Source organism: Eulemur rufifrons, chromosome 6 (assembly GCF_041146395.1).
Source record: "Eulemur rufifrons isolate Redbay chromosome 6, OSU_ERuf_1, whole genome shotgun sequence".
Lineage (NCBI taxonomy): Eukaryota > Metazoa > Chordata > Mammalia > Primates > Lemuridae > Eulemur > Eulemur rufifrons.
Genome location: NC_090988.1, coordinates 22,843,976 through 23,132,333, shown reverse-complemented (window position 1 = coordinate 23,132,333; position 288,358 = coordinate 22,843,976). Strand labels below are relative to the sequence as shown.

Below are 288,358 nucleotides of genomic sequence, written 5' to 3'. Positions count from 1 at the left end.
TGTGGTTTGGATATGGTTTATTTGTCCCCACTAAGTCTCATGCTGAAATTTGATCCCCAGTGTGGTGGTGTTGGGAGATGGGGCCTAGTGGGAGGTGTTTGGGTGAATGGCTTGGTGCCCTTCTGGAGGTGGTGAGTTAGTTCTCCTTGTCCCAGGTCAGATTGGTTCTGGAGGAGTAGACTAATTCCCATGAGAGTGGGCTGTTATAAAGCCAGGACCCCCCCACCTTGGGTTTGGTCCCTCCCAGCACGTGCCTGCTTCCCCTTTGACCCTCTCCACCATGTTTTGGAGCAGCACGAAAGCTCTCACCAGAAGCCAAGCAGATGCTGGCACCGTGCTTCATGCACAGCCTGCAGAACTGTGAGCTACATACATATCTTTTCTTTATAAACTGCCCAGTCTCAGATATTCCTTTATAGCAACACCAACAGACTAGGACACTGGAGACATAAGTCACTCCTTAAGTCAATGTCCACTTCCTAATGCAGGATTCAGTCTGGATCCTGATTATTTTACCTCCTTTGGGTGGTTTTGGCACAATGAATACTGTGTGTTATTGTAGGAAAGAAAGTAGTTTCCTAAAACATTTCATGTGAATTATCTCATTTGCTCAACCCCACATTACAAAAGGAGAAGCTAATGTGTGGGAGGGACGAATGACGAATGACGCACACAGTGTCACACACCTGGGGAAATGAAAACCTAAAGGTGAAGGGCTCGTTCCTCCTGCTTCAGGCTAATGGAAATGATGGGAGTCGAACACAGATCTTCCAACTCCAAATCCTGAGTTTTGCACAGTGCATCAGAAAGCCCAGTTCTGGTCTCAGGTGTGTTACTAACCTGCAGTGGGATCTCGAATTAGTCACTTCTCTAGGCCTCAATTCCCTCATTTGTACAATGAATCGACGAGTCTCTCTGAAACCCTTTCTTAATTCCACTTTGCGCAGAGCCCTCTGCCAGTGTCTTAGAAAGAAACTTTCACAGTCACTCTATCTCTCCCCTACGTGTTCCTTGGTTAGGGCAGACATGACTAGAGGGTCAAAATTGCCACCTGGGACCCAAACCATGACCCCTCTGACCCAGGAACAAGATTTTGACAAGAAGTATTAGAGAGGGGTTTTCCTACATTTCCACAACCCCTTAAGGTTTGGGAATTCTTTTAAATAAACAAACTTATCTTAATAACTCATTGACCTAGAATCCATTCAAGGAGAGATGTTATGCAGTGAGTTTAAAAGACCCCCAAATAAGCTCTATGACCAACTAATTGTGTGCCCTTGGTCAAGGCCTCCTCGCCTCACTCAGACTCAGTTTATCCAGCTGTGAAATGATATCATCACGAATAGACGATCCTTAAAGTCCATCCGACTTTAAATGTCTCCCACAGACCTTAACTAAAATAAGCAACTGCCCCTTCAACCTGTCTACTTGATTTTCCAGAAAGCAGTTCTAACTTAACATGTCTAAAACAAAATCCTCAATTGTCCCCAACAAACCTGCAAATGGCAATGATATCTTAGTGTCTCAGACAAAAACCTTGAAGTCATCCTCGACTCCTTTTCTCATCCTCTGCACCCAATCCCGTTAACTTTACCTTCAAAATATGTCTAACATCCAGCTACTTCTCAGCACCCCTACTACCCAAACGACCATCATTTCTCCTCTGGATTAATGCAACCACCTTCTACCCAGTCTCCTCGCCTTCTCCCTTGTCCTGCCACAGTCACAGCAGCAACCGTGTTGCTTTTAAAGCATAAGCGTACCCTTGCTTTATTCAAAACCCTCCAATGGCTTCCCATCTCTCTTGAGCAGGGTCCCAAGTTCTCGCCCTGGCCTATGCCCTACATGATGTGGCATCCTCCTGCTCCAATCTCCTACTCTCCCCCATTCACTCTGCTCCAGCCACACCAACCTCCTTGCTGTCCCTTGAACAAGCCAAGCACCGTCCTGCTTAAGCCTCTTTGCACGTGCTGTCTCCTCTGCTGGGAAAGGAATCCGCATGGCATATCCCTCCCTTCTTTAGGTCATTGAGCAGATGCTATCTTACCAAGGCAGCCTTCACTGCCATTCCTATATGACATAGCACACACATCCACCCCACCCCACCCCACCTCTCCATCCCTCTCCAATCCCCTCATCTGCTTTCTTTTCCTTTACAGCATGGACAGACTACCTTGTATAAGCAACGTGTCTCAAATTGTAATGTGCACACAAACTGCCTGGGGATCTTGTTAACAGGCAGATTAGGTGATGCCATTGCTGCCGGCCCAGGGACCATCCTTTGAGAATGTGGAGTATATAGTATATATCAATGTGTTTATAGTCTGTCTCCCCCAACTGATATGTAAGTGCCATAACAGTCAGAACTTTGTCTGTTTTATTTACTTTTATCTTCCCTAGCATTTATATCAGTGTTTGGCACAGAATAGACATAAAGTAAATTTCATTGAGTGAGTGCCTGGGGGAACCATGAGGGTTTGAGGCAGGCAGGTGGGAACCCCAGAAGGCCACCTAGTAACGTCCCAGGAGCTGGAGCAGGACCCAATGGAATGGTGTCCCGAAGCAGACAGAAATGCGACTTAAGTCAGAGAAGGCAGCAGTGCCAAATCAGGTCAGCTGAATCCAGTCATTGGTTTAAGAAATTAGTGGGATCAGCAAAGAGAGAGACAAGGCCCGACAGTCATTGCTCTTTGCTAGAATGGAGCAGAAGCTAAAACAAGGACAAAAGAGAAGCGAGCAGGTTCAAAACAATTGCTTCAGTGGAGACTGTAATGCTCAAAGCCCATTTATGGTGTGGAGATTAATTATATGGCCCATCAGTAGACTGTTGTGGTTTAAAGGCCCAGAGTTGAGTAGGACAAATTCCATTTCATTTCAACCCATCTTGGAACTACCTGATTTTAGAATACAAGAAACTAGTTCCCTAAAGTTTACCATTGACTGCATTTGATTTAATTTACCCTAAATTTATTTCTTTCTAGCTTGAAAGCTATCCCATGACTTACATTTTACAGAGTAATATGATAATTTCACGGTATATTATTAATATGTACCACTTGAATGCTGACATGGTTTTTCTGATGATGATGATAATGATGATGATGATTATACCCATGTCACATTTCAAAAGGATTTGAGGCAGTTTATAAAATAATAACGACAATAAATAACATTCATGTGGTGCTTACCATGTACCAAGTACTGTTCTAAGAACTTTACAGATATTCATTCATTTAATCCTCCCAACAATCCTATGAGATAGGTGCCTTAATTATCCCTACTTTATAGGGGAGAAAACAGAATCCCAAAGAGGTTAAGTGATTTGCCCAAATGGCAAGCAAATAGCAACACCGACAAACAAAAAAAAAATAAAATTTCTAAGAACCAAGTCATAAGAGAAGAATGGCAGGTGGGAAGAAACTAATTTCATCAGAAAACTTAGAGAAAGAATTCTGCTATAACTCAACACAAACTTCACTGTAAGCTTCCTGGCAGCCCAGGGGAAAAGGAAAATGGGATGGGTTTTAGCCAAAGGTGACCTTAGGCGAATTGTAAGAGAGCCTTGAGAAACTAAGCCAGAAACATTAAAAAAGAGTAGTCAGTGTAAGTAATGCCACTCTAGAAGGTGGAGTCAGAGAGAGGTGTAGAGTCAGAGGTCAGTGGGGAAAGTGGACTAAGGTGCCAAGAAGGCCAGCAACAGACGTGGAATGAAATAGACACTAGAAGGATCAGGCAAGAGGCTCCAAACACAGAAAGGGCAAGAGGCAGCATAAACCGTCAATGCAGGGGAGCGTCGGCACCTGAGCAAATCATAGAACTGCAGGATTAGACCACAAAGTCCTTTTGTACCTTGCCATTGAAAGTGTGGCACTTGGACCAGCAGCATCGGCATCTCTTGGGAACTTGCTGGAAATATAAAATTTCAGGCCCCACCCAGTTCTACTCAATCAGAATCTGCATTTTCAACAAGACCCTCAGGTGAGCTGCATGCACACGCAAGTTTGAGAAGCACTGCTTTAGCACGGACTTTGGTGAATTTCCACACAGAGTGGACTGTGGACACACACCACATGCTGTGATAGGTGCCTTCACATCCACAATCTCATTTGACCCTCATAACAATCATACAGTAAAGAGATCCTTTTTATACCCACTTTATAGATGAGGAAATTGAGGCTCACGGTCAGTCACACACCTAGTAAGTGACAGAACTAGGGTTTATTCCCAAACCAATTAGCTTCAAATTTAAATTCAATGGGAATCCATCCTAAGGGCCCGAGCGAGGAGTAGCCTGGCCAAGGCAACAGCAGAGGAGCTGCTGTTGTCCTGGTTCTGAAGGGTGGAAGCAGGGAGCCTGTATCAGACTGTGCTACAGTGAACAGCGGAGGAAGGCTCCAGCAGTGTGGCTCTGATGGAAGGGAAGGGGACAGGTGTGAGCAGGTCTGATTGATGTCTCACAGGAAGATACAACCAGAGCCTTCAGGGTGTGTGGCAAAGCTGACCCTGAATCCATTTCAGAAAACACAGTTATAACTGTGTTATAACTAAGGATGCATGTAGAGGCAGCTGCAGCCTGCCCTGCTGCCCTCTCTGAGACACCCCTTTCTGCCCCCACCTCAGCTAGCTGCAGTGGTGTGTTATCCTTCTGTCTCTGCCGTTGGTTCAGCCAAATGTCAGTGTGGGAGCAAACCGAGAGTGAGTGTCTTTCATTTGCCAATTAGTCATGTGCCACTTGTAACCGCTCATGTGTATGTGTGTGCTCGTGTTACCTGTTACTTAACTTTTCCTTTATTGGTGGTTGGTCTCCCCACCCGATGTTTAGTTTCACGTGGGCCAGGATGGTCTTGCATTTAATTGGATTCCCCAGAGCACGAGGTGGACACACAGCGCATGTTTAGTTTGCTTTTGTTAACGGATTGCCTCTTCTAGAGAGCAAAAGCAGATCCCTGAATCCCTCAACGCCCCACCAGAGAGAGAGGTTGGGTGGAGGGGACAAGTCCTGAGAGCTAAGTGTGTCGATTCCGATTCCGTGGGTTGGCCTGAGTGTCCCTTCCTCGCCCAGCTGAGCCCTCCCATCTGGGGCTCAGAGAATCTCTGGCGTGCCCCACCCCTCCTCTTTCATCTGCGAGAAACGGCAAGTTCACTGCACGTGGGCGTGTGGTGTGAAGTCACTAGGTGGTGTTCTCCTCTGTCCGGGCAGCTGTTTTGCTGGTTGTTTTCCTGCCCCTTCCTGAAAAGATAAGATCAGACAGGCTTGTGGTTCTCTCCCACCGACCCTCAAAGGCAACAAGCAAGCCGAGTTCTCTCCATTTCTCAGGCACCTCCTCTGAAGTACGCCCCATGTCAGTATCTGTCAGTATCGGTAATGAGATCCGGCCACTTGAAAGCAGCAGCGAAAGCAGCTTCCCAGAACACAGGGCAAGATCAAGGTCTCTGAGCTTCCCTTTCTTCTCCAGGCAAAACTGATTTGCATGTGCTGCCATCCCAGCGGGAGACTTGAAGCCTGAGGTTGGTGGAGATGCCTCCATCCTTCCCCAGCTGGAGGGGGATTGTGGGAGGTACTTAGAGAACTAACTGTGTGAGTCTTTGGGGAGCCCAGATAGAGGGGAGCAGACTGCTCTGAAGAGACAGAAGGAGAATAACAGAGAGCTAAAAAGAATACATGATTACAGGCACAAACCCTGCTACCTGGCTGCAAAATGGGATTCCAGTTGCAAGATGCTCTAAGATATGAACTGACTCCTCTGGAACCCAGGTTGAAGCCCAGGTGGCAACTGTGCCTGCCCCACCCAGTGCAGAACACAGAATTAGCCCCACTTGGTAAAGCCTTGTGAGTGGTTTGCTGATTACCAATGAGTTCCCTCAGCCCTAGAGGAGGGAAACCTCTTTTCTTTTTCTTTCTTTGTTTCTTTTTTTTTGAAACAGGGTCTCACTCTGTCACTCAGGCCAGAGTGCGGTGGTGCTATCATAGCTCACTGTAGTCTCAAACTTCTGGGCTCAAGAAATCCTCCTGCCTCAGCCTCCTGAGTAGCTGGGACTACAGGTGCACACCACCACACCCAGCTAACTTTTTTTTTTATTTTTTGTAGAGATGGGGGTCTCACTATGTTGCCCAGGCTGGTCTTGAACTCCTGAGCTCATGTGATCCTCTCACCTTGGCCTCCCAACATGCTAGGATTGTAGGTGTGAGCCACCACGCCCAGCCAGGAAACCTCATTTTGATCACTCCTCTTCCTCCAAAGCTTCTCCTCCTCCATTCCTCTTCAGATGCCCTTATTTTGTAAACTGGCACCTGATAATACCATTCACTTTGAAACTAATATCCACTAAGAAGTCAGAGGGAGTGTGTATAACAGCACTGTATCCAGGCTTGCAAGGATAGAGGGTAAGAGAATTGGAGATCTCTCCCTCATTTAAAAGCATCATGCCCTCCTGACCTAAGTCCCAAAGGCAGGCTGGGGAAAGAGAGAATGAAAGAGAAAGGTTAAGGTTCCCAATGTATCTTCTGGTGTGCAAAATGGTAAGGGGAGGAGGCTGGTATGTCTGTGGCCCCCGTGACCTAAGCCTGGCCTTTCCCAATGGCCAGCCCTGCGGCCTCCAAGAGACATCTACATTAAACAAGTCAGATAATCAGGCCTCTAGAAAGGAAGTCCACCTGCTCACACGGTAAGGGGAGGATGTGGCCGTCCTGGAGGATGGGCATGGTTACATATAGAGGAGCCAGAGGCCCAGGGTTTAGAAATACAGAGGATTGTGGCAGTTCCTTTGTTGTTAAGTTACAGGATATTTTTCATACTGGGCAACCTAGGATGTCTTTAGCTGTTAAGGGGGAAGGGCTTGGAGGGTGTGGGGCAGGGAAAATTGAGGTGCTACTGATGGTAAAGCCTGGTTGGGGGAATGGGGTTGCATAGATTGGGTCTGTAAGCCTACAGGGCCTTCACCAGCTCCTCACCTGGGTGTGTGTATGTGTGTGTGTGTGTGTGTGTGTGTGTGTGTCTCCCCTTTTCTTTGTTATATTGTTAAATTCAGTGCTAAGTAGACATGCCTCTCACTTAGGGCTCCCAGATATACATACCCCAGACTGCAGGGGACTCTGGCTTCCTGAGGTCAGGTCAGGAGAAAAACAGATCTGAAAAGCTGTTAGTCATGTGATGGAATGGAATAAGTTGGGATACTTCAGGTAGATCCAGAGCATACCTTGTTTATAGTTCAATATCCATGCTTCCTCCCAGCACAGCCTGGAACCCACAGAAGGTCCAGAAGGTGTCTACCTGGGGCAGGATAGTGCGACCACTGAGAGCACAGGATGGGGGGTCCGAGCCCTGAGTTTGTGTTCTGGCTCCACCACTTACCCTGTGACCTCAAGAAAGCAATTCGACTTCTCTAAACCTCATTTTCTCATATGTAGAAAAGAGGTGATCATGGTCCTTACCAGGAACTGTAGGCCCAGCACAGTGCCCGAACACATCAAAGACTCAATAAACAAGTCATTCGTCTTATTTTCATTATCACTACTATTATCATTGCTATCCTTCAGATCAGGAGCCCCACTGAGCCTGCAGTGAATTCTCTTAGAGTAGATCATGCCCAGCTATGATAATTTTTCTACTCTTTGTAGAGACAGGGTCTCACTATGTTGCCCAGGCTGGTCTTGAACTCCTGGTGTCAAGCGATCCTCCCACTTCAGCCACCTAAAGTGCTGGGCGTGAGCTATCTCACTCAGCCTCTTCGAGTAGATTTCTGAGGAAGCCAGTCCCCCAGCTCTTCCCAGAGTTCCAACAGGCCACCGAGGATGTCTGTGTGCACCCAGTTTGCCGTCTTTCATTTAACCTTAAGGGGACTCAGGACCCTGTGCAGCCTCAGGCTGGACCTAATATTCTGAAGACAGTCTGATGGCTCCAACACTTTTGTCTTATGTCCCTGGGTCTGAAAAGCCTTTTTTTTTTTTTTAATAGACTGAGAGATCCACTATAAAGATCTGCCCTTGTCAAAGTTTTATCAACTCTGATTGAAGGATTACAAATGATGTTAACCAGAAGTTCTGACAAGGCTTCTGCCAGTCACTGCTTCACATGGCTGCATTTGCTTCTCTTCCTCTTCCTCTTCCTGTCCTCTCTTTGCTGATCTGGACTCAGCCGGGTATTCTTGTCACAAGGTCATCACCAACGTGAGCTCAGCTCAGCATGAAACAAAACAGCTCACCTGAAGGCATCACACGGTCTATACGGGGAGGGGGCAGCCCTCCTCAGTCTCCTGTCTTCTCACAGGTGGGCTCTTCCAGTTCCCTCTTGCAAAAGCCGGACAGAAAGAATTGTAATCTGAGCTCTCGGAGCGCTCAGACAGGGGGCACGAGCTGCCCCTCATTCCCCGGGTGCAGCCACTCCCTCGTAGCAATGTCTGGGGGTTGACCACTCAGCTTGAAAAGATGTCTAGGCACCATTTGTTTCCAAACAGCTTGTGTGTTTGTTGTGTTTTGAACTTCGGTTTTAGATCAGTTTGGGTGTTCTCCAGAGGAGAGCCATGCCGCTTTGGCATTTAACCATTTTCTCTCCCACACCCTCCTCCCTGCTCCCCAGCATCTAGAATCCCTGCTGCGCCGGCTGCAGGTTCATGCGTCTGGAGTGTTTTCATGTTCTTGGGCCATCGGGCATATTTTATAAACACAAGGTCAGTTTACACTGCCTGGGAACTTAGGGGATTTCCTCTCTGTGGGAAACTGCTGTGAGGAGGTTGACCAACCTTTGCTTTGTGCAGAGGAAGAGTTGCCTCTGATCATCTACGGGGGCAGCTGCGCTGGCTGGCTTCCTGTGGTTACGCCTGAGGATTCTCCCAGAAATCTGAGCTAAGAAGGGAAGCTCATTTTCCCCCTCAATTCCAGTTCAGTTGCTCGTAAATGGCTTTGCGTGCTACAAAACCCCATATCTGTCCACTTTTGTGCCATCTGCCAGCAGCACCTCCAACCATCTGACTGCTGTGGGCTTCTGAGGTCACAGAGTCATGGAATCATAAAGCTAGAAGGGACTTCAAGGAAGTCATTCACCCAACACACTAGATGAGCACTTACTACGTGCAAAAACTGTGCCGGATTCCACGGGCAAAGGAAGCTGAGCAAGACCCAGCGTCTGCCCTCAAAGAATTGGCCGACTTGGGCTCTGCCGTCATCTCCACTAAGCCCTCTCTGACCTCCTCAGGTAGGCTCAGCTTGTCCTTCTTTGCATCCCCATGTCCCTCTGCTGACCACCATTGTGACACCTACCAGGCTGCAGTGATCGTCATGTCTTTCCTCCCTGTAGCATGTAAGCTTCCAGAGGGCAGGACCGGCCATGCTGGGTGACATGGAGATTCTGCAGCTCCTATCATAAGGTTTTCATAGAGGGAAAAGGAGATTAGGGGTAGAAATGCTACATTTATTAGCCACTGGGGCTAACTATCCAAACAAGATGAGGTTGGTAGCTGCCTGAAGCAGAAAGAACTGGAGAAGAGAGAGGGATGCTATGATCTTGAGGGCCCACAGAGAAGCCGGGGAACTGGGGGTATCTAATCTAATGTTTTCTCGGCCCTTCTGTAAACCCTCCCTGCCATGTCTAGATGAGGTTGCTTTAGATTGCTAGGGCTGCAAAAACAAACTGCCACCAACTGACTGGGTGGTTTAAATGACAGAAATGTACTTCCTTCCCAGCTGTGGTGACTGGAAGGCCAAGATGAAGATGTTGGCAGGACTGGTTTCCTCTAAGGGCCTCTATCCTTATCTTCTCCTCTTTGTCGTCACATGGCCTTCCCTCTGTACCAATCTGTCCTGATCTCTTTTCGTAAGGACACTCGTCATATGGGATTAGGGCCCACCCATATAACCTCATTTTACCGTAATTACCTTTTTAAAGACCCTATCTCCAGATAGTCATATTCTGAAGTCCTGGGGGTTAGAACATCAATATATAAATTTGGAGCGGGGACACAATTCAGCCTGTAGCAGAAGTCAACACTGGTACCCACAGAAGTGCCAGAGAGTTCCTGATAAAAACCACAGCCTATCAGTCCAGGAGCCAAGAAACAGGCCTGTAACCACCTCCCTTCTTAGCTGACTTACGACTCTGGAGACTCAAGCCTCACCCAGTGCTGGTGACCAAACCCACCTCTGTTTTGCCAATGCCACCTGCTGTATGTGCCCCCTTGCCTCTTCCCCTCCCACAGCGTTGGTACTACCTGAGGTTTCTGTATTTGAGCCAAAGGCAGGAGAAGTTGTCAATGTGGAGGAAATAAAGAACCATGTCTCTCTTGGAACTAGGATGGGAAATGACATTGATGGAGGCTATTTCCAAGGAGAGCTACTGGCTTGCTTCCCAAGCTCATATGCAGAACATAGAAAAAAGGTCCAAATGCCCTGGCTCAATGGAGGAAAGCCAAGCCACCAACAAGCACCAGCAGTGGATTTCTGACTGCCAGCCAGAGCCACAGTGCTGCTAGACAAGAACCAGCACGGAGCAGAGAGAGAGGCCTGGCAATGAGATGGCCTCCCCAGCCACTCGGCTCTTGCTGTTGGCTTGTGCAGGGTCAGGAGTCCTCAGCAGCTTCGGTTCCCAGGGTTGTTCTTCACTATTGGGCGCCAGCTGGCTAAGCGTCATATTGGAAGGGAGTACAGGATATGAGCTTCCAGATGAACTGACTCATGATAACCAGACTTGGCTTCGCCGGGCCACACAATGCCAAGACAGCAGGGTCCCCAGAATGTTGCTGACTCAGCACAAGGGAGCCCAAGGACAAGCAGGTCGGGGAGTGGATGGGGGTGGAGCATGCCCACAACAAACCGCTGGCCTGTCCTACCGATGCTCAGAGCCTAGCCCGCAAGCTACAGTCCAGTTCTCTAGGGAAAGGGAACTTCACAGGCAGTCTTCTCAGCTGCCCCTGAGCCCAGGTCTCAAGGTGCAAAGTCCTGGAGGACTTGTAGAGACTAATTGCTGACTTCTCCAAGAGATATTAAAGTTTGCTCCAAAACCATCTCTAGCAGTTCAAATGACCTGCTCCTTAATCTCCTCTCGAAATTGCATCTGTGGCAGGGTAGACCAAGCTGGGAACTCCAGCTCGGGAGCTGTAATTCAAGAGATCATAGCCAACAACCTTCCCCGGAACCAGTAGCATTCTGGGCTTTGCCTGGAGAAAGCCACATTTTTCACACAAAAACCAGAAGGCTAGGGATCTAAGGACTGCGAGGAAGAAGGCATTGGGCCTGGTAGGGAGTGGACTCTGCCTTAACAGAGACTCTCTGGGAGAGATAAAACAGGGGGAGCTGAGACTGTGGCCATCTCACAAGAGTTAAACCTCAAAAGTCCCAAGAGCTATGTGTAGAACTACTTAGCCCACTGTGGCTCTCCCCTTCAATGGGTGAGAACAAGAAACAGCATCCACACTATTTGAGACAGGAGTCTGTCTAGAAAACCAGAGGGATTCCAGGGGCAGCCTGGTGCTCCCATTCATTCATTCATTCATTCAACACATTTTTGTTGAGTACACAATCTGTGCCAGGCACTGTGCTGGATGGTGAACAAGATAAAAGATAAACTCATAGGCCCCACCCTTATGAGGCTTACATTCTAGCAGAGAAAAGAGAAAATATTCAATGATACAGTTGGAAGTATTTATAACTGTGACAAGTGCTACCGAGGGCTTTGAGAGTACATGATGGAACACAGTCTGGGCGGTTGGGGAGGTGACACCTAGTCTGGGCCCTGAAGGATGAGTGGGAATTACCTAGAAAAAAGGAGGGAATGGAGATGGGAGAGAACATGCCAGGAAAAAGAAGCAACATATGCAAGGGCCTGGAGGTTGGACAGAGCATGACAGAATCAAGGAACCAAGATCCCTACTGGCTGGAGTCCAGAGAATGATGTGGGATGGGTCTGAAGACATAGACCTCAGGGAGGGCACATCATGGGCCTTGTAGACTTTCTAAAGGATTTTGGTCTTTATCTAAGAGCAGTGGAGAGCCACAGCAGGGCTTGGAGGAGGATGAGATGACATAATCAGATGTGCTGACCTGAGAATTCAGCCCTCCCCTTTACCTAATGTTGCTTCCATGCAGATGGGGAGATTTGGCCTTGGGTTTGAGTCCATCAGGATCTGAAAACTCTAAACTGGACAATTCAAGAGGATTACTTTGCTTCTAGCGAGCAGAGCTAGGTAATTCATTCACAAAGACAAAGTTTAGATTTGGACGTGTGTTTGCAGAAGGTCAGGACATCCCTGTGGGCTCCCATCAGGGCCATGTATTAACTGTTACCTGCACCACAGAGGGCACAGGCCACCCAGCTTGCAGGAGAGAGAAAGGAGGGCTGACTTCCCCAGCAATACTATAGACTAAGGCTTACAAAAGGAGAGACGCCTGGCAGGTCACAGCAATTTTTCATGGTACCATTGGGACCAAGCTCATGGGACTTAAAAGAGCATGGAGGCTGCTGAGGAGGGAGTCAGCCTCTCTCCGTCTCTGAAACTCAGAGGTTCACTGCAAATTTCATCACAAATAGAAAAACAGTCCCCCCTCTATTCACCCAGAGGGAATCCCTAATTCCAATAGGATTCCCCTAAACTGCTTCAAGCCAGTCTCTTCTTTGACCTCAAGGTGGAAGGATGCAGGGGAGGTTCTTCTGGACACAGAGACCTTCGGAAAAGAGCTCCAGCAAATCCTTCCTCCATCTTTGAGTCAACCCTCCTCCCAGGCATCCCAATCTCAATCTCAGTCTCAATCTAAATATTCAAGGCACAAAGACTGACCTCAGAAGTCACCAGTAAGGGCAGAGTGCTTCTGAACAAAACCACAGTGACCCACTTCTGCTAGACTCCTCCCCACATGCTCGTGAGAAATGACTCTAAGACCTCCCGGTCCACTTTGCCCCAAAGCCTAGACTTACTCCACACAGAATCACATCACACATGTGTGAGAATGACAACAAACCTAATGTCCTGTCCTCAGGATTCCCGGGGCCTCATCTAACATGTCACAGAGACAGAGGAGAAATGACACTGCAGCCTCCTGAGAGAGGCAGGAGGTAAGTCCCATCCAGCCCAAAAGCTTCCGCTCGCCCCCACCCTGCCACACCAAGAGTCCTGGAAAAGCACCAGCTCACACACACATCTGTCACCCGAATGCTCACACGGCCACTGAGAACGGACTGGGATGGAAGGACGCTTTCCTCTACCTTCTCCTCCTGTCTCCCCAGTCTGAGTCTGGGGGTCAAATGCACGGGAAGACAGTCAGCCTGAGTCAAGAGGGACCTGTTACCACGTGGCAACACTCCCATTTAGAACCCCCCTGCCTCTGGGTACAGCACATCCACCAGGGACAGGTGGGGGCGCCTCCCTGAGGGCTGCTCGGTAAGCCTGGGCACGAGTCACCCACTCGGGACACATTCAGGAACGACAAGTTCAGTGTTGGCCGCCCCCACCCAACTGCAGCCAGCCCCCGCAGGCAGCGCTGGCCGGGAGGAAGTAGGGCAGCTCTGGGTCCTGTATCCTAGTAAGTAGGTGCTGCGGCAGCTTCGGGCTAAGTGAGGCTGCACCCCTGTCCCTTTCCCCACCCCTAAGGAAGACTCCCCAAGCCAGGACAATGGTGCATTTTCTTTACATGCTTAACCTGAGCGCCCTGGCAAACCCTGGGCGCTGGGCCAGTGGATTTCCACTTCTTTTCCAGCCGGGCCCCTGCAGCTAGTGACTCCTGACCAGCTACTCTTTAGTGCACAGCCCCCACTGGCCACTCCCAAGCCCCTCCTCAGTCCCCTGGACAGACCCTCCACCCAGAGTCAGCAAGAGAGGCCACCACAGTGACAGAGCTCCCCCTACTGGCAGCTCGCCATGGTGAAAGCCCAGGGAGACCGGGATGAGGCTGTCTCCCCCCTGGTCAGTGGTCTGTGAAATGAGGTTCTGGGAGCACCTTCCAGCTCCCCCTCAGCCCATCGCTCCCAAATAAGGGCAGTGTTATCTGGAAGATCTTAAGAATCAAAGCCCTTTGTATCAGTGCCACGGCTCCCCAGACAACACAGAAGTTGAAATGACATCCAGGCCAGGCCCTTAGCCCAGAGCTGGGCCAGACTGACAGCATGTGTTCCGGGGTCCCCGCTGCACCAAGCTCAAAGAATTGAATGTTAAGTGACCATGCTGACTACCTCCAGAGAGCTGGTCTACCCCTCCCCGAAGGAATTCTTAGACACTTTGCTGACTCTCACACCACAGGTAGCTAAACATAAGCCAACAATGTCCTAGGAACCTGTAGATAACAATGACAACAAATAATGATATACTATACTTTGTTATCAAAGTACCATGACATTCATTTAATCCTCAAAAATGACGCCACCATGCCCATAAAGCAAATGTCACCATCAGAGGAGGAAACTGAGGCATGGAGAGATAAGGGGCCATGCCAGGATGAAAGCTCAGCTGCTTCTACAGAAATGCCACTTTCGTGAGGCACTGTGAGCTGAGAATCGTAAGGACAAAGGACACTGGAACCAGGAAGTCTTGGAGGCCTGAGCTCCTCTCAGGGCCCTGCCAGAGAGGAAGCCAAGAAAGCCAGACCCTTCTGTCCCCAGGTGCTGAGTCACCATAGAGACGCTCCTCAGATCATCACAGCCTTAGAATCACCAACAGCAGTGGGGCCAAAAGCCCCATGGAGATGCAGAATGGGTGCTCAGCCTCTCCTACCCTAACCATCTCCAGCAAACACGTTTTCCAAAAGGGTCCAGGAAACCACTCAGCTGGGGAACATAAGCAGCTCTCATGGGTTCATCTTTAGGGCAGCTCCCATCCACAGCCCAAGTGTATTTAATCCAATGCCCAGGGATACTGGCTACTAACCAGGGTGAGTACGCTCAATTTGGGAACTAACAATGGCAAGAGAAACACAGAAAGTGACTTTGGCTCTAGAGTCTGGGTGTAAAATGTTGGTGCCATTATGCAAAAACCAGGGAGTCAAGAGAAACACATGGTGATGAGATGACGAGTGAATGGGGGTAATGCTCGGTGTCTTGCTCTACAACTTGGCATAGTATTCACTGCAATGTAATTTTTGCTGTAAGTCAACAAATGCTAATCTGTTCACATTTATTAGAGTTGGTCAATCAACCCAGCAGCAGCATCATAAATGAATGGTAATTGGTCTCAAAGCCATTCATCATCATTAGAGCTGTAAGATTATGTGGTTATTAATAAACTAGACCTGCAGATAAAGATTTACCAGTCACTTGGTCATTCATTTATTAATTCAGTAAAATTTACCAACTACCTTTCATAGGAAGATGCTATATTTGGTACTTTAAAAGATGAATAAGAGACCCTGGCCCACAAGTGGCTCAAACCTTAGTAGAGAATGTCCAAATAAATGCAAACTATGTAGAGGATCCTAAGCGTGTACAAACTGCTATGGCAGTGCAGACAGGGGGTGTCACAGAGGGCTTCATGAAGGCAGTGAGATTTGGGCTGGACCAGGAAAAATGGATAGAACAGATATTTATGGTGGGGCATGCATTCCAAGCAGAACGTGTGCAAAGGCAAAGGTAGGAAAAATGAAGGGTATTTTTTGGAAGCAGTGAGGATTCCTGGTAGACAGTAGCAGCATTGTGAGTAGTTCACAGCATTGTTGAGGCCCTGCTGCATGCCAGTCACTCTGTGCTATATGCAGGTTCAAAGTTGATTAAGGGATACACTTCTGAACAAAACATGCAACATCATTGACCTCATGGAGCTCACAGCCCCTTCAAGGATAAGGCCAAAAAGGAAGGCTAGAGAGCCCCCAAATGCTTCCCTTTTAAGTAGTTTGGGGGTTGGCAATGGGGAGTTAGTGACAGTTTTTAATACTGCGAGGCTATGATCAGAGCCTCTTGGAAGATTAATCTGGCCCCAGAGTATAAGAGAAATGTAAGAAGAAAGAGGAAAAAATTGAAAGTGCAGTTAGGAAGCTATTGCAGAACCCAGGTGAGAGATGATGACCAAGATCAGGCAGTAAGTAGGAAGGAAAATAAGGGTATGAATGGGAGCGATACTACTCAAGTAGACTGTACTTAATTTGGGAACCAGCAAGAGCAAGGAAAGCATAGAAACTAACCAGGGTTCTAGAGCCTGGGTAACTTATAGAATATATTAGAATGTTTGCACCATTATCCAAAAGCCAGAGAGTCAAGAGGAACACATTGGGATGAGAAAGGGGATGATGAGTTCATGCGGGCTATGCCCAGTGTCTTCCCGACCAAGGAGGCCAGTAGGGGGTTGGGGGTCAGCGTCCATGCAGAGAGAAATGAGAATAGCCAAGAAACCATGAAGGAAGGGACAGTGGGAAGAAGGTAAATGAAAAAATGGAAAGTGGGGCTGGATTGTGAGCAGTTGCGTCTCTTCAAGGGCCTAGCACCTATTGTTCTCTCTCCAGTGTCTCAAACCTCTTTGGAAAGATGCATTCTCTTCTCCCCCAGGAGACCACACAATAGAGAGACTGAGCTGTAAAAATATGAATGGCAAAGGTGATGGGGATATCACATGGGGTTTGGATTCTAGTGGCAGTGGGTGGACACAGTGTTTCAGTCTGCAAGGTCCCCTGTAGCTCCAATACTTCATCTTGGGTTCTCCTCTGACAGTGATCCTCCCTCCACTTTTAAGAGACCCTGATTCTTGGTCCAAAGATCCCAACTGCTGGGTTTATCCCATTACCCCCAGAGCCCAGACTTGCCCAGATTCCAGATGATGACCACCCCTGGATCAGAAAGACCAGATCAGAAGTCACTCTCTTGGCCAGCAGCCAAGGCCTCTTACCTACCACCTGTATCACACTGCATCAAAAACAGGCAGGTCTGAGCAGGTCTGGCATGGCCAGCTCCCAGGCTGGGGTGGGAAAGTTGACATCTTCCCAGAGTTTACTCAAAGTGCATGTGCCTTCACAGAGCATGTCCTCTGGGGCCTCACAGAGGCCTGGGTGGTGCCATCAGAACATTCCTCAGGCTTGCAAACACCTTGGATTTGCAACCCAATCACCGAAGCCTCAAACACAGAATGAAAATCAACTCCCCATGAAGGAGTCGATTTCCTTGGAGATGTAAAATTACCTCAGTGGTACAATGTCTTCCTAGGTGGCTAAGAAAAAGTCCCTGCCTGCCTCCATTTTCTTCTGGAATATCTCTTTCCTCTCATAATGCCACTAAATATGCCCCAGCAAAGTGGAGCTACTAAATCGAAATAATTACCAAATGATCAGTTCTCTACTCATCTCCAACTCTAGAGACTAAAGGTGAGATTCATTCACAGTAAGATGCCCCTCTTTCTGGAAAAAGCCAGCCACATTATATAGACCTCTCTGAGCTGGGTACATGAGCTCCAGGAGAGGCCTGGAGAGAGATGACCAACAGCGGTCAAGGGTAACCATGACCACTCACCCAGCATCGCCGACCACCCAGGTGGGGACCTCTGCTCACAGCTCTCAAAGCACTGCTCTTATACCACCCAGGCAATATGCGGCTAACTCCATATAAAACAACAAAAGAATAAAAAGAGATTTTTTTCCCCAATAAATATTCTTTTGCAGCTAATCCACCCTTTGTAACTGTCAGGCTTCATGGGGCTGGCAGTGAGCCCATCAGATAACAATGCAGCTGTGACCTGAGAAACGTGAGAAGAGGAGCAGATTAATAAAGATGAAAAACATGTTTGGTAACTGTGTCTGAGGGAAGTCCTCAGAGGGATGCCCTGGCAGCTCAGGGACCCCAAAACCAATGCCACCCAGAAGCTGTGGCTACCCCACAGGGACAGGGGTCAGACTTGTAGACCCTGAGAGCAGGTGGCTGGCTTCCCCGACTTGCAGCACAGGCATTTGCTCCCCGAGCCTTCCTGAGTCAACTTAATGGAAAATGGCAATGGAATGACACAGGTGTCCCATCACAGGCATGGGCTTCTGGTGTCCCCCACCTCCAGCATTAGGCTGAGGGCACACGCACCTCTGCAGGGAGGCAGACCAAAGCAGTGGCATTGTCTCCACCTCCTTCCTGACAAGCCTGCAGCAGGCAGCTACGGCAAAGTGAGGGTAAAGCTATAGGGAGACGGATTTGACTAATGGCCATCTTTTCCTCACCAAGGGTTAGGATATGTGGTCCAACAAGTGCATGGTAAGTGTGGAGATACCAGAACAGAAAATTTCTGAGCTGGGCCTGTCTTGAAATACCTGGGATTTGAGAGAGTGTAGAATGGAAATACTGGTCTTCTAGGCTCAGCAATATGCCAAAGACTGTTACATAGACAGAAGGGGAAGACGAAGAAGATGAAGGAACTGAGTGCCTTGTTTAGACCCCTACGCCTTTCTCCAGTAGCCCTCCCTCCATCCTTGTCTATGAAAGATCTCCCCCAAAAGTCTCCCAGGGTTTCTTCAAACCCCGCCATGTTGTTCCTGCTGCTTGTCCTTGCATCCCTGTCCTATGAGCCTCGGCAGGCCCTACTGACCCCAGAAGGATCTGGGGACTGGGGACTGGGACTGCACGGCCGCCACCCCAGAGAGAGCAGACTGGGGGGTGGGCTGGGGAGGAGAACAGTCAGGTATCAACAGGGCTTTTCACAACCCAAATTAAACAGAGCCCTGGGACCCAAAACCCAACGTTAGGTCTTCTCTTTGGACTTCCCTGTGCCACCCTACCATTCTTGCCCATGTGGAGTCACTCCTAGCTCCTGGCCATCAGCTGTCTGGAGCCATTCAGGGGAGTGGGAGTGCAGGCTGTTGGGGTCCCCCAGTGAGAGAGGCAGGAAGAGCTGCGGGGCAGCCAGGCTGGTGGGGAGCAGGAATACGGCACAAGGGTCTAGTTAGCTCAAGGACAAGGAGGGCCAGTGACAGACCATTCAATAATGAAACAAAAGTACAACCATCAGGAAGATTTACAGCCTGCTCACTATGTTCCAAGCATTGTTCTAAACTCTTCCCACTCAAGAATTTGTCCCATCCTCACAGCTTCTTATTAAATGGAGGTAAAATTTACATACCATAAAATTCACCATTTTAAAGCATATAATTAAATGACTTCCAGTACATTCACAACGTTATGCAACCATCACCACTATCTAATTCCAGAACATTTCTATCACCCCCAAAAGGAGATCCGTTATCCATTAAGCAGTTACTCACAAAAACCTACTTTGGAAGGCGGCGCCCTCTACTGACCAAGCTTAGCATCACGCGCAGTGGAAGGGAGAAAGGCCTGAGTCCCGGGCAGCGTTGCAGGTCCCGAAAGGTGAACTTGGAACGCAGAGGCAATAAATGAGTAACTGGCACATCACTCAAATTTTACACATGAGGAGACGGAACATGGGAGGTTAAGTAACTTGCTCAAGGTCACGCAACAGCTGATGAAATCAGGCAGTCTGATTCCAAAATGAGGCAGACGTTTGTGTCTGGAAGGTAAAAGTTAAGAAAGATGTTTTGTATCGTCTCAGTTATAAACAAGTGTTTATAACTGATATATAGATAAAGTCCCTGGGCTTGTTGACCAGATCTGAGCAGTCTAAGAAAGGGGACATTTCTGGTGCTTTGAACCAGGTGGTTTTAGGAAATTCAGTGAAGAGCTCAAAAAGATAGTAAACCTGCAAAACTCATCAACTGTAAAATACACAGGACCACACAATCAGGCCAAGAAGTTCAGTAGCAATTAATAAGCATTTGCTGAGCAAAGCACCACACTACGCACAGTGGAGAACACAAAGAAACAACCTCCCTAACTTCAATTCCCCTTCTCTGATCCCACCTAATTTCCCATCTTCCAAAATCATGTCCTCTATTCAAGTCCTGAAATACATCCCACTGTTTAAACATTCCTGAGTCTGTGGTGTTGTTTCGTTTTGTTTTTCCCCTCCTCTTAATTTACCAAAATCCTATCTCTTTTGATTAGTACAGGCTTCAGTGAGCTCTCTTTTCTGAACAGAGAAAGCACATAATCACAGTAAACACTTACAAAGCCCTTGTTATGTGCCGTGCACTGGGCCAAACAATTTATAATGCATAACCTCACTTTATTCTCACAAAAGAGCCCAGATGAAGAAACTGAGGCCCAGAGAGATTCAATAACTTACTCTAAGTCACACAGCCACTAAGTGACAGAACCAAGGTTAGAAACCTGGTCTTTGTGGTTCCAGAACCTCCTAACCGCATTAAAAGGCCTCTCCACTGCGTCTGGACGTCACAATGTAGCCCTTCATCGTATGGAGCCAATCGTGCTTTCTAATTAGTTTGCACACACTGGCCTTTTCTTTTTAACAGATTACAAGCATTTTGAGGGCAGTCACCACATATACAAAAGCAGCTCAGCACAGTCTCTCACATATAAAGATTAACTTCCTCTATTCTTCTGTGCTCCCACTGTGTTTATGTCTGTCACGAAAGGTTTAGCTATCTAGAAGCAGAAATAAATGCGCTTATCTGAAGGCAGGACTGATTCTTGCACCTTGACCCAGACAGTAAAGGAGGTCTGTATGTTCACTGTTGCACTGAGACGTGAGTTGGAGGGTGCAGGGGCAGGGTCGGGGGTACAGGTCAAAAGCGGCCCACTGCTTCGTGGCTGGCCTAGAACCCCAGGTGCAGCGTGAATGTCAGCCTAATAAGAATAACAATAACTCCCATTTTTAGAGCCCCTGATGTGTGTCCGGTGCTGTTCTAAGCACTGAATTTACAGCAACCCATGAGTCCTCATAGCAAGCCTATGAGGTAGGTACTGCTATTATCACTGCTTGATAGATGAGGAAATCAGGACTCAGAAAAGTCACTTTCTTAAAGGTTCATAGCTGGGAAATGGCAGAATTGGAATTCAAACCCAGGGATTTCTGATTCCAAATCCAGAGGGGCCCTCCAAAACCTCCTTAGAGAACTGCACCTCCCGTGCAAGTTCAATATTCAAGCTTTTCATATTCTCAAATATTCACTATTTAATAACAGAAGTTAGTTGACTCACATAGGATATGGGCCCTATGGGCTTTCACTCTAGACAAGAGGAAGGATAAAGGCAAAGAAGCAGGTTGCAGCACAACCACCCAGGCTGGACCACGGTGGAATGGGCTGCCCCGTGCGGGAACTAAAGGGAGTAGAGGACAGTGTGGGACATTTCAGTAAAGGATCTAATTAGATGACTTCTACGTTTTCTTTCAACACACAATCAAGGATGTAAGAACTGAACTCTAGCAAAATGCAGAGCTGGGGACACATACTTTACAGCCTTCAGAATGAAAGTAGTAGATGTTGTCACAAAGTGTGGTTGGGAGTCCCCGTGGCGATCACAGAGAGGGACGAGAATAGAAGCCAGAGAACTGAGTATCAAGAAACATTCCAAACTACAGCCAAGGAGGCTGTCAGAGAGGTAGGAAGCAGGACTTAAAGAAGATAACAGATATAAGAGAAACTAGCAGGTCAAATAAAGTTTTCTTCTGCCAGACTGAAGAGATATGAAGGTGTTTGGAGACAGAAAAGAATAAGCTAGCCAAATATAATTATAAATTGCTTTATACTGTTTAAAAAATTAAACTTTTGTATTCCTCAGAAACTAAACCTTATTACCTACCACTACTTCTCAAGTAATAAATCTGTCTCTCCTAGAATTACTTCTAGAAGCCTTTGTCATCTCAGCTGGGCCAAGCCAGGCCAGAATTCATTCATAAAGCAGCGTTTATGGTTTGTGGTGGGCCCCATAAAATTTATAAAATTTTCATAAAATGTGCGTCAAAGATGGAAGAGACCTTAAAGATCATCTGATCTGATTTCCTTATTTTACAAATGAAGAAACTGAGGCATGGGGACACGAAATGGTTTGTCCATGGTGAAATAGTAGCATTGGCAGACTCAAATCCAAGTTCACTAGGGATCACTCTTCCTAAAAAGAGAAAAAGGACCACCCATTCAGGATGCAGCGAGGAGGGCAGGGAAGCTCTGTGGCCCTTCCCAGCCCCGGCCCTGCACAGTGCTTTCACTGACCCCTCACTGTCACTCCCCCTGCCTGACGCTCGTTCCAGCAGCCATCCCAACTCTGGCTGCAGAATGGGAAGATCTCACCTGAAAGGTCTCTAAAGGTCAGACCTCATCTGGTCCTGGGACTCTCCAACAAGATACAACTCGGAAAGGCCGGCCCAGAGCTGGTGCAGGCTTCCCCAGGACTGTCTAGTTCTGACCGCAACCCTGAAGTGTAGCAGTACAAGCTCTGGACGATCTAAAATCCATCTCAAGTTCACAAAGCAAACAGAGGCCAGGGCACCAAGCCACAGGCAATGGCAGGAGACCTGTTTAGTGGTTCTCTTGGCCAGAACACACCAGCACCAGCCAGGGCCAGGGCAGAAACCCAGCAACCCAGCAACCCAGCAACACAGCCCTGGTCTCCACTGGGCCAAGGGAAGCTACAAGCCTCACTCTGTTCTTGAGGGCTCAGACCCAGGATGAGGAAAACCTCCAGGGGTAGTGACCAAGAATCCAGGGCCTCTTGGGTGTGGCTGGGGACCTGAGAAGGCCCACCATTACCATGCATCAGAAGGGCCCTTTTTGCCCCAGGAGGCTGCACTCTGCCCTGGGGAGGAAGCATCTTCCCAAAAATGACACTTGAGGACCTGGCTTGGGGCCACGAGAGTATATAGCTGAAGGTTTTGTTTCCCCTTCGTAAATGGAGGCAGGCGAGGAAAGGAATGCTTTGGCTGAGTAACATAATACTTCTGGGTCCGGCCCACCAGGCTTGGCCCTGGGAAGAGCAAACAAGCTGCCCGCCCTGTCTCAACAGGTTTGTGGACACTCGCACCCGCTGCCACTCCCTGCGCTGAGGTGTGGATGCTGGGGAGGAGGGGAAAATCGATCCCCAAGGAGAGCGGGGATGTTAGCCCAGCCCTCGATCCCAGAGCGAGGCCAGAGCCTGATACTTCATGCCACCAAGCAGTCAGATGTCACTCTGTATCCCACCCACCTGCAGCCATCTCAGTTCTCAATTTCCTCTCTGACCTGGGCCTCGGAACCCAGCCATAAATCCAGGGTTTCTTCCTCCCAAGTCCCACAAGCTGCAAGACTTCCCAGACAACATCTGCTGATGCACACGTATTCTGTTTGTCGCAAGCCAGGAACAAGAACCTGGACCCCTTGCTGTGATCCCAAAGGCCAGCCACAAAGAACAGGTTGACAACCAGCATTCCTGTAATACTTTGCAGTTTCCAAAGTGCTTTTTACAGATACTATTTCCATTCTCATAAACACCTCTAAGTTAAGCATCATCATCTCCCCATTTTACAGAGAGGGAAGCAAGAGGCTCAGAGAAGTGTCTACCCAGGGGGCAAAGTCAGGTCTCCAGCACCCGCCGCAGCCTGATCCGGGGACGGATAGGGACAATCGGTGCTGACTAACTCCAGCTTTGCAACCCCCGGCTTTTCAGCTTTTCGGAGCTGGCGGCAGGATGAATGAGAGGCTCTCACCTGGCAGGCCTGAGGGGCCAGGCAGACGTGGGGGCAGACCTTACCTGACCCTGCTGGCCTGGGCAGCCCGCCCAGCCCAGCCCCTCCCCAGCAGGTGCCCTCCCGTCCCCGCAGCCAGGCAGGGCACCCTCCTCACGCTGTTTGTTTTGCTGAGAGTTTCCGTTGGCTCGCGTGTGGTGTTTGTTGTATTTCTCCTGCAGATGGCAGACAGCCTGCCCTCCCCATCGTCACCCCACCCCGAGGGCTGTGTGGAATCAGACGCCGCAGGGCAGAACAAAAGCCTAGCAGGTGAACAGCCCCGTCTGCCTGCGTCTTTTATCCGACCCAAGTCGCAGACAATATCTTTACAGAATTCCTTTCAACTTCCCCCATCATCTGGAACTCTTCCTGCCTGGCTTCCATCCTGCTGCCCCCCCACCCCGCCCCGGCACCCCCCACCCTCACAAGAACATCTGCTCCTCTGATGGGGCACGGGACGTACAGTTCCAAAGAGCAATTTTCTCGCTGGCGTCCATCCAGAACGCCCCCTCGGAACCCAGAGACCCCATGCTCACAGGAACTTCCCCTCCCGGGGAGGAGCATCTCGATCTGTGGGATGCAGATCATTCTCGCCCTCCTGTGCTCAGAGCTCCTCGGGGCGGAAGGGCCCACAGTGACCCTCAGCTGCTACTGTCGCTGCAGAGGTCGCGGATGAGGCCCGGGGCTCGGAACTCGAGCAAAGTGGGCTGGAAAGGGATGGAGGTTCTCTGTTTTTAAAGCTAGTGCTTCTCATTCCCAGATCTCCATGCTCTGATCTGGACCCAAGAGCTGTGCTCAGCGTGAGCACTGGTGTCTCTCCCTCCAGATTTATACCTGGCCAACGGCAGCAAACCAGCCACCGCAGGGTGTAGGGCACAGAGAGCCTCTGAGTGTCCTCGCCGCCGTGCCTGAGACTAGAGCTAGGACATCGGATGCCCATATCCTACGAGCCACCATGGCCCAGCAGCTAGGGAACAGGCTCTTCCCTCCACTGCCAGGCTACACTCCCCAGATTCCACCCTGGGTCTCTTAACCTGCTTCTGCCACTCTGCCCAGCTTGGCTACTCAGCCTTCCTGGATTTTCTTTTCAGCTCTGGTCATGTCTTTGGCCATCTCCATCAGCAATGTGCCTTATAGGCTGAGGGTTAAGCTCATTCCACCCTCACGCTCAGCACTCCAGGGTGCATAGCCCCCCAGGAGAGGGACTGACCACCATGACGCCTGATCCTGCTGCACACATTCTGTGCCCAGCTGGAAGATGTCCAGGCTGACCCTGTTATCAAGGGCATAGAAGCAGCTGAGGGTGCTGCTCAGGGCAGGTGGTGAAGGGAGGATGCCAGGGCACCCTCAGAGTCATCAACAGGCAGGACACAGAGGTCGCTGGTATCACCCATATGGAAGTTCTGCAGTTCTGTAGGTGATGACGCAAGTCCTGGAGTCCCTAGACCTAACATCTGTGGGTTAGACTTCTGACTCCAATTTGTGCAGGCCAAATTCTAGCACACAAAGAGAACTTGGGCCCCAAAATGCAGAATTTGCCTTCCCCCGTCCCTGAGACCCAATGTGATCCAGGGCATGTGGCCAGCCCACACTCTACGCTCTCCAGCGGGAATCGTTTGGCTCACGCAGACCTCCACCCCTTGCCTGGCTTGGCCTAGAGACCTTCGAGGCCTGGCTCTGACGTTTCTTCCTCTGTGAAACCTTCTCCAGCCCCTTCCATTAGCACCTGTCAGAAGCCAAGCACTCTCGTGGGCCCTTTCCCCCAGCACTTACCAAATGTCACCAGGTATTTTAGTAACCTGGGTAAATACCTTATCTGTAAACTCCTGAACAACAGAGATATTTTATTCCTCTCTATTCTCACCTACCACCCCCCACCCCCTTCCCCCAGCACCTAGCACCGTACCTTGCCAAGAGTAAACATTAAACATTTTCTGAATCAATAAATCCAGAATAATCCCCCCAAGTCCTTCTTCTGATTGGCCACTAGGGATCTTGGCCTGGGGTTGCCAGGGGAGAAAACAAGAAAACCAAAACATGTCCCCATCTCCTTGGTGACCACATACATCACCCTAGAAAATCACACAGATGACATGGTCAGAGGGCCCCTGGATATGAGAACCTCCCTCGTCCTAACTGGACATTGCATTTGATTTTCACTTATACTTTCCTGGTGGCACCTCTGTCCCTACATTCCTATCCACCCATTAGAAACCTGTGGTCGACATGTTAAACATATATTTTCAAATCCCTGTTTCCCTAAGCTTGAGGAGAAGCAGACTTCCCCAGCCCGGGGTGCTGGGTGCTGCCCGACCAGCACGTGGGCTGCCCCCTCTCCCGCACACCCACCAGCCAGGCAGCTAAGCCTCTGTGGTCAGGACCCAGCCAGGCCTCCCAGTGATTTGCATATAATCACACAATGCCAGGCACGACAAAGCCACTCAACACAGCAGAGCCTTCTCAGCTGAGTTTAAGGTTTAATCTGCTTAATACAAAAGTTTCTGCTTTGCTTTTTCACGGGTTCTGGGACTCTTGCTAATGATGCTAAACAAATAATCGCCCTTTATCCCCTTCTGGAGGCTTTGCCTGGTGCATTGTGGCCGCACAGGCCCATCGTTGTGGTTTACGGGCAAGGCCTGCACCTGCACTGTTTGTGTGAGCTCATCTGGACACCCCACAGGGCTCTTTAAAGAGAGCCCAGCACAGCAGCGGGTGGAGCGGGGAGAAGGTGCCAGCCCAGGGGCTGCTAGAACTCCTCAGCCAGCCCTTCTGCCAGGTTGTTTTGAGAATGAGCCATGGTCCCCTGTCTCTTCTATCGATGCAGGATTTGGAAGTTAGTAATTAGACTGGTGGCCTGAGTGGGGGTGTCCTGGCTGTTTCAGTTATTTGTTTTTGTGTAACAAACAATCTCAAAACTTAGCAGCACAAGACAACAGTCATTTTATTACATCTCACAATGCTGTAGTTCACAAATCTGTTCGGGGCTCAGCTGGCCAAATCTTCTGCTCTTTGTGGCATCCACTGGGGTTACTCTGGTATTCAGCTGGCAGATGGAATGGTCTGGGGTCCGAGATGGTTTTGCTTTCATGGCTTATGTCTCAGTGAGTGTGGCCGGAAGGCTTGGCTCAGCTGGGAGTGTTGACCAAAGGACCTGCATATGGCCTGACCCGCATGGTGGTCTCAGGAGAATGGGAATCCTTCCATAGCAGATAAAGACTCCAGGGAGAGTGTTCCAAAGAATTGTGCAGAAGCTACAAGGCTCAGAGATTCCAAAATCTCACTTCTGCTACATTGTATTGGCCACGAAGATTCAAAAGGAGGCAATTTTCAGACATCCTTAATCTGTCACACCAGCTACAAAGGTCTTCTCAAGAGCCACCAACCCCTATAACTAGTCCGGGGCCAGAGTTTCCTGAGCCCAAAGGCTGAATAACCTACCCTTGCAAATAGAACATCACAGTTACCAGCCCACATGCACTAGGGGCTGGCATCACGCTCATTCTTTCCTCGGAGACTCAAACCAACACCCTACCCCTGGCCTGGGCAGCGTCCCCAGCTGACCCCTGCTGGGCCTGCCTCTCACCTGCTGTGGCTGCTGGCAGGACCTTTGGTTTTTCTCAGTTGCTGCCAGACCCAGATCTGCCCTTTTCAGGTTTTTGTTCAGACAGCTTTAGATGGGCGGTGAGAAAACTTGAGTCAGGTCAGTACAGAGGCAAAGATGCTGCCACAAGATAGAAGGGTTAATGCCCAGACTGGAAGTCCCATCCCGGCCCTTCCAGAATGGCTCTAGCAGCAAGCCCTTGCTGTAGGGAAGGGGACTCACTATGCTGCTGCTCTGAGGGTCTCCAGAGTCAGAGGTAGGTCACAGAGATGAGGGGGACAAGGAGAAAGGGGGAGAGTAGGTTTCTCTCTGCCAAACCACTTAGGCACTGAGTCACATCAACACCTAAGCAACACTTGGCCAGACAGCCTCCAGCAGACCCATCTGGCCCAAACCAGCTGCGCTGTCCCTGGCTCTAGGCTGGGAGTGGCAGGCATCTGGCAAGGCAGTCCCTGCTCTGGGAGCCAGGGTGCAGGGTCACATGGGCCAGAACCACAAGCAGCACTCTTTTTTATTTTTTTTGTAAATACATTTCACATTTTATTATGAAATATGTAAGCCATACAAAAAGAATTGAAAACTAGGATAACAAACTCCCATGTACCCACAACCTAACTTAAGAAATAAAATATTACCACATGTATTGTCAGGACTCTGGGCAGTTGGGGAAAGAATACGGTCTGCTTGTGTCCACGCCAGAAGGAAAGAGGCATTGTCGGGGGACAGGGGAGTAGCCTCAGTATTGGCAGTGGCTGCGCCTTCCAGAGAGGGGCCCCTACGGGTGCCACCGTCAAGGGAGAGTTTATGAGTTTGGGAACAGACTATAGAAAATGCACATTTCTTCTTTCTACTCCCAGCTCAGAGACTTCCCAGATCCCAGTCTTAGTCATCAGTTCCTCAGGAATTTCTTAAGATGGGCTTTCCATCCGTGTCTGCACTTGGGCTGTTTACGTGCATCCGTCTTCTGCACTTGACTGTAAACTCAGTGACTGTGCCTCACTTCTGACCCCACAAAGTTCTTGTATGAAGTCAGGACTCTTCCTCATTGACTTGAATGTGTGACTACTTCTTGGGGAACCCCTTGATCAATGAGCAGGGGCAGGAGAGTTAACAGAAGGGGGAGGGAAAGTGAGCTGAAACATAAGAGACCAGAGCACATCCAGCACCCAGATCTTGGTCTCTAAGACCATTCTCCAATAAAAATGAGCCAGAACTCCTTGGGGAAATGACTGATTCTAGGACCAGGGCAGGAATATACAAGATGAGCCTGGGGTATCTCATAGTGCCAAAAAAGTAGGGAAGTACTCAAAAAAAAAAAAAAAAAAACCCACAATCATGAGGTATATCAGAAAGACCCAGTAGCCAACTCAAAGAGTTCTCATTGGCCAATCAATGCTGTATCATTTGCAGCAAGAAAACCCAAAACAAACCAAAAAAAAAAAAAAAGTTCAACCCAAAATCTGGAAGAAATATCCATAAGTCTATATTGATTAAAAAATGATTGATTAAATAATAAGAAGAAACATCTCATATGCAGAATTCCAAATAATTTGCATAGATATTCCACTCTCAGGAAGCTGGAGCACAAGTATAGTACAGAAAGGAGGGAAATAAAAGAGTAACTCTAGAGTGGACGAAACCTAACAAACACCACCTCAGCCAGGTAAACAAGGTCAATTCCAACAGTGGTACGTCATGGGGACAGTATGTGCCTTTGTTGCAGCGTGATGAAAATGGCACTTTCTCACTGTGGTCTTCCTCTCAGAAACCCATCACTCTGATCCAGTCATTAGAGAAACATCAGATAAGTCCAAATTGAGAAATATTCCACAAAATATCTGACCAGTACTTCTCAAAGCTGTCAAGATCATTGAAAACAAGGAATGTCTGAGAAAGTGTCACAACCAAGAGGAACCAAAGAAGACATAATGACTGAACATAATGGATGATCCTGGACAGAAAAAGGTAATAGGTAAAAACTAAGGAAATCTGAGCAAGTACGGACTTAACAATGTATTGGTCCATTGATTATAACAACTGTATCATACTAATGTAGGAAATTAATAATAGGAGAAACTGGGTGCAGGGTATATGAGGACTCTGTACAATCTTTGCAATTTTTCTGCAAATCTAAAACTGTTCTTTAAAAATAAGGCTTATCAAAAAATATATTGGCATACTTTAAGAAAAACTTGAATAACTAAAAACAGAAGGAAAAAAAATAAGAGATTGAGGGGACTTCAGAATCATGGAAGTTAAGAAGTCCCACACCTGTCAGACCAGTGAAAAGTCAGTAAAATCAGAACTGAAATTGGCAGCCAGAGGGCACTGCCAGGGGACTGGGAGAGGGCAGTTTGGGGAGATAGTGAATGTGGAAGTCAGGGAGCTGGGGGAGACAGGAGGAGGACCTGGGAGCAAATGTAGACCAGCTATCGGTCGTTAGGTATGTGCAAAGAGAATAAAGCACTGAGCCCCAGTTAGAAGCCTCAAACTACAGGAGCACTTAGCAACATGAGTGAGTCTGTAAAACAGTCCTGAGAGGGGGAGTAAGAAAGCAGGATGAAATGGCACAACAACCTCTGCATACATTTAAAAAGGACATGTGCTTAAACAATGGCCATTTTGCAAGAACACACACAACACATTCAGTTTATTAGAATGATTGCCCGTGGCTGCAGTCCCTAAGCCCCAGGCTGCAGACTGGTACCAGTCTGGGGCCTGTTAGGAACCGGGCCACACAGCAGGAGGTGAGTGGCAGGCAAGCTAGGGAAGCTTCATCTGTATTTACAGCCGCTCCCCATTGCTCACAACACTGCCTGGGCTCCGCCTCCTGTTAGATCAGCGGCGGTATTAGATTCTCATAGGGGTAAGAACCCTACTGTAAACTACTATCAACTTCGAATGCGAGGGATCTAGGTTGCACACTCCTTATGAGAATCTAATGCCTGACAATCTGAGGTGGAGCTGAGGCAGCGATGCTAGCGCTGGGGAGTGGCTGCAAATACAGATTATCATTAGCAGAGAGGTTTGACTGCACAATAAATGTAATGTGCCTGAATCATCCTGAAACCTTCCTCCCCACACCAACCCTTCCTTTTCATGGAAGGAAAAATCGTCTTCCATGAAACCAGTCCTTTGGGCCAAAAAGGTTGGGGACCACTGGTCTATGGGGAGGTCTACGGGGAGATAGAATAAATAGGGGAAAATAAATGAATAAAATAGGAGAGGATTCCTGCCCACACCAGGGATGAAAATGTGCCATGAATTGGATCTGATTAACTCAGACCTCTACAACTGAGGGACATGAACGTGTGTGTGTGTGTGTGTGTGTGTGTGTGTGAAAGAGAGAAAGAGAGAGAGAGAGAGAGAGGAGAATGAAGACAGAGAAGACAGGGTGAAGGGAGAGAAAGAGAAGGGAAGCAGAAGAGGTAATGGAATCAGACAAGATTTTCTTCAAAACTGGAGGAAAGGCAACAGAGAAGGGAATGGTGGAAAGGGAGAGGTTGAAGCTGCCAGAGAAAAAGACAGGAGAGCGCAGCGTCTGAAGCCGGATTCTTGGGGCGGGCGAGCTCTATCCCAGCCAACTGCCAACCAAGGAAGTTTGCTTCTGAAAGCCGTCATCTTTTCTGTCAAACGGAACATTCAGATATAAGCCTTGGTAGGCAGAAAAAAAGAAATAGTGGTGAGGGGAAAGAAGAAACAGTGAAAAGAGGGGAGACTCGGGCTAAGGCTACAATCGTGGCTCCGTATCGTGGAGACAGCACTGATGGGGTCTTGGGTACTTGCCCTCATTCTGCCATCAACAGCTCTGTGACCTTGTGAAAATCCCTAAACTTCTCTGAGCCTCAGTTTCCTCATCTTTAATGTGAAGGGTTGGAACAGTAAGCTCCCACCTCTGACCCGGGCAGTTAATGCAGTCTGAGTTCACACAGGAAGGAATACCGGGGGCATCGCCTGCCTGCGGCCGCTTTCACAGCAAGAGCTTCAGCACTGCACACGCGCTCCTGTTGTTTATCACACCAACAACGTCCAGGGACTCTCTGAGCCCTTTCAGCACATGTGGGTGATCACTCAGCTTAGCCCTCAATTCTACATCTTTTACTGTGCCCTCCTTTGTCATCTAGACGGCCCGACGAGGGCAGAGTCTAGTCATGTCTTGTGCTTCCTTTGAATTCCCACGGGACTGAGCCTGGGGAAGGGTTTCATTAAATATTTTGCCACATTCTAGGCCCAAAATATCCCCCAGTGGCTAAAGACTCTGAGGCCAGACATCTCAAAGCCAAGAACAATTAGAGGCAGATTTTTATTTAAACTTTGATCTGAGGAGCAACCTGAATTTTATTGTAATCTTTTCCAGTTTGCTATTCCTAGAAATCCTACCCAGTGAGGCGACCTTATGGGAATTTTCCATCTTGTCTAGTGTTGACCCAGGACAAGTTACTTCCTCTCCCTGGGCCTCAGTTTCCGAATCTGTGAAATAAAGGAGTTGAAGGGTATAGCCGCTAGGGTCCCTTCCAGCTCTGATAGTCTCCACCCACTGAAGACATCTGATCCTATTTAGGCCCCCGGGGCCCTCTTACCAGCCAAGTACAGCCTCACTGTCACGATCACCAGGTAAAAAGTTACCATGGAGATTGATTTCATAGAAAGAAGGGGAGCGTGGACAGCTGCCAGCCATGATTATAATGGACACAGGATGGAGAGACACCACAAGGTTACAGAATTTCCCATAAGATCTCAAGGCAGGGGGAAACTCGCCTGTTTTCTCACAGAAAAAGGAAGATTGATGAGATGAACTCACCTTCTGCCACCTGGGAAATTTATGTAATTGATATGGAAAAAACAGGCTTGGGAGCCAGAATACCTGGGTTCTGCCCCTGCCCTCAGCTCCTATTAATGGAATGGTCTTGGGCACATGACTGAACCTCTTTGTGCCTGTATTTCTTACACGATAAAATAGAGTTCATTGTGGTGTCCATCTTACAAGTTTGTCGTATCAAAAAGGTATGTTGTGCATATCAAAATTCCTTGCAAAACTTTGCTACTTAAAGCATGGCTCAATGATCTCAGCTTTATCTTTAGCTTGTTAGAAATGTAGAATCTCAGGCCGCACTCCAGATTACCTATAATTATTGAACAGAATCTTTGTCTCAAAATGATCCCCCAGGGGTTGACATGGACAGTAAAGTTTAGAGTTGTTGTAAAACATTACACAGATGTTACCCTTAATTCCCATCAAAATAATTAAGATGATACTAATCTACACACGCACACATACACACATACACACACACACACACACACACACACATCCTCCCCTGCAACAGCATGTCCTCTTCTTCCATTAGACGTCCCCCTCCCAACACCCTCACCGCTTCCTGCAAGCTCACAGTGCCACCTTCTGGAAGGACAAGGACAAAGCAGGTGACTGAAATGTGCAGGGTGGGGCATTCCGGCCGGGAAGACCCTCAGAGAAGTGGCTCAGTGGGAGAAAGGCAGCCTGTGCTGAACAAGATGGTAACCACCATCAAGCACTTGAAGTGGGGCTAAGCCAAGTGCAGATGTGCTGTGTTAAATGGCCCCTGGATTTCAAAGACTCAGTACAAAAAAAGAATGTAAAATATCAAGTTATTAGTTGCCATATCGATCACATGTTAAAGCAATATTTTAGACACATTGGGTTAAATAAAATATCTTACTAAAGTTAATTCACCTATTCCTTTTCACTTTTTTAACATGCCTACTAGAACATTTAAAATTACATAAATGGCTGGCTTTATATTTCTATAGGACAGCTCTAAAGCAAGCTGTGTGTTTTCAGAATATGAGTTCCTGGGGCTCTTAATTTCTTCCCCTTCAAATATGTCTCTGCAAGGAGCCTGTACTTCTGCACCCCAGTAATTCTCCTTCCAGCCCCAGCTTTACAAACAGAAGCCAACAATCCTTCTGAGCTTGCAGCACATTCTTTTAGGTATCACCAGCCCCAGAAGAGAGCTTGGTACATAGTAAGTGCAAAGTAAATATCTGCAGGATGAATGAGTGAGTGAGTGAATGAAGTGTCCTCAGGAGGGGCACACCTTGTCCTGGGTAGGCGGGTCTTTTTAAGAAGCAACCAAGTCATAAGAAATTCAGAAGAAAAGTTGGGGAACCAATCAAATCAGATACTACTTCTTATTTTCAAAACTGAGGCCTGATTGCAAAGTAATATAGTAAGTTTTCTTAAGGCTCTCCCATGTCAGTACTATTCAAAGTTAGAGTCAGAAGTCCCTTTTACATGTTGTAAGTTGGACTCACAAGTTGGGTGGCCTTGAACTTCCCAGAGCCTCAGGTCCCTTCCTTGCAGCCACAACTCACCCATCAGCACTGACCTTCTGCCACCACTTTATGGCTTTCCGGGCACTGCCTCGCCTGTTAGCTTGACTGACTTTCACAACAGCTATAAAAAAAAGCCAGATAGTATTACTTATTATCACCTATTTACAAGCAATAAGTCAAATGATTATCCATTTCAAGGGAATTGATAACAAGGCCAGGACTGGGCCTTTCTCTCCACCACCTGCTGCTTTCTGAATCACATCACGTGGTCCTTCCAGGGGCTCACTGGCTGCTCTTAAGTTTCCAGATATTTTGTGTATACATATTCTTCAAGAGCACTTGGCGGGTTTTGTGAATTTGTTAAAATTTGCAGTCTCTCTGTGCCCCATTCTTTTCCTCTGTAAACTGGGAGGACAGACCCAAATGACCTCCAAGCTCCTCTCCAGTGCTAACATCATGCGGGTCTCTGAAACCTGGCTGTACGTGCACCAAGACAGAAGCCTCCTACTTTATTCCCTTTGCATCTCTCCTGCAGGACTTTGCACACAGAGGATATTTAAAGTAGTTTGACTGGCTTTGCCTTGCAGAAGGAGGGAGCTGGGGTGTCCCTTGCCCTCACTGAGTCCAATTCTGCATATGCATGTGCGTGCGTGTGCACACACACATACCCCACCAGCTTCTCTAGGAAGGAAAAGGAGTGTGGAAATAGGAGAAAGAGAGTGGGAACATTTAAGTTGTCTGGGCCAAAGCTGCTCCAAGGATCTCAGATTTCCTCTTCATGAAATATTCAGGGAGTGCTCCCCACAGCTCCCGAGACTGGCGGAGGCTGTCCTTCCTGGACATTTCTCTCTGCATGCACATCCTGGGTCCAGATCTCTCGGTGCCTCTCCTATGCAGCCACCCTTATCTTGTCCTCTCCTAGTGTTGCTGGCACTGTGCCTCTGCCTTTTGCTCCCCTCTGTCTCTCCACTTGAATCCCAGGGTCTTCCTTAGTGTCTGTCCTCCTCCCACCTCTATGTCTACCTCTCTCCCTGTCGCTGTTGCCTCCACCCACAAGAGGAGGGTTCTCCCCTTTGGGGGCATCCCAGGGACATGGACCTGCGTAGCTCTCTTCTGCTTTGCCCTCCGGAGTGCCACGTGCCTGAGCAGGGAGAATCCTCAGGACTGCGGGGATGAGACGCCTTGTGCAAAAGAAGAGCTGGACCCACCAGGATGCCCAGAGGGTAGGGGCTGGGGCTGAATTTGCACCAAAGGACTTGAGAGTAAAGTTGAGGAGTAGGGACAGAAAAATAGCTCTGAGGGGTGATGCTGGCTTTATGAGACATCTGGGTTGGGCTAGGGGTCAGAAGCCCCATAATGGGAGAAGAGAGTAGTCAGGGGTCCACCTGGGCCCCTGAAGGATCACAGGGGACCCACAGTTCCTGGAAGCTAAGTCTTAGCCCTAATTACTGCACGGCTGTCCCCCACAGGTCGGCTCTGCCCCAGCTCACCACCTGCTCCCTGTCCCCCTGGAACTTTCCTCTCTGAAGCGGGTTCCCACAACACCCGCTTCTGCCAACTCTGCCCTCCGGGATTCTTCAACCCCTGGCCCGGCCAGGCTGCCTGTTTCCCCTGTGGCTCAGAGGCCACCCAGCCGGAGGAGGGCAAGAACACGTGTGTCTGCCGGGGGCCTCGGCGAGTGTTCCAGGTATGTCCTCTGGCAGTGGGGCCCAAGAGCAGGCTGCATTTCCAGGACTGTCTTGGTCCCAAGTCAAGTTCAGCTCAGGCATAACCTGACCAGGGTTGGCTCAGGTTTCCAAGTGACTTGGGGATAGGGTTGCCAGATAAAATACAGGGCATCCAGTTAAACTTGAATTACAGATAAATAACAGATAAATTTTCTTAGTATTGCACAGGACATACTTACACTATTAATAAAAAAAAGTATTCATTGTGCATCTGAAATGCAAATTTAACTGGATGCCCTATGTTTTTGTTTGCTAAATCTACCTCCTCAAAGAAAAGGACAGACTTTATGTTGTTCTCTGTCATGATCACTCCCAAAACACACCCTGGCCCAAGCCCTTCCAACTCGAACTTTCTCTGTAGGCCAAAATATGTGCATGTGAGTTCTTCCTTTACTGAAATTCTCAATTCTTTTTGACTGAAATGATAGCCCCGGCTGGACCCTATCAGCACATGCCATACCCCTCCCCTCTGACCTCACCCCTCTCCAGCCCTGTTCCTTGCCCCCTTCTCCCTGCCCTCATCTTTTGGCCCATCTCAGAGAGGGTCACAGCAAAGGGTTGTGTGTGGTTCACCACAACCAAGTGTTAACCAGCCAATCTGAAACAGCATTCCTGCCTCCCCTCCCCACCCCAGCCCAGTGACAGCCGGTGCCCCTGCCTCCCAGGCCACCAAGACGTTGGGGAGCCAATGGGCTGCATCCAGCAGGAATATAAGAGCTGCAAGGATGGGGCCACCTGGAACCAGGAGGGGCTATGTTTGACCAAGGAGCAGTGGAATGACCACTGTGCCCACGAGGTAGGAGGCTGCCCACGAGTTAGGAGGCTGCCCACAAACCACACCTTTGCCCTCCTGCCCCTCCAAAGCCCAACCTCCCAGCCACTGGGCTCATTCCACGGGCCCCTCCCTGGAGATACGGAGGCCGGAATTCTGCACTCTGAGGCAGTTCCCAGAAGCAGCTGAAGAGAATTAGGGAGAACCTCCACCAGGGAGGTGTCCCCAAGAAGTCTGAGTCTTTGTGCAGGTGTGTGCCATACCGGGAGATGCCCGTGGCTATGACCGAAGCCTGGGGCTCTGCCTGTGCTGGGGACAACACGCAAGTGGAGTGTGCGGCCCTCTGTGCCCAGAGGAACAGAGACAGGTCCTGCAGCTCAGCTGTCCGGGGGGCATCCCACAGATTTCCATCACTGAAGGCACTGAGAGCCAGGTACAGTGCCCTGAGGTCCAACCCCGAGCTGAGCCAGGGCCTGTGACTTCTGCCTCCAAAGAAGGTGCATACAGGACATGCTCGTGCGCAGGGTCGAGGGGCCGCTGCTCACTGACCCACATTATTGGCACAACCTCTCGTACATCAGAGGTTCCAAAACCAGAGAAGGACCCTTTGTTGATTTAATTTCATCCTATAAAACTTGCAGAAGCAGAGGTCATAGTGCTCAATAAAGAGGAGGGAAACTGTCCAAGAGGTCACGACTCCAGGTTGCTGCTGCCCCGTGGAGTTCTGAGAACTATTCCCACCGCCACCTCCCCTCCATCCCTCAGGACACTCAGCTCAGGGGAGGCCCTGTGCTCTCCCCAGCTCTCTGCTGGGCAAGTCTGTGACTCTGTGTCTTGACAGAAGACCTGACCCAGGCTCTCCTCATGTCCAGGATTTTTACCTTTGGGACCAGCCTTCCTCTCCACGTGCTGTGGGCCACCCCTGCAACCTGCGCCAAGGGCAGGAGTCTGTCCCTCTGTTTGTGGTCAGGATGGATGGTGAGAGAGCTGCACAGAGGGAGGCCACCGGGAGGCTTGCAGCTCGGGACCACATGCATGCAAGCGTTCTTACCATGGCATACGCTTTGCCCTAAGAGCAAACGCTGGGGGGTGACGGGGCAACACCTCTCCCAGGGAAGGCTCCCTGAGAAGTGCATGTGAACTCTGACCCCTCGATTTTTCAGAAAGTTGAAACTACCCTGTGCAAATCAGGGCTGGGCAGCTTCTGATTGAATTCATGCACTAGCAAAAACTCTCACCCCAGTCCCTGCAGTGTCAGGGAGAGCCCTGTCTTGTTCTAGGGCTTGGCTTCCTAGGCCTGACCAGACCAGGTCGTGAGCTACTGCACTCACTCGGCCTGCCCCTCGAGGACCCCAGGGGCCAAGACCAGGATCCAGGTGAGCACCGCAGCTCACCCCTTGCCCCTCTTCTCTTCCCCTCGCCCTTCCCAGGCCCCAGCACAAACCTGTCAGGAGCATGGCAGCTCTTCCTCATGCTCTGATTCTTACTAGGAACATCAAGGGAAGAACATCTGACCTCCCCCTGGTCACTGGGCTTCAACTCCACACGCCTTGGCAACCTGCTGCCCCCAGAGCCGGGCATCCGAAACCCCACAGTCTGCCTCCAAACCAACGATACACTGGCCTTCCTGGTGACTCAAGAGCATTACCCCGAATATGACCTGTGAGTGTCCGGAGGTCACAGCCCCACTCCCACGGAGACCCTAGAGAGGAAATGCTCTCATCAGCCACCACCCCGAGAGGCCACATACTCCCTCCTTCCTCTCTCCCCAGGGGCCACTTCTATAACACACTGGAGCAATTTGACTGGGGGCGCTTCCGGGCCCTGGCCGAGGAGTCCCAGCACTATGAGCAAAGCCCCTTCCTCTTTCTGCAGCAGTTCCAGCAGCCTGGAGTCTATGTCTTTCGTCTGAGTAGCAACCGACATCGGAAGATGGTTTGTCTGTGACAGTTTGCCTCATTTAAGACATCCCACCATTTGCCCTCTCTTTAAAAAATACTGCCTCATGACCACTGCAGACAGATTTGCAAGGCAGCCAATGCCCTGCATGCCCCCATCAAAGTGTCAGGGTCCCATGGTCCTAACAGATGATCCTGGGGACACCAAGGTTCACTCCCCAGTAGCCCAACATGTGATGTGTAAGGAGGGAAGATCGGAAGGATGGGCACACACGTGTGAATTTAGGGACAACAGGGGCATGGAATGGCCTAGGACCTCTGGCCATGCCTCCCAGCCCTCCACTTTGTCTTTCCCTCTCCATATCCCGAGCCCACCTGCACGTGGTTTTACCCCTGTGACCTGCACATGATGTCACCACTGACCCAGGTGTGCCGTCTGTGCCACACCTGTCTGCACATCTGAGAGGTTGTGCTGACCTAGCCCTGGCACGTGCAGACCGCTCCCCCATATGGAGAGTCATCTGCGGTGTCCGAGTTTCCCAGCTTTGCACAGTGGACTGTGCGTTCCGTGTTGACTGGCCTGGGCTCCCTCTCTGCCCCCTGGCCAGTCTCTGGCAGATGGTGAAACAAAGGCTGAACAGATTTCTCTCCACCCAGTACCTCCGCACCCTCCCGACTGGGGGCCAGTGCTCTGGGGAAGGGCCCTTCACCGCCACGACTCCCAGGTATCTCATCCAAGCCGGCATCGCCAAGATCCGCAGGCCCCTGAAGAGGCCTAACTGGCCGGGAGTCCTGGGGGAGATTGTGCTGCTCCTGGGGCTCTGCCTGCTTCTGCTGGTGAGGACAGCTGGACAAGCGACGTCTTAACCCCCCTGTAGGACCACCTCTCCAGTCCCCTGCAAACGGATCTTCCAGGCCCTATTTGCCACAGGCATTATTATAATGGTTGCTAAGCTGCGGAGGTGAGGAAGGTGCAGCCTCGGGCCAGCAGGGCTCAAAGTTCAGTAGGGAGAATACAGACCAGGAAACAACTAGATGTCAGCAAATATTATACTATGCCACAATGCTAAGGTGTGTCCAGGGTGCCCCGGCCACACAAAGACTGTGCTCTGTGGGGGGTCAGGACAGACTTTGGAGCAGACATGACCCCTAAATGAGGCTTGAAATAGGAGAGTGTAAGAACGTGGGCCCTGTGTGACAAGGGGGTTGGTGAGCTGGGGGGAGGGGAGATGGAGAATCATGAGCACGTGCACATAGCCATGAAACAGCACTCACCTGCTCAGGGAACCAGATGTGCCGCCCGCCACTGGAGCTCAGGGTAAGGACAAGGATAAGGCTGGAGCCAGGAAACAGATGAAATTGTGGATGGTGTCAGAACCTGCTAAGTTTGGACTTTATCCTCTAGGCAGGGAAAAATAATATTGAGCAAGTGAGAAAACCTGATCAGACTTTTATTTTTTGCTCTAGCAATAGGGTGGAGGACATAGACAGATTAGACAGAGAAAGCTATAGAAAACGAGGCAGGTAGAATGGTCCAAGCAAGAGAGGATGAGGCGCCCCCTAACCACAGCTGAGCCGGGACTTGCCTCCTTCAGAGTGTCCAAGGGGATGCTTCTCCCAGAGGACCCCCTTTCCTTCCCACCACCTGCCCTGCAGGTTCAGTGTCACGGCCTGAGCTGGGCTCGGAAGGCTGCTCCCCACCCCACCTTCAGGAGACATCAGCAAGGGTACAACCTTGACGCCTACGTTTCCCCAAGGACCAGGATGACGTCAGTGAGGAGAGGCCAGTCACACCCAGACTCTGCCACTCGCAAGGTTGAGGGGGGTCCCGGTGAGTGACGGGCTGGGCTAGAATCCCAGAGGCACCCCCCAAATCTGACCTGCCAGCTCCTGCTTCCCATTTCATCTTCCTAGACTGCTCATCGCTCAACGCCTCTGCAGTCACTCACTCGCTCAATAAGACTTACTGGGTGGCCAGTGCATGCCAGACTCTGCCAGGCACTAGGAGTACACAGTATAGAGGGGGAAAGAGACAACTAAACACAAAATTTTCAAAAGAAGAATAATATACCCATGTACAAAGTTAAGCAGTGACCAGTAATACCCAGAGGACCAAGTTGCAGAAGCTATTGTATGTCATGCTGAGGTTTCACCTGCTACCCTTGCTGCTCAGGGTATGGTCCTCACACAGAAGCAGAGTTTGTGCTTCTAGAACTTTAACGTGCATATGGATTTCCTGGGGGTCTTCTGAGCCAATAGGTCTGGGACGAGGCCTGAGATATGCATTTCTAACAAGTTCCTCTAACAAGTGCTGATGTTGCTCACACAAGAGCCACACTTTTAGTAGCAAGCCTGCGTCTAGACCGTTGAGGATCTGTAGGAAGAAGATACAGTGAAGATTTGTAGGAAAGCCCACATTTGCATTCCAGGAGGACACTCCTGCTTCCCATGCCCCTACAGGTGGGAGCTGGGAGGCTGACGAGCAGGTGGACCTGGAGTGGTTCGACACAGAAGCCTTCTTTGGGATCCTGCTCAGACAGTCTCTGTCTGTGACAACCAAACTCAGCCAGACCAAGGAGGAGGTAACCAGCAACTCTGGGCAATGCTCCCACCCAAGGCTGGAGAAACCAGTGGGGCTAGCAATAGATGCATCTCCAGGAAAACTGGTTATGGGACACAGAGTCTAAAGAAATCCTCGGTCTATAGATAAGGAATCAGAAAAAAAGGCAAGTACATGGGCAGGGGAGAGAGAAGATTTCAGATTAAATTTAGGACTGATATTAAAAAACACAGGGCTTCAGAAAGCTGGTAGGGAACCAATCGAGGCCACCTCTGTCCTTGGTAGCCCAACTGAGTGAACAAATTCACAACAGTAGGTGACAGGCATTGGATAAAAAGAGAATACACTAGAAGTCCAAGTATGAAAAGTGGGCCAGGGGTTCCCCAAGCAGATATGCGTGCTAGGACTTGCTGGGACCAGCCAGGGCTGGCCCTCACTCATTCCTTCCCCCGTCCCAGGGGGCGTGGCTCTCGGCGTCTCTCCCACTGTTGGCAGCACTGCTGTGCTGCAGTCACAGCAGTGAAGGGCTGGGTGGCTCTGGGAACAGTGCACAGGCTAAATCCACCCTCTCTTGCAGCTCAAACTCCTCTACCTCAAACTTCTGAATGAAGCTCGCTCTCTCCGGCTGCTGTGGGGTGCTACACGTTGCACCCCAGCCTCCGCTGACCAGCTTCTGGGGAGCACCGAGAGGGAGCAGCAGCAGGTCTGGCTTTGTTCACACTTTCCCATCTGGTCTCTTGCCCAAATGCGACTCCTTCCTCTCGCTGGGGCCCAGGGTCCATCCTCTGCACCTCTCACACCTGTTCCATCTCCCTGGCCCCAGGGTTGTTAGCTACAGCCCCCACCACCATCCCTGGGAATTTCTCTCCCCCTCTGCCTATGCGGGATGCTCCGGAGTTCCCAGGAGTAGCTGGGCGTCCAGTCCCAAGTCTGCTGCCCCTGGTGGCTGCAGACCCTGCAGGTAAGCAGGCAAGGTTGTCTCTGACCCAGGCTGCTGAAGCCGCTGCCAGGGCCGCAGAGGAGGAGGCCAGGCGGAGAGGGCTCCTGGCAGGCGAGTACGCAGCAAGCCTCAGTCACCAGCTGAAGCTTCTTCGCCAGGACCTCCATGCCAGGCAGGAGCAGTGGGCCTCTTTCTTCTCAGCGCTGACGGAGGCTCGGCGGCTGCTGAAGGCATGGACAGACTCCAGGCCAGAGAAGGCCTCTCAGATGGGGCAGAACACAGAAGGGTGTGTACCTGGTCAACCTGGGTCAGGCTTAGCGAGGTCTGAACCAGGGGAGGAGAGAGCGTGGCTTGTGGGGTCCCAGAGCTGGCCATACCAAAGCGTCCTCTTCCCATCCCTAATTGCCCCTGCACCCTGATGTACCCTACCTTGTGCCCCTGCAGGGAGAGTCCCCAGCTGGATGCTGTGCTGGGCCACCTGTCCCAGGCAGTGTTGCAGGAGGGCCACCGCCTGAAGGCCTGGGGTGTCCTGGGCACCGGCACTGGGGCGGAGCTGCTACAGCCAGGTAAGCTCTGCTGGGCCTCAGCCAGGGCCCCCCAGGAACCTGCCCCCATATTCAAGGTGACAGGCCCTACAGAAACTCCAGTTCCACCCACAAGACACCCTGCAGGGGAAGAGGCATGGAGGAGGGCAAAACAAAGTGGACACCCCCAAGGTCAGGAGGGGCTTGCTGTGCAGTGCCCTGCACAAAAGAAGGGGGAGCCTTGAGATGGGAAGAACTGAGGAGGAAACAAACAAAACTACCATAAATTAGAGATCAGATGGCACTTCCTGAAAGAAAAAGCCTGGCAGATGAATGCAAACCGCCAGGTTTGGGAAATGCTGGACTTGCCTTGGGGGCTTACAGGCATGCTGAGTCCTGGGTGGGTCCCCCAGCTCCATCTTGTCACGCTATAGGCTGTCACCACCATTTCCTAAGGTCCTTCCTGTCTCTGCCATTCTGCAACATGATATCACAGTGGCACGTCCCAAATGTGGAATCCTGCCCCAGACTCAGCAAAAGAAGAGACCCTTGCCCTCGGGAGCAGCCCCCTCTATGGGGGGTTGGAAGGCATTCTCACCAGCAACTTCCAGTCACCAGCCAAGGGAGCCCCCAGCCTGCCCCATTGCCCCCCAGCCCAGGGCTGAGCAGGCAACGTTGGCTTTCCTGCTGCAGCTTCTGGTCCTCAAGGGGGCGCTGATGACATCAGTGTGAATCCCGTCAGCAAGTTGATGGTGCCGGGCCCCAACTGCTTGATGCTTCCAGCCAGTGGACACACAGGGCCCATACCCGCAGGGTACTTCATCCACCCTGACACTGGGCGGGTGCTGCCTGAGGCCGGACACCTGGGATATGACCTGCTGAGAGCTACCCTGGTGCCCACTACTGACTCCAATGCTGGTGAGATCCTGGCCCACGGACTAGCCCCAAACTAGCTTTGGGCTTCAGAAATGGGGTGGGGCTCACTGGGGCCCTCTGGAATGAACCCCCAGGGAGCACGGCTCGGGAAGCAGCGCTCTCTCCTTGGACAGCGGGGCTTGATAACCAGCAGAGCAGTAAACACCTCTCACCCTGCTCGCCTTAACACTCTTGCTGGCTGCAGAGGGGCCGAGATTGGACAGAGCTGTTCCATGAGAGAAAGCAGGTGCCCGAGGCCCCTCTGCCCCTGCTCTGCAGGGCTGGGGAGGGAAGCTGGCAGGTTAAGGGGTGCCAACGGCTCCCTGTCTCCCTGTGCAGGTGGTGTCCGAACATCAGAAGCTGCCATCCTGCCCTATGTGCCCTACCCAACCTGTCCAGCCACAGGTTGCCCCCCAGCCACATGCCTGCCCGTCCTGCAGCCAAGAAGGACGTCCCAGCTGGGGGCTCTCATGACAGACCCTGACACTGGCATCGAGGTGCCTGTGCTGGCTGTGACCCTGCACCCCCAAACGAGGCAGTGGCTCACTCTTGGGGGGACTTACTGCAATCCCCTCACCAAGACCTTGGCCCCTCTAGAGATGGGGGGCCCCCTGGAGGATCCAGCCACAGGAAGCATCTCGCCAATCCTGGGAGTCGGGCTGGATGAAAACACAGGTCTCCCAGCAGCCCTCAGTGCTGTCCTCCCACCCCTCCCTGCCTGGCCTGGCTTCCCACTGCCCCCCTCTGAGCTCCCTGCACCCTCTGTGCTCTGGGCCAGGCTGCAAACTCCACCCACCCCCATCTTTCCACCCTTCATCCTCACCCTGCCTCTCATCCCCAACCTTCCCTCCCCTCTCAGCTTCCCTCTCCCCATCCCCATCTCCATCCAGTGCCCCTGGGGAGGTGAGAGAGAAACAAGGTGGTTCTGCAGCCGAAGTAAATGGCTGCTTTTCAACCAAGGAGGGCCATTCCTCCTCCTGGCACCACCATGCTCTAGGCTCTGCCCTCTCCCTCACCCCTTCTCTTCCCCTCTGCAGCTCACTCCTGCCCTCAGGCCCCAGTTCTCCCATAGCCTCACCTGCCTGCATCCCTGTTGGGTCCCTTTCCCATCTCGCCCTCTTGGTTTCTTGCTTGTAGGTCAGGTGCTTGCACTGGGAGGGCTGCGAGATGCCTCGGGGAACCTCATGCTGCCTGGTGACAGCTTTGTGGAGCCACTGAGCGGCAAGACAGTCCGGCTCCAGGGGGCTTCCCAACAGGAGGGCCGGACATTGCCCCATATGGGAGGGTCGCAGGCCCTGCTGGATGCCAATGTGCTGGTGGCCCAGAGACGAGTGATTGCGGTGCTCCGGCAATACCAAGAGAGCCCGGGATCTGGAATACATGGGCCTCTGGAGGTCGCCATCAAGGACATGAGACAGGCCCTGGCCTTGAGTCTGCACCATGTCCTGCAGCAGGCCCGGAGACTGGAGAGACAACTGGAGGCAGCGGGTGGCATTGAAGCCAGTGGCGGCAGGATAGGTACAGGTTGATCTGGGCCAAAGACTCTTGAGCCCCAAAACCCCAGGCTCAAAATGACCCGGTGCTTTTGGGCCCCTCAGCCTGTAAGCTCAGGGACAAGACTGCAGCCTCGCTGGCCACGCACACGCATGCTCAAGGGAAGAGAAGGAACTCGACCACTTCATGCCCTGACCCCATGAGTGCCTGGCTGCGTCCCTTTCTTAATCTCTTGTCAATGTCATTGGGTCTTATGCTTTGTTTGTAAAGTGCACATTCTCTTGTTATGTCAGGCTCACCAGACAGCGTAACAGCTTTGGCGTTATGATGTTCGTTTTAGAGTGGGGAGCCTGAGATTCAGGAAGTTCAGTGACTTGCCCACTGGGGTTCTCTAGCCAGTGAGCTGCAAAGCGGGGCCTAAAGCCTGAATCTCCCGAGTCCTAATCCCTTCTCACTTTCATTCTGCAACAGCCTTTAACTTCCTGTTAGCAAACACAGGAAAGGAGTCCACCCAGACACTCATCTCCCCACAGCCCTGATACAAGGAAGGACAGGAATTCAGTCTTTCTAGAAGCTTCCTGCCGTCCATGAGGTGACAAAAAAGAACCGGGTTTTGGGTCAGAACTGACTTGAGTCTGAAGACCTGCCCCACGGTTTATTAATTTTTTGATCTTGGGCAGGTTACTAATCTCCCTCTGTTACTGTTTTACCATCTTTCAAAGGAGGATAAAAATAGTAAATACTTCATAGTTTTAGTTGTAGGACCAAATAAAACATAATTTATATGGAGTCCTTAGCACACATTCTGACACATGGAGGTGCTTGAGAATATGAATCCCCTTCTCCTGGAAGCTTCTCAGCTTCTTAAAAGGTCTGGCGCCACTCAATTCTCACTTGCTTCTTCCAAATCAGGCAATCGGGGTATCGTCCTTCTTCCCTTCTAAATTCAAAATGCTAAGTTGGGCCCAAAGGAAGCAAATGGAGTCTTTACAGAGAAGCGTCTCGGGCCAGGGGTGTCCCACTTTGAGCCTGGACAGACTTCAGGGCGGTGCTTAACCAGCCCCCAACTCCTCCTCTCCACGCCCCTCCTCCTTATGTTAGGAACCGTGCGCTATCCCGGGACGGAGCGGTGGGTCCCAGCCCTGTATGGGATGGAGATCCCAGACCCCGAAGGCTCGGGGCTCATGGTGCCCATCCTGGGCGTGGAGCACGATGGGAACTCCGGGAATGCCACACCCCTGGCAGGCTCAATGGAAGACGCCGACGGCAAAGGTAGGCGGGAATCTGGGACCTCTGAAAGCGCCAGGAGGACCAGGATGTGACTCAGCCTGGGGGGAGAAGTTCCTGTAAGGCTCAGAGGGGTACTCACAAGCCAAGGGACGGGGTCATTCTGATGCTTCTGCTAGGGCTGCTGCCACCTAAAATAAAGATGCCCAGAGATTCCAAAATCCATGGCCACGAATCATTTATCCCTCCCTTAGAAAATTGGGTCCTTTCAAAGACCAGCGCTTCAGAAACTCACGACCCACTCCCACCTCTAAAGCCGGTGGCCATTGGGACTCCCCTAATCCAGCTCAGAGCCCTCGGAGGGTAAAAGGAGGCCTGGGGGTGCCTCTGGCTCCCTTCCTGCCATGTGTCCTTCCCACGAATGCTTCTCCCTTCTTTCTCCATCTCTGGTTACTAAAGCCAGTGGTGGGCCTGACTTCCCACAGGGCTCGTCCCGATCTCGATCGGGGCTCAAGCCATAGACCCCGTGACTCGGGAGCCTGGTCCGGTCATCGGTGCGCAAATGGATCCCTCCACCAGGGTGGTGGTGCCCGTGGTCCAGGTGCTGGAGGCCTTACCTCGGGGAGTGAGAGACCCTGGTCTGGTAGGTAGGAGGAGTTTATGCTATTCATGTATTCATTCATTCATTCATTCATTCATTCAGCAACTGCGTATTGAGAGCCTTCTATGTTCCCGGCAACGTGTTAGGTGTTGAGATACAAAGACAACTAGACAGGGCCCCTGTCCCCAGGGAACTGGCTGGCCCTAGGTTCCCACTGTGATCGTGATCTACACGGGTGTTAGGGGAGCTCAGAGGAGGGGCGTGTCAGCCACACAGAGGCGAGTTCAAGGGAGGCTTCCCAAGCGAGGCGACACTTGGGCTGAAGCTTGAAGGAGGCGGCAGAGAAAGCCACTCCAGTCTCGGGGGACAGCAAGTGCAAAGGCTGCAAGTGTGAGAAATGTGACTTTTATCATGAAGGCCGTGGGGAGCCACTGAAGGGTTCTAAGGAGACATGTGATAGGATCAAATATGAATTTAAGACTTTAAATGTGAAAAATATCAAACAATACAAAATAAATGACTCATAAGCCTACTACAGGTTTGAAGTATGTACATGAAGAAGCAAAGGCTCCCCTCCCCCTTCCTCTCCCTCCACCCACCATCAGCACCCCCGGGGCACACCCCCACCCCCAGTCCAGACACTCTCTCCTCCCCTCCAGTCTCTCCCTGCAAACACAGCCACTTACCAGGCTGGCACACCTGTGCCAGACATCTTTATGTTTATGTATGTGTGTACATAGTCAGCATTCTAGAAAGCCCCCCTGGCAGCCGTGCAGAGGCTGGCTGGGAGCAGGGCCAGACGATCACAGGAAGCCGCGCCGGGAGGTTATTGCAGTCGTTCAGCCCTTGGCAGATCTCCACCAAGAGGAAAATGATTTAGGCTCCCTTCCCACTCTCATTACATCCTCAGTCTAGTTCAGCTTCAGAAACAAAGATGGATGTGTGATAAGATTCTTGTTAGAAGCCAAGAAATTTAAATTCTGGCCCTGACACCACCGTTTCGCAGATCAGCATAAGGGGATGATGTGAGGGGGGTGAAAACAACCTCCCGTGACCACGTGCCCTTCTTTGCTGGCCTTCCCGAGGGTGGGGACTGGGCGCAGGGGACTCTGGCGATCCCAGGTGTTAGGAGGAGGGAGGGAAGGACTGGGGAGCCTGAGGAAAGTGTGTGGTTATTATTTTTCCACCTACAACTGAGTCAACTGCCTCACCAAACTCCCTCACGGATGCCCAGGGGTGGAGAGAGCCATGTCTTGAGGGCTTTGGGGAGCTATAGCCAGACCACGTGGGCTGTGAGCAATAAAAGCCGGTGAGCCCTAAACTGGCTGGACATTGCAGCTGGACGTCCTGGAGCGGGAGCTGAGGGCCCGGGAGCAGTACTGGTGCCGCCAGGAGCAGGAGGAGGGGCGGCTGGTGGAACACCTGTGGCACCTGAGCCGAGAGCTCCACCTCACCGCAGGCAATGGCGCCGGGCAGCAGGTGAGGCCCAGAGGCGCCACCCGTGGTCCCCACCCATCCATCTGCCAAGACTGCATGGGTTTCTCTTTGGAAGTGTAGAATCTTGTCTCCCCCTAACCGCCCCCCGCCCCCGAGCGTGGGAATGACACCGTCCCAAGATGCCTCAACCCCAGACCCCAGATTTCAGCCACCCCTACTCGTCTCAGCAGGATGGAGTGGGGGTGAGAGGGACCGTCATGAGGTGGTCCAGCCCAGGGCTCCTGCCTGCCCCTCTGAGGCCCATTCCTCTGCGCCTTCTGTCCTAAGTAGCTGAGGGCTGCAGAGGAGGCCTGCCAGGCCCTGGAGTCCTGCTGCCTGCAGGAGACTGAGAGGAGAGCCAGAGCCCTGAGCACACACAGCGGCCCAGAGCGGGGCCTGCTCTCGCAAGGTAGGAAAGCATCTCCTAGGCCCAGATCCCACAGCAGAAATCTCCTGGGACTGATGCCACCACCCACAGCTGCCCAGCGGGGAGCCCCTCCTGCCTGCTTTCTCTGGTCATCTCCCCTGGGCTCCCGGCCAAGCCCTTTTACCTGGCAGTTTCCCCTGGCTCCAATAAACTACTGTCTTGTCTTTTCCTCCCTACCCCTGGCCATGGGCACTGCCACGTGGCCCTTATCTCTGCCCTTTGCAGCAGACAGAGAGGAGTGGGACCAGGAGGCGCAGGTGGTGCTGGGCATGCGGAAGGTCCTGCAGAGTTTAAGGCAGGCAGCAGAAAAGCTCAGGCAAGCAGCTGGGAGGCTGCAGAGCCAGGAGGAGGAGACGTGGCTGCAGAAAAGTAGAAACCAGAGCCCACAGGTCTGGAACCGTCCCAGGAAGGTGAGGTTCTTAGGCTGCCCAGGGTCCCTATATGCAATGAGCATATCCTTCCGTGTCATCAGCTGTGGCTCTTCAGGCAATGTAATATTCAAGATTAGGTGGGCTCAAGGAACAGTGGACAGGATTGGGAAGGGAGCAAGAGGAAAGGGAAAGAAGGTCCATCGTGAATGTGAGCACTGCGTTCCCTGTGCTCCAGGTGGTTCAGCATCTCTCGGATGAGTTTCAGAAGGTGGTGAGGGAGAGACAGAACTTCCTGGATAGGGCCCTTGGTCATCTGCAATACCGACGGGAGTTGAGCCGCCTCCAGCTCTTGCACACCAAGGTACTGACCTCTGCACTTGGCCCAGATCTGCGTTTCCATCTTGGATGGGGGCTTCAGAGAGGAACTCCCAAAGCAGCCACATGGGATAGGTGGGAACCAAGCACAGAACTCAGTTCTGATTATTTCATCCTAGATTATTGTCTCAGGAACCCTGGTGTGTTTGGAGAATTACCCTGGAGACATATTCTACGGGATAGGCACCACTTGTCTCAGGGGACAGGCTGCTGCCTGCCCACTGCTGATCCCATTCCTGAAGCACCTCACAGCAGTGCTAGCAGGAGCTCAAGGCCACAGCCCAGGGCTGGAGGATCAGAGGCCGGGAACAAGTAAGGCTGGTTACTATTCCAACGTTTCCTTTTGCTGCCAAACCTGCTCATGTTTTGATAAGTCCTAATACTACAATTGGGGGTTCAGGCACCATAGGAGTGTAGCCACAGTAGGTTCTTTAGGAAGAACATAGAGAAACCCAATGTATTAGTTAGCTATTGCTGTGTAACAAATTACTCCAAAATTTCATGACTTAAAATGACAAACATTTATTTTCTCATGGTTTCTTTGGGTCAAGAATCTGGGTGCAACTTATCCAGGTAACTCTGAGTCAGGGTCTTGTACAGGCTACAATCCAGGTGTTGGCCTGGGCTATAGTTATCTCAAGGCTTGCCTGGGGGAGGATTCACTTCCAAGATCATTCTTGTGGCTGCTGGCAGACCTGAGTCCTCACTGGCTGTTGGGCAGAGACATCAATTCCTTGCCACATGGACTTTGTAGGGCAGCTCACAACATAGCAGCTGGCTTCCCTTGGAGCAAGCAGGCGAGAGAATTCAAGAGGGCAGCAAGATGGAAGCCACAGTCTTCTCATATCTTAATCTCAGAAGTGACATCCCATCACTTTTCCCATGTTCTCTTCATTTGAAGTAAATCATTAGATCCAACCCACACTCAAGTGGAAAGGATTACACAGGGCATAGATATACACAGGAGGATTACTGGGCCATCTCAGAGGCTACCTGTCACACGTGATGCTTTATCTGGTTCTTTTTGGCTTTGGCCATACTCCTACAACCTCACTCCAATAACTATTTTATTCCCTTCTGTCCAGATGCAGATAAAGTTGATATCACCTGGACCTCACCATCCATCTTGCAGAAAATAGACATCTGGTCCCAAGCCCACAAGGAAGAACCTGAATTGCAAAGACAAGTGCCTCACAAACCTGGTAACCTCCTTTTCCCTGGTATCCCTGTCTGGAATTATCATGAGTACCAAAAGAATGTGATGGTATAACCCCTAGGAACTAGGACTGTTAGAATCCTGCCTCCCAAACATCCCTTTCTCCCCACCCCCATGCTAAGATTCCCAAGTGATTTTTCCATATAAGGAAAAACAAATAGGAACCAAAGTACCATTATAATTATAACTTGGCCAATTTCCAAAAGGGAATTCCTGAAGGTCCTCTCCCTTCCCATCAAACACTGAATCTAAGTCTTGGGCTCTTAGCCCATACCAGGCAGCCACATGTCACAGGAATTAATGGGAAAGTGTGAGACACAGGGAGAAAAACACAAGAAACAACAAAAAAAGAAGACCTTGCCCCCCAAAAGGGATCCCAGATCACTTTACCAATACCACCTCTTGGGATTGGAAGTCAAGAGAGAATGTGGCTGGCCTGGCCTGAAGAGCCAGTTTACATTTCACCTGCCTCCCATATGGAAGAGAAGTAACAGAAAACAAGTGTGCGCCTTTCAGTAGACCATGATGCAGCCTTTCGTAAGCATAGCTCCATGAACACCCCTGAACTTGTCAGGGATCAGCAAACTATGGCCCACGGGCCAACTCCAGCCTGCACCTATTTTCCTATGGCCCATGAGTTAAGAATAGTTTTACATTTTTAAATGATTAGGTAAATAATATCAAAAGAAGAATCAAATGTTTATGGTGTGCTTTATACTAAGCCATATACTATTCCAAATCTTTGGATATATTAACTCATTTCATATTTACAGCAGCCTAGGAAAGTAGGTGCCATTACTCATTTTACAAATGAGGAAACTGAAGCTTCTGAATAGGTCAAGCAGGTAGTCAAAGATCATATGGCCGATGAACAGTTCTTCTGGAATTCAGTCCCAGGGAGGCTTTCCCCAGAGCCTGTGCTCCTGACCTGCTTCCCCATATGAAAAATTATCCAACACCGTAAGGGCAGTGCCCAGAGAGAGATGCAGGCAACACATCCCAGTGAGTCTCCAGAAGGGCAGATCCCAGGGTTCCCAGAGAAGCAAGAGAAGGCTTTGTAGAAGAACAAGGCCACACTTCTACCATCATGACAGAGAACACTAACTCTGAACCCCAGTGTTGACTCTTGGCTGGCAAAGTCTAAAAAACTTACTATCTGCCCCTTTAAAGAAAAAGTTTACTGACTCCAGAACTTGACCTATTATTAATTCCTCCTCCCTTTGGGGAAAACTAAGAAGATGAGCTGGCATGGGCCCTCCTTTAAGAATTCCCATCCCCACTTCAACCTTCTCTGCCTTACACTTATATTGGCCTTATAATATTGAAAGCAATTTTATATACATTGTTTTATTACACCTGGAAACCCTACTCAGTGGTAGAAGATTGTTAATTATGTTTGTATAGATGAGAGAACTGATGCTCAAAGAAGTTAAGTGACTTTCTCAGGGTCTTACAGAACCAGGTCTGGAACACAGGTGTGCTGACTGATGGTCCAGCACTCTTTCCTGTACCTTGCTACCTAAGCCATTTTTTATCTCCTCTCATGAATAAAAAGACAATAGAAATTTTTAAATACTCAAGGCCCATTAGAGACCATATTGTGGGGAAGTCCTTAATACAGCTAACATTAACTGAGTGCTTACTGTGTGCCTGACGCTGTTCTGAGTGCATTATGTTTCATGCTCCAAACAACTCATGAAATAGAAGAAAATCTGCTGCCATCTTTTCTGGACTCTCATTCTGTCCTAGCTCCTCTATTCTTATTAACTGAAACTCAAATCATTTCTCCATAAAGAAAGGCAGGGGAGCCTGAGGCATAGTACATATATAGCACAGGAGGATGGATGGATGGATGGATGGATTGTTACAAGGAACATTTTCCTAAGCTGTTTTGTTGTTGTTGACATATCATTACTATACAGAAAACTCAGTGAAATTGTTAACTAGTTTCTCTTGACCTCTATAGACCCAAAAAGCTCTTTGCTGGATCTCCTAAAACCTCAGACAGCGCAGAAGGAAGAGCTGATAACTGTGCAACCCACAGATCTTTCTGCCAGGGAGTTTGTGGTTTACCAGTATGGCCTCTCCCTCCTGCACCTGCTCATCCCCCAGCTCCACGTAAGTCTGGGCTCCGGCCTCTTGGTGGAGGTGCAGCCAAGAAGGCCAGGGTGGCCAGGAAGGAGGCTTTGAGGTGGTGGATTTTCCCCAGGATTAAGCACTGGGGCAGTGAACTTTCCAGTCTCTCCTTTCAAAGTCTAATCTTTCAAATGATATTAATCATAGGTAGAATGAACTAAGCACTTTCTACATGCCAGAAAATGTTCTCATGATGTGCATGAATTAACTCATTTAATCCTCACAAAAACCTAAGACACAGATACTGTTATTTTTCCCATTTTAAAATTGAGGGGAAAAGACACAGAGTGGTTGAGTAAATTTACCCAAGATCACACAGCCAAACAGGCAGAGAGCCACGGTTAGAATCCAGGCATTAAATCTGGAGAGCCCTCATGCCTGACTGCCAGTCTAGTCCACCTCTACTTAGAAAAGTAGTAAATTGATTGTCATCATTAGCATAAATATTAAATACCTAAATATTCTTTCCATTTTCCTGTAGTATATCCTGAATCTACTTACCTTGTTAGGATTTAAATCAATGCTCCAATGCATTTATTTCCCATTAATTTGGCTGATGCATGGAAATTTTTTTTTTTTTTGGCATGAGAATGTGTTTTAGCAAAAGGATAGAATTGTTTTTGTTTGTTTTTCATTCTTTTCAGGCTCCAGAAATCACCCTACAGATTGCTTCCCATCTTCCTGCCACGGAAGCCTCAGGCAGTGCCTTCCAAGGGTCCTTCTTCTATCAGGTGCTGAAAATTCATTCCCAGATGTGGGTTATAAAATTCTGGGGTCTAGTAAAGATAAACAAAAGCAAAAAGAACAAATTGTATACAACATTTTTCTCTGAAATCTTCACATATTTTATTCCCCCTTGGAAATAAATCATTTAGCTAAGGCATAATAAACGTCACCATGTAAGAGCTTTCTCTAATCAGTGAAATGAATATGTCCTGGCTCATGCCCAGAGAGGCAGAATGGCTTTGTGCCCATTAATAGATCTCTGTCATTATCAGAGCCAGTGGTTCCAAACTGGTATTTCTCGTAAGAGTCATGGTTCCAGCTTCAGGAAATCCTGCATTATCAGCATCTTTCTACAAAAAACAGTCTGATTTGTTCCTGTCCTGGTAGTTCCTCAAATATGTAGATTGCAAGTGCCTTGCTGGTAATTCTAAGATGGTGTTTATAGACCTTGAACACTAATGACAGTCTGCTGGTCAACAATTCTGAGAGGAGGGACTGCTAATCAATGTTGGAGGATTAGAAAACAGTTTACACTTGACTGGTAGATTGTTAGGGGATTTAATAAGGCCAAAATACTCATATATGGTACTCTCCAGGCATTATTTCACCTGATCCTCAAAGCAACTCCATAAAATAGGCAAGAATTTAATCCCACTTTACTGATGGGAAAACAAAGTCAGGGTTCATTGAATGCTGTGTGCCAGATGCCTCAAGTGCATTATCTCATTTACAACTTACAACACCACTATGGGGTAGGTGCTATTGCTATCTCCATTTCATGAATTAGGAAACTGAGGCCCAGAAAGGCTATCTAACTTCCCCGAGATCACAGTGTTAGCAAGAGTTGAGACTCAAGTTCAAATGTATTTGACAGCAAAAACATTCTCTTAACCATTAGTCTGTGCTACCACCCACAGCAGACTCAAGGGACAGATCCCAGATTGTCTGATTCCAAATTACCTAAGGTTGTTCCCTGCCAACCTACTGCCTCTTAAGAGAATGAACAATGGAGTGATTTCAAATTAGTCCAGACAGGTGATTTGTGAACTTGGTTATAATAAAGCCGTGGAAGACAAAGAAAGCTGAGAGCCCTCTAAGGCAGTGATTCTCAAACTGTGGTCCTTGGACCTCCAGTATTAACCACCTGGGGAGCTTGGTAAAAATGGAAATACCTTGAACCCACAAACCAGAAATTCTGGGATGGGCCCCAAGAACAGAATCACTCCCTTGTGATTCTTATTACATGAAAGTTTGAGAACCACTGCTTAAGGAAACAGTAGTTGTAGGACATTGATAAAAGACAACAGAGATACATGAGTAATCTTGGCCTGAATTTCTAATAATTTGTTTTCTGTAAGATGGAGGGAGCAGGAAAAATTGGGAGAAAGTAGAGAAAATGACTTATTCAGAGAGTTGAACTGAAACAGTGATTCTTCTCTTGTAATCTGAATCTTCCCTTCAGTAAATTTCCATTAGGCCCAGAGAATTTTATTGTAGACCATATACCATAAACCTAGAAAAAGAAAGAAGCATGGAAGTGTTCCCTGAGGTTGACTCTCTGTGCTTGGATATTTTCTGCAGAGTGCTGAAAACAAGCTGTTTATTGGGAGAGAGTGTTTGGCATCTGTGGGAAACTTCGTTCTGCTGTTGATTCACTGCCTGGCCCACATTGCTGCCGGGGACGGCCACCAGGACTCCAACCCTGCCTTTCTGAGGTCATTTTATGAGGTATTTATAACATGCACAGGGAGTTTTGCTGTTCTTTCTCTGTGATTCAGAGCCCATTCCCCGGGAAAATAAATGCTTTAAGCTCTGCAACATTTCAAAACTGCTTGAGTCCCATTGGTGACCTTTGGTTCCTACTGCCTGGTCAGGAAGACTTTCCTCATCAAAATTCCTGTGGCAGCATGTGACAAAATGCACACATCACTCTTGACAGAAGTGGTCTTCCCATGAGAACAGCATCTCAGCTTTCTGCGGATATCTAATTGTCAATATACAAACCCCACCCGAATTGCTAATGACAATAATGGCCCATGGTGAGGGCAAGTGAGAATGAAAAATCTCAAGGCCCGTTTTCCTTTCAACTGTTATTTTAAAGCTTTAATAGCAGTTGCCTAAGAATCCTCCTGATCTGGCCTCTCACCTTCTCTTCCTTGGCCAGGGACTGAAGGCGTATTTCAGGGACGCATTCTCCATCACACTGCGGATGTCAGCAGTTTCCCGCGACAGTGAACTTGACCAAAGCATCAGTGCTATTCTGCTGGAAGAGCAGTCCATCTCTGGGAGAGAAAGAGATCTTCTCTCTAAACTCATTGAAATGAAGCATGAGTCTCGCTTGGAGCTAGAATCATCTGAAGAGGTAACTAACTTTATCGTGCATCACATGGCCTTGATTAAAATTGGCTTCTTCACAAAGTAAACGCCTCAGTGCATGACCTTTTCGGATATTTCTGGCCTGCCCAGAGGGTACACTGCCTTGACACTCAGCCTGCTTCTCAAACCACATATGACAAAATTTTTTAAATTCTATACCCTACAGGGCAGTCAGTGGTTACATTGAGTCACGGATTGCAAATGTGGGTCCATGAGTTACTTAACTTCATGTCTCACTAACATATTATCAGTAAGTAAGCAGAATTCTATCCGTAAAACTCACTGTGACTCACACTAAATTTAGATGCCAAAGTGTTAGCATATTTACCCAAACTTACAGTGTGCTGTTTCTTGTGCAAGCTTGAAAATGATACTCTTCTGAATACTGTGTTAGTTAAAGCACTTTTATGAAATTATCTCAGGCTTTTTTAAAAGATTTTTTTAAATTTCCAAATGATAAGGGGGTACAAATGTTTTTGTTACATGGATACCTTTCATAATGCTTAAGTCGGGGCTTTCAGTGTGCCCATCACCGGAATGGAGACCATTAATTATCCTAAGTGAAGTATCTCAGGAATGGAAAAACAAACACCACGTGTATTCTCCAATAATTGGGAGCTAATTGATGGGCACAAAGAGATAAAAAGGTCATAGGAAATTAAGAAGGGGAGAGGGAGGTGGAGGGGAGGAGTAAAAACCTACCTATCATATATACTGCACACTCTCTCAGCCTTTTAACTGTTAAAAATAAAAGATCATAAAAAAATTTAAGTCTATGATCTTAAAAATATCCTCCTTCATTAAAAGTCAATCCATTCTTGATTTATAAACAAGAGCACATCTTTTTTCATTATTTCCATCAAATTATTTTTCCATCAAATTTTCAAAGCCACTTTTACATATATTATCTCACTTGATCCACCCAGCAATCTTGAAAAGTAGGTAGTATACATATTTCTAGCCACCTTATGTATTTAAAAAGAGAGTAAGGAATTTGCCCAAAGTCATGAAGCTGTTTGTAGTGGTGGATTTGAGACTAGATTCTAGATCTCGCCTGACCCCTAAGTAACTGTCCCATATGCATCTCTCCATGATCAAATCGCCATTAGTTACTGAGTCAGAGGTTTGCTTTACGGTTGCTAATGATGTTGGTCATGCAGACCACAGAGTTCTGTTATACCCCGGCTCTCACAGACCCCAGAGAACAGTCAATTCTCTGTCCCTGTTTATCAGCAGCATTTTACACATCTGATCACTTTCTCCTCCTCGATACATTTTCTTCACTTGGCTCCCAGGACACCGGCCTACCTCTATGGTAGTTCCCTCTTGCTGTCCTTTGCTGACCCCTCCTCTTCGCTCTGACCTGTTAATGTTGGAGGGCCACGATTCACTCCCCTGGGGGGAAGTCACCCATCTTCTAGCTTTAAATCCTGTCTATATGTCAAGGACTCTCAGATTTTTATCTTCAGCCCAACCCAACTTTCTAACTCAGCTCACATATCCAACTGCTTATTGCTCATCCCCACCTGGAGATCTAATAAATATCTCAAACTCAGCATGTCCAAAACCTTTCTGATCTTTCCAAACCTGCTTCACCCAAAACTTTCCCCATCAGGTTTTTCATGCCAAAGACTTCCTTGAAACCTGTCTCTCTGTTACACACACCCCACAACCAATCCATCAGGAAATCCTGTTGTGCTGCCTTCAAAGGACATTAAGAATCTCACCACTGCTCATCAACTACACTCTACCATCCCCGTGCAAGCTGCCACCATCTCTTGCCGGGATGACTATAATATTAACTACTAACTGGTCTCCTTGAGTCCACCCTTGTCTCTCTTCAGTCTATTCTCCAAATAGCAGTCAAAGCGATCCTTTTAAAATGAAAACCAATCTGCTCAAAATTCTGCTGCGGTGCCCCATTTCATTCAGAGTAAAAGCCAAAGAAGCCAGTTCTCCTTGTCTCTCACCCGTCGTCTACTGCTCTTCCCCTCATTCACTCTGCCCTAACCACACTTTCCTCCTTGCTGTTCTTCAAACACACCAGGTACACTCCCCTCTTAAGGGTTCCCTCTGTCCTCTAAGGCAGTGATTCTCAACCAGGAGCAATTTTGTCCCCCATAGGACATTTGGCAATGTCTGGAGACTTTTTGATTGTCACGACTCAGGCACAGGGGTGCTGACAACTGGTGGTAGAAGCCAGGGATGCTGCTAATCAGCCTACAATGTAGAAAACAGTTCCCCCAACAAAATCCCAAAATGTCCATAGCGCTGAGGTCAAGAAACCCTGGTCTATGGCTTAGAGCATGCCTGACTCCTACCTCCTTCAAGTCTTTGTTCAGACGTCACCTTCTCAGTGAGGACTACCCTATCGCATCTTAACTTGCAACCCTCTTTGCTTCCTACTCATCAGCTTTGCCTTACTTTGCTCTACTTTTCTTTTCCCTATATCACTTCCTAACGTACTATATCATTTACTTACGCTTATTGTTTGTTACTTCTTTCCCCTGCTAGAATGTAAACTCCATGAGGGCAAAGGTGTCCGTTTTGTTTCCTCAAGTATCCCATGTGCCAGGCTTACAGTAGACTTTAGATGTATTTACGATGTGAATGAATAAGTAGATTTATGCAGACCCTTCAGCATATACCACAGAGTAACTGTAAGACAAATAGCGAACATTTATTACATGCTTGCCATATGTCAGACATTAAGGTAAGAGTTTGACATACATTATCTCATTTAACCTTCCCCATTTCATTCCCTTTCGTTCATGCTCTTATAAGGTAGAAGCTACTTTTATTCCTAGTTTACAGATGAGGAACCTGAGGGTTACAAGTGTTTAAAAAGCAATTTTCCCAAGACACAGAGATAATTGCAGAGCTGGGATGTTAATTCTCTGACAACTACCGTCTATGAAGAGGTCTCATTTTATTTTAAAAGCAGAATTGTAATTAGTACTCTCAGGTCCACATTCTGGCTAAGAATATCCAAGAGTACTTGAAAGAAATGGGAAAAAAGTCTTAACTCTGTCCTCCACACTCTCTACAGTATATTAAGAAAAACAAAGATCTTCTTCTCTTCACCAATATGGAACATTTCCTAAAAAGCATCCTCGCTGCAGAGCAACAGATGCTAAGAAAACCAAAAGGTCAATTTAGGTGTGACAAAAAGGTGAGATGTCTTTATGATCAACAGCATTAAGATTGCACTTTGCTATATATCTTGAAATTTATTATTGTGTACTTACAGCAATATTTATAATTGAACACATCAGAACAATGGGTTGGGAATTAATGGTGGTATGAATAAGTGACATCACCAGTTACTTTATTTAGGAGCTTTCCCAGTACTAACAGATGGTGGAGCTTAGATCTCAGAGTTAGAAAGGACCCAAGATATCATAGAGTTTGTCCCTCTGCCTGCAGAGGAATATTATTATTAATCCTAGAGGGAAGGAATCCAGGATCAGACTTGCCCCCATTCACCCAACGGACAAGGACAAAGAGTAGCTAGAACTTGGGTCCACTGCCTTCTCAGTTCAGGCTTTCTCCCACTACACCACAATCCACAATGATTCTGCCATTTTACAAAAGGTTTTTAATCATAAGCATTTAAAAATCAAGTGTTTGGGTTCCAAACCACCAACACTAGTATTTTATAAAGTCGATGGATAATACTAGCAAACAGAGAACCCCCAGTCTTCATTTTCCACAGAGTGGTGACCTAACATGTCAAGATCAAGATCTGAAACCAGCAACCTGGAGAAATAACTGAGCACTGACTCCAGCCCTGGCCCCCAATCCACTTTATTTAAAATTATCACAATGTTTTGGATGAAAACTACGTTTATTTTTTTTTTTTTTTTGAGACAGAGTCTCACTCTGTTGCCCAGGCTAGAGTGAGTGCCGTGGCGTCAGCCTAGCTCACAGCAACCTCAAACTCCTGGGCTCAAGTGATCCTCCTTGTCTCAGCCTCCCGAGTAGCTGGGACTACAGGCATGCACCACCATGCCCGGCTAATTTTTTTCTATATATATTTTTAGCTGTCCATATAATTTCTTTCTATTTTTAGTAGAGATGGGGTCTCGCTCTTGCTCAGGCTGGTCTCAAACTCCTGAGCTCAAACGATCCGCCCACCTCGGCCTCCCAGAGTGCTAGGATTACAGGCGTGAGCCACCGCGCCCGGCCGAAAACTACGTTTAAGACTTTATTAAAATATAACAGCTTTATAAGTAAACAAATCACAAATTTATACCTCAATGAATTCAGCCCAGTGTGAACATTCCTGTATAACCAGCTCCAGATCAGGACATAGACCATTTCCAGCTTCCCAGGAGCACCCCAGCCATCGGCCATTGCTGCGGCAGGACCCGGGCAGGGGTGGGAAACCTGCAGCCTTAAGGCCACATGTGACCTTCTAGGTCCTTAAGTATGGCCTTCTGACTAAATCAAATTTATAGAACAAATTCTTTTGTTAAAAGGAGTGCAGCAGAGAAAGATGAAGCTTTTCTTTCCTCCTTTGGTGCTTAAAAAGAACAATCTTAAAATCAGAAGGCTGCAGGTTCTCCACCCCTTGTTGCCCCAGATGAAATGTAACCACACTACCCTGACTTCAAACATTAAGTTGTTTTAGCTTATTCATAAACTTGATAGAAATAGAATTATAAAATATGCATTTACTTGTTGTTTATTTTGCTCAACTTTGTGAGATTCATCCATATTGTTGCATGTAGTTGTAGTATACAGCAAAGAGAATCAACAGTATTCATTGTGTGGCTATATCACTATTTATTCAGTCTACTGTTGATGCATATGTGGGTATTTTCCTGTCTGGCTGTTAGTCTTGTATAACTTCTGGTGACTATGTGACTATATTTAGCCAGGTATACACTTAGGACAAGAAATTCTGGATCTTAGGGCATGGATATGTTCAGCTTTGGTAGATACTATAATACCAACTAGAGTTCCAAATTATATTCTGCCACCAGCAGAGGAAAAGAGTTCTGGTTGCTTTCCATCTTTATCAGAACCTAGTATTTTACACCTTTATTTTATTCATTCTTCTACAAAGTATCCTTTTGTATTTTTAAGTTACATTTCCCTGATGACTAATGAAACTGATCATCTTTTATATTTACATACCATTTGAATATCTTCCCTTGTAAAGTATTTATTTGAGTCTTTTGCCCATTTTCCATTGGATTGCCTATATTTCTTTCTTATTGTTTTGTAGGAATTCTTTATTCTGCAACTATTTTTTCCCCATTTTGTGGACTTCTTTTTTTAAAAAAAACCTAATATTTGTCTTTTTCTGTTTTCTTTGTAGATCTAGAAAGAAAATGGTGATCTCAGTTTAGTCTATGTGATTAAAAGGTATTAATACATCTGATGAAGCTGATAATTACTTGAAAATATAATATTTATGTATAAATCACACAAATGTGTATTATAGTTTATGTGTGTATATGACATAACAGGGGCTAATATTTGCTACAGAAGGTGAGGACTCTGCTGATATTTTCACTGTGACTAAAGGAGATCATTAGACCGCATATCTTATTAAAATATTCATTAGAGATGTTGACTCAGTCTCCTTCTAGAAATGTAAATTTTGTGTATATCATTATTTAATCAGCCTGACTAAGGTTGTCTATTACTAAACCACAAAGTAGATGGATGTATTTGTATAATATTTGGTGATTTAAAATGAGAGTACTTACAATATAGGCCAGGTAGCACAACAAAATTCACTGTGGAGGCCCTGGTTGGAATATCCTCAAAGAGATAGGCAGTCATTTGAAACTGAAGTTTTGGAATGCCAATCAGGAGACACACCACCATCATCACACGAATTTAACAAAAGCAAAAAAAAAAAAAAAATACAAACTCCAAATTCAAAGTCTGCTCTTGATTTACAAATCCAATGCCTGCAATTCAAACTGCTCTCACATGGATAATTCTCTTTATTGTGTCCCAAGATGAGTAGCAGAAGGGAGAAAATATATATACACCCACAATTGTTAGTCAGTTTCTCAAGCAATGCAAGGAAGGTAGACTAGTAAAGAATTAAAATTTTAATTTAAACAAACATTTGGGTGGTAATAAATGCTAACTAATTTATGAATTCACTGTCCACCTGGTATAACATTTGTAGCTCTGCATGTCTTGTCACCAAAAGATGTCCTTAGATGGCTGAGGATTTAGATCTACATCCAACCAATCAAAATACTAATGATATATTACTTTAGAGAAAATAAAAAACACTGAGGTAACATGACAAGAAGATTTACAATTAAGTTTAACAAGGATTTTTAAATCAAGCCATAAGGAACATACATACTTAGAGTCAACTCCCTACATCTAACTCCTGCATTTCTCCCACCTTACACTGACATTATATTCTGATTTCTCTTTTGGTAAAGGTTGGTTACTTAGTTATCTTAATTCAGTTTAAATAGTTAGATTAAATAGTTAGATTATTCATCAAGTAGTACCAGATTTGTCAGCCTTAAAGTATCTCATTAGTTGCCATTTCCATTAAAATCACCTGCTGTTTTCATAGCACAAATAGCAATAAAACGGTAAAAGGTAGTTGCCCAGAAGACTGGGCTGCAAGGGAGCTGTCCTCCCATCTCTTCCATGAACTGAGAATTCTTAAAGCACAGCCCCAAATCCATGAATAATAACTTTACAAGATTAAAGACTCTCCAGTACTTTGAGAAGGTAAGTCTTAGTTTGATTTGATTAATATTGGGTGTGTGTCCTCAAGAACTTTATTTAGCTACTCACATAAATTATGAAATGTATTTCCCAGAAAGCAGAGTGAAGATTAATTAAGCCAGACATAAAGACCATTTAGGATAGTTAAGCCAATAGTCCAGGGCTTCTGGGAGATGTGTCAAAGAAAAAGTAGTAGAGAAATTAAAGACCTTTTTTCTTTATTCCTCATTCTTGGCGGAACAAAGCACCTACCAGAACATGATCCTATTAATTTCCTGGCTGACTTCTTGGGCCCTCCATCTGATTTCCATTAATACACTAACAGCTGCAGGCTTTTAGTAAGCACATGCTTCTTAATGGAAATGTCACAGATTACAAAACAGGGATCATATTCTCTTTCTTGCTGCATTATATATATTTATTGCTGAATCAAATCAGTAGCAAGTTTCTTTTTAAAAATCTAGATTCTAGTTATCATTAAGAAATTAGCTTGTGTGTACATACACATATACACACGTATAGCCCACTGACCAGAAAAAGGATAAGAAAGCCTCAATAAATGTAGAAACCATATTTTTTTACCAACTATTTTTTAAAAACTTTTCCAAAGATATATTTAATTGTCTTAGGAATTATTTATGATTTCAAAAGTGGCACATAGCATTCCACCTTCCAGGAAGATGGATATATATATCTACCAAAAGTAGATATACTTTTCCCTACTTCTCCCACTAAATACAACTAAAATCCCAGGGTATTATAGAAAACAAAGATAAGACTCTGAAAGGCATAGAGAAAAACGCAGACTGGCTAGGGACCCCAGAACCCAAGGGAGGATATGGAGGTGAGCTCCACAGATTTTTCTTTTTTACCCTCATATATTCCAGACTTGGAAAAGAAGAAGCCAGTGACCCATAAACACCAATGAGCACATACCAAAAAATACCCCAAACACCAGCTCTTTAGCCGAAGGACTAGGAAAGAGATGACCTAGCAAGACAGAAAACTTTGACAATAAACCCCTTACTCTGGCAAAACAGCATAGAAAAAACTGGCCCTACACACACCAGCAAAATCGAACGGGGAGTCTAGAGTTCCATCCTTGCCAGACTGGAACAAGCCACCCCAACCTCTTGCTGGGGTGATGTCAGAGAAGACTGAGCCTAGAGCTGGGAATTTTCATCTTTTCATCCCCTCAGGGCAGTAACAAACCCTCTTCCACCCCAAGGTGTCAGTGGAGACCACGTGGAAACCACATGGGAAGTCTGGGTATCCACCCACACATGGCAGTAATGACCCCTCCTCCCCACCCCAGCTGGTGTAGGATCAGAGGAGACCATAAGTGGAGAGTCAGGACTTTTGCCATTGTCCAGTGATAATGAGGCCACCCTGCATAATGGAGATTATGCAGTGAGCCAAAACCCTAACACCCTCCCCCAGCAGTAATAAGGGACCCTTCCTTAGGTAATGATAGAGGGCAAGAAGAAAACCTGGACTTTTACTCCCACCAGGCAGTAACAAGGTGGCACTCCCTTCTTTCCCCACTGGAATAGAGTCAAAGGAAACCAGCTAAAACCAAGTTTAAATAAGATCTCAAGTCTAATAATATCAAAAAATGTCCAGATTCAGTCAAAAATTGCTTATCATACCAGCAACCAGAAAAATATCAAACTAAGTAGAAAAAAAAAATGAAAACAAAACAATCAACAGATGCCAACACCAAGGTGACAAAGATGTTAGAATTATGACAAAGATTTTAAAGGAGCATCAAAAAGTACTTCAGGCAATTATGAACATGCTTGAAACAAATGAAATAAAAAGTCTCAGCAAGGAACCATAAAGTCACGGCAAAGAAACAGAAGACAAAAAACATCTAAATGAAAATTTTAGAACTGAAACATATAAAAACCAAAATAAAAATCTCAGTGGATGGGCTCAACAGTAAAATGGAAGGGAAAGAGGAAAAACCATCAGTGGATTTTTGAGATAGAACAATTTAAATTACCTAATCTGAAAAACAGAGAGGAAAAAGACTGAACAAATGAATGAATAGAACTCCAGGGACACATGGTACTGAAGATCTAGCTTTCAAGCCATCAGGGTCTCACAAGAAGATAAAGGGATAAGTCTGAAAAAGTAGTCAAAGAAATAATGGCTAAAAACTTTCTAAATTTGTAAAGAGACATAACCATACAGATTCAAGAAGCTGAATGAATCCCAAACAGGAAAACCCCAAGAAATCTACACCAAGACATGTCATAATCAAATTTCTAAAAACTAAAAGCAAAGAAAAAAATCTTGAAAGCAATCAGAAAAATGATACCTTATCTATAAAGCAAAAATAGTTACAATGACAGCAAATTTCTCATCAAAAACCACAGAATCCAGGAAAAAGTGGCACAATATTTTTCCAATGTTGAAAACAACTGTTAACCCAGAATTCTACATCAAGGGAAAATATTCTTCAGAAATGAAGAGAAAAACCAATATATTCACAGATGAGTCAAAACTAAGAATATGTCTCAAACAGACCTAGCCTAAAAGAAAGACTGAAGTTCTCAAAACTGAAAGGAAACAAAAGAAGGAACTTGGAACAACAGAAGGGAAGAAAGGCAGAAAGAACACAGGAATCAAAAATGTGGATAAATACAGTAAACTTTCCCTCTTCTCTTGAGTTTCATAAATTATGCTTAAAGTAAAAATGATACTTTTACTTACAGTTGAAGTAAAAATAACACTGTCTATTGTGGTTCTAAATGAATGTAGAGGAAATATTTAATGCAATTATATTACAAATGGGGGAGGATAGTGAGATAAAGAGAAGTAGGATTTTATACTTCATTCGAACTGATAAAATAACACTGACACACTATGACAAGATGTACATAGAGAGAGAGATCTTGGAATCTACAAATACAATAAATGTAAATAGTCTAAGAACACCAATTAAAAGACAATTTGGCAGAGTGAACAAAAAAAACAAGACTAAACTATATACCATCTATAAGAAACTCATCTCAAATATAATGCAATAAGCAGGTTGAAAGTAAAAGAATCAAAAAGATATACTATACAAACATTAATCAAAAGAAAGAAATGGCTATATTAGTATCAGATAAAGCAGACATCAAAGCAAAGTAGATTACCAGAGGCAGAGAGGGACAATATACAATGATGAAAGGGCCAGTCTACCAAGAATACACAGCAGTCCTAAATGTTTATATGCAAAACAACAGAGCTTCAACATATGTGAAGCAAAAACTAAAAGAACTGAAAGGAGAAATAAATAAATCACAATTATAGTTGAAGACTTCAACACCACCTCTCAACAATTTAGAGAACAACTACCTAGAAAATCAGCAAGGGTATAAAAAAATCTCAACATCAATCAACAGTATCTAATTAATATTTATGGGATACTCCTCTACCCCAACAACAGCAGGATATACATTCTTTTCAAGTGCCCACAGAACACACATCAAGACAAACCATATCCTGGAGTATAAACAAACCTCAATAAGTTTATAAAAATTGAAAACAGGCACAGTGTATTCTCCAGCCAGAATAGAACCGAATTAACAGAAAATAGATAAACCTCCAAACACTTAGAAGGTAAACAGCAGACTTCTAAATAATCCAAGGGTCAAAGAAGTAGTCTCAAGGAAAATAAAAGACATTGAACTGAATGTCAATGAAAACACAACATATCAAAATATTCAAGACACAGCTAAAGTGGTGCTGAGAGGTAAATTGATAGCACAAAGTACATACATTAGAAAAGAAGAAAAATCTCAAATCAGTAATTTAAGGTCCCACACCTCAAGAACCTAGAAAAAGAGTAAAATAAACCCAAAGCAAGCAGAAGGAAGGAAATAACAACAGAAATCAATGAAATTAAGAACAGAAAAAAACAATAGAAAAGAAAAAACAAAGAGCTGTTTCTTTGGAAAGGTCAATAAAATTGACAACCCACTAGCAAGGCTGACAATGAAAAAAGAGAAGACACAAATTACCAGTATCAGGAATGAATGCAGGGATATCACTACAGACCCTGCAGACACCAAAAAGTATAATAAGGAAACACTACAAACAACTCCACACACATAAATTTGAGAGATTAAATAGGCCAATTCATTAAAAAACACAAACTAGGCCGGGTGTGGTAGTTCATGCCTATAATCCCAGCACTCTGGGAGGCCAAACGCTTGAGGTCAGGAGTTCGAGACTAGCCTAAGCAAGAGCAAGACCCCGTCTCTACTAAAAAAAAAAATAGAAAAACTAGCCAAGTGTCATGGCATACACCTGTAGTCCCAGCTACTCAGGAGGCTGAGGCAGAAGGATCGCTTGAGCCCAGGAGTTTGAGGCTGCAGTGAACTGTGATGATGCCACTGCACTCTACCTGGGGCAACAGAGTGAGACTCTGTCTCAAAAAAAACAAAAACAAAAACAAAACAAAACACAAACTACTACAACTCACTCTATATGAAATATATCATTTGAATAACTCTATAACAATTAAGGAAATTGAACTTATAACTCTTAAATTCTCAAAGAAGAAATCCCCAGGCCCAGATGGCTTCACCATATAATTCTACCAAACATTTAAAAACAGGATTAACGTCAATTCTATACAAGTTTTTCCAGAAAATACAGGAGAAAGGGATTACTTTCCAATTGGAATTTATAAGATAGACACATTATTTTATGATGTGTTTATAGTATGTATATCAGGGATTATATATCATAGTATTTCTATACCTATATTACCCCAATACCTAAACCAAAGACAGTACAAAAAATGAAAACTACAGACCAATATCCTTCATAAATATAGAAGCAAAAATCCTTAACATTTTAACAAATAAAATTCAACAATATATAAAAAGAATTATATACCATAATCAAGTGGGGCTTATTCTATGGATATAGGCTGGTTCAATATTCAAAAATCAACATAATCAGCAGGCTAAAGAAAAATCACATGTTATCAATGGATCCAGAAAAAGCATTCAACAAAATTCAACACCCATTCATGATTAAAACCCTCAAAAAAATAGGAATGAACAGGAACTTCCTCAACATGATAAAAGAGCATCTACAAAAATGATGAGTACTCAGTGGTGAAAGACTACTTTCCCTAAAGATAAGAAACAAGGCAAGGATATCTGTTCTCAGCACCCTTATTCAACATAGAGCCAAAAGTTCTAGCCAGTACAGTACAGCAAAAAAGGAAATATTAATAAAAGGTATCCAGATTGAAAAAGATAAAACTATCCCTATATGCAGATGACATATGTGATTGTCTACATAGAAAATCCCAAGGAATCTACACAGAAATAAAATAAAAATTCTGGAATAAATGAGTTCAGCAAGGTCACAGGACAAGAGATATACAAAAAATTACATTTCTAGGCTGGGTGCAGTGGCTCACACCTGTAATCCTAGCACTCTGGGAGCCCGAGGCAGGAGGATTGTTTGAGCTCAGGAGTTTGAGACCAGCCTGAACAAGAACAAGACCCCATCTCTACTAAAAAGAGAAAAATTAGCCAAGCATCATGGCATGCACTTGTAGTCCCAGCTACTCAGGAGGCTGAGGTAGGAGATCACTTGAGCCCAAGAGGTTGAGGTTACAGTAAGCTATGATGATACCACTGCACTCTACCTGGGGTGACAAAGAGAGACTGTCTCAAAAACAAAATTATATTTGTATATATTACCAGTGAACATGTGGATACTGAAATTAAAAATACAATGCCATTTGTAGTTGATCATAAAATGAAATTCTTATGTGTAAATCTAAAAAACATGTACAGGACTTGTATATTTAAAACCAGAAAAATGCTGATGAAAGAACTTGAAGATCTAAATAAATGTAGAAACAAATTGTATTCATGGATTGGAAGACTCAGCATAGTAGAGATGTCAATTCTCCCCAAATTGATATAAGTTTAACTCAATCCCTTTTAAAATCTCAGCAAGATTTCTTCATAGATATAGACAAGATCATTCCAAAATTTATATGGAAAAGGAAAGAAACAAAAATAACTAAAACAATTTTTAGAATGAATAAAGTGGGAGGAATCAATCTACCCAGTGTCAAGACTTACATACCAAACCAATGAAGACTGTGTCGTATTGGCAGAAGAACAGACACATAGATTGACAGAATAGTGTAGAGAACACAGAAATAGACCCACACAGATATGCCCAACTGAATTTTCAAAAGGTGCAAGAACAATTCAATGGAGGAAAGATAGTCTCTAACAAATGGTGCTGAAGTGGATATTCATAGGGAAAAAAGATAAAAAAACACTTCAATCTAAGTCTCATACCTCATATAAAAATTTAACTCAAAGTGGATCATGGACTTAAATGTAAAACATACAACTATAAAACTTTAGGAAAAAAACATAGAAAATCTTCAGGATCTAGGGCTAGGCAAAGATCTTAGGCTTGATGCCAAATCACAATCCGTAAGAGAAAAAAACTAATGACTTGGACTTCACCAAAATTAAAATGTTTTGCTCTGTGAAAGATCCTGTGAAGATGATAAAAAAGACAAGCTACAAACTGGAAGAAAATATTTCCAAACCACACATCTGACAAAGGACTTTATGTAGGTAGAATACATAAAGAACTCTCAAAATTCAAACCCACCCGATTAGAATATGGTCAGTACACACGCGTAGATATTCTACCAAAGAGGACATACAGTTGGCAAATAAGCACATGAAAAGATGTTCAACATTACTAGCCATCAGGGACATACAAATTAAAACCACAATGAGGTATCACTACACACCTATCAAAATGTCTAAAATTAAAAATTGTGACACCACCAAGGGTTGATAAGAATGTGCAGAAACTGGATCACTCATGCATTGCTGGTGGGAATATAAAATGGTACAGTCACTCTGTGAAACAGGCAGTTTCTTAAACTAAGCATACAACTACCATATGACCATTAATTGCACTTATCCCATATGTTCCAGAAAAATAAAAACTTAAGTTCATACATTGCATAAATGAATGTTCATAGCAGCTTCATTCATAATACCCAGACACAATGCAGTTGTTCTTTGACAGGTAAATGCTGAAACAAACTTTGGTCTACCCAAAGCATGGAATACTACTCAGCAATAAAGAAAAACCCGGCCGGGCGCCGTGGCTCACGCCTGTAATCCTAGCACTCTGGTAGGCCGAGGCGGGTGGATTGCTCAAGGTCAGGAGTTCGAGACCAGCCTGAGCGAGACCCTGTCTCTACTAAAAATAGAAAGACATTATATGGACAACTAAAAAAAAAAAAAATCTATATAGAAAAAATTAGCCGGGCATAGTGGCACATGCCTGTAGTCCCAGCTACTCGAGAGGCTGAGGCAGTAGGATCGCTTAAGCCGAGGAGTCTGAGGTTGCTGTGAGCTAAGCTGACGCCACGGCACTCACTCTAGCCTGGGCAACAAAGTGAGACTCTGTCTCAACAAAAAAAAAAAAAAAAAAAAAAAAAAAAACCCTATACATGCAACAACCTGGAAGAATCTCCAAAGAACCATGCTTAGTGAAAAGAGCCAATCCCAAGAGGTTATCTACAGTGTGAGTCCATTTGTAACATTTTTAAGATGAAAAAATTATAGAAATGGGGAAAACATTAGTGGTTGCCAGGGGGTTAAAAAAAGGATGAAATGGATGTGACTAAAGGGAAACAAGAGGGCTACTCGTGGTGATGGAAATGTTCTGTATCTTGACCGCATCAATGTCAATATCTGGTTGTGACACTGTACTATAGTTTCATAAAATGTTACCATCAGGGGAAACCAGGTAGAAGAGTACATTGGGATCTATGTTATTTCTCACAACTGCATGTGAATCTATAATTGTCTTGAAATAAAAATTTTTTAAAAGGATAAGAGGTAGGGAATTTCAAAATGCAGATTAGGAAGATCTAATTTGCCTATTATACTGACATACTAACAGGTGTAGCATTCATGTATTTTGGGGCTTTTTAAGTATATTGACTTTTATCACAGCAAAACTATATATTAATAGTTCATTATATTTTCTCCTATACATTTGTTTCAGGGCCTCATGAGAGGCTCTGAAGGATTACACAGAATTCTAAAGCTCGAGGATGGCTCCCTCTAGGCCAAATCCTAGCACAGTGTGGAACTGATTTCTTCTTGAGTACCAACTTGGAACAGTTAGTCATAATGGCCAACTCTAGAACTGTGTTACAAGAATTTTGAGGCGATGTCCAAACCCAAGTCAGAGTATTGTGATTGGTTAGCAATGTCTATCACGCACATGGGGTACAGCAGTGGTAACATGTGCCACAGATTTGTCACCTCTGTTGGCTGGAAGAAGTTTTTTAAAACCCACCTCATAAACTACAAGAGATTCTTTGTTAAAACCCTCTGTGCAAAAGTTCTTTAAAAATCACCTATTCTTCTGTCATATCCAAGTGTGATGTTATGTTTTATTCATATCCAAGTGTGATGTTGTGTTTTATATCTAATAACTATTTTATACAGTTAATCTTTCATTTTTGAGTCCAATAAATTATACATGTAAAGAACAGTTTCATATTTGTTTACAGCAATTAGTCTTCTATACTAAAAGTATTACCTAGCCTAGAATACAAGATTTCCTACTTCACTGAGAATGATAACCAACAAGCATTATTTAATGCTGTGCATCAGAATATCTATTAGGAAACCATTTAATCGCCAATAAAATCATTTACTGCTATATGCCAACGTCATATTGAAATATGACATATCTGCACTCTGAAAGCTCACAGTCTGTTGGGGGTTGCTAACAACTATAACACAATTAGATAAGTGCTCCCACAGGGGCAGACTGAATTGCTATAGGGACCCCTAAGTTATTAGCGTAAGCTGGACTTGGGGATCAGGAAGCTTCCCTGGAAGAGATGGCTTCTCAGGTGATATCCAAAGAACAAGAGTGAGAACAGAGGGAAAAGGAAAGAGAAAAGGAGAAAAGTATCCTGATCAAGAACACTCTAAAATAACAGGGTTAAAAAGGAGAATCAAGAGATTAGGCTGACAAGATAAGCAGGAACTCAGGTCATTGAGAGCATGGTAAGCCATAGTCTAGAATTTAAATATTTTCTTAATTGAAAAATTTATTTATCCTTTAAACTGGAGGATAAATAACGGATTACACCGGGATAGGGAACAAGACCAGAAACAGTTACTGTTAATAGACTGTTGCAATACTCAGGTAATTAATGGCAATTTTCTGCACAAGGGGAGAAGGTAGGAAGACACAGAAAATGAAATATTACCAGCATTTCCAACTTGATGATTAAAGATAAAAGTACATACATACCAGCATCCTAAAGCTTAAGCCCATTGCCAGTAGTCTTGTTTCTGCCTCATTTTCTTGAGACTAGAACTCATCTGCACACACATAGAGGCTTGAAAACACTACAATCACCTCCAGGAGCTGGTTTGCTGAGGGGTCAGTAAACCAGTGTCATGGTCGCCTTGAGAGCAATCCAGGGAGATTCCCAACAACTGTCAGGCTATAGCACAAGGCTCTTCAAGAGTGGATAAACTCACTTTGGCACAGAGAAAGCTTGACCTAACATGCCATTGAAGGTAGGTGAATTTGTCCTGCAAGATAATGCTATTATATGCCCTAAAGAACCATCATTTATAGAAAAAAAGATTACTTGGAGCTGTGCCCAAAGTGATGAAGCCCCATCTTGTCCACACTGGCATGACTGCTGGCATGTAGTCTTACCCAAGCTGGGACTCAAGGTCATAGCTTTTTGTATCCACTCAGAGCCACTGGCCCAAAGTACAAGTCTATTTACAACTGAGGTGGGTCTGCTCCAATTCAGCCGACTTCCTGGATCCAGAACCACCTAACACCAAAAACTAGGCAAGAGAACCTGGTTGTAGAGAGAAGATACAAATAGCTGGAAAAGAGTAAAGCTTTAAAATGGAGATGAGAGAGGAGGAGAAGGCAGGGCTAACGTTTTGAAGTAGGAGAAAAAAAAAAAAAAGAACTCACGTTCCCTGCTAGGAGGACAGGAGGATGGAATAAAATAGATTTAGAAGGAGCCACAATATGGCTTAAATGGAAATTAACAGGAATTGCTGAACAACAATGAGGGCCCAGCTAAGAACGAACAGGATGAGTAGGAACAGGCCCAACCAATAAGGTTGGGGATTTTCTAACAAGTAGAAACAGAAGTTGGAAGAGGCAGACTGTTTTTGCCAAATAAAGTGAAGCTGGATTTAAGAACATCCCTCCCCAATATCTAATGAAAAGAACTATAAGATCTAGCAAAGACAAAATTCACCAGCAGAAACCTCAAGGGCATTTCTTCATTCCATAAACATCAAAAAGTAGCAGCCGAAAAAATTCTCCCTGATACAAATTTGTAAAGACATGGACTGCAGAGTCATCCTCACCTTTCTTTAGTAAGTGGTAGGGGGAGGGGAATAGGAACAAGGGGTAGGGAAACATAGGTGAGCCCCAAGAGATAAGTGACCAGGAAGGACTCTTTGGTAAAAGTACATGCTCCAAGAATCCACTGTGAGTTGAAAGTGCAACCACCTAAAACCGTAAGAGTAAGCTAAAATTAACTCACAGCCCTGTCCTTACTATGCCAGGAGCATGAATGTGCAAGGTACTTAACAAAAACCCCAAGAGCAAATCTCATTTTTTCCTAAGATTTCACACAGCCCCAGCTAAGCTCCCCCTCCCCAACATCTAACACCCTTGGGCTATATAAAAGTAGACTAAATATCTAAGCCCAGCAAGAAGATAAATTGATTTTGTAAAGAAAGAAAAGGAGTTATCCACACTATACCCAATAGAAATTCTAGATAGAGCTGTCCATGCTGAACAGAATAAAAAGAAAAAAGAAAAACCAGCATAACTGTGTTAACACTACAATAAAAAAGATTAATGCAAAATATAGAAGAGACTAGTGGAAAAGAAATCATAACCCAGAGCCCAGATTTCCTATGATGCCTTGTGCTCAAAAAATGTAAACAGAATGTTGATTCAAACATTCAGAAACAGATGATTAAAATAAAACTAGAAGGCATGGTAGACTATAGAGAAAGCCACTAATTAAAATCCAAAACATCATCGTTATGGAACTAATAAATAAGGAAGAAACAAAAAACGGACTATTCAGGATTGAGAAACTGACAGATGGCTTAAGACAATCATGGCTTAAAAAAAAAAAAAAGAAGAAAAATATTAAAGCGATCAGATAAATCATAGAGATATGAAGGACAAATGAGCCAGCATAAAGACAGTTGATAGCCCTGAAACGAAGAAAATGTTCAAGGATCATATTACTAAATATTGCTTTACAAAACTAAATCTGCAGTTCAGAAAGCCACACGACATTTCAAGAAAAATTATTACAAAATGATTGACTGAAACATACTTCAAGTATAGAGAATGGCTTTTTTAGACTGGCAGACAAAGGAAATCACCTAAAGAAGTAAATGCACAGGGCTGGGCGCTGTGGCTCACGCCTGTAATCCTAGCACTCTGGGAGGCCGAGGCGGGAGGATCACTTGAGGTCAGGAGTTCTGAGACCAGCCTGAGCAAGAGCGAGACCCCATCTCTACTAAAAATAGAAAGAAATGATCTGAACAGCTAAAATTATATATATAGAAAAAAATTAGCCAGGCATGGTGGCACATGCCTGTAGTCCCAGCTATTCGGGAGGCTGAGGCAAAAGGATTGCTTAAGCCTAGGAGTTTGAGGTTGCTGTGAGCTGGGCTGACATCCAGGCAACAGAGAGAGACTCTGTCTCAAAAAAAAAAAAAAAAAAAAGAAGTAAATGCACACGTAGTATAAGTGACAGGGAGTTAGGGAAATCAAGCTGGCCTCAGATGTTTCTACAGCAACATATTAAATACAATGCTAGATTAGTGTGATATCCATAAAATTGCAAGGGAAAGAAAGCATGACCTAAAATTGTCCTTCAAGTGTAAAAGAACTGAGATAGTCTTGAGAACAAATAAATTCACAGAATATGACACCTATGAGCCATTTGTAAAAGTTTTTTAGCGATAAGATCCAGCCACCCAAAGATGAACCATATTTCAAACGTAGAGATTATTGATGAACATTGACTCCATTTAGATATGAATAATTGTCTCAGGACAGAACATGAATGTTACACCTTGCCATTAAAAATGACATGGGGCCAGGTGCAGTGGCTCATGCCTGTAATCCCAGCACTTTGGGAGGCCAAGGTTGGAGGTTCACTTGAGCCCAGGAGTTCAACACTAACCTGGGCAGCAGAGCAAGACCCTGTCTCTACAAAAAGTAAAAAAATTAGTCAGGAGTGGTGGTGCGTGTCTATAATCCCAGCAACTTGGGAGGCTAAGGCAGGAGGATCACTTGAGGCCAGAAGTTTGAAGTTACAGTGAGCTATGACCATGCGACTGCACACCAATCTAGGTGACAGAGACCCTGTCTCAAAAAAAAAAAGAAAAAAAGAGAAAAAAGAAAAAGAAGATATAGGACAAGAGAAAAAATTAAGAATGCTAATTTCTACAGCTGGCATAGCAACAGTGATCAATCAATACTGTACAAATTTTGGGAAAAGAGTTTTAAGGACTGTTCCAGGCTCCTGATGTTTTCTTTTTCTTTAGTTCTAGAGAAAACTTAGTAAAATAATTTGTATTAGAAAAGCTTATGGATGTTTCAGTAATTCTTTCAGTTTTACTTGAGAGTTTTGTTGTTGTTGTTGTTGTTGTTGTTTGTTTTGCTAAGATCAAGCAAAATTAAATTGAAATCTTTAATGACTAGCTCCTCTAGTATGGTTTTCTTATCAAATTGCTTGTCTATGCATCAAGTCTTACCTCTGTGTATAAACATAGAATGACTGCAAAGATGGACACAATTTAATATTAAAAATGGTAATTTCTAGCTGGGTAGTAGGGATTTTTATTTTCTTGGTGGTATGCTTTTCTGCTTAGTTGGAATTCTTCATAATGAACATGCATCACTTTTGTAAAATAAGTCAGTTATTAAGTCTATTAACAGTCTTAGAAATAGACCAGATTTTTAAAAAGACACACAAAGAAGGGAATTTTGTATCTTAAAAAATAATTTTCAAAACAAGTTCTTACTGGATTTGGGAAATAGAACAGTGATAGCAAGTAATAAAGTAGAAGCTAGAATACTGTATGTCAGGATCACTCTTCTCTAAGTGAAGATCTACTTTAAAAAAAAAGCAAATGAAAAAACAAACTTTTAAAACTTTTCTTGCAACAAACTGAACTAGGAAGGTATTTAAAAACACAGCACGTTTATTTAAACTGTTACTTTTCACACTACATTGAATCTTAACACAGGTCAATATCTTCATCCTACTAACTTACTGGGTACGTTCATCAATATTACATAAAACTTCATGTAAAATTAAGTCAGAATTAAAAGTACAGCTAAGAACAGAGTCATGATCTATGTGAGAGGATTCACCACTATGCACCCTAGTTCCTAATGTGTTCATTTTTTCTGTTTCATGGACGGGCCTCTCAACCTGAGACTCATTTTCATCTAAGAGAGAATAAAGCTGCTCCTCTGGGCTCCTCCCATCACGTACCCAGTCTCTGCATCATCGGCTTGCGTTGACCCAGTGGTACCTGTCCACCTGGCGCACAGCAGGCCTTTGACACTTTGGGTGCTTGTGCACAGCGGGGTAAGTGTTTCCCAGGAGGCCCACACGGACATCTGCCACGATCTTTTTTCGGGGAATTTGGAACCAAGATTGAAAGGGCTGTTTCAAGGTTTCGACCTGGAAAAAACAGAAAGTGTGAAGATCTCTGATAAGCTAGCTCCAAGGACTAAACATGAACCATAACTCAGTTCAGCCTTTCAAAAACACAGGGAGTACAAATGAAAGTAGATAACCACCTTTGCAAAATTCACCAGTACTTGGGGGGGAGGTAAGAAGTAAGTCACTTTATACTGTACCTATTAACTAACAAAATTAATTCTTTAATAGCATGTAATTAAGAACTAGAAAAAAAAAATTAATTCTTTAAGCCAACTAAAAATTAAGAACACATTTATTAAAATTCGTGTATATTCTTGGGTTCTCCCCCTTTCCATCCCCACCCCACTCCTGCCAGCCCAATCCCAAACTAGTTATTCATGATCTGAGGCCAAGGCCTAGAAATATCCAGCTCAGATGACTCATACAGACGTTTAATGGACCACATAAAAGGACACAGCTGATTATAGATCTGATTTCTAGATAGAAGGTGACCTTTCTAACCATAGAAATAGAATTAAGGGCAAATATAGTAAGTCCTCATTTCACCTGGTCAATAGCATCGTGAAAACTGACTTTAAGTGAAATGAAGTACAGCAGGTCCTCAAATGATGATGTTTTGTTATAATGTTGAGACAAACTGGTTTCATTATACATTTTTGTTTAAACTTGCAGTTTCCAAGAACCTGCATGACAGGTTCCACGACATGGAGGACTTACTGTATTTCTGTGTAGTTTTAAACTTTATACATATGGAACTAACTATAAGCTAGACACATATAGTTTATAGAACTAGGGGGAAAAATATTTGTCAGTCATATGACAAAGGGTTAAAATACTTCTGTGACCTATGAGGAGCCTAAAATTACACATTAGGACTTCAAGTAACGAATGGGTGAAGAGAAAATTCATAAGACAGTAAGTGCTAAAACATTTGGGCACATGGCAATTTAAGTGTTTAATTTCACTAATACTATTGTAGATATGTGTCATTTTTATCAAATTCTGGTTTTTAAGTGAGAATAGCCAATTCTAGGAGAAAGGGTAAAGCAGGCACTTTTACATAGAGCTGGTGAGACTACAAAGAAATACAATTTTCTGTATGGTACTTTGGCCACATATTTAAAACCAGTAAAATATCCATACTCAATGACCCAGTGAATTTATTCCTGAGAATCAAATCTCAAGAAATAACTTAAAATTCAGACATCACTATACAAGTTTTCAGCTTTTTTAATCTAGAATCTCTGCCAATAGTAAAATTACAAGGAAAGCAAATGAATATTCAGATGTTAAAAATTACAATCGCTTTAACATCTAATACCTAAGTGATTAATTTAAGAAGACATACAAACAAGTATACATGAAGTGTTAACAGAGATTCTCTCTAGATCAGTAAAACACTGATCAAATTGTGTCACAAAATTAATTTAAGTGCTTGAAATCAATTAAATTTAATTGGAAGTATTGGAAGAAAAAACACTGTTTCATGAAACTTTTATATAAATGTGCATATCTTTCAAGGGTTGTGGTTAAAAAAAGAGAGTTTTAAAAAATTGCTGTAATGGCAGGATTATAGACCTTTGACCTTTCCTAAGTATTCCAAGTTTTCTATAAATGCCACGTTATTTTTGATTAACAAAAAGAAAGCCCACGAATCTTAATATTTAATTCTGAATAAATCCAAGTGGAAAGAAATCTGTGTGTCTTCAAATACTATATGAAAAAACGGGACAACAAAAGATTGTGTAGATACCAAGAACTCAGCCAAGCAAAGGGAAGACATGGGGCACATGCATGCACACGTGTGTGGGGGTGTGTGTGTGTGTGTGTGTATGAGAATAAAGCTTTGCCGGAATACTAAGATTGTGATTTTTTTTGTGCTTTTGTTTTTGTTTGTTTTGTTATTTTTATACTGAGCACATTCTTTTAAGAATTAGACTGAAAAACAGTATAGAAAAGAACTGGAACACACTTGACCTGATAAATACTCTTTGGATTGCTGACTTTAGGAATGATTTGAGGTTCCTTGCCATAACTTTCTTCATCCGAGGAAGTGCCAGAGGAGTAGTCTAATGAGGCTCTATTAACAGCGTAACTGATTTGTTGATATAGTTCCCATTCCTCCCATCTACCTCTAAAAGAAGCAATTGTAAATGGATGGCTTTTCTCACCATACCTAAATAAGAAAAGAAATTTAAGAATGCATTAAACATTGAACTTCACAGGAGTTTTATCTCTAATCTTTTCTGGAGACAATATGCTAACTTACAAAAAGTTATTTTAAAAGGGATAGGCCTAAAAATAATGAAGGACATTATGACCTTCAGCTACTACACTGTTATAATTAGTGAGGATATTCTGTAAGAGCTATTTTGGTTGATTGCTCAGAAAAAGACAGTTTCTTTTGATTCAACTAATGGTCTGAATTGCCCCATGGCTGATAACTCCTCTTCCTTCCTGAAACTGCCTATAATACTTAAAGTTACAAATCTACAGTTTGCAATAGGGTGCACTGATTCAAGTCACATTTCAAATATTCTGCAAAGTCTTTGTGCTCCCCATTCCAGCCACACCTAATGAAAGACTGGTATCTAACAGAACTTTGCAAAAATCTTAACCAAGAAGTGTCCTGGCTGCTAACCCAAGGCTTTGGGACGGCATCTTTCACAAAGGTGTATAGAGCTGATTAAATAACCTGAGGCTTCCAGGGGTCACAGAGCACACAGACTGTGAGATTACTCACCTACAGCACACTTCAAAGGGATCTACCCATATGGTCATCTCCTTCGGAAGTCCCAGTTGAGAAAAATCCACGTTACTTTCAGCACAAGCCTTTTCCAGAATGGGATCTTTATTCTGATTGTTGTTTATCCTGATACATCTTTAAAAAAATAAATAAATAAATAAAGGAAAGGGAGATAAAGACATGAGGACAGGCTTGGGCAGGAGAACCACATTGTGGGCATACCGCTCCAATATACCCAGCTCCCACCTCACCCCCACCTTTCCCTCATCCACCTCCACCCTCCACCCCTACGAGCAAGAGTAAGACACAATCAACTTTTGCTACAGTGACTCAGAATGTGGGTTGCATCATTAAGTCACATAATTATTAATAGTTCACCAGATATTCACAGCTTATCTTTCATGGCAAACACAAGTTAGAAATTGTTTACTCCACCTCACGTAAGGGGGTTTGCTCTATTGTTTTCAGCTACACTGTCATCTACCACATCTCCTCCTTTCAAGTCCATGTTTAAACAAATGAATTTGAGCCCACAAAACTGTTATTTACAGACAGACAAAAGCATCGCATTCTCCTAGCAGATGCTACTGTTTGCCTCCTTCCCTTTAGCTCTCACCTGAAGGCTTGCCCTTTGGAAGGACAATCAGAGTGCCAGTGACTTCTGTATGTTTCAAACAGGACTGTCATCAGCTTTTCTGCGAAGTCTTCTATTTGCTGTTTATTCAGCTTATCATGTTTTTTCACCAATCTTGTGACAAAGAAAACTGTTGTTGCAATTTCATCTCTCATGATTCAAGAAAAATCTATACAGAGATCTGAAACCATCAAAAGGAAGCAAGAATAAATTAAGTAGAAACAAGGGTTTCGTGTACTGTCAGTACATGATTGCCATTTCGAAATTTTATATACCTTAAGTTTAAGATAAATTATTTTCTATAAAGAAGCCCTTAGGGAACAAAAAGTACAACACTATCAATCAACAAACCAGCCAAGAACACCAATTCCTCAACTAGCTCATCTTTAAAGTTTTTCTAAGAAAAAAAAATCTTTTTAAAACTTTAAAACACTTAAGAAATAAATGAAACATCATTATGCAACTTAAGTGGAAAAGATCCTTATATGGGACAGTAAATTACACCAAGCACCACTTTTAAAAAACATTATTTACAAAGAGCAAAAATTTCAGGAGACAGTAATTCTAAAACGTGGCCCACAAGTTGCACACTTTAAGTTGATATTAATCAAACCTATATTATACTTACCAACAAAAGCTCTTCAGCTCCAACAAAAAGTGGGCCAGAGTCAGAAGACCAGCTTTATGTTTCCAACTCTCACCCACACCTGTTTGTGAGTTCTAGGCTGAAGTTTATATAAGCCTGGGCCCTAAAGGCTGATTAGTGGTTCACCTCACACAGGTGCTGTCCATTAGGATAATCATATAGTTTTTTTCCAGGTCTCCCTCAGATTGTTCCTCAGCATAAGTAGTTTCGTGATTTAAACTGTTTAAAGATTTTCAAACTGGATTTTCTATCTTCTATTTTGCTATTAAAATCTTATCTTTCATGACATGGAGTAAGAATCAAGCCTTCTTCCACAGCCTAATATTCTACATTCCAATAATTCCGTCTCTAATTCTGTTAACATATTAAATAATTTTGTCTTGGATCTTTTACAAAACTTAAGACAACTTTCTTTGAACAGTCATCGTGTTGACTACTCATATTTTTTTACTTAAATATTTATTTGTAGAATAAATGGAAGAGATCTAAGTTTACCTAATCTCACTAGTTCTGAAAGGGTGGGTCAGTAATTGCCTACCTGGTTTGAACTCGCTGGGTTGCTTGTTTAAAATGCAGATTCTTAAACAAAAATGCAGATTCTTGGGCCTTATCCCAGATCTGCTGAAGCAATTCTTCTAAAGGTTAAGGCCTGGGAATCAGTATTTAACAAGTTCCTCCCAGGTGATTCTTATAATCACTTAAATTTAAGAATCACCATACCTGATGTATGTAAGTCTTTAACATCCAGATTAGTGGTCATTCAGTTTCTTCATCAGTGAAAAAGAATTCACTCCTACAAGGAAGTCCATTTCACTTCTTAGAAGCTCCAAATACCAGTCAGTCCCTCCTTTCTACGTGGAACCAAGTCCACCTCTGATTTTCTGTATGTGCAGCCTAGTTTTTCCCTCTGGAACTATACAGATAACATCTAATCTTCCATCCTATGATGACATTTCAAATACAGCTATTCAGCCTCGCCTGAGTCTTCTCTTTGTGGAGCCTAAAGATTCTCAGCTTTTTAACAGTTCTTCCTATAGACATGTTACTCAGACAGCTCACCATGCTGGCTACCCACATCCAGATCAGTTTCAGGTGTGTGAGTAATTCTCTTTTTTTTTTTTTTTTTTTTAAGTGTGGGGCCCAGACTTGCACACACTGCTCCAGGTGTGCTCCACCCACAAAGCCTAGTAGTGTGAGACTGCTGCCTCCCTCCCTCTGGAGACTGTGTTCTAGGACTCAGCTGACAGGTGGCTTTCGCCTTGTCAGCAGTGACATCACACCACTGCCTCACATTGAACTGACAAGTACTCTTTTTCACTAACGCTAATGTTTTTGTGACATCTTTCCCTCCCCGCACAGTATAATGTTTAAGGATATGCGCTTTGGGGTCCTACAGACCTGGGAGTGAATTGCAACTCACTACGTGTAACCCTGGGCAACTTAATTTCCTGTCTGTTAAATGGGAGGTACAACAGCGACCCCATACGGTTGTTATCAAGATTACAACAGATAAAGTATTAAAGGCACTTGGTCATGAACCTACATGGTGGCAGTACAGCAGAGTAGTTAAGAAATCACCCATAAAATCAACATTGTGGGATCAAATCCCAGTCCTCTAGTTTACTAGAGATTTGGGGAAGTTTCTCAACCTGTCTAATCGTCAAGATCGGCATCTGTAAAGAGAGGGTAAAAAAATGTACCTACTGATTCTTTGGAATTAGACTATTGGCTTTGGATGCTAGCTCAATTTACTGTGTGGCCTTAGCTAGTTACTTAACTTCTCTGTGCCTCAATTTACTCATTTATATAAAAGAGATACACTACGAGTGCCCATCTTTTAGGGTTGTTATGAGAAGTATAAAATGCCTAGAACAGTACCTGGTACTCAGTAAGTGCTCTATAAATAAATTAGGGTAATGCGAATATTTACTTTAATGTTATTAAGACAAAGTTGTTTAAAAAATAAAGTTTTTTGTTATTATAGAACTTGTAGTTTCTAAAAATCAACAGGTGAAAATTTACATATATTTAGAGTAGCATATGAATCTGGTAATTACAATCAGTAGCATATGAGTCTGGTATACATAGTCAATAAGCTTTATATCCTAACCTCTGAAAGTATAAATTACAGCCATTTTGTTCTTATAAAATTAGTATAAGTCAAAATTCTCATACTAATATAGTACAAACCACTAGTATACATGTAAAGTTAGCACTCATTCATGAGATTCCAAACTCTAAGGTAATATTTGTGGTCTGAACCCCATAACTTGTCTGGTTTTAAACTATCATTTCCTTCCATAAAATGAAGAGGCTGAAGTTATAGTTATATCTCCACTTTTCCTTATGGTCATGGACAAATTCATTAGTCTTACTATATCTCTGTTTTGTCTAATTCTCCCTTAATTTAGCTTAATTTAGCTGCTCTGAGTTATTAAGAAAAAAGGACAGAACACAATGTCTCAGTCAGTGATATGAGCAAATACACAACATGAAAGACAATGGTAAAATAAATTTCACTTAGAAGTTCAGAATGAATGGAAAATTATGTTAATCTTTAGGATCTACTCTGCTTCTTTTCTACTAACAAGATGAAAATTAGTCCAAGCATGGTGGCTCACGCCTGTAATCCTAGCACTTTGGGAGGCCGAGATAGGAGGATTACTTGAGGCCAGGAGTTGGAGACCAGCCTGAGCAATACAATGAGACCACCATCTCTACAAAATAAATAAATAAATAATAATTTTTTAAAAAAGAAAATTACATCTAGTGACAACCAGACACACAAAAAAGAAATATTTCAAGTGACTCTAGAACACATTGGAATATATTCTAAAGACAGAGCTGCAAGGATTTATCTTTTAAAATAATCATTTTGTAGCCTAATTGTTTACAGTAATGTTAGTATTATTTTGAAACTATCGTATAGAAAGAGAGAGGGACAGAAAGAGAGGCAGAGAAAGAGACTAGAGTAGGGTAATGCGAATATTTTTTTTAATGTTGTTAGGAACTAAGATTTTTAATGTAAGGAAAAAGGATAAAAGTATAAAATCAAAGAAATTAAGTAAAAGTCCTATAATATTAAATTTTGAAATGATTGGAAGTTCATTAATATGAACTTGTGGTTTTCTTTCCTTTCAAAAATATATATTTTAATTCTGTCTCCTGAAAAGGCTTCTAGAATCAATAAGCAAAATTAGCACGCATTTTTTGGTCTTTAAATACCATTTTCCATTTAAAAAGGAAACTTTCCCCAGATAAATAGCTGATTCCAATTGCAGTTCAGGTAATACATTAGATGAGCCTGGAATGCATTATGCCAGAAAGCAAGGAAGCTGTAAAAAACCAATGGGTCGATACAACAACTAACATGAAGAGCTCCAATTAGCCAAAGTAAGTCAATTTGAACACTATAGTAGGTACTGTGGTCTTCCAACTAGTTCTCCTCTTCAGGGCCAACTATCCCAATCACCCCAGCTATTCACGGCTCATAGATGCACCTTTCCCTGGGAACTGGCCTCAGGAACTGCCTCCCCTAAAGTTATCCTCTGCTTCTAAGGGGTACCCTGCAGCCACTGACTGGCTACTGTCAGGGTACAAACACCTGGACCCCTTGGCTCAATCTGCAACAACTCTTAAGGGCCATCCCATCAACACAAAGAAAAGATAAATGTTTGAGGGAATGGATATCCCAATTATCTTGACTTGATCATTACACATGGTATACAGGTATCATCAGTATCACACGTATCCCAAAAAGATGTACAGCTATTAAAATTTTTAAAGAACTATTGAAATGGATGGCTGAGCATCTTGATATCTATGAGTGATATGATTTAAGATTTAATTAAGGTTAGCTCAGTTCAATTCATAAATATTAAATGTCTACTATATGCCCACAACGTATAAATATAAAACAAAGGTGAAACTAGGACCTTCATTATCTTCCACGGCCACAGTATCTTATTAATTTCAGCTGTCCATGATGCACTTCTCATTCCCCTTACTGAATGGCAGGGGTTCCCAAACTGCTGCACTTTGGAATCACCTGAAAGTCTTTTAAAAATACCGATGCCTGCCTCCTTCCTCTAAGCCCAGCCATTCTGACTTAATTGGTATGAGGTGCAACCCGGGCATCAGGATTTTTTAAAGCTCCCCAAGTGATTCTAATGTGCAGCAAAAGTAGAAATAATTAAGACAGATATCTCCTACCTATCAAGGAGATTTTAAATTTATTTCACACTTTTGATTGCTTAATAATGCCTTAAGCTTAACAGAGATCATTATGACAAATTTGCATGATTTATTCTCATTTTTTCTAGCCATTCGCTGAGATAACTTTTGTAAAGATTATTTTTTAAACTGATGTTAAAAGGGACAAAACTGAAAATTAGCAGAATTCCCTGCATATTTCTGAAATAAAATTTGCTTCTGAACTAAAGGCAACATATGGATTAGCAAATATACAAACTTTTCTTTTACAAATGGTTTGTATTTGCATTTACAATATTAAAATGGTGCCACATGTTTAACAATTCTTTCATTATTTCCCCTTCCCGGATGACGTACTGTTCCATTGCACTTTTGAGTTGATGAAGCACATTAGCTGATGAGGTTTTGACCCCTCTCCTAGCATTATTTTCTGCAACAGGCCCAGGCAGGCCTTGGAAGTTATGAATAGAACAGTAGAATAACAATGTACTTAGATTTCAGGAAAGAACAATCAAATAGAAACTAAATATCATGCAAGATTGCCAGGGTTACTTTTTTATGATGACTTTCACATCTTATTTAAAATCACCTCCTTTATGTTAATGACAATTACACCTTCTGTTTTAATTGACATTCGCTCAGAGACTATTTGCTGCCCACCTACTACAGACACTAAGTTGTGAGAGGGCAGTAAAAAGAAAAACAAAATTCAACTTTCTTTTTAAGAGGCTTATAATCTAGAGGAGGAAATTTAATATATACACAAGTGCCTACTTGGATGCAGAGTTTGAGACATGGGATATTCAAAACTGACTCCAAGTTTCATGCACTTGTAACCAAGAGATTAATGTTATCATTGAAAGAATTAAGGAGTTCAGTGGAAGAGCCAGTATGAAACAAACGGTGATTAATTCAAATTGAGGAATACTGAGTTTGCAATGGCATTAAACACTCAATTAGTAATGTCCACTGAAAGGATGTTAGAATTTAGCAGAAGGTCCAAACTGGCCCAGACTAAGCCAACCTCAGATTTCAGTGGAAGAGAAAATGCTGAAATTTGAAGGACAAAACAACTCTCCCACTGTTTTTGTGTGATGTCCAAAATTCCCAATATAAGACATTTATTCCCTTGCTTAAGACATTGTCTTTCAAGGATTTCTTTTTTGTTGTTATTATTTTTAAGTATTACAGGGGTACCAATGTTTTTGGTTACATGGATTGCTTTTGCAATGCTTGAGTCAGAGTTAAAAGTGTGCCCGTCATCCAGATAGTGTTCATTGTACCTGTAAAGTAGGTTTGTGCCCGTGCCCTCCTCATCTGCCCTGCTGCTTGATTTCCATTGAGTTTTACTTCCCTTTATGCACATGTGTGTTCATCAGTTAGTTCTAATTTAACAGTGAGCACACATGGTGTTTGTTTTTCCATTCTTTATATACTTCATTTAGGATAATGGTCCCCAGTTCCATCCAAATTAGTACAACCTCTGTAGAAAACAGTATGGAGATTCCTCAAAGAACTAAAAGTTGACCTACCATTTGATCCAGCAATCCCACTACTGGGTATTTATCCAAAGGAAAAGAAGTCACTTTATCAAAAAGACAACTGAACTTGAATGTTTATTGCAGCACAATTCACAATTACAAAGATGTGGAATCAACCCAAATGACCATCAATTCACAAGTGGATTAACAAAATGTGGTATACATATACCATGAAATACTATTCAGCCATGAAGAAGGATGACAATGCCTTTTGCAACAATAAGGATTTCTTTTTGAAGATGTTAGATGAGTTATCCACAGTGGAGCAACAGGATGGTGTTCTGTTTGGGTGAGGGGATTAAACCTGGGTAAGGAACCATAGAAAATGAGGAATATGGAGCTTCTGGCCATCTGGAATGAGGAAGAACAGAAAGAAGGGAAAGCAGAATAGACATATTTTACCTTCTTATTATGCCTGTAACAGAAAATCAAATGGTATAAAACACAACAATGACTGAAATGACCTTGTACAAGTAATAGCTTCTAGAATTGCATTTCCTCATTTTAAAATGAGCGAATTCAACTTGATCACTAAGGTATAGTCAAGCCTCAAACTTTACCAATAAAGGTAAACCTTAAAAATCTATTTCTACATTTGTCTTCTTGGTTTTAAACTTCACCTATAAAATGAAAATATTTATGCTTATAAAGGCTTAGAAATAAACAAAGTATTTTTAAAATATCATCTAAATTGAATAGTAAAGTTGCTGGACTTGTGATATAGTAATCTTACAATTGGTCCTATTTGATTGCTTTAGTTTCTCTTCCTTACACTACAAGCTACATCCCTAGGCTTATCTATTCATTTGCAAATGAATACCATTGCTAATGAGGTGAAAAGTATCAATGTTTTAGCAAAATTCCACTTCTGAAAGAAAGTGTATTTTTTTAATAACAGCAAGAAAGTTGTACATTTTATAAAACAATGAACTGATTCCACAACCCACATATAAACTCAGTCCCATTATGGTCAAACCACATATAAAGGAAGTTATATCAATTACTGAAACAAAATTGCATGTCCCAAAATCTTACGTAATAAAATTCTATAGCTATGCAATGTTGATCTGAACCCAAAAGAAATTTTTCATGAGGCCTAATCTTCAAAGTGAAACTTCTTTACTGATAAACTAAATGAATCTTAAACTATACTATACGATGTTTCTTTTTTGTAAAGTTATTATGCAAGTGTTTTATTTGCCACAAGCCTTTTTCCTACTTTGTCTTTTCTATGTTCACTATTGAGCACTCACAATGTAAGTGGCATTATGTGAGGAAGGGCAAAAAAATTATATACATATACATAATTTTTCAAGTTAGAAACCAAAATAATCCATTAAATATAATTCAGAGTTTAAGAAAATGTATGTACAGCACCCTATACTATAATAAAATGTTGAATTCAAAATACAATTAGAGCATAAGAAAATAATACTCTCTTGCTAATGGAAGATACTAATTGTAGAGTGAGTATATTAAGTGCAAAAGATACTAGAGACGAGAAAGAATCAAGGTGGACTAAAGGCACCAGGGAAAATTTTACCCAGGAAGTAGGATTTGAGCTTGAGATTTCAACAAATTACAGACAAGCTAAGAGGGGGAAGGACAGTTTGAACTTTACTAAATGTAAGCATGATGAAATTCTTGAGATATACTCTATGGATGTAGAGGAATTAAAGATAAATGAAAATTATATAATTTTTTTAAACTAAATATAAATTCCCCATAAGAAAAAAAAAGGCTTCAAATGAGGTCAGTGGAAATAAAAATGAGAATAAATGGATATAGTGTGATACTTAAGAGAATGGCATAAATTATTTTCATTCTTGTAAATAAAATAACAGAAAAACCAGTCCATTTTCTCCTTTGGCTTCATAGAGTTACAGAACACACTCTAGAATGCTTAAAAGGGAGAATAATTTCTTTTCAGCTGCACATCCAAACTCTTAGCTGGGTGTATTGAAACCCTAAAATCATTTTTATAAACCTTGAAAATCTACCTGAGGATTTTTTGGAGAGGTGACAGAGGCCAATCAGTGGTGGGCACAGGCCAAGAAAGTGAATCTGTTTAGTTACAACCTAGAGAAGATTATTGATCCTTCATTGACTATAAGTAAAGAACATTCTGGTAGAGCCAATCCAATCATCTGCTGCCCTACGGCTGATTCCACTGACCAGACCGTACGATGTGGGGGCTCCGATGCAGCAGTTCCTCTTGAGTTTATCTGCGTGGATGACCCTGTTTAGAACAGCCTGGCTGTTGTGAGAGTCCTCTCTTGTGGGCTAACCCTTCTCAAGATTTACTTCCTCCTGCCACCCCCTGACTAGGAGAGGAATCCTCTCAGATTTGGTCCTGAGCCTTCTGCTTTCCTCATTCTGTTCCCTATTTGAGAATAATACATTGCTGCCAGCCACCCACTCTGGTGTCCCGGGTGAACAACAGCAGGTGCTGGCAGGAAATGAAGAAAAAGCCAACACACCTCCCTTAGAGAACCATTTGTCCTCGTGACCTCAACTATCATAGCTTCAGAAAACTGCTAACTTTTTTCAGTTCTGGTCTCTTGCCAGAGTTCCGGCTCCACATATCTAACTCCACCACAATATTCCTCCATTACCTAAAACTAAAAATGCCTACACTCAAAATCATACTTATCAACTCTGACTAGATCTGCCCTCTCAACACCTCTACCTGTCAACAAAATCTGGAAGTTGATCTGGTTCTCTCTCTCTCCACTCAAAGCAATCACCAAGTCCTGTAAAGTTTCTTCACGAAGTCTCTCTCATTCATCCCGTCTTTTCTACATTATTTCATATCCAGACTTAATATTAATAAAATAATCTCCTAAATGGGTTTCCAGTCTCCTCTGTCTCTCCCTCTTCTAATCTATGGTATTAATATTTAATTAATCTTCATAAAACAACACATTGTATACACCCAGGGCTGACATTTAAAGTCCACTGTGATTTATCCCCTACTTACCTGCCTCTCTAATCTTATTTCCCCAATAGGGACACACTCATTGCTCTTCCAACTGGCCACGTATATCACAGTCTTTAAGAATTTGCTTGTGTTTTTCCTTCACAAATTGCTCCTGCTATGTAATATTTTTCCTTCTAGACTCAGCTCGATCCCATCTTTTCCATACAGCCTTTTGTCTGTCCCAAATTTTGGTGATTTTGCTCTTTCTTTTTCCTAAATGTTGGCAATAATGAAGCTTACATTAGCCATCACGATTCCTAAAGCACTTTTTAATATAACCATCTTGATACAAATATAATTACATATAAATAGAATATATAACAGCAGTCCCCAAACTTTTTGGCACCAGGGACCAGTTTCATAGAAGACAATTTTTCCTGGGATGGGGTCCGGGGTGAGGGAGGCGGGGGAGGCAGAGCTCAGACTGTGAGTGATGGGGAGCAGCTGCAAATACAGATGAAGCTTCGCTTGCTCACCCACCACTCACCTCCTGTTCTGCAGTCCCCAGTTCCTAAGTTTCATGGAAGACAATTTTTCCACAGCTGGCAGGGGAGATCTGTGGCCAGTCCCTAACAGGCCACCAACAGGTACCAATCCACAGCCAGGAGGTTGGGGACCACAGATATACAACATAAACATGTATTCTCAATACATTAATAAAAATTACAATCTTAATATTAACTTCTTAGTATTCTACATTAATATAATTAACATAACTATATTAACTATCTATACAAATTGTCTATCTCCTGCCATAAATCCTTAGAGACTCTGTTCTCTTAAGCAACATGTTTGCTCCTACTGCTGAATTCATAACTAAGAGCTCCAGCAAGTTGAATTATAAAGCCTATTTTGTTAGATTGTGACTTACCTAAAAGATAAATTAATTTAACATTTTTATACTGAAAGCATCTGGTATTGATCAATCAATAAATATAAACAAGAAGCTAATTAAGAATCTGGTACACTCTTACTAATGACAGTACAATGAAATGGAACCAGAAGTATGGAATTATAAAAACTGCTGGCAGTTCATTTTAGCTCAAAAGAACATCTCTCATAAATAGATTCATTGATTTTTTAGTACTTCAAAGGCACTAATCTGACTTCAGTTTAGTCTTGCTTCAGCATATAAACTGGTCCCTAAGTATACTATCATGAATGTTAATAAGGTAATCTGACATTTATTGCTCTCTATAAAAACCAAAATATGGTTTTATATTTCCCAAGAGAAAATACACATTTAAAAAACAGGTTTAAAAAGAAGCTGCTAAAATCCAGTAATTTCTAATCAGTCTGATTCTTCACTTCTTCCTCCCTTAAAAACATTCTTCAAAAGCTATAGGAGACAGGAAATGTTCAGATGGTGTGTTTGCATGTGTTGAAGGGAAGGAGTATTTTGTCCCCATCTTTTGCATTAACAATTCTCAATTCCCATCACTCTAGTCTGGTATCTACGAGTGGTAAATTAAGCCAATATAAATTTGCCAGAGTTAAAGTAGAAGGTATTTTGTTTTCTATACTCTTCTTGGTTTCCTCCAACCTCACCTCCTCTCCTCAGAGCTCCTTTTCCCATCTCCCTGATCACCAAAAGCCCAGAAATTAAAACAGTAAACAATTCCCCTGAAAGGTGCTGTCTAAAACAAATGCAATCTTCTGTTTGGGCATTTAAAACACCACAAGCATTCTTACTTAGATTAAATCATGGGTCTCCCTGGCCTCCAGGCATGCCTAGACATGAACCATAAAGGGAACGAGATCCTTGGAGTTTCTCTAGTAACTGCAGGCCAAATCAACAGCAACCCTAAGAACAAGCATTCTTTTTTTTTTTTTTTCAAATAGAACTAGGCCACACACATTTTTGTCGTTATTTTTTAGTTGTACTACATACAAAATAAATTACATTTTTAAAAAATTATTTCAGTAGGTAATGCATCTTAATGACATTTATATTTGAGTTTTCCTTATTTTTTATTGCCTTTGAAGAAAGTTTTAAAAACTCTAATTTTCAAGGCATCTAATGCAACGTGGATGGCAGCAATCTAGCTGAGGTAAGATATTTAAGATGCAACTAATAATCAAAAAACATCAGTTGGGAATAATTAAATATCGTACTAGGTAAAAATTACTAACAGTTTGAAAGGAGAGAATTGTTTTTACATCCTAACCAAGATTTATAAGTCTGCATGTTGTTAATGGAACCACTTCTGGTTTTATTTATGCATGTATATTTAAGTGAGTGTGATTTATATAACATGTGCTACAACATTGTGCCTATCCCAAAGATAAGATGAATACAAAACATAGTTAGTTGTAAATGATCTGTCTTTCATAATTTAATTTTACAACTTAATTTTTATAATTAAAATTTTTGTACTGTACATTTTATACTTTGGTTTCCTTCTCTTCACTTTGGTGTTTAAAGTATGCATTTGGCCAAAAAAAAAAAAAAAAAGTGCTGTCCTTCCTATGCAAGATAATGCTATAAGTTGAATATCCTTGGGAAGTTCTGGTGTTTTAATAGTGTGAGTTTGGAATTTGTGTTGAATGATCCAGATTACCTGCCCCTATTCATGTTACTAGTGACATCTGTAAGACCGTTTGCTGCTTTTAGAGAATCAACCTATGGCTGGGAAGTTTTCTTTTGCAGAAAATAATTTAGAACTAAGCCTTCCTGGTCAACAATAAGTATTACTGGGTGCATGAAGACCATATTTTACTTGAATTTCCCGATGAGTTCCATAAAATGAGGATAAGGAGAATGTTCCCATCCTCTCCTGATTCGTTCATTAAAGGAAAAAAGGGGAAGGGGTAATAAATGAAAGAATTATTAGTAGAGAGCTCCCAGAAATCCTCTGGAACTGTCCCCTTTGCCCAACCTACCCCAAATACAAACACATCTACATCATCAAACATGGAACTGTGATAACAGGAAAATGTAACCATCCCAAGACATTGATTTTTCTGGCCTCCACAGGCCTCACCCCGAATATCCAGATTTACTCTGGCTTCAAGGATCCATTCAAGTCTCACCTCCGTAAACCTTCTCTGACCTATTTAACAGCTCTCATTGATGGGTCCCTTTCTATTTCTATTAGTAAAGCCTACCCAGTTTAGTAATTTATTATATACTGTTTTGAACGGTAAATAATATGTGTTTGCTTTGTGTCACGACCTAGATTGTACATGTGAAGGTATTAATAGAAGGGGAGACCTAGGTGCTTAACGTAAAACAGGTATTTAAATAAATAATTTTGCCTAAGACTGACCTTGAGAGTACTAAACTGTGGCCTTGATCTAAAGAGGACCACCACACTTTGCTCTCTCTAACAAGCTGACTAGCTCATTATCTGACTAGCAGATCCAGCCTTCACCCCACTGCATGACCCTCTCTAGGAGTCTAAGACCAAGTCCCCAGCAGCCGCCAAGGGTGCAGATGAGCCTCTCAAAGGCAGTCTTCCCGCAAGTCACAGCCTCCCTAGGCCTACCTCCACTTGGAAAATTCAAACCTACAATACTGAATGGGCACGAAAACTGGGTGGGCTTGTAAGTTTCTTGGGGAACCGGAAAGGGGAGGAGCTCTGTCCCCCTCCTGCTATATCCGGAAGAGAAACTTCTCAAGAATCTGTGCTTCCATCTCCTAGGCCTCTTCCCTGGAGGCCCCACAGGGGCCCGCCCACAGCCCCTTCTGGCAGCTTCCTCCCCTTCCCCCACGCTGCCCCTCCCCCACCGTCCCATCTTGCACCCGCCCCGCCCCCTCGGCCCGCGGGGTTCCAAGGGCGGTTGGCCAGCCAGGGCCACGGTCATTCGGCCACTCGGAGCTGCGGGGCGCACGGGGTTGACAGAGCCGGCACTAGGGTTTGGGCTGGGAACTGGGGAGAAGTTTTCTGAGGCGGGTCGGGCCGGGCGTGAGGGAAGTGGGAGCCGGGGCCGGGGAAGCGAAGAGGAAAGGACCGGGAAGGGAACCTGAGCGGGAGGGCCCTGCGAGGTGCGGGAGACTGCGGGGAAGGGGAGGCCCGGGGGTCACCTGGGGTCGGGGCGCGGCGCGGCCGGCGAGGGTGCCCGGTGGGCCCGGAGGTGTCCTCGGGGGCCCCTCACCCTGGCCTCGTGCCCAGCCACTGTCGGGCGTCGCCCGGGGTGAAGTGGGGGGCCGGGGCGGGCCCCGACCCTGCAGCCCGCCGGCTCGGGAACACCGCGTCGGCGCTGCGGACCGTCCGGGAGCTGCAGCCGCGGGCGCCCGGTGCTCGGTTTGTAGGCAGTGTAATTAGCTGATTGTGCGGTGGTGCTTACAATCACTAACTCCACTGCCATCAAAACAAGGCACAGCATCACCCGCCGCCCGCCGGGAGGAGGACGCCGGCCCGCCGCCGGGCAGCCTTTGGGCGGAGACGGCTGCGTCTGCGGTGCCGTGCGTCGCGTTTGACCCGCGCTGCGCTGCTCCGCGAGCGCGTTGTCCAAGTGCCGGTGTAACCCTCGGAAACTTTCTCTAGATAGAAATTGTTAGCTATCTCAAGGAGTGAAAGCAAGACGGAACAATCTCATGCCAGGAAAGCGAAATCCGCGGAGTTTAATGGCTTTAAGATATAAAGACATTGAAACGGCTTGGAGAAATGCCCCCTTGTAACGGTTAATACTGTGTGCTATGATTCATTGTGCCTATTTTTCATTATTTAGTAGGGTATTGACCACGCCAGCAACTAAAGTGAGCTACAGCTTAACGGATCATTTGCCTGTCGCCACGTGAGGGGGCACCAACTTGAGACAGCAGTTGTTTTCTGTGAGTCTAGTTACTAGGCAGTGTAGTTAGCTGATTGCTAATAGTACCAATCACTAACGACACGGCCAGGTAAAAAGATTTGGGAATTCATCCAAATGAGCTGCCTGTGCATCGCCAACGTGCCTGGGGGAGAAGGGGTATTGGAATATGCTGATGTCATCCATTGCCTGTTAATCAAGTGCTCAGCCAAGAGAAACATCAACATTTTAGCTACTAACTATACAATGTATGTAACATGTATGAATGTGTATATATAGATTTATTTGTCAATATTCCTTCAGACTTTTAACAAAAAAGATTGAGATATATTGGGGAATAAGATTTTTTTTCTTAGCTGATCTATGTTATGTGTACTTGTGATTATCAACTTTGAACTTTCTGTGTACTATATTGTTGGTAATATTTTGAAAGAATAAAGTGCCTTAAAGACATAAATTGTAGTTATTGCCATGTGACCATTTCCTCTCCTAGATTGGCTTTATGTTGTCCATCTCAGTTCCTGCCACAGTAATTACAACTTTTCTTATCTCTGAAATGGTTAAATTGTTCGTACGTTAACAAAATCTCTCGGGAAAGCTACACACACACACACACACACACACGATAATACTTACATAAGAATATATTAACAAAATTTTTCATAATTCGAAAGGACTTGAAGGGACTTGGTCCACTCATTAGATATAATCCCTTCTTTTAGTAATCATTTACAACTGTTGCACTGTAGGCAACTTTTAGTGGGAATCATTATTAAATGCAGTTACAATTTAAATCTAGCTTGTTCCCTAAGATTTGTCTTAAAGGATTAGGGGAGGGAAAAAATCACTAAAACTATATACATGGGTACCCGTGGCCCAGTTCAGGCCTCTGGCTCCCACCGACTAGACTTTTAGCCGCCCTATTGAATTCTCCAACGCAGGCCTCAGAACTTTCACGTAGCGGGTTCTGTACACCGGGCAATCAGGTCTGGGAGGGGGGATTGGGGCGATGGGGCTAAGGAATTTCAAGTTTATGTAGCTGTCTTCGTGGGTGAAGGAGGCTGACTGAGTGTATAAGAGACTGAAGTGCTCCCCCACTGCCTCCGACAGAACAGGACAGGACACGACCCAAAGCTGATGTCTTGACTCTCCCATATCGACTCCAAGGTTTGGACTGGTCCCGAAGCCTGTGATCACCGCAGAAGTGGGGTTCAGATGGCCCACAGGCGCGCACTGGACCCCAACACCTACCGAGGAAACCGAGGGCTTCAGGGCGTGGCTGTGGCTGTTACCAACTTGGCGGTTCTCGGAGGGGCGGGGCTGGGGGAGGGGCGAGGGAGCTTGGAGAAGCGTCCTGAGTTGCCATGGGAACGGGACCTGAAGGAACAGGCGGAGGTCCCGGCGGCCGAAAGGAGTCCCAGGAAGTTTGCCCCCCGGGCGTATTGGTATTCGCCGGCTCCTCGGAACAGGACGCCAACTTGGCTAAGCAGTTCTGGATCTCGGCGTCGATGTATCCCCCTAACGAAAGTCAGCTGGTGCTGTCCAGAGGTAGCAGTCAGCGGCTGCCGGTGGCGGTGGCGGTGGCGGGGCCCTCTAAGAGCAGTGTGTCTGGTGAGTAAAGTAGCTGCCTCCTGCTAGTGACATCTGCCTCCGCCAGAACCAACTAAAATAAGAATCTTTCACTTCAAATGTCTGAATGGTATATACAAATAATTATAGGTATAAATAGTTCCTGAACCTTTCCAGCAATTCTTCCACCCCAAAAGAATCAGTGGTGTATCTGTTACATTTAAAAAGTATATCTTAAGTATCCCTTAAATTATGGCATCTATTTGGTAAACAGTATAGAATAATCTGAGGAGATGTTATATGTTGGCTGAAAGGATATTAAGAAAAGTAGTTTATACAACTGAATTTAAACATGGAAGCCCTAGAGAAAGTTGAAGGCGGAGTCAACATTAGGAGCCAAGTTCCCTGACCTGGAAGCCTTTAGTGAGGCCTAGGGTGTGGAAACTGTTATCATGCAATTTTTATAGCTATAGAAAATTCAAATACCTTTCATGTTGTACTATGTCCAATGAGTTCTTTGCTTTCCTTTTGTATTTTTTAGAGAAAAATCAATCCCATTCTTTTCGCCTTGAGGATGACAGTAAGTACCAAGTTTTATGCCTTTCAACATCCTGACTCCTAGGTTTTTCAGAAAATGCGTAGTAAGTACAGAGGTACCACTTTACACTTTGGCATGACTTTCTGAATTGCATACCTAAGACCCTGCCTCAGGGACCACCCTATTTATCCAGAACAAAATGCCTATATTCCTATAATAGGTCAAATAGGAATATAGAAATTGAAATCTCTGATATGTTTTCTTTGGAGACCTTTTTTTGTCTCTGGACTCAGGCTTACTCATCTGCCCCAGCTAATTCAGTTTCTAATTATTTATGAATCTGGTTTATAGAGTTTTATGACACAGAATGTAAGTTTACCTTCCCACTCTATTTATTACCTTTTAGCCCTTATCCTATTTTATATCAATGTTATTGTAAAATCATAATAAAATTATTTCAGATTGAATTTGACTTTATTCCCTTTAGAGGCCAGAGATGTCATTGCTAAAGCCCTAAAGATTCAGAAATCTGAGGAGAAAGAAAAATATCTTCAAAAGGTAGGCCAATATTTCAGAAGATAGTCTGATTTTCATTAAATTTCCAAATAATCCTGATTTTCTTATTCTTATTTCACCATATTGTGGGGGTACAAAAATTTGGGTTACATATATTGCCCTTGCCCTCCTCCACCCCCCCCCAGTCAGAGCTTCAAACGTCTCCATCCCCTAGACAGTGCGCATCACACTCATTATGTATGTATACACCCATCCCCTCCCCCACCCACATCTGCCTGACACCCGGTCAATGTTATTCCTAAATGTGCTCTCAGGTGATGATCAGTGAAACCAATTTGATGGTGAGTACATGTGGTGCTTATTTTTCCATTCTTAGGATACTTCACTTAGTAGAATCCTGATTTTTTTTTAAACGTGTATATAAAAACCTGCTATTTCTAGTGTGTCAGCTTCAGCAAATTGGAAAAGCCTTTCTTAGGATTTTAATTGAAGATTAAGGAATGCTATTAAACTTTGACTATTCTCAATCTCAGCAAAAGCCCAAGGATGTACAGGAACAACAGAACCAGATAGAAATGGAGAAAGATATTAATTAGATTCACACATTTTTCCATCCAGTAAGGCCCCAAACCATATACAGTGTTCTAAGAACAGAAATATTGTAAGAACAGGAAAAATCAAATAGAATTGATTGGTCTTGGTATTAATCGGTCAAAATGTAGTGATCAGAAGAATGAGTCCATCATCTGACCCCTTTTGACTAAAGGCTGAAATCAAACACACTGGTATGGTCAAATCAACTGAGCACATACCTCTTTTTGGCAACATCCCTTGTTTGCTTATGATGATACTGGCACAGCCTTTAACTCAGCAATTAATACAGTGATTTATAGAAACATTTTGTTTGGTTAATGGATAATTCTATTCCTGTAACTGTTCCTATACTATAAAAGCAAAGATAAAGGATTCATTTTGGCCTAATGTCTTTAATCATTAGACATATTGGAAAACTCTGAAAGGCTTATCAAGAATTCTACATAAATTACAGAACAGTGCATTTGAGTGTGTTGATCACATTAATCCACTTTGTGGACTACTGGTTATTTCTTCAAACAAATGAGATGATTAGAAATAATTAGTCAGCATTTTCTTCTCGCTTTAGGATATGTACTGTATATTTAATATACACGGACTTTATAGGGGGAACAGGCCTGATTTGCCATGAATTAAAAATTGTTAAAAGTCAACTTAATTGGTACTTTTGGAGTTTAATTTTCATTTTATTTCATTTTAGGAAGGGATTAGAAATAAAAGGTTAAAAACAAACTATTATCAATTTTTATCAGCTTTTGTAAAATAGACAATATGATGAGAGTTAGGTGGATATGATGCTAATGGATTGTTACACTAATAACCTTACAACTATGGTAGAACATGCCTGTAGTTCCAGCTACTCAGGAGGCTGAGGCAGGAGGATCACTTGAGCCAAGGAGTTTGAGGTTGCAGCAAGCTACGATGAGGCCACTGCACTCCAGCCTGGGTGACAGAGTGAGACTCCCCAAAAAATTATTATAATTGTGATATATTATTGTGATTAAAGGACATCAAAATCAAGAAACCTTCCCAAAGGCACTGAGTTTTGAAGGATGAATAGAGTTTGTCAGGCAAAGAATACACAAAGCAATCCCTCATAATGTACTAGTTGTCTTCCTAAAATCCAAATATGTTTGTGCTGCTCTCCTACTTTTGGTTTTTTTCCCCATGGCTGCCCATTTTCTACAAGATCTAGACCAAACTCCTCAGCATGTTCAAATTCCTTTCCAGTCTGACCATGACCTGACTTCTCTGACCACTCTCCCCCTTCCTCTGTGCTCCCCACCACTTTGTATAGGTGCCAAGGCAAACTGTTTACCCTTTCAAATATATACCACCAAAATGATGAGTAGGAAAAATATATTTTTGCTATACCTAAACATGCACAATATCTGCCAAATTGTATCTTAAGCTAAGTGGGTCGTGCAATGCAGTATAGAAGGTGATGCTATTCATTGAGAGTAGAAGATAAGAGGTCCAACAAAACAGTAAGCCGGTGGGAAAGAGAATGTTACTGAAACTGCGCCTTCTGAGTACATAGGAAAGCTTAGTGCTATACAGTTCTATTCAAACAATGCTACAGTGCAAAAGGGCAACCAAGAGAATCCTGCAATAACTGAATGCTCTTATATTAACAGATACCCTGAGATATTATAGTGCACTATTCATAACAACCAACTTACTGAGTGTATATTATATGGTATACACTAAGCTAAGCAATTTACGTGTATCAATTCATATTCTCCTTAAAATAGCCCATGATGATTATCACCATTTGGCTAAACAAGGCTTAAATGATTTTCCAAAGTTCCCACAACTCGAAAGTGGCAGAGCCTAGATTCCTAGATTCAAAGCCCGGTATCCTAACTCCAAAGCCCATAAAATGAACCCCATAATAGACTCATTGTATTGTAATGATTGTTAACCATGGCATTGTTCGGGGATGCTGCCAAATATTCTAAAATTCAAAACTATGGTTTGAATACAAGTGTGAGAAACACTGTTTACAGCCCTGGGACTATAAGCTGTTCCTTCGACCAGCAGTGCACTTGGCGGTGTCTGCCTAAAATGCTCTTCCCCATTTACCTTCAAGGCCTAGCTCAAATGCCAGCTTCTGTGAAGCCTTCTCAGAGGTTACAGAGACAAACAGAGTGAATAGCTCCCTTCTTTGTTCTCCCCTGGCAAGTCGCATATCCTCTCTCATAGCAATTTTTATAGACCCGTATTGTTAGTAATTGTGTATGTTTCTCTCTCTCCTGCTAGATTACGGCTACCATAGCGTAGGGGACTTTGGAGACAACAAGGTGGGTTTGGAAGCCTAACTCTGCCAGTTATTATTTGTGTGACTTTGAGCAACCTGTTTAACGACTGTGATGCTCAGATTCCTCATACATAAAAAGAGAAATGATAGAAAAAAATCCAACCTCATAGAGTTGATGTAAAGTATGTATCGCACCTGGTCATAGTTTACCCTCAACAAATGCCCCCTGTAAGGGCAGGGGTCATGTCTGATTTGCTTAACCTGGTGCCTTTGTGGTTTTTTAAATTCAATAAATATTTGTTGATTGAATAAATGAATGCATAATTGAACTAGTTAATGAGTGAATGGAATGCTCTATACAGTGATAATTCAATTTTCTTTAGCCTTTTCCACATAGATCTATCTGGCAAATTTTTCTAGACTGATAATTTTTGCAAGAATACTCCCACTATCTAATCTGTTAGCACATCACCTCTCTTCTCAGTTTTGCATTTAGCAAGTGAGTCTGGGTATGACGGGAGGAAATGTGACTCCCTGTAATTATTGAGACAGAATCATTTTTGGATACCACCATTTTTCTAAGTCTATAGTACTCCCTCTGCATTGCTGTCACCACCATTCTAGAATTTTCATCTCGATGGGAGAAAACAAATGAAGAAGGGGAGGGTATCTTCTTAGCTAATAAAACGTATGTTTAAAAGACTCATCTACATGTCTTGTACATATATATTGATAAATAAATTCCAGGTATAATTTTCATCTTAAAAGAAAAAATTTGGCCATAAATCTCTTTAAGGTTTATTCTTCCACTTTCCCCTTAAAATTAATGAAAATCTAAAAATTTATTTTCCATCTTTCCTGAAAGTGCCTTTATAGCCCTCTCTACTCAACAAATATTGATTTTTCAGTTTTTAAAGTTTTTTAAAACTTTAATGTTATTCTTCACTTTATAATATTTTCTAGGTATACATTATAATAAATGCTTTTGGTTAGTGGACAAAATGCTATTAATCACTACTGTGTCTGTGATGGATATCCATGGCAGGAAATCAAAAGCAATCGAGTCTGTCAAGATTAGATGGCTTACTATGTCCATAAAGGAAATCTTATAGCACTATACTGGACCATTATTCTTCCTCTGAGAGTTCTAAAGTGGTCTGAAAACATTATAATAAATGAATAGTCAGCTAATTCTTTGAAATCATAAAACTAATTTCCTTTTTAGTTTTGCCACCTTTAAGAAAGCTCTTTAGCTGATTATTTCTTTATAAAAAGAATTATAAATAATTCATTTGCTGGGAGAAGGAAAAACAGGTCAGAGTAATGCTTTTTTTTTTTTGGAGATGGGATCTTGATATGTTGCCTAGGGTGGACTTGAACACCTGAGCTCAAATGATCCTCCTGTCTTAGCCTCCTGAGTGTCTAGGACTATAGGCATGTGCCACCACACCAGGCTATAGCTGTATTTTAAGGCATTTATATAGATGACATATTTGGAAATGTCCATCTGGAATCAAAGTTTTAACATGAGTGATTATAAACCAAAGGTTTTTTAAAGGAAAATATACAATCTGCAGAACAACATGCTAGATATGCTGTTTATTGGGAATGGGGTTTTAACCTGTTCTGTTACACATCCTATCCAACCAAAACTGACCATAGTATAAATCTTCCTCAAAAGTTTCTTATATGGCCTTTCCTTGAACCAGAAGCAAGTCACGAGATGATGAGAATATCACAGTAGTCCCCCTTATCTATGGTTTCACTTTTCAAGGTTTCAGGTACCTGAGGTCAACCATGGTCTGAGAATATTAAATGGAAAATTTCAGAAATGAACAATTCATAAGTTTTAAATTGCATGCCATTCTGAGTAGCATGATGAAGTCTCTCGCCATCCCGCTGTGTCCTGCCAGGGTAGTGAATCATCGCTTTGTCCCACATATCCACACTGTGTATGCTACCCGCCTGTTAGTCACTTAGTAGCCAAAAGAGACCACATTCACATAATTTTTATCACAGTATATTGTTATAATTATTCTATCTTATTATTGTTATTAATCTCTCATTGTGCCTACTTTATAGATTAAACTTTATCATAGGTATGTATGTATCGAAAAAAATATAGTGTATATAGGTTCAGTACTGTCTGCAGTTTCAGGCATCCACTGGGGGTCTTGAGGCCCTGGATAAGGAGAAACTACTGTATTCGTAAAAGAAGAATGTTAGAAGTTTCAGGCCGGGCGCGGTGGCTCACGCCTGTAATCCTAGCACTCTGGGAGGCCGAGGCGGGTGGATCGCTCAAGGTCAGGAGTTCGAGACCAGCCTGAGCAAGAGTGAGACCCCGTCTCTACTAAAAATAGAAAGAAATTATCTGGCCAACTAAAATATATATAGAAAAAATTAGCCGGGCATGGTGGCGCATGCCTGTAGTCCCAGCTACTCGGGAGGCTGAGGCAGTAGGATAGCTTAAGCCCAGGAGTTTGAGGTTGCTGTGAGCTAGGCTGACACCACGGCACTCACTCTAGCCCGGGCAACAAAGCGAGACTCTGTCTCAAAAAAAAAAAAAAAAAAAAGAAGTTTCATAAAGGTGTATTTTTAGACACTGAGTCGTGAAAGTGGAAAACTTTTTAACATTATTGTCCATTATCCTACACTTTCAAAGTAGTGAAAGGGATATTCTGAATCACTGTAAGTCAACTTCAGAGAGCCAAAGCAAAGGTGTAGGGAACTTCCTCTGTCATGGGCAGGGTGCTCAGATAAAAGAAAATCCTCTTTTGTGTCAAAATGATAGGGATTGGCTTCCTAAACAAACTTAAATTTTCTCAGTAACAGTGTTACCTGGCTTTTAGGTTCTTTGGTTTGTTTTTTTGTTTTTTTGTTTTTTTTGAGACAGTGTCTTGCTCTGTTGCCGCAGCTAGAGTGCAGTGGTTTCATCATAGCTCACTGCAACCTCCATCTCCTGGGCTCAAGCGATCCTCCTGCCTCAGCCTCCCAAGTAGCTGGGACTACAGGCACGCACCACCACGCCTGGCTAGTTTTTCTATTTTTTTTTTTTGTAGAGATGTGGTCTTGCTCTTGCTCAGGCTGGTCTCAAACTCCTGGTCTCAAACTCCTGCCTCGGCCTTCCACAAGTGCTAGGATTACAGGTGTGAGCCACTGTGCCCAGCCCTGGCTTTTAGTTTTGCTATCCCACTCTAATGTAATATTTATAAAATTTCTTTTTCTCCATAAAAGAAATACAAAAAGGAACTGGTTGATTTCCCTTTCACCAACAAAAGATATTTAGTTATTTAAATTCTTTTTGTTCCTAATTCATCAAAGCATTCAAGTGGAAGAGTCATGAAAAGAGACTGCATTTATAGTAACAAGCAAAGAAGTGATAATTGTAAGATTATAGAAATATGTTTTATCCTTTCACATCATCTGTAGTGGTACTTTGTTTTCAAAAATTGTTCAATCTTGGGGAACATTTTCAGTTGATAAATGAGGTTTCCCCTAAATCTTATTTAGTAAAATCTACAGTCCATGAAAACACACTTGAGAGAGGAATGAGATACAAGATCAAATAGCGATTTAATTTGCCCCATATAGACGCAGCCCCAGAGTTAGATAGGGCCATGCCCCAAATGCAGATCTTCCTCTTTTTTCCAGAGATCTATATACTTTATCTACCTATACACTTCACCTTAAGAACAAAATAAAAACATTTTAAACCATAAGATACTACTGGGCAAGAATGCACATTTATTATCTGCTTATAAAACATAATTAAATAAAACTATTAAATGATTAATAAAATGAAGCAAAAAGGATCATGTATTTTTAAAAATAAATGCAGAACTATCAATCTGATTCCAGTTACATGAAGCCTTATTTTTCAAATTAGTAAATACTTTATCAGCAGTAGGGCAAATCAAATAGGATTTATTGAAGAACTGGAATTATTCTCTGGTTCAGGTAACTCTGAGAATAATCATGACATACCTAAAATTAAGACCATAATCTACCTTTGTCCTTTGCCTTTATTACAGGGGAAATGAAAAGGTCCTTAACAGATTCATTAGAGCTACATAATAAAGCTAAATAACTTATGTATCTATATTTAATTCATCACTTTATCATTTTCTGTGATAATGTATTTGATATGGTCATTTGTCTGCTTGGCTCTTGAAATTTTACAGGTTCCAAACCACTGTGTTGGTGAAATAGTAGATTCTCACTGTTTGTGGATTCCTTATTTTCAAATTTGCCTACTAGCTATTATACAATTTATTTGTAACCCCAAAGTCAATACTTGTGGCACTTCCGTGGTCATTTGCAGACATGCATAAAGTGGTGAAAAATTTGAGTTACCCAACACACACATTCCCAGCTGAGGTCAAACAAGGTAATGCTCTGCCCTCGTGTTTCAGTTCTCATACTACAAACAAGCATCCTTCTGCTGTCTGTTCAGCGCCACATTTTTTGCTTTTTTTGGTGATTTTGCCATTTAAAATGGCCGCCACATGCTGAAGTGCTGCCTAGTGTTCTTAAGTGCAAGAAGGTTATGATGTGCTGTATGGAGAAAATATATGCATTAGACAAGCTTCGTTCCGGCATGAGTTATAGTGCTATTGGTCATGAGTTCAATCTTGATAAGTCAACAGTATATTTTAAATAAGACGCCTTTAAATAAAGGCACACATAAAACAAGGTTATGCATTCTCCTGTTGGTGAAATGCTGTGACCAGAGGCTGACAGGAGCCTAGGAGCAATGGTTTAGTATTCACTACTTCAGTGTTTGCTGTAACTCTCTAGAGTATAACCACGGTAAATAACAAGAATCAACTGTACTCCTAAAATTGGCTGAGTCATAGTTTAATATACAAAGTCTTTCACTATTTGCCCCTTGCCATACCTCCCCAGCCTCATCTACCACTGTTCCCCTTGAAATGCAATTCATACTTTAGCCATTTTGAACCACGTGTAGTTCCAAGAACCCATCAAGGTCTTCCATACTTCTGTGGCATTGAACCTACAGTTTCTGCCTGGAATGCCTTTCTCCCATTTGTTCCCATTTATCTAATACCTACTTGTACTTCAAAACAGTTGAATAGTCACATTCAAGCCTTTTCTGACCTTCATTTATTCCCCAGCCTGATATAAATGCTCCTTCCTTTATTTCCATAGGACCCTGTGCATTCCCCTGTCATTGATCCTGAAATATACTACTGTGTTGTAGGTGATGTATTTCTCCTGCAGATTCTAAGTTCCTTAAGGAAAAAGACCAGGGCTTTTTGACTTTATAATCACAGGGCCTAACAAATAGTAGGTGATCTCTATACCTACCCAATAAATGCTTATGAACGAATAAATGTATAATCTAACATGTCTATACTAGGATCCTGCGTGATAACCCAGTTTCTTGAGCTACATGTCATATGAGGTACTCAACTAATAGGAGGATAGGCCAGAATAGCATTAACCAAGACCCACAGGCCTCACAGGATCATAGGTACTGAACAGACATGTAGTCAGTTGAGTGAAAGGATGCTGGAGCAACAGAAAAGAGTGGAAGTACACTGTAGTCTGTAGATCACAGAGGAAAGTCACAATAGATGAACAAAGCATTGTATGTATTTTCTCTGAAGGAAGTGATCCCAGAAAAAAAATGATAGTTTACAAACATGGTGCCAAGGTTTAACAGCATTTAAGAGAAACCCTGCCATGAGAATTGGAATGTAGGATCAGGAGTGGAAAATACGGCAAGACCACTGTTCCGGAGTATCTGGAATGCTAGACAAGAAATTGAGACTAGGAATTGGACATGGGAGGCAAGACAATATTCCATACAGTAGAACTTTGGTACAAAAGAGAGGCTTCGCCAAAAAAATAAAAAAGAAAGAAAGCAAAATCCTAGCAGCGTATACCCTTCCCCCAACTCCAATCACATTACTAAACATTTATGTCATTCTTTACTGCCATGCCCAGAAAACTAGTTTAGAACCATCAATATATGAGATGAACAAATTGACCTAACTATGGTTATATTTTCTTTGTTTTGGCTATTGACATAAACTCTGTTAAATAACTTAAGGAAAATGTGCATATTTTCATTGTAACAGTAATTTAATAATTTATTTTTAAAAACTTACAAGTTAATTGGGATAGGATATCAAAACTTTGAAACTTTTATTATAAAGGATAAATTTTTAGAGGACTGAATAACTAAAAATAGAAAGAAAAATAATATTTCTTAACCATGGTTACAATGTTTTATATATTTTCTTTGCATTATCTGGGGCTTCTGACCATAAATGCTGCCAACAGATAAAACAGATGCTGGTGTAGGCTATAGACATTAGTCTGTATGTGTGAGGTTGGATTGGACAATGTCTAGGTTTCACTCAAAACATGTGGGGGCCCTGCACTGATGGGGCCAAAATGAACTTTATAGAATGTTGGTCAGAAGCAACTGAAAACTCTGTAGGCTTAAAAAGAGATCTAGACAAGTTAAAGGTCAAAGCTGAAAAGACAATGAATGTCAAGCTCAAGCAAGAAGGTCTAAGCAAAGCCTTAAATAGTAAGATGAATCATAGGCCCAAAAGTTAGGAGAATTTGATTTGGAAGAATTGTGCAAGATTCATTCAACAAATGTTTATTGAGCACTTCTATGGGCCTGGCGTTGTGCTAAGCACTGTAGTATAATTATAAACAACAACAAAAAATATGTTTGAAAGATAAAAATGGCTGGACGCAGTGGCTCACACCTGTAATCCTAGCACTTTGGGAGGCCAAGGCGGGAGGATTGCTTGAGGCCAGGAGTTCAAGACCAGCCCGAGCAAGAGCGAGACCCCGTCTCTACAAACAATAGAAAAATTATTTGGGCATGGTGGCATACGCCTGTAGTCCCAAATACTCTGGAGGCTGAGGCAGGAGAATCGCTTGAGCCCAAGAGTTAGAGGTTGCAGTGAGCTATGATGACTCTGCTGCACTCTAGCCCAGGCTACAGAGAGAGGCCCTGTCTCAAAAAAATTAAAACTAAAAACTCTGCCCTTATATGAAACTTGCAGTGTAATCAGGGAGAGAAATATTTATGAAAGAATTATACAGTTATGTTAGGAGAACATTTAATATGGTGGTATTGATCCAATCAAGGGAATCAGGATTTCTACAATGAATAACTAACTGAGGTTTGAAGGAAGAGAGGGCATTAACTAGGCCAGAAGGAGAGAGTGGAGGGAGCACTGGGAGAGCATTCCAGGCAGTAGAAACAGCATGTGCAAAGACCCTGTGCTGGGAACAGGCACAGCACACTTCAGAAGCTGAATGGCCAACGTGGTAATGCAAGAGGAAGGTTAGGCTATAGGAAGAATAATAAAATGCCACTGAATGGTTTTAAATTGGGGGAATGATAATATCAGATTTGCCTAAAAAAGATCAAGAGACAGTAATATGGAAAATGGATTGAGTGTCCAGAGCAGGAGTGGGAAAACCAGATTGGAGGCCATTGCAAAACTCCAGTCTGGAGGTGATGTGGCTTGGATTAGGATAGTGTGGGTGGGGTGAGAAAGAGTAAATGGATTTGAGAGATATTTAGGAAATAAAGTAACTAGGACTCACATTATATACTGGATATGGAAGATGAGCCAGAAAGATAACTCAGCTTTCTGGCTTGTATAGCAGGATGGATGGTGTCATTCTCTGGAACAAGATGAAGGCTTGAGGGTTCTTGGGGGGAGGTGGGGTTAAAAGGTTAGTTTAGACTTATCCAGTTATAAGCAGGTAGAGCCATCAAATAGGCCTGTGAATATATGGGCTAGAAATTCAAAGAAGAATGGGCCAGAGATGAAGTTTAAGTGTCATCTGTGTGGGGAATCCCCCACTCTCTCCTTAAGTCCTTATGGGCAGGACAGGAAAGACATATCTGAAAGATGAGGTCAGTCCCATTCACCCATTCATCATATCTGTGTAACCATCAACATGATGAAAATCTTAGAGACTCAGTAGTCTTTTGTTTGCTAAGGACAAGCTTTGATAATTATAGCAAACTGAATCATCAATAGCGTATAATTCAATCATATAAAGAGAGGTATCCCTTATATATATACTTTATTGAATTTCAAAATGTAGTGCTCATTTTATGCTCATAATTTTTCTCAACATTAAAATTCAAATCTTACTTATTGCCTTTTAAAGCAATTTTAAAGTAGTGTTTTTTTTTAATCACTTATACTTTTGCCCTGCATGCATTTTTATGTGTGAATGTTTTAAAACAAGAGCTACGTTCTTCAGGCAATTATTATTGGTTTTCCTTTAAAATATATATAACATAACCAAGAAAATACACATTTTTTTCTTCCTCACAACAGACAAATTCATACTTTATTGAAATCTGCATTTAAGAAAAATTGTATTGACTCCCTCTTATGTAATGACTGATATGATTTTCTCATTTTAGTAAGCTGTTATTTTTTAAATGAAAATTATGTATGTCAGAGCTAGGAACTGAGCCAGGATCAAGCAATTTCCAGGAGGTATGGAAAGGTGCTTAGATCTGCATCATTTTCCTGCAAGTCAGCATTCTTCCTTTCTCTGATTAATAATGCCACGACATCTTCCATGCACTCCCGTAGATTACTGCAGTTAGATCTATCTTTTAAAATCAGATTAGTACTAGAGAAAGCCTTTTCACTGATTATTCAGCCTATCTTTTAAAGTGCACAATAGATCATTTGAGGTTCAACAGTTCTGTATCTCATTATTACAGTAGATATAAATTTGCTATTATAGAATCTACATAGCAGATTTCAGTTCATAGGCACAGGGAATGGTAGTAAATTCATAGTTGAAGTATTCTGTTATTGAAATCAACAAAATCAAGAGATGCATGCTGCCTTTTGAAATCAAGCCCAAAGGTGAGCTTTTTACTGATAAATGGTTTTGCTTTCAGCTACTCATACATAATTCTCACCTCCCTCAAGATTGCATTTGTAACATAGAAGCAAAATGGAACCTACTGAGGATTAAGATTCTGGGTAGAATAAGAACTGAAATTCCTTAGCACCCCTATGGGACAGGGAACTCCCAGTCATTGGTTGGGAATTAAAAATTAAATTCTGGAAGCTCAAGAAAATAAAAATCAGATAATTGTTTTAATCTCTGTTAAATCATAGAACCCTGGCTCTGCATAGGTAATATTCTAAATTTGGAATGTAATTCTCTTTTTATAGTTAACTTATAATCAAAAATCCTATCATAAATATTTCATTTACATTAAATAAGATCTCAGAAAGCTCATCAATTTATAAGTACCACCATAATTCAACTATTTTTTACGCACTTTTTTCAAAGTGCTACATGATACCATCAAACAAGTAAATTCACTTTGATCAAGGCTTCCCTAAGCTGGGTTAGCTCCCCCTGCCCTGTATTCTCATAGCACTAATTTTCTACTAGAATAGAAATTTTTCTGTGAGAACAGAGACTATATTTGTCTTCTTCACCATGGTTAATCATAAATAAGTCTTCATTTTTGGAATAAAGATTGAAGAAGAAACTTTTCTGTCACTGTGTGTGTGTGTGTGTGTGTGTGTGTGTATGTTCCAAAACCTCTGGTATGTGTTTGAAGAAGCGTAGCAAAAGAAACACAGGATATGTAGTCAAACAGACTGGAAATGAGATGGAATCCTTGCCTCTGCCAGTTACTAGTTAGTGAAGTGACCCCAAGAAAAGTTGTTCATTTTTATGTGGTCGGGTTCCTTCCATCTGTAGAGCGGTAATAATAATTAATAATGCCTACCTCACTGTGTTATGAAGATTAAATAACTTGTGAGGCACTTGCACAAGGCCTGACACCTAGTAGTTACTCGATGAAAGTTTATTTTTTAATCTTTCTGCTTTCCCTGTTTCTTTTTCTTTAACTCATGATTGAAAAACAAAATTTTAGCAGGTACAAGATAAGCTTTAGTATTAAATGGAAATGCTTTTTTTATTTCGATAGATTTAGGGGGTACAAGTGTTTTTTGTTACCTGGATGAATTGTATAATGCTGAAGTCAGGGCTTTTAGTGTACCTGTCACCAGAATAGTGTACATTGTACCCGATAGGTAGATTTTTTATCCCTCACCCCCTTCCCCACTTCTGAGTGTTCAAGGTCAATTACAGCACTTTATGACTACATATACCTCTTATTAGGAGATGCTTTGACTAAAGTGGGAAATCCCACAGGATGATGAATAGTTTACTAAAGGCACGGTCATCGAGTACCCACACCCTAAGTAAAAGATGCGATTGAGATCGGCTTCCCATACTGTTAAAATGAGACTCTCATAATATTTTCCCTTAATCATATGTGCAAAAAAAAATCACCACTGAAGATACATTTTGAAATTTCAACCACAGAGCAAAAAAATGCATAGACAAAGTTAATTGACCTTTTACAGGTAAATAAAAAGTAATTAAATTTATCATAATGCCTCTTTCTACAAGTGTAGATTAAGAGATGAGTCACCATCATGATGATGCTGAAAGTCTGGAAGTGGTTCTCAACCAGAACTGTATCAAAAATCAACTGGGAAAGCAATCTTTTCACCTATCCGTGTACCCTTTGGAAACCTAGAAAAAAGGCTCTAGTATAGAAGCTAAATTACTGAAGCCTAAGCACTATTAGAAGCGGTGAATAGTACAATGATTAGACCCACATCAACCCAAGACAAACCCAGTTGATTAGCTAAGTGGCAACTGAAATTACCTGAGATGATGAGGATGGACCTACTCTGCATAAGCGCTATAGGTTTGGTTTGCTTTTACTCTGTGTTTGTGTTTGGGTAGATAGACAGGCTTGCTTTTCATTTCTTGAACCAGTTTATTTTTTTCTAGGAAATTGTTATTTCATTTACATTTTCAAACTTAATTCCATAGTGCTTTTTACCATCTTTTTAATCTCTGCTGTAGCACTAGTTATTACCCCTTTTCATTTCTAATCATTTGTATCTTTTTTTGCAAGTAATTATGCCAAAGTATTATCAATTTTAATAGTCTTTTCAAAAAACCAACATTTGACTTTATTATCCTCGATCATATTTTTATTTTCTATGTTATCCATAACTGATTTTTATTACTTTTTCCTTCAACTTTGAGTTAGTTCTTATTTTCCTTCTAACTTCCTTCCCTTTTCACTGTTTCTTAATTTTCCATTTTATTTCTTTTCTAATATAAGAATTTAAAGCTGTAAATATCCGTCCAAGTTCTATTTTAGCTATATCTCATAAGCTATATAGTATTTTCAGTTATTATCCTATTTTCAGTATTTTTAAATTTCTATTCTGATTTCTAATTTTTCCCTGAATTATTCAGAAGTATGCTTTTTAATTTCTAATGTATGAGGTCTTTTTAAGTTAGCTGTTTTTTATTTCTAATTTAATTATATTAAGGTCAAAAACATAGTTCCTGTGTTCTGCTAAACCAAGTTTAAACTGAGGTATTTTTTGTCAAGGTCCTCAGTATGATCCCATGCACTTATTCTACCCTTTATACTCCTAGTCCCCAAAACCTACACCTTATTCCAGCTAAGCAAGGCTTATCGCCATCCTTAAGCATCTTTAAGCTCATTCATACTTCCATGTCTCCATTTGTTGGTGTTTTTTATTTAATTTTTTAATTTTATTTTTAGAGACAGGTTCTCACCCTGTCACCCAGGCTGGAATGCAGTGGGGTGATCATGGCTCACTGCAGCCTCAAACTCCTGAGTTCAAGCGATCCTCACACCTCATCCTGCTGAGTAGCTGGGACTACACACACATGCCACCATGTCTGGCTGACTTTATTTTTTTTATTTTTTGTAGAGATGGTGTCTCCTTATGTTGCCCAGGCTGGTCTTGAACTCCTGGCCTCAAGTGATCCTCCCACCTTGGCCTCCTAAAGTGCTGGGATTACAGGCGTGAGCCACCACATCCAACCTCCATTTATTTTTAAGTTACCTCCTCTCTTCTTTTCATCACTGAGCATACTTTTTGTGTTGTGACCATTAAGCTAGCCCGCAGCTTCTCTAGCTGCCTTTTCCCCTTCTATGTATTATTTTTAAACCCATAGATGATTTATTCTGGAACTTTTTAAAGGTTCTTCTGAAACTTTTACATGTCTTAAATTTTAAAACATATTAAGATTTTAGATTTAGCAGAGGATTTATGCAAACATTATTTCCCTGTATGTGCTTTTTTTCACATTTTCTGATGTTTCTACCATGAATATATATCACATTTATAGACAAAGGAAATAATTTAAAAATTTTAAATCTCATAAATGAGATTGTATCTGCAATACTTCTTAGTCTATTTTCTTTATGTTTTTTTCCTCTCAGACCATCTACTTCTCTCACTATATAGTGATAATACTTTTCAGAACTGACTACATACCATGCACATTGTTAAGTGCTTTACTCACATTCTTACTTAATCCTGAGAACAAATCTGCTGAAAGTGCTATGATTACCCCCATTTTACAGATGAAGAAGCTGAAACACATAAGCGACTTTTTCAAGGTCACACAGCTAAGATATAGTAGACAGAGTATGAACCCAGGTCCATCTGACAGTGGTGCCAAAGTTCTTAACCACTATGCCATACTGGGTTCAAGAGTTTCTTGATTCTCTAAGTGTTGGGATGATTGCCAGGGAACTAAGCAAAGAGCTGATTTTGGAATCAATTCAATACTCTTCTAAGACATTCTTAAAATTATATTCAGTAATTTGGCTTTCATACTATGGTACTCAAGAGAATATTTCTTTTGGTAGTATAGATAGATAATCAGAGAAATGAACACTACCTCATGTTATTTTTGATGAATATTTCAGTCAAAAAATTTCAATCATAATCCAAGGAAGAAATGCAAGTTTCATATGAGAATGAGGTCTTGAGAAGAAAGGGCCTTTCTTATAAAGTCTAGTGTTTATTAAGAGCTTTTTTTTACATAACTGAAGATTAACTGAGGAAAAGTTTATAATACACTGGAGAATTTGTAGACAGAGGAATTTGCACTGCATATTTAATGGCAAATAATAACTTAAACATCCTTCGTTGTTTCTCCTTTCCTCCCTCCAACTGTATTCACCAGCTAACCCACAGGTCAGAGGTTGAATCATCCAAATTCCTTCATGCCTATACACAGAAGATGGACAATCCATCCTTCTCTTTTTTTCCTCACTCTTTGAAATCACTGAAAGAAAAATTTTCTCTCATAATAATAATAGTATTATGTTATTAATAGCTACCATTTATTAAATGTTCACCATATGCCATGTGTACAAATTAAGCAATTTTTATATTATCTCCAATTTTCATAACCACCCCTCTCAGAGATGAGAAATGCAAGAGTCAGAGAAGTAGTTCTTTGATTTACCCAAGATCACACACCTCTAACCTGTAGGTTAGTGATTACTGTTCAGTTGGAGGGAGGAAAGGAGGAACCAGGGAAAATAGTTAAGATAGTTCTAGCCATTAATCCCACAGTAGAATTGGGATTCAAACCCAAATGTGTTTGACTCCACCAATCCATGTTGACACCCACGTTATTTGGCTCTGAAAAGCCAAAAAGAGAGATCTAAGCAATTTAAATCTTAACGTGACAAAAAATTCATTAGCCAACTATGAGACATTAAATGGATATATTATAATATCCTAATTTCCTGGAATCAATTTTATTTCACAATTTACTTTTTTAGGAATAGCATAAATATAAATAAATAAATTGTATAAATATAAGTAAATATTTACTATTAAGATATTATAAATTAAATTCTGACCCCTTATAGTATTATTCTGAGAATTAATTAAATGATTAAAATGTCTTATAAACATAAAATTCCATTAATGAGCCCAACCAAAGCATCTATGATTAGAAATGAGAATTCTTTTGTTCTTATAAAATTAACAAGTAAATCATTCTTCCTAATAATGTAAGTTATAAGGATTTTTTTTACCACTGAATTATATTTAGCTTTCCTGGCAGAGATTTCTTAGGATAGTCCACAATGTTTTTGTTCAGATGACAGTTGTTTACAGTAGTTTGTTATTTATTGCCAGGAAACATGTACAGGAGGCAGAAATCAAATCACATTTGAAATCTTTGTTTCTAGTGCATTATGTTACATAATAAAACTGATTAGCTACTAAAATCCACTGTAATAAAAAATAATCTGAAGTCAAACGAAAAAAATGAATGAATATATTTCTTATTCTTCTATTATTTTTGAATCTTATAATTAAATATTTGTCATTTTATATTAGAAGTATTTATAGTATAACTTGCCTATAATTTCCCAATAGTTACATAGAAAATAATCATATAATTTTGTTCAAAGTGAATTTTAAGAACTAAACTTGTCCACTGTTTAATTTCACTTTCTAAAACATTTTTTTCTTTTTGCTTAGGCTAATAATTATGTATTAGACAATACAGTGATTGCATTCATATGTCATGACTCAATTCAACAAAAATTTATTGAACTTCATATATAAAGCACTGCTAAGCTCTAAGGACAGATAAAAAGATGAGTAAGATTCTGAAAGAGACATGATAAGAGACTAAGAGATAAAGCAGGGAAAGTAAAATCAATAAAGATATAAAGTGCTATGTAATCAGAGTATGAGAGCAATTAATTCCAATTGAGTACATGTGTAATGGAACAGTTGGAAAAGAAACTAACATTGAATACCTACATTGAAAATATCCCAGGTCTTTATCTATAGACATTATTTTATTCAATCTATGCAATTGACAGGTATTGTGAACTTAGCTTAGTTTTCAAAAGTACCCTGAATTTTTTTCTTTCAGTAGCTGTGAGACATAATGCCTAAAACTCAAGTAAAAAGTAGAAATTGTGTCTCAATATAAATAAAATTAAAACTCTATAGGCTCATAAAAGGCAAGATTCATACAATTTGAACAGAATGATGCAAAGCCAAGGCACCGGGTGAGCCTGGCCCAGATGCCGATTACAGCTGCCCGGCACAGGTTCCTCCTCTCACGAGTCTCGGTGATCACGCCTGAGGTTTCCACCTTCTTTTGCAACCGAGCCATCAGGACTGGGAATCGCCCTGAAGAACTACTTAACAATGCAGCAGCTTTTAGGGCTATGGACACCGTTTTCTCTGCCTCAAAAGCTTTCTTCCCTATCCTGCCTCCACCGTTATCTGGTAACTACCGCTTTTAGGTCTAAGTGTGGATGTCACCTCCTCTAGACATCTTCTGAGTCTCCACCCTTACTCCCCTGCCCCCACCAACATACCCTACTCTGAATTAAGGGTTCCTGATCTTCAGTCCTTTAATTGCACCCTATATTAATGCCATCATAGCACATTTTAAACTATTTACTTGTCTTTTTCTCCATAAGTCTGCAGTCACCTTGCAGGCAGGAGTTATATTTTGTTCAGCCACTAGCACAGCAATGTTATCTCATAGGTGCTTATTATGGGTTGAAATATGCCCCCCCCCCAAATATATTGAAGTTCTAACCCTCAGTACCTCAGGATGTGACCTGATTTGGAAATAGGGTCTTTGCAGATGAAATTAGTTAAGAAGAGGCCATACTGGAGTAGAGTGGGCCCCTAATCCAACACGACTGGAGTCCTCATAAGAAGATGGCCACATGAAGACAGAGACACAGAGGGAGAATGCCATGTGACAAGGCAGAGATCAGAGCCAAGGAATACCACGGATTGCCAGCAAACCAGCAGACGCTAGAAAGAAGCAAAGAATCCCTGTAGGTTTCAGAGGGAACGTGGCCCTGCTGACACCTTGATTTCAAACTCCTAGCTTCCAGAGCTGTGAGACAATAAATATTGCTGTTTTAAGCCAGTTTGTGGCACTTTGTTACAGTGGCCCTAGGAAAATTGTACAGTGCTCAATACATTTGGATGAGTGGATGACTTAGAATTTTTACTTGGCTATGACAAATCTGTGTCTTATTCTCACTTCTTATTTCTCCCAGCCTTGATATAAATAGAATTTCTTTCATTTTATTTGGTGATTTAAAGTTATAAGTTTTATTTGTCAGATTCTCAGGTTTTTCTTTTGTTCTGAAATACACCACATGCGATTTTCTCCCTGGCTATCTCCAAAACTTAATAGAGGTTGACTCTATGAAAAAAAAATGTTGAACCTGTATCTGCCTGATTTAATAGTTTACATGTTGATAAATCTTCATGCTTGCACTAAATTAGTTTTTTATACTTACGAAAACTTACCTGAGAGTGTGCATGTCTCAATATCTAAGATAGAGAAAGGAGAGATGAGAGAATACGCTTTCTTCCCATAGGCAAGCAACTAAAAGCAGCCTTCTTTACTGTGGACTTAGGTGGTGGCAACATGTCTGAGTTTGCCAATGCTGTATCTTGCTACTATTTAGTGGCAAGTTAGTGTGTGGGAGTCAATAGCTTGGACTTTGTTGTTCAATGGACCTGGGATCAAATCCGGTTCTGCCACTTAATAGTTTGGGTATGTTACTTAACCTTCCTAAGCTTCAGTTTCCTCACCTGTAAAGTAAAATAATAGTAGTGTCACACTTCTGAGTTGTTATAAGAAAATCATGACATAATGTCTATAAAGCTCTTAGCATAGTTCATGTGGTAAGGTCTCAATAAAAGTTAGTTATTATTATATGGGCCAACAAAACCCACCTCCATTTGGATCAAAACCAAATTATTTTGTAAAGCAGAATTCTCTGGAATAAAAACTAGAATTTAGTACAAATGAAAAAGTATAAATCTATCATGAAAAATTATGCTAAAATTCTACCAATATAAGAAGAAAATGGAAGAATTCTAACTTCCGTAGGCACAAGACCCACTCGCTTTTTTTCCTTTAAACAGGCTAAAACGAGAGAAGAGATTCTCCAACTCTTAAGAAAACAAAGAGAAGAAAGGATCTCGGTGAGCCCAACAGTGAGGCATTCAGATTAATCTATCTGGAGGGCAAATTCTCTATCTATCTGTGGCAAATTCCCAAAGGTTTTATAGATTGACCCCTTAAATATAGATACCCATAGTCCATAGCCTTCTATATACTGAAGAGGGGCAGGATATAGACATCAGATAATTTGGCAATCCTTGATAAACCAAAGATATCTCCAGAGTTTACAACTCTGCCGGCATGAGAAATGAGGTGTTATTGTCAGTGGAGTTTATTGTCCACATACTGTAAAACTGTAGGATATTAACGTGGGCTACTTCAATACTAATAGTTGTTTTATAATTCTTTATCTTGCCTAGATCATACAAAAAATAAGTACTAAGTAAAGAAAAACAAACCTAACAAAAATAATAATAGCACTGTGTAAGCCTGTGGATATATAAAACATATACTACTGGATGAACCCCGAATTCCCTAATGTGGAACATTTCTGACCCTGCAGTGTCCAGATTTTAGAAGCTAGTATTCATAAACTCTGTGGTGATTTTATATCAGATTATTTTCAAGTGAGTAAATTTCAGTCAGTGCAAGATGTAAAATCTTACCTTTTTGATTTTTGTTTTATTTTTTTCAGAAAGAACTAATTTCTCTTCCTTACAAACCAAAGGCCAAAGAACCCAAAGCAAAGTAAGTTTACTTCTGTCAAAAATATTCTAGTCTTTTTACATACTGTGTAAGAAAGCACTTCTTTTTTCTTACTTTGCCCCTTTCCCTCAAATCTTCTAAAAACCTAACCCACTGTATTAGGAATTTCTTGCCTTGAATAATATCTTTTCCTCATAGATATTAAAGCTTGTGTACCCACTTAGCTGTCTGTGGAATATGCAAACATAAGTCAGTGCAAACTGGAGAGCAGGTCAGCTTCGAAGCCTTGCACACATTCTCTGTCCCTCCCTTTCATCCTGGGCTGTTGTAGTCACCTGCCATCATGCCCTCCTGGCTCCCCCCTTCCCTACCCACATCTGCCCCCCACTTCTTTAGTGAAACAGCAGGTCTTCTAGCTCTCCAGCTCTGAGCCCACCAGTGGCATATCTAAGGTTGCTAAAGCCAAGTTCATGTAGTAAACTCTGTGATGAGTTAATACCCTTATCCCTGGAATAATGTTAGAACAGGACTAGGAAAATTATCTAGAAGAGTTTAATGGAAGCCAGCTAGCACCAGTTTATCACTAATGCACCCCTGATAAGGAATGCCGCCATTTTTGTATTATGACCAAAAACCAATGTGGCTAATTCAACATTAATTTGACAAACATTTGTTTCATATTACATTCAGGGAAGAATAGTTAGAAAGTAACAGAATTTTTATTCTTTCATGGGTATTGAGGCTGACTTCCTTTAATATTATCAATGTTATATGCTTAAAGAAGAATGAATATGTTTACTAACTTTAAAAGTTTCTGAAAAAAAATGAAAAGATCATTTAATCACCTGGTTGTATTGTCTACACAATGTTCAGCAACTGTCCTATAGTAAAGCACAATACTCTTAGTTTTACGTAAGAGTAAAACATTATTTCACAGCTTGAACAGATAATTCTCTTAATAATTTAAATGCTTAGTTACTTAATTCCTTTTATATGTTAATATTAACTCTCTCCTCCATCCTGAAGCCTTGAATTCCATTCCATTTCACTGTGACATCTTCTTCCTCTGAACTTCTTATAGTTACCATCCTCTTGTTGATTAATCATACACTATTCTGTGCCCATATTTTATAATTATGTAACTTACAAGTTTTTTAACTTTTCACATACTTTTTGTCTTGTCTATAACCATATTATTAACTCCATGAGAAACTGGATCACCCAAAGTGCCAGCACACTGCCTAAATGTTAGAATTCACAAAATATTTGTAACAAAAATTTTAGTTCAAAAGTATCATGTAGGCCGGGCGCGGTGGCTCACGCCTGTAATCCTAGCACTCTGGGAGGCCGAGGTGGGCGGATCGTTTGAGCTCAGGAGTTCGAGACCAGCCTGAGCAAGAGCGAGACCCCACCTCTACTAAAAATAGAAAGAAATTATATGGACAGCTAAAAATATATATAGAAAAAATTAGCCGGGCATGGTGGCACATGCCTGTAGTCCCAGCTACTCGGGAGGCTGAGACAGGAGGATCGCTTGAGCTCAGGAGTTTGAGGTTGCTGTGAGCTAGGCTGACGCCACGGCACTCACTCTAGCCTGGGCAACAGAGTGAGACTCTGTCTCAAAAAAAAAAAAAAAAAAAAAAAGTATCATGTAATTCAGTATTAGCTAATTTAAAAAGTGATGTTTTATCCTATACATTAATTTATAAACATTTTAAACAATTTGTATTTTAGACATAATTGTAAAATACTTTAACTTTGCCCTCCTTTTTCTCCCTTCATCATTTTCTCTCTGCCCAAAACTACATATACAGATGCACCCTTACCAACCTCCTTCAACAGATCTTAGGATAATCTCGGTTCCCTTCTATCGGAAAGAAAGAACTGGAAAGTGTATTCCTAGTAAAATTTTAGTAGCTATATATTTATTATCCACTCCAGGAATATGTTCACTTTAAAAGAAGGCTGAATAAATGGAACAATGGGTAATCCAAAGAAATCAATTACCAATGGGTGAGCAAAATATATTTAAGGTAGGAGGACTCCCATGCCCTCCAAATCATACTTCACAGTATCATAATCACTTCTCCCGTATATAAGTTTACACTTGGTTCTAAAACCTAATGCATATTCAGAATCCACAACAGTGAATTTTTATTACAGAAATTTTCAAAAGTTGTTTTAATGCTACATCATGTTCACAACTGCTAAGTTCTGTGTATTGAAACTGATTAATATTACTACCAACAGGAAAGTGATATCAGAGTCAGATAAAGAGGACCAAGAAGAAGTCAAAGCCTTGAACTAATTTGCTTGACACATGGTAGAGGACGGCTTACTTATATCTTCATTTGTGAAACAACCTACTCATACATCAAGACCATGGGATCACTGACACATTAAAATAGACAAAGAAATAAAAGTTAAATATGCTGACTTCCAGGAATTTTACCAGTTATTGAATACTTGTGTCTGTTTTACTTGTTGGATACCATTATGTTTGATACTACACCATAATCATCTCTCTCATTTTACACGTTCTCTAACTCCTATTTATCTTTTCTTATTTGAAGAGTGTTTCTAGAATTTCTATATTAGATCTATATTATGAATATCAGATAAATAAGAAACTGGAGATTTATGTACCCCAACTTGCAGACCACCAGTAAAAACAATTAATGAGGAAATAGGGATGAAAAAGCAGTCCTGAAAACTTAAAGTCTTCTTGTTTTTAAAAAAAAAATCCCTGGCCAGGCGTGGTGGCTCATGCCTATAATCCTAGCACTCTGGGAGGCCAAGGCAGGCGGATTGCTTGAGCTCAGGAGTTCGAGACCAGCCTGAGCAAGAGAGAGACCCTGTCTCTACTAAAAATAGAAAGAAATTATATGGACAGCTAAAAATATATATAGAAAAAATTAGCAGGGCATGGTGGCACATGCCCGTAGTCCCAGCTACTCAGGAGGCTGAGGCAGGAGGATGGCCTGAGCCCAGGAGGTTGAGGTTGCTGCGAGCTAGGCTGACACCACGGCACTCTAGCCTGGGCAACAGAGTGAGACTCTGTCTCAAAAAAAAAATCCCTTTTTGCAAAATTTGGTTTATTCTGTTCCTAGAACAAGGCTGAAGTCAGAAATGAATTGCTTCTAGTTCTGTGAATAACTAGCTTCACATGCCTATGTTTTACACACACGTACATAATACCAGTGCCAATCTCCCTCACTTTTAAGAGTTATTCACTTTGGTATATATTGGAAAAGAGAAGTTTAAGGATTTGTCTCTTCTGTATTGTCTAAATGGCAGTCGTACCCAAGGTCATATGCTTTTCCCCGGTGTCTACAGTTCCAGTTAGGACCACTATTCACTTCGCTATTGCCTTCCACCTGTAACTCCTGGCATAGCCTCCACAAGATGCAGCTCCCATCCACAGTGCCAACAGAGGAGTGGAGGACCGGTTGGTCAGAACTTAATCATGGGGACGTAACAAGCTGCAAGGGAGGCTGGAAATAGTCTTTAGATTGTGGAGGTGGGGGTGGGGGGGGGTATCTACCTAGCTAAAATCCAGGGACTCTATCACTAAAAGAAATGGAGGATGGATATTAGGAGACAACTGCAAGTTTCTGGCACAACACTGTTTGGAGAAAAATGTTTGGAACAAAAGAAAGGTAGTCAGGCCTAGAAAAGGCAAATTCAAAAAGTTATAAATTGGCAGTCCTATCCCAGCACCATCAAGAATTAAAGGTACCCTGTCAGCTTGTGTATTTGTCTGTCAGACAGATAGATCTCTGTCGTGAAGAGGGACACAGCAGGCTACCAAAGCCTACACTTTTAAATCGTGTAACTAATTCCTTCTGTCCTGATTCCATGCTCACTGAGAAATCTTTTTTTGCTCAGAGGGGAGAATATGTGCTCAACAGGTCAGTGCAAACATTAGTTTACCTGATGGTTATATTTCTCAATGTGTATATTAGTCTGCTAGTTAGATTGAGCTTGAGCTTGTCAAACTAAGAATTGTATCCTGGACCAAGGTAATTTTACCAAGAAAAATTTCACTTTGTGAGCTTTCTTGGCAACCAGGCTTCCTCTGGTGACACCTCCCTGCATTGGCAGGTGTAATGGTTAGCTATTGCTGCAACAATGCTGCATAACAAAGGGGTCTAAAACAACATTTACTATTGCTCACACATCTGCAGGTCAGCTGGGCATTTGGCTGAAGTAGGCTCAGCCACACAGCTCTGCTTCAGGCTACAGCACCTAGGGCAGCTCTGCTTCTCCCTACAAGTCTGTCAGTTGCCTGAAGCAGCTCTGCTCCATGTATCATCCTCTTGGGAATACACATGGACCAGTGGGATAGCTGAAACTTAGAGACAAAGGGACTCACCAAAGGCCACACAGACATTAAATGAAGAAAAGCAGGATTTGAAACAGAAAATCAGATGCTAACTCAAGGGCTTCTTTTCACCATAACAGTTCTCTCTTTGATTGTTTTGATAACCAAGAATTTCTAGAAAGAATGTGTGTTGGATGTGAGATATTCTAATTGGGACATAGTGAAAGGCTGTAAATGAACTTGCCATAAAGATCAGTCCTCATCCTGCTGCAGTTTTCTACAATAGCAGAATTTTCCCAGATTCTCAGCTGATATTGAAATTGATCCCGCACACCCCCACCCCCCAGCCACCCCCAGCCCCAGCCTGCGTCCAGGCCTGTTTGTCTAGAATTGCATTGACTCTAGGCCTTGGAAACATCTATGCTTTCTTGACTGTTGTTTTGAAAAGTAGCGAGTAGGTAAGTAGGTAAGAAACAGCAAACTGGAGCCAAAATCCAGAAGTCTGTGGCCCAGATAGGGCTGGTGCTATGCTTCACAACAGCATGGTGTGGCAGGAAAGGCAAGGGAATCAGCCTCACCTTTGCTACTCTTAGTACCTTAGTCCTTAGACTGGAGGCTCACTTTGTTATTTGAATATATTTGAAAACATTTTGTTGGCTATAAGAAGCCAATGTAAAACACAACTGTTGTGGAAGTTTACAAGAGGCAGCACACACTGAGGGCTAGGTTGGTTAGGAAAGCTTTTCCAGAGGAAATAGTTTCATTCTTTCCTGGTGGCAGAGGCCCAAGGTTAAGCTCCATAATCATCACCCCCACCTCCCAGCATGTGCCCTGCAAAAGGCAGGATCCTTTCCGTGCTGAGCTCTGGAATACACTTTGGCTTCTGCGGGAAGCCGCTCTCCTTTTAGCCCGGAGAACTCCTTCCCTGGACGCTATCCGTGCTGTGTCCTGAAACTTTCCCGGCCAATGGGCACGCTGCCCACTTGAGCATCTGTTCTCCGCATCGATCATTCCTTTTTCAGGTGTAGCCCTGAGTGCCGGGACTGCGGCCCACTGAGCCCTGGGTATTAATAGGTATCGGTGCCTTGCCTCTCCCGTTGGACCGCACAGCTCAGTGAACTTGGCTGTGGTCCCGGGGAGTAGGGGTGAGGTGTGTACGGTTTTTAGCTACAGTGCACTCTTCATCAGATTTCAGAGAAGCCAGCCTGGGATTTTCCTCCGCCCTGTGACCTAGGCAAATGCAGGATCTCCCTGGGAAGCTCGGAGTGGGGCAGGGAGCTGCCCGCCCCCCGCCCTGCAGCTCGCTCCCCTCCAGCTGGCGGATTGTCTGGCGCCGAGCTCGCGGGAGGAGGCCGTCGGGGGCGGGCCAGTCAGCGGGGCTGCCCTCTCCGCAGTGACGTCCCAGGGGGCGGAGGGGCGACCAACTGACTCTGCGCCCTCCCCCACTCCTCTTGGTGCCCAGTCCGTCGATCTTCGGGAGATGCCGCTGCCGCCGCGGTTGCAGTTGTCGCGCATGCAGCAGCCGGTCCGCCAGCTCCACCACCGCCGTAGCGCCGGGGTGTCCGAGGGCGCACCAGAGTCGGGCCATGCAGCCGGGAGCGGCGCTGCAGGCCGTGCTGCTGGCCGCGCTGCTGGCGGGGCCGCGGGGCGCGAGCGGTCGCCTGCTGAGCGGTGAGTTCGCTCGCTGGGGCAGGGGCTGGTGCGCTGGCGGGATCGGCTGATGCACCCATTGCTCCCCAGCTGCTGCCTCTTCGGGGTCGCCCCTCTTTTCCCTGGCCCTCCGCGAGGTGGGAATGGGGAAGCTCCCCTGCCCCACTCCCACACTCAGCCCTTCGGAGGCTCCTTTTTAGGGAGCAGGCGTGTGTGTCCAGCGCGGGTTCCCGAGGCCGCCCAGTTGCCTGCGTATGCTGGAGCGCTCGAAGTCAGTTCCCAGCCTGGGGTTTCGGGGTGGGCCGAAGGATGTAGGGGAGGTGGGGCAGGAGGCAAACTTGCCTCAGCGGGTGCCCCTTTGGCCCGCTCCATTGAGCGCGGCGAGGTAGTCTCTGGGATCCCCACGCGGGACCGGCTCCCCAAGTAGCCCCATCTACTGCCCGCTCCGGGAGGCAGCCACGGACATGGCGGGGTAGGGGTGCCGTGGGAACCCTGCCTGTTACTCCTCGTCTCTTCTGGGGGAGGATGGCTGGACCCAGCGCCTAGAACAAGAGCGCTTAGAGATCGGGAAAGAAGCGTAGTTAGTGCGGAACGAGCCCCGCCTGACTCCGGGGAGTGACTCTCAGCTTCCTTCCTCCTGTCGTGTGACTGCAGCCTCGGACGTGGACCTCAGAATAGGTACAGTGCTCTGGCTTCTTGCCTCTTCCAGTTGTTCTGCTCGTCGTGGGGAGAGTATCCGCGCCCTTTTCTGGGGTGCCCTTGCAGGAACCTACAGTTTGCCAAGCAGGACGGAGGAGAATGGGAGCCTCCTCCACTCGGGGATCCCGGCTTGCGAAGCTGATTTAAAGAATCTAAAAGTGGTTTCAGGATGGGGGTGGGGCTCAGGGAGGCAAAAGGGGAGGGCGACTGAATTGAGCCACTTGGGTTAGGGCTGCATGGACTCCGTCCTTGGTCGTGGGAGACAGAAGGCCCTCCCGCCCTTCCCTTTCCTGAAAAAGAGAAGAGAAAGACACTTCCTGAAGGCAGGGGAACCAGATGGGCCCTTGGGCCTCCTTCCAGCTCTGGCTGTCTCTAGCTTTCGTCCGCTGACATGGGATGCGTGGCCAGCCTGGACGGTACAGGAAACTCGTTTAAGGTGTTATGTGTTCTCTTGACAGTCCAGCGTGGAAAAGCGGGGGCTGCCAGGAAATTCAACTCCAGCTTATGTCCCGCTGGTGGCCAGGCTGGGAGTGTTCCTGGGGGCTCTTATGTGCCTTTCCTCTGCTGTCTGATTTGGAGCCAGCTCTAAGCAATCACGGAAGCTTGGCTGGCTCAGCCTCCCCTCCAGGCAGCATCCTAGCCCATCCTCTCTGGAACACCTCCTGTGAGAATGTCTGGCATCTGAGCCCTCCTAATTTGCTGGTGGACCAGGCTAGTTAGAGTTTCTCTATTTACCAGCAACAGCCAAATAATGACAAGAAAATGGAGAAGATGCAAATGTCTTATAACTTGTTGCTTATTGAGGATTTATTTATAAAAGTGATGAGAGAAGAAATAGAAAATATTCACTGGAAGCTTCTAGATCATCTGCACGTGCTTTTTCTCACTTAGCACTAATAATGTAGTTAACCATCTATGGCCCTTTGCCCTGTCTTTTGGACAGTATTGGCAATGATGAAAGCTATCTGGCTCCCTGCACAGCTGCAAAACAAGTTAGGAAAATGAGACCATTCCAGAAGGTCTGGAAAGAGGTTCCCAAACCCAAATCCTTTACCCCTGGCTCTGTAGCAGCAGTTCACAGCCACAGGCCACAGTTTGGCACTCTTATCGCAGGGGACTACTGCCCTTGTTGATCTGTGGTTCTCACTTTATACATTTGGATCCAGAAACATATGCTGTATGCTCCTGTGGGCTAGGAACTGGCATCTGTTTCTGTATTCCCAGCACCTAGCACAGGGCCGGCGGGCACAGAGCGTACACTCAATAAACGTTAATTGAACAAAGGAGTAAGGAGGCTAATGTCTGAGTTGCAGCAAGGCTTCAGTCTCACACACACAAGGGACGGCAGCGTGTGCTGGTGAATGATTTGTTACTGGCTTCTCCATCCATGTGTCTGAGATGGTCTTCAGCCATCAGGTGTCAGCCTGATGAGACACACTACATGGGCTCCCAGGGCAATGTGAGCCTGGGGTGGAGTGGGGAGCCGGCAGTACAGTTCTCTGGTACCAGCATGACTTTATAATTAGATCTGGGTTCTGACTCAGGTGATGCTGCTGATAGCTGTGTGACCTTAACCAAATTATTTAATTTCTCTGAGCCTCAGTTTTCTCATTTGTAAAGTGGGACATAAACAATATCTATATCAAGGGACTATTATGAGGGATAAACAAGATAAAGTATGTATGTAAACGTAAAGCCCTTACCATAATTCATGCACACAGTAAGAGTTCAGTAAATCTTCACTGTTGTCGTTAGGTCAGGGGACTGTCAGTAGCAGAAAACCCCATGGATCTGACCCTCTTTAGCTTCTGCTTACACCAGATACTGAGCAAATACTCAGTCCCGCTGCATAGGAGAGAGTTCTAGGCAGAGGAGCCCAGGCCTGAGTTCAGAATGCCTTTCCTACCTGAAGGAACTACCAAACAAACATACTCACTTTAAGCCACACTCTTCCCTGAGCCTCCCTAATGAAAGTATTGTTTGTGTGCCTTTAAGTGAAATCATGAACCTTCATCTACTTCTTTTTTTAAAGGATAGTCAAATTGTGTCTGCTTTTCAAGAATCTGTAATGTAATAAACAAACCTACACAATATGGGTAACAGTTTGAAAAATCACTGTATCTCTCAGCTGGAAGAAATATTAATTTGCTTGGGAACACTACCTGACATGATTACAGTCCACTGACAAGTAATCAGAATTCCTGTCCAGGGATAGCTTCATTCAGATGGCTCCAAGAACCCCTGCCCCAGTATACTTTTGGGGACACTGAAACAGGTTGGTTTCTTTTTTCTCTAGGGCAGCCAGTTTGCCGGGGAGGGACACAGAGGCCTTGTTATAAAGTCATTTACTTCCATGATTCTTCTCGAAGACTGAACTTTGAGGAAGCCAAAGAAGCCTGCAGGAGGGATGGGGGCGAGCTAGTCAGCATCGAGTCCGAAGATGAACAGAGACTGATAGAAAAGTTCATTGAAAACCTCTTGGCATCTGACGGTGATTTCTGGATTGGGCTCAGGAGGCGTGAGGAGAAACAGAGCAATAGCATAGCCTGCCAGGACCTTTATGCTTGGACCGATGGCAGCACATCAAAATTTAGGTAAGTGTGTGGAACCCACTGCAGCTGACTCATATGATGTAACTCAAAAAAGAGGCAGGCTGGATCCGAGGTGCCAGATCAGTGGGGGAGAGGAGAAGACCCAGCCAGGCAGAGCCCTGAGAGGGCAGTAGCACCAGAACAGCAGTTGACCAGAGCAGTGTGGTGACAGTGGTGAACTCAGCCTTTTGGGGCCTAACTGGTGTCCAAAGAGCTCTGTTCAGGTGGGCACCGCCCAGCAACGTCATTTCAATGGCACACGATGCTTGAAGCCAGTGGTTCTGGCTATGTAGCCTTTTGGACTGGAACACAGTTGAGAGACTAGGGCTGAGATTCATGGTAGGACTCCAGACCACAGAGAATTGTTATAATGGGCAAGAAATCAGAGCCAAGATCTAACTCTGGGGATTAGCCAAGAGTGGGGACTTCAGAAAGATTACAGTTTGTAGGACCCTCCTAAACCTACAGTGTCAAGACTCACTCATACCCCACCCTGGCACCATGACATTGCCATCATCTCTTCCTGAGAAATGCAGTGACATGGACAAACATTAAACAAAAATCAAAATTAAGAGACAGATATAAGACTAGGAAAATGTTTGTAACAAATCTAACAAAGAGTTAATATATTTTCATGATAAACAGTCTATATAAGTCGATAAAACACTAAGACCCCAAAAGATAAAGAGACCAGAGACCTGAGCAGTTTCCAAAATATAAAATCTAAATGGAAAATAACCATATGAGGAAAAGTCTAAACTCATCAAAAGAATGAAGACTAAAATGCATATTTGTTATTACCCATTACATGTAAGACAGCATGTCAGCATCTGTCATAGTCTACCCAATATGCTGATCAGACCCACCCCTTCCTGTAAGTTCTGGGAGTAGCCCCTCCAGGATTTGCATGAGCCTCTCTTCCTGGGAGAAACTTTAAAAAGCAGAGGTAGTAGGATGAACTACACTTCCCGTCACTGCAGCTGGTCTCATGGCCACAACTAATACTTACTGACCTGCCTCCTCTATCATGCAGTCTAGATTCCCTCGCTGTCTGCTGCCCTCACTGGCTTACCTTGCGGCATCTCTGAAGGGTCTGAGGCCCTACTCACCTTGTACTTCTCTGGCTGGAGTAAGTGCATTTTTCCACTGACCATCAAAATTGGTCAAGTGAGTACCAAGAGATACCCAAGTACATAATATGGGTGCCTTCTCCCTGCCCATAATACCCAACAGCAAACCTACTTCCTCCTAATAATTAACAGTCAATTACCTCATGCCAAGATAATGGCTTCTTTCCTTGCCTGCTGGTCTCTGGACACAGGATCCCAAAGTGTCCAAGTGGCAGCAATAGCTCAAAGTTTAATAAGACTCTTGCAGTATCTTCTGGCAGAAGTATTCCCCTGGGTGAGCCAGGTCCTCTAAACTTCCAGAGCCCAGAGTTGCAGATACAGGAAGCACAAATGCTTCAATTGAGTGATGCTAAGCAGGGTTACTCCTCCTTCCACCCCTTGGCTCTCAGACTCATGTATTCATACTTTTGGGGACACAGGACTATATAAGGGGCATTGATTTATTTTAAAGTGTATACCACATCTTGAAGGATGATGCCCCATCCCTGCAAATTAGTGCCTCTAAGCTGATGTTCCCACTGTGTTTTCTTTTTTTTTTTTTTTTTTTTTTTGAGACAGAGTCTCACTTTGTTGCCCAGGCTAGAGTGAGTGCCGTGGCGTCAGCCTAGCTCACAGCAACTTCAAACTCCTGGGCTCAAGGGATCCTCCTGTTTCAGCCTCCCGAGTAGCTGGGACTACAGGCATGCACCACCATGCCCGGCTAATTTTTTCTATATATATTTTTAGCTGTCCATATAATTTCTTTCTATTTTTTAGTAGAGATGGGGTCTCGCTCTTGCTCAGGCTGGTCTCGAACTCCTGAGCTCAAACGATCCGCCCACCTCGGCCTCCCAGAGTGCTAGGATTACAGGCGTGAGCCACCACGCCCGGCCCCCACTGTGTTTTCAACAAGCTATTCTGTCACTCTGTCAGGCTGCCAGCTTCAGGATGATGCAGTATGTGACATGACTAGTAAATCCGTGGCTGGCTGCCTACACCCACACCTTCTTTGCTAACGTAGGTCCCTTTGTCTGATGAGATGTTATTTAGGATCCTGTTCTTGTAGATTAAATACTTCGTAAGCCATTGGGTAGTGGTGCTGACTAAGGCCCTGAGGCAGGAAAGGCAAACCAAAACCCAGATTGTGTGTTTGTTCCTATCAGAATGAATCATTGCCCCTTTCAGGGGTCCAATGCAGTCAACTTGTCACCAAGTGCATGTTGGTCTCCTCAAGTGTTGGTGCTATGTCACAGACTTAGCATTGGTCTCTGTTGCTGGAAAGTTGGACATATGGCAGTAGCAGGAGCTAGATTAGCCTTGGTGGGTGAAAGCCTATCTGTTGAACCCATGCATAACCTTCATCTCTGCCACCACGGTGACTCTATTCATGTATGTATTGTTCTAGCACTGGGGTGGCTGATAAAAGGCTGGCTGGCATCACCTCACTGAGTCATTTTGTCTCCCTAGTTCTTTTGTGCCTCTTCCATGGTAGATGCTCCCTGGAGAGCTTTAACATCTGGTGGAAAGATTCTCATACTTTATGCTCACTCCCATATGTCTATTCACATCACTATCCAAAACCTCCTGGTCCCCAATCTTCCATTCATTTTTCTTAGACTCTTGATCAGCTGGCCATGCTATTTGCCTGACCCGTGAGTCCTTACATATTCCAATCTTCGATAACTTCTCTTTCCATACAAAGTGGTTAACTAGGTGCACCAACTAAAGCTCTGCCACTGGGAGGATGCGCCCTTACCACTATCTTTCAAGGCCACCACTGAGTGGGGCTGCAGTGCAGCTGTTGTCTATTTCAACGTGTACTCCCATATTTAGCCGACCTACCCGTGAACCATGCTCAGGCTGCCTGAATCAGCTAGTCATAAGGGATTCCTCCATGCAGCCATCAGTGTGAGCTAAGGGAGAGGCTCTGGGACAACAGTGGCAGGTGTCAAGGCAATCTAACCTACCTGCTCATACAGTGCCCCTTGGTCCTGTATACACAATGCCCTTTAGTCCTGGATATATTTCTTCCATCTTACAATGGATTGAATCTGGGCCTACCCAACCTGTGTTGAGGTATGTCTGGCAAAACCTATCTCATCATGGGCAGGTTGTGGTGCATGGTCTCTTGGTGCTTCTTCCCTAGTAGCAAGCCAGGAGTTGTTTTTCAAAAAGTGACTAATTTTCAGCTATAGATGGTATGGCCTTGCTCCAGAATCCTAGGGTCTGCATTGTGATTCTCTCATTGGGGCATGTCACAAAGTCTATATGGCATTATTTTCCCCCACGACTACATCTCTGATAATAGGCTCTACTCGATCATGGAGCCCACGTGCCAAGTCTTCTTGCACACAGCCTAGACCACTTCCAAGTTCTTCTCTTTGAGTGGATCCCACTCAAAGATGGCCATGTCACTTGATAAGTGTGCTAGAACAGTGTTCCCAGGTGTGAAATATGCTGCCTCTAGAGCCCAAAGAGGCCTACCAAGTGCTGTGCTTCCTTCAAATTATTGTAAGATGCAATTGTTTAATTTGAAAGAGATGTTCTGATATCCTCTAGATCAGTAGACGCCTACAGATTTTATTGAAGTGGTAGGTCCCTGAGTCTTCATAGGATCTATCTTCAACCCTCTGGAGTACATGAGTCTTACTAAGGTCTCCAGTGTACTGAACACTTCTTGTTCAGCTTGTCCAAGTATCATGACGTCAGCACTATAGTGGGCCTGATTTTCTGCGAGATGTTTAGGAAGTCCAAGTCTCTTCATACCATGTTATGACAGACGGTGGGAAAAATTAATATAGCTTGAGGCAAAAACATAAGTATATACTGTTGTCCATTCTAATGGACTGTTTCAGATCCCTTTTCTGATACAGACAGAAAAGAATGTGTTCACATGATCTACATACTAAGAACCCAAGGGCGAGTTAACCTGCTCTAGCAAAGATACCACATATTGCACAGCAGCTACAATCATGGCTTCCACTTGGCTGAGTTTGTGCTATTCTAGTATCATCCTTCAGGATCTGCCTGGTTTTTGCAGGAGTCACACTAGTGAATTAAATAGAGAATGATGGGGAACACCACCCCTGCATTCTCTGGGCCTTTAAGGGTGGCACTACTTTCTGCATCTTCCCCGGATAAGATATTGTTGATGATTTATGAGGAGTGCAGTTTCAGAGGCTTCCACTTGGCCTTCTCCACTATGATAGTTCTTACCCCATAGGTAAGTAGCTCCTTGCTACTAGACAAGGAGCACCAAGAGACCATGCAGCTCAATCTGCCCATCATGGGCTAAGGAACCAATGTGGAACTGTACCAACTGCTGATATGTCATATATCTGGGGACTGGGGAATGATCACGGGCTGGGGTCTCATTGTGAGATGGTCCTGGACCAGACCTCTATTTAATACCTGGCCCCAATATGCTCCCACTCCAATAGGTAGCTTTTATAATACTTCATGTCTGGATATTAATGTCAACTTGCACCCTGTGTCCAATAGTCCTTATAATATTTGGATATTCCTCTTTCCCCAGTGTTTGGTTACTTCAGTAAATGGCCATAGGTCCCTTTGGGGGAAGAACAGTGAAAATTATTAAAATGTGCACCTGCCATGGTGTTGCAGGGTCCTTCTTACTGGAAACCTAGCCTCTCCCTCCATCAGTGAGTTCTGAGTTTGAGAATTGGCTCAAGTCTAGAAATTATGTGCCGGGCATAATATTTCTTCTATCTATGGGACAAAATAACATAAAGCCATAAGGCCACTAGGGAAGGGAATAAGGAAAGTCAGGGTAAGAGGCCCAGTGGTGTTGGAAAATGAGCTAAATAATGGGATAACTAACAAGGTGCAGAGCCCAGCCCTCTTCAGGGCCCCCAGCTGTCCAGCCATGGCATCCAAGGAATGTTTGTTGCAAGCTCAGCTATCATCCAGGAAATTCAGTCCAATGGGTGCCACAGAGGATCTTCCTTTTGGTGACAATAACACAGGACTGAAGCAGAGACTTATTGTGATGCCAACAGGGACCTGTCTCTTTCCTATGGAGGGGTTCTGACAAGAGCTAGGCAGAGCAGCAGTACCTGCTCTGAGCATCAGGGCAAGACCTGAGCTCTGGAGGAAAGAGCTTAGGTGAGTAACCAGCAGATTACAAAGCCCAGCCCTAAGTCCACACCTGGGGTAGGTGCTTGAAGATTTAAATTTTCTGTGGGATCCAGGGCTTTAACCTGGCATGCACATATCCAACTGAGTGGCAGCACCATTTAATTTCAAGATAGTAGAGCCAAGGCCTCTAGTGCACCCCTTCACAGGGCTAGGGAGACAAAGGCAAGACATCTGGCAGTAAAGGCTGAGGGGCTCACAGCCTAATCACGTGGAAACAACTTAAAAACTGAAAAAGACCAAATGCTGCTGCTGCTCTTGTCTGCACCCTCTCACCTGCATTGACAGCCTCTATACTTTGGAATGTCTTGCTCACATGCTTGGATTTCCCACCTCCTACCCAGGCCTGGGAAGGCAGCTGTGGCCTTTGAAAAGCCTGGGAAGATGAGAGCAGGGCAAACTCTGGGTGAGATAAACCATGCCTCTTCCCAGTGCATCTAATCTCTAAAAAAAAGAGAAACAAAACCCAATTAGCAAAAAGCAAGAAAGAAATAAGATCGTCCAGACTAGCTCTGCTAGCTGCTTTTTCTCATAATTATTTTGCAGACATCATATGATGATATATTCCTCCCTGCAAAGATACTGTGGCAAATGTCAGATGACTGATTGGGATGTCCATATTAGAAAGCGTGCAGTTCTACTTGTTGGCAGTACTTCAATTCCTCCCTGTCTCTGTATTGTGTTCTGAAGCAGCGGCTTATGTTCATGGCTCCGTGGAACTTGATGGGGAAACAAGGGCTTTGAAGTCTTGGGGTATCCTTCTCCAGCTGCCAGCTTTGTCGATCCCTTTCCCACAGGAACTGGTATGTGGACGAGCCTTCCTGCGGCAGTGAGGTCTGCGTGGTCATGTACCATCAGCCATCGGCACCCGCAGGCATCGGAGGCCCCTACATGTTCCAGTGGAACGATGACCGATGCAACATGAAGAACAATTTCATTTGCAAATATTCTGATGGTAATGAATCCTCTCCCAAGCTATGTGACTGAGTTCTCAACCTCCTCTCTCATTTCGTAAGCAGCTGCTAGTACCCAACATTTGTCATGTGGTCTCTGAAAAAGCTTGTTGCAAATGCCAGCAACGTTAAACTTTGGGAATTCTTGTAAAGGGACATGTAATGGCACTTTCTCACTAAGGAGTGATTCTAGCAAAGGAAAGGTTATCAGATGCTAAGAGAGGGGATGAAAAAAATAAAGGGTCTAACTTATATGTGATAAAGCAAGACTTACGAGAACTGCAGGAAATAAAAAGCCCTCTAAGTGGAGAGCCCCAGATTCTTATTCTTCCCACATGAGCTTGGCTGTAAGAGTTTGGAATAAGCTGGCCACTGCTCCTACAAGTCTTCTAGCGGCCATATGAGATTATTTTCTGGGGCTTTAAGGAAACATAGTAACACCCAGAGTAGGTAAATGATAAAGTACACCAATTTCTCCAGCATGGGCACAGACAACAGGCACTTTGATGAGCAGGTTTAATCTCCCCAGACTATCCACTATATATGCCTTGCAAATTCAACTTACATTTCCATCCAGATCTGTAAGGGTTTCCAACTGACAACAAGCCCCATAGTTTCGATCTGCTGGGGTTTCCCAAACTCCGCCATTATAACTGATGTAGATTTAAACTTGAACTGATCCTTCACTTGTGCCTGAAGTTTCTCACCTCCCTGAAGCCAATTGCTTGGCCCCAATTCTGCATTCTTTCCTGACAGAAGTAGAGAGACTAGTTAGTTTGGGACTAAATAATCTTGTCATTTTAAAATTGTTTGAATTGCACCATGCTTTAGGGGCAATTTTTGCTGCTAAGAGATGTTTTTCCTCCCTCTTTTCCTCCTCAGATGAATTCTTCTCTCCAGCGACCTGGCCTCCCCACCATAGAGCTGTCTTTAGGCAGGGAGACTGGCTTAGGAGGTTGCATTTTTACAGCAGTGAAAGCAAGGCACTTGGTACAAACTAGTTTTCTATCACTTTTGTTAATTATCTTCTATTCGCTCCATGGTTTAAACTTTTGCATGTCTTTAACATTTTTTTGAAATGTGAGGTTTTGAAATTTGCTTTAATATCCTTTTATTTTTGAACTTGGAAACTTTTTTGAAAAAAAATCATATTCTTCATTATTTTTTGCTATTGCCTGTATTAGTTACACTGAATCCTGGCAGGAAAAAGCACACCCAAAGGGTTTAACGAGGAGAGCATATTAAAAAGGATATTTGCTGAGGGGTAGGCAAAGAGCAAGAGGTGGTAAAGTACCCAGGAACTAGCTACAATGGAGGCTGTTACCACACCTAGGCTCAAAGGGGCAAAGGGAGGGAACGGTTTTAGCAGAACCCAGAGAAAGCTTGGGGTCATGAAAGAGGACCCACCCAGCAGAAGCAGAAGCTGTAATCACAGAATACGCTACTGTCAAACCAGGCTGACATGGGAAGGGGGCATGGGAATAAACGTGGAGACCTCTCTCCTCCTACCCTCTGATCTCCTGCCTTTGCCTCCCATTGGCTAAGTCCAATCAGAGATCAAAGGGCAAGGTTCTATGCCTCAGTTGCCTCTTTGTATTTAGGGATGATAAAAGTTTCTACCTCAAAAAAAAAAAAGAGAGAGAGAGATCAAAGGACAAGGGAGTTCATACCCCTTAGCATGCCAGGAAAGGATCGGCATGATCAGACCCTTGCCTGCCTGTCCAGCCTCAATTCTCACCACTCTAATTCCTCTCCCTGTCCTATTCCAGTGCCTTTGCATTCAACGCAGTTCCCCAAGAGCTCTTCATTGCTGTTCTGTGCCTGGAACACCCTTCCCCCTTTCCCAGTCAACTCATTCTCACCCTCCAGGTTCAGCTTAGAGATCATCTTCTCTCATAACAAATAAGTGCAACAGGTGATCCTGGATTCGATCCTGGACCATAATGTGATGATGATGATTTTCTATAAATGACATTATTAGGACAATTAGCAGAATTTGAAGGAGGTCTGTAGATTATAATATTATGTCAATGTTGATTTCTTGGTTTTGATATTTGTACTGCAGTTTTGTAAGAGAATGTCCCTCCCTCTTTTTAAATATAGACTGAAGTCTTTAGGAGTAAAGGGGTACAATGTCTGCAACTTATTCTCTAGAAAAAAGTTATATATGTGTATGTTCAGATATCAAGATGTATATGTGTGTTTATATATATATTTTATAGAGAGAGAGACAAGGGGGACAGAGAGGATAATGAAGTAAATGAAATGTGGTAAAATGATAAGGGGAAGAATATGTGGGAATTCTTTGTACTATTCCTGCAAATTTTCATGCATCTGAAATTATTTCAAAATAAGTTTAAAAAGTAACTTCCTTTGGGAAGCCTTCCAGGGCCCCTCCAAACCAGGTTCGGTGTCCTCCCATGAGGATCATAGCACCTTACACACACAGTACTTTACCTGCCTATTTGTAAGTTTGTCCCCTTCCCTACATGGTTGGCATGAAGTGTGGAAACACATGTTTAACCACTTGATGGGCTGGGGACGCTCCCTCGCGTGGTTCCGATAGGATGGCACCCCATCCCATTATCCTGGGTGGCAAGGGACAGGGTGAAAGGTAACACCTACAACTAGCTTTGAGAACATGGCCATGTAGAGGGGACAGCGTGCTCGCCAGACCTGAACACTGGATTACTTCTGCGATATGCTAAAGGCGTATTCAGGGAAAATCACCTGCGGCATCACAGATGCACGTGCAGGGATGGATGGAAACGCCACATTGATGTGCCACGTTTACTGCAATTCTGCGCACTGGATTGAGCTGTGGAGGGACAGCAATTTGAATAGCTCATGTAATGTCATTGATATACTATGCATTTCAATATAGTATCACAAAATTAATATTAATTAATAGTCTCCTGTATTTCCAGATTTTATGGCCATCCTGTAGAATGAGCTAGGATTAGAAGAATTAAAGGGCTGGGATTATTTCTCACTTGCTGTTTTATCTCTACTACTTAGCACAGTTATGGCTCCTTACTATTTTAATTTGCATTTGAATTCATTTGGTTGAAATCCCAGTTCAGCTGCTAATTAGCTGTGAGATTTGGGCAAGCTGAATCTCCCCGTATCTTGGTCTCCTCGTGTACAAAACCAGAATAATAATAAGGCTACCTCACAAGGCTGTTATCAGGACTAATTGAGTTTATTTTTATAAAACACTTAGAACGATTCCTATCATATAGCATGTATTATACAAGTGGGTTTTATTAAAATAAATAAATGAATTTGCACCACCTCTGTACACATACACTTATGGGAAGATGACTAAAAGTTTCTGTCCTTTCTGAATGTAACTTCAGAATAGGAATGACATCATGGCTTAGGACTGTGATTTCTAAAATCTTGTCCTCAAGAACCCTGTCCCTGTGAACTCCAGAGCATCTGATTAGCATAAGAGACTCACTGCCAATGCAAGAAGTGAACACACTTCCAGCCAAAAGCAAAAACATTGGATGTAGATTGTCTGTGCAGCCTGACTTTCTTGAGGCTCTCTGAAATATTTAAAATAACTCAGAGTTCTGGATCGATCACTAGTCTCTGCCCTGGTGTTGGCCACTGGTCTACTTAGCCCCCCAGTGATTTCCACTACTTGGAGAAAAGTGTTTATTGCTCTCCAGAACACCCTGAACATGAATTGATAAAATGTCTTAGATTGTTTTAAAATAATACAGGCTGGGAGTGTAGTGGGGGAGGAGTAGGGATTATTAGCTATACATCGATAGGAGTTGAAGTGTAATGGCACATAGGGGTTCATTATAACAGTGTTTCTACTTTTTTGTATATTTAGAAATTTTCATATTTAAAGGTTTTAAATACTTTGTAAAAAAAAGAAAAAGCCACTGGAATAAAGCTCAGGGAATGCTAGTTTTTGTGAAGAAGGAATTCTTTTGAGTTATTAACCCAGTTCATGGTATCTGGTAACAGTAAATAAAGTTTATTGGATGACTAAATGGGAAATAAATGGATGCCATGCTCCAGCTGATTTCATTCAGATGGCATGAAAATTTAGTTATTATTTTTGTTTTTGTTTCTTTCTGCTACAGAGAAACCAACAGTTCCTTCTGCGAGGCCTGGAGGTAAGCCTGTCACTTGAGATTTGGGTTAAATGGGGCTGTTTCATAGCCCCTCTTTATAGGTTTAGAACCACATGCCCTTTAGATCAGATTATTCAACAGAAAGACCACTGGTGTCAACCCAGACAATTTGGACAGGTATACGCCTCACCTAGCCACGACCACTAGTTCATTAGTCTCACTCGCTAGTGTTGTCTATTCCTCTCAAAGCTGAAAAGCAACAGGTGCAAATTTGGTTTGTTACTTGGCATTACTCACAGTATGAAAGGAGTAATTTAATCTAATGAGACAAGAAATGGGCCAAACTGATAATTTATGGTCCTAGAAGTGTGTCATTGCCCTTCCGTTGGCACCGCACGCAGTACTTTAGGCACCTCCACGTCAGCTGCTTGTTGGTTGTCATGGCACCTGATTCTTGGCAGCAAGGGTCTCACCACAAAGATGAAGACGATTAAATCTCTGGGGTAGCAAATTCAACCCTTTACTTTTCTAGGTTTATAGAGGACACTGGTCAAATTGCTACTGATTTTTTGCATCTGACTTTGAACGTGGTAGGACCTCAGAGAATACCTGGATTGTGATGCCTTTCTCCAAGTTCTCAAATCCATGTGTCTCCCTCCAGGTGAGGGAACAGAGCCAGCAAGGCCCATACTTCCAGAAGAAACACAGGGAGAAGATGCCAAAGAAACATTTAAAGAAAGTAAAGGTAGGTACAGAACTTTCCTGGGAAAAATAGATAAGGAGACTCCCTTGATCACAAATTACCCATGTTTAAATACCCTACTTGGTTCTTTCCCACGGGTCTTAAAAATGGAACTAGACAAGACATCTGTGGCTTTGCAAAACTGTACTAAATGTTAGGTGTCATCAGTGAAATATGCAAATGGAGCTATCCTACAACCATTGGGGAGATTAGACTAGACAGGAGGTGAAAAATCTGCATGAAGATAGAGCCTTGGGAGCCACCCAGAGGTCACGGGAGATGGGATGGGGGTAGGACGGACACAGTGGATGTAGAGAAATAAGAGCAGAAAGCCCCAAGTCATGATGCATAATATCTGTGATTAATATTCATCTGCAAAACAAATAGAGAAAATGGACAAAAACATTTAAAACGTTAGATCATAAAAGGTAAAATAAAATGGGATAATAAATTGGAGTGCTAATGGACTTTCAGTCTTACTCTTGCCCTGATTTTCAAGAGGAAAATCTAGGTTTTTGTCACTAGACAGGCTTTAAAAAACCATTTTTCTTCTCTGTGTGTCAGCTTAATTATTTGCATAATGGAAATAACAATATTTTTCTTACCTATCTGAGAGCATCACTGTGTCCCTAAAATGCAATAGGATATTGCGATACTGCAATTCAATTCCAACACTATCTATCCACCAGAGTTAGCACAGACCCCACAGCTTAAGGCCACAATTCAGAGCATGACTGCCCTCACTTTAGACATCAGCTGCTACTTGCACTTCAGACCAACTGGCCACAAACCCAGGAGTGCCAACAGCCCACCTACCCCTACCTCAGGTTCAATAATTCACTAGAACAACTTACAGAACTCAGGAAAACACTATACTTGTGACTACATTTTATTATACAGGATACAAATTAGGAAGAGCCAAATGAAGAGAGACACAGGGTGAGGTCTGGGAAGGTGCCCAATGGGGAGCTTTCATGTCCTCTCCCCATGGAATTGGGATATATATCATCCTCCTGGCTCATCAATGTGTTCACCAACCGGGAAGCTCCACTGAGCTTTGGTGTCCAGAGGTTTTACTGGGGCTTCATTACATAGGCACGATTGATTTGATCATTGGCGGTGTGGTGGAACTCAGTCTCCAGAGGAGGTCGAGCTGATATCACCCAGCTCAAAGTCCCAACCCTACAATCCCATGGTTGAGCTTTCTGGCATGGCCAGCCCCCAACCCGAGACATCTCCTTACAATAAACATTGGTATGGTCCGAGGGGCTCGTGAATAACAGAGTTACCCCTGTTACTGGGGAAATTCCAAGTACTTATAGCCTCCTTCCCAGGAATAGGGACAAAGGCCAGTCAAATTCTTTATTATACAACAGATATAATGTGTGGAAATCCTTTGAAAAAAATACAAAGTGCTGTGCAAAGTTGAGAAGCATTTCTATTGCTCATTGTTATTTAAAGTCGGTTTTAAGGGTTTTGGGGGGTTTTTTTGTTTTGTTTTTTGTTTTGATGGTTGTCAGGTTTGCAGCCTCACAGAAAAAAAAAAAGCAACAGCTCCTAGATGGGCAGGAATCTTGGATCAGTGGGATTCAGAAGGGGATTAGTCTCTAACCCTTGATTCCTCCCAAAGCCCCTTGAGGGAAAAAAGCTTTGGTTCTAAGTCTAAAAAGACTAGAAAGTTTAGAAAAGCAAACCTCTAAGTGTCATGCTCATGGACCCAACTGAGTCCAGTTGGCCTTAGTCAGAAATTTTGGGAAGGTTTTATGGTCTAATTCATGTGCTCCGTGTGACCTTCTCTTTCCTGGTTATGACACTGAGACTTCTGACTTGCTTATTTTTCCCTCTCTCTCCCCCAACCCCCACCTTGGGAAATACCATGGCTGTCCTTAGAGGCAAAAGCATCAACACTGCCCCAATAGCCCCTCCTTTTCTAAGAAAAAAGAAGGATAAGGAAGCTCTTCTCTCTGAGAAAAAAAATTGTTTTTAATTAACAAAAGTACCCTTCTGATATTTGCAAGAGACCCAAAAATTTAAACTTATTTTCATTATTACTTAGGGCATAGGACAGGTAGAAAATGCTCAATTTGCTGAAACTAGAAGACTCTTTGCTAACTGACTGTGTATCTGTCCTCTGCTAGGAATGTGCTCTTTGGAATACTGGGTTGATTATGCTTTTCTAAGCCTGGTTTGAAGCACATAGAAAAATCACCAATGCTGATGATGTGCTTTTTTCTTTTCAGAAGCTGCCTTCAATCTTGCCTACATTCTAATCCCTAGTATCCCCCTTCTCCTCCTCCTTGTGGTCACTACAGTCATATGTTGGGTTTGGATCTGTAGAAGAAGGCAAGTAAAACCTTTGTGTCTTCTGCCCTCTTTGAGATTTGGATGTTGTTGCTTCATTAAAAGCCATGGAATTACAGCACAATTCACAACTGCAAAGATATGGAATTAACCCAAGTGCCCATCAGTTCATGAGTGCTTGATAAAATGTGGTGTATGTATACCATGGAGTACTACTCAGCCATGAAAAGGGATGAATTAATGCCTTCTGTAACAATTTGGATGGAACTGGAGACCATTCTCCTAAGTATCTCAAAAACGGAAAAACAAACACCACATGTACTCATTGTTAAATTGGAACTAACCAATGAGCACACATGTGCACAGAGGGAAGTAAAACCTAGTGGAAATCAAACGGGGGAAGGGGAGGAAGGGAGAGGAAAAAATCTACCTAATGGGTACAATGAACACTATTTGGGTGATGGGCACACCTATAGCCACCACTCAAGCATTACAAAAGTGATCCATGTAACCAAAAACATTTGTACCCCCTGAATATTTTGGGGGGCGGGGGGCGGGGGGAAGCCATTGCAACTCCGAGAGAATCACCATTGCAGATTTGAGAATAAATTCTCTGACAGGCTCAGAGCATTCAGAAGTACTAAGCATTTGTGCTGAGTTGTGGGAAGAGAGTGATCTTACATTGTTTATTTTGTATGTGTAAAAACATTTAAAATGACTTGAAGAGTGAAACTGTTATTCACCTCCTGTGCACCCACACATCACCTAGCAAAAGTGCTCTCTCATGAATGCATGCCCTCACTCCAAAAATGTTTGTGGAGTGAGTGAAGGAATTAATAGTGAGCCATGTGAGAAATGACTGTCCCAAAGCATTCTGGTAAACACCTGAAACTGCGCCACTTAATTTTAAATGAAAGCACCAAATTCCTTTTTTTTTTTTTTTTTTTTTGTTTTTGAGACACAGTCTCACTCTGTTGCCCAGGCTAGAGTGCCATGGCGTCAGCCTAGCTCACAGCAACCTCAAACTCCCGAGCTCAAGCAATCCTTCTGCCTCAGCCTCCCAAGTAGCTGGGACTACAGGCATGCGCCACCATGCCCAGCTAATTTTTTCTATATATCTTTAGTTGTCCAGCTAATTTCTTTGTTTTTTGGAGAGACGGGGTCTTGCTCTTGCTCAGGCTGGTCTCGAACTCCTGACCTCGAGCAATCCTCCCGCCTCGGCCTCCCAGACTGTTAGGATTACAGGCATGAGCCACCACGCCCGGCCTCCTTTTAATTGACTTTTAATTGAATACACAAGTATAGATTGCCTCAAAATAGCTATAGCAGGTAGCCTAGACGATCTCTGTTTATGGTCAACATCTTATGCCACCATTTTTTAGGTTCCCAGAGCTCTTCTCAGTTATCTTTTTATTCTCCATCATCATGGTATATATAGAAGTCTAGTATTCCCTTTTTACAACGGGAAACCTAAGGTCCAATTTAAGATTTAACTCCCTTTGATGACCAATTTGAGATGAATTTGTAAGATTCCAATGGAGAACCTATTTCAGTTAAGAATAACTTCCTTATAGCATTATCATAAGGATTAAAGCAGTTAATATATGCAGAATGAGCATATCATAACCACTCAAAAATGTTAGCTGTTATTACGATTATTTTTATTAGTTATTTCCTCTGACTCTGAAAGTAGAATTCAGTTCAAAATATTACAGATATATTTTCCAACTACTTACTCTGCAGTTGATTCTTGATTTCCCTTCCTGACTCTGTCTACTTAGCACCTCACCAGGATTTGGGAATTGCAACTCCAGAGTTGGGGTCTGTCTATCCCAAGTGTTTTTAACCTTTTTTTGTGCCCCAGACCCCTGAAGCAGTCTGATGAAGCCTAGAGACCCCTTCCAGAACAAGATCTTTAAATGCATAAAGTACATTGGGTTGCAAAGGAAGTAATTATACTGTTATTATATATTGTTTAGCAAAATATTTCCAAAAAATGAATATGTAATTCAGTAATATAGTGCTTCTTTATTAATGTATCTTTATTTAGTGGTGGGTATAATTACCATAATTTTGAAGTAGAGATGAAGGTAAAATATTGCAAGGCATCATCTATACTGTGATGTGATGTGCAAACATCTATGATTTCTGTTGGTGATCAGGTCAAAGATATTGTTAAATTCTACTCTGGTTTGTTGCTTACATCCATAATGCAAGAACATGCTAATTTTCACTTAGAGATGGGTTTTTTAAAATATGATCTCTTTCCCCATTCAGTTCTATCCCCAGACCCCAGGATAATTACCCTGTCCTACACTCTGGCAGCAGTGAATGACGGATACATAACCACTTTAACCACACTTCCCTGGTTCACTTCCCCACCCTCAACCCAGCACCCTTGCAAAGCCTGTGAGTTATGCAGGTGAGAAGTGCAGCTTAGAGACTGTCCAAGGCTTCTCCCTCCAGCCTGGGCAGGAAGCACAGAGATACTTTCCATCACCTGGTCTAGAATACTCAGCCCTGGTTTTCTTTCTTCCTAGGAAACAGGAGCAGACCGACCCTAGCAAAAAGGAGCAACACACGATCTGGCCCTCTCAGCACCAAGCGGGGAACAGCCCAGATCTAGAGGTTTACAATGTCATAAGAAAACAAAGTGAAGCTGACTTAGCTGAGACCCGGCCAGACCTGAAGAATATTTCATTCCGGGTGTGTTCTGGAGAAGCCACTCCCGATGACACATCTTGTGACTATGACAACATGGCTGTGAACCCATCGGAGAGTGGGTTCGTGACTCTGGTGAGCGTGGAGAGTGGATTTGTGACCAACGACATTTATGAGTCCTCCCCAGACCGAATGGGGAGGAGCAAGGAGTCTGGATGGGTGGAAAATGAGATATATGGTTATTAGGACGCATGAAAAAAAAAGACTTGAAGTGACAAGAATGGGAAAGAAATGAGAAGCAAAATTCTATTTTCTATAAAGAAAATACCAGAAGGTCTATGAAAATACTCAGATCAGGTCCTGTGGGTGGGCATGTGGCCCCCATTAGCCCCTGTAGGATCCCCCAAGTTTTGGCTGTACCCTTTATCCCAGCCTCTCACCCAGCTCAACCTTACAAGAGAGAAAGTATCTTGCCTAGGGTCTGGCACATAGTAGAGTCTCAATAAATGTCAGTTAGTTGGTTACATCTGACTTTCAAGGGACAGTGCTTTACTGTTAAGGGTTAAGGTTGGCTGTGGAGCTTGGAAAAGCCACCTGTTTTCCTTGCTGTGTACAGCAGCACATAGAATGAAAAAGAGGCAGAAACTACAGACTCTGCAAAGGCGCCAGGCTAGCCTGCATATCGGCAATTCTCATATCTGTTTTTTTCAAAGAATAAAATCAAATAAAAAGCAGGAAGCAGAATGTTAGTCAGTCTGTGTCTACAGCCCCTTCCTCTGCATGTGGCCTCGGGGGACCTTTTTTCTTTCTCCTGACATCCAAACTTGGAAATACCAACTTCAGAAACTAAAAATGAAATTTGAGTCTCAGCTTCTAGGCGTATTTGTGCTCTCAGCCCACGTTGTTCTGTTTGTGTGCTTGTTTTACTGCAGCATCGACATAATATTACTCATAATGATACTAATTCTGCCTTTTTTTAGGGACCTGACTATTTCAAATACTTTTGGTCTCAAATCAAGAGAAAAGTTTCTCAGCCCATCATTAGTCATGTACAGTTTGAAAGTCTGAAAGCCATTATTTAGATTACCAGCAACCTCCCTCCTTCAGCTTAATAATATTATTTTAACCTTTCCCTATATACCTTATTTTTGAAAAGTTTAGCAACATATGGAGCCACAACCTAGACAGAGATAACTAGTCTGGGTCAGAGCAGTATCGAATGTGGTAGATTGTAATCACTGCCCAATTATCTGCCCTACTGGGGCAGTGAACATGTTGGGAAACAAAAACACCATTTCTGCCTTCTCTGGGAAATGTATTTTGTGGTTATAACATTTCAAGCAAAAACAGGGAGCACATGGTCTGAAGGACTGATTCCTTGCTCTCAAACGTCCAAGTTCCCATTTTGCTTCAGGAATCCTGGCTCTATAACCTTCCCTTTATCCTTCATTTTGCCCCACAGCTCTGTCTCCTAATAGGTTGCAAGCTCCACGAGGGTAGGAATCCTATCTGCCCGTCGGCATCACACCCCCTGGCAACCCTGACAGCACCTTGCAGAACAGGCAATCAATAGCTATTGAATAAATGAACAATGTTATCTTTCAGAGTGATGTAAAGTAGCCTAAATATTTCAGCTTAAAATTTTGTGGGAACTGTTTTTCACATTCCCTATGGTGGAGGAGATAATTGAGTAATTTTTGTGGGAAAAGCACTGCTAATGCCCAGAAGGAGGAAGCATAGTAACAAGTAAAGAGAAGCTGGTGAACTGTGTTAACAACTTACTTGAATGATATCACTAACTCTTGAAATGAGGACCCATTCTTAATCTGTACAGAGGGTAAGGTTATAATCAGAGTGGACCGTCAGCATCTTCTCTTTGTCATTCGTGGGTGATCTCTGCTGGGGCCCATAGATCTCTTCCTTCTGTGTTTGCACACAGCCTGTCTTACCCCATATTTTAATTATTCAATTTCTTTTTCCTTCTTAAGATTTACTAGCCTGAGTTTATCCAACTCCACTTCTATCTGTAATAATTGTGTTTCACTTATTTAACAAACATTTGCTAAATGTTAAGTGTTTGCTACACTCAAATTGAACATTGAGCTTATTCAATGAGCTAGTATAATATGGAAATGTAGTAAGCCTGTTTCATCACTGCTATGGTTTGAATGTTTGTCCCCTCCAAATATTTGTCCCCTCCAAAACTTATGTTGAAACTTAATCCGCAATGTGACAGTATTGAGAGCTTTAAGAGGTGACTGGGTCTTGAGGGCTCTGCCTTCATGAATGGGTTAATCCATTCACGGATTAATGGATTAGTTAGTCAATGGATTAATGGGTTATCATGGGAGTGGGACTTATGGCTCTATGACAAGAGGAAGAGGGACCTGAGCGAGCACACTCAGCCCCCTCACCCCGTGATGGCCTGTGCTGACTCTGCAGAGAGTCCCCATCAGCAAAAACACCCTCACCGGACGTGGCCCCTCAAGATTGGACTTTCCAGTCTCCAGAGCCATAAGAAATCAATTTTTTTCTTTATAAATTACCCAGTTTCAGGTATTCTGTTATAAGCAACAGAAAACAGACTAAGACAATCATTTAAAACCTAGTTCCCAAACTTTTTCTCCACTGTCACACACATGACAGAGGAAATGTATGTATCAGATAACCTCGTGGGTCTTTCCACTGGACAAGAGTTTCTTGCATACCCACCATGTGCCACATGCTGTGCTAGACGTGACACACAGCCAGATTTCAGGCTGAGGCTCAGATAAGCTGGGTTGTAGGTTATATGCATTTCCCAACATTGTAGCTGTGAGGCTGTTTTTTCCCTTGTGCTATTCCCTTATTCATTTATTCAGAAAGCTTTAGACATACCTACTTTGTGTCAGGAAATGTGCTAGGTACCAGACATATCATGGTAAATAAGACAGACACAGGCTCCATCTCATGGAGCTTACATTCTAGTGGGGAAAGAAGATACGACAGAACATAAGTGAGTGGAAGAGAACGTGCTATGATTTGTTTTTAAAATTATTTTCAGCTTTTTCTATTCTTCCTTTTTCCCCCCCTTCCCTTTCTGTTCATGAACACTTGGATCCTAAAGACAAACTGAGAGGGTTGTAAGCATCTGTGCTCAAGGAGGTGGGGGAACGTGGTAGCTCAGAGTGGGGTGTGAGGCCTGAGCAGGGTGAGGAAGGTTCCCATGCGCAGGAGAGACCTGGTGCAGGTGTGGCCTGGGCAGGTGAGGAGGCCAATCACACGGGAGGGGCAGCAGCAACAATGGGAGGTTGGTGGCATACAGGGGCATTGATGAAATAAGCACACTAAGGATAAGGAGAGCCAGGTTTCTCACTATCACAGAAGGCAGATAGATATGAAATGGGAGAACACTGGAATGGGCCCTACAGTGTTAGAATGAAATTAGGAACATTGGTGTCACCTCATGGTTTTTGGTATTGGGTATATATACGTGTGTGTGTGTGTGTGTGTGTGTGTGTTTCTGATTTTGATGGTTGTATTGAGGGCATATACATATACACACATACACACATATATCCTCTAGTGCTCAGATCTTGGCTTCTAAATACCATTCTCCCCTAAAATAAGTCTCAGGGCTCCTTGAAAAAGTGGCTGATTCCAGGGCTGGAGCAGGGAAAATACAAGATTAGCTTGGAAAATTTTTTGGTGCCAGAAAGCAAGGGAATATTCAAGAATGATAGGGATATGTCAATGGATCACAGGAGACAGCTCATAGTGGCCCATATTGGCCCAAATGTGGGATAATTTTTTCTTTGTATAAATTTATGGGGTACAAGTACAATTTTATTATATGCATAGATTGTGTAGTGGTGAAGTCAGAGCTTTTAAAGTATCCATCACATGGGTACATCACATTGTACCCATTAAGCAATTTCTCATCATCCACCTGCCTCCCACCCTTTCACCCTTCCAAGTCTCCATTGTCTATCATCCCACTCTCTGTGTCCATATGTACGATTTAGCTCCCACTTACGAGTGAGAACGTGCAATGTTTGTCTTTTTATATCTGACTTGTTTCACTTAGGATAATGGCCTCTAGTTCCCTCTATGTTGCTGCAAAAGTCATTATTTTCTTCTTTTTTATGGCTGAATGGCATTCCACTGTGTATATATACTACATTTTCTTTATTAATCATCCACTGATGGACACTTAGGTTGATTCTATATCTTTGCTATTGTGAATAGTGCTGCAATAAACACACAAGTACAGGTATATTTTTGATGTAATGAGTTCTTTTCCTTTGGATAGATACCCAGTAGTGGGATTACTGGATACAGTAGTACTATCCTTAGTTCTTTCAGACATCTCCATACTGTTTTCCATAGAGGCTGTACTAATTTACATTCCCACCAACAGTGTTTAAGAGTTCAAGTGTGGGATAATTTGAACATCAAAATAAATAATTATTGTGATGGATTATAACCAATTGGATAAAACAGGAAATCATGAATCCACACTGATATAAATAATAAATGAATAAATTAAAATCTTGATGAGGAATGGTATATTTACATAGTTTCAAAGTGTCTCCTCCACAAAATGTTCACTAATCACCAAGGCAACACTACAGGCAGGTACCACCTTAATCAGATGATCAATGTGAAGATTGTCAATAATGGGGCAAATTGAAATTATACACCACCTAATGGGATGCAATGAAAGGAACACAGGTTCATTTCGTGATATTTCTGCCAAAGTGCATAATTTGAAGCTAATCATGAGGAAGCATTATGCAAAAACAAATTCATGAACATTCTACAAAAAATAATTGGCCTGCAAACTTTCAGTCTCAAGGTAATGAAAGTCAAAGAAAGAAAGAGCCCCTGCTCTGGTGTAAAGGACAGTAAGAAGTGATGACAACTATAGGCACTACATGAGTCTGAACGAGGTCATTATCTTATAAAGGAAAATATTGTTATATTTGGAAAAACCTGAATGGAGTCTGAGGATTAAATGGTAGTAATGTATCAGTGTTAACTTTCTGATTTTGATGGTTGCATTGAGGTCATCTAAGATATTGTCCTTGTTTGTAGGAAATATACATCGGAATATTAAGGAATGATGGGACATCAGGTTGGCAACTTACTCTCAGGTGATTCTGGGGGGTGGGGAATGTTCTTTGAACTATACTTGCAAATTTTTTAGGGTGAAGTTCTTTAAGGAAAAGCATTTTCAAACATTGCTACTGTAATTATTGGTAACAGATTACTTGCAGTGCACCTTGCATCTAAGCTCAACACTAGTTTGCCATGATGTGGTTGAGAGAGTCCGAGAGCCTCTGCTCCAGGACAAAAATGAATCGTTAATATAGCTGTCAATCAGCACTCTAGCCCCAGGCTCAGGGCCAGCCCCTGAGCCCCACCTTTTGCCATGCTCTGGCAGGGTACAGGGAGCTATGATGTGCCACCCTGAAAAAGTGAATTCAGAGATCCGTTTCCTCCATAATTTCCTATCTTTCCCCTGTGAAAATGCAAATAGGGTGTGTGACCTAGAATAAATTCTAAGGTGTCTTCTAGCTCCAAAATTATTTGATTTCAATATGATTCTTTTTCTAAGTTATAGTTGAGCATGTTATGCCCACATTACTTCTGAACTTGTAGTAAGACATACCTAATGGTCAATAGCAAACTGAAAACAGAGGTGTCACATGAAGGCCTAAGAAATTGCAAGCCCAGAGATGGAGAAGCAACAAGGTGGATTATTCTGTACAGCCCCTCCTTTCTTTCTTTCAAAGAACAGCAAATGATTACTAATTGCTAAGTAATTTTAAATTATTTTTGAATCCTGAATTTAAACGGCAGAAAGAAATAATGACTATAGTAACTCATCAGAGCAAGGGCACCAGGAGAAACCAATTTTTCAAAATAGAATAAGAACAGATTAAGGTTTTCAAAATATAAATCTGTTAAATATATATTATCACAGAATAGGTACCTGAGAGTTTTCTATGTTCCATTACATATTTTAATAAGTAAAATTTATATCCCTTAAGGGGCTCAAAGTTTGTGCTGTTCTGTTTTTCTCTGTTCTAATCTGCCCTGTGTTTGGTTAGAGGCAGAATCAAGCAGAATTCATAATTGCCTGACAGTATTGCTGTTCTAGGGAAAAAGGCGTTGCAAACATTTAGCTTGATGCAACTTTGCCAGGAAGTTGGAGGCTGCTTTAATTGTTTTGACCACCAGGTGGCAGCATTAGAATGCCATAGAAATTTTATCTTCTTACAATGTCCATGAGTTTCTGGCAAGTAACTTCTTGCAACTTACTATAAAAAGAAAGGGAGGTAAGGATAAAAGGAAAAATAAGACAATACAATGAAGTGATTAAAATCCTGGGTTCTGGAATCAGGGTGTCAAGGTTCTAAGTCCTATTTCTGCCACTTACCAGCTGTGCAATCTTGAATAAACTACTTCATTATTTAAGCCGGTTTCCTCATCTCTAAAATGAGGATAACATTACCTACCTGGAAGTGTTGCTATAAGAATAAAAATCACAAAATATTTGTAAAGTATTGATATTTATGGGTTGAATTATGCCCATCACTCCTCAGCCCAAATTATTTAAGTCCTAACTACTAATACCTCAAAATGTAACCTTTTTTGGAAATAGGGTCATTGTAGATAAAATTGGTTAAGATGAGGTCATTAGGGTGGAACCCTATTCCCATGACTGGTGTCCTCATAAAAAGGGGAAATCTGGACACAGCCATGCACACAGGGAGAACAACATGTGAAGATAAAGGCAGAGATCAAGGTGACACTTGTACAAACTAAAGAATGCCAGCTGCCAGCAAACCACCGGAAACTAGGCAAGAGGTATGACAGATTTTCTCTCATAGCCCTCAAAAGGAACCAACCCTGCTGACACCTTGATCTTGGACTTCTGGCCTCCAGCACTGCAAGAAAATAGATTTCTGTTGTTTAATCCACCCAGTTTTGATATTTTATAGCAAACTAATATAGCACATAATAAGCGCTTGTTAAATATTAGCTAGTATTAATCCTGTACGCTTTTAATCTAATTGTACTGAGACAACAATGCTGTTTTTACTGTAAATTAAAGTTCATTTTCCAGCTATCATGGATTTATATCTCCTGCCCTCCCCAAATAGTGCCATTTTGTGGAACAGAGGGCAAAGCTAGGGCAGAGACACGAAAGTCCAGGGAGGGGGATTTCCACGAAGTGCATGAGGATGCCGGCTAACAACGAGCCCTGTAAGGTCGACACCACTCAAGCGGTTCACAAAGAGTTACATGATCCCTTGGGTGGGGGAAAATTTAGAGCCCCCAGATGTGAGTTTGAGCAGCTTGACCACGTGCTGTAAAGGTATTAGCTCTTATTGCCAGAGGGCTCTTATTCCACCTGCTGGTTGGAAGGTTGGATGTGATAACCTGTAAGATCCCTCCATCTCATCTCTGTGCATACATTTCAGCCATTTTCCTTTGAATGTATAGAAGCTGCGAACAGAAAGGGGGCAGAGACGGTTGGTGGTAGTTTGTTTCTTTTCCTCTGCAAGGATCTAGAATCTTTAACAGCTGGTTTTATTAAAGACTGAGATCAGCTAGGTAGGATTAAGGCTGAGAAACTGCCCCTAATCCCCCTGCCCTATGCCACACACCTCCTCACTATTTCACTCCAGCCCTAGCCCCCAAGGCAATGAATAAGAGAGTTGAATAAATTGCGATGAAATAACACTGCAAGGTACCACACTTGGCAGACAATTGATCCCAAATCTACTCTTCTGCAAGCCTCAAAAAGAGACTTGATCCTGTTAAAGGCTGGGGTGCTGTCAGCAGATAGGGGGATTTGGAGCTGCCTCTTTTGTATGTAGGGTAAAGAAAAAACAGGAGGAAATAGAGTTGGTCCTCTGTATTCGCAAGTTCTACATCTACGGATTCAACCTAGGATCAGAAAAAAAAAAAAAAGAACAGAAAATGTTACGTTGTTGCTGACGTATACTATGTAGTTAGGCTAGATGGTTGTTTTGTACTGAACATGCAAACAGACTTTTTTTTCTTGTCATTATTCTCTAAACAATACAGCATAACAACTATTTACAAAGTGTTTTCCTTGTATTAGGTATTATAAGTAATCTAGAGATGACTTAAAGTATAGGGGAGGATGTATACAGGTTACATGCAAATACTACACCAGTTCGTATCAGGGACTTGAGCATCCATGAATTTTGGTATTCACAGAGGTCCCGAAACCAATCTCCTGTAGATACCAAAGGATGACTGTATTACCTGCCAGGGTGGCCCCCAAAAGCCCCACACCTTTGGTTGATGCCAAAAATTGCCTCCAGGGCAGACAATACCCTCAGATTGGATTGGAATTTTAACTAAAAGGAATTTTAGAAGTCGGTCCTTCTTTGGATCCTGATTTGAACAAATCAATCAGAAAGAGACATGTTGAGATAAATGGGAAAATTTGAACAGGAACTGAGTATTAGATAAAATTAAAATTTTATCTTTGTTTTTAGTAGGAGTGATAATGGCACAGTGGTTTTGTAAGAGATAAAAGGCCTTATGGGTTAAAGATATATAGAGTAAAATGACCCAATTTCTGGGATCTGTTTTAAAACATGCTAGCAAGAGAAAAGATAGGGTGGATGAATGAAACTGGATTAGTAAACTGTTGATAATTTCTTAAAATGAGTGAGAGACACATGGAGGCTTATTGTATTATTCTCTCTCAACATACATTTTTATGTGTGTTTGAAAGTTTCCATTACAAATGTTTTAAAATAAAAAGAATGGAAAGGGGAAAAGAATCACAGGTCTTCCTCCTACTAAGAGAGAAACTTCTTCTGTTGGGGGATGAGGCAGAAAGGCTTAGAAACTCCACTGAGTTTCTCTTTATGGAAGGGAGAGCATGAGGCATGAAGCCATCCCCGCCCACCCCGTGGATATACGCCAATTGCTTTAGTAATAGGTAGCATGGAGAGAACACTAGAACTACTTTATCAAACATTTACCCAACTTCTACTCTTTCCCAGTGGCTGGGACATGATAAATCAGAAGAAATATTAATTCACTGAGCACCCACTGTGCGCCAAGTACTTTTATAAGCATTTTCTTTCTTAATGCTGATAATCACATTGCTCAGCAATGTAGATGCCGTTTTTATGAATGAGATGGCAAGACCATCCGACCAGTAAGGGACAGAGCAAAGAGGCCTTTTGGTTTTGCTGCACATTCCACAAATAGCCAAGCTGTGTGTCCTATGGTGGATGCAAACTGGGATGTAATGGTCTCTTTAAATTTGTATTATTTTTGTTTTTCTACTTATATAAGCACCTGTGGAAATCATTTGCGTTTTCTCACATAAGGCCCATACCATTTTTTCATTGACATATGTGTCGTAAGTACCTTCTGTGTTTCTGACACTATGGACCCAAAAATAAATAAAGCCCTGCCCTCACGCTGTGCACAGTCCAGCTGGGGAAGCACACCTGGAAATGAATAACTGTCACTGTGCGTTGCATGCCACCACAGAGGCACATCAAAGAGGCAGTTGCAGCACACACAGCGAGGAAGCTGATATGTCCTACCTCCTCCTCTTTGCCTGGCCCAGAGTCTTTCAAAAGTCCCACCTGCCCTTGGAAGCTTCCCCCAGGCCCCCGACAAAACTAATGTTTTCTCAACATACAGTTTATCATAGCATCCTTCACAGTCTAGCTCACCTTAGAATTCACTGTCATACCTATGGGCCGTCCAATTGCAGGGACCACCTCCTATTCATCCCTGTGACCCCCAACTCTTAGAGCAATGGCTTGTACTTACTTGGCAATTAATAAAGGCATTAAATTGAAATGAAAACCTTCCCTGACAAGTACAACCAGCATTAATTTCTACCCTCCTAATTGCCTTTCAGTTTGTGTCTTTTCCTTATTTTACTACTAGAAATATTCAATGTAGAATCTCTTAACAGAAGTAAATGTTTTTTTTTAATCTACAAAATAATCAGACACAGAGAAAAAATGCAAAGATGGAGTCACTTTCCATTAAATAATATTTATTTCATAAAGTCCAATACAGAGGAACCAACATAAATATTTACATTCTAGGAAATAGCTCTGCTCGAGGAAATAACTAGTCAGCTTATGTTTTTGAAAAATTATTTTGTTTTGTTCTGTTTTTCTCAAGAAAGAAACTGGCCTCTTTCCTTTTGGAAGAGATCATTTTTTCCTCCCTCTATATTTTCTAGAAAGAGCCTTGCTCAAAATGGCTTTTTCAGGGTCATTGAGCCATTTAACAACCAATAAGCTCTTAGCGTCTTGAAAACAGCTCTTTTTTTCTACTTATCTGTCCTTTCTCTGTGCCTTCCCCAAGCTAACTTCATACTTTTCTGCCTTTTTACTGAATATAACAATGAACGTCTTCTCTGTTGATATATGCCCACCTCTTGAGTTCTGAGGCTCTGCTCCTGGACACAGAGATGTGTCACCAGTTAGGTGCTGCCAAGGCTTGAGCAGGGAACCTGGGAGGAAGGGAGATCATGAGGCGTGAAGCCAGCCCCACCCACCCCGTGGATATATGTCAATTGGTTTAGTAATAGGTACAAGGTAGGCATTTGAAAGGTTACAATGCATCTCATAAATGGAAATACATCCCAGAATCTTCCTTCTTATCTGAAACCATCACTGACCCATCACTGTCTTCAGAATCCAGTTCAAACTCCTTAGCCCAGCACCCAGGGGCCTCTATGACCGGGCCCAACCCCTAACCTTACTTGCTACCATTGCGCTAACACTAGTCAAGACTCATTGCTGTCCCACAAACCCAGCCCACACTTTCCCTTTGCTGTCTTGCTTGCCTTCTTTCCTTGGCCTGGAATGTTCTTTCCTTACACCTTTATGTGAAAAATCCTACCCAGCTGTCAAGACTCAATGAAGTGCCACATCCTCCCTAAAGCCTCTCTTTTCTTCCAAAGTCCTTTAGCTCTTTACCTGTCTCTGCTTTTCCCATGGTTCTCAGCACTTTTTGCCTATAGGCAGAGCATGGAACAACAGCACAGAACCCTCTAGGACCTAGAAACAAAGGGGCCATTTGAGAATTTAACCATGGAAATCAACCTGTACACAGACAATGACTTGTGACTGAAAGAGTGTGTCCAGGACATCAGAATGTGACCTTCAAGTGAAGTCTGGCTGTAGGTCTGTATTTGCTGCAGAGTAAATGGTATTAATGTGTTTACTCAGTGAATCAACAAACATGTATTGAGCATCTGCTACATGACAGTTACTGTGCTTTACACTGGGGATGTTCAATGGTGACTAAGATACAGTCTCTACCCTTGTGGCAGTTATACTAGTCTAGTGAATAGTAAAATGCCAGATTAACAGTCAATGAAATACACTGTGATAAGCTATGCTAGGGCTGTGGGTGAGCCCGGGACACAGAGAATACTTCCTAGAGGAAATGATGCGTATGGTGAGAACATGGAGCATATGCAGGATTTCCAACAGTTTGGCATGATTGAGCTTGGGATGTTGGGCGGATGAGTGGCGGGGTCGAGGGGTGACAACACTGATGTGGGTACAAGGAATTAGATGGTGAATGGATTCATAAGCCTTGCTAAGGAATTTGGACTTTCTCCCTGTGCTGATCATTCATCATTTGCCATATCCCCCCAGATCCCCACCTAGATCCATTTTCTACCCTACTCTGTTTCCCACAGGATGACCCCGGCAGACTGCATCACCCAACTCCCTTGCCAGCTGGTTTCCTGTAAGATTTGGGTGATGGGATGCTCCAGCAGGTCATCTGTGGGCAGGAGGGAAGAAAGGTCATGGTATTTCTTCCCCACTCCGTTCGTATCAATAGCAGTAGTTGCATCCTCTGCAATTCAAGCTCCACCAGTTGGCCCCTTCTCCAGCTCTCACTATAATCCAGTAACTCTGTTTCTTCCCTTGTCCCATCAGTTCTAAGATGTTACCAACTTCCTACTATTGCTAGCCTCTGGGTGCCTTCCCATTCATAGTCTGTTTTCTTAACCCTACCCACATATCTGCAAGCAGTACTTCATTAAAGTCTCTTCCTCTGAACCATCTGTGATAAATTCTGTTTTCTGTCAAGATCCTAACTGATACAATCCCAAAGGCTGTGGGGACACATTCAAGGGTTTGAAGAGGGGGATCATATGATCAGATTTGTACTTTAGAAAACTGGTCACATCCGCAGTGTGAAGAAGAGATTGGTGGAGAGCAAAACCGGAGAAGACTATGAACTTCACCCTGTTCTCTCAGTAATACAGGCAAGAGATTTGGGACAGTGGATACTAAAAGAAGTAGATTCAAGAGACATTAGGAAGCAGAATTAATAAGACTTGGCAATTGATTGGACATATAAAAATAAAAAATAGCAATCAGAACCAGATGGCCAACAAAAAAGAGGGAGTCACAGAAAAAAATACCGTGATCAACATGTAACTTCATCAGACCAATTTGATTCAACTTTTATGTAACAAAGTTGTGAGTTGTTTTTCAGTTGCCATGGACCCCCAGGTGACCCAAGCTCGCGATTAAGGGCGGAACCTAAGTGTTCAGACCGGAGCAGGGACTGAATTAAGAAGCAGCTGGGCACAGTGGTTCTCGTTTGTAATCCCAGCACTTTGGGAGGCTAAAGTGAGAGGAAGACTTGAGGCCAGGAGCTCAAGACCAGCCTGAGTAACATAGTGAGACCCTGGCTCTACAAAAAATAAGAAAAATTAGCCAGATATGGTGGTGCACATAGTCTCAGCTACTTAGGAGGCTGAGGTAAGAGGATTGCTTAAGCCCAGGAGTTCAAGGTTATAGTGAACTACGCGATTGAGTCACTGCACCCTAGCCTGGGTAACAGACTGAGACCCTGTCTCTAAAAAAAAGAAACAGAAGAAGTCACACTGCATGGCAGGATCCAGGATCCAATCAGATCAAGCCCTGGAGTGGGATCCAGTCAGAACATGTCTCCTGAAATCACCCCATCACAAGGTCCAATCACGCCTCATTACCCTGTGACTATAAAATCTTCCCCAGCCCCCAGCTCAGAGAGACAGATTTGAATCTGACTCCTGTCTCCTGGTTTTGGCCACCTAACAACAAACCTTTCCCACGGCCAAAACCCGGTGCTTTGATGTTTGGCTTTCTCTTGGCTTTCCACTGCATGCTGGCAAACGAATCCAGTTTCGCTCAGTTACAACCATGTACCTCCAACACTACTTAAGGGACAAGGCCCTCAAGTTTTAGCCAATCTATTCCCAATGGTAGCTCCCTCCATAGGGTGGAGGTGCATGCATCAGCAATCGTAGACTGGGAAACTCTGAATCATACAACTAACCCCCAATTCTGATGCCAGGATTGCAAAGCAATCTCATAAGCATGAATAAGCTTCTCAGATAAGATCTAACGATGGGGAAGGAAATACTCCAGACACAGGTGTTCTGGTCTACATGATATTTATTTCATTATATATTAATAAGTCACTCATCTGCTTTATGTATAACACCACCGTAAGTTTGGTTCCTTGTGAATTTATCTCCAGAGTTCAGTCCACTCTGAGACCCCTGAAGGATCAGGTTTTTAGATCTGCAAAGAAAATGAACACAGGCTCTTTTCCATCCTAGGACCTCTACATGTATCTGCTATTCCCTCTCCTTAAAGTACACCTTCTGCTCCATTCTGCTTTGTCTGGCTAACTCTAATTTGTCCTGTACAACTAAGCTTCAGGGTTATTTTTTCCATAAGTCCTTCTCTAACCTGTGTATCTGTCTGCCTTAATTTCATGGAACAACATCAGGAGTCAACATCAAAGTCAGGAGCTTTGTTCACTTCTGCACCTGCAGCACCTAGTTCAATGCCTGGCCCACAACTTGTCTTCCTTATTGGGTTGAAAGTAAATTGAGATCCTAATATTTATCTGATTCATTTTTCTATCTTTCTAGAATGCCAGAACAATGCCTTACACACAATATATCAATAAATATTTGTTAAATATATAAATGACAAACCCATAACAAGAGTGTTCTTTCTTTCTATACTTCAAGGGAACACCCAGTAAACAATCATCGTACCAGAGCCAAATGAATCCAAAGGAACCTCCCAGGAAACCAAAATGTGCAAATGTGCCGAGCGGTTTTACAGAGTAAGTCCATATGGGAGTTTAAAAAACAACACAAGTGCTGTAGGACTTTATTGTGTATTGGATCTGCCAATATCAATGCTGAAGAAGCCAACCCTGAAGGCAAATAGCAGCATTTGTTTCCCAAACACTGATTAAAACAAATATTTTTCAGTTGCCATAGCTTTTGGATCTATTTTTGACATGCACACTGAATGTAGTAAATACTATGGAAACTTTGGCTCCCTTCATTGCTGTTTGACATTGAGGAGTCTAACCTCACTAGTGAGGTCAGAAAACATTAGCTTCACAACCACAAAAAATAACTTTCCTTGGTCCTAGGCTGCCAACTGCAGTACTATCTTTGTGACGGTTCGTCATTTCTACTGGCTGCATGTGCTTTAAAATTGAATATAGCCTCAACATAGCCTTTCAGTTTGGAAACTAGTTAAAATTAGACTAATACCTTTGTCTTTGTAGGAAAGCACTGACAATATCTCTTTGTTACTTTGTGTAGCCTTTACATGTTATTTTAAATTTTTATTGTGGAAATTTAAGAATATATACAAAATTAGAAAGAAAAGGACCCATCATACACTTCACCCAGCTCTGACAATTGTCAATTGTAAAAGGAAAACTCAGACACAAATGCATTAAGACAAGTTGTTTTTTGTTTGTTTGTTTGTTTGTTTTGTTTTGTTTTTTGAGACAGAGTCTGGCTTTGTTGCCCTAGCTAGAGTGCAGTGGGGACATCATAACTCACTGCAACCTCAAACTCCTGGATTCAAGGGATCCTCCTGCCTCAGTCTCTCAAGTAGCTGGGACTGCAGGTGTGTGCCACTGCACCCAACTAATTTTTTCTGTTTTTAGTAGTGACGGGGTCTCGCTCTTGCTCAGATTGGTCTTGAACTCCTGACCTCCAGTGATCCTCCCGCCTCGGCCTCCCAGAATGCTAGGATTACAGGTGTGAGCCACCGCACCAGCCAAGAAAAGAATCTTTACTGTCACTGTTTTGTAAGGAAGACCATACTTCAGAACAACTGAGCTATCCAAACAAAAACATAGCTGGTATTTAGAGAGAAACACAAGTCACCAAGAGTACAGTCAATTTGTTCCTCATAATATCTGAGGGGGTTGTCACTTATCTGTAGACAATATTGCAAAAATCAGTAATTAAGTTGTTGGCATTAGGTTAGCAGCTTACAAAAAGGGCGTGGGTCTTCATCTGGAGACTCGTGTTAGGGTGTTGCTGCCCTTTTTAGGGTTTTTAAGAATTTCAAGTTTTGCGGGGTTTTTTGGTTTTGTGTTTTGGGGGTTTTTCTTGTTGCCTTTGGTTTTGTTTTGTGTGTATGTGTGACTGTGGTGTGTAATGTGCTGAGTCAAGATGGCCACGGAGCAAGGTATCATTCCTGCTTTCGTAGCTCCTCTTTCTGGCTAGTTCCTGACACTTGAGTGTAGATTTAACCACATAGGTTTGTTCAGAAATTTTTTGATTCATGTCATTATCTTGGGTTTTTCTCTTTGGCCAGTTCATAAAGCCCCTAGTCACACTTTGATCACATCAGTGTTACAGTTGCCTTTGAATTGCTGTTATCGATCAGCCTGCCCTTTCTAAGTGCGAGGGAAAAAGGAACCCAGTTTGCCTTGACCACTATTTTCCTCAGGAACTGCATAACTGGGATGTCCTTCCTTCCCTGAGATCCCCAAGTCTGTTAATGTTCCTGTTCTGTCAGGAAGTGGCGTTCTTTACTAACTGTAAGGCTGAGATTTCACTAGTCAGAGAGCAGGTGCAAGACAAGTTTCCTGGGAGGATTTTGTGGGCATCATTTCCCCATATGAAGTACAGTCCTTGTTTCTTAATAGTGAGCTTATCATGCCTAATTATGTAAGATTCGTTTTTAAATGTGATGTTTCTGGCATGGTCGCTGTGACAAATTTTCTTTATCCAATTATATCCCAGTAGGAGAGAAGACAGATGTGTATTGAACCTATGTAAACAATGACATGGTCATGGGAAGCAATAAATGGCGCTTTAATGACAATCATCATTGCGTGTAGTTTTACAGACAAGCTAATCAGTATGTGTCACTCTTTTCCTCAGAAACATTTTTTTAGATTTTCCTCTTGATTTGTTAGTTTATAATCTAGATCCTAAGATATTTAATAGATATTTTTCTGAATTCTGAGTGATCAGTTGTAATAAGATATCACTTAGAGGATATTTGTTCCATTTTGTACAGGGTTAATTTGTTAAATCGAGAATTAGTGGTAGACCAGGAAAAAAGAAAAAGGAGCATTCTTATTTGCCTGATGGAATATAGGAGATTAGCCCCAAGTAAATTTTTCATCTCGATTTCCTTCAGTCCTATATCCTTAATTCTTGTTCTCGAATCTTATTTTAATTAGCTACGATCACAAAGTCATCTGCTTTGGGACTAAATAAAAAGTCCTGGAAATCCTCAGTCACAAAGTCTGACCATATGTTCCTGGCGACAGTGTCAGCTTATACTGGAAAGCCTGTATCCACGAATCTATTCGATTTAGTATCAATAGTTAAGAGTAGCTAGTTCAGGCCGTTATTGAGGTTATGATTCTTTTTTTCAATTTTATTTATTTATTTATTTTTATTTAGAGACAAGGTCTCACTATGTTGCCCAGGCTGGACTGAAACTCCTGGGCTCAAGTGATCTTCCTGCCTCAGCCTCCCAAGTAGCTAGGAATACAGGTGAGTGCCACTGTGCCCAGCTGAGGTTATGATTCTTTTTATGTTTCTTCCAGAAGATTCCATTACTGATCTATTGCCTAAAAGCAATTTCCTCAATTGTAAAGGAAAAGAAGAAACCACCTATTGATTATAACACTGAATGGCTTGGGTTACTTTACCATAGTAACTAACAGTGTCTACCAGAAGAAAAGTGAGACATAATGCGCAAGTATTTAATCAACAATTGCCCTAACCATAGTAACATAACATAGACAACGAGGCCATTGACAGATCTCTAGGACTTTTTAATTTATCTCAGTGTATATATTTTATTGTAACCAATTGAAACAGGTATTTCAAAACAGATAGAAAACTTTGAATAAATCTTGTTGACAGTTACCATGCCAGTCTATGCACATGACCATAAGTACATTCTGTCCATCCTCAAACACTAGAACTGCTGAAGCATGTTTATTTTAATATTAGTAACTCCTGACTTGTATGCCTTAAACACAGTTGCCCTAGGGAGGTTGATCTGCCAGTTCTTCTCATACTAGGGGCTTGACCAATGCTCTCACAATACAGAGAACACCACGTGTACCTAATGATTCCCAGCATCCCTCCTTTTACAATAGAAGGAAACAAATCTGTGGTGTTGTCTAACAGCTCTTGGAGAATCCTCAAAGATAGTTTGGTTGCAGAGGACATCTTAGCAGTTCTATTATTCAGAATATGGGGCCTGGATTTGGAAAAGCCAATATAAAAAAGTGTCAAAGGAGACAAGATGGGAGCATAAGTCCTAAGTGCCTACACACTTATGGTTACAGTCTTGGCTATAGTGAAAATACATACTAGTGAATAACAGTAAGTATTAGGAACTGCAGCCTTTTCAGACGTACACTTTTGTTTAAAAATTCTTTTTTTAATTTCAGAATATTATGGGGGTACAAACATTTTGATTACAGAAATTGTTTTTGTACCATTTGAGGCATAGTTGTAAGTGTGCCCATCCCCCAGATAGTGTTCACTATCCCTGTTAGGTGTGAATTTACCCATCCTGTTTAAATATGCTTAAGTGCATGACAAAAAAAATTACACAAAATGTTATCAGGCTTCACATAAGTATATTTTAGTGACACCTGGAATCTCTGCTAGCTGGGCACAGAATAACTTTTTGGTATGTCTTGTTATGAGGAGATTGTATACTCAAAGCTCAATGTTTTTCTGAAATATTTAACTTTCTCCTCTTCATCACTTAAAGTTCCCTTTGATTAATAAATTTAATATTCTATCATCAGCATATATTTAGACATATAAAACTAAACGTACGCTTAAATGGCAAACATGGGGCTTTTAATTATAACTTTAAAATATATTGATCTTGCTAGAATATTACAAGATGTTTATCCACAGTAAATTTACCATCTTAGTAAAACTGTAATTTTTCTCTTGAAAAATAAATAGACAAAACACATCCATTATCTTGTATCTCTTTACAACATCTGTATCTCTTTACAACAACTGTATGGCCTCAATCACTACACGTATTACTTCCAACTTTCAGCTGAAGTCATCAATGTCTGCTCCTTCAAAGGGGGGCCTAGACAAAACTGGGAGGTGGGCAAGTGAGAATGGTCTGATGTTCACAAGCACCTCAGCAGAAAAGCAAGGCCCAGTGATGGCCACTTGTGCCCCAACGAGCTGTCTTACATATCCATTTACATTTTTTTAAAATGGCAAACATGAACATGTGAACTAACACACAATCCAAATTTTTTGCTTTCTTACAACACATGACCAATCTTGTTCCACCTAAAACACCACCCACCACCAAGTCACCCCCAGGTTATTTTGAAGCAAATCCCAGACATTATCTCATTTCATCTGTAAATATTTTAACATGTATCTCTAAAAGATAAAGACTCTTTTTGATCTTTAAACATGACCATAGTAAAATTATCAAGTATAAAAATTACCAATTCCTTAACATGATCAAATATTCAATCAGAGTTCACAATTCCTCAATTTTCTTATAAATATTTTCAGCTTTTTTATTTGAATCAGGATCCAAATAAAGTACCGTACATTACAGCTGAGCAATATCTCTTTTAAGTCTACTTTAATTTACAGGTTTCTCTTCCATCCCTTTTTTTCTCTTGTGATTTTTTCATTAAAGATACCAGGTCCTGGTCGGGCCTGGTAGTGTGCACTTGTAGTCCCAGCTACTCAGGATGCTGAGGCAGAAGGATCACTTGAGCTCAGGAGTTTGAGGTTGCAGTGCAGTGAGCTATGATCAGGCCACTGACCTCGTGCTTGGGCAACAAAAGCGAGACCTTGTCTCTAAAAAAAGAAAATAAAAATAAAAAAGATACCAGGTCAATAGCCCTGTAGAGTTTCTCGTAAACTGGATTTGCTATTGTGTCATTTCACATGTTCTTTATCCCTTATGTTTCCGGCAAATTGTTAGTTATTTCTAAAGCCTTGATCAGATTCAGGCTCAATCTTTTTTGTTTGTTGTTTTGCAATATGTGAAGCAAAGAATTTAATCTTGTCCAAAAAAAGGTCTGGCCTTTGCCCTCAGTTCTGGGAGGTAATTTCTAAACCCTTGGAATTTCATGCTTCATAGGCGTGGTTTTATTTGCATGGAGGCCTTGGGTCAAGCTGAATAGTATAACAATGTGATTTTGGGGTGGGAGCTTTGGGTCCCACATAATCAGCTCAACTTCTGGAGGGGCTGGAGACTGAGAAGTCATGTGGGCAGTCAACCAAATATAATCTCTGGACAGGAAGGCTCAGGTGAGTTTCCTTGCTTGGCAATAATCTGTGCATATTGTCACACACAGATAATGGGAAAGTAATGGTGTCCATAACTCTATTGGAGACAGGACAACTGGAACATCCATACTGGGAACTTTTCTGGACTCTGTCCTATGTGATTTCTTCTTTGACTATATTTGATCTGTATTCTTTAGCTGTAATAAACCATAGCCTTTAGTATAACAGCTTTTAGTGAGTTCTGAGTCCTTCTAGCAAACTATCAAAACCAAGGGTGGTTTTGGGATCCCCAAACTTGCAGTTGATGCCAGAAGTGAGGGCAGTCTTGTGACTGCCCCCTAAACTTCCCCCAAGACTACTACATTGTGGTAGTATCTGTCAGGTACATGATATCTGGCTGTTTCTTTCTTTTCTTTTCTTTTTTTCTTTTTGTTTTTTTTGTTTTTGAGGCAGGGTCTTGCTCTGTTGTATGGGCTAGAGAGCAGCGACATCATCATAGCTCACTGCAACCTCAAACTCCTGGGCTCATGGCTATTTCTTTTTCTGCTATTATCAGCCATTGATGATCATTGCTTAAGGTCATTAACTCTTCAGGGACTGAAAAATGGTGATATTCTATTTCTATCATTTCTTCTCCTTAACTTCAGTCTTCTTTCTCCACCAATTATTCCCCTTCATCAATTGTTTGGTATATAGGTAATGGGAAAGACAGAAAAATATGCTTAATTCTTTTATTTACCAGTTTTCAAAATTAAGGCATAGTTCCTTGCATCCTCCAAAGTGACCAATGACTTTTTAAAAATCTTTATGTCATGAATTTAAGCATCAATCCATGGCATTATCATTATTGATCTTCATCCTTTGACCATCTTTGGCCCATGAGAGCTTATCTAAATTGACTCCTAAATCCTTTTGACATGACCCTAGTATTCTTTGATAGCTTCCTTGCTTTCTGGTATCACAAGATGTTCCAGGCTTATCTTGCATATTTCCTGTTTCAGACCTGGAATCAGCCATTTTTCTAAGAAGTCCTGTCTCAAGTTGGATTCCCCCAGGAATTAGACTCTGAGTTGAATATTTACATGCAAGAAGTTTATTGGGAACTGCACTCAGAATCAACGCCCATGGGGGAGAGACAAAAATAGGACTAAGCAGAGGAAGGAGTTGAACCACTGCACAGTCACCACCAGTCCCACAGAGAATGCTGGAGATGGTCTGGCCCTCTAAAATGTCCTGCCTTGAGGCAAGAGGGTCTGACTTTTATGATCCACATTAACCAGTCAGTTAGATGTAGGCTGCTGCTAGGGAGGGGTGTGTGAACTTTGATGAGGTGACTGTCTTCATTTTAAGAAAGTGGTTCTCAACCAGGGCAATTTTGCCCTCCAGGGGACATTTTGGAGACATTTTTGGTGCTACTGATATCTAGTGGGCAGAAACCAGGGATTCTGTTAAACATCTTCTAATACACAGGACTACTCCCAGCAACAAGAATTATCCAGTCCAAAATGTCAATAGTGCTGAGGCTGAGAAACCTTGGTTTAGGGCAATGCCTGAAGAGTGACTCAACTGAGAGCCAACAGCAGCCAATGCTCCCAGCACTGGGGAAACGAGGCCTCAGTTCTGAAAGGGGATCTGGGTGGCATACCAGGGCATTTGCTACACATCTTGATTACTTTTAAGGAAAACTAGTACATAGAGACCTCAGTCTAGGTGCTAGCAATGCTCATCGATACTGGTTCGGTCTTTATTTCTAGGCCTTTTCAAAGGACAGAGGTAGAAAAATTCTTTTTACTACACATCATTCATTCATACCAATATTTTCAATTCAAAATCAGGACTACAGGTATAATCCCTATATTTTGAGAATCTTGGAAACTCATTGACTCTAAGAGGGTTTCTGAAAGCCATCTGGTTAAGCCCTTTTTGACTCTTACTAAGTTTATATATTAGGGAGTTACAAAAGTAAAGGAAAACTTTGCAGAACAATGTTCAAAAATAATCCAGCATATTAGAATTTGAAGTAATCTTAGAGACGATCTAGTGACCAAAATTCTGATTTTACAATTGAGGGGATAAAAGGAAGCCTGGAAAAGTTCAGTGAACTTGCTCTCAGGTCCATAGCTACTTAGTGCCCTAGGGAGGACCAGGATCAGGCCACCTAACTCTTCATATATTCTTCTCCCTAGTAATTACTGCTCCCATGTTGCACAAGAAAATAATAGAGCAGAGAGGAACAGAAAGAAAGATGAAACTCATTGCCAAGTTCAGTGGTGCTCCTTGGTAGAACTGAACACTCAGAGCACGGATCTGTATGAGGGAAGCACTACTTAACCACTGTCAGTGGAAACATCTGCTTAGTCGTTTTTCCAAAGCACTATTAGATTGTGCTGTGCCTTCCACATTCTCTCCTTCACTCTTGCTAATGACCAAGCAGTTACACACACTAGCAAATAGGTTGGCCAGGGTTGGGCCGTCTTACCCCAAACAAGAACAGAATGAATGATTTCGTCTAATTCATTAGTAGCATACACAAAAACAATTAAGCTGGCAACACTGTGTAATGCCTCACTCCTTTTCAAATGAAGGACTTTCTTACAAACCTTCTTTCAAAGTTAAAGTATCCCTCCCAAGGCATACTAATCTGAACTCTTCTTCTCCTAGTAAGTTGTTTTTTACTTCTTCCAATGCTTCTTAAAATTTTCCACTGAAGTATTGGGAGAGAAGAATGCAAGCTGCACACAACAAACACACACACACACATGCACATGCACACACACACAGAGGCATGCACATGTGTGCACACATAGCCCTGGGGAAGTGACCCACAGCAAAATTCTTAGGAAATGCAAAATTTTTCCTAAGTCCTGTGTTTATCTAAAATATTCATTCAAGTCTCACAAGCTACTCGGTTTTTCTTAAAGAAATAGAAGTTTAAAAGGGAAATAAATATTCTAGAAGATGCAGTACATTTAATAAAGTCTTTGAGAAATCCTTCCCCCTTCCTAATCATGACATACTCCTTATATCCCCATGTGAGAAACCTCACTTGAGAAACCACTTATATAATAGATTCCTATTGCTATGAGGTAGAATTCATACTCTTAAAAGTGGTTTGCCATTACAAAAAAAACCTTGCATTTTATCTACTCATTCAACCAATGTTTATGGAGCATCTAATATTTTTCTTGCTTTTATTTTAGCACAATCACTAGTTAAGCTGTTATGAATATTTTCATATAATTTATGTTTTATGAACAGTAGTGTTATAAAAAATTAAAATTAAAATCAAAGTGTGTTCAAACTGCATAAAATTTTATTGTATTTTTATCAAAAGTACAATCTGAAGTAAATGTATAAAATGTGAAATTGTTTTTCATATATTGTCAAAAAAGCTATGTTTCTTTTAAAGTATTCAAGAGCCATCTATTAACATTAAAAGGTAAAATATAAATTATATTTAATAATTTTAATTTGGGAATGGCACAACCCGCAAACTTTTATAGCATTCAAATCGGCCACCTGCTGTTTCAAGGACATAGGGCAAGAGATAGGAAAAATGTTTTTCTGGGGCCTAAACAGTATTAGTGGTAAGAGTGGACATTCAGGTTCTTTAATAATTTGTATGTGTGTATATATGTGTTATGTGTGTGTGGTTTGTGATATGTCGGGCCCTCTAAAGCTGGAGCAGGCCTTGCTTGTCCCAGTCTGACGACAGTCACAAGTCTTCAGAATTTGGATGGATAATGGAGTAGGGAGAGTGGATGTGACATCCCCAGTTCCACCTCTCACCACTCCAGAAAGTATACAGGGTGAGAAGAAGACCTAGGAACAAAGAGTTTACAATACATTACCTGCCTACCCAGTGAATTAGTGTATAAAGTAAATATGATTATTGCTCATTAACACATAAGGAAACTGAGACACAAACTAAATTGAAGTGACTCTCTAATAGTTACCTAGCTACAACTCGTTGGAGCTAAGACCAAAACCCAAGGCTCCTGGGTCCTCACCCATAGAATCTTGCTGCCTTGTGTCTGGCTTCTACAGTTCTGTCAGGATTTTGAGGTCAAGTAGTGTGTTGAGTTGAAAAGAACAAAAGAACCATATTGTTTAGCCCTCTTTAGTGTTTAAGGATTTGGAGGTTAAGGGGTGGAGGAAAACGGAAGCCATTTTAATAGATGTTTTCTGAACCTGATCATTGAACTTCAACATCTTGGAATCAACATATCCTGAAATGTTTCTGCTCAAATCGTGATTATGGGCACAACAATAAAATTACTGTATTTAGTCTTCTGGTGCGTGGTCAGCATCTTCTTTTATCCTTTTGATTTGGATTTCCTTGGGCTACTGAATGGGGATGTTTTCTGTTCTTATGTGGCAATTTGAGAGGGGTAGCTAAGTAGCATAATTGTTATTTACCATGTGGTATGCACTATTTGGGAGTTGGGGGCTGAACCCGACAGAAAATTAAATGTGATTTCTGCCCTCAGAAGTCCTCATTTTACTCTGATGAATAGATTTGACATGTAAACACAGGAAGGAGAGGAGAACACCACCTTCAGGGGAGAAGGGATAAAGATACACTCAACAAGACAGATGTCTGTGAGAGTACCTAATAAATATAATTGGAAGATGAGTTGAAGAAAATTAACAGATTTTTTTTTTTTTTTTTTTTTTTTTTGCTATAAAGCAAAGGCTACATACAAATACTGCCTCTAAGGCTGATCTCCATGCCTCCAATCTTACCCCCCAAAAGTTTTGGTCCAAGTTCAGTTATATGGGCATCTGCCCACAAGCCAGATTCTTGGTGATATTTTATCTTCTTCACAAAAAAATATATACTCCTTTCTCTTTCCCACTGCCAACTCTCTTCTGCAAAAAAACTCAGGGCACTAGAAATACGCATGAAATTATCTTCACTCACAGGGATGGGCGGATGCCTATTTAGAAAGACATTTATGGCAAAATGTGGCTGACCAGTAGAGGGGGCATGGGACTTAAATTTGGTGGTCTTTAAAGATATCAGAAACCAGAAACAAGGTTGCCTGAATGAGGTCACAAAGCAGAATAGATTAGGTGTATAGCAAATTTACAACTGCTAAAAAAGTTTGTGAACATTCTTTTTATATCTTTACATTCTTGTGTGGGCATATGAAAGAGGAACATTGTGCACATTCAAGGAATGAATCACTCTTGATCCAATAGTGCATGACATTTCTTACTTGAGCTGTCTTGCATTCAAATTCTTATTACTCAACAATATATGTGATTTCATTTTAACATAGCATTTCCATTGTGACACACATGTGCAAATTGTTCAAGTTGCTATAGCATACTTTGTGTGGCAAAATATTTAAATGTTAGGTAAACTTTTATCTTCACATATCTAGAGATTGTTATCCTCAGCATAACTGCCCTCAGGGGGTATTTTGGTAAGTAAAATGATCTTAGTAACCAGAAGCCTAACCCAATTGTTAAGGGCTAGGCCCTAGGGTCAAACAGATGAGACTTTAAATTCTGGATTCTCATACACTAGCTTCATTAACTTGAGCAAGTTAACTCACTAAGCTGTGACTCATCTGTAAAAAGGAGATTACAGTAGTAACCAAAAATAGGATTATTGTGTGGATTAATGATAACCAATAGTAAAAAAAAAACATGGTCAGGATATCAGGATAGTTGATATTTTTCTGATCAAGTGCACAGAATTGGATTATCTTTTTTTTTTCTTGGCCAACCTAGTCAATTCTGAGGTTGGATTATCTTTGATTTGTGATACATTCTCATTCACTGGCCCAGGCATAGCCCTCTTTTGTTTTTATCTATATATACTTATGTGCTTCTTCATGTATTTGCTCATTATAATATAAATACTTGTGCACCCACCATCCAATATAAAAATTAGATCATTAACAATCATGAGCTTCTCCCAATCCATTTCTCTACCTTCCCTTCCTTGATTCTCATATTTATTATTAGCTTGTTTTTGAAATTATAGCTTGATCATATATTTGTATTCCTAAAAATTATATTGTTTAATTTCATTTGTTTTTAACTTTTATAAAAAGGGTGTCAGGCATTTGCCTTTACTAACAGTGCTGCCAGGAACATTTGTGTTCACATCTGCTGTCATACGTAGAGTTTTTCTTGGGTAGATATTCATAATACCTAGAAGTAGAATTTGCTGAGTTACAGGATATGGGAGTGTTCAACATTTAGATAATAACAGACTTTCCAAAGTGGTTGTATCCATTTTACATTCTCAAGAGCATTGTATAAGACATTCTGCTAATTCACATTCTCTCCAGCATTTGGTATTATCTCATTTCTTCATTTTTGCCAATTGAAATGGGTATAAAATGAGTATATCATAGTTTTAATTTATCCTCTGCAATCAATAATGAAGTTGACCAGTTCATATTTTTATTGGTCATATGAGTTTTCTCCTCTATTGAATTTCTGTTCATATTTCTTGGCCATTTTGTTTTGTTTTGTTCATCTTTTCCTTTTTGATTTGAAGAAACCTGTATAAAGTCTTGCTATTAATCCTTTGTTGGTTAATTGGGTTGCAAATATCCTCTCTCAGCTGGTACCTTCTCTCCTTTCTTTTTGTAAGATGTCTTTTAATATTTAGAAGTTCTTAATGTTAACATAGTCAGATTTTTTAATCTTTTCTCTTATGGTTAGAGGTTTTTTTGTGTCTTTAATAAATTCTTCACTACCCCAAAGTCAGAAAGACATATGCCTGTACTTTCTAATAAACTTTATAAAATTTCACTTTTAAAATTTAAGTCTGTAATTTATCTGGAGTTTATTTTTACACATGGTATGAGGAAGGGATCAATATCCTTTTTTTCACATAGAGAACCATTTCTTACAAGTTCATTTATTGAATAGTCCCTCCTTTCCCCATTGATCTGCCATGCCACTTCTGTCATATATCAAAATTCCATATACACATGGGTCTGTTTCTGAGTTATCTATTTGCCCAAAGTTTTACTTTTCTAGTAATATTTCTGAACAAATACCACATTATTTTCATATACTGTAGCTTCAAAATAAACCTAGTAAAACAAAACTATACCAATAAATACTGATTATGCTTATTTTATATTTGTTAACATTCGTTAACCATCTGATCTAACATATTCTATTTGTTTTTGGTGGCATCTATAATCCAGGTTGTTGCTTTCTTTTGAAGTAGTTGTACTCCTGAGACGTCTCATTACTTTGGCTGTAAGTATATAGTTCTCTGACGGTATCAGCTATTTCATCTGAGTTTTTTGTAATGGAAAAAACCAAAGGCTAGATCCCAGTCTGTGTCAACATCCAGTGAGCTCAAGGAGAGGGGCAGGGACAAACCCTGGAGTGGAGAACTCCAAGCACCAGACTATCATAATTAATTGCTCAGGCTCAATATCCTGCCACCAAGCAACTCTTCCGGTCAGGGCCCTATCTTTAGACTCACCCCTACCCCCCACCCCTCAAGGAGAAGCAGCCTGAAGACAAGGCCCTTCTAGATTATAATTTGCCAGTCCTGGTGGATGGAGGAAGTGGAGTGGTAGGAGAGTGAATCCCCAGGGTCAGCCAATCCTCACCAGTTTTCTACACTCTGACTTCTATTCTGTCCTGATTGTTATACTTATGCACACTTATACTAGTGATCTGAGCCTCTGCTATTAATTTCCACAGAAGTCTCCTGCCCCTCACTACAGACATATACACACACATGCACACACATCCACACATATACATGCATGCACACATACCAGTTCAAAACAGTTCCTCCAAGATTGATCTTGGGATAGGCATCTAATTCTCTATATTAGCACAATTTGAAGTTTTACATAGGTTTATAATAGACAAAATTGTGAAATAAGTATCCCCTGGAGCCTTAGCTATACCAGGATAGACCAAGATTCAAAAATCTCCTTGACAGTGCTTACCTATCTGAACCTCCCATCCCTATCATCTCCCAATGTCACTGCTCTCTTCTTTGCCTTCTTGATATTCCATTAGTTAAAGCTTATCTGTTCCCTATGCAAATACCTAAATAACCCAAGTGCTATGGTCTGAATGCATGCGTCCCCCTCAAAATTCATATGTTGAAACCTAAGTCCCACGGTGATGGTATTGAGAGGAAGGGCCTTTGGGAGGTGACTAGGTCATGAGAGCAGAGCCTTCATAAATGGGACTAGTGCCCTTATAAAAAGAGGCTGGAGGGAGCCTGTTTGGCCCTTCTGGCCTTCCACCATGTGAGGACTCAGCAAGAAGGCACCATCTAGGAAGCAGAGAGCTAGCCTTCACCAAATATCAAATCTGTTGGTGCCTTGATCTTGGACTTCCCAGCCTCCAGAACTGTGAGCAATAAAATTCTGTTATTTATATTAATAAATTACCCAGTCTAAGGTACTTTGTTGTAGCAACCTGAATGGACCAAGACATCAATCATGAAGCTAATGGAAAAAAATTAAAATAGCAGAGAGGAAGGAGGCCTAGAGACTTTCTCTCCAGGTAACCAAAATGTATTTTAATAGTGGTTTTTGGAAGGCTACCACATTTGCTTTGTTTAATCTGTAGGAATGGCCGGGTGGGGTGGCTCACGCCTGTAATCCTAGCACTTTGGGAGGCCGGGGTGGGTGGATTGTTTGAGCTCAGGAGTTCGAGACCAGCCTGAGCAAGAGTGAGACCCCATCTCTACTAAAAAAAATAGAAAGAAATTAGCTGGACAACTAAAAATATATAGAAAAAATTAGCCGGGCATGGTGGCACATGCCTGTAGTCCCAGCTACTTGGGAGGCTGAGGCAGAAGGATTGCATGAGCCCAGGAGTTTGAGGTTGCTGTGAGCCAGGCTGACGCCACGGCACTCTAGCCCAGGCAACAGAGTGAGACTCTATCTCAAAAAAAAAAAAAAAAAAAAAAAAAATCCGTAGGAATAAGCCTATGTACAAGGGAAGTAGCAGTCTGCTGGAGGAGACATTTTAGACAAATATAATCTTTCAGCTTTCAAATCTCACTGTACAGAATCATACACTCAAAATAATAATAATTCCAATTAATGCTTATAAGCTAGCAACAATAATTATGTCAACTTTTCTGATGTCAAGTCTTATGGGTCACAATATACGTCATGATCTAGTATATATTGGACCTCATATAATATGTTCCTACCCTACCCCTTCAGCCCCATACCTCTTTCTTCCTCATTACTACTCAGCTGGAACACTTTTAGCTTTTTCCCACCTCAAGATACTCAGAATTTTTTTCACTGAGTGAAAACAATCCCCTCACTATCTCCTACTGATTTGTCATATCTCACCTTAAATGTCATTTCCTGATGAAAACTTCTTGACCCCCAACCCCCAGACTAGACCAGGACTCCCTATTATGCAATCTCATTCATACCATGTGGTTCTTTTCTTTTAGAATATTTACTACAATTATAATTAACTAATGAAATAGGTGAAAGAGGGAAATTGATGTAATACACTGCGAAGCAGAAAAGCATACATTTTTATTCAGTTTTTGAACAAATATATATTGAGGACTTATTACATTCCAGGCATTGTGTTAGGTACTAGGAATATAGTAGAGAAAAGAGCAGACCTTTTCTCTTTAATCACCCATTCTTGAGGATCTCCCCTGGATCTTACCACCACCTAGAACAATAATATCTAACTGAAATATGCGCATAGAGCATGATTCCTTCCCAAGGTCTTTCATGTCCTCACTGTCATCTAATTTATGCTCCAGATTCTTAAGCCCTCCATCCTTTTCCCTGCCAGCCTCATCCAAAGCCTCCTATTCCTCCACCCTCACACTCCCTGCAAATAATCTGCTCCCTACTTCGTAGAGGAAATTGATGCCAACAGTAAACTTCCTGCACTGAGAACTATCTACTTACCTGCCAGCAAATCTGCCGTTGCTTCCTCCCCACCCACATCAGAGTAAAGGAGGCCTCTCACCTCCTGACTACTTAAGTGTCCCTTGTGTTGTGGATTCCTTTACCCTCTCTCTATAGGTTATTTCTAATCACCTTTATTGAAATCTTTCCCTCCTCTGGCTCTTTCCAAAAATGCTCACCTCTACCAATTAAAACACACAAAACCCACCAAACTTCTTTTTTGACTCTACATCAACTTCTATCTTCATTCCTTCACAGACAAATTTCTTGAAAGAATTATCTACACTCATTTTTCTTCATTATTTTCCACTCCAGTTTGGCTTCCACCCCCAGTACTCTGAAACCCTCTACAAAGATCATCAATTACCTCTTTGTGACCAAATCTGATGAATTCCTTTCAATCTTCATCTTGTTTGACATTTTTAAGTGATTGAAAGTACTCCTTCCTCATTGGATATTCTTGTTTAAACTCTCTTTTCTCTAGATTTTAAGGTATTTTTTCCCCTCTCTATCTACTCTCCTTTTATTTCTCTGGCCTCTTCAATTTGGTAGGGAGGGGATGCTTCTCTTTATTTGCCTACTCTGATGAGTGCTGACCAAATACTGTAAGGTTCTGCCTTCTCCTTCATTCTTTTTGGTTTGTTTTAATTTTTTTTTTTAGATATAGGGGTCTTGCTATGTTGCCCAGGTTGGAGTGCAGTGGCTATTCGCAGGTGCAATCATAGCACACAACAGCCTCAAACTCCTAGGTTCCAGTGATCTTCTTACTTCAGCCTCCAAGTAGCTGGGACTACAGGCACGTGCCACCATGCCTGGCCTCCTTCACTCTTTGATACTCATATTGAAGGATATTGTCCACGTCCTTGACTTTAGCTATCAGTACTGTCACCCTACACCTCTCCCCTGAGCTCCAGAATTATGTATCCAGAGCCTATACATGGCAACTCAGAACATTTGACTTCTACAGCAACTCATTTTGCTGCAGTATAGAGACATTATATATATTGATTTCTGCAAGTTGTTTAACAGTCTTTCATGATATCCTTGTATATATTAGAGTAATAAGAGCTAAATATCTAAATAAAACAGATTATATGCTCCTGGAGGGCTGGAAGCACATTTCATACACTTTTGTATGCTCAGTGCCCAGCAGAGTGAATAGCACATGGCAAGCTCTCAGTAATTGGTTGCATCTGTCCACTCCTATCAACAACCTGGGAGCAATCTTCAAAATCTCTCTCCCTCCCATCCCTTCCATCTTATCACTGCCACAGTTGGAATTCATCACTGGAGCAGCTTCCTATCCAGTTGCAGCTTCATAATTTCTCTATAGAGGGGTTTAGGAGCAGCAGTCTGGCTGGAAGAGGAAGACAGGACCTCCTATGAGCAGGTACCTTTCAGTTTTATCTGTGGACACTCTCATCACTGAGTCTAGATGTTCACAACTGATGGTAGTTACCTGACCATATCATGCTTCTTCCTACATTTGGGACCATTATTCATTCTGCTCCTTTCTCTTCAAATGTTCATCCAATCTTTTTTCACCTGGCTTTCAATAGGCCTTTATAACTCTGCTCAGCTTTCATCTTCTGGAAGCCTCTCCTTTCCTCTGAGCTCCCTGTGCAACCTCTTATCTTAGCTCTTACCACATTATATTAAAATTATTTGTTTATGTGTCTAGCCTCCTCACAATAATCCTCTGAGGTACGTGCTATTATTTAGCACTATTTAACAGATGAGGAACTCTTGCAGAGAGAGGTTAAGCAACTCCCCCAAGGTCATCTGCTAGTAAGTGGTACAGCCACAGTTCACACCTAAGCAGTTGGATTTTAGAGTTCCCTCTCTAAATCATAAAATCCTCAAGGGCAAGAACTGTGGATTACTCATATTTGTATCCCCAGTATATACCATGGTGCCTAGCACATGAATGCAATAAATGTCAAACTAAATAGCATTTGTTCAATTCTGCTAGAAAAGTTTAAGAATTTCAAAAACTACTAAGATATGATCCTTACCCTCAAAGAAGTTCATTACCTAGTGGAGTTGAGAAGATTAGTAAGATACTCCAGTAATAGACAGGAATGAACTAATGGGAAAGTAAGTAACTGAGAGTCAAGTAGCTTACACATTGAAACATTAGTACTAGAATCTCAAGGACTCTCTTGAAAAATCTTATCCCAGGAGCATGCATATAGAATCTTCTTGGAACTCATGGTTATATGAAAAACCAAATCAAATGAATGTTGACCAATAAGTTGCGGAAGTTAAACCGGCAGATGTCTAGTGGCAAGCTCTAGAACTGTGGCCCCAACCTTGCCTATTTACCAGTTTACCAATCTACAGTCATGAACTACTATGAGCCACACACTTGTACTAGGAGTGACAATACAAAGAATAATGACTGCAAGAAAGATATAGAAGGCATGTTGATGGAATCTGCAGATAGCTCAGAAGACTAAAGTTTAGGTAACATGGTAGATGACAGAGTAAAGAACCAAAGTGATTCTATTATCTGGAACTATGAGCAAAATCAAGATGACATTTTAACTATTAGAATTTCCATTTATATTTTCAAAAAATCAATTGCCCACGAATATGATAAGGGTAACCTAGTGCAACAATAATTGTTATTTTAAAAGACCCATTTTCAGTTGGCCTTAGTCTTAACTGTGGGCTGTGGCTGCTAAAAGGAGAACTAGCCCAATATTTGGCTGAATTACTTAGTAGAGTACAAAGTAAGGATCAAAGGAGGTCAATGGCCAGTACTCTGCACTTCTTGGACTACATCTAGGCTACTGTGTTCAGTTTGTAGAACAACATTTCAAGAGAGATATTGACAAACCAGAGTCCAGAGAAGCACACATGCACACACACAAAAAAACAACGGGTAGAAAGCTGGAAACATAGTCAGCTAGACAGTGAAGCTGATAATGTTTTGCCTGGAGAACTGAAAAAAGAATATGACAATAGGTATGTATATGTTTGTTTGAAATGTCTTGCACCAGAGAAAAGAACTAAAATCTATGGCAGAAGTTAGAAAGAAGCCAATATAAAGCTAATAAAGGCAGTGTTTTCAACTGATGCCAACTGTCTCACAATAGATTGGTTTCCTGCATGAGACAGTAAACCAAAGTTTAATTCCACCTGTCAAAGATTTATGTATCAGATGGGAAGCTGAACTCATATGATACTCTCTATGATCCCTTTCAAATATCAGATGCTAAGGAAAGCTGTCATTTGGGAGGAGATGCAAAAAATTTGAAATTATTTTCAAACTTTCAAGAGAATCACATAAATTCTTCATTTAGAGAAGATCCATCACAGCTAAAACCAAACTAGGGCATGGTTACCCAAAGACTTCCCTGTTAGTACTGTGCTTTTTTGCACCCCATAAGTTTGGCATGTTGTGTTTTCATTTTCATTTGTTTCAAGATTTTATTTCCCTTTTGATTTCTTCTTTGATCCAGTGGTTGTCGGGAATGTATTTTTTAATTTTCATATATTTGTGAATGTTCCTATTTTCTTTCTGTTATTGATTTCTAGTTTCATTCCATTGTGGTCACCAAATTTTTTAAGACATGTTTTGTAACCTAACATGTGATCTATACTAGAGGATGTTCCCTGTGTACTTAAGAAGAATGTGTATTCATATGGAACCACAAACAACCCTTAATAACCAAAGCAATCTTGAGCAAAAAGAATAAAGCTGGAGGCCTCACACTTTTCAAAGTATATCACAAAATATATTAATTAATATAAATATTAATATTAATTAATATATATTACACATTTCAAAATATATTACAAAGCCACAGAATTAAAACAGTACAGTACTGGCGTAAAGACAGACATATAGACCAACGGAACAAAATAGAAAGCCCAGATATAAACCCACACATATACGGTCTATTGATCTTCAACAAGGGTGCCAAGCATACAAAATGAAGAAAAGATAGTCCCTTCAACAAATGGTGCTGAAAATACTGGATATTCACATACAAAAGAATGAAACTAGACCCTTTTCTTACACTATACACAAAACCCAACTCAAAATGGATTAAAGACTTAAAGGTAAGACCTAAAATTATAGAACTCCTAGAAGAAAACGAGAAAAACTTCTTGACATTGGTCTAGGCAATGATTTCTTAGATATGACCAAAAACACAGGAAACAAAAGCAAAAACAGACAAGTGGGACTACACTAAACTAAAAAGCTTATGTACAGCAAGGGAAACAATCAACAGAGTGCAAAAGCAACTATGGAATGAGAGAAAAATAACTGCAAGCCATATATCTCATAAGAAGTTAATATAGAAAATGTATAAAGAACTACAACTCAGTTGTGAAAAAAAAAAAAAAACAAATAACCTGATTTAAAAATGAACAAAGGACTGGAATAGATATTTCTCCAAAGAAGATATACAAATGGCCACCAGACATATGAAAAGGTACTTAACATCACTAATCACCAGGGAAATGCAAACCAAAACTACAATGAGATAGCACCTCATACCTGTTAGCATTGTATTATTAAAAAAAAAAAACACACGCACACACATACCACAAAACAAAAGATAATGAGAGTTGGCAAGGATGTAGAGAAATTGAAACCCTTGTACACTGTTGGCAGGAATGTAAATCAGTGCAGCACTATGGAAATCAGTATGGAGGTTCCTCAAAAAAATTAAAAATAGAACTACCATCTGATCCATCAATCCCACTCTTGGGTATTTATCCAAAGGAATTGAAATCAGGATCTCAAAGAGATATCTGCACTCCCATGTTCACTGAAGCATTATTAACAATAGCCAAGATATGGAAATAACCTAAATGTCAATTGACAGATTAATGGGAAATTAAAAAAAAATTTTTTTATACACACATGCACACGCACACACACACCCACACACACACACTAGAATATTATTTAGCCTTAAAAAAGAAGGAAATCCGGCCAGGCACGGTGGCTCACGCCTGTAATCCTAGCACTCTGGGAGGTTGAGGCGAGAGGATTGATTGAGGTCAGGAGTTCGAGGCCAGCCTGAGCAAGAGTGAGATCCCGTCTCTACTAAAAAAATAGAAAGAAATTAGCTGGACAACTAAAAATATATAGAAAAAATTAGCCAGGCATGGTGGCACATGCCTGTAGTCCCAGCTACTCAGGAGGCTGAGGCAGAAGGATTGCTTGAGCCCAGGAGTTTGAGGTTGCTGTAAGCTAGGCTGACGCCACAGCACTCTAGCCCAGGCAAGAGTGAGACTCTGTCTCAAAAAAAAAAGAAAAAAAAAAAAAGAAGAAGAAGAAGAAGGAAATCCTGCCATATGCAACAAGAAGGATGAACTTGGAAGACATTAAGTGAAATAAGCCAGTTATAAAAGGACAAATATTGCATAATTCCATTTATATGAGGTGTCTAAAATAGTCAAGCTCATAGAAACAGAGAATAGAATGGTGGTTGCCTGGGGCTGGAGGGAAAGGAGAAATGGAAAGTTGTTTAATGGATATAAAGCTTCAGTAATGAGAGATAAATAAGTTCTAGAGATCTGTTGAACAGCATAATGCCTATGATTGACAAAACTCTACTGTACACTGAAAAATTTAAGAGAGTAGGTCTCAAGTTAAGTGTTCTTACTTGCCCATACATACACAAACGGGGGCAAGGGGAAACTTTTGGAGATGATAGATACATTTATTACTTCAACTGTAGTGATAGTTTTGCAGGCATATGCATATGTTCAAAACCATCAAATTGTATACATTAAATATGTTTAGTTTCTCACATATCAGTTACGCCCAAAGCTGTTAAAAAAATAAAAGTGCTAAAAAAAAGTTTTCTTTAAATAATCTCAATCCTCCAGTTTATTTTCATAATAGTACCTTATACATAGTAACACCCACATGTTCATTAACCTGATTGATGTTTGTTTCATAAATACCTGTAATTTATACTAATAAGAAGCACTTGGGCCAGGCACGGTGGCTCACATCTGTAATCCTAACACTCTGGAAGGCCGAGACGGGAGGATTGCTTGAGGTCAGGAGCTCAAGACTATCCTGAGTAAGAGGGAGACCTCATCTTTACTAAAAATAGAAAAAATTAGCTGAGTAACTAAAAATAGAAACAAAAAATCAGCCAGGTGTGGTGGCGAGCACCTGTAGTCCCAGCTACTCCAGAGGCTGAGGCAGGGGGATCGCTTGAGCCCAGGAGTCTGAGGTTGCTGTGAGCTAGGCTGACACCACGGCACTCTAGCCCGGGCAACAGAGCAAGACACTGTCTCAAAAAGAAAAAAAAAAAGAAAGAAAGAAATAAGAAGTACTTGGAATTGGCACAGGTCAATGATTTGGATTTTCTCGTGTAATTTCTGCCTTTGTTAACATGAAAAGTAAAGTACTCATTCTAGCTTCATAATCTATTTTTTCTAAGCAAAGTCATCTAATTAAGATTTCACCAGTTTTTGATTTGTACTAAATCTAAATCCAAGCCTAAGCCTACTGGTGTATTGACTTTCCTTCAGTCCTAAAATGATAAAAGAGTAAAAATCCAGATGTTGTTCATGATTAAGGAAACAAAGGTACATACCTTGTTTTTCAAGTTCATAGGCCGTCTGCTTTAGGAAAATATGTACAGCATTGTGAGCCACAAAATTTTCTTTCCTCGTGTTTCAGATCACTTTTTCATTACCTCTTTGCTAACTCCTCTCATTCCACATTTTTACTAGTACACTTTATTCTAAGTTAAGTGTGTTACAGAATTAATTCTTAGTCTCTCACTATCATTCTTAATTCTTTCTATCTGTATACCCTTTGGCCTTTCGAAGTGTTAACTTTTTTTAACCAGCTCAATGGCAAATATGGTAGACTCACAGCATCAGTTGGGATTGCTGCATTTGAAAAGTCAAGCAAATAGGAAATCTAGTGACTAGAATGCTCTACCTCACTGATACTAAAACCAGAGATGCAAAAGATGGAGTCTGTCTGAAGCTCTCTTTTCTTCTCCTTCTCCCTCTTATCTTTCATTCTTTTTTCCTGAGGGGATGTGTGTGTGTGTAGAAAGAGAAAGAGGAGAGAAGGAAGGAGAGAGGAAGAGAAGAGGAAAGTAGGAGTTGAACGAGATAACAATTGCTAAAATGTATACAGCTATCATTTAATTGGAAGCAAAAGCACATAATCAACATACAGGATTGAAATAGGAGAGGGATCTTTGGATCGAGGAAATAGAGTTGAATCACAAAATCCAAAGCTGAAGTATTCTAAATTAGTCCACATATTTCTACAGAGTTTACAACCTACCAGTAATTTTCAGTGGCACACCCACTGCATTTCCACATGGGCAAGGTTGATTTTGGGGATAGCTCCTTTTACCTCTTTCCTATCTCTGGCCTCCCTTTCTCTAACTTCTAGACACCCAGCATGCTCACATTGAACTCTGGTTTTCCAAAAACTTTTGGTACTCTCTGCTATCCTTTTTTCTTCTTTCCAGCCCCAAATCAATTCTTATTCCAGGACTGTACAAGTAGGTAGTTGGCCTGGTTATCTGATTAAAAGAATCAGATAAAAATGAGTCAATTTTTGTTCAAAAGGTATACTTTAAAGGAGGAGGTTGTTAACTCTAATGGGTCTCTATGTACATTTTCTGGTTCCTGAGTAAGTGGCTTTTCATCAGATTCCCAAAGGAACCCAACCCCAGGACAATTAAAATACATTCATCTAATTAGCAATATGCATATGGGAACTATTTTTGAACTGGTGTACAAAAATGGGCTCCTGCTCTAGTTAAAGGAACCCTCATGTACCACTCCCATCAATCCAGACATCTGATCCGTCTTACAGCCTTCTCCCGTTCCTCCCCTCGCTTTTGCAAACAACATACCTCATAGTAGAATAAGGTATTGCTTGGGAAGAGTGAAGGGCAGAAGCACAGTGAGCAGTGGAGGGCCAACAGCCGATCAATCTTGCACTAATAAAATATATAAATAAAATAAATTTTAAAATAAAATATACACACTATATGTTAATTTTCATTGAAAAATTAAAACTACAGAAAAGTTGTAAGAACAGTACAATAAACTACCATCTACACTTTATCTAGATTTATCAATTTAACAGTTTGTCACATTTACCTTATCTATCTTTGCTAAACCATTTGAGGGAATAAGTTACATATATCAAAAACTGTTATCACTAAATACTTCAGTGTTTATCTCTTAATAACGGATACTCTCTTTCATAACCACAGTACAATGATAAATTTCAAGAAGCTTGACAATGAAACAATATTCTTATCTAATACGCAGTTCATATTCAAATTTCAGCAACTGTCCTGAAAATATTCCTTTATAGCATTTTTTCCAGGATCACATGTTGCCTTTAGTGGCATGTCTCCTTACTTCCTTAATCTAGACCAGTTCCTTAGCCTTTCTTTGTCTTTCATGACAGTGATTTTTTAAAGAGTACTGATCATTTATTAGGTACAATATTTCTCTGATTACATCTTTCTGATTATTTTTAGATTCATAATATATATTTTTGTCAGGGATACTACATAAGAGATATTGATTGTGTTCTCAGTACCTCACATCAGGAGGCACATCCTGTCATTTTATCCCATAATTGGTGACATTAACTCTGATCATTTGGTTAGGATGGTGTCTGCCAGATTTCTTCACTGTCAAAGTACCTTTGTTAACCCTTTGTAATGCATAAAAAATCCGAAGACTGTGTAAATATCCCAGTCAAATTTCCCCAATGATTTTAATATCTACTGGTAATTTTGTCTGGATCAATTATAATAGTTGTGAAATGATTTCCTAATTTCATCATTTCTTCTACATGTACTAGTTGGCATTCACTGTCAAGAACTTTCACTTCTTCCCCCTTTATATTTGTTTATTTATTTAAAAGTTTAAGTATGCACTGATGAATTCTTTTTTAAAACTAAATGTGTTATAATCCATTTCTCTCAGTATTCATTATTGATGCTCAAATTGTCTCAGATTTGGTAAGGAGACCTTCAAGCTGTCTCCTTTTTTCTTTTGCCATATTCTGCTTGACATATCCAAGAAATCTCCTTGCTTTCTGGCACAAGGTCTTTCAAGGGCATTTTATACTTTCCCTCTCTCTGCTCTGGAATCAGCTATTTCGTTAGGGAGTCTGCTTCTTTTTAGTGGAGAATTGTATTTAGAAGCCAAGGTCTGGAGGCACATAATATATTTCAAAATATTAAAATGTCGCTTCTCCTGTTTCCGTGGGTCAGTATATGGAAGACTCGTGTGGTGATTTATAATCCTAACTCTAGCATTACTTGTGTAACTTTGGCAATTCCCTTCATTCCTTGCGGACTGCTCGTCATCTGAAAAGAAATTGGATTAGATAAATATTTCTTAACCTTTTCAGGGTCACCAACACGTTTGGGAATATGATAGAAGCTATGATCCCATCTCTCCAGACATATGCTCAGAAAAGCAAACATTTGCCTACATTTCATGGGGTTCCAAGCTCCGAAGCCCATTTGAGGCTCTAAATCTCTGATTAAGTGATCCCTAGGGTCTCTTCAACGCTGGACATTCTGTGAGTCTATAAGCGACCGTGCTGCTGTCAGAATGATTCCTCGGAGACATCAAAATGTGGAGGGATTTATATAGCAACGAGATAAGAACAGGATACAAAGAAAGGAGCCTGTGAGCAATGCGTTGCTCAGCCACAGTTCTTTGCCGGTGCCAAATTTAAGGTGCACTGTACTCATAGGTGAGAGGTTTTGGCGGGAAGGGCTCGGGTGGGCGGAGAACGCCGGGGCGGAGGAGCCCACAGGCCGGATCCACGTCGCTGCACCCCTCGGCACCGCCCACCAGGGCTCGCTCTTGCCCTTCGGCTGGAAGGCCGAGGAACGGGGCGGGCCGGGTGGCGACCCCGCCCCTGGCAGCGGCGAGGCGGAGGGGAGAGGCGAGGGCGCCAGAGCCGGAAGGAGCGCGCCGGCTTGGCCCAGCGCCCCTCCCCGCGCGTCGGCCCCCCTCTCTCCCGCCCGCCGCCGACGTCGGCGGTGCTCCGGTCGCCATGGTGACCAATCGAGGCCCGGTCCCGCCCCCGCCCCCCTGCCCCGGCCCCCTGACGTCGGCGCACGTCAGCGGCGGCGCGCGCCTGGCTGGGCCCTGCGGAGCGGGAGGGAAGGAGCTAAGGAGCAAGCGGAGCGGTCGTCGCCCGAGCCGAGCCGCGCCGCCAGCACGCCAGTCCGCGCTCCTGTCCGCCGTGTCTAGCAGCGGGGCCCAGCATGGTCATGGCGGATGGCCCGAGGCACTTGCAGCGCGGGCCTGTCCGGGTGGGGTTCTACGACATCGAGGGCACGCTGGGCAAGGGCAACTTCGCCGTGGTGAAGCTGGGGCGGCACCGGATCACCAAGACGGAGGTGCGGCCCGGGGCTCGGCGGGAGCGTCCGAGGAGAGGGTTCGGGAGAGGAGCTGTTTACCGAGAGGGGCGGCAGCAGTGGTGGGACCGGGGAGACCCGCGAGGCCGCGCCACTAGCGAAGGCGAGCGGGCCTGGGACTGTGAGGACCCAGGAGGTGCAGGGGGTCGGTGAGCAGCGAAGGGATCGGGCCCGGTCACCGGGACCCGAGTGTCGTCCGACTGGAAACCCGACCGGCCGGGGCTTTGCTTTCCCCTACGCCACCCCCGGTGGTCACACGGAATTTCACCCAGAGCCTCCCACCCGGGCCGTGACCTGGTCTGTGGCCTCCGCTCCGGAGCCCAAGTTCCGCGTCTTCCCTGCTTTCGGCTGGGGGTGGGGTGGGAGGGGAAGTCTCGGTGCTCCCGGGCTGCGCCGAGAGAGACGTCGCTAGCCGGAGGAGGGGACCGCCTGCGCTTGGGCTCCGCGGATGGGGGATCGAGCGGCCCCGGCGACCCGGCGTCCTTCCCCTGCCCCGCGAGGAAGGGGCCCTGGTGGCCGGGAATGCCCAGACAGCCACTGTCCATCTTCTCTCCTTCCTTTAGCCCCACAGTGTCTCTGACTTGCTGTTTGGCTAGCTTGATCTCTTGCCTAGGGCATTTCCATCTAATACTCCAGACAATAGAACTGGTTAAAATGGTCATCTCTGCATTTGCACAGTTGGTGGGTTGGTCTGTCTTGTCTAGGGTTGTCCCTTTACCAGGTGTGCGTTCGGGCTGTGAATACGCATTCCTTAAGCCACATCGGATTCCGCCTCTCTACTCATAAAGCCCTCAACTGCTTCCTGACGGTGAATCCAGCACCCCTCTTCATTGCACATTCTAATGCACCGCACATATTTTCTCACAAGTCTCTGTTCTTACCTAACCCGCCTCCCTCCCTTCCACTGCTTCAAGCTGCTCTCCTCAGGGTCTCTATTTTAAGACGTGCAAATTAAATACCTTAGCTTAGAGAAACGGTGGAAACAAAACTATTCTTTAGAATAAAATCTAGTGGTTTTGATGTATCTACTCTGCTTTATTGTAGTTGCTACTGGAGTTTCATCCTTTTTCATTTTCCCCCCCCCCCCCAGTTTTCAACCTATTCTAGTTTTTCCCTTGTTAGTACGAATGTACTAGAGTTTGTGGAATAAAGTAGGACTTTTTTTCAGAACGACTTAGGTAAGGCGAAGGGCATTTAGAAACTTGAATGATTTTTGTGGCTGTTGTACTTAGAAGTTTTGCTTAATGTCGGATTCCAGAAGGAAGAGAGAGACATATGTCATTCAGTCCTACTCACTTTTTGCCTTCCCCGACTGAACCTGAAGCAGTCTAGATCTGACTTATTTTGTAGCATCAGGACCAAGGTCACAGATTTTCCTCTTAAAAATTTACCAGTGTTAGCAATTTAGATTGTTTGTAATGATACTGATCATCTGGCCATGGTGACATTACTAAGTCTTTGCATAACTTAATCTGATCCCAGCATTTTTAAAAATGAAGAAATTGATTCCATTCCTCTGAAGAGCCATGGCCTTATGCCATGCCATTTCCCCTGGATTTACATAAAAAGAAGGCAATTTAAATGCATAATTTTATGAGTCCTTGCTTAATGACTGTCTGAAAATCAAACAAATTGGAAGTTATAGAGAGGTTCTACAGAACTTTTGAACTGGAGTATATATGTGGTAGAATTATTCCAAACCCATCAGTTCACAATATTTTTTCCCATCAGCTCTTACTGGATTCATAGCAAGATTTAATTAAGTCAGTTGTTATTTATCAGGTCAAATTTAGTTAATACAGTATCTGTTTAAGAGCCGCTTAAGTGGAACTGATAGTGACTGACACTTGAGGTTGACAATTCAAATGGTGTCCCCTTTAAACTGATATAGTTTAAAGAGCTAGGGGGCACTGTAGAGTAATATCCTGACTTGGCTATCAGAGTGAGATCAATGCATTCATTTGTAATTGAAGGTACAGGCTAGATCATGAAAGAGCACTTAGATCCTAAATTGTGTGTGTGGTATATATGTTTTAAGTGATTTAGGTTAAAAGCTAAATTTTTAGTCCACAGAAATCATCTCCCTGGTGCTTTTTCTAAAGAAGTCATTAACATAAAAACTAATAGTGTAAATTTAAGATGGGTGAGTGCGTTTGTAGTAATTTGGTGCAATTAGAGATAATGTAGAGGGGGTGAGGGAAATGTCAAGGCAATTGCTGAACAGAAAAGTTGCTGTAGATCTCTAGATTTGTGAAGTTGCTCTGTGAATTTTTATAGGTAATTTACATTAGTAATTGTTTAGCAAGGGCACAGATACAATTGTTTCATAAAGTATTCCTTCTATTTGTTGTTAATGAGGGTTTTTTTTTTACAGCAGTATTTGTTAACTTCATTCATTCACTGGATAAATATGTGTTTTTGATAAATACAACTACCTTAAAAACTATAAGGTGGCTAGTGAAAACTTTGTTTTATTTTAAATTATTTTAGGTTCTCATTGCTGAACAGACTGTAGTAAACATAGAACAATAAATATGGTATAAAAAACAATTACCAAAATATCATTATAAAAGTTTTTTCATATACTGTATTTTCACATCAATATAAGTTTGTATGTTTTAAAACTGAGAGGTCTTTTTTCCCCCAAGTTTGATCCTGAGACAAGATTTAGGATTTAGTTTAAACATCTACGTGATGAACAATTGGAACTTTTATTTTTAATTGGCTCTTCCCTGTCTCTTGTTCTGTATCACTCAAAAATGATCTATTTTCTACAGAGCTTGAGAAATCCAAGTCTGTTTCCCCCCCCAAAAAAAAAAAAAAAAATTAGTAGGCAGAAAAGATCTTCATTTTGGTTTAATCTATCAAGTAGCTTAACACTGTTTAAGAAATATAATTACATCATCATCTGAAGCGATATTCTTATGTTATTAAATCTCTGTGAATTTTACACACAAAAGGGAAAGCAGGTGGTGGTAGAATCCAGCTTCCTAATATAATACTTCATAACAGCTTTGTAGTGTTGGTTTGTGGTTTATGAATTGGAGAAGCTAATTTTATAAAATTAGCATAATGGGAAAAGAATAATGGCATTTAAGCTGTTAAACTATTTTAGGCAGTAGTGGTTGCTAGTTTGCTATTCTGTGAATGTCCTTGAGTAGTGTTTTATTTTATTAATACTACACAGTACTAGGAAATAACTTTTTCTTTCTAGGTAATTGTTTAGCTGGTCTTTTGTCTTTTAAGTAAAATTCTAGAAAAGCCACTTATGCCCTTAAATTTTTTTTTGTTTTCTGGCTCTTAAAGAAATAGTGTCTTACTATAAAAAATATAAAAAATAAAAAAGAGTAAAGTGCATAAAAAAGTATATGTATAATTCCTCCACCAATGGGAATAAACCATTCTTAACATTATGCCATATTTCCCCCTAGTCTTTTTATTTAAATGCATTTTTTCCATAGATGAGAGCACATGATACACTATAAATTGTATTTTTTCCACTTAACATTATAATCTAAGCATTTTGCTTATTATATATAACTTTATAAAACATTTTTAATAGCTGCATAGTGTTCTACCTTATGGATGAATCCAGTTTTACTTAATGATTCCTTTATTATTGAATATTATGTAGTTTCCAGTTTTCACTTATAGTAAATAATTTGAAATAAACATTTCTGTTTATATTCTGTGTCTGCATATTACATTTTTTTAAGGAGGAAGAATTGTTGGTAGATTCCTAGAAGGGAATTTACTAAGTGATAAGGTATCATTTCTACATTAAAGAGTAGTATATGTTTATTACCAAGTCCATCATGTTTATTATTGAAAAACTTAAAAGCATAGGTAAATTAAGAGAATTACCCATACCATCTATCTAGATAAGTATCATTAGTTATTTTTCAGACCTTTTCTGTGACAGATAACTGAGTTTTCCCCAACATCATACTTTTTGTATTGCTTAGCTAAAGAACATATAAACGTGTGGTCCATAGAATCTTAATGATATTTCACAGAGTTTCTGAAAATTACCTTTTTAAAATAGCATGTAGGTGTCAGGCTACTTACTTATCCTTCAGAGAACCTGGAATGAAAAACTGATTATCAAGGACATTCTGAAAATTGTTTTTGTTCACTGAAAAGCTTTCCATGTGCATTTTGGGGCTTTATAGTTAGACATAATTCATTATTACCTTAAAATGTAAGGTTTTTTAAAGCTTTCCACAATAGGTAAAAGTATCAAAATTACATTTTTGTAGCAAAGGTAGAAACGAGTAGGGCATGTTACACCCTAATTAGGATGTTTGTTGAAAAGGACTCATTTTTTAAAATAAATTTGAGTTTTATATTTTGCTTTAAAATTTTAAGACGCCTCTCAATAGTCTTGGAATTAATCTTGCACCGTGAAATATTCCAGATTTCAAGAAGCAGCTGTACTATATGCAATGAAAGGACTTTTTACAAAACAACTTAATCACTAATATTTATATCTAGTCCTATGTATAATCTTTAATTGTGTATTGAAATAAAAATTATATTTGTCATGGAATATATATGCTTGCTTAGAATTATTCTCTAGTTTCTCGAAACTTGAGACAAATAGTATTTGTCAAATTATTCTGCTAAATATTGTTCAAAATGATCTGTTCTTTTTTGGAAGGGGGAACAAACATACAAAATAAGAGTTGTGTAAATTTTTATATTTTGTAGAAATTTTTAACTTTAACAGAGTTTAATGTGTTCTGATTTTAAATCCTCTGGGAAATTCTATCTCAGTACCAGGCAATTAAGAAAACATTTATTTGGAAATAACTGAAACTGACCTCTCTTCTTGGATTCACATGATGACATTTGATTTATGACCCACTACTGATTACAAATTCATTTCCTTGGAAGCAGATGGATTCCAGATTCATTAAGATCTCTTTCTTTCCTCTTTAATGTATCTAATACCTTTCCTGTTTTCCACCTCCATCTTTTTGAAATAAATTATTTATGTAAAAGTTTCTTTATACAGAACATTTGTGGAGAATGTTTTCCCATCCTTCCAAGAGAAACAGCATATATATCCAGTTTGAGATTATTAGAAGATTGAAAGACAATTAAACTTGGGAATTTTATCAGGAACTCTTCATTTTTAAAAAAAACATCTAAAAAATGTACAGATTAAGAGCTGAATCTTGGATTAATTAAACTGAGAAACAATGCTAAAATTTGTTTTAAATTCTTCTTTAAAGTAAACATTGTATTTATATGGTTTTTTTCCCAGTTACAGAAGTTACGCATGGTCATTGCAGACATTGTTGAAAAGCCCAAAGAAGAAAATAAACATCCTTACTTCCACTTTCCAGACCCAGAGATAACTGCTGTTAATATTTGCTTCATATCCTGTTAGTTATTCACGTATATTTTATGTGTATGTAATAAAGTTCTAATCTATACATATAATCTGTGTTTTTTACTTAGCGTGTTATTAACATTGCTCCAAGTTAAAAAAAGAACTGTTTAAAGCATGGTTACATAGTATTCTTGCATATGACCATCGATATTTTATTTAATCAATTTTCTATTATTGAACATTTAGTTTATTTCTTTCTCTTGCCCTTTCTTTTTCTTAAATAATATTTCAGAGGACATTCCTCTTCATACATCTTGGTGCATGTATCTGATTTTTTCCTCAGGGTAATTCCATAGCAATGGAATTCTTGGATCAAGGAATATGTACATTATATGCCTTATGGCATGAGATGCCAAATTACCCTCCAGAAAAGGAATACCCGTCAATTTTCACCAGGAAGAACACACATTTCCCAGGAATATTATTTTCTAAATCTGTGTCAGTTTGATAGGGGAAATTAATACTCTGCTATTTTTTTTTTAATTTTTCTATTTTTATCTTTTAACTGACAAAAATTATTTTTACATTTTAATTTGTAGATCTTTGATTACTTTGCATAGTTTTATATGATGACTATTTGCATTTGTTTTGTAAATTGCTTTTTGGTCCTTTGGCTCTTTTTTTAATTGCATTGTCTTTTTTGTTGATTTGTACTTTTAATATAGATTATTTTTAATCACTTCTTTTATAGCTTAAAATTTCTCAGTTTAATTTTTATGTATATAAAAGCATAGGGCCATAGACCTTTCCTCCAGTCTGTTTTCCTTACCATTAATAGTCAAATTTAAGTCTTAGTGAGGATTTATTATTTAAATACTTTCGTTTTAAAAGTTAAATTTATATCATAAAAAAGTCTAATTTTTATTTATTCTGAGAAGGTAACTAGAGAATTCCATGTCAGTTTCACTATTGACTTTTACTGCTTTCAGAAATCCTTTTATTATAGATCACTCAATCACAGGCACTTTTCAATCATATGATAGGCTGGTATATTGTAATTCCACCAGTGATTTGTTGTATAAGTTGAAAAGTGTATTTATTTTTTTAATTTCAAAGATATGTTTGTATAGTAGGGCTAATACTACTTGGTACTTCAGAAAAGGACAGAGTAGAATTAGTATATTCGTAGTAAATAGCACTGAAGCAAATATCAGAGACAACAAACATGTTAATCTCTCTGATTAGTTACTAGAATAGCTCTTATTGTGTAACTTCCTTATAAAGTCCTCAGAAGCTTCTTTTTTTTTTTTTTTAATCTGTGGGTTTATAGAACCCAAAAGCTACTTTCATATGTGTGGTTTCTTTAAATGCATGAGATTAATATTTCTTTTAGGAGAAGTGAAATAACTTTTTTCTAAAATTATCAAAGACAAGATAACATTAATAATTTAAAAATTAAAAAATTCCTTTTATTCATCAGCTTAACATCTTTTTTTCATTTCTGCTCTTGTATTTAATTCCCTGTCCTTGCAAATTTGTATTTTATATAGTTACTACTTTCCTGTGTATTTTTATTACTTTTCTGTATATTTTTTAAAATGTAATATTTAAATCATAAAATAATATAGCCATTTTCTAGAGAATTTAGAAAATGAGAAAATGAAAACTAATAATTTCATAGACAGGAGTTAGCATAGCTGATAAATAACTCTTATTTTTCTGGGTCTTCTTTTCTGATTAGAAAAGTAATACATACTCACTGAAGAGAAATTGTACAGAAAACTATAAAGCAGTAAAATAAAATAATCCATTATCTTTTCACTCTGATAACATTTTTATCATATTTGTATCTGGTTTTTCCTGGTCTTTTTCTACACATATCCTATGTTGAGACCGCACTGATAATCTTCATTTTCTAATACTCTGTTGAATATATTTACACATAAATCTTTGTCATCATTTCAGATTATTTCCTTCAAATAATTTCTCAGAAGAAGAATCCTTAGTTTAAATGGGATGGATGATTTTTAAGATTTTTAATAAAAACTACCAAATTGCTTTCCAGAAAAATGATGAGCTATTTTATATTTCTGCCAGCAGTATCTAAAAATGACCACCTTATTGAACCTCAGCTCATAAGGGTAGTTATTTTTAATCTTTGTAAATATAATAAGTGAAAATGGTATTTTACTGTTTTTAATTCACATTTTTCTGAGTGTTTCTGAAGTTGAATATTCTGTGTTGTTACTTTATATAGGACTTAGTTTTATAGTAACCATTCTAGTTTTTCCTGTATGTCCTTCAGAGTTATAAAAGAAACCTTCCTTTTGTCCCCTAGTGGAAGGAATATTAGTTTTTCTATCATCATATAAATTCATTGAAGTTTTTTTTAAAGATAACACGTGTATAATTAAGAATTAGAGAGTTGAATAGATGAACAACAATAAGAAAGGGATCTCTCAATTTATGGAGTCCCTTGCTTGCCCTTCTTTCTTGTGACCATGCAGATTTTGTCTCTGGTACTATGCTCAGAACTAAATAGGTGAAAGAATATACAGAGAAAGATTCTAGAAATCTAAATTCATGCTTATCTTTAAAATAAACTTTTGGAACACGACTTTTTTGTAAATTCAGGGCTTTCAGTACACTACTAGGAAAATCCCAAAATATAAGTTTTTGTTGATAAAATTTGTTCATTTTGTTCTCATAGACCTATTAAGTTACTTAAGGGTAGGAATCAGATTTCATTAATTTTTGTATCCCAGGCATAATTCCTGGCACACAATAGGTGCTCAGTAAATGTGTAACTAATAGGCTCTTTGAAATAGTGAAAAGACTGAGTTTGGAGTTAGCAGACCAAGGGTTTTTGTCTCTTAACTTACTAGAGCTTTAGGACATTTTTAGATTGTGTAACATCTTTTGAACCTCTGTTTCATTAACTCATGGGTATACTGCTTGTTCCATTTACTTCACAGAGTTGAGAAATAAATGAGATAGAATATGTTAAAGTAGCTGATAAAATTTTGAAAGTGCTGTGCAGTTGTGAAAGTCATCATCATCATCATTATTGTATGTATTTCTAGGAAGTACTTGGTAAAGAGCTCCATTGTTAGGAAATTACATGGAAGAGTTTGGCAGAGACTGCTAGCTCATCACCAAAAATCCACTGTTTCCTCTTCCTTCTAGACCTACAACTGGACTGTTTCTATGCCTCCCTTGCATTTAGGTGTGGTCATATGACTAAGTTCTAACTAATGGGATGAGCAGAAATAATATGCACCACTTCTAGGCCTGGCCCATGAAAACTTCCCATGAAGACCCCTCCAAGCCCTTTTTTCCTTCTGTCTAGCTGGAAAGAAGATCACCTTCAGGTTAACCTTGGAATCCACATGTTAAAGATAGTAAAGCCTCCTTGAGCCTCGTATGCCTGCTAATTTCACCCATCCATTTCTGCTACATGAGCAAGACATAAACTTCTGTTGAGCTTGAATCATTATATGTTTTGAGGTCTACTTGGCAAAACAATTGGACTATCCCTATCACAAGGAACATGATAACATGTTCTACTTTTTCTTTAGAGAAGCATAATTCTCTTATAACAGCTTTACAAACAAGGGGTAACAATGTAAAGAAATAAATATATATATTTGTGGTCACAGATAGATAAGTAAGTAGGTAGATAGAGTGTGACCCATAAAGAAATAAATATACATATATTTGTGGTCATAGATAGGTAGGTAGATAGAGTCTGACCCAAGGTGAAGAGAGAATTATGTCATTTGAGAATTTTTTGTTGAAAAAGGTAAATAATGATGTTTGTAATTGTTTATTAAACTTTAATTAGATAATTTATATATTTTTTACTTTTTCATTGTTCAGGCCAAGGTTCCAAAAGAATATAAAAGAGGAGATATCCCTGGGTAATACCTCTAATTGGTATTTAGTATCCAAACTTTTTCTTCAATATTGAATATGGTACTCAAAATATATACAATATAAAATTGTCTTATGACAGTAATACTGAGATTTTAAAAACCATGGTTCTTTTCTCTTCAATTCTTTCTATTTATTAGATGGCTGTGACCCATCTCATTATAAAAGCTTTTTGTTGAGGAGGAAGGTGCTGGTATCTAGACTCACTCCAGAAATTGTAGGGCAAAACATTTTCTTCAAAACATGTGTATCTTTGAAACTCCATGTTACCATCCTGAGAAACAGTGAGAATATTCTAGTGTACACTTATCCTTTTATTTGGCAACTTTTACCCAAAGTTACCCAAAGTGACTGATAGTACTGGTTTCTGTCATACTTTTTTAGAATATTTTGATTATGGTAGTGATTAAAACACCACCAAACATAATGCAAATAGCTATCACAGAACCTATGTGCTTGACTGCCTTGAGAAGGAGCTACCCCCTTTCTTAGGCAATACATTTAATTTTACACATTAGTTTAATCTGATTTCCCCTGGGAAGCTTGGGTTGTTCTGTGAGTTACAATTAATTCAAATCAGGAAACAAGCTGTGGACAGCAAGTTAGAAAGAGAGAAAGGTAAGAAAGAAACCTTACAGTAGAGCTTTAGGAGGTAACTGCTAAGGACAGCAGCCATTAGGAAAGAAGAAAAAATTACAGTTGACTCTTCAAGAGGGTGGGAGGGACGCTGACCCCACCCCCTGCCCCAGCAGTTGAAAATCCAATTCTAACTTTTGACTCCCTAAAAACTTAACTACTGATAGCCTACTGTTGACCAGAAGCCTCACCAATAACATAAACAGTTGATTAACACATTTTGTATGTTTTATGTATTATATACTGTATTCTTACAATAAAGTGAGTTAGAGAAAAAACCTTGTCAAGAAAATCATAAGGAAGAGAAAATATATTTACTATTCATTAAGTGGAAGTGGATCATCATAAAGGTCTTCATCCTTGTTTTCACATTGAGAAGGTGGAAGAGGAGGAGTTGTTCTTGTTATCTCAGGGGTGGAAGAAAATCTGTGTATAGGTGGACCCATGCAGTTCAAACCTGTGTTGTTCAAGGCACAACTGTAATTGTGTGAACAGGAGACTGAGGAAATTGAGATGACAAGCCGAGTCCTATTTTCCTGGATACATTTTGAGAGTATTGAACTATTATAGAACATATAATAGTTGGTGTATTAAAAATTACCCTGAAACAACAGCATAGGCTAAATTATGTTTAGAATACTTTTTGATAGAATGTGAAGTACATTTTAATACATTTTTAGTAAGTACAAATTTACTTATTAAATTCGGGTAGTTCCCAATTATCTGAAAAATTTATTTACAGAATGCTATATTCCTAACCAAATATCTACTAATAGTAAAAAATTAGTTCCTTTAGTTAGATGGGGAAAAAAGTGTGTGATTGTTGAATTCTGACTATGTATTCACCTTCAAATGTAATTCCTTCAGATTACTAACCTTGGAATTGTTTGGATTCCTATTTAGTTATAACAGAATGAGGCCACATTTTCTGAAATCAAATTCCTTTTAGAAAGTTAAAAGTATAATTACTAACATTTCAGTTTTTACACTTTGATTTTTAAAACAAAATTTAATCCAATTGGTATTTTTTTCATGTAGTTGAGTTTTAATAGTATTCAGCTTTATTCTAGACAGGTATGTCTATATTCTTTGGAACCTATCGCTTGCTTTTCCAGAAAAATAGTATTTCAGTACCACAGAAGCTATCTTCTGAAATGTCTTCTGCTTGACTGAACATTTGTTTATAGGTACTTTATAATGGGATGGTAACTGGTTGAAACAGCTACTAGTTTAGTAAAATAAAGATTTTACTTCTTCAGTTTATACATGGAGTAAAAAGCCATTACAGTTCTGCTGAAAAAGAAACATGCTTTATTAAAGTAACTTGGCAGAGTCATTCTTCATAGTACACTAAAGACACTACCAAACAAAATCTTCTGCAGTTCCTTATACATGGTATGAATTGAAGAAACATTTGTTGAATGAATGAATGAATAAATGAGTGTTGAATTTAAACTAGCTGTAATAGGTGTCATAGAAAGCTATAGGCAAAGTCTCGGATGTCATTTATTGACAGGATTCTTAATTGGAAGATGTTAATTATTATATATTAATTGTATTTATTTCTGTTCTGGGTTGCAGGTGGCGATAAAAATAATAGATAAATCTCAGCTAGATGCAGTGAACCTTGAGAAAATCTACCGAGAAGTACAAATAATGAAAATGTTAGACCACCCTCACATAATCAAACTTTATCAGGTATGATTTAGTCTTACACCTCCTCCATGCATTTCATATTCAGTACTCTATTTTGCATCATGATTTTTCCTTTTATGTTAGTTTTTCTAATCTATAAAAGAAAGATAAGTATATGCTTTTATTAAGCTGAGTATATCTATTTTTCTAAATTATCTTTAAATTAAAAATTTTGAAATCAGAAACTAGTAGCTTAATTTTAAGTTGTCTCTCAGACTGCAAGTTATTTATTTTAAAAGTTTGCAGTTGTGCATTCATGATACCCTGCTTAAACCTGCTGCGTTTTGGTGGTAGTACCACTAACGAGGATGTTGCAGTTTTGCTTATTTAAAAAATATACTGTTTATGTTTTATGACTGCAGTCCCCAACCCCCGGATTGGGCCAGTACCAGGGCACACAGCAGGAGGTGCGGGGGCGGAAAGGATGGAGCTTCGTTTGTATTTATAGCTGCTCCATCACCGCCTGAGCTCCGCCTCCTGTCAGATCAGCTGTGGCATTAGATTCTCATAGGAGCTCAAACCCTACTGTAAACTGTGCATGAGGGGGTCTAGGTTTCGCTCCTTATGAGAATCTATCTAATGCCTGATGATCTGAGGTGCTGGTCCATGGAAAAATAGTCTTCAGTGAAACCAGTCCCTGGTGCCAAAAGAGTTGGGGACCACTATTTTATGACATACAAAAGCTGAAGTGATCTATTACTCAGTAGCATACTTTGTAATACCTAGAGACAAATCTTTTTTTTTTTTTTAGCTTGTTTTATCAGATAAAATAAATGAGCCATTTTTTAAAAAATCAACTTTAAGATAATTTTTATAAAATAAGTTGTACCCATTTTAAACATAAACCATGTTTTTTTAAAAGGAATATTTTCTCAGATTTTAAAAGAGTAATTCATGTTTAAGAATGATAATATAAAACATTTAAAAATTTCAGTTCATTAACATGTAGAATTTTTCTATTGGAGAATTTTAAACTGAGATATTCCAGTATGCTAGCCTATGACTTTGTTCTCCAAAGCAGGATGTGTGAACCCATGGTATGCTAGACTAGGCCTCTACTGGCTTATAAGATCTGATTGTTAAATTTTCAGAAGATTTGCAAGCCAATTCACATTACATTAGTAACTCAAAATCAGCATTGGTGGTAATATTTACACCACAGAAATTGGCTTACAAATCAGGGCTTTTTTTTTTTTTTCTCAGAGAGCTGGTTTACTAGCACACCACTATGTGCACTCAAATGGATTAGCATAAATGTCCTTGGGAGTATAAGAAGAAATTATTAGAACTTCAGCTATGTTTATTATTTATATATGTCTTCTTGTGTGCGTTTATAATATATACCATATATATAATATATTCAGTGGCACATGTTAGTAATTTATGTGTATGCACATAAACATAAATGTGTATGTATGTATACATGGCTAAACAACTTTTATTGATAGAGATTTGCAATTTAAAAAATGTGGAGGCCGGGCGTGGTGGCTCACGCCTGTAATCCTAGCACTCTGGGAGGCCAAGGTGGGCGGATCGTTTGAGCTCAGGAGTTAGAGACCAGCCTGAGCAAGAGCGAGACCCCATCTCTACTAAAAAATAGAAAGAAATTATATGGACAGCTAAAAATATATATAGAAAAAATTAGCCGGGCATGGTGGTGCATGCCTGTAGTCCCAGCTACTCGGGAGGCTGAGACAGGAGGATTGCTTGAGCCCAGGAGTTTGAGGTTGCTGTGAGCTAGGCTGATGCCACGGCACTCACTCTAGCCTGGGCAACAGAGTGAGACTTTGTCTCAAAAAAAAAAAAAAAAAAAGTGGAGATCGTTGGCTTATGATATGCCTCCTAAGAATGAGAGACTATTATGTACCACTCAAAACATTTCCTAAAAATTCTAAAACTACAGAGGCCTCTTAGATCAAATCTCTATCAGATTAGCCAGGTGTGGTGCCACGTACCTGTAGTGTCAGCTACTCAGGAGGTTGAGGCAAGAAGATTTCTTAAGTTCAGAAGTTCGAGGCCACAGTGCATTATGATCATGCCTGTGAATAGCCACTGTACTCCAGCCTGGGCAACATAACGAGACCCTTTCTCTTAAAAAAAAAAAAAAAAATCAGATTAATTATTTCTCCCTTTCGGCTTTTTGTTGTTGTTGTTAATTCCTAAAGGTGATACTTCTAAGAAACTAATCATGTTTTTCAGTCACTGATGATCCATAAGCTAAACTGAGAATAAAACTATCATGATTCACGTGATAAGTCTATCTTTATTTAACTAAATAATTGGTTGAAATTGATTTACTATTTGATTCATTTAACCAAACTGTTGGTAGCTCTTAGTTTTCTGGCCTAATGGAGAATAGTCCCAAACCTACATTTTAAATCAGAAAGTTTTCAGCCTTTCAGGAGATAGCAGATAAAGAGTGTTACAGAGAAGAAGTCTAAAAATCGCTCATATTAATTCTAAAAATTAATTTCCTTTCTAAATAGACATGTATTTAGTGCAGTTTGAAAAATCAAATTTGTGACAATGACACACTTCCTTTCTGACCTTAGAAAAACTAATTTAAATAAAAGTAACAGTAAAGATGAAGCTTTTGAACTATGTTTTAAAATTATAGTACTTTGTAACGATATTATAGTAGGAGGAATATCACATTGTGCCAGATTAGCTAGGCTACAGGCCAGATAAACTAAGTTCTTCTGTTTAATTATTCTTTTCTTAATCAGGGTCTACCACGATAACATAGGGCTAGAAAAGTCAGTGAAGAGGTGTTGAAAAGTTGACCTTCAAAACTCCTGTTACCTATGTTAGTACTTCTCAAACTTTAATATGCCTAAAAATCACCTGTTGATTTTGTTAAAATGTAAATTCCAATTCAGTATGTCTGTGGTGTCTGTGGTAGGGCCTGACAGTCTGCATTTCTAACATGTGCCTGGACAGTGCTGTTACTCCTGGCCAATGGACCATGCTTAGAAGAGCAAGGATCTAGATTTTTCATAAAAATGTTAGCATAAGGATATTGTCAGACTTGTAACTTTAGCCAGCTTCTGAACTAGTCTGATTCTTTTGTGATTAGTTTCAATTTAGGTAACTCTATAGAATGTTGTAGTAGATTACAGTACTTTCCTGTCAACTAATATGGAATTATTTATCAATAGGTAATGGAGACCAAAAGTATGTTGTACCTTGTGACAGAATATGCCAAAAATGGAGAAATTTTTGGTAAGCTTTTTTCTGTAAATTTTTTATTAATTTGAAAAGGTCACTAATCTGCATGAAATGGGATATTTTCTATCAATTTTTCTGCTTATTTAAGAGTTGGTAATATGAGTTAGAAATTTTTAAGTATGAGAATATGATAAAATATCCACTAAACTAAAAAATGTGGAATATAATTTATTTCCTTGTATTTATGCTATTAAAGGTACTACTTAATTCTCTCATCTGTGCTAAAGAGATTGGAGAATCAAAGATAGGGAGAAACTTTCAGTCATACTGCAAGGGAGATTTTCTTTTCTTTTATCTTCTTTTTTACCTTTTTTTCCAGGGGAAAGATCAGTCAACAAATATCTATTGAGCTTCTCCTGTGTCCCAGGCATGTACTAGGTATTGGGATATAGTGGTGTCTTAAAAACCACAATCTCTGTCATTGTGAATCTTACAGTTTAGTAAGGTATTTACTATAGCTGTAAGGCTCAGGCAAGTCAATGACCCACTCTGGGACTTGGTTCCATGATCTCTTATAAGAAAGTATTTGATTAATTGGTCTCTGTGACTGATTCTAGCCCTTAAAAATTATGAATCTTCTATTCTAACTTTTATCTAAAATAGCTATTTATTTTTACTCTTGGAAGCCAGAATGCAGTAGGTATCTAATTATTTTTGTTTCTTAACTTAAATTTAAGTCCAAAATTGTTTTTTAAACAGCTTTATTGAGGAATAATTCACATACAGTAAATTACATGCATTTAATGTGTATAATTTAATAAGTTTTGGTACACATTTGTGAAACTATCATCATGATCAAGATAGGCTTCACTCCTAAAATTTTCCTTGTGCCCTCTTTGTAACTCTCTTGCCCATCCCTCACCCAGGCAACTACTGATTTGTTTTCTGTCACTATAGATTAGTTTGTATCTTCCGGAGTTTTATATAAATGTAATCATACAGGATGTACTCTTTTTGTCTGGTTTCTTTCCCTCAGTATAGTTATTCTGAGATTCATCCATTTAATTGTGTGTGTTAACATATAGTTTCTGTTTATTGCCACTAGTATTTTTTCTTTTTTCTTTCCTTAAGGCAGTCTTCCTTGGAATGCGTATAAGTAGTATTCTATTGTATGACTATATCCCAGTTTGTTTATCCATTCATCTGTTGATAGACATTTGAGTTGGTTTTAGTTTGGGGCTGTTAATTCATAAGTTGCTGTGTACATTCATGTACAGGTCTTTAACTTACACAGTCTACCTTCAAGTAGTATTTAACACTTCACATATAGTATAAGAACCTTACAATAATGTGCTTTTATTTGGCCCCTCCTGGCCTTTATGTTCTTTTTGTCATATTTTATTTACACCTATTTTCATAAAACACAATACAGTGTTATTATTTGTCTTTAAACAGTCAATTATCTTTTAAAGAGATTTCAATTTTTTAAAAAATCATATATATTTACAAGTATAGTTACCATTTCTCATTCCTACCTGGAGAGGCATATTTTCATCTTCATTCCTTTGTATAGATGAGTGTTTTTATCAAGCTTCATTTTCCTTTTGCTTGAAGGATTTTCTTTAGTGTTTCTTGTGCATGTCTTCCAGTGATGAAATCATTCAGCTTTTGTATGTCCAAAATAATGTTTATTTTGTCTCTGTTTTTGAAGGATACTTGCACTAGATACAGAATTCTAGATTGTTCTTTTTTCTTTCAGTACTTTAAAGATGTTGCTTCACTGTCTTCTCATATGTCCTGTTTCCTACAAGAAATCTGTCACTGTCATCTTTTTCTTTATTCCTCTGTATGTAATGTGCCCTTTTTCTCTGGCTGCTTTTAAGATTTTCTATTTACCATTGGTTTCAACAATTTAATTATGATGTGCCTTTGTGTGATTTTCTTCACATTTGGTATTCATTGAGCTTCTTGGATCTGTGAATGTATTGTTTTCATCAAATTTGGAAATTTTTTCAGCCATTATTCTCTAATTTTTCTGTCCCACTTCTCTCTCCTCTCCTTCAGAGATTCCAGTCAGATGTACATGAGGCTGTTTGAAATTGTCCCACAGCTCACTGATACTGTTTTCTGTTTTTAAAAATTCCTTTTTCTCTCTGTGTTTCATTTTGGATAGTTGCTATTTCTCTGTCTTCAAGTTCACTAATCTTTTCTTCTGTGGTGTCTAATTTGCCATTAATCCCATTCAGTGTATTTTTCATCTCAGCCTTTATAGTTTTCTTCTCTATAAACTTGACTAGGACCTTTTTTATACCTTCCATGCCTTTACTTAGCTTTTTGAACATCTGGAACACAATTATAACTTTTAATGTCCATGTTTGTTGAGTCTTGTATCTCTGTCAGTTCTGGATCAGTTTTGATTGATTGGTGTTTCTCCTTAGTTCTAGTCATATTTTCATGCTTCTTTACATGGCTGGTAGTGTTTGATTGGATGCCAGACATTGCCAGTTTTACCTTGAACATGACATATTTTTGTGTTACTTTAAGTCGTCTTGAGCTTTGTTCTGGGATGTAGTTAAATTACTTGGAAACAGTTTGACTCATTTGGGTCTTGCCTTTATGATTGGAGCATTGCTTAGTTTGGGTCTAATTATTTACCACTTGAGTACTCTGCCCAATGCCGCATGAATTCCGAGGGTTTTTTAGCGTGACCAGTAGGAACAGGCAATATTCCTGGCTCTATGTAAGCACCAGGCATTGTCCTCTCTCAGTCTTTCAGATGGTTCTGTCTCCAGCCTCAGGTAGTTTTCTCTCACATGTGCCAATCAGGACTCTCCTGAATGTTCAGTACTCTCCCTCTGCAGATCGTTAGAGTTTTGTTTGTAGCTCTCTCTTCTCTGGTACTCTGTCTTGTGATCTCTATCTTGTTCTCCCCAGACTTTCTACTCTCTTCTCAACTCAAGGGCATTGCTGGGCTCTGCCTGGGTTTCCCCTCCCTATGGCTGTGGCGTAGAAGTACTCTCAAGGCATTAGCTGGGACATTCATGGGTCTCACTTCATTTGTTGCCTGTTTCTCAGGGACCACTCTGCTTCTTTGCCTGATATCCAGTGTCTTATAAACTATTATCTCAGATATTTTATGTTTTTGTTGTAATTGGTTTGGGGAGGTTGTTTCAGGCAGGAAAGTAAATTGGGTCCCTGTTACTCTATCTTACCCAAAAGCAGAATTCTCCAATCCTCTCAAAATTATTGTTAATTTTAGGTATTTTAAAGAGAATTATATATACTTCCATAGTTTTGGGAAAATATACTATTTGCAGTTGAATTCTAAACAAATAGTTCTGACTGAGCTCTCTGTATTTCAGGAAAGATAGTCTGAAATACTATTCCTTTTTACTTATTTTCTTATGCTACTGCTTAATGAACTTATTTTAATTCTTAAGGTATTTGTTTCAACTAGTAACATCTTAACTCATGCTGTAATAGAATGATACAGGCTTTGAAGCCAAGCAGATCTGGTTTACAATGCTGGCTATACCATATTAATTATTCCTTACTTTGGACAAGTTTCTTCCTTTCCTTTCTTTCACTTTCTTTTCTCTTCTTTTTTTTTTTTTTTCTTCTCTTTCTTTCTTTCCTATTCTTTCTTATATTCATTTATTCATTCATTCATTCCGCCTTTCAAGAAATCTTTATTGAAAACCAACTATGTGTAACATACTGTTCTATGTGGTAAGAAAACTGTAATGAAGAAAACCGACAAAAATCCCTACTCTCATGGATCTTACATTCTAGTTTGGGAGAGAGACAAACAAAATAAGTGAATTATGTAGTTTATTAGATGGTGATAAGTATTATGGAAATAATAAAGCAAGGATGAGAAGATAGGAGGTGGGGGAGTTGATCACAATATTACAGTGGTCAGAGAAGACCTCACTGGCATTTGGGCAAAGACTTGAAAGCATGTCATGTAGATGTGGGAGAAAGGGGGTTATCCAGGGAGAGGGAAGAACAAATGCAAAGGCCCTGTGCTTGGTGTGTTCATGGGGTAGCAGGGAGGCCAGTATGCCTTAAGAGAACAAGCAAGAGGGAAAAGCAAGGAGGAAGAATAGGAGATGAGGTCCAAAAGTTAAGTGGGAGGCAGCAGTGGGACAGATTTGGGGGCTTTGAGGCTATTGTAATTACTTTGGCTCTTACCTTGAATAGTATTAGGGAGCCCTTTTCAGCAGGGTTTCAGCAGAGAAGTGACTACATCTAATTTAACATTTTAAAACCATCACTCTGGCTGCTGTGTTGAAAATGGGAAAGGGTGGAAACAGGGAGACCAGGCAGGAGGCTGCTGCAGCAGGGCAAGTGAGAGACGACGACGGCCCAGACCAGGGCAGCAGTGCAGGTAGTCATAAGTGGTCAGACTCAGAATATGTTTCGGAAGTGGAATCAATAGGATTTCTTGACAGGTGGTGACCACCTGAGTAGTAAGTATAATTATGGAAGAGACCAAGGTCTGACCCCTGAGGCACTCGAATATTAAAAGGTTAGGAAAAGAGGAGAAATCAGCAAGGGAGACAGAGAAGGGAGAAAACTAAGAGAGTGTGGTGTCCTGGAAACCAAGTGAACCAAGTGTTTTCAAAAGGATAGAATGAATATCTGTGAGAAATGATGCTGATAGATCAAGAACTATGAAGAATGATAATTGACCTTTGTATTTGGCAGTTGGAAAGAGCAATTTTGGCAGAGTGACTTTGCCAAAAGCCAGCTCGAAGGTGCTTAAGGAGCAAAGGAGAGAAGAAAAATGGAGAGAGTAAAATAGACAACTCTTTCAAGGAGTTCTGCTGTAAAAAGAGAGAGAAGAAATGGAAGGTAGTTGGTAGGGACACTGGGTCAAGAAAATGATTTTTAAGTCTTTACCCAATGGAATATTTTTAAAGCTTTGGGCCATAGTTTTATGAACTAGAAATGGCTGTTACATGTTAGGTGTCATTTCTATGGAAATGAGATGGTCTAAATTGCTCTTTCTTGCTAAGACCTTTGAAACAGGTTTGGATCACATTGTTTTACATAAACTGAAGCATAACATGGGGATTTTTAATGTATAAAGTTTATGTTTTATGTAAAATATCTAGGGTAACTGTGCAATATAAGTTCTGGAAAGAAGAATCTGATAGAATCTGGTAGTTGGAGAGTAAATGGTAGTTATCTTATTTTCCACTCTTTGGTACAGTTAATTTCTTGAGCATTGAAGATAATGAATGATAGAATTTTATTTAAAAAGATGATGAAATCTTTGGATAGTCTTCACTAATTTAGAATGGAAGAATCTGAGTTTAAAGGGGATTTGGAGATCATTTAGGCCAATTTATTTTTATTTACTTTGACTTTGTCATGCAGCTTGTAGCCCAACAGAACTCATTGCCTTCCTTTTCTCACAAAAACTATTTCTCCCTTTTCCCTTACTTGGCTTCGTCATTTACAAAATCATCTAAGCTGGGAAGCTTGATGTCAGTATTGATTCCTTTTCCCTAACCCCCCTGCAGATGAGGTTTTAAATCCTGCCTATTCTGCTTCCTAAATATTTCTCAAAGAAGTTCTCATCTCTCCATACCCACTCTTTGGCTCAAGTCAAGGTCCTCACTCTTTCTTGTCTGTATTATATGATCATCTCCTAACTGTTATATTTTACACTATCTCTAAAATTATCTTCCTAAGTCACAAACATAGTCATATTGTCTATCTCTATTTTCTGAGTGTTCTATAATGACCATTAATTACAAAAAAGTAATTTTGGAAATGAGGTAATGGCATGCGAACAGTTTTCAGTAAAAGAATTGATGCTCAGTGTAGCTCCTGTACTTTATTACCGTTGGCCCTTAAATATCCCTTGCTCTTAATTTCTCCTAATAAGGAAGATTCTTTGTACTGCTCCATGCTGCAGAGCTGTCTTGATATGTACACACACACAACACACGCTCTCACTCAGAACAGCCCTGCTTTAATTTTCAGTGTGGTCAGTGGGGGTGGGAAGAGTTGGCCATCATGCTGAGGTGGAGGTAGAAAAGAAAGAGATTAATGACCAAGAAGGGTTAGGCTAAGGAATCCAACAAAGAAGGTGGGAGGGAAAGGAATCTTGGCAGAAAACAGAGGTCTAAATGGGCAAAAAATTGTTGAAGGGAAGAAAAGACATACTGTAGATTCAGGTAGGTGCAACCAAAAAACAGTCAGTAGCCAGCTAGTTTCTGACATGGAGCTCATGAGGATATTAAAATGGAAATGAGAAGATGCAGTCCAAGTAACATGAATCAAGTTGTGAAAATTATGTACATTAGTTCCCCTTATCTATGATTTCATTTTCAGCAATTTCAGTTACCTGAGGTCAACCATGGCCTGAAAATATCAAGATATTTTGTGAGGGAGAGAAAGAGACACCACATTAATATAACTTTTATAACAGTTTATTGTTATAATTGTTCTATTTTACTATAAGATATTATTGTAAATCTCTTGCTGTGCCTAATTTACAAATTAAACTTTATCATAGGTATGTATGTATGTACAGGAGAAAACATAGTATAATATATACAGGTTTTGGTAGTATCCGCAGTTTCTTAGAATGTATCCCCTGCAGGTAAGAGGGGACTACTATATAAGATTTTAAGTGAATTGAGCCAAAAATATTTTAAGTCAATTGGAGACTTAGATGAAAAAGAACCATATAAAGAGTAGTGAACTCTATATTTTGAAATATATATTAAGATTTGTCTTTCAGGTTTATAACTTTGGAATCATTCTTTATTTAGCTTTACAAGTATTCCTACTCTGTGCCAGGAGGATGTTGTGTTCTCTATTTTTTTCCATTCTCTTAGTTTTGTATTTAGTTGGCTAGCAAATCATACTCCGTGTTCTTGCAAAATGACTTGAAATTAAATCCTTCTGTTTCCCCAGTCATCACCCTGATCTAGGCTTTCATCACTTCATGTCTCAATTAGTGAATCCCTCATGTTTAGCCATACCCTCTTTCTTCTCCAGTCAAGTACATTTCTATATAATTCCTGTTTAATCTTCCTAAAATATGATTTGTATTATATCACAACTGTGTTCAGTAGCCTTCACTCACCTTCCTATTGCTTATTGGATAAAATCCAAATCCCTCAATCTGCCAATAGAATAGCTCCTCTAAGTGAATGGATGTGCTCAACTATTCCTTGCATAGGTCTATTTCTTATCCTTAGGTCTGGACAACCAAATTGCAGATTATACTCTCTGCTTCAGTTAATAAACCTGCCTGCCTGCCTTTCTGTCTGTTTGTGTCTCTTGGGCTGTATCTTTCTATTTCATAAGTATTTATTATATAAAAGTTAAATGTGTGCTAGTATTAGTTAAGGAGACAAATAATTCTGCAAAGTTAGTTAGAGAAAATAATGTCTCCCATACTCCTGCCATCCCCACCCCTTTCCTCCTCAGAGGCAACCAGTTTCATTTCTTTTAGGTGGTTAGTTTGGGCTTATCTCCATTTCCCTAAGTCACATGCTCGTATTGCTCTTTCTGGATTTTTCTTGTATTTTAGGCACAATCTTTTGAATCCTCTTTGAATTCTTCCCCTACCCCTATATGTAAGAGGCAAATGTTAGAGAGCTATGTAAGGATCAGTGATGGGAAACCTTGAGTGTTAGGATATGGGGTTAAGATTATTTGTTAGAGTGGACATCTGTGAGCCAGAAGGCGATGATGTGTGTGAGGGCATTTTTTTAGGAAGATAAATCCAGAAGTGGTGTGTAGTCTGAATTAGAGGAGGAGGAAAGAGGCCATTTAGGAGACTATTTTAATTGTTTAGATGTAAGAGGCTAAGAGCCTGGATTAAGATGTTAATTGTCAGAATCATGAAAAAGATTTTAAGAAAGAGACATTTCCAATTCTAAAGCTAACAGCTATTGATACTTATTGTGTGCTCCTTTTTTGTTGGGTACTATTTAAACTACTTGATTTATTTATTTAAACCTCACAAAAATCTTATAAGGTAGGTACTGAAAGATTCAGTAATTTGTCCAAAGTCACACAGCAAATAAGTGACAGAGTCTGGCTTTGAACTAGGTAGTTCCACAGCCTGTGCTGTTAATAATTATACTCTTGTTACCTCTCAAAACTTCCTAATGACTCTCAAGAAGCAAACACCAAGAGTTAGGCTTTAAAACAAACATGATTGAAGAATATTGGTGGTGTGGTTGACGATAACACCTAGGTCTGTTTTCAGAGTAAAAAATGACAAATTAGATTTTAAATGTGCCTTTGGAGATAATATCAGGACATTTAGTTTGATATGGGCAGTTCACAGTTGAAGGTATGGAAGCAAACACAATTCAAAAGAGAACTTCAATAATAAAAAGATAAACAACCCAATTTAATAATGGGCAAAAGACTGGAACCAGACACTTCACAAAAGATATACAAATGGCCAATAAGCACGTAAGAAATTACTCAACATTTTTAGTCATCAGAGAAATGCAAATTAAAAACCACAGTGAGATAGCATTTCACCTCAACTAGAATGATTAAAATTGAAAAAACTGACAATACACAGTATTAGTGAGGCTGTGAAGCAACTAGAACTCTCATACATTGCTGGTGGGAATGTAAAATGGTACAACCACTTGGGAGAGCTGTTTGGCAGTTTCTGATAAAGTTAAACATCCATCTATCCAATTACATAACAGTTCCATTCCTAGGTATTTACCCAAGAAAATGAAAACAAATGTCCATAAAACTATTTGTACAAGAAGGTTCACAGCAGCCTTTCTTCACAATCATCCAAAGGAGGAGCAACTCCAATGTCCATCAACAAGAGACTATATCCAAAACATATTGTGGTAGTAATACTAAATGGAAGATGACTCAACAGTAAAAAAGGAAAGAACCATTTATACTTAAAACAACATGGATAAATCTTACAGACATTGTGCTGGGCAAAATAAGCTAGACACAAAAGAGTACATACTGTATATCGTTCCATTTTGTGTAGTTCTAGAATAGACAATACTAACAGATGGTAATAGAAGTTGGAAAGTGGTTGCCTCTAGGGAGTGGGGAGAATTGACTGGAAAGGGGCAAGAGGGGACAATTTTGAGTGATGGAAATGTTTATTTTTGTTTTGAATGGTGGTAGTACAGAGTATACAATTGTCAGTTCTCATCTAAGTAACCACCTAAGAAGTTACATTTTATTGTATGTAAGTTATATCTCAATAAATCTTTTCTCTCTCAAAAAAGGAGGATTTAGCAATAGGGGTATAGATTTGAGAATTACCTACATAGCAGTGATGCGTGAAGCTGTAATTAATAATGAGATTTCAGGGTGAAGAAGGCTAAGAAGTGTTTTGATTATGCCTTCATTTAAAAGGCAGGTGGAAGAAAGAAATTGATGAAGTAGAATAGTATCTTGGGAAATAAGGATGGTTTCTGTTCTAATTAGTCAAAGGAGCTTGGAGTGAAGTGGGGATATTTGGTCATTAAGAGATCACCAATCACTTTGAAGAAAGTACTTTTCACTGAACTGGGAGCTACAAGCAGATTTCAAGAGGTTAAGGACACATGGGTGATGAGAAAAGGGAGAAAAGTATTATAAAACTACCTTTTGAGGTTTTTAAGGTGGACGGAAAGGAGAGAAGGAAAGAATTGAGGGATAGGGTCTGTAGGACTCAGTATTGTGTCATGGTTTTGTTTGTGGTCTTGGTGTTTGAAGAAGTTAGAAAAGAAGAGAATCTAGACAGGAAAGAAGAGACAGTTGGAGGCAGTGGGATCAAGAGCACAGAGGGAGTGGTTAGTGTAGAAAAGAGGAATTCTCCCTCTGAGAAGATGTGCGTCAGTGCAGTCACAGTGAGAATTAGAGATTGTGCCAAGGATATGGCTACAGAGGCACTTTGTGGTGGAATGGAAGAAAGATGAGTTTGTTGAAATAGGATAGATTTAATTCATTATCTAATGTAGCAGATGAGACATCAGGGAAAGAGCACATTAGACACTGGAGTGTGGGAAAGGTTTAGAACAGTTGGCAGTGCTCATATGATAGTCAAGGGATGAATAAAAGGATTGATAATTAGCAGTGAGGGAGTTTATGGTAGACTCACAGTCAGCAGTGCTTTTCAATCCAAGAGGAGGAAAAGTAGACGATATGAATAAATGCCCCATGTTGGGGATTAGAATGATGGAAGATCAAATGCATGTAAGAGTTGCTGTGGTCAGAGAGGTCATCATTGAAAAGGCTGATTGTGAGATCCAAGTTCAGGAAGGAGATAAGTGAAGCAACAAAGAGGTCTTATGAGCTGGGAAAATAGAACAGTGGAGAGACTGAAGGTTATGAAAAGGCTGAAGTACTTTAGGGAAAAACATTCATACATAAAAAATAAAAACCTTTGCCTTGAGCTTGTGCATAACTTCCCAGCAGCTTGCTCTTCTGCTCCTGGCACAGTTGCCTTAACTGTGCCCTGCTAATTCAGGGAAGGCCTTAGGTCTTTGCACTCTCCTCATCTGCTTCTTCTTGCATAGAGAGAGGTTTCCTGTGCCATCTGGTTTTCTTGCTCCATCTGACTAAGTTTTACACCAAAAGAGCAATTACGGCGGAATGCTGGGAATGCACCTACAGTGCATGATTCATGCATATGAGGCTATGGTGTTTATGCTTTATTTTTGTTTGGTTAAGTGTGCTATACCTCTTTCTACCAAGAGTTGAAGTAGTTTTAAAGGAGAATAATACCCCCAAAGTTGTAAAATGTAAATAATAAGAAAGAATTGAATCAGAAAATACATATAAGAGCAGAAGACAATTGTGGGGGGGAAAAGGAACACAAATATGCAGGCAATAAGGGCCTGAGAGCTTCAGATTTGGCTTTAAGCTTTCTGGCTGTCAAAGTGAAAAGAAGATATAGTTGTTTACAGATTTTTTCCTGAGAGAAAGAAATGTACCTATTCCTCAAAGAAAGCAAAATTTTTCTTAGTAGTAAATTCTAAAATAAATTTTTCCTTTGGGGTTTCTTATAGAGGTACTAAGTAACTCATTTTTTGAAAATAGAAATCATATCCTGTTAAAATTTTTCAGGGACTTTCATTGCTTTGAGAATGACGTCCAAGATCCTTAACAAGGTCATCAAGGGTCATTACACTCTATACATCTTGTCCTTAAAAACAATAACAATAAGCCTGAGCAACATAGCAAGACCCTGTCTTTACAAAAAAATTAAAAATTAGCCAGGTGTGGTGGTACGCACCTGTAATCCCAAGTTACTTCGGAGGCTGAGGCAGGAGCATCGCCTGAGCCCAGGAGTTTGAGGTTGCAATGAGTTAGGATGATGCCACTGCACTCCCTCCCAGGCAACAGAGCAAGACCCTGTCTCAAAAACAAACAAAACCAATAAAGGTTATCATTTCTTGAACATTTACCACGTGTTAGGCATTGTGCTAAGTCCTATACATATACTATGTCATTAATCCTCTCAAAAACCTTATAAGATAGGTACTATTAATGTATCTGTTTTACAGTACAGAAAACTGAGGGACAGAGAGGTTAAACAATTTGCCCAGGGTCACAGAGCAAGTAAGTGGGATAACCAAAGTTTGAAGCCGTACTCAATTTTGTATACTAACTGGTTATATACCTTCTTAAAGTTCTTTGAAGTTAACAAGTTGCATCTGTCTCAGTGACTTTGCACATTCCTCTTTCTTCTGCTTGAAGGACTTTCTGCCCTCCCCTCATCTCCTTAAGCATGTCATTTAATTGAATTAAATCTTGATGGATATCATTAATTTAATATGTTATCATTAAAGACTAGCAACAGGGCAAGCATTAAACAGTTTTGTCCACTACAGTGGTATAACTATTCCTCTTGATGCAATATGTAGCTTGGTTCTTTACTTCCTTCTTATCTATAATGGAAGTATGAAGCATTTGGGCTCCTGTCTTCAGTATTTTGGAAACTGGCCAGTGAACTTCTTACGAAATCTAATGTCCAAATCTAATTATCTCCCACAAAACCCATAACTAAGCTGATCTCCATATTGGTTCTCAAAATAGAACATGTAAATTTCTGATTCAAAATCTCTGCTCTGTGTTCATCTGGAGCCCTAGAAAGCCCTTCGCTCTTTACATATTCAAATCCTGCCTTTTAAAAGGTTCTAGTTGAAGTTCCATCTCTTCAATAAAATCTTTCTCAATTAATTCTGTCCATGTTGATTTCCTCTTATGAGAGCATTGTAGTTCTCATTCTTGAATGACTCATTTTAGAATTTATCTACATACTGCCTTTCGTTGTTGTGTAGAGTCTCCATGTGTATCTTTTATCTCTAATAGATTGTAAGCTTCTGCTGAGGGCTTAGCACAATACAAAGCATTTTATAAACACCTGTTGAATGAATGGTGTAATAGTCTACTTTGGCCTTATGGACCTTATTTACTCAGTGAAGCCAACAGGAGAACACACTGCCAGGTTAAGTAGTCTGAGGTACTTCTTTGTTCAGTTTTCGAAAGGAGTTTTCTGTTGATTTACTCTTTGGGAGGTAAACACAGATGAGGAAATACTAACTGAATCAAGGCATAAAATTGGCTTGCTCTACTATACTGAGCAGTTTTTGAGTACTTAGTGGTAGTTACTAACCTACAGTTACTTTCTTTCTTCCAACTCCCACCCCTCCCTTAACATAACTTTTTCAGAGTATAATGGTAAATAAGAACATACACGTTTAATCTGGGTAACTTTTGTTTTCTAGTTCTTATATAGCAGTCGGTGCTCATCTCTGAAGGATATTGTTTTCTTGGTCTGGCCATGTGGAATACATAATGGCAAATGAATTTGCTAAAAAGAGCCTTGGGTTATTTGTAAATATGATAAGATTTTGACTTTACATTTTTCCTTTGGAATTATAGGTGTAATTAATAAGAGTTATTCAGGATTCCCACATTCTTTAGAACTATTTCTCATATTTGTTCATGTGGTCACGTGTAGTAAGTGGTGCAGAAATCTTAGGGTGGTCACCTCATCAGACAATTTGGGCACTGTTCAAACAATTAAACCGGCAGTCAGCAGATTCCGGCCTGGTAATTAAATTACCCAGGGCCTTTGTTTTCAGATTTCTGCTCCTTGATATGCTGTGTCTTTCCAGACTGAGCATGTGCCTGAGGTTTATTGATTCATTTCCTGTCTTTCCCTTTCAATGGTAATATATTAGGATGCCAGCTGTGGTAATTGAAAATGGGCTTTGTTTTAACCAAAATACCTTTAGACTCTTGGTTACTCTGAGAACCTAAGGAACTATTTTTGTGTTCTTCGGTTTCTGTCTTAACAGCCTGAAGGTAGTGTTAGGGAAGTAGTTCATTTGTTTTCTATTAAGAGTTTAAATAAACTTTGAAGGTTTACTCACTGTATGTAGCCAGTATAAGCCTAAGTTAAATTTTAATGCTTTTTCTTTTTTTTTTTTTTTAACTTATTATTAACCAGGGCCGCAGTTCAGTATTGCTTAAATCTTTCCTCACTTCTCCAGCTTCTTCCATCATTGCTTTGTTCAGGCCCTTATCATTTCTCACTTGAATTTCTTCAACAGCCTAAGGTCTTTTTCCTCCCGACTTGTCTCTCTTCTAATCTGCCTTTCATATTACTATCAAAATGATCTTCCTATAATACAGATCTGATCCTTGTCATTTTCCTGCTTAAAATATTTCTGTGGCTCCCCACTGCCTTCAGTATAAAATCAAAAGTTGGTATGGAATTGGGATAATGATCTGCCCCTGTCTGCCTGTCCAGTCACATCCCAGGCACATGTTGTGTGGCTTTTATTGACTGAGCATGATCTGCTGTGCAGATGTACAGGCAAATGCTTTCACACGTCTGAGGATGGTGATTGTCAGTGTAGAAAGATATTAAATTAGGGTGTACTTCAGAAGGGGTATGCAAATGTTGAATTCATGTGAATAAAATTAGACTATACTTGGATGTAAAATTTAGGATCTTTCCTTTTGAATTTTTATTAGATGTGTGTAATAAAGTTATCTTTGAAGAACTCATTTCTAGTTGGATTATTTATAAATCTTTCTAGTTAACTTTTAGAGAGACTAGTAACTACATGAAAGAGCCAGCATGATTCATGATTCAGAAAGTTGTTATTGCTCCCCCTCCCTCCTGTGTTTAAATTGGGTCAGACATTAAAAGAAAAGTCAGGAGTAAGGTCTGTGTGCTAGTCCTGGTTCTGCCATTAACTTCTAATATAAACATCCTTGGGTTAGCCACATAATGTTGCTGAACCTCAGTGTCTTCTGAAAATGAGGGAGTGGTGTGAGTTTAGTAAGTGCTGTGTACTTGGTACTATGGCTAGTGCTGGCGATTTAAAAGAAAAAAAATGAGTGACTTGACCATTGCTCTAGAGGAATTCCCTGTCAGTTTTCTGGGTCTGAAAAGTTGATGTCTATAAATCTCAGGAAATAAATTTGAGTTTCTGAACATACATTTGCTGAATGGAATGGGTTTTTCAGAGATGATTAAGCAAATTGTTTTTAAACTTCACATGTTTGGAAATACAAGCATAGTAGGCCTTAATCGAATAGGCAAGTTTCTGAGAAGCAGTCCAGTTTCCCTGTTAACTTCTATTTTAAATTTCAGCTATCTCCTGCTGATTATTGGCAGCCTGCCTTTAGTTATGGTTCAAAGCTGACATTCTGTACTGTGAGCAGCGAGCTGCTCCCATGTCTGGCAGCTGCAGCTGTAGCTAGGCTACAGTGAAGGGAGAGAGGGAAGCATCAGCTATTCTGATCTTGGCCATAACCATACCCAACTGAATTCTATTAATGTGAGGATTTTGGCAGTCTGTGATTTGTTCCCTCATTTTCTGTTTCTTTCAGGATGAATTTCTGTTAAGTCAATCATTGTATTAAGAAATTTCAATAAGATTGAATTAATTCAGAGAAAGCTAATTCTTTGTTTGCGAAAGAGGAGAACAAGAGGTAGATTTTATCTGTTAATTAAGGTGGTGAGAGAGATAGATTACCTACTTAGGATAAAATGGGAAAACCATAGTCCACATAGGGGAGGATCTTTTCTTCCCCCTTTGGCAGATATCTTTTCTACTTTCAGAAAGAGGTCTCTAAGTGAAACCTTTGGAGACCTTATATTTCTGTTATGTTTCCTTGTAATTCTGAAGATGCTATCATATTATCCTCACACATAAATAGTCTAATAATGCTACTGCTTCATTGTCTGGTATTGTAAAATTATTTTATTTCTATCAAAGCAATATGTTATTTATTGAGGGCCTGTCATGTGTCAGACACGGTTCTAGGTGCTAAGTACACATCAATGAAGGAAGTCTTAGCCTTCCTGGAGTTTGTATTTCAGTGAGAGTGTTTTAGGTTGGGGGGATTAAATGAAAGTGCTATGTCAGTGTTTCAGAGATAAATAAGGAATATAAAGGGGATAGGGAGGCCAGGATGTGGTAAAGATTTGTTCCTTTATAAAAGGTGGTCAGGAAAAGCCTCTTTGATACATATTTGAGCAAAAACCTGAAGAAAGGATGTGTAGAAGTAAATTTTTTGAGATCTTGCATGTCTACCATAATACTTAATAGTTTGGCTGGGAATAGAATTTTAAGTTGGAAATAATTTTCCTTCAGAGTAATGAGGACGGACATTGTTCCATTGTTTTGTAGTTTCCAGGGTTGCTTTTGGAAAACCTAAAGTGATCCAATTCCTGATCCTTTGTTGTTATTGTTTTCTCTGTAAGCTTATAAGATCTTTTTTTCCCCAGTGTTCTGTAATTTTACAATGATGTGCCATGGCATAGGTCTGTTTTAATTCATGGTGCTTGGCTATTGATGTGTCCTTTCAATTTGGAAATTCATATCCTTTGGTTCTGGGGAATTGCCTTGAATTACTTAGCGGATGGTTTCTTTTCCTAATTTTCTCTGTCTTCTCTTTCAGAAATGTCTACTATTCAGATATTGACCCTCCTGGACTACTGGCCCTTTAATTTTCTTTTCTTTTCCATGTCTTTGTCTTTTTGCTGTGCTTTCTGGGGGATTTCATAAACTTTAGCTTCCAACCTTTGTTTTGCTATCACGTTTTTAGTATTTATAAGTTTATTTTGTTTCCCGATGATTCCTTTTAGAATAACACCCTTTTCTTATTTGTTCATTTTACAATATCTTCTTTTAGCTCTCTGAGAATAATAATAATTTGCTATATTTTCTTTTCTTTGTATAGTCTCTTTTTTCCTCCAAGTTGATTTTTTTTCTGTTGGTGTGTTTGTTTTGGTCTATATATTTTATCTTAGCATTTCTTTAGTTGATCATTACACAGATTTGGTTGCCATTTCCTAGTTAAGAGTGGGGAACTAAGAAGCTAACTGGAAACTGAGCTAGTTGTTAGGATTTTTCAGCTGTGAGTTATATTGTTAAGGTGATCTGTGTTCTTATATTCGAGATTTTTAATGTTTGTATCTTTCCACTTGAGTTGATAGATTACCAGGAGAAGATTCTTCCAGTGTTCTGCCCAGAAGGTAAAAAGCCTGGTTGCTGTAGTTTTGGACTCATGTGTGAGGAAGGCTGAGGCATGTTAGTATCCAATATGTACATGTTTACTTAATCCTCTTGTTTTCAATGTGATATCCCTCTTCTCAACTGGGCCTAGGGTCTTTAGGCCTGGAGACCCTCTATTTTAGTCTCTCAAGAGGACAAGTCTCTAGATTTCTACTGGAATACAAGTCAGGGCACTCACCTCTTGCATAGAATGAAAGAAGAGATCTGGAGTTTGAATTACTTCTAAACCTATCTTTAACTGATCATCCTTATTTTAGCTTCACTTTACACCAACTTTCAGGGTTCCTTGTGCCATTAGTTTCCGAGGCTTCAGGTTTCTCGTTAGTTGAGTTGGTATTTCAACAGATTTTTTGTTTCTAAGTTCTTTAATTGGTTCTTTTTCTCATTTCCTAGTCTTATTTTATAGATGTGATATAGTCTCTTATCTCTGAGATGTTAAACATATTTATCTCTAGGTTTCCTTTTATTCTTATTGCAGTGTTTTCTTTTAAATACCTGAACATAGTTATAATAATTTTCAACATCATCTGATAGTTGCCATTGGGGTTTTCACTCAGGATTTTCAGTGAAAGTAGAGGAGTAGAAAGTAATTCTGGACTATATATCCTGGTGGCTGATCTCCTGGGAATGAATGCTTCCCTTTCTTTCTAGGAATCCCCAGCTACCCAGGACACTGCCCTGTCTCCGTCTTGTGATCTAATTCATATTACTTTCTTCAGGGGTTATATACCCTCTGTCACTGCCAGAGTGTGTTCTGCAGGGTATGAACACGGGCTGATTTGACTTGACTGTACCCACTGTGGTATTCCTGCTAGTAAAGCCGTTGATTGCCCCTGGGCCCTTTCCTCTCCTGTATTCCACCCTTGGCCATGGAACACTTTGGGCTACTTTCAGCACTATTATTGCTGCTTTTTAAAATTTTTAATTTTTTTTTTTGAGACACAGTCTCGCTCTGTAGCCTCAGCTAGAATGCTATGGTGTCATCATAGCTCACTGCAACCTCATCCTGGGTTCAAGCAATCCTCCTGCCTCAGCCTCCCAAGTAGCTGGAACTACAGGCATGCACCACTACACCATGCTAATTTTTTCTATTTTTAGTAGAGATGGGGTCTCACTTTTGCTCAGGCTGGTCTTGAACTCCTCACCTCAAGAAATCCTCCTGCCTGGACCTCCCAGAGTTACAGAGTGCTAGGATTACAGGTGTGAACCATATCTGGATGGGTTCTTAAAATATAATATCCAGCTTTGCTGTTGGTAAACTAAACGTTTAATACAATGTTGTCTCTTTGCTTTTTTATCCCATTGTCAGCCATTGATTTGCTTCTTCATTCAAGAAATAATTATTGGGTTTCTTGCCTAGGTATTTGAGGAGGAAGATACTGTCTAAGGGAGAATTAAAAACACAACTGCTATACTATGTTATGTGATAAGTGCTACTGCACTTATCTGCAATATGAGAAAAGTTCTTTTTCTCATACAGAAAAAATAGGCAGAAAATCAGAAAAAAATAGACAATTATTAACAAGCAGAGAGAATATAGGGAATAGAGTTACAAACTCAGTGGCAATATAGCATCTGGTAAAGGTCCCCAATGAATTAACGGCCACTTCCATGTATTGCTTTTTAGTTCTCATTCTCTTTGTCTTCACTGCAGCAACTTGACACTTAGCAGGCACTCTTTTCTTTGCTTTCTTTTTTTTTTTTTTTTGGAAATTCTCTTCTGTGACAGGTTTCTTTTCCTGCTTTTTAACACTATTGTCTGTCTGTCTCATTTCCCTGGCCCCTGAGAGAAGAAGGTCTGTGCATTCCCTCACTGTGAGCTCCTGTATTCCCAAAACTTCAGTGCTCCAGGCAGATGATTCTCAAATCTTTAATCTGAGCCTTTACATTTCTCTGTAATTGAGAGGTCCTTACTTTCTGCCTTGGTATCTGAAAAATAAATTATAAAACTGAGCACATTACCTAAATGAGCTCTTCCTATATTCAAAATTCTGTCACCAGTTTGACCATTTTTTTTACACCACTGAATTATCTTTTATTCTTCATGTTTATATTTAGTTAGTTGCCTAGTCTTACAAATTTTTCCTTTGAAATATTTCTCATTTCTGCTTTCTTTTACTTTATATTTTCATTGGCGAACCCTAATTTAGTCCCTCATTGATTCATATAAAGTGGTCTCTTGCCTCCGTATTTCCTCTATCAGTCTCTCCTGTGCATGCTTGCCAGTTTAATCTAAAACGCCACTTGGATTGTTACTTCATTTCTCAAAACTCTTCTGTAATTCCCTGCTGCCTACCGACTTCTTCGTCTGGCATTTAAGGTCGTTTATGGTGAAGACCTAGCCTCCTTTTCTGATTTCTTTTCCCATTATTTCCTTATGTGTACTGTATGACAGACAAAGCGCTTTGGAATCACACAGTTGGATTCTTATCCCAGCTCTGCCATTGATTAACAGTGTGAATAAGTAACTTTGGAAGAGTTACTTAACTTTTCTTAATCTCAGATTCTCATTTGTAAAATAGTTGGTATGTGGAATGAATAAAGTAAACAAAAATTCCTGGTACCACGGTACCTGGTATTTAGTAAATATTAATCTCTTCTTTCCTTTCCCTCAGTTTGGATGATCCCCTGTTCCTGGAATGCTCTACGTTTTCCTATATTTATGTCATTACCCTTCTGAACTGTTTTCACTCTTGCTCTTCTGACACCAAAAGTATGGGGTTTCTCCCCCAACACCAACCAATTTTCCAACACCAATTGGGTGTCCTGCAATTCAGTTCAATTCTGATACTGCCTAGAGCTAGCATCAGACACAACAGGTTTAAGGGCTCAATCCCACAAGACAGCCGTCACTTCAGAGCCCACTTGCAAATAGCAGATCCCCAGGTTACCCACACCTTCTATCCAATTTGGCTACAAAGTTGGGGATTCCTACAGTTCCCCACTCAGGTTCTATAATTGGCTAGAATAGCTCACAGAACTTAGGAAAACAGTTTACTTACATTTACTGGTTTATTATAAAAAGACTACAACTCAGAAACAGCCAAATGAGAGAGATGCATAGGGCAAGGTACGGGGAGGTGGTGCAGAGCTTTCATGTCCCCCCATCCCCCACCCTGGCTGTCACCCTCCCAGCACCTTCCAAGTGTTCACCAACTTGGAACTGCTCCGAACTCCGTCCTTAGGATTTTTATGGAGGTCCATTATGTAGGCACGATTGATTAAATCATTGGCCATTGATGATTAACTCCATCTCCAGCCCGTATCCCCGCCCCGGAGGCCCGGAGGTAGATCTGAAAGTTCCAACCCTCTAATCACACGGTTGGTTCCTCCAGCAACCAGTCCCTATCCTGAAGTATCTAGGGACTCAAGGAGCGTCATCTCATTAGCATAGACTCTGGTATGGTTGAAAGGGGCTTGTTATGAATAACAAAAAGATACTTGGGGTTTTAGAAGCTCTATGTCTGGAACTGGAGACAAAGACCAAATATATATTTCTTATTATCACAACTCTAGAATTCCCTCACCCCTATTTTTGCCAAGCAAAATCTTCTTCATTTTTCATATCTCAGTTCAGATTTCACTTCATTTGTGAAGCCTTCTTATCTGTCCCCTAGTTAAAAGAGATCTTTCTTTCATTCACTTACTAATGGTTGTGTCTGTTGTAAAGTACTACCATTATTGCTTTATGCAGCTTTCTCCTACTCCACTGTGATTTTGTCAAGGGCAGGATCTGTTTCTTACCTCATATTCTATATCCTCAACACCCAGTAAAATGTATGGCACGTAACAGACACTCAGAAACTGAATGAATGAGTAGGACCTGTTTTGCTTTTAAAATTTATGATATTATAAAATACAGAGTAGTCAGGCAGTCATTACAAATGTATGAATAGATATTTTCAATAACTTTTTGAAAATGAACTAATAATTTTTGAATATCAGCATTCATTGATTCATGAGAAGTAGGCAATACCTTAAAAAAAAACTTTCCTTGGCATTAGACTAAGACAATGTATTTAATGTCTGCTGCAGCGTGAAAGGTAGAAAAATCCTTGTTTTCCCAAAAGGAGCTAAGAAAAAGGGAACATTTTTTTTCTAACATATTGGCCACAAGGCATGGATCTCCTTTTCTTAGTGACTACTCTCAGCATTTCTAATGTAAGCTTTATTATCATCGTTGATTCTGGAAAACTCAAATTTGCTTGTATTAAGCCCTGCTACGCATATACCTGTTAGCTTATTTCCAGTCTTATATTCTGAATATATAATATGTCTCATGCTGCAAAATATAAAAGAATCTAAAGAACAGGAAAACTAAAAGACTCAGAAACTGTCATAAGGTTTTATTTCCACATTGTATGAGGAATCTAATTCCTCATCTAACACAATTTTCTTAGCTGACACATTTGAATGCTTTCTGGACCTTTTATTATTTATTATAACTGGAATACAAATAACATGGTTACAAAAAACTAGAAACCCATAAACCCATTTTCATTTTTTGTTCCCATCTCTTCATTGTTCATTTACGTATTTTTCCTTTTTTTAAATTGAAGTATAACATGTGTAATAAAGTACACAGATCTTAAGTTTATAGCTTGATGAATTTTCTACGTATATATCCTTGAGGTAACCATCTCCTAGAACAAGATGTAGAACATTTCCATCACATCATCCTAGAAAGCTCCGTTGTGTTCCCTCCTAGTCATTGACCCCACAAGGGTAACCACTAGCCTTCCCTCTGTCACCATAAATTAGTTTTACCTGTTTTGATTTTCAGGTAAGTGGAATAATACCCTTTGTGTCTGCTGCTTTTTCTCACAGTAAGCCTGTGAAATTCATCCATGTTATTATACGTATTGATAGTCCATTCTTTTTCATTGCTATTATGTTTCTTTGTTGTGAGGTTTTTGTTTGTTTTTTGAGACAGAGTCTCACTCTGTTGCCTGGGCTAGAGTGAAGTGGTGTCATCACAGCTCACTGCAACCTCAAAGTCCTGGGCTGAAGTGATCCTCCTGCCTCAGCCTCCCGAGTAGCTGGGGCTATGAGTGCACCACGACGCCCAGCTAATTTTTCTATTTTTAGTAGAGAAGAGGTCTCACACTTGCTCAGGCTGGTCTCGAACTCCTGAGCTCAAGCAATCTTCCCACCTCGGCCTCCCAGAGTGCTGGGATTACAGGCGTGAGTCACCACCCTATAAAGTTATTTTAAATCACTGTGTAGTAGCCTATCAATTAAATGTGCCATAATGCATTTAACCAATTCTTTGCTGGTAGACATTTCGATTATTTCCAGTTTTTCCACTGTTATAAACAACATTACCATGAACATCCTTGAGACTAAATCTTTGAACACATTCTTAATTATTTCTTTACGATAAATGACGAGATGTGAAATTGCTTGGCTTTTGTTACAGATTTCCCTCCAGACATATGACAAATTAAATCATCAATCATATTTTTTCATTTGAATACTAAATTTATGTTAGATACAGTTAGTCAAAATATTCCTTTTCTGTATGAAGCTTTTTTTTTTTGCTTTTTATTTATAGATGAAAATAAGTCTAGAGTCTCAAAAATTGTTTATTCTATTTGTATCATATAGTAAGTGAAATTTCTCTTTCTAAATCAAATGCAACTCTGAAAGAATTACCATGGGAATTAGGGAGTCTGTAATGTTAAGAGATAAATTAAGAGATTAAAAAAATAATAAGTTGCAATATAGTATGTATGGTATGATCGCTTTTGGGTTTTTAAATATATCATTATTATTATTTAATACTCTATGCTATGTAAAGCAGTTTATTATAATGCCTTCATTCTTTTGAGCTACTATAACAAAATACCTTAGACTGGGTAACTTATAAACAACAGCAATTTATTTCTCACAGTTTTGGAGGCTGGTAAGTCCAAGATCAAGGTGCTGGTGGTGTCTGGTGATGGCCTACATAAATGGCACTTTTTCACTGTGTCCTCACATGGTAGAAGGGGCGAGCTAGCTCTCTGGAGTCTCTTTTATGTGGGCACTAACCCTGAACAGTGCTGTCATGATCTACTCACCTCCCAAAGGCCCTGCCTCTTAATACATCACATTGGGGATTAGGTTTCAACATATGAATTTTTAGGAGACACAAACATTCAGACCATCGCTTATAATATATGGGTCATTCATATGTTGATATACTGTAAATACATTTATATATAAACTCAAAATGTTTGTATTTCCTTATACATATATATTTTCATAGACATAGGGGAAAGTTTGGAAAATGTGAATCAAGCTATACAGTGGTTGTGTCTGAGGGGTGGGATTATGGGGTGCTTTCATCTGTACTTGGTGTGTTTCTGTGTTTTAATTATTTTCACAATGAACATGCACTGCTTTTACTATTAGAAAAGATAAGTACTGTATTTTCATTTGAAAAAAAAAAATGAGACAGCTCTACAGTTCAGCTTAGAGACATGTTAGAGTGTAGATCTTTTGGAGAGGATCCAGCTAAATAGACTGTGGCAAGTGTGTCTTATGGCTAGATTATATGTCTCCTTTCCATTTATGGTCTCCCAGTCAGTGTGTTTGTGAATTGTTAGTCAGCAAAATGAATACGTTTACTCTTTCCTAAATTCTGTCAGGCTACTCATATTATAATTGATATGTTATGTAGCCTGTCAGTTCCAGTGTTCTAGCGCCCCTTATATTTCAGCATACTGTAGCCGGTTAGGGTAGTGTCACATAGTTTCATTCTTTTTTCTGTGCATTTGTCTCTCCATCTGTGAGTACAGCATTTTGTTGATCCTTGCACATATTCCATGTATCTGTCTATACTCTGACTTCGAATCTGCTAATCAAACACTATACACTTTAGTTGGTGACCAGATCATTGTGTTCTAAAATAATGTATTGTTATTGCAAGGACACAGTAAATTAGTTTCTCCAAATCCAGTATCGTCTTGTCCACAAATGAAGGTAATCACCTGAAAGTATTTGAATACAGTACTTTGAAGTTTATGCTACTTTAGTGGAAAAGTCACTTATCTAGATACTAGGAGACCTATGTAATTATCCCAGCTCTATTACATACTTAGTTATATCATCTACTTGGAACTAGTAATACTTGCTTGGAGGTAACGTGGCATGGAATGAGCATTCATTCATTCATTCATTAGGATTAAGCTAGATAATGTGTGTGAGAATATTTTATAAACAGTAACATACTGCAGAGGTAGATTTGTACTGATGTTATCGTGCTGATTTGGTATGTCTGTGATGGCACAGGTGGTAGTGGTGGTGTCATGGAAATGGCAGGCATACAGAAGGAGGAGACCTGTGTGATTTTTTTCAACATCACTTTCTCACAGTTAATGAGATTTTTTCTCCAGGATAGCTTTCATAAAAAAATTTTAATTGTGCCAGGAGCACTCATAAGTATTTGCACATACAGAAGTTGATCTAGGAGATGAAAAAAGGCAGAAAAATACAAGTTTAATGGCTTACTAATAATACAAATTTTAGTTATATGCAAATGCAATAGTATCTTCTCAGCATTACCTATAAACAGGTCATTTGTCCTGAAAGCTTTATTGTTTGATTGTGATTGTGTGGATCTTTCTCTCATAAAACATTGGATTAATAAGTGTACATACCTTGTGTAAATATTCTAAATAGCTAAAATACAGCTTAATATCCTTAATTTAGATAAATTTTAAACCTTGGCTTTAGCGATTAATTATCTTTTCCTTTGGCTTTTCTGAGCAACCAGATTTCAATTCGTGATTTGGTTAAACCATCTTTGTTTTGAACTTCCTGAAAAAAATAGAAGAAAATCTTCTATTTTTATAGGAAAACATAAATATAATTACCAGTAGGTATATAATCTACTTGCTATTCTTTAAAATCTAAAGGGAAGAATTTCAACCTCTACATTGGAAGTCAGCAAGAAAAAGCTCTTATGAAAATAACATTCCCATAAAAAGCACAAATGCTTCTTTGCCTATCTTTTTAAAATCTTCATTGTGTACTCATTGCAGAAATTGTAATGATATGCCCTAGTAGAATTTTAAAATCTTTGGCATAATAATTAGTTTGGGGAGAGTAAAGGCCAGGCATCAATATCTAAAAATATTATGAACTTTTTTTGATCTTGAACATTCTCAATCTCTTCCATTTTTTTTCTATTCGTACCTCTAGTAATTTAAACAGCAAAATATAAATTCTTTGAATTTACCATGTTGCTTGTTTTTCCGCAGTTATTTTATGTTTAAAATAAGAAAAATTATATAAGGTAAATGAAAATAAAAATAATAGGTTTGTGAAGCAAGGTTATATTCAATAGATCTAAAACCAAAGTAAGCTCTACTTTGATGTTTACTCAAAGTCCTAATGATATGGCTGGTCTCAGTAGGCCTGAGTTTTCTAGAAATAGTACTCTTTAATTATGAGTTTCAGTATAGAGGGAAAGTTGTGTTTTATACCTTTGATTTTATACATGAAAATAAAGATTTTTACTACTTTTAGGAGCACTACTGACTTCAAATTAGATTTATATATTGTTAAGTGCATCAAGCTACATATTCTTTGCTGAAACAATATTTCACATAATTATACAAGGAAGATTGTTCTTTAATTCACTAAAGTAAAATTAACTAAAGATAATTTAAATTTGAGCTATTAATGTAGTGATCTGTAGGAATTAAATAGGCTCTGAGTTTTAATGGGAGACTTGCTTATGCTTAGTTTTAGTGGGTCTTTTAAAGGTAAAATAATGAGCTTATTGTTGATACATACAAAATTAACCATTGTTTGTACATCCATTCATTCATTTAACAGATATGCTTTAAACACCTGCACTATGGGCAGGCACTGCATTTTAATTGATTTGCTTCAGTATAAGTTGTGATTTTGGATTTATCAGTAGCAAATATATTAGCTTGGCCAGGAAAACTTTGCAGGCTCTGTAGCTTTCTTTTTGGTGGACTGATAACTTTAATGGAAGCAATTTGCTACTCCAGTTTTACATGAGAGTATTAGCTGTAACAAGGAGCCAGTGACAGCTCTTTATACAAATATTTATCCCACATACCTTTATATGATTGAAGGTAATGCATTGGTGCTTTTAAGATCGCATCTAAACATAGTTTCTTTTAAAAATCTGTGAAATTTATTGAGTATACACTGTGAAAAACATATAGAAATAAAAGGGATAAATATTACATGTATACATACATACATATATAAAACAATGTAATCAATCTTCAGTTAACAGAGAAAACATGTAGAACTTTAAATCTTGTCATTGAATACACTAAATCTAAGGGAAATTGGTGGCTAAGGAGTTATGACCAAAAATAATTACTTCTGACTTTTTAACATCTTTACAGTTAGTTGGGACCCTCATGTAGGTGGCAGGGTTGGGAAGAATGGCAAAAATTGGTAGAGCATCAAAATCTAATCTCCTACTTTACATTTTTGCCAAGAATCCTGGTGATACATTGCATTCTTATCATCTTAGGGCTTTCTTTTGATTCACCATTCCAATTTTAAGCAAGTTATCATGAAAAACATGGGTCACTTAAATGTGAATGAGAGTAACTTGAATTCATGTAACTGGGCATCTAATTAATATCAGCTCTTGAAGAAACAGAACCAGCCAGATTCAGATGGTCTTGATTAGAAAAGGTAATTTTTAAATTATTGTTAATGCTAAAAACACTAACTTGGCTAAACATTTATTACCATGTGGCAGTACTCTACCAATCACTTCATATGTCTTGTCTCATTTAAACCTCACATGGGTGGATGTCATTATCCTCATATAGATGAGGAAAGGGAGACTCAAAGTAGTAAAATAAATTTGCTCACAGTAACATAGTTAATAAGTAGAAGTTCTTTTTTTTTTTATTTCAAATAGTGGGTACAAGTGTTTTTTGGTACATTAATACCTCTGTTTCATTATCACCTTGCTCACGTCCATATTATTATATAATGCTGAAACATTGTATTGTTTATCTCTTTCCTTCATTAAACTGTGTCCTTGAGACTGGATTTTTTGTTATTCTTGTTGAGACAGAGTCTCACTCTGTTGCCCTGGCTAGAGTGCCGTGGCGTCAGCCTAGCTCACAGCAACCTCAAACTCCTGGGCTCAAGCAATGCTACGGCCTCAGCCTCCCGAGTAGCTGGGACTACAGGCATGCACCACCATGCCCGGCTAATTTTTTATATATATATATTTTTAGTTGTCCATATAATTTCTTTCTATTTTTAGTGGAGACAGAGTCTCGCTTTTACTCAGGCTGGTCTCGAACTCCTGAGCTCAAATGATCCACCCGCCTCGGCCTCCCAGAATGCTAGGATTACAGGTGTGAGCCACCGCACCCGGCCGAGACTGAGTATTTTATTAGTTGTTGTGTCCGTCTGCTAGCCTAGTTCCTAGTACATATAGATCCTTAATAAATGTCAGATGATCTCACTTTTCTTTCTTTTAAAACTTGGAAGTCCCAGACTGGGCTAGAATCCTTTCTAAGTGAACTTCTAGCAATTTGAGAGCCTTGAGCATCACCCCTCTATCCAGACCCACAGATCCAGGAGGAGCTTCAAGCTGTGACTTGGCTTCCATGATCCAACTGAAGTTTTAACCTTGCCTTAATCCTGAGTCTTTCCAGATGCCCCAGGAGGAAAACTTCCAGGTAGACACACACCCTGTCCTCCTTCCTTCTCAGCAGTGCTGACAGAGGGCCTGGTATCCTCAGGCCTGGTACTACCCTTCCCCTCAACCAGAAGGGTTACCCTAAGAGTAGGACAGAGAGGAAACCATCCAATGGTAGAGGTAAAGGGAAAAGACATTATTGCTTTGCTTATGAAAAGACAATTTAGTTGGAGATTCTTCAGTCATAGTATACATTATAAAAATATCTTCAGACTTGAATTTGAGTACTTTCATTTATGGAACCATAGAGTAAGAAAACTAAGCCTTGTATCCTCCCTCAGCTCAGAAATGCTCAGTAACTTGACTCTGAGCTCTGGTACCAACTACCCTTCCCTTGCAGTAGAAGAATTGCTCTAATAGAAGGCAAGATCCAGTTTCATTGCCAGAACCAAAATGTTATGCCCTTAATTTTAAGATTGCTATGGGGCAAGCTGGGAGGTTTCTGTCATATGAGTTGTCTTTTTCCCTTTTCAGATCTCTCTTTCTTTCCTTCATTTTATTTATTCCATTTTATTGATTGACCATTGTTTGACACTGGCATGTGTATTTTAGAAGTCTAAAGTCAATTTTAAGATGGGACCCATTGTGAAGAATTTGAAGCAAAGACTGTGAGGAAAGCGAAAATAGAAATTGTTTAGGTAAAACATGATCACAACAAAGTATATGTTAGTAAATATTTCTCTGCTCCATAACAATGATCTTATTATTCCCTCCTAAAGAAATTTATGTTGTGTTATTTCAATTTTCGATACAAAATAAATGGATTTGAAAGGGAGGAAAAACTCTTAGAAGCTCCAGTGATTGAGTGAATCCTTATAGAAAAACAAAACCCCCCAAAAAACCGCAAATATCAGTTAGAGTAGCTGATTTCCTGTTCTCAGCTAAACATTTTATTTGGTTGTTGAAATTTCTGATTGTTACATTATCTCCTATGCAATAGATTTTTAGTCTTTGCAATGTAGACTACTTAAAGATCTGAGTCATTATTATTCAGTAATGACAACAGTATTTGGCCATTGTCAGATTGGCCAAAATAAGTACTGTTCTCCTCCTCCTTTTTCTTTACTTATTTCTTGACTCAGTTGTGTGATGTTGTCACTTGTACCCTGTTTATAGTTCGATCTATATAAAAACCAAATTACAAATCATTTCACATAAAGGTAAATTAATATTGTGCTTTGTTGAATCAGTATAAAGTGACTTTTTGAAGTGTTGTTCCACAGTTCTAAGACAGGCATCTCAAGTAGCTTTCAAATTAGTTCCCCACACCTAAATTCAAGTGAGAATTGTACATTTTTCTGCTTGTCATCAGCTGCCTCTTCTCCTCAGTCTTAACTGTGCTTCACTAGCCATGTCCATCTGTTGTGTCTTATTAAGAATCTGTACACCCATCAGCTTCACACTTTTAAAGAAGTAGTGTACGAAAGCTTCATGGAGAATGTGACTGTGTTTTACATGAGGTGAAATTTCCCTCCCCAGGTGGGGACTCATTTTATTTTTCACTTGAGATGCAGATAATTTAGAAAATAATTATAAGTATGAAATCTGATTTCAGAATACATTACAATTATTGCTTAGGCAAAAAATTTGATCAGAATATTTAAGGCATTATTCTGCAGTGCAGCAATTTATTGGATTTATCAGTGGATCCTTCAAATATGTATGCATTTGAAAATTTTTACTTAAATATTTAAATTAGAAGTTTTTTTCCTCTTCCCTTGGTTACCTTATCTACTGATAAAATCTGAAGTCTAGGCTGGGCTCAGTGGCTCATGGCTGTAATCCCAGCACTCTGGGAGGCCGAGGCAGGAGGATCACTTGAGGCCAGGAGTTCGAGACCAGCCTTGGCAACATAGCGAGACTCCATCTCTACAAAAAAATTTTAAAATTAGCTGGATGTTGTGGCATGCACCTGTAGTCCTAGCTAGTCAGGAGGCTCGGGAGGCTGAGGAAAAAGGGTCTCTTGAGCCCAGGAATTTGAGGCTACAGTGAGCTGTGATGCCACCACTGCACTCCAGCCTGAGTGACAGCAAGACGCTATCTCTAAAAAAAAAAAAAAAAAAAGAACCGTGAAATTGTAAACTTCTTTATATAGATCAGGGGATAGCAGTAATTTTTAGTTTCAATTTTTATATTAACTATTGCTTAAAAATTTGTGCGGAGAATCTGCTCTATTTTTAAGTGTGTATACAGAGGCTTCTGGTGATGGTAATAACAGCAGTAATAGATGTTATAGAAAGAACAGTGTCCGGAGAAGCCTCTCTTGACTGTCTAGCTAAAGGGAGGGCCCTTCTCTGTGTCCTATAATGGCCTATGCATATCTCTCAATGTTGTACTTGCTATTTTACAATTATACTTATAGGTCTGTCTCCTCTGTTAGACTGAACTCCTTAGGGGCAAGCAGTGTTTCTTATTTATGTTTGTATGTCCAGTACCTGGCAAAGTGCTTAGCCCACAGCATATTATAAATACTCAGTAAATGTTTATTAAGGGATTGAGAGAATTGACTCTAGCATTGATAATTACTGTTTTGAACTATCAAAACAGTGGACCAAGATAGAGTTGGCCGAGAGCATATTTATATTGTCTTTAACCATTTCTCTGTTAATAATGGCTCTGGTTGTTCATTTACTAGGGAATGTGTTATTTTTCAATTTACCAAGAAGGTTCAGCATCCTAAATGTATTTATATGCAGATAATTTTGTTCAGTAATCAAATGCTGATAGCCCTTAACATGAGTATATTTGTATCCTGCTTATTATGTAACTTAAAGCTAGTTTGTTACCCATTTTCCATACAACTCACCAATTCCTACTTTACCATTCCATGAGGATAGCTGAGATAGTAGTTGTCACCATTTTTTAAAATCTGTTTTTAGAGAAACTCATTGAGGTTAGTGGAAAGAAACAGAGACAAGTCATTCATAATGTAAAATATCCATTCGGTTTGTTTCTAAAATGCATTTGTTAACATTTCTGAAATATCTGATCCAAAATTTTGTTTTACTTGTGCCTTACACATAATACATGATATTTACTGCTAGTGATTTTGGCATTTAAAATAAAATAACTATGTTATGAAATTCCAACCTGAGTTGCTAGTAAAGCTAGTTGCCCAATTCCCATTTAATTTTCTGATTTAACTTTTCTCAGAAACTCCTATTTCTCCCTTAATGTAATATCATCACGCATTTTATTTGTGTTCTTATATTCTAAACTAGATGTTTAGCTAACTAAAATTTCTCTTGAGAGAGAAACAGAAACCCTTTAAAAGGACTTTCCTAGGCCAGCGCATGGTTCACACCCATAGTCCTAGCACTTTGAGAGGCCGAGGTGGGAGGATTGCTTGAGGCCAGGAGTTTGAGACCAGCCCGAGCAAGAACGAGACCCCATCTCCACAAAAAATACCAAAGTCAGCCAGACGTGGTGGGACGTGCCTATAGTCCCAGCTACTTAGGAGGCTGAGACCGGAGGATTGCTTGAACCCAGGAGTTTGAGGTTGCAGTGAGCTCTGATGACACCGCTGACCTCTAGCCTGAGTGACAGAGTGAGACCCTGTCTCAAAAAAAAAAAAAAAAAGAAAGAAAGAAAAGAAAAAACAAGGACTTTCCTATTATTTTAATTTGAAGATAGAAAAAGTAAGAAACTTTAATGTCCTCTGTTTTCCACAAATAATAAATGTATGCAAATATTTATTGAGCATCTATTATTATAAGTCATTCTTAGTGCTGTGGGTCGCGAGGTGAATAAGATGTGGGTTTTTTGCTTTCAAGTATTTTGGAATAAATGAGACATAGTCATATAACAGTAACAAAGCTTAAAGAACAAGGCAGGACTTTTTGAAATGACAGCATTTAGGGTGGAGCTTGAAGGACTGTTGAAAGCATGTGGTCTGCCTGAGTGATACCTTTTGATGGTACTTGGATTACTGCTATCTTTGCTGGTAAACGCCCGTTTTGGGTGCATGTTCTTTCTGTTTTGGTAAATATTGCTGACTTTGTAACCCTTAAAGTGATTTTGTGTATCTATACTTTGATACATTCATGTGCTGATTTTATTAATCAGAATATACTGTTATTTCTAAAAATCTATTACTCCTACAAAGATGGAAGAAAAGCATGGAGTGTGTATGTGTGTGGGGGCAAGTTTCAGATGAAGGTAACGGCATGAGCTAAAAATACAGAATTAGAAAATTATGAGGTTTATATGGAGAACAAAGCAGTTCAGTAAATGGGGGAGAAAAGGTGGATAGAAGAAGGAGATGATAATAGGAAGAGAGAGTAAGGGAATAAAACGGACTGAAACTATCTATCATGCGGGTTCTGTATAGTAACTAGGCCAGGGAGTAGCATGGGCTTAATTAATGCCATAGGCATGGAAGAGCTATTAAGAATATTTAAATAGAGAATGACATATTTAGAGTTCTGCTTTAGAAGGATTAATTTGTATTAGAATTGGGAGATACTAGTGCCATAGTAATTACCTTAACAAATACTGCAGTAACCAAAGTAAAACGTAATCAGGACTAATACGAGGTAATATCAACAGAACTCAGTTGGGGACGGGCAGTGGTAGAGGAAAGAGACACCAGATGGAAGAGAGAGTGCAGAGAGAAAATGTCTAGCCCTGGCATTCTTTTCCAAAAGCATAAGAATAAATGAAAGGTTAAAGTGTGTCAGGAAAGGATTTGAAAATCTAATGCTTGATCCAGATAACTTTTTTGCTATCTAAGGAATATCTTTGACACACATTTGTTCTCTTTTAATGGCCAGTTTGCTTGGTACTGATTATGTGATCATTCTTTCACTTTTCATTTACCTTTATAGTCTTCTTTGTTAAGTTTTGCTATCATTGGAGCCATTCTTTAGTCTCTCATCTGTTATTGTTGGCCCCTTTTAATTTGCAGTTTGAGTTTAATTTGACTTTTGCCTTCCCATCGACCCCATGTGTCCTAGACAGGGCTCGTTAAGTAGCAGTGCACACACTCAGCCCAACTCTTATAAAGGGAAATGCAGTGTAAGGTTACGGACATGTCTCATGGTAGTTCAAAGATGAGAAATGCAGCTTAGCCAGGCATCATGGGAACTAGAAAGCTAAAAGATGTCTTTTCTTAAAGGAACAATCTTGTTCTTTCTAATGGCTTCTCTGCTTCTTGCAACACATCTTTCTGACCCTCTTTTCTCTCCTAACTGGCTGCTTCTGTCTGCTTATTCCTTTCACGATGGCTCAAATGAGTTCCCTGTTTCTATATGCTCTTCCAGCTCAGTTCCTCATAACTAACTGGCAGCTTCCCTGTTTATCTCTCATTTTCCCAAGAGAGGGATCTGATTCACCTACTCACTTTTCAATCCAAGTCACAGTATCCTCTCTGATCCAGCAACCTTTCAGCTAAAAGTAATAAAAACCTGATTCAAATTGACTGAGAAATGAGGAAATATATTATCTCCCATAGGAGGAAGTCCAAAGGAAGGACAGCCTTTAGAGTTGGGTGATTGGAGACTCCACAGTGTCATCAAGACCCAGGATCCTTGCATCCCTTCACTCTGCCGTTCTCAACTTTATTAAAATGATTACAGTGGTTGCAGGTATCATATGCACATATAACGATATTGAGAAGGAAGTACCCATTTCTTCCTGTGGCTTTTTCTTAGGAGTAAGAAAATTTTTCCTGAACTCTGCCCTGAAAATGAGCCTCATGTTTCATTGGCTGGACTTGCAGTTAGAGATCTGTTTGGGTTAATAAGCTCTGTTGGTGAGAAAGAGAAGCCACCAAAATATACCATTTCTGAACTCATCACTGGTCTGTGGAATAGGATTGCCCTGAGACTAAATCAGGCCAATCTCTGGAGTTGGGATTGAGGTCATTTTCCTCTATGATAAATGCAGTCTGGAGGGTGGAAGGGAATGGCAATCTATTGATGGGGACCCAGAAGAGCCCTTCTGTTCAAAAAAAGGTATATGTCCATATATGCTGGTGTTTAAGCTCTTCTAAAATGAAAATTACTGTGGGAATTTTACCTGAAGAAAATTGCAGTTCTATCCAATCGAATTTAGTACAGTTATCTTTGAGTCAGATATGTACCTATGTAATATACGCTACATACTTACTGTTTAATATGTAAGTATTGTATATACTATATGCATAGTATAAAACAAGGCCATTTTGTGCTATGAGTGAGGAGTCACCAAAAGGGCATGGCAGACAGGTGCCCTGAAATATATCTGGTATATACCTCTTTGGGATCCATCTTCTGAATTCTTATAGACACAGTCCTTCCTCAGAGATTTTCCATAATGAGGATATTGATTTCAGTAAAGCAGTGCTTCAGTTTTGTCATAAAAAATATTGAGTAGTCCATCACATAAAATTTTTACAAAGTTTGGAATATCATTTAGGGAAAAGTTCCTTGCCCACAGTGAATATACCATATAAAACTATAGTACCGGTAAAGATATGCTTTCTGAAACTTGAGCCTAATAGGTTCAACATCCAAGCTGTGTTGTTGTTTTTAAGAGATGGAGTCACACTCTGTTGCCCAGGCTAGATTCGAACTCCTAGGCTCAAGTGATCCTCCCGCCTTAGCCTCCCAAGTAGTTGAGACTGCAGGTATGTACCACTACACCCAGCTAAGCTGTGATATCTAATAGAATTTTCAGGATTAATTACTAGTAAGGAGTGTCACATTTTCATGGTCTGTATCTTGCTGAGCTTATGCATACCAGTTATTAAGATGAATTTAAGATTATTGAGTATCTATACTCTCTCTTTGCCTGATACAGCATACAAGCAAAAATCAAAATACATCATTGAAGATACAAGATTATTTATGGATTAAAAAAAAAAACTAAACTAGGTTGGCAGCCCAGAAAGGCTCTTCCTTTTAAAGATACATGCCAATACATATACTCTCAGTTTGAGATTGATTGATTGATTAATTTCTTTATAAGCCTTGTTGGTAAGAAAGAGAAGCCACAGAAGAGGGAAGATAGGAAAAGAAAGTAGGAAGGGCACCAAAGACAAACTGTTTCTTTTCAATTTTACCAAGAGCTCTGATGGCTACTTTTGAAAATGGTTTTAGATACTTCTATAGGCCAGTATTTCCTGTAGCATGTTTCACAAAAGCCGGTTCTTGACCTGCTTCTTGGAAAAGGATTCTATAATCACAAATATCCTATTGGGAAGTATTATTAATAAGTCTTTATAGATAGTTACACCACACATAGTAAATTAAAGTCATTAAGAATTTCTATAGTAAATAACACAAACTTCTTTAATCCATATATTCCAAATGTTACCTGGTATCTCTTTTCGCATACATCTGTTAACATCTTGCAGAGTGCACTGGGGAACTGCTGAGGTCAGAGGAGAGTTATTGAGCAGAGGAATGACATTATGAAAGCAGTGTTTTAGTAAAAGTAATCTAGTAGTGTATAGGATGAATTCTAGACAGAAGAGATTGGAAGCATAAAATCCTGTTTGGAAGATGTTGGAATATTTTGGAATAAAGGAAATGTCACAGATGGATAATAATAGCCAATATTTATTCATTTATCAATTCAACAAATATTTATTGACCTCTAACTATATGCCAGGCATTGTTCTAGATCCAGGAGTTACAGGGGGAAAAACAGTTCAAAATCCTTGTCCTCATGGAGTTTATTTACATCCTAAGAGAAAGAGAAATACAATAAGCAAACAGATATACAGAAAGAGAAGTAAAGCAGGTGAAAGTTAGAGTCCCTCGGGTGGTGGTTAGAGGGAAACTTTCTGATCAGTGAACATTTAAGCAAAGACCTGAATTACGTTTAGGAAGAAAGCAACATGGATATCTAAGCATAGGGAACAGCTGTGCAAAGGCCTTGAGGTTGGAAAGCAGTGGGGCTAGAGGATGGTAGGAAATGGGAGGGGGGAGAATGGGCAGGGAGGCACAGGAAGGGGAAGGGAATAGTTGGAATCACATCGGGCCTCATAGACCATGGTAAGGACTTGGGATTTTATACTGAGTGAGACTGGAAGCCATTGGAGAGTTTTGTGCAGAGGAGTGACACAGTGTGACTTAGTTTTGCAGTGGTCACTCTAACTTCTCTTGGGAGAACAGACTGGAGTGGAGGTAGGATGGAGACAAGGAGGCTAGTTAAGAGCATTGCCACAGTCCAGGCATGCGATGATGGTGGCTTGGCCTCAGGAGGTAGTGACACAGGTGGTAGTAAGCAACCAGCTTCAGGATAAATTCTGAAGGTTAAGAATTGACAGAAATTGATGGTACCATGCACACAATTTTATTTTAATGGTTAAGCCTAGTTATTTAATCCTCATAGAAACCTTTTGAAGTAGATGCAGTTCTTATCTCTGTTTTACAGTTGAGGAGACTAAAACACGGAAAAATAGCCTGCCCAAGCTCATACAGCTAAAATGTGGTGGCACTGGATTTGAAACTCCACAGCCTGTGCTCTGACCATTATGCTGCCCCTCCCCACTCCCCACACCCCTAGGAGGAAGTAGAAGGAAACCCTAGGCCAGGACCAAACACTACACCATGCTTCTGCCTCCCTTTCTGGGAGGGAGGAAACAGTCTTAAGAATTTACACATTTGAAATATTTTTTCCAGTTGCAGCAGCTCTAATCTAATCAAACAAATCAAGGTTAAATTAAATCTCTCCTACAATCCCAGAATCTATTGATCTCTGCTCCTAAAATAGTAGACTTGGGAGAATGGTTGAAATAAGGAAGAAAGGAATAGATCCAGATGCTATAGGAATTTGATAGGATTTGGTGATATACCAAGGGTGCCATGAGGCAAATGTAGACCAGGGCTGGATGGAATGATCAGAATACAGCCAAAGTGGGTGGGAGATAGAATAAAGATTTAGAAATGGCAGAGGACCACTAAGCCTACAGTTCTGTTTTCTATGAACTTTAGTTTTCCTAGCACTGCTCCCCCACCCCGCCACCCCAAGCGCTGCTTTCTAGGTTACTAGACCACCATTAAAGGTCAGAACCTTGGAGAGTTCCAAACAGCTGGGCAGGAGAGGCTTTAAAACGTGAGTGTGACTACTGCACTGGCATGAAGTAGACAGGATAAAGGCTCGTACAAATGATGCTGAAGCAAACCTTGTTTGCTTTCTGTTGGAATCTCCAAGATTTCAAAGGCTGGCACCTGTACAGTCCCCCAACCTCATGGAGATCTTGGTGGGGCGAGAAATTTCAGTTTGTCTTGTGAAACAAGTACAAAGTCATCGTAGTTGCAATAGGGTTTGCCCCTCTGATGTTACGGAGGGGTGGGGGGTTCCTTTCAGGTACTGTGCTTTCTCCTAAGGCCTTTCCTAAGGGTATGGTATTGCTTCTCTATTTTATTTCCTGACTTGTTATAAAATTCATTTAAATCTTTGTTGGGGTTGTTTCCTGGTAAGCACTTATATTCATAACTGAAAGATTTTTTTTTTAAAAAAGGATAATCTGTATATTAGAGGCAGTTTCTAAAATCTAAAGATAAAGTCAGGCTGTTGCCCGCAACAGCAGACTTTTATTTAATACAATATAATCAAGTATAGGCTATCTCTACTTTTTACCTCCTCAAATTGAGTAATTTTGTTTCATTTTATGTCACTTAAAAAAAAAAAAATCCAAACACTTAAATTTCCATTGTTGTCATGTCTTTCTCCTCAGTTTTAGGGTGTGTTCATGGTTTTCACATCAGATTAATAAATTTCTGATGCTTCAATTAAAATTTCACCTAACTGTTTATGCATTTATGATATCATATCAGACTAAAAATAGGAACCTAAATGTAAAATTAGGGAACCCCTAACTAGCAAATCCTGGAGGTAATATTAATGCAGAGGGCAGAAAATTATATGAAAATAGAATTTATTACAGAGAAATAGTCATGACATATTTATACTCTGGGTTACAGTTCCAAGATGCAGTCGTTATCTTTTTATGCTATTTCAGAGAACACAAGCATTAAAGTAAAATTCCTGAATAGCTAGCTGATTTGCAGTGCCAAAGATGAATACTGTTCCTAAAAGGTGTGAGATGACAAGGGAGTCTCCAGGATTACATTAGCATTCCAGTCAGATTTAAGAGTTAAGAAAAGTTGAGTTTAGTTATGGATAACAATAATAAGGATTAGTAAGAAATATATAAGATGTAAAAATGATATTGATTTATGGTTGTTGTTGGTTATCTTAATAAAAGAATATTATTTTTAAAAATGATGAGGTAAACTCAGTTTGTGGTTGAGGTCTGAGTTTGGACTAAGACCTAAATTTATGGTTCATGCCACATGCATCAAAACACTAAGAGAATAATAACTTCAGGAAGGTTTCCAAGGGGACTAAGTAGGGGAAGGGAATTGTGTCCTGAGTGTGAATTTGCATGTGTGAAATTATAAGCAAAAACACTACAGAAAACCCTACAGAATATGACAGAATGAAAGAGAGCCAGATGTAGAAGTTAACTATATGGGAAATACTGGTACCATTAATAGGAATGAGGAAGTTACAGAGGAAACCAGTAAGTAATGGGTTCCATTCAGAATGTGTTGAATATAAAAGATTAGGATGATATCCATTTGAAAATATTTACTAGACAGTTGGAAATTTTATTCATTCAGTAAGTATTTATGGAGCCCTAGAGATGTCTTTTTTTAACATTTGGTGAGATTGAGGTTAGTACAGGTTTCTTTCCTCTTTCCATAACCTGATAATATGGTCCCCAGATGGATTTTCTTATGGAAATATTTTCAACTAACTGTATAGATAGAATAACTGCTTTTTTTTTTAACCACCTTTGTGTTTCATCTCATAGTAATCACAAATTGATGGTTTCCAAACTCAGAGACTGTTTTTGGTGTTGCTGAAATAATTATTCTCCCTGTGAGTGTACTAGAAAATACTGCTGTGTGCAACCTAAATGGACGAATTGCATGTTGTGCTAATTATATCTCAATAAAGATATGAAAAAATTATTCTTCACTGCAACACATTTCCAAGTAATGTTATTTAAGATAACTGGGGAAAGGCCATAGTTCTATATCAGTAGTAGATCTTGTGACATACAAATACACTACATTAGTCTGGGTGCCGTGGCTCATGCCCATAATCCCAGCACTTTGAGAGGCCAGGGCAGGAGGATTGCTTTAGGCCAGGAGTTCAAGACTAGCCGAGGCAACATAGCGAGACCCTGTCTCTACAAAAAAACTAAAGATTAGTGAGGTGTCTATAAAAAATTTAAAAATTAGCCAGGTGTCGTGGTACACACCTATAGTCCTCACTACCCAGGAGACTGAGGCAGGAGGACCACTTGAGCCCAGGAGTTCAAGGCTGCAGGGAGCAATGATGGCGCCACTGCACTCCAGCCTGGGCAACAGAGTGAGACCTTGTCTCTTTAAAAAAAAAAGGGAGGGGAAAGAAAGAAAAATTTTTTAAAATTACATTGGATTTGAGGGAAAGAGAGAGTAGATACCAAATAATTTTTAGAATGAAGTTTCAAGCTAGTTTTTATAATATAGAAAATGTAGGTATTTTTCCTTTCTTTTATACAACAAACATTAAGCACCTGTCCTACCCCAACCAGAGGAGTCAGGAAAGGCTTCCTTAATGAGATGATACTCTGAGATGAGCCTTGAAAGATGAATAGGAATTAGCACAGTGAGGAGGTTGGAGATATTGAGAGGAAGCAGCATGTGCAAAGGCTGTATGTAGGGAACTGCACTCAGTTTGGAATTACTAAATTGAGGGGTATTAGAGAGACAGACAGAGAGAGAGAGAGAGAGAGCACCTTCCGTGTAAATGAATAAAGATTCATCACTTCTGTTTTTTAAGACATGGGATCTCACTATGTTGCCCAGGCTGGTCTCAAGCCTCGTCACATTCTTAACAGCTTCACAGTGTTCTGTAATATAATTATATGCCATAATTTATGTAACCATTCCTCTATTAAATAGACTTTTAGGTGGTTTCCTGGTTTTAACTATTTCAAATACTGTTAAACTGGACAAACTTGTACACATTCTCTTGCAAACTTGTGAATGTAATTCCATGTTAGAGATTAAGGTTTGATTTTGGTAGTCGCCATTGAAGAATTTGAGTACATACGTGAAGTCTGAGCTATTACCAGTCACACTTTATTATCTTGTATAATTTTGGAGTCTTCAACTGTTTTGGTTAAATTAAAGATGTTTTTCAGTTTCAGGTTATGCAGGGGCTTGTTAGGCCATAATAAGAACTTTGGCTTTTATTCTAAGTGATATGGGAAGCCATTGGAGGGTTATGGACAGAGGATTGACATGATATAACTGTTTCTAAAGATCACTCTGGCTACTGTGTCAGGAATACAAGATAAAGGCAGAGATAAAAGTAGGAAAACCAGTCAGGAAACTATTGTAATAGTTCAGGCAAAGGAAAATGGTGACTTGCACTAGAGGGGCATTGATGGAGTTGAAGAAAAATAGTGGGATTTCTGGACACATGTCTAAATTAGAGCTGACAATTTGCTGATGGATTAGATGTGGAGAGAGAAAAGAGTATTAAGTGTAAGATTAAAGTGGCCTTTTACTGAGTTCAGAAGACTGGAGAAGGTGCAGGCTTAGGAGAGGAGAATTTTTTAGTTCTGTTTGGGGCATGTTAAATTTGAGGTGTGTCATAGTTATCCATGCGGCATTGGTGAGTAGGCAGCTGATTGATGAGGCTAGACATCAGATCTTTTATTAATGAATGAATGAATAAATAAATGGCTGATAAGAAGGAAACTCATAAAACGGAAGTTTGAAAGAGAACAAGAATAACAGTTAACTCCTTTATTATGACTCACGTACAGGGTTCTTTTCTCTACACTTCCAGGCAGATCTCATTTTGACTAGAATAGAACTAAACTGTTTGGACAGAGAGAAAGAGAGAGAGGAAATACAATGATATATGTGTATTTATTTGTTTCAGAATCTACCTGTATCTAAGACAAGACCTCAGAAAGATTATTTCTATTAATAATTATTTATAGAGATATAACTTTATGGAATTGTTTCATCAAAATTATAAAGAAAACCTCATTTTGACTTCCTTATAAATTAGAAATGTTTTCCCACACACAAGAACTACTAATAAACTAAGTTGGAAAACTCAGTCAACAAACAATTAAATTGTTAATCCTTAGATGTATTTTGGCTGTGGTATTTTATCCAGTATTTAGACTTTTTGTCTTTAAACCCTGACTTTAGTTTACTTTTCGAATGCATCATTTCCGTAACCCCCTACCACCCTCTCTGATCTTGGCTATCCCTTTCTCCTTGCCATAGACTACCTGTCCAAACCCTGCTCCCCATTCTCAGCTCCTAAAGTATCTTTTCTACCTTTATCTTTTTTAATTTTACTTTTTTATTGATACAGAAAAGATGTACATATTTTGGGGGTACATGTGATAATTTAATACATATGCATAATTTGTAAAGTTCAAATCAGTATAATCAGAATATCTGTCACCTTAAATATCTGTCTTCTCTTATGCTAGAAACATTGAAATTATTCCCTTCTAGCTATTTTGAAATATATAATATACTTATCTAGCAAACACTAGGTCTTATTTCTTCTATCAAACTGTATGTTTGTACCCATTAAACTACCTCTCTTCATCCCCTCCTTACTCTTTTTCTACCTCTTATCTATGTGTTATGGGGATGCCCATATTTGATAAAACTTTATCCCATTCACAGCAGAAACTGCAACCTAATTATAGTAGTTTAAAATACTATGAATGAAATTTTTCTCATACATCTGTGTGATGAAATTTTCTTCAGAAAACATTAAGCCAGAAATGCACTGAATGGAAATTATAAATCCATGTTGGCACTGATTGCTTAATCCTGCAGATTTCAAAGGATCAAAATCCAAAGGCATTGACTTATTTCACTGGCTTTTTCCAACTTGTTTGGCCAACAGACATTCTTATTTATATAAAAGCTTAATGGTCCACAAATATTTGAATAGCATCTAAGGTAGTCTGTTTGAACTTTTGGTAATATTAGTGCATAATGGGTTTTAAATTTAAAATAGAGAAAGCTCAGAATTTCTCTAAGGCTTTAGCTTTGGCTCCTTTTGGATTTACATAGTTCTAAAAGACCCTAGTATTATGAGATATGTTAAACTTTAATAGAATATTCCTTAATTGTGAGATACTTATGCCTAAGATATTTAGCAAAGCTTAGAATGGCAACTTTTTAAGTGCACAATCAAAATTGTAAAGGAATCATAATTTACTTTTGATTAACATTCTCGTAATAATTGGGTAGTTAAACAGTGATTATATTTAGCATGTCTTAACAAATTCCTGGAAAGCAAAATAGATTTACCATTAAATTATCTTTTTCCTTCCACTAGAAGAGGAAGGAACAAGAGAATGGAAAAGATTGATTAGAAAGATAGGTCAGAGACTGTCAAGAAGCTGCTGACTAAACAACAAGGTAGTTAGAAACTCTTGCTCTAAAATCTGTAGAAACAACACCTTTGAGAGGATACAAGGACTTTTAATGTCCTCAAGTCCCAGAGCCATATTCTAATTTTGTTAGGTCTACAGCTTTGACCTAAGGACACAGAGTCAGACCCTTTCTAAACTCTCTTGATTCAACCACTATTAGTTTAAACTCTGGCTTTAACAAAACTTAAGGATTAGTGAGAAACATACCAAATGGTATCTTAGAGTGCTGTATTTTAAATTTGCCTTTATTTTAAACTTTGTGTGTCAGCAGTACAGGTTAACAGTGTGTCTGGTTTTCCTAAGAGTAATGATTAGAAACCCATGCTAATCTCTTTCCTGGTTAACCACCCACACCTGTGGCTCAGGCCTAACCACTTAAACCACCTGGAGACATTATTAAATGTCAGTGTTGAATCTTCAAACCCAACTCTATGAAGTCATGTCCTTTTGCCGAATATTAATGTTTTAAAGGCCACAGAAGAAAACCTTGTCGTGTCTGTTCCTCTGTTATTCAGGATCATTGTCGCTAAGTTCTTAGGACCAGCAGGTTTCATAAGCATTGTCAAGCTGCTTTTTCTGTTGTTAAAAGAAACATTTATTAAATAGCCACACGGTTACAAGGTTTAATATCTGTTCTTTCATTTAATTGTATTTCTGTAACTCTGAGTACCCTTGTTTTGGCATACTACTGCTAGCTTTGTGAAATGCCAGATCTTGTTTTCTGAAACTACCATAGGTGGAGATCCAGGCTTTTCTGCCTGTGTTAGGTCCCTGAATACTACCCATACTGAAGCCTTTTATTTTTCCTGTGGCCTCTTGGATTTGATCTGTTTTCTTCTGGCTTATAGCAGTTAGTTATTTTCCATTTAGGATGTTAGTTATTTTCCTTTAGCCTCATTGCTGAATGAGAAGCAGTTTCAGAGCTGCCATCCCATATATCTAACTTCTCTCCAGTCCTAAATCAAGTGCCCTCAGAATTTTTGTACTAGACATTACAGGGTAAGAGATGAGGTAAAAATGAACCAAAAGGAAAGTCAAAGTCAGGTTTTTATGCAAAACCAATATCCATGGAAGTATTAATATTGAATTAAAAAGCAACCTTAGGGGTTACATAAATATATATATTTAGAAACTGAGGCCAACAAAGATTAAGTGATTTGCTGAGGAGCTGAGAACAGAGCCCTGTGTTTTTAATATTAGTCCATGTTGTTTTGGAGCTATCTTCTTTCTGTAATTACCCCTTGACTTAGTAGTTAGCCATAACTAACCGCTTGTCTCTTTTATCTTCCTTTATTTCTGAAATTGTTCATATTTGATTCTTCAGAACCATGCCTAAACAGTAGTCCCTCTTTCCCAGCACTGAACCGAGAAATAGGAGGCAGTGGGTAAGTCTAGCTGCTGATAGTGGGTAAACTGGCCTGGAAGAAAGTGCTCAAGTGGTCTCTCTGAGATGAAACTTTTCTGATGTAGACTTCTCTACATCATCTTACTTAGTGGAGCTATTAATTAATACAGTCTACGTGAGCAGTTCCCAGCCAAATGTTTTTCAAGGCCAGTCAGGTTGGTTTTAATATCTAAAGATGTCAACCAGGTGTGTAAAAATAAAACAAGTGCATGTGTAATAGTTAGGGAACACAAAATATCACAGTCATATATTGCGTGGCAAAAATGTTCAAAAGATTTCTGTGTACAACTGCTGTGAGTTTTATAGCTGAACAGACTTTTTTCCAATATTGGAAAGTGTATACCAGTCATATTTCTACTGTGGTGATGTTATATAACAAACAGCCCCCAAATTTAGTGGTTTTTACATCAATAAATATTCTTTGCGCATCATCTGGGGTGCCTCCATTTCAGGCTATATAAATTGTGTTCAGATCTATCTGCTCCACACGTTTCTCATTTGGGGCATTCTCTTCTCATGATAGATAGTAGAAACACAAGGGACCAATCAAACCATTCACATTCCCCAAGACCAAAAGCAAAAAAGTAGGAATATGTACCACCTATTGTGCTGGGAGGCATTGCAAAGTCAGATGACAAAGGGTATGGATCAATAATTCTGTTATGGGGAGGGAATGAAGAAATGGGACAGTAATCTACCACAGAAATATTTCAACCTTATAATGTCAGTTTGTCACTGAATTAACTATTCTCTTTGATGTCTAAATAGTTGAGCAGATTGTCTTGTTTTTCCCATCCCTGTCCCTTCTCTTTCACTGTTGTCCTTCTCCTCTCTAACAAGTGACTTCACAATGACTGTGTGGGACCCCCACTAAGCATACATCATAGTCAGGCCACTGGCTAATAAACTAAGGGGCTTGACCTTTTACGAATTTGTTTTCCCAAGAACCTTGATTTACTATTTAGCTAATTTTATTGCAAAAACTTCATGGAAAAATTGGTTCTACTTAGTATAGCTTAATCTATATTCTTAGGTTCCTGGTGCCCATTTCTGAATGAACCAATCTAGCATGGTTTCATTGTTTTTTATTCTTTCAATTCACCTGAAGAACTCAAGGAAGAAATGAGATATATTTGCCTTTGATTTATGAATGAATGATGACAATGTCTTAGATCTCAAGTACTTGCAAAAATGTAGATATCTTTACAGGATATCTATATAGAAACCAAAACATTAAAATTAACAAATCTGCTTCCTTCATCAATATCTTATTCTGCAAGTTTGACATTTGAATTCTAATTTCTAAAAATTGCATGGTTTGGTAAACCATAGTCTGTTCTTTAGACTACATTTCTTTCCTTCTTAAGAAATAATTGCATATCAAAATAGCTATCTGGATGTATTTATCTGTGTAAAGAATGTGTTAGAAGTGTGACCAGATTGCATTTATAAATATTATTATAACACTACCATAAATTGAGTAAATAGCACACAACATCAGTAGTTCAGCTTAGAGTGACTCATTTGTCAGTCCAGTCATAGTCATTACTCAGAAATAATTCACAACAGACTTTGAGGTCCTGGAGAGATGATAAAAATAGGTGGGCTGAAAGTACCTATTTGGGGAATTGTCTGGAATGTTTAATACCATCCAGATGACATCATCATCATCTGGTATTAAATATGACTGGGCACTTTCCCAGGCTATTCAGTTGACGTTATTTTTTTTTTTTAAATCACTGCCTAAAAAGCAGTTCGGGGATAGTTAATGAAATGTTACTACATATATCAAAATAAGTAAAAAAAAAAAAAATCCAAAAACCCAACTATTGTTCTGGAATCATATTAAAACAAGTGATGATGTTTCAGACAGTATCTCCTCTTGTCTGTAATGCCAGTATTGCCTCATGATATCCCTGCTATTATTTTCTTGAAGTGTTGATTAAGGTTTTTATTATTTTAACCTTCTTTTCTCATATATATTTTAAATCTGTTTGCATTATGGGCTGGATTTTATTTCCTTGTGGCTCTCACATCAGTTGTCAAGACTGTTCTCATAGAGGTGCTTAGGTTTTTTCTTTTAATTTTTGTTGAATGAGGTTGTATAGCTTATTAGCGTGGAGTTCTCAGTTTCAGATTATTTTTAAGTGCTTTTAAAATGTAAATTAGATCAGATCTCTCACCTATGTAAAACCCTTAATTGATTTCTTAATATTATAAGATACAGGCTCCCTCCTTAAGCCTATAAATCCTTGATTAGTTTGACTTGCTCAGTTTCATCATACACCTTCCTCTTTCCTTGCTATTTGTGCTTAAGCCTCATTGGTCTCCTTTTGGTTTCATGAACGTGCTACATCTTTTCCTAGCATGTTTTTCTCCCCAGTAGTACCTTCTCACGGAAACCTCTCATGGTCACCCTATTGAAAGTAGCCTCAACAAACATATGAAAAAGTGTTCAACATCTCTAATCATCAGGGAAATGCAAATCAAAACCACAATGAGATATCACTTAACCCCAGTGAGAATGGCCTTTATCAAAAAAACCCAAAACAACACGTGTTGGCGTGGGTGTGGAGAGACAGGAACACTCATACACTGCTGGTGGGACTGCAAACTAGTGCAACCCCTGTGGAAAGCATTATGGAGGTATCTTAAACAGATTCAAGTAGACCTGCCGTTTGACCCAGCAATCCCATTACTGGGCATATACCCAAAGGAAAAAAGGTCATTCTGTAACAAAGACACATGTACCCGAATGTTTATAGCAGCACAATTCACAATAGCAAAGATGTGGAAACAACCCAAATGCCCATCAATACATGATTGGATTAGTAAGCTGTGGTATATGTATGCCATGGAATATTACTCAGCTATAAGGAATGATGAAGATACGACATCTCTATGGTTCTCCTGGAGAGAGTTGGAACCCATTATATTAAGTGAAGTATCCCAAGAATGGAAAAACAAGCATCACATGTACTCACCAGAAAATTGGTTTCCTTGATCATCACCTAAATACAAATCTGGGAACGACACCAATTGGACATCAGACTGAGGTGGGGGTGGGGGAGGGGATGGGGGTATGCCTACACAATGAGTGCATTGCGCACCGTTTGGGGAGTGGTAACACTTGAAGGTGCTGACTCGGGAAAGGGGGGGTGGGGAAAAAAAATATGAAACTGTTGTTTTTAACTTGCACTGTTCACTTAATAATTTATCATGAATATTTCCCATATTATTTCATATCATTGTACAAGAAATAATGTATACATTATGAGGACATACTGTATCTAACAAGATATACTGTTAGACTCTTTGATTCTGTAAAATTAAATTGAAAAAAAAAAAAAAAAAAAAAAGAAAGTAGCCTCACCCAGATACTTTTCAGTTGATTACCCTATTTCCCTGGCATTTATTGTACCTTGAAATTATAATTTTTTTTTTTTTTTTTTTGAGACAGAGTCTCACTTTGTTGCCCGGGCTAGAGTGAGTGCCGTGGCGTCAGTCTAGCTCACAGCAACCTCAAACTCCTGGGCTTAAGCGATCCTCCTGCCTCAGCCTCCCGAGTAGCTGGGACTACAGGCATGCGCCACCATGCCCGGCTAATTTTTTTGTATATATATATTTTAGTTGTCTATATAATTTCTTTCTATTTTTAGTAGAGACGGGGTCTCACTCTTGTTCAGGCTGGTCTTGAACTCCTGACCTCGAGCGATCCACCCGCCTCGGCCTCCCAGAGTGCTAGGATTACAGGCGTGAGCCACCGCGCCCGGCCTTATAATTTTTATTTGTCTATTTGTTTATTGTCTTTTTTTCCACTCAATAGAAGTTTCAGGAGTGCAAAGTGCCAAGCATAGTGACTGACACTCAAATATTTGTTGAATAAATGGAGTTTATACTTTAACCTATTAAACTTTAACTTTCTTCCTTAATGTCATTCCATGAGGGAGAGAGAGCACCATGGTTTCCGACTGACCTGCAGAGAGTCGGTACAGTTGAGGGCCCTGAGTGGTCCTGTGCTACTGTGCTCATCACTCTTACTTAATTGATTTTATTCTGATTCATAACTGAAGTGTTTGGGTTTTGTTTTAAAAGATATATACACATATATGGAAACTGGACCAAAAATTATGGTTTTGTACATGTTTATCTTTATAAGCCTTGATTTGCCCTATGAAATATTTCCAAATTGTAATTATAAGTTTTTTCCTAATATATATTCTGTGTTGTAACTACTGGCCTCTTATTAGATACTGCATACAGCATGATATGCTCACATGACAGGATAAAGAGTTGCTCCACTAGGATAGATGTGGAATAAAACCCCTTGTTCTTTGCCATCAAGTTAGAATTCGTGTGTAGAATAATTTAGTGACTCTCCCATCAAGAACAACATTTGGGGTTTATTACTGAGAAATCAGAGTAATCCAGGACCTAAATAACCTGCCCAAGGTGACAGAACAGTGAAAAATAGAGCCAGGATTCAAAATCAGGCTTATCTGACTCTAGAACTCATTTCTACTATATTATGAAATCTCCCCAGGTACAAAGAAATCCAGAAATGTATTTTACTTATGTATTTTATTAAAGGTATGAAAAAATTTTGAAGTCATCTGTTTGTTTGAAATCTGTTACTATCATCACATATTACAACCTATTGGCTTCAATATAGGGATTATAAATAGTTTTAGAAAAGTTTGACTATATTTGCTTTTAATTGTTGGTGAAAACTTGAACATATAGTCATGAAAGTTAATTGTAAATAACCTTTAGAACTTTGTGTAACTAAAAACCATTTCACTTCTCAGCAGACTATGGTTTGCTTCAGTGGTTCCACATAGCCTGAAGAAGTGATTCGGAATCTAACAGATGCGAACAGTCTAATGTAGGGAAATTGCTGAAAGCACAATTAAATTGCCAGAGTATACCACAAGCAACAATTTCCTTAATTTTTGTTGAACACACAATTTGAAATGATTATGTACTTACAAAAACAAACAGAAAAGCAAAATGTTTTATAATCTGTAGTTTCATACTCACAAATATGTCTCAAGGTTAAAAGTTTGATATTATAAATAATAATATAATCTAATATTTAAAATTAAAATAACATAGGTTATCCTAATTCAATACAGCTCAGACACCTAATCCATTTTCTTTTAGTGTTCACATGTAAAGGTAGTACATATATAATGTGCTATAAACCTGTTGTTCAGCTTTTTATTTTATTTAATGGTCCTTCCTTTCTTAGTTATGTTCCGAGAGTGATTGGTAAGAACCAGCACAAGCTGAGCTGACAAAGACTGGAGTCCTGATCTACAACAAGAAGGGTCTTTTTCACAGTAACATTTTTGTGCTGATTAGAAGAAAGAGCCGTTAAAGAAAAAGAGGAGTATAAATTTGGGTATGGGGATTGAAAATAATGGATCTTCAAGGTATTTTGAAGAGAGCAAGTGAGAGAGTTTTGATTACCTTATGGGAGCTGTAAGATGATAGTTAGATGGAGGTTCAGGGTTCATAGTCATCATATTCCTGAAAACGTCGTTTCTCTTCAAATTTATTAATTAGAAATGTGAAGTCTTCGCTGATTTGTGGGTTAGGAACCTCTGACCAGGATTTAATTATTTGAGTTTTTTTTAAAACAAAAGACTCTCTAAGCATAAAATATTAGATTGGCATCAGCCTTTTTACCTTACTCCCAAGTTACAAATTGATGAAATTACAAATTAAATCCGTTTAACATAACATTAAATATTTAATTGCATACATTATTAATCTTTTGGACTATTATTCAGCTGCATCTTTGAGGGAGGCTGATAATTTCTGAATGAAGAATATGAGGCTTAAAGGTGATCATGAAAAGATTCTGACATCCCTGAAGCTTAAGGGAACTCAGTTATCTGTGTTTCCCCGAGTCTTTGATAAGATGCTGGGAAAACTGCCTTTTATCCCTGGGGGAAGAAAAGGGATTCCACTCAGTAGAGATGATGATGATCATGATAGCAGCTAACATTTATTGCACATTTATTATGGGTCAGGCACTATGCTATGAAATTTAGACTTATTATCTATAAAGGCAGAATGAAATACTATATATAACTAAAATCTGTATAACTTTAAACTTATTGGGGCTTCAGCTATACTTAATTTAGGGTTTAGTACAAGATGACTCTTGAATTTTTGAGGTTGAGTGTCTGTAAGATGGTAGTTATAGTGACTTAGAAGGTGGTAATGAAGTTTATAAAAAGAAAGATGAGCTCAATCTTGATAACATTGCAGTAGCAGAAAGAAAAACTATATAGATATACAATTAAGTAACTGTTGAAAGGCCAAATGTGCTTGGCAAATCTGGAGATTATTTTTATAAAAATTCTAAGTAATGAATGAAATCCCCCAGGGCAGAGTTTCTCAACCTGGTACTGAACCTCAGATTTTATAGACCACTCCCGACCCCCCTTGATATTTCATATAAAATTTTATGTGTACATTTGTATAATTACATTTGAATCTAATTTTCATTAGATTCTGAATGGGGTCTGTGAGCAGAAGGTCTCGGGCCAGAGTGTTAAGACTACTGGGGTGACCAAAGAGGCAGGCCTGAGGCAGGCACTAAATAGGAAGATTATGAAAAAGAACTAACATCTACTAAGAATAAAGCAGATCAAAGGTTAGGCACATGAAGGGGATAGTTTAGATTAATTCCATGAGAGAAAGAATACAGAAAAAGAAAGACAAAGGCCTAGACTAGGCTGTGGTAGGTAGTTTTATATAGTTAGAAGAATAAGAACCAATTAGTGAAAAAGTTGGAAGAAAACAAGGTAAACACAGAATCTAAGAGAGAGATGTTTATTTTGGAGACCAGTTAAATATATGATTTAACACTTAAAGGTCATAAAAAATAAGAACTGAGAAAAGATAATTAATTGGCTTTACCCTAGGGAGTTGCCAGTGACTTTAAAGCAATTCCAGTGGTGTGTGAAACACAGAAACCATATCACACGGGGCTGATGGGTAAATAGTAGTTAGGGACGGAAGGTAGCCTGCATCAACCCCTGACAACATAACAACAACAATAATAGTAATAATCATAACTGAAGTAATAGCAGCTAACATTTTGAGCACTTATATGTGTCAGGCACTATGCATAGGTTTTTTCTTTTTTAATTGGATTTTTAAATTTAATCTTCACATAACCTTTCGAGGTGGTTTCTATTATTATCTCTATTTTGGGATTAGCAAATGAAGGATTTGGGAGGATAAGTAATTTGCTCAAAATCACATAGTTAGCAAGTATGAAGACAAAATTTAAACCCAGGCAGCCTGTCTTTTAAGCCTTCATTCTTACCTTAGCACCACACTATTAAATATTAAAAATATTATATCTGCAGTACCGTAAAAGGAATGTGGAAGATTTCTGTGTTCTGCTATGAAATTTTTAAAGAAAGAAAATGTTTTTGTTTAAGAAGTAGGGAGAATACGGTTATATATAGACATTTTCTCATATAAAATGAAACACAGAAAGAGTAAATCAAAAACTAATTTTAAAAGTTACCTATAGGCAGAGAAAGGGAACAGGGGTAGTAGACTTTTTTGACTACATTTTGTTATATTGTTTTAACTTTGGCATTATGTTAAATATCAGGTCTCTTACATATTCGAGAAATAAAGGTAAATCAAAGAAGAGGGAGAAAAATAATTCCTAACATATTTGAAAACAAACAAATGTACCAATCCTTATGTCATGTTGGCAAGGCACCACACATAGATAGCTCTTTCAAGTAATTTTAAAGCATAGTATTTAGACCCCTCTTGAAATTACATATAAAATTTTATGTGGATAATGTAATTTCAGATAAAAAGAAATGCAAAGAAATGTTAACTTTTATACTTCATCCAGATTGTTAGTAGTAATATTAGTATAGCTATTTTGAAACTATTTCATGTATATTGTAGGATAAAACAAGCAATTTATGTTAATCTTAAAAACCAAGATCTTTTTTCATGAATTTTTTTTTTTCTTTTTAAAAATACTTATGTCCTATCTCTGTTCCTGAAAAGGCTTAGAAGCAGTGCTGACCCAGTAGTAATAAGTGCCTTGAGCACCCAGATAGCATCCCCCAGTGAAAAGAACCAAGACTTCTTGGAGAAATGACTGATTCCAGGTTTGGGGCAGGAAATATTCAAGATAAACACAGGCCATTTTTATATGCCAGAAAAAGCAAAGCTATTGAATATTTTTGTAGTCATGTTAAAATCAAAAAACAGTATAATAGGGTTTCCACTGGCCAAAGATGGGAAAATCTGAGCATCAGAAAGAATAATGGGCTAGGCACGGTGGTTCATGCCTGTAATCCCAGCACTTTTTGAGGCTAAGGCAGGAGGATCACGTGAAGCCAGAAATTTGAGACCAGCCTGGACAACATAGTGAGACCCCATCTCTACAAAATTTTAAAAAATTAGCCAGGCATGGTAGTGCTCACCTATAGTCCCAGCTACTTGAAAGCCTGAGGCAGGAGGATCACTTGAGCCCAGGACTTCAGAGTCATAGTGAGCTATGATCACACCACTGCACTCTAGTCTGGATAACAAAACAAGACTCTTTGTCTCTTGTATATAAAATTTTTTTTTAATTTTAAAAATAAAATAAATTTTTAAAAAGAATAATGATTGTACTTGATGGAAATATTGAATAGCATATAAAATCTAGGCATTTATTATGATACTTAAAAGAGTCATGAAAGAGAAAAAAGAAAGCTGAAAAATAAAACAAACATACAAATCAAAGAATTAAGCATTCATCTTTCCTAACCTGTTCAATTTGTATTTCAGAATAACTAACTCTAGTTGACAATAGAAAATTCTCTACAGAATTTTATCTAATAAATGTGGCAGGAATCAAAAAATTAGAAAAATCACAACTTTGCAACCCATCATGAAATCGTTGATTCATGTAACAACCAGCAATGAATACTAAAACTTTTAGTGCTGTGGTTCTCAAAGTGTGGCCCCTGTTCCACTATCTAAAACATCACCTGGATACTTAAAAAAATACAAATTCTCGAGCCCTTTCCAACATCAACTATATCAGAAACTCTGAGGGTAGGTCCCAGGAATCAATATGTTAAAAGCCCTCTCAGAGTTCTGGGTACATTGGAGTCTGAGAACCATGACCTTAGGAGAAAGATTAATGAAAATCTTTCACCGAAGGATCAGGCTCTCACCTGCAGAACTTGCTGGCCAATCTCAACACTCCTAAAAGAAAAACCAGATGTTATATTCTTCCTTGTAGATGCACCTATGACCTATTCTTGCCACCCCCAAAGAAGGTAAATCTGAATCTATTCAGTCCATTAAAGTTGGATTCCAGTTTATAAGAAATGTAGGACATTGAAGAATAAGTTAAACAGTATCATGAAGAAGCAAAGGCCAAATCCAGAATGTAGGATGACCAGCCCAGTTTCTTCAAGTCAGTGGCACGGGGAAAAAGGGGCAGGGGGAGAGTGAGGGAACTGTTCCAGAGTAAAAGAACTCCAAAGAAAAGCAAATGCAAAATGTTCAAATTGTTTGGATTCTGCTTCAAATAAGCCTATTAGGGAGTTTTGAATGCAGACTAGGTATTAGATGATATTAAGGAATTATTAATTATGTTAGGTGTGATAATGGTATTGCAGTGTCTAAGAAAGTGTCATTTTTATTTTATTTATTTTTTTTTTGTTGTTGAGACAGAGTCTCACTTTGTTGCCCAGGCTAGAGTGAGTGCCGTGGCGTCAGCTTAGCTCACAGCAACCTCAAACTCCTGGGCTTAAGCGATCCTACTGCCTCAGCCTCCCGAGTAGCTGGGACTACAGGCATGCGCCACTATGCCCGGCTAATTTTTTCTATATAGATTTTTAGGTGTCCATATAATGTCTTTCTATTTTTAGTAGAGACGGGGTCTCGCTCAGGCTGGTCTCGAACTCCTGACCTTGAGCAATCCACCCGCCTCGGCCTCCCAGAGTGCTAGGATTACAGGCGTGAGCCACCGCGCCCGGCCAGAAAGTGTCATTTTTAAATAGATACATACAAAAGTATTTAGGGCAAAACAAAATGATGTCAAAATTTGCTTTCTGTTACTACAGCAGAAAAAAAAGGAATGAAGGGTAAATGAAACAAATATGGTAAGATGTTGAAAACTCTTGAATGTTGGGGATTCATTATACTATTTTCTCTACTTTCATGTATATTTAAAACTTTCATAATAAAATGTTAGAAAATTTAAAAAGATATCTGCAAAATGACATATTTATTAGGACATATTTATTTCTGTGCTAACCTCTGTTGCAGTGTATTGTAATTGCCTGTCTACTTGCCTAGACCAGTATTTCTCAAACTTACCAGTATTGAGCTTAAATTGTCCAGTCTGTTGCATACCATGATTTTTGTAAAATACAATAAAAATCAATTATCAGAAAAGCAAAGTGGTGGGGGGTTGACATACAAAATACACCCTTAAACCTTAAAAGGTTTCGTTATTAAAGTCAACAAACATAAAATCACATTTCACTTCACAATCAGAACAAATGTAAACATAGGAAAAAGAAGTTTTAAAAAATGGTATCCATGCACATAAGCAATTAATACAGAGAATTTCTGTTACGCTCATAAGTTTGTTCCGTGATCGTAATTAAGTGAGGTTTTTAATGTGAAACATGAGTATGTTTTTTGTATGTTATCTTCAGGACCTCGTGCATTAAATTGAATTTGGCTTGATAACAGTGTTCCTCAGAGGGGATGATGTATAACCTAAACTGATTTTATTTGCAGCCACAGGTTTCTGGCTCAGTTACTTGTGTTACTGATTTCTCAGCAGATGTTACAGTTTTCAGGGATGCTTACACTGCAGAAATCATAAAGAATGGGGAAGATAATAGATACGCTGGAATACTTGCTGAGATTTTCACTTAAATAGTGAAAGTACCACGTCTCTATATGGTTTGTCTCTTAATGTCTGGAATTTGGATGTTGTCATTTTTCTCACTGTGTGTTACGTATTCCCTGACACATGATGACTGTGGCTTTACATGGTAATTTTAGGTTCAGATATACCATGCCTTTGTTTTTCGGACAGTACCTTTCCTGATGCCAAGTTTCAAAGTTTTTCCTCCCCCTCGCCTGTGGTAGTGCCAGTTTGGACTGATAGCTTTGAAAAACAGTAGCAATAGGCTGGTGCCGTGGCTCACACCTGTAATCCTAGCACTCTGGGAGGCTGACTTGGGAAGATCACTTGAGCTCAGGAGTTCTAGATTGCAGTGAGCTGTGATCATGCCACTGCACTCCAGCCTGGATGACAGTGTGAGACCCCTGTCTCTGGGTCAGGGGACAAGGGGGAAAGGAGGCAAAGGTACATTGTCCACTTGCCAGTTCTTAACCATAATCTTTCTGATGGCAGTTTGGACATTTTGATCAAAACTTCTACGTATTCTTAAGTGATCCTTTCCTCTCCTTCAGAGTTATGGACAGCTGATTACGCAGGCTCTGTAAAGGCAAGGAGAATATGTGATAAAGGGAAGATGTCTCAGTTTCTGATAGTAGCCCATGTAGAAGAATAGACAAAATATCTACTTATGTTTAAAGCCTATGGTATGTAGAGTATACTACTCCATACTACACATTTTTATAATACTGTTGATGGAGGAGTTTATGACGCCATCCATGATAGGACCTTAATCAGCTAAGTATGAAGTATTGTGCCTATGACATTTTGTGCATAGTGCTAAGCATTGTGGGGAGCACAGATAAGAATAATTATAGTCCCTGTCCTCAGGAAGCTTAAATGAAGATATCTTTAATTTTTCAAAACACAGCATGTTAGAGTTTGTGCTGTGCGCATGCATACACATATGTATTTATACCATGCATGCAGATAATTACATACAGTGTAAAAGCAAGGGGAAGATGTGATGAACTGACTGTCTCAGTTTCTGATACTAGCGCATGTCAGTGTATGATAAGTGACAAGGAGCTGAAAGAAAAGAGTTTATTTCCACTTGAAGCAATGAGGGACTATTTAAGGGCAAGGTGGCATTTGAGTAGTGTTTTAAAAGCATGGTTAGGCTTTCAGCAGGAGTGTAGTAAAAATGCTTGATAATAAAAAATTCAGTCAAAAGTTCTAGTCCCAGATTAACTATTCACTCACCAATTGTATGAATTAAGCCAGATTACTTAATCCCTGTGATCTTCAGCTTTCTAATCTATAAAATGGGAATTGAGTAATCGTTCTCATAGAGCATTTAAGGAAGATTAAATGAGATACTACAATATGAACATGCTTTGTGTTGTGCAAATGTTAGTAAATTTTATAGTAAATATTGAGAAGGGCATGGGCTGTAGCCATGGAATTTAAAAACCCGCAAATTAGCACTAGAGCAGAAAATGTGTGAAGATGACTGTGACTATTGATTCAACAGACAGTTCCTTAGTTAGGAAAATTACCTTAAATAAAAAAGTCTTTCAAGGTTTGTGGTGATCCCTCTCTCCCTCAAAAGATAATTTCAGAGGCCTTTTAGATCTTTAGATGAAACTTGAATGAGTTGTAATGTTTAGTTTTATTGAATTCATGTACACAGTATATGTAGAATTAATATTCAGGTAAACTGCTTTAATGAAGATTATGACATTGCACAAGATAATGTACCTTGCAAAGTGTATTTGTCTTTTAGTTTAGAGAAAATGACTGTCATGACAGTATTTGGTTTAGAGCACAAGTCTGCATGTTCTTGGGTGGATCAGAATTGTTCCTTCCAACAGAACAGGATGTGAATTATTTAAGCTACTTCCAGGTACCACCATATCTTGTGTTAAAAGTAGTGTGTATGATAATTGCCTGAAAACAGTATTTCAGAAAAGACATCGTTTGTCTGATGCAATCTCAGAGAATTCATGTTCTCTGTTTTATACAAGTTTTATTTTTAAAGTGTGGTTAGGAAAAATACTCAATATATTTTTCAACAAAAAGAGGGAGTGCTTAGGCATAAAAAAAATCATTTTGAGTTGTACTTTGAATATTGTGCGGCTTGCTGTTGTCTGGTCTTGGGCTCTCACCATTTATCTGGACTCTAGTGAAATATGATTGGAATTACTTCTCCAAAGGCAAGAACATATTATTTGAACACTAATCCTTATTCATTTAAAAAAATTTTTTTTGAAGGAAAAAATTCCTGAATACTAATAGTGGAGTTATTTTATTTTGGTGACTAATTCTAAATTTTCTCTTCTTTTGCAGACTATCTTGCTAATCATGGCCGGTTAAATGAATCTGAAGCCAGGCGAAAATTCTGGCAAATTCTGTCTGCTGTTGATTATTGTCATGGTCGGAAGATTGTGCACCGTGACCTCAAGGCTGAAAATCTCCTGCTGGATAACAACATGAATATCAAAATAGCAGGTAACTGGGACGCAGCTGGCTCTAACATGATGAGACGTGAGCCATTGCTCTCGGTCTGCAGAGACAGACCTGCAGGTGCAGATTCAGGAGCATTTCTGCCTGATAATGTCAGGCTTTCTCAAAGTGTATTTTACATGTTTCCTTAGTTCTGTGTGTAATTAAAAGTAAGGGAAATAAATTCATTATTAATAAACACTGGCAGGGCTACACCTGAGGTCTGATTCGTGTCCAGGTCCCTCAGGTGGGGTTCTGCTGGACAAGGTACATTTGCCTGCATGTGAGAGTGGTTAGAGGGAGGATGGGGCTGGAAGAGCAGTGTGGGTTGCTGGTGCTCTCCTAATTATGGCTGCTGGCTACGGTCAGAGAAAAGAACGCAGTGATGGAAGTAGAATGAGAAATATTTAAGACACAAAAGCACCTTGCCTTACTCTGATACGAGAGGGTTTTGATTGATAGTATGGAAACTAAAGGTAGAGATTATTTTGCTTGTTTTCCTCCTACCCTTTCATAATTATAAAAATGCTTATATTTTATATTCTGAGTTTGTTTATTCACATAGTCAAAATTCTCACTCCCTTAATAAATATTTATGTGTCAGATACTGTGCTATGCTAAATATGATATGTGGAAATCATTTCACAACACATATATATATCAAAATATCACATTATACCCACTGAATATATACAGTTTTGTTTTTTTTTGTCGATTATGCTTTAATAAAACTGAAAAAAAATACGGTACAATAGTTGCCATAAAAAAGTGTATGTACAGACTGTAGTAGGAACATAGGTTAGGGGACATCAGTCTACCCAAGGAGTCAGGAAAGCTTCACAGAGAAGGAATTATTTGAATTTAGGCTGAAGAGATGAGTTAGAAACTTTCCAGGAAGATAAACAGAAATAGGATGTTGCAGGCAGGGAGACAGAGATTGGAATAGTGGGAACTGTAACTCAATATTGGTTAAATAAAAATCTGTAGATATGGGGGATTGACACAGGAGGAGCAGGTGAAGACCAGAATATGAAGAGTCTTGAATGCCATGTAAAAGATTTTAGAGTTTATTCTGTAGGTCATGGGGAGTCTAGCCTATTGAAAATTTTACAGCATGGATGGGCATAAAGTGGGATTGGGATAACATGATTAGATTTGCACATTGGAAGTATGTCTCTGGCAGAAGAGTTAAGATAGATGGGAGATGTGGGTGGTATTGAAGATTAATAGGGAATCTAATGCAGTAGCCTAATTAAGAAAATGCTGTGGCTGGGCACGGTGGCTCACGCCTGTAATTCTAGCACCCTGGGAGGCCGAGGTGGGCGGATCATTTGAGCTCAGGAGTTCGAGACCCCCAGCCTGAGCAAGAGTGAGACCCCATCTCTACTAAAAATAGAAAGAAATTATATGGACAGCTAAAAATATATATAGAAAAAATTAGCCGGTCATGGTGGTACATGCCTGTAGTCCCAGCTACTTGGGAGGCTGAGGCAGGAGGATTGCTTGAGCCCAGGAGTCTGAGGTTGCTGTGAGCTAGGCTGACGCCATGGCACTCTAGCCCGGGCAACAGAGTGAGACTCTGTCTCAAAAAAAAAAAAAAAAAAGAAAATGCTAGTCTGAACTAGAGCAGCAGCAATAGAGGTTGAAGGTGTGGGAGGGAAGGAGATTTATTTTGGTTAGGGTTTTGAAGAAGATAAAGGGCACAAAGCTTAGCAGAGTTACAAGTGGTGGTGGTTTGTTCTAGGATTGTTAAAGGAGAGCTGACCGAGAAATTGTTGGTTAATTGGCTAGGTTGGGTACTCAAAAGCCTCTGATTTATTTCTGTGCCATTTCCTGTTAGGTTTTGTCTGGGGCATTTTGGGGAAACTAAATAATTTTTACTCATTTTGTTTTAAATGTCAGTGTTATATATGTTACAGGATATGTAATGGATTTTTCATTCTGTAGTCTGTGATTTTCTTCCTAATGGGATTACCTCAATAAGACAAAGTGTTTTTTAAGTTAATTTGTTATATATATATATAGCATTGGTTTGTTATTTTTGTTGTGAAAATGTGATACAGAGAATTAGAATGCTTTCATACTTTTTTAAAATATATGTTCACTTCTTCCATTTATGTTTTTTTCCCTTTATCCTCTTCTTCTGGCCCATTTGGTCTCTTTCATTTCTCTCCTTTTTGCCAACTTTCTATAATGCACTTCACTGGAATTTTCTGTCTATTCTTCCTTAAAAGCATCAGCTGCCCTAGAAGTGTTTTTTGTTGGTTTTTTTTTTTTTTCTAGAGAAAGTCCTTTTTCTTCTTTTACAAAGTCCTTAGCTCTTGTAGAAAGAAAGGGGAAACCCCTGCTTCACTTTCATAGTCCCTTATTACTAAAACAAAAAATTCACAAAAACAATAGGTCAAAGGAATTCCGGGAGTTTTCGTACGCAGAGAAAAATTAGAGGTGTGACTCATACGCTGTAGGAATTACAAAGTGCTGTCACTTAACATCTCAAAAGAAAATGTCAAAGTAAGGCACCAAAGAAATTTGCAAACAGAAAACACAGAATATTGCTTTAAGTTTTAACCAAGTTTTGCCTGGCTGTGGTGTGTCTACTAAAATTCTGGCCTAAATATGGGTGGGTCACATCAGTATTTCTAATGTCATTATGTGATAACTAGGTTTTTGTTTTGTTTGTTTTTACTGTTTTTATTTTTGTTTTTGAATATCTAAACTTCGAGGCCTTCTAATTATGTAGAAGATGGGTAAAATGTCAGATTCCTATAGTTGTTTTCTCTGGTTAAGAGATAGTCTGACAACTAACCTTTTTTTAGTTGTGGCCTTACTATTTTCAGGCACTTTGCTAGGTATTGATATCTTTTCATCTTCACGGCAACCTTGGGAGCTGCATAGCTTTTGCCAGTTTTTAGATAAGAAAGCTGAAAAGCAAAGAGATTGAATAACTTGCTAAGGTGACTCAGATAATAAGTAGCAGACGTGGAATTCAAACCTAGGTCTCGCTGACCACAATATCTGTGCTTCTTTCGCTACACCATGTTGTAGTTTCCAAGTATCATGTGTCAGTTCCTCCTCAAGGGGTGCTCACTAACTGAACTGTGGGTTCCATCCTTCTATATTTATACATTTAGTGTCCCTGCTTCCATTGCTCACAAATGGAGACACACACATGCACACACAGTATAGCTAAGCACTCAGATATTTTCTTGCCCACACTTTATCTTCTGTTATCTTCACTACCCCCAACCCCAAATTTTAGTGTTTATTAAGCATCTATCTACTCTGCTCCTGAGCTAAGTCCTGGAGATTCACATATTTCAAGACAAAAACAACAGCAACAAAAAAAGCTTAACTCTGTTCTCACCTCAAGGAGTTAATCAAGTAAAGAATCAGACCTTTATGTAAATATAACACAAAGAGTTCATTGTTTTCAAGGCCATGAGGCTAGGCGAAAGACTAACTCTGCCTGGAACAATCAGGGAAATTATTAGCTAAGATTTGATTAAGAAGGTATTTATGGTGGGATGGGGGGGAGGGGCAAGGTAGAGAGAGGGAGAGGTAGGGGTGGGGGTCGGGGTGGCTTCTCCAAGCAAGTGAATCAGTATGTGCAAAGGCAGAGAGGCCAGAGAGAACTTGGAATGTTGGGATACAGGTCTTAGCCAGTGGCATATAAATGCCAGTGAGGAATGATAGGAAAAGAGCCTAGACAGGTAGGCAGGGGCCAGGTCATGAAGGATTCCACATGCCGTGTGAAGTTTAGGTGTGTTCCAAGGTCTTTAAAGAATTTCTCCAGGATATTTCTTTTTATTCATAGATGTCATAACTTTTTGATGGCTCTGCTTTCTTTTAAGAACATCTTCTGATCTCTTTGAGAATTCTTGAATTTTAAAGAAATCTAACATGTGAGAAAGATGAGGCTCCATGAAAAGAAATTGCAAGAACTCAGAATAAAATATAAAATTGTCTCCTTAAATTATAGATTTTTCCTGTTTCTTTTACTTATGAAGATCTTTAATTGCTAAATAAGGTGAATAAATGAAGCACAAACCAAAACTAGGTTTAAATATTTAATATTTTAATATTTGTCTGTGTTATAAGACAGAAAGCAGAGTGTAAGTATCAGACATGGTTCATTTTAATAAATACAGAAACATGGCTTTGAGATCAGCTTCTAGTTTATGTTCCCCCAGTGGATCAAACCTTCAGACACTTAATGAGCCATAGATTCACCCACACCTGTGTGTGCTCGTTGCCTCAGTCATGAGACCTCCCACCTTTGTAAAATATGAGTGCTGGGACATTCACAGTAAGAAGCTGAATGCAAAACAATATTGGTTTTCAATAATTTTAGTAATTACAGTACTATTTCTCCTAGCTATTTTGTCTCTGTTTACTCAGGCATTGAGAATAAATAGATGAATAACATTTAATTTTATTCTCCAACTTTCCCAGTATGAAATGTTTGTAATAAATACTTAGATAAGGGTTAAAATGTATGAATTACTTGGAGGAAGTTTTCAGAAAATAATCACAACTCAAACAGGCAGAGTGCTGAGTTTGGTAATAGTGCTGGTGCAATTTCTGGCTATGCCACTTAGAAGCTGTGACCTTGAGCTGATGATTTAACCTCTCTAGGCCCAGGTTTCCGTATCTATTAAATAGAGATTAATCTGTTTTTCAGGGAGAGATTGTAGGGATTATTGATAATGCTAGAGACACGGTGGCAATATAGGTAAGTATTATAGGGTAATAGGTAAGAATATGGGCTCTAAAGCCAGGAAACCTGGGTTTGAATCCTGGCTCTGACACTTACTAGCTTTGTGTCCTTGGACACATTTCCTAACCTCTCTGTTCTCAGTTTCCTTATCTGTAAAGAAGAATGATAGAAGTTCATATCTCAGTGGTTATTACTAGAGTTAATATTTGGAGAGTACTTAGAACAGTGCCTGGCATATAGTACTATTTAAGTGTTTGTTAAATAAATTGTTAATTAAAGCTCCTGGCACCATGTAAACACTCAATAAAAGGTAGCATTATTTATATCCAATGTATAATTGATTGCATGTGAAAACAAAGCCTTACTAATACAAATCTTAAAGAAGCAAGGAAAATTTATCACATTCTAAATTGCCTCTGCTTGGTACAAATTAATTTTTTTTCTGAGAGGGACCTTAAATGTAATTAGTATTGTGTAATTAGCCTGATTAATCTCACCTGTGCTTCACAAGTCACTTGTCTTAGCCCAAAAGGAATGCTTCCTTTCTAATTTGATACAGTGGCCAATCATCTGTCATTGTTACTTCTAACAACTTCCCTACTTACCAGACCTTGAAACAAGGTTTCTGGATATATGATTCCAGTTTTGAGCCCTAGAACTAAAAAAGGGTGGGAGAGGCAAAGATAGGGTTTATTGGAAAAATACTTATTGAAACCCATCCATTTGTTATCCTCCTGCCACTAGCATTATATAAAATGTAAAAAGAGCTTTACATCAGCAAGTGTAATGAAAACTTTGCGGTATCCTTCAGTCCTACTTAGCACCACCAGCATATTAAGCCTGGAATATGGAAGATAACTCAAAGGGCTTAGTTTGGTTTTGCTTTTCGCCTCTTCGGCTTTTTTCCCCTTCTTCAGCTCCCTTTCCCCCTTCTGCTCATCCTCCTTCCCCCTTCCCCACTTACTTTGTTTAGACTAAGGAAGATCGTCTATTTGCTTCTTAGCTCATTGAACTCTGATTGGACAAACAGATGTGTCACACTGGTCAGCTGGATCACATTTCACCTCTGCTGTGATGGTTGTTCCCTTGCCTTCCTGTCAGAGAGAGAGAATGACTGATGTTTGGAAATGAACTATGCAACTGGCCTTTTCTTGCTGGTGGGCAACAACGTATGCATTGATGTCAGTGTCGACTGAGCCGTATTCAGTTTGTGCAATGGGTCAGCTTCATCTCTGTCACTCTTCTACCTTTCATTTGTCAGCTTTCATTTCCTCATAATTGTCTTCTTCACTCCCATTATAATGATTACAAAGGATGTGTAACTCTTCATCGAGGCTGGATAGCTGAATTCTGGTAATTTTAGAAATGAGGATAAATTTAACCCTAAAGCCATCTGCTGCTCTGTGGGAGGATTTTTTAAATTATAAATTAGACATTATAACACACTACTAGAGATTAAAAATTGCTTTGGTTGTGTTGATTCCTAGAAATCATTTATTTTTTCTTTGCTCGAACACTGGTTTTCTCTTTTTTCCCCCCCACCAACAATGAATGAGAATGTTCTTTTAATATTTCCAACAGTATAAGGATTTCATTCTTGGAATAATTTTCAGTTATATAAAGTTATAGCTATTTAACTTGCATTTCTCTGACCATTGGAAAATATTACTGTTTCTTCTTACGTTTCTGGATCTTTTTAATGTGTTCCTCTGTTATCTGTGAAGACTGGGTTTCAGTGTTTGCTTTTTTCCCTTTTGAAAAAAATGACTTAGTTTACCTAATGATTTCTCCTATTTAGTCTTTATGTCATTTAAATAAAAATCCTGGAAGTATTTAGTAATTGTAATCATTGTGCAACAGTCAACACTGACAAACCGTTTAACATCTTCTATACCTTTTTCACAGTCTCTGCTTTATTCCAGTTTCTGACTACTCAGAGAGTGGTCTAGGGACCACCAGCATGAGCATCACTTCAGAGCCTGTTAGAAATGCAAAATCTAAGGCGCTAGCCTGGACCTATGGAATAAGAATCTGCATTTTAGCAGTTTTCTTAGGTGATTTATATGCATGTTAATGTTGGATCTATTTCATTCCAACAAACAACAGAATTGTCTATATTGTGCTTGGTACCCATTAGACAGTTATCTTCAGGGTCAACTTCATTACTCTGTGCAAGACACTATTATTCCTAAAATATTGTCCCTTTGCTAAGGATGTTTGGGCACTAATAATTTATGTAATTTAGTGATAACAGTAATGATGGTTTTTGTTGTCAGGAAGGTATAGATCAGTCAGTCAACTTTCAAAATATGGAAAAGAAAACAATAGCGGTTCTAGTACTGTGTTCAGATATATACATGGTCTGTTACTGGTTAGTAGATAAGAGAGGACTCAGCTTTTGAGGACTAGTTGATTACCATGGGAATCAGTAACTGATCTATAGTTAAAGAGTTTACCCCAAATCCTGTCTTATGTACACATTACAAGCCACATAGAACCCAGGTAAGAGAATGTGAATATATTAAGAAATCTCAAAACCATTATTAGAGTAAAACCTTGGAGTACCTGCCTTAGTGTTGTGGATAGAAGCATGTATCATCTTCACATCAAAAGGACAAGATGTGTCTATTTCGCATATCATGCATTCTTAAAATAAATGTAGATTCCTAAAATAAATACAGGTGTATATTTCTGACATTTACTGTAAACATCCTAATTATTCCCATCCACTTATTAAAAATGCTGTTAACATAGCTTCTAATATTACAGAGAAGAGAAAGCCTTCACCAACTCCTGCTGGCACAGGGATAAATTAGAAAATCTCTCATCTCTATTTCTTTCCTGGGTTTTGAGCTTCCTGTAAATCCAATTTTAAGTTGGATTAAATTTCTGATTGGTGGTGTCCTTGGAACATCTATGATTATTGATTATAGTGAAGAAAAAAAAAAAAAAAAGAACACCTGGCTCAGAGTTCAATGGACATGCATTTGAGTACCGGCAAGTCACTTGCAACTGTAGGTACTTCAAGTCAATGAGCACATCTAAGGCCTGGGCTTGGTTTCTAAATACCATTCTTCAGTAAAAAGAACCAGGGCTCCTTGGAGAGGCAGTTGATTCAAGGTTGAGGCAGGGAAAATGCAAGATAAGCCTGGAACATCTGGGGCCAAAAGATAAGGAAATGCTTAAAATAAAATAAAATATTAGAAAGATGGGGTATCTTGAAAGGACACAGGAGCCAGTATGAATTATCTCCTAATGGCCAAAGCTGAAACTATTTGAGCATCAAAATAAGTAACAGTAGTATTGAATTATAACCTTAAGAATAAAATAAATATTCATGATAATATATAATATAGCACCATAATAAATAATCAAATAAATAAAGGGGGGAGAAGGTATAGCTCTTCCTTAGAGAGGAATTGTAATTAATGATGTGATGGATTTGTTAATTAGCAAGATTTAGTCATTCTGCAATATAAACATATTTATCACATTGTACCCCCTAAATATTTACTATATTAATATATACAATTATTATTTGTCAATTAAAAATAAAATTAAACTAAAATAAATGTAGAGGGAATGGGGAAAATGAAAACTCACCATTGGAGCACCACAGTGGTTGCTGCGATCAAGATCTACCAACAAATGCTAAAGCTGCTAGTGGGTGAACAAAATACATATAGAAAACAAAATACATATAGTCTCAATGAATCTTCTCTAAAATATTTATTAATTACAAAAGGAAAGATAGTGACTTGACAGTGATGAAACCCAGCAGACACCATCCTAATCAAGTGATTATGGTAAACCTCACCAGTATATTATACATAACACCATACACCCCCTTATATGATGGACTGAGATGAGCACATCACCTCTGTGATGCTCTCCCCCAAAAGTCATAGCCTTCATCTAATCATGAGGCGACATCAAACAGACCCAAGTTGAGGGACAGTCTACAAGATATTTAGTATTCTTCAAGGTCAGGAAAGACTGAGGAACTGTCACAAATTGGAGAAGTCTAAGGAGGCATGACACTAAATGAAATGTGGAATCCCGAACTGAAAAGAGACAGTAGTGAAAAAACTGGTGAAATCTTAAGAAAGTCTGTAGTTCAGTTAGTAGTATTGAATCAATATTTTGATAATTGAATCTTAGTTTTGATAACTGTACTATAGTTATGTAAAATATTAACATTAGGGGAAGCTGGGGGAAGGGTATATATCACTTTATTGTTGCAACTTTTCTGTAAATCTAAAAGTATTTCAAAATTGAAAGTTAAAAAAAAAACAATGAATCCAACATTGTATGGCATAAGTTTTATGACAGAAAAACAGCAAGCAAAATGTCTGAGGAACATAGCAGCCAGAGTTCCAGGCATTAACTTGCAGAACAGAGAATTAGCGAAGATATTAAACTAGGAAGATGTTTGCTTTCCAGCAAGGCCAGGCTGGATCTGAGTCTAGCAGAGAGGAGAGTGCCCAAGGGATTGTTTTCATAATGCTTTCCAAAAGTCGGGTGATAACGTGGGGTCTTTTATTGTTCTGTGTTGTTGTGAGACCGTTCTGTCTTTGCACAGTTGTTGTTGACACATGCATGGCATTCAGATGTTAAACGAAGGAGTGAGTGAATTTGGTTAGTATGATGAAACATGAATATAGTCCATTTTGTTTGAATAAATGACAAAGGGAAACAAATCCAGCATCTTCTGATTTCATCCCTCTTGCTCACCCCTCATTTCACTATATGCGTTTAGGCAGAAAGCTACAGACCGTGAATGAAGCCAATTACCCAGATTCCTCTGAAGAAAGAAAAAGCCTTTTATTTTTAAGTCCTTCCATTGCCACTTCTTAAACCTGGCAATTATTAACTTTTTCAAAAATAGCTACTTATCCCTGTGCCAGGGAAGGACACAGGAAGGATGGTTAACAGTGAGGGCTTTATCATCAAACTTGGTTTCTATTCCAGTTTTGCAGCTAACTAGCTATATAACCTCTGGCAAGGTACTTAACTTTCTACACTCACTTTCTCCTAGAATAAGGGTACCTCATAGGGTTATTAAGAAGAAATCATCTTCAGAGAGCTTAGATCAGCTCCTGGCACATAATGAAGCACTTTTATAAGAGATAAGAATGACATATCCATTTAGCAAAATCTTTATCAATCAGCTATTGTCTGCAGACTGCATATTAAGGGCTAGAAGTACAGACTGTCACTCTCCCATTCTCTCCTCTCAAGGAGTGTAGTCTGATGAGAAGGAAAGATAAGTAAAATAATAATAGCAATGATAGCTTCCATTTATGGAGTACCTACTGTGTTTCAGTAGCATTATCTATATTGTCGACTTATATCACTACTCACAACAACTTTGTAAAGTATAGATATTGTCCCCATTTTGCAAATGAGGAAACCAAGGCTTCAAGAAGTTAAATAATTTGATCAAGATTGCATAGCTAAGTAGAAAACCCAGGATTGGATCCGGATCTGCCTGATTCCAAAGTCTTCCTTAACCTATTCATCAAATGATTACAATTACAATGTTTGCAGTGTTTTGACAAGGTTACAGAAGACCTCTGTGTATGTGACATTGTAATAGCTCAGTGAGCCTGATTGTCTTTTGGTGTTTCTTTTAATGTTTCTGGACCCAAGTTCCTATTTTCCTCAGTTACCTACAGAAAATAGAAGTAAACAGGTGCTTAGTACACCCTTCTTGTATGTGAACAGGAAGCTTTCTTTGTGCTAGACCTGTAAAGCTGAGGCTGAAACTGGGCTACCACAGGCCTGGTGAAGCTCTCCTAGCTCTTGCTTTCTTACCTGTGAAGTGGCCGGTGAGAACCTAAGGTGACAAAGAAGCCAGGCCACCTTCTTGACAGGCCTCTGTTACTCCTTTGAGTTCATTTCACCAGGGTATGGGAAAGTTTAGAGTGAAGTGGCTCTATAAGGGCTCTATGAGACATTAAAACTTAACAGTGATGAGGCTCACGCCTGTAATCCTAGCACTCTGGGAGGCCGAGGCGGGCGGATCGTTTGAGCTCAGGAGTTTGAGAGCAGCCTGAGCAAGAGCCAGAACCCGTCTCTACTAAAAAATAGAAAGAAATTATCTGAACAACTAAAAATATATAGAAAAAATTAGCCGGGCATGGTGGCGCATGCCTGTAGCCCCAGCTACTCGGGAGGCTGAGGCAGGAGGATTGCTTGAGCCCAGGAGTTTGAGGTTGCTGTGAGCTAGGCTGACACCACGGCACTCTAGCCCGGGCAACAGAGTGAGACTCTGTCAAAAAAAAAAAAAAAAAAAAAAACTTAACAATGCTATTTGCAGAGTATCCTCAACTTATGTGTACTAAAACTCATCCTGTGATTATGGGGGTTTTTTAATTATGGTTTAAAGTGCGGCTACTATTGTACCTATTTTAGGATCTCCAAACACACAGTGAAATTAAAATGTTCCTCTTTAAACTTGATTTGAACATCTCATCCTTGACTCATGTGAGAGTATGGTTTTTGTAGAAAATTGGAAACATATATCTATATGTGTCCAATGTGATGTGATGTGATAGGAGAGGTTAGTCACAGAGGTGGAATTGAGAAGCTAAGGCCTTTCTGATGGTCATTTTGGAAAGTGGACTATGGGACTGGAGAGAGCTCACTGGAACCCACTTTGCCACAGACTCCGGATGCCAACCACAGTGTTGTTCACCAGGGTTAGACTGTCTGAGGCCCTTTCCACAGATGCACCCTCTTGTCTCTTCTGATCCCTTGGGCTCCCTCTACACTTTTTCTACCCCTCTTCTCTATCTTCTTGGGACCTTTTTCTCTGAAAGGCAATAGTAGGTAATAATGGTTTCACAGAAAGAGAGCTGATATTTCACATCTGCTATGCTCTAGGCATTTTACGTGGTTAATCTCATTCCTCACGGCATCCTATCTGGGTAGGCAGATTACCCCTATTTATAGATATGGAAACTAAGGCTTAGGGAAGTTGGATAACTCCCCTAGAGGACTTAAAGCTAGAAAGTGGCAAAACCGGGAATCAGCTCTAGTTCTCCTAACTTCATAGCCTGTACTGGTCCGGGAAGCTGTGGCGATGGGGACTGTCACTGTTACTACCATTATTGCTGCCTGCCACCGGTTCTTACTCAGCGAGCTAAGGGATGCTTTGTCTGAGGTACAGACGTATGCATAATCTCAAGGTGTGAATGGAGTATGTGAGTTTATGTTAACACATTGGCCCCTCACAACAACCTGCTAACTAGGTATATTTATTATTTCAACTTTACAGATGGGGAAACTAAGACTCCAGAGTCACAAAGCCAGTCAGTCTGGCAATGGAGACTCCTCCAGTCCTCTCTGGGGCATCTCTTAAAGCTCATTGCATGCAGTGCTGTGCATGGGCCAGTTCCTGTCACTAAGGCATGTTCTTCAGTCAGGAGTATGTAACAACAACACAAGACAGTATGGGTATAACGTACAAAATCATAGGAATTTGTTTCTTCAGTAAGAACAGGAGGCTGTGTAAAGGTATAACAAAAGGGTATAAGCTTGCATTTATACCAAAGCTCACTGAATTTTTTCATGCATATTGAAGGCATCTAAGTATAGCATTTCCGGAGTACATTCTGTGCATCAGAGCTGTAGATTGAACATGACTAAGATCATAAGGGGAAGGCCATTAACTGTTTTCAAGTATAATGCTACCGTATTCCATAAATGAGTAAATAAGTCACAGTGATAGTTGGCCTGTGGCTGGGCCATATAGCCATCATATGTTAATGAGCTGTTCAGATGAGCATCTGCCTAAAAGAGGATGTATGGACCAACCCAGAGTTTTTACTCAGGAAACACTGTATTCGGTTGCCTTGTTACCCTGGGGTAGTGGCTATAAGAGCAGCCAGTCACTTGGTTGTGTTTACGTGAATATCTTAGTGTTAGTTTTACTCATTTGTCGCTTTCCATGTAGACCATATAAGATAAAGAGCTCTTTATCAATAAATTATTCGGTAATTGAAATTCTAAGATTATGAAATTCCAGTTGGTTGTCCACACCAATGGCTGATTTTCTCTCAGCCTTAAAAATACATGATTTAAAGTCTTTTTCCAATCTCTTATTCTCTTCAAGAAGGAAACTTGATTCACTTATGCATTCATTCACCAGTTTTTATTGAGTACTTACTACTTGCTAGTCATTGCACTAAGTGCTAGGGAACCATCACGACATAGATGTCATCCCAGCCCTCACGGAGTGCATAGTAGTGATTTTGTTAATATAGCACATTATAAGATTTATTACAGAGAAATGTAGTATAGTTTGAGAGCATAGATGAAAGTAACATTTATTTCCGTCCCAATAGATTTCGGTTTTGGAAATTTCTTTAAAAGTGGTGAACTACTGGCAACGTGGTGTGGCAGCCCCCCATATGCAGCCCCGGAAGTCTTTGAAGGGCAGCAGTATGAAGGACCACAGCTGGATATCTGGGTATTGCTTTGCTTTGCTGTGTTGTAAAATGCACCTATAATGATAATACTTGGTACTTTGGCCCATCTTAGAACCTCCTGGTGCCTAGCACATAAGCAATATTTCCTGTTTTCCCCATCTGCTAGGCTAGAATTGGAGAATTTTGAAATGGATCCCTAGGAAAGAATTTCTAGGCACAGGTGTTATCCCAATAATGGCAATAATTTAAAGTTTAGTAATCAAAGTGATCAAATTCAGATCTTTTGGTATCTATTATAAGACTTTTTACAATAGTCAGGGTTTCATATTTTTTTTCAAATTCTGAGAAAATAATAGATTCAGAGAGGAATGTTTCAGTCTTTATGATTTTAAGAGTCCTGGGGATGTTTAGGAAAAGAGCGAAGTTCTTGGTAGAAAAGTGATTGCGTGACTGCATCATTCTCTTCCCTAGAGTATGGGAGTTGTTCTTTACGTCCTTGTCTGTGGGGCTCTGCCTTTTGATGGACCAACTCTTCCGATTTTGAGGCAGAGGGTTTTGGAAGGAAGATTCCGGATTCCATATTTCATGTCAGAAGGTAACAAACTGTTCATCTTACTAAAGGTGCTTCGTAGTATTTGTGCTCCAAATCAAATGCCCAGGCAAAAGCTTCCCTTTTTCTGAGAGTTTGGGTGCCAAATAAAGTGAGTCATTTTAAATGCTATAGAAATAAGCGACCCCCTCTATGTAGGTGAGACAAGTTCCAGCCTTTCCTACTTGTAACTGAATACAGAACATTTCCCAGATTAAGAGCAGCAAGCCTTCCCATTCACTCTGGGTCTATAAATGTCTCAGGTTTATTTTAGACTTACGGAAGCACTTTGTAGATACAGATTCACTACATTTTACTCTAAGCATGAAATGAATTTAATAAAATTTAAAAATTTTTAATTAGGTTAAAAGCCCACTGGCAAAACTCTGCTGAATTAACATGCAGTGCCATAATCCCTGCCTATCTTGGGCTGTTACAGAGGTAGCAATTAAGTTTACTACTTAGTTTCATTTTTGCTTATTAATCTTAATTTTTTTGTTCCTACTAACAGTAGAAATAATGCTCTTATTAGCAAAGAGCATGGACTCTGGAGCCAGACTAACAGACTGCTGGTTTGAATCCTGAGTCCACCACTTACTGGCTGTATGACTTTGGCACTTGTATCTACTCTCTGTGCTTCAATTTCCTCATCTATACAATGGAAATAACAGTCGTTCTATCTGAGGGGTGTTGTGAGGATTAATTAGATTAATCTGTATAAAGCACTTAGCAGGGTGCCTGGCACATAGTGACTGCTGTAAATTTAGCTTATGTGGGAGTGGTGAGGAATATCACGTCAGCTCAGGGAATAATCTAGTGCTCAAAGTTGCAGCAGTGCCGTTTTCTTGGTGTAATCAAGAAGTAAATAATATTTCGCGTAGTTTTTCTCATCTGCACTGAATGTGAAGAAAAGCAACAGCCCATTAGAGGGCTGTTTGCCTCACTTGCATAGCCTTAATGTATCCGCCTTAGATGTGACTGAGGATCAATTTATTATTTGCTTGTTCTAGGAATGAGGCTTGTTTCTTTTCTTTAGTTGAAATCTAAGTCTGTGTCTAGATATTTTCAGTTTGGAAATTCCGTAGAAAGGTTCACTGCGCACAGAATCTGATAGACCTATACCCTCCTGTTTTTCTTAAGTATTCATTGGTTCACCGGGTGAACTTGACAAATGTCAGTAGGCTTCATGTATTCATTTATTCATTTGACCTTCTGCTTTTCAGTGGAGGATACAAAGATTAACACTGTTGTACAAAGTCATGTGAGGCAAGCAGATAACAAACACTGAAGTGCAAGGTGATTTGTGTGACTTTTGTAACATTGTGGTTTCTATAGATTGTGAGCACCTTATTCGAAGGATGTTGGTCCTAGACCCATGCAAACGGCTAACCATAGCTCAAATCAAGGAGCATAAATGGATGCTCATCGAAGTTCCTGTACAGAGACCTGTTCTCTATCCACAAGAGCAAGAAAATGAGCCGTCCATCGGGGAGTTTAATGAACAAGTTCTGCGATTGATGCACAGCCTTGGAATAGATCAGCAGAAAACCATTGAGGTAAAGTGATCAGAGATTTGACTAAAGATATTTCAGGATTCTACTGCACTTAGTTACTTGAAATTTCGTGCTCACACCTGTCATCCTACTCTTTTAGCACATCTGTCCCCAGCACCTAGGCATACTATTCAAGTGTTCCCTAGTGATCACATCAGACTCTATTTATAGTTGCTTTTATTCAATGTCTAAATGCCTTTCTTTGCCCCATCTGCCAAAAAATTCAAGAGGAAGCATTTGTAGAAGATTCAGAAAAGGCAAAGATGGAAGCTTTAACAAATACCAGGTAGAAAGTTTTTTCCAAGATGAAGCATGAAGTTTTACATGAGAATTCAACTAGTTTGTGTGGAACGTAAATCTGCAGATGGGGCACAAGGCTAAGGGCCTCGCAGGAAACAAGAAGGGTGAGCATCAGGTTTAAGAAAGCCGGCGGGGTGTAGACTGTGAACTGGAGAAACTAAGAAGGCGAAAAACAGGTGGGATCCTGATTTGGAAGTATTAGGGGTCGTTGAGCTGAGAAGGTCATGTACCTGGAAAGTTCTTCTTGGCTTTTATTTCTGTCCTTTAATAGTAGGCGTACTATGGGATACATATTTTTAATACCTCCACAATGGTGAAAAACGGTGTGTTTAAGGTGGAAGCATAACAAGAAGGAATATCAAATGCCCCCTTGTTTGCTGTTAAAGACTGCGCTGCCTTTCCCTCATGGGAGCCGTAGGTGAAACCAACCTGACCTCCCTGCCTTGCACGCCGTGCACTCAGTGATGTTCTTCTGTCCTGTCCGTGAAGTAGATCCCGAGGGCAGCTGTGAGCGCCCTTCCACTGGCCTGTGACTGTCACTGAGAGTATTCTGCATCCGTGGGGCCCTGCACAGCACCTGTGCACACTGTCAGGTGGAGTTAGAAGCCAAAGGAGCAGTCGTTGCCCTGTTCCCTTAGTATCCTGGGAAAGCTGGCAGGCTAGAGATGTGAAAATTTGGGAAGCAACTGTATTTTCAAGGTTTCAAGAGGGTGGGACTACAAAAACAAGAGGAAAAAATTACCTAAGAACGGAGGCATAGTGTCTCTCAATTTAGCATCCAGATGTCATTCGCCAGCCCAAAATGATCACCAGAAAGTTCCCCAAAGACTTTAATCATTCACTTCAGAGTTTTCAACGGTTTGGACTTGTGTTGAAGCCATGGAATTAGAGCCCCAGGCTCAGGTTGCTAACTGACCTTACACTGTGGTTACAACTACGAGATGGGACCACATGGCAGCATTGGGGAATGTCTGCGTGAGGCGAGGGTGGCATTTTCCCTGACTGCAGAAAAATAAATGGACCCTGTTAATGTAGAAGGGCCAGGCAATTCATTTCAATCACCGTTTATATAATTAATACTAGAGACTTGAAATTTTCTGCCTTCCAGTCTAAATTCTGGAACAGCTTTCATCTTGAGGCGTACTTTGCCACTCGACTTTAAGAACACATGATTTCCTTTCTCTTTTTATTAAGAAAGGTATAAATCATTGAATTGGTTTTTACAGTTCTCTGCCTTCAGCGGTTGTTTTCTCTTTCAGTCTTTGCAGAACAAGAGCTATAACCACTTTGCTGCCATTTACTTCTTGTTGGTGGAGCGCCTGAAATCACATAGGAGCAGTTTTCCAGTGGAGCAGAGACTTGATGGCCGCCAGCGCCGGCCTAGCACCATCGCTGAACAAACAGTTGCCAAGGTAACGCCCCCTTAGCCAAAAGTGTTATCTGTACATGTGCCTGTTCACATGTTTGACACATTTTTCATCTTGTAGTACAAAGAGTTAGGTTTTCATCCTCTACACTGTTTTTCTATAAAGTTTCTGCCTCTGTCATGCACTAGATTCTCAAATGTTTTAGCACCTTCCTATTTTTAAGGATTAACTTTATTTCAAGCAGTTTTCTTAAAAGAGATGCTTCATTTTTTAATCATTCACTTCTGTTGAGAATTACTGTAACTAGCCTATACATGTAGTTTCCCTTAACAAATTTTTATTGCAGATTTACCATGTGCAAGCTTCTATTATTAGGTACTATCAAGGATAGAATATGTAAAATGCAGTCATACACTATAGGAGTAAAATAAGACAAGATCATAAATAACTGTCACTCAAAAGAGAGAAAGATGAGTGCCGTAGAAGAGCTAAGGACAGGGAGAGAGGCACATCTGAAGGGGAAAGGCTTCGTGGGAGAGATGGCATTTAAGACCGATCTTCACAGATGTGTAGGACTTTGTTAGGGAGAGGCAGTGGTTGAAGGCGTCCTAGGGAGGCGGAACAGGCAGCACAGATGAGCAGAAGTACTCAAGTGGGCCAGTATGGGTCTCATTCTCATTAATTGGCTTGAATTGAAGTATAGGGAAATGACAAAGTGGGAATTGTAAGTTGAAGCCAGACTGTGAAGAGCTTTGAATGCCAAGGTAAAGAGTTTACTTCAGGAAGCAATAAGGAACTACTGCAGGCTGTTAAGCAGAAAAATGATACAATTACATCCATGCTTTAAGCTAATGAACCTGGTAGCATTGGGAAGGATGAGTTGGATAGGGAGGAGAAGAAATTTAGAGAGAGCAGTTAGGAGATTATAATAGTTGAGATGAGAAATACTGAAGGCTTAAACTAATATGGTGCTGGTGGGGGCAGAAAGGAAGGGGCAAGTCTAAGCACTGTTTCAGAGGGAGACTCCATGAATGTAGCAGAGATTTGGAGAGGCAGCTCAGCATGGTGCTTAAAAGCAGGGACTCTGGAGCAAATCCCAGATCCTGCCATTTCCTGCTGTGTGACATTAAAAGAGCTTACGGTCATTCTGTGCCTCAGTTTCCCAAGTTTCCTTTTTTTTTTTTTGAGACAAAGTCTTGCACTGTCGCTCTGGCTAGGGTGCAGTGGTGTCATGACAACTCGCTGCAACCTCAAACTACAGGGTCCAAGCGATCCTCCTGCCTCAGCCTCCCAAGAAGCTGGGACCTACAGGTACATGCCACCATGCCCAGCTAAGTTTTCTACTTTTTGTAGAGATGGGGTCTCATTCTTGCTCAGTCTGATCTAGATCTCCTGACCTCAAGTCCTCTTGCCTCAGCCTCCCAGAGTGCTAGGATTACAAGCGTGAGCCACTGGGCCTGGCCAGTTTCCCAGGTTTAAAGTGGAGATAATAATAGAATGTTGTGGCCTGGTGCGGTGGCTCATGCCTTCTAATCCTAGCACTCTGGGAGGCTGAGGCAGAAGGATTGCTTGAGCCTGGGAGTTTGAGGTTTGATGCTACTGTATTCTAGCCAGGGGGACAGAGCAAGACCGTCTCAAAACAAAAATAAATAACAAAAAGAATAATAGAATGTTGTGACAATTAAATTAGTTAATATTTGTGAAGCACTTAAAACAGTGCCTGGCACATAGTAAGTGCCATGTGTTTGTTATATACAGTAATAATCAAATGTTGGGGAAGAAGGGGCAACAATGAGTTAGAGGACATTCGTCCATGAGCCCAGGCCTGAGAGAATAGTGGCAGCATTCACTCAGGGGGAAGATATGGATCTGGATGCCAGGAGAGAGGAGAGACTGCGGCTAATGAGATTTGGGGAATCATCTATATAGAGGTTGAGAAAGGGAGTGATTTGTTCGTATGTTCAGTTAGGATTCCTGTCCACTTCTCTGAGTAACTTACTTTGTTCTAAGCAAAAGTAAGAGGAGAAGAGTTTTGACGACATTGTGTTTCTTTGGCAGTTTTATAAAATTTATAGGATTATAGTAAAATTTTGCATTGGTTTCTACAGAACATGTAGAAAGAAGAAATTAAAATCTTCTTGATTTTAATAGGCAAATGGGGTATTTTGTTATACATACTTGGTATGTAAAATAACGTATTGGTACAAATGTGAGTAAAATAAGGTATCAGTACAGTTCCAGATATGTGGGTTAGAGTATCTCTGAGCACTTGGAAACCTTCAAAGTTGATGGTATTGCTTTCAAGACAGAGAAAGAAATAAAATGAGATTTCCTAAATGGAGGGAGTAATAGTGCCGTGCAGCGGAACCCCTTCCCTCTTGCAAATGTGGCCAGACAGGATTGGAAGCAGGAAACCCCCCAGGGCTGTGGCAGTCATTCCCTGCCAAGTCTCTTTGTTCTTCTAAACATCACACAAGTGAGGGAGTGGCGAGGGGTTACATAAACGATTGTTCCTGAGCACGTGTGCGTGTTATTGTACATGATATCTTTTCATATCTAGACTAGGAGCACATTCTCTAGGATATCTCAAATTATATTTAATTTGGCTCAGAGTGCAGATATATAACATGGCTTCTTATGTTTGATAACTTTTTTTTTTTATTACCAAGCACTCCATGAGTTCTTTTCACTTTATGCATTGACCCAAGTCGTCATAGAAACCTACTTACTGTAACTTAAAATGTATCTAATTCAAGTGGCAGTCTTCAGTGCTCATTCGCAAACCTGTCTTGAGTGCCTTCTGGATGCTAAGCAACAGGCTCTGGGGCTGAAGAAAATGCTCCCTTCCCTCGGAGATTTCACACTCTAAATTTCAGTGTTGAACTTGTTAAAAAATAGTTTTCTCTGTTGTTATGGGTATAAATGTGCTTAAAGTTTTAGTAGAGCCTTCTCACTTTAATTCTTTGATGTTGTAATTTTTTTAAGGAAGTGGCAAATCACTTGTTACTTGATATAGCAGTAAAAAATTGAGGAAACACGATCCCATACAAAGATCACATGAGCTGTGGAATCACACAGGCCTTGGGTTCCATACCAAGCTGAGTGACTTCAGGCAAGTCAGCATCTCTGAGTGCCTACATCCTTAAATATAAAATGGAAATAGCAATACTTACTTCATAAGATTGCCACCAAGTTAAATGTAATTCAGCAAACAGAGAACTTATATGCCAGGCACGGTCCCAGCCACTCTGGCTTCAGAAATCCCAGGAAATAGTCCCTGCCTTTAATGAGTTGGTCATGTAGTGATAACTTACCTATTATTATTATTATTTAGACAACAGTGAGGTTCCCATCTTAGATAGATTTAGAGTACTTAAACATTTGCTGTATAACATGCAGGAAGTGTTACATCTAATTGACTTCAGATGACTAGAGAAAAATATGTCCTGCCTTTTTCTCATGAATTCTAACCACTAGGTTTTAACCGTTCTTCCACTCCAAGTTTCTATCAACTGTAAACAGATAAGAATGAAACAGCCATCTCCAGTGCTTTAATTGCTGATTAGAGGTTGCCCTTCACAACTTTTGGAAAAAGCATTGTGTTCCGTTGCCATAGCCGCCATGACAAACTGCTGCGGACTGGGTGGCTTAAACAACAGAAACTATTTTCTCACAGTTCTGGAGGCTTGCAATGCAAGATCAAGGTGCTGTCGGGGCTGATTTCTGGTGAGGGCTTTCTTCCTGGCTTAGAGATGGCTGTCTTCTCACTGTGTCCTCACATGGCTTTTCCTCCGTGCAAGTGTGGAGAGAAAGATCTCTGGCATCTCTTCCTCTTCTTATAAGAACACCAGCCCTATTGGATCCGGGCCTCACCCTTACGACCTCATTTAACCTTACTTACCTTCTTAAAGGTCCTGTCTCCAGATACAGTCACACTGCGGGTAGGGCTTCAACCTGTGAATTTTGGGAGGACGCAATTCAGGCTGTAGCAAGTCTGTGCCTATTGGAGCAGTAACAATTTTCCCATAGGAAAGAACATTATTTTCATTTTGATGGTTCTGGAAAACACAAAGTTAAAAGAAGAAATGCAAGGCAATAGACACATGGTCACAACTGATTGGACATGATCATTGCCCCTCTTGAAGCTGGTAATATCTGCTTCCTTGGGATATTAATTAACCATCTATTTATTCTCTATTCATTTTCTCTAGTCAGCTCTGTAGCACTGAGCATGCCACTTGTATATTTATAGCCTCTCTTGTTCCAAAAAGACTTCTTTAGTCCCCTCAGTGATTGCAAGACTCCTAAAACCTACTATCCTATTTCCTAGGAAGTGACTGTCACAACAAAATGTGTTATTCCTCTGTCCTTACCAAGTTCACAGTCAGTTGTTGTGGTTCAGGTCGGATGTGAAAGTTGTCAAGGACAATGTGCTACGCTTGGCCTGGCACAGCACAGCACTGCCATTTAAAGACTCAGAGCTAGCAAGAGTCAGGGACTGAGAAGGAGCAGGATGTTATAGTTATTTCGTTGGCGTTTCATTTCCAGTGCAGCACCTTCAGCTAATGCTTTGCCCTAGTAATTTAGACTGCTTTCACATAGAAGGAGCAGTCTAATAAATTTGGGAAATAGAAATCAATCTTCAGCTTTATCCTTTGTTTGAAAAGCTGATGAGGGGGGTAAGAAGAGTGTACGAAATATACTTTATTAGGAAGTTAAAATTCACATTGTGACATTGTGGCTAGTGAAATTAATTTAAATGATTAGTGCTTGAAAGGGGAAAAAAAAAGTTGTTTAACCTCAAAAGTGGCACAGGATGTAAGCCTGAGGAATGACAACACAAGAAAAACTATTTCTTTATCATGCCCAGAATGGTATGCAGTATTTCTTTTCTGTTTTTATAATCTATATCCTACCAATGCTTTGCTGATACTGTTTTATTTTTTATCTTATGCAGTATATCCAATGATGTTAATATTGGAATATGTCAACTATAAAGTATATTGTAAATGTATTCAAAGTGTATTCAAATATAAAGTATATTTCTAACATATCCTCCAATCCTTGAAAATCATCAACCTGAAGTTCTAACTGGGAACCATTAGATAGTATCTAGGAACAAAACTGCATTCATTTTGCAATCTAATTCTTGTATTCTTGTGATCATTTTAAGACTTCAGAAAGAAAGGGAAAGGAGGAATTCATGTTACCGAGTTAAGGACTTTACGTGTTACCTTTTACAATCCTTCACAACTGTGATGAAGTTATTTATTATGTCCTTTTTACAGGTGAAGAAGATAAGATTCAGAGAAGTTGGGTAACCTGATTAAGGTCACATAATTAGTAAGCGATGGAGCTCAGAATCAAACTCAGGTCTTGAGGGAAGAGAAGCTCGAATCTCATACCATTTTGTCCCTTTCACTTGTTTGAATTTAAAGCTCACTATCCTGTATCCCTTGAAGCGACTATAGCAGGAAAAGTATAGGCCATTCTTCTGCTTCTTAGTCTAGTAAGATCTTTGTTCCCTCAGATGTTTTGTAATGTCTGTTATGTTCAAAATGCAGTTGATAAATTATTCAGGTAGTTTTGAAGGGACAGGGATGAAAGGATCATCCAGCAGCTTCATCTTTAAAATTACTCTTTGCCAATTCTCATAAGGGAAGATTGTCTTTTAAATGATTTTTTAAAAAGAAGCATTTGTAATGCTTGTTTAATTAGAGTAGTTAACAAAGGACACATGAGAACGGACTTAAACACATCAGGAGCTTTCTGTAGTGGGTTGACTTGAGGAGCAGAACTTGCTCAGCAATAAGCATCTCCGTCTGCTAGGCCGGCACACTGTGCCCGCTGTGCATCTCCTCGAGGGAAGGAGGGCAGACGTTCCTGTCACCTCCAAGTCACTGCTGCTTTTCTTTTCCTCTTCACACACACCCTAGCCAAGAAATACATACCATCTCACCCCACCAAAAAAAGAAAGCAGAGATAGAGCACTTATTTCAGTGTACCTGTACTGCAGTTAGTTGAGGGGGGCGGGGGGTGTATATGCCTGTCCCTGGTTCAACTTTGAGCTCACAGGGACAGGGACATTTCTATTCTTCTTTATGTATTTCCGGGTAATATATGTAAGGAAAGAGACAGATGTTTGTTGAATTGAAGCAAGGCGCACTCTTGATGCGTCACAAAGACCTGCGTGAAAGTTACACATCTCATCATGAGACAGGACTGAAATTCTGTACAACCTATTTCAGAATAATTGATTTGACGGCGTCCCGTCAATCCCTGTACCATATACAGATTTCATCAAATCTTTCTGGAGTTTCCAGTAAATAATTATTTATCCTTTAATTGCCCCAGGAAGAATTACTTTATTCGTAAAACTTTGTGTGTTTGTAGAGAAGGTATTCACATTCCCAGACTGTCCGTTCTTGCCGTACTCGCAGGCGCAAACCGTGGGACTCCCAGTGGCCATGCACTCGCCGAACATGAGGCTGCTGCGCTCTGCCCTCCTCCCGCAGGCATCCAACGTGGAGGCCTTTCCCTTCCCAGCGTCGGGCTGCCAGGCGGAAGCAGCGTTTATGGAGGAAGAATGTGTGGACACTCCAAAGGTACGGGTGTGTTTAAGAGACTCAGAGCTGGCAGTTGGCTGGAGACTTCAGTTTGGTCCACAAGTGTTGTACTTTGGCTTTGTTGAACTTTGTCATTTCCTCAAGTCGCTCAGAAGTGTTGTTTTTGTGGAGAAAAACCTAAGAACTGTGTCCAGGGCTCAACTCTCATCAGTGTTTTGTCATTACGACTGTTACATAACATAACTTGTCAGACCTCGTGTGACCTTTTCAAAGCCGTCTTCGTTCTCCTTCCTTAACCAACTCCTCTCTTCAAGTTTCTAGATCCCTCACAAGTGTTTGGACGGGGTTTTTTTGTTAACAGATTTTAATTCTGAAAACAAAAAATTAACTTTTGTGCTGAATTGGGCTTTTCTATTTCACTATTATTGACTCTCTTCTGCTTAGGATACCGCAGCTACAAAATGATGGGCCATCTTTTTTGGTCAGTTAAACATCTTTTTTGGTCCAATTTGGATGTGCTTAAAGGTTAGTGTACTACATAAAGTTGTCTTTCAGGATATGGAAGATGACAGCTTCTCTCATTTAATGGATATTTATTTAACTTCTAATATGTGCTATATGTACTTAGCATCAAGCAACATACAGAGGGTCATATTGATGGGTAACAGAGTGTCATAAAAGACCATAGGTCTTAGAGTATGTTCAAAATAGATTCTGCTCATTACTAGCTGTGTGAACTTGGGCAAGGTGACTAAACTTTTGAACCTCAGTTTTGTCTTGTGTAAAATGAGAATACCATCTTTATGAGACTGTTTCGAGAATTAATTGACATAATGTGTATGAAGTTTGGGGCAGATTATAGATATTCAGCACATACTGGTTTCCTGTCTTTTTACCTCTTTAGGTGATAAAAAAAAATGAGTCAGACATGAACTCTGTCTCGCAGTCTGCTAGACTACGGTCTAGCAGAAGAAACATTATATGTAACTAAAGACAGCATGCCAGGTGCTGAATAAATTGATAAAAGATAAAATATGATCAGTCCCTTAAAGAAGTGTGAATCAAAGTGAGACTAGAAGAAGGCAGGGGGGAGTTGCTTTTAGCTGTTTGATCAGGAAAGTCTTTGGGTTAAACGTCAGAGCTGGGGATTGAGAGGCGAGTAGACCTGGGTGGGTAGAAACCAGGGTGGCTGTCTTCAGTGGAGGGAGAGCCTGAGCGAGAGCAATCACTGGGAAAGCGTGGGTCCATCCACACCCGAGCAGTAGTTCGGTTTGTCTGTGGGAAGGGCCTGTGAAGGGAGGTTGTATGAAATAAAGGTGGATATGTTAGCTGTGAATGGCAAGCCAAGGAATTTAGACTTTTTCTCAAGGCCGGTGCTCTCAATGTGGGGACGTGGTTCGGTATCAATGGAAACCAGTTGAAGGAACAATAGGTAGGGTGGTAGGAAACTATTGAGGATTTTTAAGCAAGGAAGTGCTGTGATCCATGTTGTGTTTCAGAAAATTCGCCTTCATGGTCACATTGGTACACGGAGTAGGGGAGGAAAACAGAGGTTAGAGCACATGTCCAGGAAGGAGGTGCTGGGGCCTGAACTAGGACAGTAGCCGTGAACCTGGAGAGGAGGGGACGACAGAAATGAGATAGTGCAGGTAAAATGGATAGAATATTAGAGTCTAGAGAGAAGAAGTCCAAACCGATAACAAGATGTGAGCTTAGATGATGGAAGGTGAGAGCCATTTTCAGAAATCGGGGGACTCTGGAGGCAGAACACATTCAGAAGGTCAGTCATGAGTTCAGCCGCAGAGTAGCCCAGAGTGGGCAGCTCGATGCTAGGCTGCCACACGCAGGTTTCAGCCAAGCTGCTGACCACAAGTAGTTAGTGTCCATGTCCCTAAGGACAAGGACGAGTCCACTGCCTGTGGACAGTCTGTTTTCTCTGCCTGTGGTTGCTACTACAGTCCCACTCAGACATTTAGACATAAATTAGAGCAACATAATTCATTTATTTTGAAAATCTAATTCCCTCAAAAAAATTAAAATGCCGTCTGCTAAAGGCTTGTCTGTGAGGGCATCAGGCCTGAAACACAGATTGGGCACTGTCTGTTGTATTATATAGGGCAAGCTATTTTTAAAGCTTGTGATTGTTACCGTAACTAGGAAACAGACAGGAAATGAATGATTTTGCAAAAGATATAGACAGTAGCTAGATGGTATATTTGCATTTGTAGGAAGAACAGTGCCACGCTGGAGCTGGCCACCCACGCTAGCATAGCCACCCTGGCACTCAGCCAGGCCAGAGACATCCGCTGGTCTTATTTGTGGAGTGTTTTATTTATGTCAGCAAAAATGCTGTCTCTTCCCTCCCTCCCTAAGACCCTTCTTTGGGGCCCATAAATAAATGCACACACAAAAAACTATCAGCTAGAGATACAGTTCCCTTTTTGTTCATATTGCTTCATATATATGTACTATAACATCCATTTGTTGTTTTCTAAAAGATGCCTCATAGCTGCCTGTATTGCTAATTTCTTTTCTGCTCTCAACTGCGGACAGATATTATGCATCTCAAAGGGAGTTCAACTCTCCTTCCCTCCCAGAAGTCTTCAGTGCTTAAAACTGTCAGTAAAATCCCTTAGAGAGTCTGAACTGAAACTTTGGTTTGTGGTTCCTGCAAAAAATGGCACCTTTCTGAGATAGTCACCCACCTCTAGATAAGAATGGTTGGATCAGGTACTTCAAACAGTAACTGAGACCCACAGGTGACACAGGGACCCAATGGGAGGGCAGATGCATAAATCCTGCAGAGTAAATCTTTCTCTTATTTTTTTATACATACACTCACACACACACTTCAGTCACTTTTAGCATTTTATTAGAAATTATAATGAAAGGATTTTCCAAGTTACCACTCTCATACCTGAATAGCGGAAGGGACCAGTGAGGCTAAACCATGAAAATGCAATTGTGGTAGGGGTATTTTGTGTCTATTTACGTTTTTAATTTTTTTATTACAAAGGTGTCGTATACATAAGAGAAGATCTGGAAAGGATATATAATACATCAGCCAGGCGCAGTGGCTCACGCCTGTAATTCTAGCACTCTAGGAGGCCAAGGCGGGAGGATCACTTGAGCTCAGGAGTTCCAGACCAGCCTGAGCAAGAGAGAGACTCTGTCTCTACTAAAAATAGAAAAAATCGGCCAGGCGTCGTGGCACTCGCCTATGGTCCCAGCTACTCGGGAGGCTGAGGCAAGAGGATCGCTTGAGCCCAGGAGTTTCAGGTTGCTGTGAGCTATAATGATGCCATTGCACTCTAGCTGGGGTGACAGAGTGAGACTCTGTCTCAATAAAAAAAAAGGAAAAGGATATATATCAAACTCTTAATAGTGTTAACTTCTCTTCTCGGGCTTTATAAGGGGGAGAAATTTCACTTTTACTTCTGAATTTGGATTTTTTATAACAGATTATAATTTTAAATTGAAAAAATAAAACCAGTCATAATCATACATGAAACATTCAGAGTGGAATAAAGAAAAAAATCAATTTATCCATAATCCTGCTACCAAAAGATAAGCATATTTTGGGATGTTTCCTTAAAGTGGGTTATAGATGGGTGGTGGGCAGGTAGGGGTAAGATGATTCAGTAGTTAGGTGGACTTTCTAGAAGAAAATTATATTCTAAGTAATTTTGTATCTTGCTTTACATAATATTCCATAAGCACTTTTCCCATGTCATGAAATGTTCTTTGAAAGCATGAGTTTTAACAACAGCCTAACGTATTGTATTAATATTACCCTTGTTTAACTTCTCTCCTGTTGTTGGACGTCAGGAACTTCAATTCTTTTACAGAATTTTCTTCCTTATGTATGCTTAAGGTGAAAATCCTTGTGTCTGAATCTTTGATGATACCTCTGATTATTTCTTTAGGATAAATTTCTAGAGCTGGTGTTATTCAGTTCTTTGCTTCCTCACCTAGTTATTTAATTTGCCTCAAGATGGTTAAAATGGGTTTTAGAAAGGTGTTGTAGTTTTATTCATATGCTTTTGAATCTTGACATAAAGCTTTCTCTTTGGTCATATAGATCACCTATTGCATATGAGGTCTCGTAGAAGTGATCAATTGAACTTTAATGAAAGACAAAAACAATGTACTGGAAAATGTACATTTCACCACATTGTATTTTGAAGTCCTATAATTTATAGTTAGCCTAGATTATTTCATAGAACAAAAGATCTTATTAAGAAAGCAGCTTAGGTCAGTTGATAGATCGGCCCGATATTTCAGTCACAAAATCCTGGAGCTGAGTTTAGGATCTTATTGTATCAAGTCCCTGGGTAAATTGGCAGGCACAGGTGGCGTGGCGATTGGCTCTTTCAGGAAACTAGAACTGAAGGCTGCAGGGGTTCACACCTATTTAACTATAAGTGGCCCCCATAGCCCTTTTTTTTTTTTAGACAGAGTCTCACTCTGTTGTCCGGGCTAGAGTGCCATGGCCTCAGCCCTCAGCCTAGCTCACAGCAACCTCAAACTCCTGGGCTCAAGCAATTCTCCTATCTCAGCCTCCTGGGTAGCTGGGGCTACAGGCATGCACCACCATGCCTGGCTAATGTTTTCTACATATTTTTAGTTGTCCAGCTAATTTCTTTCTGTTTTTTTTTTTTAGTAGAGACGGGGTTTCACTCCTACTTAGGCTGGTCTCGAACTCCTGAGCTCAAACGATCCTCCCACCTCGGCCTCCCAGAGTGCTAGGATTACAGGCGTGAGCCACTACGCCCGGCAGCCCTTTCTTAATCATCACCAAATATCAGAGCATTGTTTTCTAGCTGTCCCAGGATGGAACTGAATTCAGTGAACATTTTAAAATAAAAAATATAATTCCTCTTGTAGTCTAGATGAGGAGATAAATTTATAAGCTGACAATTTAAGTAAAATTGACAATTCAGGGAGACTGCAGAGTATTTTAAGTGAATCAGAAAAAGGTGACTTTTCCTTATTAAGGAAAAAAAAGAACCTGCTTGTATGGCTTACACTGCAAGAAATGTCTGGCAAAATTTTGACAGAGGCTGTAAGTGTAAAGATGCTCAGTAGATAATTACTTACGAATATTCTTTTCTCTGTTGCTTTATTCATCTCTAAATCATTTGGCTGGTCTTAGAAATTGTATTAGTAGACATTTAAGGAGCCTAGAGGTATGAAACAGCCATTCTGTCTTATAAGAAAACTATTCACTATAGTCAAAAAAAGGAAAACAGGCTGGGCGCGGTGGCTCATGCCTATAATCCTAGCACTCTGGGAGGCCGAGGCAGGGGGATCGCTTGAGCTCAGAAGTTCCAGACCAGCCTGAGCAAGAGTGAGACCCCGTCTCTACTAAAAATAGAAAAAATTAGCCAGGTGTGGTGGTGCACGCTTATAGTCCCAGCTACTCAGGAGGCTGAGGCAGGAGGATCGCTTGGACCCAGGAGTTTGAGGTTGCTGTGAGCTAGGCTGACGCCACGGCACTCTAGCCCGGGCAACAGAGCAAGACTCTGTCTCAGGAAAAAAAAAAAAAAAGGAAAAAAGAAAGAAAGAAAGGAATCTTATTTGGGGAAGGAGCAAGGAGAGAATAAGACTTGGCTGGCTAGATTTCAGAGTTTTGTTTTCTGATGTCATAGGGAAGGTTGGGTGAAGTCTAGGAAGAAATTATTTGCCACTCTTCCTTTTAAATGACCATTCTCACTTTAAAAACCTGTAATACATTTGCCACCTTATCCAAATAATGGCTGTAGCCCCAAAGCAGTTCTTAATGGAATAACCATCCCCTCCCCCAAGCAAACAAAGATCTGAGTCACCCAAGTCTCCCTCTCCAAATAAAGGGCCTCGCAGCGCCTTCAGACTGGTTGCCATAAGAGGAAAGTTTCCTGTGTCTGGCAAAGGGATATCCCACGTCACCTCTCATACGTGAGCTTCTCCTGTGTCCAAAGGAAACAATAGCGCTACCCAGTGTATTCCAGGTGAGGGTAGTGCTTAGAACTGAACGTCTGCTGACTGGCTGTTCCTGAGCAGCTATTCATGGGAGAAACGGATTGATTTCCACGGGGGAATAGTTAAGGTAATGAGGTAAATAATTGCCTCCACACAGGGGCTTTTACCAGCCAGAACTTGCAACCACAACTCCCCTTTGTGTGCTGTTTCTGCTGCCATTAGGTGGTTTGCTTGGCAACTGCCTGGGAAGGCAGATTGTGCTCAGGAGCTGTGCTGAGCTCATCCCTGTAGGATAGGAACTGGAGCTACTGTGTGCGTTGCTGGAGGAGAGGGAATTCAGTGCACTGGGGCTTATTAACCTCTGCTGGAATTTTAGGCCAGTGAGTCATTTGTTATTCTATAATGGAAGGCTTTGGCTGTTTGCCATCTGAATTTTTTTTTCCAATCCTTTTTCTGCTATCAGTCTGTCTTTAAAGAATTCTTACTTTCCATTCCTCAGGCACATAGAACCAACTGAAGACTAAATCAAATGGGCAAGTACTTAAATTATGAACATAAAAGTACGTCTAGCACCTTTTGGTATGTTTTGTGGTTGAAAATTAGAAGAATGTTGGTAACTACTCCTTTTTCTTAGCTGTGAGCCATGCAGTTTAAAAAAAAAAACAAAAACTCATCTTCTCCTCCTTTCATTTCCCTTATTTTAAAAAAATAACTAGTAGGCCTCAAGCTCATATACCCCTGTTCTTCTGGAAACCACTAAAAAATGTGTTTATTATAATAATGATGACTCAGAGAAACCTGGGTTGCAGTGCCAGTTCAGGTCATAATGGGCTTCTGTCTCTCCCTAAGTGCCACAGTTGACTTGCCTTAACTTCTCATCTGTGTATTGTAATTAGTAATAAATATGTACACTCTTAATACTTTCCTGAATTTCTAATTTGCCTCAAGTCTTGACAGTTGTTCGTTTGTGGATTTTTCTAGTGTCTCAACAGAACAGCAACTGATGGTTCCCTCCCCCCTCTGGCATTTAGGTAAACGGCTGCCTGCTCGACCCCGTGCCCCCTGCCCTGCTGAGGAAGGGCTGCCAGTCGCTGCCCAGCGACATGATGGAGACCTCCATTGATGAAGGGCTGGAGACAGAAGGAGAGGCTGAGGAAGACCCCAGCCACTCCTTTGAGGCATTTCAGTCCACACGCAGTGGGCAGAGGCGGCACACTCTGTCCGAAGTGACCAATCAGCTGGTTGTGATGCCCGGGCCAGGTATGACGCGGGAGAAGCACTAGGTTAGGTCTTCGCGGCATTGGTTCATGCTCCAGTCACCGGGAATTCCTAGACTTTGGTCTGTATCTTATTCCTTTATGGAGCGGACTCAGATCAGCTCTGCTCAGCAGCTAACAAAGATGTCTCTGGCTTGGCTCCCATAACTCCCAGGATTCATCTGAGGGCCGTGTGTTTCACCAGGGGCGCCGGGTCTTTTTGAATGGCAGAGAGCTTACGAGTGCAGCTTCTGGAGTGTGTGCCCCACTGAATTTGAAGATGATTAAATTGACCTCTAAAAAGTTTCTGAAAAAATGCTTTGATTGGAGATTAAGGACATCATAGCTGTCATGACCCAAGCTGCTTATGCTTTGTATCATGTGTTCCAAGAAGATGCTATTGTTGTTGGTTATATCTGTTTTGTTTTCTCTTAAAGGGAAAATTTTCTCCATGAGTGACAACCCCTCCCTTGACAGTGTGGACTCTGAGTATGATATGGGGTCTGTTCAGAGGGACCTGAACTTTCTGGAGGACAACCCTTCCCTTAAGGACATGATGTTAGCCAATCAGCCTTCACCCCGCATGACATCTCCCTTCATAAGCCTGAGACCCACCAACCCAGCCATGCAGGCTCTGAGTGCCCAGAAACGAGAGGCCCACAACAGGTCGCCAGTGAGCTTCAGAGAGGGCCGCCGGGCATCGGACACCTCCCTCACCCAAGGTGACCGCTTTCTCCTCTGGCTTTTAAAACTCGCAGGAGTTGAGGGAGGTGTGTTGCCATGTTGGTGTGAACCTGTAATCACTGAAAGGTCTTGTATTTTATTTAAACTGGTCTTTGTACTTCCTTTCAGGAATTGTAGCATTTAGACAACATCTTCAGAATCTGGCTAGAACCAAAGGAATTCTAGAGCTGAACAAAGTGCAGTTGCTGTATGAACAAATAGGATCGGAGGCAGACCCATCAGCTGCTCCTCAGCTCCAAGACCTTGCTAGCAGTTGCCCTCAGGTGGGTGCCCTGGGCCCTTCCCACCATGGCCCTGTGAGTACCAGGTGTGAGTTTGTCCTGAAGAGGTGTCATTTTCACCTAGAGGATTTCCTCCAGACCTGGAGCAAACAGCTCCTTTTGGGAAGCCCACGGCCTGAACACTTTCCTGGTTCTACCACCTGCCACTGACAGTTTAGACCCAGCCCTGCTGCTCCCGAGTGATCAGCACCAGGTGGAGGCCTAGACACTGTCAAGCTATTTTTGGTTGACAGGGCAGATTATATATGGATGACCTCGTACAGTCTCCCTTGAACTCCCCTCCCCCCCACACAAGTGAAGAGCAATAAATTTCACCCAGGTGAGAAGCTTCTTGCCACTAACACCTCATTAAATATTATAAGTGGATTGTTCATGCTAAAAATACAATAAATGTTGCTGTTTATGCAGTTTTATTTTGAGCCCATTTTCAGTGCATCAAGAATATTATAGTATTTGAGGCCCACTTGAAAGTGATGGCCTCCTGGTGACACCAGGAGCCTTTGGTCTAGCACTGACTGGGTAACTGTTAACTACAGATCATACATGCATACATGTTCTGCAGAGTAATTAACCCTCAGCCTACTAGTTACGTAAAAAGCTTTGAGTATTTTGTCTTAAAGAGTTGAGATTCCTCTTGGACATTTGCAAAGGTGCTTAAAGTAAAAATTGAGACTTTTTTCCCCATGGAGAATTGAAAATTGTTTTCACTCCTTGCTCCTCAGGAGGAAGTTTCTCAGCAGCAGGAAAGTGTCTCCACTCTCCCTACCAGTGTGCATCCTCAACTGTCCCAGCGGCAAAGCCTGGAATCCCAGTACCTGCAGCACAGACTCCAGGTGCGGGCCTTATCCTTGCCAGTCCAGCTCACTGTGCTTATCCTGAGTCTGCCCTTCTGAAAAGCAGAAACCTATTTTGCTTGGTATTTACTTAGGGTAGCTGCTTTATTCCTTCTAGGCAGGTAGGTTTGTCTCTTCACTTGTAGTTTCTAGAGACATGTTCAGACTTAGCCTTATGTTCTGTGTTGGCAGCGGGAAAGGGTTTATCCTCAGGCCCAGGAAAGGATACACTGCTGAGTGGGGGGAAAGGGAGACCTGGAGTCTTTGTTTCTAATTTTATGCCTCTTAATGAATATAATAAATAAAATGGAAATCTCAAGTCTGCAAAATTTCAACATGGGCTTTCTACATTGGTACATGAAAATCTTAAAAACTGACACAACATAGATCCCATAAAGTATGAATGATTCATTCATTCAGCAGGCACTGAGGCCTCTGCTATCAAGATTTAACCCTACTTTTCTCATTGGTTTTTAATCTCCATGAACCTCACAGTCCTAGAGGACTTTTAGACGTAGAGAAGAAGACTGAAGTAGGTTACAATGAGACAGCCCAGGCCTGCTGGCCCGATGTTCTTCTAGGGTCTCAGTGAGCAAGTGTCAGCCCCTTACCCTGTGTGGATTCTGTAGGATACACTGGGCTTCATCCTCCAGGCAGCAGCACAGTCTGATGGCTGCATCGTAGGTGACAGCATATTGTCCTGCTGTCATGTGTTGTTTTTCTGCTCTTCCAGAAGCCCAGCCTTCTGTCAAAGGCCCAGAACACCTGCCAGCTTTACTGCAAAGAACCACCGCGGAGCCTCGAGCAGCAGCTGCAGGAACACAGGTGAGGGGGGCAGGCAGTCTTTGGCCGAAGAAGTCACTTACTTTTGTGGAAGCGTTAAGAATGCCAATGTGTTGTCCTTTCCCACTCGTGTGTGCCGCAGTCTCTTCAGGCATGACCACCACCGAAGATACTCCAGTATCCCCAGAGTATGAGCCCATCAGGCAACAGCAGCCCTCAAATGTGCTTTGTTTTCCTTTTCTGCTACTGTTTCTCCTTTGGGAGATGACTAGACCTACGCTTTCACGATCAGTGGCCCAAAGCAATTGAAGTGGGTTAGACTGCAGAGAAGGCCTCTGTCCTTCCTTGCCATAATTCATGCCTGCGTGCCTCACTCTTAGAAGCAGGTTGGTCAAGGTAGAATTACCCTAATCCATCAACCTACAGACACCTGCAGAGGCCAAGATATGATTATCTCTCCTTCTAACCACTCAAGATGGGAAATCAGCCTCTCACTTTATAGGGAGAAAAACCCAAGAGTCTTAGAGAAAATGCATTCCTGCTCACTTTAGTGCTGTTTGAATTAAGGGACAAAAAAAATGAGATGGAGTTTAAGAAACCCCATGGTTGGTTCCCACTCTCACTTGTTTTTTCCTGACCTCAGAAAGAGAGAAGTGGAGAGCCGAAGCTAATGACTGGTATTGGATTTAATGTTAAAACTGCCATCACTTGAGAAGATTTAAAATTCTTTCCTTTGGTTTTGCCAATTTAGGCTCCAACAGAAGCGACTCTTCCTCCAGAAGCAGTCTCAGCTGCAGGCATATTTTAATCAGATGCAGATAGCAGAGAGCTCCTACCCCCAGCCAAGTCAGCAGCTGCCCCTCACCCACCAGGAGAGTCCCCCACCATCTCAGCAGGCCCCCCCGTTCAGCCTGACCCAGCCCCTGAGCCCCGTCCTGGAGCCCTCCTCCGAGCAGATGCAATACAGCCCCTTCCTCAGCCAGTACCAGGAGATGCAGCTGCGGCCCCTGCCCTCCACGCCAGGTCCCCGGGCTCCTCCTCCTCTGCCGGGGCAGCTGCAACAGCAGCCACCACCGCCGCCGCCGCCACCGCCACCACAACAGCCAGGAGCTGCCCCAGCCCCCTTACAGTTCTCCTATCAGACTTGTGAGCTGCCAAGTGCTGCCTCCCCCGCGCCAGACTATTCTGCCCCCGGTCAGTACCCTGTGGAGGGAGCCCAGCAGAGCGGCCTGGCGGGGCCAGACTGCCCCCGGAGCTCAGGACTGCAGGAGGCCACCTCGAGCTACGACCCACTGGCCCTCTCTGAGTTACCTGGACTCTTTGATTGTGAAATGCTGGACGCTGTGGATCCACAACACAATGGGTATGTCCTGGTGAATTAACCTCAGCACGGGAAGTGAGGTGGGTCAAGTGAAGGAAGACTGTGTATTTCTATTTTTATTCCAGCCTTTAAATTTTGAAGCTTATTTTCTTGCCCTCTCCCTAATGGGGAGAAACCAAGTTGCCCAACTGGAATCAGAGGGCCTGGCTGGGGTGGATGTTGCTTCCTCCTGCCTCTGTCCCACCACGAAGTTTTCTGTGGCAAGTGCTGGAACATAGTTGTAGGCTAATGCTCACGCCCTTAGGTTGAGGGGAGCAAGCTCTCGAGGGAGGCACCAACTGTTTCTCTAAGAAGAAGACATTCAGACCTAGGTTTTATGCAGAATTACACCAGTTCATTATCAAGGGAAACCTTGGTGAAAGCAGGAAAAATGTGTGCCATTGCATATATGTGGGCAAACAAAAAAGGCAATATATTTTTCACTGAAGCTGAGCAACAACATGTTGCTTCAAGGCCAATCAAGAATACATACTGAAATTTGATGCACAGGAAATAAAGGAAAGTTGTACTTTGTCAATGAATCATAAGTTCTTAGCTGCTGATGCAAGTTGTCCCCAAGGCTGCCGCAAAGCAGTGGAGCGTGAGCTGTTTCAGGGGCCACTTAACAGCTGGTACTGACCCCTGAGACTGGCCGTCGTCTCCATCTGGGAGCAGACAACACCCGTCGTGAGAAGGTACCCCTGGGTTGCTGAGTGTCAGAATATACTCAGGGCTCCAAAGATGGCACCCGTAGAACCGACAGGAGACCCACTAATGGAGGCGGGAGGCGAGAAACTCGAGAAGGCACAAGAGCACCAGCCCCCGGCCAGGGAAGACAGGCTCTTTCTGCAGTCTCTTGTGGAGACTTCTGGTTTGGGGGCAGTTGGTCTCCGGAGGCCCTGTCGTCTCTTTTACAATGTAA

The 288,358-nt window shown here is 40.7% G+C and overlaps 3 protein-coding genes across 4 annotated transcripts; 2 read left to right on the top strand and 1 right to left on the bottom strand.

Annotated features, from left to right (window-relative positions):
• Nucleotides 1–75,144: 75,144 nt before the first annotated feature.
• BTG4 (BTG anti-proliferation factor 4) lies at nt 75,145–94,461 on the bottom strand. The gene is made up of 5 exons (XM_069468958.1): nt 94,397–94,461; nt 78,994–79,192; nt 78,375–78,512; nt 77,609–77,807; nt 75,145–75,649 (listed from the first exon to the last, which is right to left on the bottom strand). Exons 2-5 carry the CDS (start codon nt 79,164–79,166, stop codon nt 75,470–75,472), a joined length of 690 nt encoding a protein of 229 aa, XP_069325059.1. The 5' UTR covers nt 79,167–79,192; nt 94,397–94,461; the 3' UTR covers nt 75,145–75,469.
• Nucleotides 94,462–121,967: 27,506 nt separating this feature from the next.
• LAYN (layilin) lies at nt 121,968–142,168 on the top strand. The gene is made up of 8 exons (XM_069468957.1): nt 121,968–122,149; nt 122,783–122,806; nt 125,124–125,421; nt 131,480–131,637; nt 135,739–135,771; nt 136,391–136,474; nt 138,712–138,814; nt 141,313–142,168. Exons 1-8 carry the CDS (start codon nt 122,065–122,067, stop codon nt 141,677–141,679), a joined length of 1,152 nt encoding a protein of 383 aa, XP_069325058.1. The 5' UTR covers nt 121,968–122,064; the 3' UTR covers nt 141,680–142,168.
• An 18,816-nt stretch (nt 142,169–160,984) lies between these two features.
• SIK2 (salt inducible kinase 2) lies at nt 160,985–287,461 on the top strand. Of its 2 annotated transcripts, none has more exons than XM_069470909.1 (15): nt 160,985–161,072; nt 192,860–192,976; nt 196,132–196,195; nt 252,536–252,697; nt 265,760–265,884; nt 266,315–266,438; nt 267,768–267,988; nt 269,545–269,697; nt 276,093–276,257; nt 283,211–283,439; nt 283,873–284,157; nt 284,288–284,442; nt 285,183–285,293; nt 286,027–286,118; nt 286,828–287,461. In XM_069470909.1, the coding sequence occupies exons 2-15, from the start codon at nt 192,935–192,937 to the stop codon at nt 287,456–287,458; spliced, it is 2,559 nt and encodes an 852-aa protein (XP_069327010.1). In that variant the 5' UTR covers nt 160,985–161,072; nt 192,860–192,934; the 3' UTR covers nt 287,459–287,461. The 2 variants fall into 2 exon arrangements, with proteins under 2 accessions (XP_069327010.1, XP_069327009.1); XM_069470908.1 differs by lacking the exon at nt 160,985–161,072 and adding an exon at nt 181,129–181,353.
• Nucleotides 287,462–288,358: the final 897 nt, after the last annotated feature.

Excerpts from the sequence above, each read along its gene's own strand:
- BTG4 (XM_069468958.1), bottom strand. The coding sequence starts at position 79,166 with ATGAGAGATGAAATTGCAACAACAGTTTTCTTTGTCACAAGATTGGTG. Across the intron at positions 78,513-78,993 it reads TCCAAAGGGCAAGCCTTCAG|ATGTATCAGGATAAACAACA; the intron begins GTGAGAGCTAAA and ends ATTTTTTTAAAG. Across the intron at positions 77,808-78,374 it reads CCCTTTGAAGTGTGCTGTAG|GTATGGTGAGAAAAGCCATC; the intron begins GTGAGTAATCTC and ends TTTCTTATTTAG.
- LAYN (XM_069468957.1), top strand. The coding sequence starts at position 122,065 with ATGCAGCCGGGAGCGGCGCTGCAGGCCGTGCTGCTGGCCGCGCTGCTG. Across the intron at positions 131,638-135,738 it reads CATTTGCAAATATTCTGATG|AGAAACCAACAGTTCCTTCT; the intron begins GTAATGAATCCT and ends TTTCTGCTACAG. Across the intron at positions 135,772-136,390 it reads TCCTTCTGCGAGGCCTGGAG|GTGAGGGAACAGAGCCAGCA; the intron begins GTAAGCCTGTCA and ends GTCTCCCTCCAG.
- SIK2 (XM_069470908.1), top strand. The coding sequence starts at position 181,219 with ATGGTCATGGCGGATGGCCCGAGGCACTTGCAGCGCGGGCCTGTCCGG. Across the intron at positions 267,989-269,544 it reads ATCAGCAGAAAACCATTGAG|TCTTTGCAGAACAAGAGCTA; the intron begins GTAAAGTGATCA and ends TTTCTCTTTCAG. Across the intron at positions 286,119-286,827 it reads CAGCAGCTGCAGGAACACAG|GCTCCAACAGAAGCGACTCT; the intron begins GTGAGGGGGGCA and ends TTGCCAATTTAG.